At 43.8% G+C, this 288,358-nt stretch overlaps 5 protein-coding genes across 6 annotated transcripts in view; 3 read left to right on the top strand and 2 right to left on the bottom strand.

Annotated features, from left to right (window-relative positions):
- fhip1aa (FHF complex subunit HOOK interacting protein 1Aa) overlaps window positions 1–26,846 on the bottom strand; it is a 197,060-nt gene extending 170,214 nt beyond the window's left edge. The window contains exon 1 of the mRNA XM_055646739.1: window positions 26,566–26,846. The gene's annotated coding sequence lies outside the window, so the exon portion shown is untranslated. The remainder of the gene's footprint in view (window positions 1–26,565) is intronic.
- A 37,493-nt stretch (window positions 26,847–64,339) lies between these two features.
- On the top strand, window positions 64,340–66,930 carry LOC129700131 (uncharacterized). Its single transcript, XM_055640388.1, has one exon. The coding sequence runs from the start codon at window positions 66,202–66,204 to the stop codon at window positions 66,910–66,912; it is 711 nt and encodes a 236-aa protein (XP_055496363.1). The 5' UTR covers window positions 64,340–66,201; the 3' UTR covers window positions 66,913–66,930.
- Window positions 66,931–69,898: 2,968 nt separating this feature from the next.
- On the top strand, window positions 69,899–210,534 carry sh3d19 (SH3 domain containing 19). 2 transcript variants are annotated; one of them, XM_055646716.1, is made up of 19 exons: window positions 69,899–70,086; window positions 108,867–108,912; window positions 150,603–150,643; window positions 158,650–158,695; window positions 161,021–161,168; window positions 161,267–161,453; window positions 163,903–164,913; window positions 168,368–168,481; window positions 170,816–170,907; window positions 177,128–177,168; window positions 179,542–179,800; window positions 187,936–188,011; window positions 191,495–191,625; window positions 195,038–195,108; window positions 197,838–198,061; window positions 199,554–199,606; window positions 200,630–200,816; window positions 201,408–201,511; window positions 209,753–210,534. In XM_055646716.1, the coding sequence occupies exons 1-19, from the start codon at window positions 69,960–69,962 to the stop codon at window positions 209,870–209,872; spliced, it is 3,078 nt and encodes a 1,025-aa protein (XP_055502691.1). In that variant the 5' UTR covers window positions 69,899–69,959; the 3' UTR covers window positions 209,873–210,534. The 2 variants fall into 2 exon arrangements, with proteins under 2 accessions (XP_055502691.1, XP_055502700.1); XM_055646725.1 differs by lacking the exon at window positions 201,408–201,511.
- A 9,471-nt stretch (window positions 210,535–220,005) lies between these two features.
- Window positions 220,006–235,194, bottom strand: rps3a (ribosomal protein S3A). The gene is made up of 6 exons (XM_055646706.1): window positions 235,038–235,194; window positions 233,287–233,390; window positions 232,813–233,000; window positions 231,182–231,390; window positions 225,665–225,774; window positions 220,006–220,156 (listed from the first exon to the last, which is right to left on the bottom strand). The coding sequence occupies exons 1-6, from the start codon at window positions 235,097–235,099 to the stop codon at window positions 220,032–220,034; spliced, it is 798 nt and encodes a 265-aa protein (XP_055502681.1). The 5' UTR covers window positions 235,100–235,194; the 3' UTR covers window positions 220,006–220,031.
- Window positions 235,195–267,725: 32,531 nt separating this feature from the next.
- lrba (LPS responsive beige-like anchor protein) overlaps window positions 267,726–288,358 on the top strand; it is a 661,684-nt gene continuing 641,051 nt past the window's right edge. The window contains exon 1 of the mRNA XM_055646656.1: window positions 267,726–268,262. Within this exon, the coding sequence (XP_055502631.1) occupies window positions 267,987–268,262 (276 nt within the window). The 5' untranslated portion in view covers window positions 267,726–267,986. The remainder of the gene's footprint in view (window positions 268,263–288,358) is intronic.

Raw genomic sequence — 288,358 nt, 5'->3', positions numbered from 1 at the left:
AATACACATTATGCAACAGTCAAGAAGGCAAGCCAACTCTTCCTAAGAGGACTGAGGAAATTTGGCGTGTCTCCAGTGTCTATAGATGCACCAAAGAATGCATACTGTTGGATTTCATCGTTGCTTGGTTATGGAACAACCCTGTCTTTACCAATGGAGCTGCTTTACAAATGGTCGACAGTTTTAAGTTTCTCAGCACCCATGTATGTCTCCAGCAACGTAATCCGGTCACTGATGTGGTGCTGATCAAGAAAGTGCATCGGGGAGGTTACTAGTTTACTATCTCAGGCGTCCGAGAAGATTTGGTATGTTGTCAAGGATTCTCTCAAACCTCTATAGATTTGCTCTGGGATGTACTGAGATAGAAACATGGAAACATAGAAATTAGGTGCAGGAGTAGGCCATTCGGCCCTTCGAGCCTGCACCGCCATTCAATATGATCATGGCTGATCATCCAACTCAGTATCCCGTACCTGCCTTCTCTCCATACCCTCTGATCCCCTTAGCGACAAGGGCCACGTCTAACTCCCTCTTAAATATAGCCAATGAACTGGCCTCAACTACCCTCTGTGGCAGAGAGTTCCAGAGATTCACCACTCTCTGTGTGAAAAAAGTTCTTCTCATCTCGGTTTTAAAGGATTTCCCCCTTATCCTTAAGCTGTGACCCCTTGTCCTGGACTTCCCTAACATCAGGAACAATCTTCCTGCATCTAGCCTGTCCAACCCCTTAAGAATTTTGTAAGTTTCTATAAGATCCCCTCTCAATCTCCTAAATTCTAGAGAGTACAAACCAAGTCTATCCAGTCTTTCTTTATAAGACAGTCCTGACATCCCAGGAATCAGTCTGGTGAACCTTCTCTGTACTCCCTCTATGGCAATAATATCCTTCCTCAGATTTGGAGACCAAAACTGTACGCAATACTCCAGGTGAGGTCTCACCAAGACCCTGTACAACTGCAGTAGAACCTCCCTGCTCCTATACTCAAATCCTTTTGCTATGCTATGGGATGCATCTCCGTATGGCGTGACATTTCCTCAGCTCTTGACCGGCCAACACCACTGAGACTGGTGATCATAGTCTAGTCCATTACCGGCTCATCACTTCCTTCCTTCAGGCCCACACTCACAGTGCAGAGGATTAGGAAGGATACCTGCCCCCCTGGACATTCTCTATTTATGCGTCTACCTTTCCTCCCCTTCATCCAGTTCCTCTGGTTTTACATTTCATGTTTTTTCTCTCCTTATCGTACAGCCTTTTGTCTTTTTATCTCTGGCCTTTGTCCAACCATTTGCCAATCAAACCCCTTCACCTATCACTTGCCTGGCATTAGAAACATAGAAACATAGAAAATAGGTGCAACAGGAGGCCATTCGACCCTTCGAGCCAGCACCGCCATGCATTGTGATCATGGCTGATCGTCCCCTATCAATAACCCATGCCTGCCTTCTCATCGTATCGTTAGCTTTTAGAAATGTTTGAATGGTGCACTGACTGGCTGACATTTTTAAATTTCGTTGTACATGGTTCATGTTACAATGACAATAAAGAAACTATTCTAGAAACTATTCTATTCTATTCTATATCCCATGACAGCACTAGCCCCTAGAGCTACATCTAACTCTCTCTTAAATCCATCCAGTGACTTGGCCTCCACTGCCCTCTGTGGCAGGGAATTCCACAAATTCCCAACTCTCTGGGTGAAAACGTTTTTTCTCACCTCAGTCTTAAATGACCTCCCCTTTATTCTAAGACTGTGGCCCATTGTCCCATCCCCACCTCTCTTCCAGCTTTCTCCTCCCCACTACAATCAGTCTGAAGAAGGGTTCTGACCCGAGACACCGTCTATTCAAGTCCTCTGAATGCTGCCTGACCCACTTGACTTACTCCAGCACTTTGCGTCGTTTTTCGTAAACCAGCATCTGCAGTTCTTTGTGTCTAATGCTTTTGGTGTTTGCTAAAGAAAGTGTAAGCAAAGACAAAAGTGTTCTTCTCTTATGATACTAGCATATTCATAACCTTCTGAAAAGTTTCCCTTTGGCTTTGAAAGCTGAACAACCAGGTGAAATGAAGTCATTTCTTATTAGGATCTGTGGAGTGGAGCAGGTTCTGAACTGGATTAACAGGTAATCTCAGACAAAGAGTTTACAAAAGCAGGAGTGAATCTCTGCAAGGGCAATTCATAACATTTTTAGATAACAATGTTTGTCGGTATATTGTTGCTTTTATTTTTTACGAAAACTGCCATCTGGGTTATGGCTATTGAGCTCTGCAAATAATATCCCTGAATGGATTCTGAACCTAGGGGGAAAAAATATAATTTATATTCCTCCACACCTTCATTCTCCCAATTCCATAAAAAGCATGGTCAAAATTATTAGGCACTTTCTGCAAAATTAATTGGAACGTTTAAACATTTCTGTTTTAGAGGATTCACTAAATTAAGCAAAACTTAATACTATACTTGAAACTTAAACTTAAAACTTGAGACTCCGTTCTATCCACCATTCATACTCAAGCAAAATAAACTTGAATAAAATGTAATCTGCCGGAAATTAGCCAAAGTCTGATGCAAAGATGCACATTATTACGAGAAAACACTTTTTCTCACAGAGAATGGTGAGTCTGTGGAATTCTCTGCCTCAGAGGGCGGTGGAGGCAGGTTCTCTGGATGCTTTCAAGAGAGAGCTAGATAGGGCTCTTAAAAATAATCAGGGGATATGGGGAGAAGGCAGGAACGGGGTACTGATTGTAGCAATGTTACAAAATTTTGAGATTTAAAAAATCAAGTCTGCAATTTATCCCATCAGATAAAGCATAACAATAAGTTTAATTTGACACCAAATTCACTTTCATATCTCAAGTATTAAAAAGTTATGACCATTTTCATACTCGGAAATTAGCATCTTGTTCCCTATTGATTTTCAATGGATATTACAAAAAAGCTGTGATCTTGGATAATCAAACGCCCATTTCTTAAGGAAAGATTAACATTTTTAAATAGCCTATGTGTCCAAAGATTATTCACAAATAATTCACAATATAACATGATTTTTATATCTAATTTATATTAATTTATAGGCCAAATGGAAGGAATTTAGTGTTCAATTGCTGTAAATAAATGCCCATTTAAATCGGCTTTCTAGTGGGTTCATGTGGAACGCGCGCTGGTTTAGAATGTTGACAGCGCGCTGGATTAGTGCCCTCAAATGCCGAGAAAAATACTGCGGGATATAAAAAGCCCAAAATGAACTATTCGTTATAGATAATTTGATATATAGGGTTATATATATGCCCCATTTAATGTAAAAATAAGGTACATACCTTTAATTGTTTGCTTTATAAAACCCTGGGGCTGCGAGAGATTGCGGAATTAAACAGTAATTTTAAAACTATTAGAACTATATTATCGAGGCCTATAAAACTAATAATACCTTTTGCGACCGGGTCTTGCAGCGATTTTTCGTTAATGATTTACTAGGCTGAACATGTGCGATTAGTACAGCCTAGTAAAAATCGCGTTTTAAACCCGCCCCCTCCAAACAGCGCCAAAATCGCGGACCTGGCTGTGGGCAGATTCCCAATGGCGATTCAGGTAGGTTTTGTAACATACCTACTGATTGGGGATGATCAGCCATGATCACATTGAATGGCGGTGCTGGCTCAAAGGGCCAAATGGCCTACTCCTGCACCTATTGTCTATTATATAGACAACGCCTATTGCAGTGCCCTCATCAGTTCTCTTTGTGACCTCTTCCAAAAATTCAGTCAGATTTGTGAGACACATATTCACACATGAAGCCATGTTAGCTATGGCCTCCTCATGCACCTATTGTCTACTATTTGAAGCAGGACAATTTTGTAGTAGCAATTACTTGACTGATACAGTTCACTGCCCCGGTATGAAATGTGAAACTACCAACATACAACAAAAGTTAGCAGAGATCTAGTCAACAGATTCCATTTAACTTCCCCTTTGGAGCTCCTCTCCCTGACTAATTTATTTCCTCATCCCAGAAATAAATGTGGCTGATAAATGGGCAAGAGAAGAGGTGGATGCAAGTGTCCCATCAAAATACAGCCAACATCATAAATGTTGGGAAGGTTCATCTAATCCTTGTCTATCAATTTCCTATCTTCCAAATCTCAAAAGATTTCTGTTCATGAATAATACTGGTTTATTCACCGTCCTGTGTCTCCTCTTCCATTCCCTCTGATCATGTTTCATTTTTGCATTGTGACTGACATTTGAACCCAAGGGTTTATTTTCCAGGTGTGGTGCTTGCATGCCACATACACACATCAGACACACATCAAACGCAACTACCTGCCCATTGATTTGAATAGGTGGAAATTAAAACCAGGCATACTTCCAGCTCTTTGTTCTCGTGAACCAGCATTGCTAATCTCATTCTGGAGTAGGGTCCCGACACAAAAGGTCACAAATCCATGTTCTCCAGAGATGCTGCCTGACCCGCTGAGTTACTCCAGCACTTTGTCATCTCCTGTTCATTTATAAACTTGTCCCAGGAACTATACATTCCTTTGTGCTTTTCTATCATCATAACTTCACTATTGATGTAAACCATGTATTCTCTACAAACATACTTTTGACATTGGCAACATTTCATTCAAAGAATAAATGTTTGGCAGATATTGATTTCATTTTGAGACACCTCTCACAGACTATTAGAATACAAACCTTAAAGGGCCTGTCCCATCAGCATGCGATTACATACGTCAAACGGAAGCGGAGTTCGCGCTAAGTCCACGCTAAGTACGCGGTAAGTACGAGCAAAGTTCGCGCGTGACGTAATTTACGTCAAACCCACCAATCGGCTGGGCAGGAAACGGGCCGACTGAATTTGGACGTCGCACAGCGTCGGGCGGTGACATCATCACGCAACGGCTCGCCGGGCAGTGACGCCATCGCCGTCAAGACGTTGCGTACGCCCGTCAAGACGCTGCGTATGCCCTCAATGCGCCTGCGGGCCGACAGGCCGTTGGCGCACGGGATTTTCGAACAGTGCAAGAATTTTGGAGCCCCGCGCGATGTCGGGACCAGCCCCGCACAACTCCATACGCCTCCGCCGATCGAAGTGGGACCGGCCCCACGAGGTCGTACGCCTCAAGCGACCACGTTTTGTTGCGCTAGACGCATGCCATCGCATGCTGGTGGGCAGGCCCTTAATACTATATATTTTTTGCTTAACTAAATAACTCATTCTTATTTGCCTCCGTGTTTACTTTGCCTAGTAGTAAATCAATGTGGATATTGAATGCAATATATCTTTCTCATTGACTTGAAAATAGCTTTTCACACTGTTGCAGGTTCTATCATAATCTCCACCCACTTGTGCAATCTAAACCAGTCGCAGAATTGGTTTCTCCTTTATCAAGTTCTGATGAAGGGCGGTGACCTGTTGAAAGTCCAAAGAAAAAGTGCTGGAAATCTGGAAACAAAAAATGCTGGTGATACTCAACAGATCAGACAGTCTAATGCCGTTTCTGATGAACAGATTGGATGCCTGTTTTAATAGAGTGCGAAACGTCACCAATCCATGTACTCCAGAGTTGCTGCTTGACCTGCTGAGTTACTCCAGCACATTGGTTTTATTTTCCACAAAAGGACACAATGTCTTTAATGATGACTATTAATGAAGGGCAGTGGCGGACTGGCCAGGGTGTCAGCTTGCCCGATGGCAAGTGGGCTCCTGATGAAGTGGGCCCCCTTTGCCTCCTGGCAACCAATATTTTTAGACCCAGTCCATCACTGACGAAGAGTCCTTAACCTGAAATTTTAATTCAGTTTCCGTTTTTCGGTCTGAAGAAAGGGTCTCGACCCGAAACGTCACCTTTTCCTTTTTTTCCAGAGATGCTGCCTGTCCCACTGAGTTAGTCCAGCTCTTTGTGTCTTCCCATTTCACTGATGCTGCTTGATCTATTTTGTTTCAGATTTTCAGTACGTGCAATTTATTGCTTAACTATTACTGTATTCAAAATCCCTTAATGATGGGTCACTTTGCTCTTTGGATCTTCTTGCCCTTTTAAAATATATATATATATATATATAGTACCGGTAAACTTGTTGATTAGTCACTGTAATAAAAAGGAACTGCAGATGTTATTTTATACCAAAGATAGACACAAAATACTCCAGAGATACTGGCTGACCCGCTGAGTTACCCAGCATTTTGTGTCTATCTTTGATTATTCACTGTAATTGGTTCCATTCAGTAACAGTTCATTGATCAGAGCGTGTTTATCAGTTGCTTTCACTGATCACTTCATTGATTAGTATGTGTTAAAGCACATCCCTCATCCTGGTGATTCTAGGTGGAAGCTGTAAATCAGCAATGGCCAGGAATTTGCAGGGAGGAAGTGAAAATCAGATGTGAATGTATCTTTGACTGATGTTTAAATTTGCTTATCCACCACTTTTTAAAGTGTGTTCGCGATCAATGGATAGGGAAACATATCAGCCTACATTATTCACATTCATGGTTTGTGGACACCATGGGCAACGGCAGCATCAATTGTACAAATCTAATTGACTTTACACTGACTAGTTTGCTACGACATTTCAGATATCAGTTTCGAGTCAATGACATTCTTATCAAACTGGAGTCATGGGCAGGTTAAACCACATAAAGGCAACACATTTCCCTCCTTGTGAAAGTATTTGTGAATCAGAGCTTTCCATAGCAGCATTTCAGTCGTTCTATAGTCACCATTAAAGACTGTGTCCTTTTGTGGAAAATAAAGTCAGAGTGCTGGAGTAATTCTGCGGGTCAAGCAGCATCTCTGGCAGGGGCGGATTAACCATTAAGCAGACTAAGCACGCGCTTAGGGCACCAGAGCCAAAGGGGGCACCACAAAGTTGGGAAAAGGGTGAAAAGAAAAAAAAAACGAATGACGATTTGTAAAAAAATTCCGTATCTCCACTTTTTATGTAATTGTTGAAAAGTTAGAAACGGAAATGAGGAGGAGACGAAAGGTGTCACTGAAATAGCAGACAGATTCTCTTGTCTGACAGATGTTCCTAATGCCACCCAACAAAGGTGCTAATTCACAATTATCAGAAAGTGAAAGGTACTCAAAGACTTGTCAGACACTCATTGATGTTTATCCAGATGACATGAACAACACTTTGTCTACAGAGCTTCAGCAGTCCCATTCATATGTTCTTCATAAGTTTAAAACAACCAAGAAAACATCTTTCACTCACATGGAAACTTTCCAACACAATTACAGAAGACAAACTAGAGAGTGCCTTTCCAAATGTTGAAATTGCCTTAAGAATATGTTTAACATTAATGGTCACCAACTGCACAACAGAGAGGTCTTTCTCACAACTGAAACATGTAAAAAAACCCAAATAGATCAGTTATGCTTCAAGAAAGACTCGACTCACTGTGTATATTAATAATTCAAGCAGACATTCTGAGAAGTATTAATTTCGAGGATGTTATCAGTGATTTTGCAAAAATGAAATGTAGAAAAATGCCTTTCAGGTCATGAATATTGGAACTTTGATACATTTAACTTGTGAAATATTAAAATAGATGTTGTATTGCATTTTTGTAGAACTTTATGTAGCCCAAGCTTGGCTTAGTTTGTACAGTATATTGTGTTATCATATGAATACATTTTTGTACTGCTGCAACCTGCATTGTATATCTGGTCAGACAGGTCAACAACTAAAATGGACTGGGTCAGTGTGGAAAGGAGGGGGCACCAAGATTGGTCAGTGCGCCTTAATCCGCCCATGATCTCTGGAGAACATGGACTGATGACATTTCAGATCAAGACTCTTTTATTGGGAGTGTTTTATATTCTACAAGAAGGGTCTCAACCTGAAGCATCACCTGCCGAGTTATTCTAGCACCTTGTGTCCTTGTGTCCTTTTGTCTATTAACCAGAATCTCCAGTCCTTTGTTTCTAGGTTTTATTTACAAGGACTTGCTTAATTAATAGTAATTTAAGTGGCTCACAGCATGAAACTTCATACAATTTGCAAATTCTCACAACAGCAATGTGGTAATGCCCAGATAAGCTTTTATTTTGTTAAATACAAGAACACCAGGGGTTACTTTCTGCTTTTTTTTTAAAATAGCAACAGAAGATCTTTTAAGTGTTGGAGATGGCTTTCAGATTAAAATACACAAACAGAAAATACTGCAAACGTACAGAAGTTAAGTAGCATTGCTGGGGGAGAAACAGACTGAATGTTTTGGGTCAATGGTCTTGTATAGAACTGGAAAACAAGTGAAGAAACAAGCGTTTCAAATTGCAGTGGAAGCACAGAGGGGGATGTGTAACATAGGGTGGAGGTCAAACTTGTCAGGGTAACAATTACTTTAAAAACCATCCGTTTTAAACAGAAAGCTGAACCAAAGTGAATTATAAAGATCCAGCCAGATCTGTACAAAGAAAAACAGTGGCTCTTGAAATTGTTATATTCATAGAAACATAGAAAATAGGTGCAGGAGTAGGCCATTCGGCCCTTCGAGCCAGCACCGCTATTCAATATCATCATGGCTGATCATCCAACTCAGTATCCCATACCTGCCTTCTCTCCATACCCCCCGATCCCTTTAGCCACAAGGGCCACATCTAACTCCCTCTTAAATATAGCCAATGAACTGGCCTCAACTACCTTCTGTGGCAGAGAATTCCACAGATTCACCACTCTCTGTGTAAAAAATGATTTTCTCATCTCGGTCCTAAAAGGCGTCCCTCTTATCCTTAAACTGTGACCCCTTGTTCTGGACTTCCCCAACATCGGGAATAATCTTCCTGCATCTAGCCTGTCCAACCACTTAAGAATTTTGTAAGTTTGTATAAGATCCCCCCCTCAATCTTCTAAATTCTAGTGTGTACAAGCCGAGTCTATCCAGTCTTTCTTCATATGAAAGTCCTGCCATCCCAGGAACCTTCTCTGTATAAGGAAGAATGTCCTTCCTCAGATTTGGAGACCAAAACTGTACGCAATACTCCAGGTGTGGTCTCACCAAGACCCTGTACAACTGCAGTAGAACCTCCCTGCTCTTATACTCAATATTCAGGTCCAATGGCTGTAATATATCGACAGGTTATGTTGGACATTGCAGGAGGACAAAGTGGAAGCGAGGAAAAATGATTAATGTGACCAGAAATTGGAAGTTAAGGTTTGCCTTTGAACACTGATAGGGTGCTCTGCAAAACCATTTATTTTGTTGAACCATTGAAAGATACAGCACGGAACAGGCCCTTCAGCCCACAGGTCCACACTGATCGTCGACCGCCAATTCACATCCTCTACTCTCTCATCTATTCACCCGCAGATTAGTGGCGATTTACATCGGCCAATTAACCTACAATGCCGCACATCTTTGGCAAGTGCGAGGAAACCGAGCACCCAGAGGAAACCCAGGCCGTCACATGGAAAACATGCAAACTCCACACAGATGGCACGCAAAGGTCAGGATCAAACCTGGGTCTCTGGCACAATGAGGTATTAGCTCCACCACTGTTCCGAATGTGCTTTCTCCAACGTAGACCACAAAATACAGGTCTCCCCAAGCTGACAAATATCACTTCAATATTTCCTCAGTACAAAAACGCCTGTTTTTATTAATTTTATTCTTTCCCCAATGAAGGCCTCAGTCACTGTAATGAAGTGTGCAGAACACATCTTGCAGTATAGTTCACACAAAAAGCAACCCTCACTGTCTGCGATAAGTTCACTGATGTACCTTATCAGGTTACCGTTCGTTTCAGATACGTATTAAGTATTAACAGTACTCTTTCCCCTTCTGATTATAGCAATGAGAAAACATTGGAGAATTGCCTTGGCACAGATGTATTCATTCTACTCTAGTCAGCTATTTTCTTTCTCTGATCAGCAGGAATACCATCTGGTGTACTGGATTTGTATCCCAATAGCTGAACTAAAAGCCAGGGTAAGAGGGTTTTTTTTAAACCAGTAACAATGTTGAGGGCGAACCTCACTAACTGCTATCATCTCTCCCGGTTTATCAACAAAATGTAATGAAGTGAATTTCCTTACAGTCATTGTGGAATTCCCATGTCACTGCAAACTATAAGCATGTGATTATTCTCCCATCACCTCCAACAGGAGAGTTCGGCTGATACAAAACAAATCAAATGTCTTTGTAACCGGGTGCACTCAAAGTAATACTATAGCCACAGTAAACAGGAATTCAAAGATGTTTCCAGTAACATTAAATGAGAGGAAAGACTAGTCAGGTGCAGTGTGTGTTCTGAAAATCAAGTAACAATTATTTGTAAATGAAAATAAGGAAACACCAGGCGGGTTGAGCGATTATTTAGCATCAGATTTAAAAGGGGAAGTGAATATTCAGCAATGGGTATTTATTGAACTAAACATAAGGAAAGTCATAACATGCAGAAGAAAATAATGACTGATATCCCTTATTTTTGTGACATCACAAAATCACTGGCTCAGGATCGGTCCTGAATTTTTTTAAATGAGAAACAAATTGTTCTACTGAATAATCGAAGTATGAAGCATATTGCTTCTCTCCTAGAGGATTATAGCAAGAGTACGAATGCTATAGTTGAACCAACCGCAAGTTTCCAAGTTCAGTTGATTCAGAGTCTGTAAAAAGAACATCGACCTGTTATTTAAGGCGAGGGAGCAAAGCCATGGAATTTTGGACCCAGTAACTTTACTAATTTCTTAACAATCGAAGGCAAGGTAACTGATGGGCCTATTTTTTTTTTTCCTAATAAAAACAGAAATTATGAAACTACCCAGTAGGCGCAGACATGTCTTTACAATCAGGAACAGAGTTAATAGGTCAGGTCAAAGACCTATCATCAGATCTGGAAAACTATATGCTGAGGAAAGTGAGAGAAGGCAAAATAATTTAAGAAGTCAATGGCAAACTTGACTTAACAAGCGGTAAGAGTGAAAAGTTGCAAAAGGCAACAGTTCTCGGAAATTACCAAATAAGTTTGCAAGGAATGTTGCAAATCTGGGATAAAATGTCTGGAATTCTGGCTATTTGAAATTGTTAAACTCAGAAGAGTCTAATAAGCCTGTAATGTGTCCTGTTATACCTCAAAGATATGTTCATTCCTGGGAACACTGGGAGAGACCAAATGCAGATGTCAAAGCAGAAGTAAAATGGAGAATTAACACAACAAGTGGCTTGGAGCTCGGGGTCACTCTGACTGACAGAACAGAGGGGTTTTATAATGCGATCACCTCATCTGCATTCAGTCACCCCAGTAGAAACAATACTGTGTGCAGCACACAGAGTGCGTGGATCTGTGTTGCGTGACACTGGGGAAAGCAGAAGGTAAACAGGCGTATGTGGCATCTTCTGCAGTTGTACAGAGGTGCAAGTGGGAAGGGAACGTGTTATTGTAAGGGTGGAAGAGCAAATGAGCAATCCAGAGGGAGCAATGCTTTTCGAATGCCAAAAAAGGGAGGGGAAAGGTATGTAGGGCTGCTGATGGCACCATAGTTGGAATTCACAGATGATGAGCCATCAAATGCAAAGGGTGAAAGTGGAAAGACCTGACATTTTCATTTATTGGGAGAATCTGTAAGGTCAGGAAAAGCTGCTGAAATTGGAATTTAAATTTAAATTTAACTAACTGAAATTTAACTAATGCAGCAGACAAGGGAAATGTCAAAGGATGTTATTTACGTGGATATTAATAAAGCATTTAAAGCAGTTAGTCAGAAGGGGCTACTAGGTGAAGCAGCAACTTGGTGTTAAAGACAAATTGGCAAATTCTCTGCCACAGAAGGTAGTTGAGAGGCCAGTTCATTGGCTATATTTAAGAGGGAGTTAGATGTGGTCCTTGTGGCTAAAAGGGATCAGGGGGTATGAAGAGAAGGCAGGTACAGGATACTGAGTTGGATGATCAGCCATGATCATATTGAATGGTGGTGCAGGCTCGAAGGGCCGAATGGCCTACTCCTGCACCTATTGTCTATGTTTCTATGGAAGAGCAACTGGAAAGCAATGTGAGTACAAGGATTTGATGATAGGTTTACAGCTTTTTATTGTACTTATAGATACAACAGATGAGATGAAAAGTTATATATCTATGTTTGATACAAAGAAAAATCAGTGTCCAAAGCATCTCATAGATGAAGCATTTAATTACATCTATTTGGTAAATAAATGACTAAATGCAAGAAACGATGGAAGTCTGGAGGGTTTATTAACGTTGATGAACAGAACTGATCTTGTAAGTCCTTAAAAGGTCATGAATATGCAAAAGGAACAAACAAAATGAAATGCTGGTCCTTGCATCCAGCAGACTGATGTACAAGGGGATGACATTTTGCTGCAGCTGTACTAATTTCTGGTTAGATGTTGTGTGGAGTACTCAAGGATCAAGCATGTTCTCACAGGCATTTTGGAAAAAGTGTAAAATCCCACCAGCATCAGTGGCCAAGGATTTCCATGGCCACAACCCGCCAGCGCTTGGCTCGTATTGCTCCAAACCTTTCATGTGCAAATGTCTTTTAAATGTTATAGTACCTGCCTCAACTACCTCCTCTGGCACCTCGTTCCGTAATCCTACAACTTTATGTAAAAAAAAAAAATGCCTCTCAGTTCCCTATTAAATCTTTCCTAAGATCCTTGTGGTAAGTGGCAAGAATGATCCTTGAAACACTATTAATATTGTGAAATGTTGCTAATCTATTCTGCAGAACTGCAAATTTTAGAAGTCATTTTAGAAGTAACGTGATTACATATTGACATCGTTCGCACACATAAATATTGTTGCTGATAACTTTCAACATCTTCTCCTCTCCCCACATCTGTCCAACCCTTTCTTTGAAACCCCCCCCCCCCTCCCATAAGTAGTCCGTCCTCACTTCAATGAACTTAATCTACAACTTCCAGCAAGGTGGGATATGACGGAGGAAAGGTCTATTCCAATGAGGAAGGGCCGTCTTACATCTGATGGGAGTTTACCAGAGACAAGAATGATTTGATTCTAAAAAAAAAAAAAATCAAGATCCTGAGATGTCTGACAGAGCAGATGTGGAGAGGACATTTCCTGTTGAGGGAGAATCTGGAACCAAGGAGTTGTGGTTTAAAAATAAGACATCACCCATTTAATAAAGAAATAAAACAGCAAAAACAATTCTCAGGGGGGAGGTGGAGAGGGAGGGCTGCATCTCTTTAGAATACTTCCTCAAAAACCCAGCGAGAGTAGTCTTTGAACATTTTTAAAGCAGAGGTAAATTAATTCTGGATTAAGCAGGAGGATCAAAAGTTATTGGAGGTGTTCAGGAATGCCGAGTTGCGTTCACAATCATGCCAGCCTGAAGAAGGGTTTCGGCCCGAAATGTTGCCCATCTCTCTCCTTCACTTCATAGAGGCTGCTGCACCCGCTGAGTCTCTCCAGCATTTTTGTGTACATGCCAGCCACATCCTTATTGAATGCTGATCACTCACAGTCCCCAGTGGTTTAGTCCTGCTCCCAATTTGTGTTAGGGTTAACATTCCCCACGTGTCATCTTCCCAGTTTCATTTCCTATTATTCTGTCCACCTGCAATTCTTCTGACTGGCCTTCCGTGTGAAAAAAAACATTCTTAACCCCAATCAAAATTATATTCCTTTGCCCTACTAGTTGAATCAAAATTACCTGTCGATAAAAATTCAACTGAAATATAAAAATGCTGGAAGTACTCCGCAGATGAAAGACATCCAACAGAAACGCTAACAGATAAAGCCTCGTCTGACCTGCTGGTTTGAGCTTTTTCAGCATCTGCAGTTTGTTGTCTTTTACTAACTTCTCTAACTAGTTCTGTTTTCGATATAGGATTCACTAATTTTGTAGAAATGCTTACATATTTCTTCCTCTGTTCACTATGAGATGGTCAACAGGACATTCTATTAACACGATCAACTCAATCCATATGTATTCTGCTTCTATTTTAATTAACACAATATCTCATAAGCATGAATATCTTTAGTTTGTGGTTTAGCTGGCTTCTTCCCGAACCTTACTATATAATGTCGTAGAGCTACACATCATGGAACCAGGGCCTCCAAAACTGACTGAATCTGGAAAAAAAACCTTCATTTTAATGCTTGTCTGTGGTACAAGAATGACGGGCAAAAGAATTTAAAAAAAGACTGCATGAGATTACAAATCATAATCAAATAGTTCTTAAAACAAAACACCCCATCATGGCAGACTGTGATCTGGTGTCAGACACAAGCCTCGGGCCCACAATTGTCTGGCAGGTACAGAGGAGACAGCATGGTGACCTCATCAGGCCTGCCCTCTCGGTTGCTTAGAAACCTTTGAAGACGATTAAATAGGTAAGTGATGTCACTCTGATCCGGCATTTTAGCTGCACAAAACACAAAGCACACACAGAACCAATGGCAGTGACACCTGTGTTGTCGGCTGATATTGTCAGTGTTGTGAAGAGTCTAAAGACTTCAAGCACAACCTCTCCCTGCAAAATGTTTCTCTGTACAGAAATAAAAGTAAATATGCCAAGTATCGGATAAAGCGATTCGATAAGTGTTGAACCGCTCAAATGCAACACAAATTTTTAACCTCTTCCCAATAAAATTAAACGGTCTTGATGATGTAAATTAAGAAGTGTGGTATGACCTGACTCCATGAATAATTCAAGAAAAAGGTAAGATGGATTATAACCAGAAACAAATAGTTCCCACAACACTATGTGCCTGGCCTCTCTGCAGCATGTCAGAATCAGAGCTAACCACAGACAGATTTACAGCCGACTTTAATCTGTGTAATTATAACTTATCATTTCAAAACAAGAACGTTTTTCACTAAGAACCAACCATAACTCAGTGTTGAGAATGTTTTCTCCCCCCTCCTCTGTAGGACCAGCAGTTATTACCCATCCCTGTGAATGAGTTGACATGTTTCCTACAAGTTTTTAAAACACAACTGAGCAGCCTCCTGGACCACCTTGGAGAACCGACGAGGATAAAACATACGGATGTACAATTGGAGTCACTTCTAAACACAATCAGGAAGAATAACAGATTTCTGTAACCAAAGTGTCTAATTCACTGGACATGGTCTACAAAATAAACACTAGGGAAGCGTTTATGTTTATGACGTCAATCCAGCTGCTCACAAAATCATAGACATGAACAAAACAGGAGGTTCGTCATATCCATGCCATCCAAAGGCAACTATTTAGGTTAATTAGGTTAATTTACACAGAGAGTGGTGAATCTCTGGAACTCTCTGCCACAGAAGGTAGTTGAGGCCAGTTCATTGGCTATATTTAAGAGGGAGTTAGATGTGGCCCTTGTGGCTAAAGGGATTAGGGGGTATGGAGAGAAGGCAGGGATGGGATACTGAGTTGGATGATCATATCGAATGGCGGTGCAGGCTCGAAGGGCCGAATGGCTTACTCCTGCACCTATTTTCTATGTTTCTTTGTTAATTCTGTTTTTTTGTCCATAGCTTTTTTGGATAACACCAAGCCCTTTCAGACTCCATAGTGGTTCCAATAAAATGTCCTTTCATTTCCGTATTCAGTGATTCGAAATATATGTAATGTGATTCAAGCAACATTCCAGCAATTGATTCCAGAATTCATATCATTTCTATACCAAAATTTGTGAAGGGAACAGCAAGCAAATGGAATGCCAAGTCAAATAACTGCCATAACTAATGAGAATGGGACAATTCCCTAGATTCTGAAAACAGCTTAAAGTCATTCTGCGTGATGCTAGATTTCTATTACTGACCATCTGCAACCTTGGCATCAGATCCGACTCTGTAACTTTCTGACCCGATAACTTCTCCATCACCAAGACTGTTGTGGCTGCCATCTCTACAATACAGCCTTGCTCTGTTCCTCTGTACCTCCCTGGGCTCCTCCCTTACTAAAACCCTCCAAGATCTCTTCACTCTTCCAACTCAGGCCTCCTGACGAATCTTCAACTTTAAGTCACACCACTTTGTCAATTGTGCATTCAGACGTCCAAACTTTCTGAAATCTCCCCACCCAGTTGTCCTTTAAGCAGTTTCGTAAAACTTAAATCGTCCATAAGGTTTTTCGTCATCATAGAAACATAGAAAATAGGTGCAGGAGGCCCTTCGGCCCTTCGAGCCAGCACCGCCATTCATTGTGATCATGGCTGATCGTCCCCTATCAATAACCCGTGCCTGCCTTCTCCCCATATCCCTTGACTCCACTGGCCCCTAGAGCTCTATCTAACTCTCTCTTAAATCCATCCAGTGACTTGGCCTCCACTGCCCTCTGTGGCAGGGAATTCCAGAAATTCACAACTCTCTGGGTGAAAAAGTTTTTTTCTCACCTCAGTCTTAAATGACCTCCCCTTTATTCTAAGACTGTGGCCCCTGGTTCTGGACTCGCCCAATATTGGGAACATTTTTCCTGCATAATTTTATAATTTTATATGTTTCTATAAGATACCCCCTCATCCTTCTAAACTCCAGTGAATACAAGCCTAGTCTTTTCGATCTTTCCTCATATGACAGTCCCGCCATCCCAGGGATCAATCTCGTGAACCTACGCTGCGCTGCCTCAATCACAAGGATGTCCTTCCTCAAACTAGGAGACCAAAACTGTACCACATCTGTGCCGAAATCTTAAGCAGCTTCTGTTGGTAACGCTCTGTTAAATGCTTTGGAATAATATGCTATTGGTATTAAGTTTCGGGAGTAAAAAGTAAGTCAATATTCCCACTACATTCTCAAGTAATGCCATAATACACAATATTTGTCAGTAATCTGTGAAGGTCATGCTGAGAGCGAGATTCCTTCAAAGGTTAATGATCAAAGTTATCAATCCTGACCAAATAAATTGTATTATTTATTGACATAATGCAAGTTATCAACATCTCAGAAGCAGATTCAGTTATTATTGCAGAGTCATGCCGCGCAGGAACAGTTGACAAATCACACAACCATTTACACGTCCCATATTAGTTTCCCCACACTACAATCAGCACTACCCCTAGATTGTAACACTCAATGACACAATGGGAGCATCCACTGGTCCTTTTAGACTATCAACTCACACATCTGTGAAGGAAATTATAACGTAATTATAATATATATAAGTTATTCCGAGAATTATAACTACTATTAATTCTAATTCACACATGCACTGACTTCACTGCCCAACACCCGGACTTCCATCTGTATATATGTATATATGTATGTAGCGCCGCAGAAATTGTGCACCTATTCCCCCCCCCCCCCCCCCCCCCCCCCCCCCTTCTCCCTTCTGTTTTTGTTTTTCTGTTTCTTGTTTTTTGTGCTAAATTGTATGTATGCACTGAGTACGAGCAGCTTTCAGTTTCACTGTACATGTATAGTGACAATAAATGGCATATCATATCAAATCAAAGCACCTCAGGGCAATCCACGCAGTCATGGAGAGAACGCACTAACTCCACACAGACAGTACCACAAGATCAGGAATGAACCCAAGTTGCTGGGACTGCGAGGCTTTTACTAGCTGAGTTATACGGAGAGTTTGAGCAGGCTGGGACTTTATTCCTTGAAGGGCAGGAGGATGTGGGGTGATCTTATAGAGGTGAATAAGATCATTAGAGGAATAGATCGGGGAAACGCACAGTGTCCTTTACCCTGAGCAGGGAAATCAAGAACCACAGGCTTAAGATGAGGGGGGAAAGATTTAACGGGAACCTAAGGGGCGACTTTTTTTTTCCCACAAAAGGCGGTAGGTATTTGGAGGTAGTTGAGGCAGGTACTATCCTGAAGTTTAAAAAAACATTTGGACAGGTACACGGATAGCATAGGTTAAGGGGGATATGGGCCAAACGCAGGCAGGTGGGACTGGTGTAGGTGGGGAAAGTTGGATTGAAGGGCCGTTTCCATGTTGGATGATTCTACACGTCCCAATAATATTTAGTAAATATTTCACACTGACAATGTAAGCCATATCTTGAACCTCTGCAGATGCCACCTGACCCATACAGTAATATTTTGAGCGAGAGTTAGCCAGTCCCTCGTCAGGTCTGCTATTTCATAAGAGCATGGCTAATCGATTGTAGCTTCAACTTCACAGTCCTAGTAATGTTTCAACCCTTGTTTATCAAGTATCTACCGACCTTTGCCCTAAAATAATGCAATTTCCCCTCAAAGAGAGGGGGTGGCAGAGAGTTGCAAAGGCTCGTGAATTTATTTAAAGAAAAGAGGAATCACCCTATTTAGTTAGATTATGTTCAGTTGTATGCCTTCCCATTCTCACCCCAATCTGCCAGTCCTTAGCCTTCTCAGCTGCCAGGGTGAAGCCGAACGCAAACTAGATCTGCAGCACCTCCTGTTCTTATTCGATAGTCCACAGCTCAATTTCAAGATTCAAGATAGATTTAATTGTCACGTGTGCCTGATGGCACAGTGAAATGAATTTCCATACAGCCATACAATAAAAATCAACAGGACACAACACACTATAGGGTTTGACATAAAACATCCCCACACAGCAGAATCAAAGTTCCCCGCTGTGTGGGAAGGCACCAAAGTCAGTCTTCTTCCTCCACTGTTCCCCGTGGTCAGGGCCTCCCCAAGCCCTCCGCAGTTGCCGCTACGGGCGGCCCGATGTTCAGGACCGCACGCCGGGGAGTTGTTAGTCCGACGTCGGGGCTGCGGGACGTCCTCAGCGGCGTGGACACCAGAGTCGGCCCCCTCCTACCGGAGTCTGCGGCTTCCAAAGTCCGCAGGCCGCGCCGGGTGGAGACTGCTGCTGGAGACCCTCTGCAAGGCGCCCCAGGACTCCACGATGCCGTTCAGCGCCGCCCGCGTTGGAAGCTCTCCGCACCAGAGCTCCTCGATGTTGGAGCAGCGGCTAATGCTCCGGAGCTCCAAACGGCGACCCAGGTAGGCATCGCCCGCTCCGCGGTGACTCCAGCGCTGCGCCGCCGCTGTAGCTGCCCTGGTCCGGTTCCCGGTCCCCGGCAGGAAAGGTCGCTCCGATCCAGCCGGTAGGCCGTAGGCATGAATGGTATGCTCCTTTCTCTCTCCTGTCCCTTCCCCAAACTGATTCCATTTGCTTATCATCTCTCCTTTCTACGATTACACTTATTGCACCTGAAATGTCGCTAATCCATGTTCTCCAGAGGTGCTGCCTTTCCCGCTGAGTTACTCCAGCACCTTGGTATTTTTCACTCAAGATTCCAGCTCCTGCAGTGTTTTTTGCGTACATTTATCACCTTCTGTATTAGAACCCAGTATTTACAGCTTCTTGTTTCCATCTTCCAGCTCCTGTCTCTACTGATTCAATGTTTCCCTTTAATCTCATATGCATTGAGTTTAGAAGAGTAGCTTGTCCAGCCTGTCCTCATAAGATAACCTGCCCATTCCAGGTATTATTCAAGTAAAAAGAGACCTATACAGTGCACAGTACTCCAGATGTTTAGCACAAATACCTTATAGAAGTGAAAGGCATTGCAGTGGCACAGCTGGTAGACTTTCTGCCTCACAGTGCCAGAGGCCCGGGTTCGATCCAGACCTCTGATGCTGTCTATGTGCAGTTTGCATGTCCTTCCTGTGACCACGTGGGTTTCCTCCAGGTGCTCCGGTTTCCTCCCATATCTCAAAGATGTGTGGACTTGTGGGTCAATATTTTGCAATAAATTGCCGCTAGTGTGTACAGAGTGGATGAGAAAGACAATAGACAATTGGTGCAGGAGTAGGCCGTTCGGCCCTTCGAGCCAGCACAGCCATTCAATGTGATCATGGCTGATCATCCCCAATCAGCACCCCGTTCCTGCCTTCTCCCCATATCCCCCGACTCCGCTATTTTTAAGAGCCCTATCTAGCTCTCTCTTGAAAGCATCCAGTGAACCTGCCTCCACCGCCCTCTGAGGCAGAGAATTCCACAGGCTCACCACTCTCTGTGCGAAAAAGTGTTTCCTCGTCTCCGTTCTAAATGGTTTACTCCTTATTCTTAAACTGTGGCCCCCTGGTTCTGGACTCCCCCAACATCGGGAACATGTTTCCTGCCAAGCCCTTAACAATCTTATATGTTTCAATGGGATTGCCTCTCATCCTTCTAAACTCCAGAGTGTACAAGCCCAGCTGCTCCATTCTCTCAGCATATGACAGTCCCGCCACCTGGGAATTAACCTTGTAAACCTATGTTGCACTCCCTCGATAGCAAGAATGTCCTTCTTCAAATTAGGGGACCAAAACTGCACACAATACTCCAGGTGTGGTCTCACTAGGGCTCTGTACAACTGTACAAGAAAGTGGATTAACATAGAACTAGTGTGAATGGGTGATCGATGATCTGCGTAGACTTGGTGGGCAGAGAAGGGCCTGTTTCCATACTATATCTCTAAACAAAGAAAACCTCCCTACTTTTCAGTTTAGTTAATGTTAACTGCAATACCCGTCTCACGAATTTCTCATCATTTGGATAGTACGCTTACCCCCAATTTACACAGAGGCAATTTATGTGTGATCATATGTGATATTTTTAGATTGCCATCCCTTTGAAACCTATGACACCTTCACTATTCACTTTCCTGTCCGTGTTTATCATCAAAATTCGTGAGATGCTCTGGTGGCAGCGGCACGACTCGGCGCTCCGTTGAGGGCGGCCCGGCGCGGGGCTGAGACGCTCCGGTGGCAGCGGCACGACTCGAGGCTGGGACGGCGCTCCCGCGAGGGCAGCCCGTGAGGCCGTGCTCCGGTGGCTGAGGCGGCGGCGACCTGAATCCGGGGCTCGGCCGCGGGCCAGTGGACGACATCGTCGGGAGCTCGCAGGTCACAGGCTGGTGCCTGTTTTCCGGAGCTCCCGCGGCAACAGCTGCGTCCGCTGGACTGGAGGGCGGCAGCTTCGACCACCCCGGGCCGCGGAGCTTGAACCGGCCCGTTCGCGGAGCTCGGTGAGCCGCGGGACTGACTTACCATCGCCCGGTGGGGAATCGCCTCAGCGCAGAGGGAGAAGAGGAGGGAAGACACAGTAACCCTAAGAGTTTTGCCTCCATCACAGTGAGGGGGTGCCTGGTGAACTCACTGTGGTGGATGTTAATTTGTGTTTATTGTGTGTTTTGTTGTTTATTATTACATGTATGGCTGCAGGCAACAACATTTCGTTCAGACCGAAAGGTCTAAATGCCAAATAAAGGATCCAAGTCTAAGAAAAATTAGAACCATAACTTTGGTACCTTCATATCTAATAAATTGAACAGACTGAGAAAAGTAGAGACTCCAGGACCACTTCCTTTTATTCTTTTCTCTTCCTACCCGTCTCCCACAGCCTTTCCCTGCTGAGTTCCTGTTAACAAACCTGTTAGGTTTAACTGGAAGATATAGCAGGTGAGCGATTATAGATATGAAAATGTCATTTTTTTTCTTTCTTGATGCTGCCAAGCTTACTGGCTATCTGCAGCATGTCCTATTCCATGGCCACTCATCGACATGCATCCATGTCCTATACAACATTGACAAGTGCCCAGTAACATACAAGCCGCACATATGCCACTCAATGCCGTCTCCAATAAGATAGAGTGTAACAACCCACCCGTTCCAATGAATGGCATCATGAACCCCATCAAGGGTCTCGGACCAGAAAAGTCACCCATTCCTTCTCTCCAGAGCTGCTGCCTGTCCCGCTGAGTCACTCCAGCATTTTGTGTCTACCTTCGATTTAAACCTGCACCCGCAGTTCTTTCCTCCACAGTATTGTACGAGTACATTTACTGGGAAAAACTATAGTGGGAAACAGCTCACCACTTTCCCCAATTAAAGGCGGCAAATAATTACCAACCATGCAAATAATCCAGCATCCTGAAAAATGAATTAATCAAAATCTGTGTATAGTTCTGGTTTGCAGCACCCGCAATATTTTTTTCTTTTACAGGACAGCAATGGTTAAACAGGAATACACTGGGCTCACATTTCAACTTGTGACTTGATGCATAATTAACAATAATCAACATATAACTAGCGAGTAGACGCAAGGGGCTGCAGATACTAGAATCTGGAGGAAAAATAAACAATCTACCGGGGGGGAATTCATCTTTGGAGATAAAGGGGTGGTCAACATTTCATGTTTTTAGCAAAAAGTTTATAGTGGAGATAGTGGCAAGTGTAAAAAGGTGAGAGGGAGGGGCGAGACAAGGGTTGGTGGGCGATAGGTGGTACTAGCTGACGTGGGGGATGACGGGACAGATGGGGCCAGGTGGGGAGGAGGAAGTTTAGAGATAGAGGCTGGTGGATAATGGGTGTACACAGATAAGGAGAGCACAATGAGCTGAGGGAACCAGCTGGGGAAGAGTAGAGGAAGCTTCGGTCAAGAAAGAAGAAACGCACGTGTATAGACTCACCTCACACCCCCTACATTCCTACAGTCTGTCTAGTTTCTCTCTCCCTTTGTTCTTCCATTTCCATCTGCCCATCACCCACAAGGGTTTATTTGCCTTTGACATATCCTTCTCCCCTATCTGTATCTGACCGTCGCCCCTTATTTGGGTTCACTTATCACTCTCCTGCATGTGTCTATATTATGTCTATACCTTCCTATCCCTCCCTTCACTTGGCACCCTCTGCCAATTGTTTCCCCTTATCTCTTTACACCTATCACTCAGCAGCCTCCGACTCTAAACTCCCCCCCTCCTTCCAACTACCCACCTAGCTCAACCTGCTCATCACCCCAACTTCACCCAAATTCCACTCACCTCCTAAAAGGACTATCTTCTGTCAACACTTTCGATCTTAATGCTGGTCTTTTGATGATGCTTGATCTGCAGAGTTCTTCCAGCAGTTTTTTTAATGTAACAGCAAGGGACGAAAATTAAACTAGTGGCCTTCCAGCCATTGCCACAAGCAGATCACCCTCCTCCCTGGAAAACGGATGGTCAAACCACCAATTCTCAAGCCACTACCTTGCAAAGGTTCCAAGGGGAAAGGTCTGCCAAACCACCCTGGGGGTCGATAAGAAATAGCAAATGGAGAGCAGAAATTGAAGGAAGGAAAAGCAGAAGGCTTGATCATATCATTTCGGAAGCAATTGTCTGTATGACTTAATGTAAACTTTTAGTAATGTTGATTAATGGGGTCTCATTTATATGGAAGGTGACTGGAGGAAATATTCAAAACCATCTCAAACTATCGGACTAATAAAACAAAGAACCTAGTACGACTCTACTTAATATAAATTGTTTTATAATGATTCCTAAATAACTCCTCTTCCATGAAAATGCACTAATAAAGTAGATAGGAATTTGGCATTAAGAATTGTTTTTTTAATTACTATATTATAGTGAACCTCAATCTGTGATGCTGCCTTTTGCCAACAGCAGGAAGATGCAATAGACAACTTCATCATGAGAAAATACCACATTGTACAGAAAGTTATGCCAGTGCAAAAAAAAAAAATGCCGCCTTTTACTTTCCCTGAAAAAACAGGTCTGATAAGTGTATATTTTCCACAAATAAAGATTCCAACCCATTCACAAATATCCATTTAAAGCCGCCACAACAGATCAACGGTGGATGTGATCTCGCTGGCTCTCCACTCTGCTCAGGACCACTTGGACAACAAAAACTCATATGTCAGGCTGTTATTCATTGACTACAGCTCGGCATTTAATACCATCATCCCCTCCAAGCTGGTTACCAAGCTCTCAGAACTGGGTCTCTGCGCATCCCTCTGCAATTGGATCCTCGACTTCCTCATCCACAGACCACAGTCTGTCCGTATTGGTGGAAATGTGTCAGCCTCGATAACAATCAGCACGGGAGCACCTCAAGGCTGCGTGCTCAGCCCCCTGCTGTACTCACTGTATACTCATGACTGCGTAGCCGGACATAGCGCGAACTCCATCATCAAGTTCGCTGACGACACCACTGTTGTGGGACGTATCACTGATGGGGACGAGTCAGAGTATAGATGTGAGATCGACCGATTGACCAAATGGTGCCAGCACAATAACCTGGCTCTCAACACCAGCAAAACCAAGGAACTGATTGTGGACTTTGGAAGGGGTAGGATAGGGACCCACAATCCCATTTATATCAACGGGACGATGGTGGAAAGGGTCAAGAGCTTCAAATTCCTGGGCGTGCACATTTCAGAAGATCTTTCCTGGTTCAAGCACACTGATGCAATTATAAAGAAAGCACATCAGCTCCTCTACTTCCTGAGAAGATTACGGAGAGTCGGTATGTCAAGGAGGACTCTCTCGAACTTCTACAGGTGCACAGTGGAGAGCATGCTGACCGGTTGCAAAAGTAGTAAACACTGCCCAGTCCATCATCTGCTCTGACCTCCTTTCCATCGAGGGGATCTATCGCAGTCGCTGCCTCAAAAAGGCTGCCAGCATCATCAAGGACCCACACCATCCTGGCCACGCACTCATCTCTCCGCTGCCATCAGGTAGAAGGTACAGGAGCCTGAAATGCAGGTTCAGGAACAGCTTCTTCCCCACAGCCATCAGGATCTTAAACACCTTCAAACTCTGAACTGTAACAGCCTATTGCACTTTATCTGTTTATTTATGTGTGGTCTATGCTATATGGACACACTGATCTGTTCTGTATTCATGCCTACAATATTCTGTTGTGCTTCAGCAAGCAAGAATTTCATTGTCCTATCTGGGACACATGACAATAAACTTTCTTGACTTGACAACAGTTACAGAATAAATGCAAATGTCATTTTTTATTATTTGAAATTCCATATTACAAAATGGTAAATCTTAAACCATTGCAGAGTTTCGGACACAGCGCAGTCCATTTCATAAACCCGTCTCCCCCCCTCCCCCCTCAATCAACTCTATCCCAAACTTCATACTGCCTCAGGAAAGCAGCCAACATAATCAAGGACCACTCACACACCCCAGTCATTCTCTCTTCTCACTTCTTTCCTTCAGGTAGAAAATACGTCCGATTCAAGAACAGTGTGCCCCCCCCCTGGCTATCGGAGTCTTAAATGGAACCCCTCAAATGCTATCTGTATTCTCAATCTCCCGATCTACCTTGTTGCGGTTGTGTACTTTTTTCATCTGCACTTTCTCTGAAGTTGTAACGCCATATTCTGCACGTTACTCCTCTCTCTTTTTGTACAACCTATTGTAACCACGCATTGTATGATTGTACTGATGCAAGGTATATGATCTGCCTGGGTTATATAGTAGGCAAAAACACAATCTCGGTACACGTGACAATAATAAATCAATACCATAACATTAGGAATTTATTTACATCAGCAATTCTGCACATTTGTCCACAAATTTCCACCATCGTGTTTATACTATAGACATCCGTGGATATTATTGCAATAAAACTCAATTGCACTGAATGAGTTCAACCACAAAAAGCTGTAACTCTTTTGACCCTGAAGGGTTTTGAAGACATTTACTCACATCTCCACTTTGAATTGGTCTTGCAGTTCAACTCTGGACTGATGTTAAAGGGTGGACATTGAAGAGGTGGGGGCGGTGCATGTAAACAAGGCGGTGCGGTGTTGCCCCCACAACTATAGTGATGTAACGTTCTGAGACACACATCTCCCTAACAACCGCTGTCGCTCCATTCCAAGCTGTTGCTGTTGCTTTGCCCACACTGGCAATGAACAACAAAGTTTGTTCCACATTCACTAAACGCCTGTGCTATTGCAGCCAAAGAGATTCTTCCCCCCACAAAAAAAATACAATGGACTAGTTTCAATCCCATTAATAAACTGAGACCCCAATCCGAAAGTAACGTTGTACTCATTGAAGCATCCGACAATGAACAAATAACTAGCTCAAGTTATATAAAGTCCACTTTGCAAATATTCTGCCAAATCCTCCCTTTTCCGTTTGCAGAGGTGTTCAACCATAAGTGATCTGTAGCTTTCTTCAGACAATCAAACACAGCAAGACTTTGCACAGCCTATAACATGCATCACATAAATTCATCAAGCAGGAGGGGAGAGGGGGGACATGGATAAGGTGAGCAGCCACAGTCTTTGCTCCATGGTCTCCATAGTCATTCTCTCTCTATCCATCCCCCAACTCTCCAGGGCATAGGTTTAAGGTGAAAGATTTAAAGGGGACCTGTGGGGCAACTTTTAGTTCACACACACAGAGGGTGGTGGACGAGCAGCCAGAGGCAGGAGGTACAATGACAACGTTTCAAAGACACTTCGATGGGTAGGAAAGATTTGGAGGGACTGGTTGAGCCAGGCAACTTGGACATATTGGGCCGAAGGGCTTGTCTTTGATGCTGTACAGCTCAGTGACTGTGTACAGGCTTGCATTAAATCAGCAGCCGGCTGTGAGAGTCTTTGTGAGCAAAAAGTGTTGCAAATACTAGCGCTAACGTGGAGTCTCTCCACCTCCAAGCACCGCTGCTGCAAGCAACAGTGTCCCCCCCCTATCAACTGGGGAACAGAATAATATATAAAACCCATGGGGGGGGGGGGGAAACAAGTTAAAATCCCGGCACGAAAAGAAAGAAAAAGTTCCATAGCCTCGGCCCCCATTGCTGGGTGAACGAAATGGGAAAGAGGGAGAGAGGGAGTGTGTGTGTGTGTGTAGAGAGAGATTGCTCAGGCTAGAGAGAGTAAACTTACCCGGCACTGGAGCTGTGCACAGACAGGCAGATCCCTCCCTGTGTCCCGGGCTCTTGCTTGTCGAGAACACTCTCTTGCATGAGTGTAGAGGGTTAGAGAGGGAGAGAGACTGCTCTGGCCTCTAATCCCCCCTGGATTAAGCGATCACTTCCTCCCTGCATGCATGGCAGGCACCTCCACCATCTGCTCACCCTGCCTCTCTCTGTCCCTGTGTGTGTGTGTAGCAAAGATATAATGTAGCGCACACACACACACACTCACAGCAAGGGAAGGCAGAGTAGTGCAAGAAGCAGCAGACTCAGCGTTGCAGCAGCAGCAGCAGCAGCAGGGAGGAGTTCTCACACAATCCCCTCCCTCCCTCTCCAGATCGCACCTGTAGGTGACAATGTGAAACTTCCTCGGGTGGAGCCACAAGGAGCCTCACCTCCAAACTTCCTGCTTTTCTCCCAGTCCCAGCCCCCAAGGTCCCAGCCGAATGGCCAACTCCTGCACCTATTTGTCTATTCCAGGTCCTCAGAGGGACCTTCTTCAGACTGATTGTAGAATGAATGGGGTGAAACCTGGAAGGGGCACAGAGCCTGACATTGGATAGTGAATATAGTTTTGCCCTGCATAAAAAAATTGTTAGAATGAAGTCAGTATTATTAAACTTTTAGGTTACACAAAAAAGCTGGAGAAACTCAGCGGGTGCAGCAGCATCTATGGAGCGAAGGAAATAGGCAACGTTTCGGGCCGAAACCCTTCTTCAGACTCAATGTACAGCTCTAACGTGTGTAACCTTTTTGTGTAACCTTTAACGTGTGTTAACAGAATTTGGCAGAGTTAACGTGTGTAACCTTTTGTGTAACCTTCGATTCTCCAGCATCTGCAGTTCCCTCTTAAACATTATTAAACTTTTAAACGTTATCATTATTATTACAGACTCGAGGTCCAGACAAGGGGCAACATTACATAAAAATGCATTGCATATTAAAAAATATCATACATATAAAATCTTAGTATATCACTTATAAAAGCATCATAAATTATATATTTAAAAAAAACACAATACATGAATTAAAAATCCAGATTAAAAGAATGATCAATGTCCTGCAACGAGACAACAATACCAGTGTGTCCACAGCTGGGATTCGTAGCGTGTAGTGCTAGCCCTTATGTTTGACAAGGCCACAATAATTACATTTTTAGAGTCATTTATCCTGCAAACGAGTTTATACATATGATTTCTTAGGTAAGCTTCTAAAGTACCGACTCCTGCAGCCACAAACATGTTACCAGCACTACACCTTCTAGGTTTCCTTAGCAGTGTTCTCATAGCATCGTTATATGACACCTTTAGTCTTTCCATAGTTCGACCACAGGTGCGCAGTGTAGAGTGGTGTGCTTATTATTGCTACATAAAATAGAAACTTCTGGGTATAGTTTCTGTATTACATACTTTACCAGGAATTCCTGTGCAAATGTCCCTCTGGTTTACAGTGTGCGTTTTAAATGTCAACTAGACCAAGTGCAGACCCGTTGGGTCTGCTCCCCCAACGCAGCCGTTCCCTACCCGTAACCCCCACGGGAGACGTGGTCCTCCAACTGAAGATTTGAGCACTCAGCGGTGCGGCTGTTTTTAAATGGCGTCTTTGAAGCGAGAGGCGGGCGCCAGCAGCCGTTATGGTCGCTGGCCAGCAGGAGGCGACAAAATGAGTGAGTGGGTGGGGAGGGAGAGGATTTTATTAAAAATGTGTACATAAACACGACAAAATTTAATGAGGAGTGGATACTTGGAATGAAAAGTGAAATCTCTACCGAAATGGAAAAAATCTGGGCGTTTGTGGGTCTGGTGTTGGCGTAGCAACGAATCAAAGGCTGCCACCCACAGGCTGGCAGCCACAAGACAGGCAGAAACACACACACACACACACAGTTAATATTATATAGATGGTTAAAAAATAATCCAAGGAATGTTCATGCGTTGTCTTGAGTTAGCTCTCATGCAGTATCATGGCTTCTCCTGCCCAACCCCCATGGTGATTCCACACGTGGTGCGCAAACATATTTTAATCACAGCCTTGGAGTCACTCAATGGATCAACACCCACATCCTCTGATACTTTGGGTACTTTTATTGCCGTGGATCTTGAGGAAACCAATAGTCAAGCCTTTGAGAGATGGAACGTGTTCAAATTCACGTCGAGCTCTTTCAAAAACAAACGTAAACGTTTCTATTGCAGCATAGATTTCTTAGGGATTAGGAAATTCACAAATGAAAATAAACAAGATTAATAGTGAAGGCACAGATAACTGCAGATGCTGGGATCTGGAGCAAACACAAAGTGCCCTTGGAACTCAACAGGTCAGGCAGCATCTGTAGAGGGAATGGACAAATGGCATTTTGGGTCGGGACCCTTCTTCAGGCAGTCTGACCAACTGACTACCTCCAGTATTTTATGTTTTTACTGAAAGGTTTGGATGCCCAGCATCAATAAAGATTTAGTACCGACAGCTGTTTCCTCTGTGCAAATGTTAGTCACAGTGTTGGGGATCAAAGATTTGGGAATTTTGAAACTTGAGCCTCTTTTTCTTCTTTCCTCAGCGCATTGAGAGCAGCCATGGACTGGTGGCAGTCCTTGCGATCACACCTGTCTGAATAAGGATCAGCATTAACCATACTGTATCGTGGAGGCAGATGCTGGTAGCAAACATAGAAAGAAGGCTTCAATGGCACAAGCTTGCAGAAAGTATTGTCCATGTACAGACTGAGGTTCAGTTTTCTGGACCTGTTACAGGGCCAGTTTCTCCAAAGTTTTAGACTGCGAAGATATTTTGTCGCAGTAGTCTTTCTGGTGACGTACATCTGCCATTAGGTGGGGCATTCATGTTTTACTATCACCTGCTATTTGTTTATTTCCAGTTCTTCATGGCTGCCTCCAGTGTCTTGTGCAAAATGACATAATGTTGGTGGCAGACAGATTGTTTACAGTGCCTGGAGGATTTCGCTTGGCGTACCAACAAACGGAATATGCATACAATGAGATTTACATCTCACGCTAGTTTTCTACAGGAGCAAGGTATCACACGTGACAATTTCAGTAGCCCCAGTTCAATTGGAACTATTTATCCATCACTGGGGATTTCATGAAAGGTTTACAGTAAGGTGATTCATGATGCTGGAACTGTTATGGCACTTTCATGTTGTGGAACCCAAAACATATTTCAGAGCGATTACAATTTCGCTCTCATATTAAGCACCCTCAGCAAACAGTTGCCCAGAGGTTAGTGAGAAAGCTTGTACAAGCGACATAATTAACATGCAATTTGTCGTTATGCATCTTCAACATAATTTTAATTCATCTGCAGGATAGGGCGACTTGGCAAAACTGGAAAATTACACAAACATCTTTCTTACTTTGCAGTACGTAATAACATACTAGGAATTTCACACATTGGCATTCAACATTTATTCCAAATTGGTCTTGTCACTGAAAGGGAAAATGTTCTCGTTGAGGAGAACAATTTCATTCTAACATTTTCAGAGACATCTTTAGAAGCCCGGATGGAATAATTACAAACAAATATATTCTTCAGGTGCTGAAATTTAATATATCTGACAACTTAATTAAATACTTTAATTCGGGGCTTGCAGGAAAATATCTACAATTAGAAATACGAGCCGAAATGCCACAAAGCAATCTGGCTCTCTGCATCTGCTTCAGTTGAGGATTGTGACACTATGTAATGATTCCTTATATTATTGTTGTGGGTTTATCCAAATATAATCTTAAACACTACAACCTCATATAGGCTCTGAACTACAATAGGCTCTTATTATTGTTGCACTGTTCTGTGTTGTTGTGTGTAGTGTGTGTGTGTGTGTGTGTGTGTGTGTGTGTGTGTGTGTGTGTGTGTGTGTGTGTGTGTGTGTGTGTGTGTGTGTGTGTGTGTGTGTGTGTGTGTGTGTGTGTGTGTGTGTGTGTGTGTGTGTGTGTGTGTGTGTGTGTGTGTGTGTGTGTGTGTGTGTGTGTGTGTGTATAATAACAAACATAAATATATATACATACATATACATACACACATACACACACACAGTTTTTCTTTTCACTCGTTTGTCATTTCATACTATGTTTGCAGATCCTGTTGTGCTGAAGCAAGTAAGAATTTCATTGTTCTATCTGGGACATTGACAATAAAACACTTTTAAATCTTGATAAGAAACCTGCAGAAAGTCTGGAAACAAATATCCCTCCACACCAGTTTTCTTCCAACATTCATATCTTACCATTCAAGTGACTATTGGAAATATTTAGGACAGCGTGTATGGATGGTAGTACTATCGGAATAACTGACTGGTCCTGATGCTTTATCTAAATGGTCACACGTCCCTCGACAAACTAAACACAGCCCTTGCTCACCATTTGAGTAACACATATTAAGGTGTACTGCTTAGTTTAGTTTAGACAGACTGCGCGAAAACAGGCCCTTCGGCCCACCAAGTCCGCACCGACCCGCGCTCCCTGCACATTAATACTACACTACACACACTAGGGACAATTTTACATTTGTACCAAGCCAATTAACCTACAAACATGTACGTCTTTGGAGTCTGGGAGGAAACCAAAGATATCGGAGAAGACCCACGCAGGTCACAGGGAGAACGTACAAACTCCATACAGACAAGCACCTGAAGTCAGGATCGAACCCATTGTAGCTCTACCTCTACGCCACCGTGGCACCATGCTAGTGACAGGAAGGAATGATGCAACCTGTGTTTTTGTGTGATGGTACGCACTGGCATAGCATAATAAGGCTCCTCTAAAGGTTGAACGACATCTTTTGTTATCCAGCCACCTGGCTCGTGTGTTTTATTAAAGGTGCATTCCAGCAAAGGAAAAGCACTGGATACTAAACTAAGCGAAGCCCTCCTCCTTATCCAGACAGGTTTGTGCAACGGATTGTCCTTCAGGGGCTAAAATGACTGGGTTCAAGGTAAACATAGACAAATCTATATTACTAAAGTCTGATTTTGACCGCTTTTGGCCCACTGTGCTGCGATTTCCGAGAGAACGCCACCACCTACGGCCGTCATTTTTGGCCACCTCGCTCCGCATTCCTGGACCGGAGGATTTTTCCCATCGATGACAAATCAGAGATATATTAATGTTTTTTAAAAATTCACCATTCTCTCTGCTGCCCCTGCTGAAGGGAGTGGGAGGGACTATAAAACCAGGAAATGGTGTGCTTCACTCAGTCTCTGCAAGATGGATGAAGCCAAAGGGTCACGTCTCTCTGAGTTCTGAATAACACTGAACACATGTCTACTCAACTGTGAGTCCCCTTAATGTGGTTTGAAAATGAAAATATGGTTTGTTTGAAGTAAAAAGGCACTGCCTGCAAATGGTTGTTTGGGTGCTTTGGTTTGAAGTTGAAAGGCACTACTTATTGCAAATGGTGGCTTGGGTGCTTTGGCTTGAAGTTGAAAGGCACTACTTACTGCAAATGGTGGCTTGGGTGCTTTGGCTTTAAGTTGAAAGGCACTACTTACTGCAAATGGTGGCATGGGTGCTTTGACTTGAAGTTGAAAGGCACTACTTACTGCAAATGGTGGCTTGGATGCCTTTTGCTTGAAGCTGAAAGGCACTACTTACTGCAAATGGTGGTTTGGGTGTTTTAGCTTGAAGTTGAAAGGCACTACTTACTGCAAATGCACTTACTTCCTGTTTGCACTGTATATTGATTTTAGATAAAATGCTACCACTTACGGCTGTGATTTTGGCCATCTTACTCAGTCCCCTCTGCTCAGCAGGTGCAGAGAATTCTTCCCATCAATGAAAAATATATGTGTTATTAGTGTTTAAAAAATGTTGAGAATCTCTCTCCTGTCAATCACGCCATGAAGGCCACACTTTTTCTGATGGGAGGGGGAGGGGTTATAAAACCTCTCCCAGGAAGTGTGGGTGTGGCTCAGTCTCTGCATGATGGGGGAGGGAGAGGTCACGACTCTGTCTGAGCTGTGAATCAACTGAACACACTGAATGTCTACTGAACTGAGTTTGGTGTTTTGTGTGGTTTTATGGTGGTTTCACCCTGCATGAAATGGTGTGAAGCTGCATTTGAATTTGGTGGCCTTGCACCCTGCTTGAAATGGAATTTCATGGAATAGTCAACTGCCAGCCCACCAGCCGTGAGTGAGCTGCCAGCTGATCAGGCTTGAGGGACTGAGCTGCCACCCCAAGAACCCATACCAGCACTCCAGAAAGCCCCCCCACTGGCCACCAATATTGGAATTGGTGGAGAGGTGGGATATTGCGTTGGGGGACCAGCCCTCCCATGTGAACATGGGACCCAACGGGTCCCACTTAGTCTAGTGTTACATAAAAGAAGAAGGTCAAGTCTTTTGAAAAGCAATCACATAGTCACAGAAAAAGTCAGTGACAGATTTCCAGTGCTAATCCAATACGTAATTCTTTTATTCATCGGTGGTCACTCGAAACAAATATGATTGTCCTCTCATGGAGGACGCCTGTGCGTGACTTTGTTGAAAGTGGGGAGACTGGTGCACAGACCGGAGACCCTTTTCTGCTGCAGCCTTCATCCGCCTTCCCAGCTGTTGTGGCGCTCCACTAAGGTCAGCCATCATCCTCCGCCTGTTCCATTGTTGAGGTCCTGGTTGGATTGCTCTTCGTCAGACTGAGACCACCCTGCAACGTTACAACAGGAGAAACTCAACATGTTACCAGTTGATGCCTTTTTCAAAGCCGTAGGAGCAGCGTAAAGGGCGTGTCCAACTTGCATGCGATTGCGTGCGTTTGGCGCGACCAAACGGAAGCGGAGTTCACACGGAGTTCGCGCTAAGTAGATGCTAAGTTTGCGCTAAGTTCGCGCGTGATGTCATTTGCGTCATGCTTACCAATCAGCTGGGCAGGAGGCGGGCCGATTGAATTTGGGGTTCGCACGGCGTCGGGCGGTGATGTCATCACGGAACGCCACGGCGGGCGGTGACGTCATCGCGCAACACCACGTGCTAGGCGTACGCTGTCAAGACGCTGCGTACGACCGCAATGCGCCTGCGTGCCGACAGGCCGTTGGCGCGCGAAGATTTCGGCCACTGTCAGAATTTCGGAGCCCCGCGCGATGTCGGGACCAGCCCCGCACAACTCCGCGCTTCTAAGTGGGACTGGCCCCGCGCGGCCATACGGTGCCCGTACGCCTCAAGCGACCACGAGGTTGCGTAATTTGCGAGCCAAGTTCGCGTAAGTAGGACAGCCCCTTTAGTATAATGTGGCAATCCAGTGACATTTGCAACTGAAGCACAAACCTTGCCAAAAACAAGATATCCCAAGATAGGAAGAAATTCATTAGCTGTCATTTATGAATGTGAGTGAGAATGCTCTCTGGAGAACATAAGGTAACGTTTTGGGTGGGGACCCTTCTTCAGACTGAGTTTTAGTCGAACTTAAGAGGTTTGTTTTCGGACTACAGACCATGTGCTGCTAAATGATATAACTTATTTTCTCTTCTGGTTACATCTGAAAGTGCTGACATGAAATTGAGATGTTGGCGACTGAATGACAACTTTGCCAAACAATTGTGACTTCCACATGAGCAAGAAGTAAGATAATGACTGACTAATGTACAAGTGAAAGGAGGCAAACACTACAATATCTCATCAGTTGTTGAAAGGGCACGCTGGTGCAGGCAGCATCCGGGCATGATCCAGCAAATTGTAGACGTAGTCTAGACCATCACACAAACTAACCTCCCTTCTATTGACTCCACTTATACCTCACACTGCAGCAAGGCCAGCAGCATAATTAAGGACAAGTCCCACCCTGGCCACTCCCTCTTCTCCCCTCTCCCATCGGGCAAAGGGTATAAAAACGCACACCATCAGATTCGGGGATAGTTTCTTTCCAGCTGTGATCAGTCAACTGAATCATCCTACCACAACCAGAGAACAGCGCTGAACTACTATCTATCTCTTTGATGACCCTTGGACTATCCTTGATTGGACTTTGCTGGCTTTACCTTGCACTAAACATTATTTATCTACGCACTGTAAATGGCTCGATTGTATCGGGTATTGTCTTTCCGTTGGTACACAAAAATGCTGGAGAAACTCAGCGGGTGCAGCAGCGTCTATGGAGCGAAGGAAATAGGCAACGTTTCGGCCCGAAACGTTGCCTATTTCCTTCGCTCCATAGATGCTGCTGCCCCCGCTGAGTTTCTCCAGCATTTTTGTGTACCTTCCATATAACCATATAACAATTACAGCACGGAAACAGGCCATCTCGACCCTTCTAGTCCGTGCCGAACACATATTCTCCCCTAGTCCCATATACCTGCGCTCAGACCATAACCCTCCATTCCCTTCCCGTCCATAGAACTATCCAATTTATTTTTAAATGATAAAAACGAACCTGCCTCCACCACCTTCACTGGAAGCTCATTCCACACCAGCCACCACTCTCTGAGTAAAGAAGTTCCCCCTCATGTTACCCCTAAACTTCAGTCCCTTAATTCTCAAGTCATGTCCCCTTGTTTGAATCTTCCCTACTCTCAGTGGGAAAAGCTTATCCACGTCAACTCTGTCTATCCCTCTCATCATTTTAAAGACCTCAATCAAGTCCCCCCTTAACCTTCTGTGCTCCAAAGAATAAAGCCCTAACTTGTTCAACCTTTCTCTGTAACAACTCTGTAACCTTCGATTTTCCAGCATCTGCAGTTCCTTCTTAAACAGCTTTTCACTATACACGTGACAATAAACTAAATGTTATCAAATCCAGCTAAAGTTATCAATAAAGCTGCTGCCCTAGGTCACCAGTCAAGATTGAGCCAGGACAGGATGAAATAGGTCAGACATCTCCATCCTACTCAAAAAGTGATAGAACAGAGACCACCTGCGGCAACGCCTGCAACATTGAGTTTAATGTCTGCATATGGGGTCATGGGCATCATATCACCAATACAACACAACAACCATACCAGAGAGAGATGCCTTCATCCAAGTCTATGAAATGGAAATCCAATTTCCCAACTAACCAAATAAAACGATACTTTCAGAAGGCTGTGGATATTTTTAAGGCGGGGAAAAATAGATTCTGGATTAGTACGAGTGTCAGGTGTTATTGGGGCAGGAGAAGGGTTGAGAGCAAAAAGATAGATCAGCCATGATTGAATGGCAGAGTAGACTTGATGGGCCAAATGGTCCAATTCTGCTCCTATTACTTATGTATGTGATTCTAAACAGATCACCCAAGAAAGCCTTTTCAATGGATGGAAACCATTCTATATGAAGAGCAAGAGATGTTGTATTATTGCAAAAACGATGAGGGATCTTTATATCGTTAGAAACACAAGAATGCTATTTGTAATTGTTGCACTTATTCACACACCAGAACACAATGTTCCATGTGGAAAACATACAATGTATCACTTGGCAACAGATGTCTCTTGTAGTATGAAAATGCTCTAGCTGCAAGCCATAGACTCGAGTCTGAGAGTGTAACTAACAAATAGGTATCTGGGAACAAGATGTGACAATGAGAATCTCAAGCCGGGGACACCTGGCTGTACACCTGGAGGTTCTCTGTAACTGTCCAACTCAGGCGAGGTTGTCTACAACCCTGTACAAATCAGTCTCTGAGAATCTGGGAGCATCTTCCCCCTCTCTATAATCCATTCCATCATTTCAACATAAGCCATTCTTGAAGTAGAAGCAGTCTCAAGTACAGGCAGCTCCTGCTTTAATAAAGAGGTCACTTCCCTAGAAATTGTCCGTATTACGATTTTCAGTAATGCAAACCCATGTTACTTAAGGGCCAGTCCCACGAGCATGCGACTCCATGCAGCAAGCGCGACCTAACGTGGTCGCTTGAGCCGTACGGCCTCGCGGGGCCGGTCCCACTTCGATCGCCGGAGCCGTATGGAGTTGTGCGGAGATGGTCCCGACATCGCGCGGGGCCTCCGAAAAACTGACCGTGTTAAAAAATTCCGCGCGGCAACGGCCTGCCGGCCCCCAGCCACATTGAGGGCGTACGCACCACCTCGACGGGCGTGCGCAGCATCTCGACGCCGTACGCAGCGTCTTGGCGCCGTATGCCTAGCGCAAAATTCCCGCAGACTTCGTTCGAACTTCAGTTCAACTCGTACGGGATCACTCGACCTCCGCGCGGCTCCCGCTTCCGGTTTGGTTGTGCTCGCCGCATGCAGTCGCATGCTCGTGGGACACGCCCTTTAAGCCGGCTTTTGGAAATATGAGTTGAAACTGAAAAATGCTGTGTTATTTACTTTTTTTCACAAAAATGCCATGAGACTGAATATTATTCCATGCCTCACATTTTTGGTTAGAGATTTGCAAATTCTATGAGGATAAATTCCAGTTGCCTGTTCGGCTGTAACACAGGGGTCTAATGTATTGTGCACATGAGGCGGCAGTCATATAACTCTGGGAGAACCTGTCACTCCACCTGGTACTTGTCCAGCTTGTCAGAGAGAGGCTAAACGCATATTGGAGGAACAGCATCTCATATTTCACTTGGGCAGCTTACAGCCCAGTGGTATGACTATTGATTTCTCTAACTTCAAGTAACCCCTGCATTCCCTCTCTCTCCATCCCTCCCCATCCCAGCCAACTCGCACCAGCTTCTCATTCTCACCCAACAAGCAGTTACCAATGGCCTGTTTCCTTTATCATCTTTACTTTTTTGCATACTGTATCTTTCATTCATCTGTTCTATATCTCTCTACATCCCCGTCCATATCTCCCGTTTTCTTTCCCCTTGACTCTCAGTCTGAAGATGGAATCCGAAACGTCACCCATTCCTTCTCTCCAGAGACGCTGCCTGCCCCACTGAGTTACTCCAGCGTTTTGTGTCCATCTTCAGTTTAAACCAGCATCTGCAGTTCCTTCCTACACATTCAGAATCCAATGCCAGGCCAACTAGGCTACATGTTGGCAACTGCAAGTTTTTAGCAATAAATCAACATAATAGCTTGTGCAGAAATGACTCAGCATTTCATTACTCAGGGACATGATGACACTCTTGCAACAAGCTGGCTTGCAATATGGCAATGTCTCTGACACTTTTAAACACTTAGTAAACACTGTTTTACCACAACAGATAAGCTGAAGATTTCTGGGCTCGGACACTAAATCTAACTCATTCCGCCCTTTCTAATGTTGTTGATTAGTTCTCTGTTCAACCAACAATGATCCAGCAATGCAGAACCAAGCTGAACAATAGTTCTGTTCTGTTCTCATTAATTAAAAGGGGAACCAGATTTGGTAAAAAAAAGGTCAGCAACATGAAGTGTTTACTTCACTGTTCAACAGCTGCTGCCTAACCTGCTGGTTAACTCCAGTAGTATTTTTACCTGGAGGTGGAGCTTGTTTGCTGAAGATATTATGTGCAAATGAAACGTGACAATTTAGGCGGGTATCACCCAATTTCTTTTGTACAGTTAGCAGGTTATCACACAGAAACATAGAAAATAGGTACAGGAGTAGGCCATTCGGCCCTTCGAGCCAGCACTGCCATTCAATACACACACACACACACACACACACACACACACACACACACACACACACACACACACACACACACACACACACACACACACACACACACACACACACACACACACACACACACACACACACACACACACACACACACACACACACTCTCACACACACACACACACACACACACACACACACACACACACACACACACACACACACACACACACACACACACACACACACACACACACACACACACACACACACACACACACACACACACCACGTCTCTCTCAGGCAGGGGACACAGGGCACACACACACACATCGCTGTCTGAGTGACACCACACACACGGTGCACACACAAGCCACACACACACACACACACACACACACACAAGCCCGTTATGCAGGCAGGGGACAGGGCAAGCGGGGGGATCGCTGTCTGAGTGAAATTCACACGGTGCAAAGCCAATGTGATACACACACACATCGGAATGAACAGGAAGCATTTGCGCCGTAATTAAGACGACTGTACAGTTAGTCCTTTAAAAGACGGGGGAGAAGGAGTGGAGACAACGTTTAAGAAGCCAGAGATACACGGCTGTGAAGCTCGGCGGACATTTAATAACGTCGGTCATCCTTGGTTCTGAAAACTACTGCTTATGTTTTTTTCCCCCAATGAGACAATGAAATTCACGGGTCAGCACCGGTCGGCTACAACCTACGGGAACCTTCGCCCTCCTGGCAACCCACTAGGAACTCCTGGCGACCCACCTACAGTACGAGAATTCTCGCTACTCTCCATGGCGGCTTCCGTCTAGTCACCGCTAATTTTTCAACGTTGAAAAAATTTGCGGCGACCATAATGAGGCCGCGACTAGTTCCCCGAATGCGGGAACTCTTCACGCGACTCCACGGCAACCACCCGTGAACATGTGGTGACTGCATAGTCTCCTGCAGTTGCCTAAAAAATGGGACAGGTCCATTACTTTCAGAGGAACAGTGAAAGTTGTGACTCAAAATGCAAACATTCAGATCCAGTTTGTAATGATGAATATCTCACGTACCAAATTCCTATGCTATTACCTACATCAAGGCTGTTTCTTTTCTGTGTTATAATTGTCCACCTTTTTGTTTCAGGCAACGACCACCATGGAGTTGAACGAACAGGAAATACATGTTACTGTGTTGTGTTCAACCAATCCACTGTCTCTGGCTTAGCCTGAGACAGAAGGACTAACGTCAGAGAGTTAGTGAGCTGACACTACTCATATTCATATTCACTTTATTAGCCAAGTATGTTTTGCAACATACGAGGAATTTGATTTGCCCTACAGTCTTACCAATAAAAAAGCACACAACAGAACACACAAAATACATTTTAACATAAAAATCCACCACAATGACTCCTCCACATTGCTCACTGTGGTGGAAGGCGAAAAAAAGTTCAATCTCTTCCCTTCTTGGTCCTCCAATGGTCAGGGACCTCCAACCTTCGGTTGAGGGGACGATCTTACTCCCGTAGCCGGGGGTATGCCTCCTCGACGGGGCAATCAAGCTCCTGCATCAGGGGGGGAGAGATCTCAGCTCCCCCGCGCAGGAGATCTACCTTGGGTCGGGGATAGTCGAATGTCGGGCGGCTTTTGGAGCTCTCGACATCTACGGTCTCTACCCGAGACTGCGAGCTCCTTGATGTTAAAGTCCGCAGGTGATGGAGCGTCGATCCCAGGCAAGGAATCGTCTCCGATGGCAAGTCCACGCCCCGCGGTGCGGCTCAAAGTCAGTCCTGCGGAGGCCTCCAGCTCCACGATGTTAGGCTGCAGAGCGACCAGAGATACAACCCGGAAAGTAATCGCATCTCCGGCAGGGTAAACGGCCGGTCCCACCAGCATGCGACTCCATGCGGCAAGCGCAGCCTAACGTGGTCGCTTGAGCCGTACAACCTTGCGGGACCGGTTCCACTTCGATCGCCGGGGCCGTATGGAGTTGTGCGGAGCTGGTCCCGACATCGCGCGGGGCTCCGAAAAACTGACTGTGTTCAAAAATTCCGCGCGGCAACGGCCTGCCGGCCCACAGCCACCTCGACGCCGTACGCAGCGTCTCAACGCTGGACGCAGCAACTTGACGCTGTACATCACACACGAACTTCCCGCGGACTTCGCTCAAACTTCACATCACTCACTCGACCTCCGCGTGGCCCCCGCTTCCGGTTTGGTCGCGCTTGCCGCATGCAGGTCGCATGCTCGTGGGACAGGCCCTTATGAGATTGAAAAAAAAATTCCCTCAACCCCCTCCCCCTCATAAAGCAAACCAGAGAACATGAAAACAAACTTTCAAAACACACCAAAAATAACAAAAAAAGACGAAAAACAGGCTGTTTGCACGGCTGCCAATCGTACGGTGAAACAACTATTATCATTTCCCAAGATCACATTAAAAAATGAACAGTTCTGACAGCAAAAAATATATGTGGTTCATTTATGTTTTAAGTGTGGAATGCACATTAGAAATTATATATAAGGTCACAGTGGATCGGGAGTGATTAACACAATAGTTTAGAAATTGGAAGGATTGGACAATTGGTAGGCAAAAGAGACTTGAAGAATAAAGGGCAGAAATCCATGGCCCTGAACCTGAAACATCACATCCATTCCCTCCACGGGTGCTGCCTGATCCCCCGAGTGCTTCCAGCACTTTGTGTTTTGCTCAAGATTCCAGCATCTGCAGTTCCTAGTGTTAACATTATTTTGTGCGACTTTAATGGAAACTGAAGCACAATTATTAAAGAGTCAGCTGCTTTGTACATCCAACGTGTTGTTTCCAAAATTAATTTGTAAACCAGTGGAGGTTGGCAGCAAATGAAACATAGAAGATAGGAGCTGGAGGATGCAGTGTGTGTTCATCAGCCTGCAACACCACTCAACAAGAATTCTGAAGAAGGGTCTCGACCCGAAACGTCACCCGTTCCTTCTCTCCAGAGATGCTGCCTGTCCCGCTGAGTTACTCCAGCATTTTGCGTCTACACACTATTCAACATGACTGGGGTTGATATTGCCCCTCTAGTCCACTTTCCTACCAAATCTTTTAACTGAGCATCAAAGGCCTCTGAGGAGAGAATCGCAAAGATTTATAGCTCTCCGCTGCTCAAATGTCTCCTCATCTCAGTTAAAGTGGCTGATTCCTTACACTGGTGCAAAACGTCGACACATCTCAGCATCGATCCCCTCAACCCATCTCTTTACCTGGAATGATTTAATGACCACCTCTCATGCTTCAAAACATCAAGATCATTCCCCGAGATCTACGTTGTACTGACTCACAAATATATCCTTTATTCGGTATGAATAATTTACTACAGACAGTATTCCAAATAATCAGGTCCACATTTCTTTACATTTGTATTTCAAAGCCCTTGCAATGAAAGGCAACAAACCATTTACTAAGTTGGCACCTGCTGCTTGTTTATTTTCTATGTATCCCGAGTGGTGCTGGAGCCATTATCTGTGCCCAATCGAGTTATGTTCAATTGTGGATATGCGGTTGCTTCCAATGCAGCAGCCCACATTGATCAGAACTCATGAGCAGGTAAATTCAAGGGTGACTAAAGCACCCCTTGTTTTAGCTTAGTGTCTGCCGGCAGACTCTGGGGAGGTCCTGAAGCCAGGAGCATGCTGAATGGTGCACTCCATTGATGTATGCAACATTTATTCACTCACTAAGTGGATGTGCATTAGAATAGTTGTTCAATAGTCACTAATATCATAGAGCAGTTAAAGTGTGTACGTGAATGTTAACAACAGGGTGCACTGTTTAAAAGTCTTCTGGCTCTCATGCCAAGTAGCTTCTGTGCCAAGTAACAACTGTTCTAGAATGCTAAGCATGCGGCAAGTTCGACAATTGTTTACTTCATGTTCCCTCTGAATTATTCCAGCATTTTGTGGTCTATGCAAGATTCCAGCAGTTATCTGCAGTCCCTTGTGTGTCTCCTCTGTATAATTTGAACCATTTTTATGGAATTGGAATTTTTTTGAGGATGTAACTAGGAAAATGGACAAGGAAGAGCCAGTGGATGTAGTGTACCTGGACTTTCAGAAAGCATTTGATAAGGTCTCACATGGGAGATTAGTGGGCAAAATTAGGGCACATGGTATTAGGGGCTAGAGTGCTGACATGGATAAAGAAGTGGTTGGCAGACAGGAAACAAAGAGTAGGGATTACTGGGTCCCTTTCAGAATGACAGGCAGTGACTAGTGGGGTACCGCAAGGCTCGGTGCTGGGACCGCAGCTATTTACATTATATATTCATGATTTAGATGAAGGGATTACGTAACATTAGCAAATTTGCAGATGACACAAAGCTGGGTGGCAGTGCGAACCAAAGATCTTATAGCGAAGCAAGATAGGTTACTCTCACGCAAACGTGAGGTACGCTCATGGGCGGATTCATGGGTGATTATAGGACACATTTTAGCAACCTGACTCCGCCATCTTGTTCCGCCATCTTGCTCCGCTTTCTTGCTCCCGCCTTCTTGCTTCCGGCCAAAGATTGGATCCGCAGCGGGGAGAAGGAGAGCGGGGCCCGGGGCAGCGAGGAGAAGGAGTGTGGGGCAGCGGGGAGAAGGAGTGTGGGGCCCGGGGCAGCGAGGAGAAGGAGTGTGGGGCAGCGGGGAGAAGGAGTGTGGGGTCCGGGGCAGCGGGGAGAAGGAGTGCGGGGTCCGGGCAGCGGGGAGAAGGCAGTGGGGGGAAAGGGAAGCGGGCAGAGAAGGAGTGCGGGTCCGGGGCAGCGGGGAGAAGGAGTGTTAAGGTCCGGGGGAGCAAAGGAGTGCGGGGTCCGGTGCAGAAGGAGTGTGGGGGGTCCGGGGCAGCGGGGAGATGAGACCACAGCGGGGAGAAGGAGTGCAGTTTTGGCAGCGGGGAGAAAGTTCCGGGGCAGCGGGGGAGAGGAGTGCGGGGTCCTTGCTATTGGGGAAGCAGTGTGGGGTCCACAGCGGGGATTCCCGAGTGCGGGGCCCGGGGCAGCGGGGAGAGAGAATGAAGCGGGGCCCGGGGCAGCGGGAGAGAGAGAGAGGGGTCCCGGGGCAGCGGGGAGAGAGAGATAAGATTGCGGGGTCCGGGGCAGCGGGGAGAGAGAGAGTCCGCGGCAGCGGGGCAGCGGGGAGAGAGAGTGCGGGGGTCCGGGGCAGCGGTTAGAGAGAGTGCGTAAGGGGCAGCGGGGAGAGAGAGTGCGGGGCCCGGGGCAGCGGGGAAGAGAGTGCGGGGTCCGGGGCAGCGGGGCAGCGGGGAGAGAGAGGTGCGGGGCAGCGGGGAGAGAGAGTGCGGGGCCTGGGGCAGGGGGAATTCTCTGCCAGCAGGGCAGGGGGAGTTGTGCGGGGTCTCTGGGGCAGCAAACGAGGAAGAGAGTGCTAGGCCCGGACATTTAGAAGAGTGCGGGGCCCGGGGCAGCGGGGAGAGAGAGTGCGGGGCCCGGGGCAGCGGGGGAGACGAGTGCGGGGGCCCGGGGCATTGGGGAGATCAGTGCCCCAAGACAATGTTTCTTATTTAATGTCCCTTGTCTAGTCTGAAATAAAGGTCATTATTGGATTAGAAGAAATATAATTGTGTGTGTTATATACATTTATATAATTTTCATGTATGTGTGTTTAAAACATTTCCTTAACAAGAAAACAGAATTATGAACTAACACAATTATGAATCTAACCCTATATCACACACAAAAAGTTCCCCCCTGTCAATCACCCTGCGAGTCGGGTCGGTTCCGGTTACTACAAAATCAACTCAAACACTGCTTGTGAGCCATTCAAAAAGAAATGATTTAAAAAACATTAAAAAAAAAGACAATTACCAGAATCAAATTTTATTCTTGACAAGAAGTTTGAACTGACAGATTTATGAATCTGACCCACACAAACTGTTGCCCCGCAACATTGATTACAGTGCGAGTCGGGTCGGGTTAGGTAGGCTCAGGTTGCTAAAATGGGCGTGGAAAAATGCCCATGATCCCCTCCATAGCGTACTACACGTCAGTCCATTGCATTTAGCAGGAGTAGCCTATCTTGCTTCGCTATAAGATCTTTGGTGCGAACTGTGAGGAGGATGCTATGAGAATGCAGGGTGACTTAGACAGGTTGGGCGAGTGGGCAGATGCATGGCAGATGCTGTTTAATGTGGATTATCTACTTTTGTAGCAAAAAGAGGAAGGCAGATTATTATCTAAATGGTATCAAGTTGGGAAAAGGGGAAGTTCAACGGGTCCTTGTTCATCAGTCAATTAAAGTAATCAGGCAGGAACAGCAGGCAGTGAAGAAAGCGAATGGCATGTTGGCCTTTATAACAAGAGGAGTTAAGTATTGGAGCAAAGAGATCCTTGTGCAGTTGTACCGGGCCCTAATGAGACCACACCTGGACTATTGTGTGCAGTTTTGGTCTCCAAATTTGAGGAAGAACATTCTTGCTATTGAGGGAGTGCAGCGTAGGTTTACAAGGTTAATTCCCGGGATGGCGGGAGTGTCATATGATGAGAGAATGAAGCAGCTGGGCTTGTACACTCTGGAGTTTAGAAGGATGAAAGGGAATCTTATTGAAACATAAGATTATTAAGGGATTGGACAGGCTAGAGTCAGGAAACATGTCCCCGATGTTGGGGGAGTTCAGAACCAGGGGCCACAGTTTAAGAATAAGGGGTAAACCAATTTTGCATGGGAGATGGACATCTAAACCAAGCCACAGGCCTATGCAAAGTAACCTATCAATCCAATGGGTGATTTACACAGCAACGCTACCAACCGATGACTATCCCATCGTTTAAGAAACAGTTGGACAGGTACATGGATAGGACAGGTTTGGAAGGTTATTGACCAAACACAGGCAAATGGGACTAAACGTAGCTGGGACATTGTTGGCCGGTGTGGGCAAGTTGGGCCGAAGGGCCTGTTTCCACACTGTATTAATCTATGACTCCATGACACCATTATTCAAAGTTTAGGAAGATGTTTTATGTGTTATGGTATGCAAATATTTTGTTACAGGAAACCATGTAGTGGATAAACATAAAGATATGTAGAGATAAGACCAGAGACTCAGTGAGTCAGACAGCATCTTTGGAGAAAAGGGATAGGTCAGGTTTTGGTTCAAGACAGTTCTTCAGACTGGGAGTCGGGGAAAGGGAAGCAAGGCCTAGTTTCTTTATCACATTGCTTTTTTACATATCTTTCATTCATTTGTTCCATATCTCTCTGTATTACCATCTATATCTCTAGTTTCCCTTTCCCCTGACTCTCAAATTGAAGAAGGGTCTCGACCCGAAACATCATCTATTCCGTTTCTCCAGAGGTGCTGTCTGACCCGCAGAGTTACTCCAGCTTTTTGTGTCTATCTTTGGTTCAAACCAGCATCTACAGTTCCTTCCTAGACATAGAGATATGACCATGTATAGATTATGAAAATAATGCGTAACTTGGTTTGTGCAAGCCATTTCAATTGATATAAATTCATATTTTAATATTGAAATGACAAAGATTAAATTAAAATATATGATTTTAAATGTAATATTCCATAAAATTACTTGTATTATTAGTCAAAGAGTCATAGTGATACAGTGTGCAAACAGGCCCTTCGGCCCAACTCGCCCATACCAGCCAACAATGTCCCAGCTACACTAGTCCCACTTGCCTGTGCTTGGTCCATATCCCTCCAAACCTGTCCTATCCATGTATCTGTTCAAGAAGGAACTGCAGATGCTGGAAGATCGAAGGTACACAAAATTGCTGGAGAAACTCAGCGGGTTCAGCAGCATCTTTGGAGCGAAGGAAATAGGCGACGTTTCGGGCTGAAACCCTTCTTCAGACTCCACCCTTCTTCACCCTTCTTCAGACTTCGGTCTGAAGAAGGGTTTCGGCCCGAAACGTTGCCTATTTCCTTCGCTCCATAGATGCTGCTGCACCCGCTGAGTTTCTCCAGCAATTTTGTGTACCCTATCCATGTATTTGTCTGTTTCTTAAATGATGGGATAGTCCCAGCCCCAAAAACCTCCTCTGGTAGTTTGTTCCATACACCCACCACCCTTTGTATGAAAAAGTTACCCTTCGGATTCCTATTAAATCTTTTCCCCTTCACCTTGAACCTTAGTCCTCTGATCCTCAATTCCACTACTCTGGGCCAAAGACTCTGTGCATCTACCTGATCTATTCTTCTCATGATCTTATATACCTCTATAAGATCACCCCTTATCTTCCTGCACTACAAGGAATAGAGACCCAGCCTAATCAACCTCTCCCTATAGCTCACACCCTCTAGTCCTGGCAACATCCTCGTAAATCTTCTCTGAACCCTTTCAAGTAGCAATGTTACAAAATTTTGAGATTTAAAAAATCAAGTCTGCAATTTATCCCATCAGATAAAGCATAACAATAAGTTTAATTTGACACCAAATTCACTTTCATATCTCAAGTATTAAAAAAGTTATGACCATCTTCATACTCGGAAATTAGCATCTTGTTCCCTATTGATTTTCAATGGACATTACAAAAAAGCTGTGATCTTGGATAATCAAACGCCCATTTCTTAAGGAAAGATTAACATTTTTAAATAGCCTAAGTGTCCAAAGATTATTCACAAATAATTCACAATATAACATGATTTTTATATCTAATTTACATTAATTTATAGGCCAAATGGAAGGAATTTAGTGTTCAATTGCTGTAAATAAATGCCCATTTAAATCGGCTTTCTAGTGGGTTCATGTGGAACGCGCCGGTTTAGAACGTTGACATAGCGCTGGATTAGTGCCCTCAAGTGCCGAGAAAAATACTGCGGGATATAAAAAGCCCAAAATGAGTTATTCGTTATAGATAATTTGATATATAGGGTTATATATATGCCCCATTTAATGTAAAAATAAGGTACATACCTTTAATTGTTTGCTCTATAAAACCCTGGGGCTGCGAGAGGTTGCGAGATGAAACAGTAAATTTAAAACTATTAGAACTATATTATCGAGGCCTATAAAACTAATAATACCTTTTGCGACCGGGTCTTGCAGCGATTTTTCGTTAATGATTTACTAGGCTGAACATGTGCGATTAGTACAGCCTAGTAAAAATCGCGTTTTAAACCCGCCCCCTCCAAACAGCGCCAAAATCGCCGACATGGCTGAGGGCAGATTCCTAATGACGATTCAGGTAGGTTTTGTAACATACCTATTTCAAGCTTGCCAATATCTTTCCTATAACACGGTGCCCAGAACTGAACACAATATTCTAAATGTGGTCTCACCAACTTCTTATACAACTGCAACATGACCTCCCAACGTCTATACTCAATACTCTGACTGATGAAGGCCAAAGTGCCAAAAGCCTTTTTTACCACATTACCACCTGCGACTCGACCTTCAAGGAACCATACACCTGTAATCCTAGATCCCTCATCTCTACAACAAAGGCCTACCATTTACAGTGTAGGTCCTGCCCTTGATCGACGTCCCAAAAATGCAACACCTCACATTACTCTGTATTAAATTCCACCAACCATTCCTCTGCCCACCTGGCCAATCGATCCAGATCCTGCTGCAATCGTTCACAACCATCTTCACTGTCTGCAAAACCACTAACTTTTGTATCATCGGCAAACTTGCTAATCTTGTCCTGTATGTTCTCATCCAAATCATTGATGTAGATGACAAACAGTAACGGGCCCAGCACCGCACTTTGAGGCACACCACTAGTCACAGGCATCCTGTCCGAGAAGCAACCTTCCACCATCACCCTCTGCTTCCTTTCATGAAGCCAATTTTCTATCCATTCAGCTATCTCTCCTTGGATCCCATGCGATCTAACCTTCCAGAGCAGCCTACCATACAGAACCTTGTCGAACGCCTTACTGAAGTCCATGTACACAACATCTACAGCTCTGCTCTCATCAATCTCTTTGGTCACGTCTTCAAAAAAATCAATCAGGTTTGTGAGACACGAACTTCCATATACAAAACCATGCTGTCCATTCCTAATCAGCCCTTGCTCATCCAAATGCCTGTATAACCTATCCCTCAGAATACTCTCCAGTAACTTACCAACTACAGATGCTAAGCTCACTGGCCGATAGTTCCCAGCATTTCTCCTGCAGCCCTTCTTGAATAGATGCACAACATGTGCCACCCTCCAGTCTTCCGGCAACTCCCCTGTATTTCAGGACAACTCATAAATTTCAACCAAGGGTCTTGCAATTTCCTCTCTTGTTTGGTACATTGTCCTCAGATATATCAGATCAGGCCCTGGAGATTTGTCTACCTTCAAACACGACAGTATCTTCAGTACTTCTTCGATCGATAGTAACCCCGACTGCTCTCAAGACACTTCCAGTGACTGCTCCAATTTCCTCCATCCTGCTTGGTAAGTACAGAAGAAATACTAATTTAAGACCTTGCCCGTCTCCTGTGGCTCCACACAGAGGTGACCGCTTTGATTCCTGAGAGGTCCACTCTCTCTAGTTACCCTTTTACCCCTTATGTATTTCTAAATTATTTTGCAATTGTCCTTAATGCTAACCGCCAGAGTTATCTCCTGGCCTCCTTTTGCCATTCTGATTTCCTTTTTAGTTTACTCCTTAGTTCCCGAAACTCCTCCGGGGATGCACTTGATCCCAGCTGCCTATACCTGTCCCATGCATCCTTCTTGTTTTTGACTAACGTCTCAATTTCCCTCGTCAGCCAAGCTTCCTTACGTTTGCCTGCTTTGCCCTTCACTCTAATGGGGACGTACACATCCTGAGCTTTCTTCAGCACACTTTTAAAAACATCCCACTTGACCGATGTTCCTTTCCCATCAAATAACCTGCTCCAGTCAACTTGAACGAGACCTTCTCTCATACCCTCAAAGTTGGCCTTACCACAGTTGAACATTTTAACACGTGGACCCTACCCATAAATATCTTAAACCCAATTGAACTGTGGTTACTGGTCCCAAAAGGCTCCTCCACACACACTTCATTAACTTGCCCTTCCCAATTTCCCAATGCTAGATCCAGCGTTGCCCTCTCACATGTGGGGGCCTCCACACACTCCTTAAGAAAACTCTCCCAAACACTTTTGTGGAATTACTCCCCATCTGAACCCTTGACACTATGATGTTCCCCAGTCTATAATGGGAAAGTTAAATCCCCTACTACAACAACTTTATTTGACCTGCAGCTGTCTGCAATCTCCCGGCATATTTGTTCTTCTAATTCCCATTGACTATTCGGGGGTCCCATTAGTACACCCCCCAACAAGGTGATCATCCCTTTCTTGTTCCTCAGCTCCACCCATACAGCCTCACTAGACGAACCGTCCGTAATGTCACCTCTGAACACAGCCGAGACATCCTCCTTAACCAACAATGCAACCCCCCCTCCTCTTTTTCCCTCACCCCTGTCTCTCCTGAAGCTCCTGCATCCAGTCCTGCCCCTCCCTCAATCAGGTTTCAGTCATATTATTTAAGACATACTTATAAAGGACATATTGTGGTCACCTTCATATTTTGTTCTCAGTTGCAGATCAATTTTATAAATCAACTTTAATTATTTTGTTGTTAACCAATTCTTTTTTAAATAGTAATCCCAGCAAAAATGCGAGGCCTGTAACATGGAGTTTTAAATTGCATCATAGTTAGAATCTTTGAACCAGATTGCATGTGGTCTCACATTTCTTTTATAGCCGCATAGTTTTTAATATTTCCAGGATGAACGACACTTTTACTGGTACATAAATTGACTGGGGTCCAACATATCTGCTTAAGATAAGACTAACTATCTTAACCTTACTGTTTAAGATAACAATGAACATATATGCTTTCACTAGGATGAGCCAATCGGAAATACCAAAGTTGCTTGGATGCATTCCTCAGAAGTTATTAACATTACATTTAATCAATAGTTTCTTGCAGAGCATATACCTTGTAAAGATTACTTCTCCAACCCTCTCACAACAACTTTGCAACACCTCTACTTTACTACATGGATCCAATCCTGCTGGGATTTGACATGACCTGCTGCGTACATTAGCTTGGTAGATTGGCATACTGATGATTTCTTTATCGAGTATAAAATTGTATACCTGTATACTTTAAAAACCACAACCAAACAGCTTTAGGAAGTTGAAAGGTTTTGCAAAAATAAATATGAAAATCGTTAACTAAAGAAAAATTGTGAGAGCATGCATGTCAACTTCTACTGAATTCAAGACTATTCACAAATATAGTTTTGTATAAATATATATGTAAAATTAAAGATAGACACAAAAGGCTGGAGTAACTCAGCGGGACAGACAGTGTCGCTGCATTGAAAGAATACTGGAAATTGGAGAGACAAAGATCCAGAGATGCTGCCTGTCCCACTGAGTTAATCCAGCATTTTACATCTACCTTTGTTGTAAAGCAGCATCTCCAGTTCCTTCCTACATATTTAAAATTAAATACTTTTATATTTTTAAATTTTCCTTCATTGAGTGATGTCTGGAGATACATACAGTAGCAGTGCACAGTTTATTAAGTAGAAAACTTGACGGAATATACAACAAAACAAAATGTGAACTTTCAATGGAGAAATAAAATGTTCACTCACTAACAGTGTTTCTTTAATATAACAGTATTAGTACATGCAAACTTCCTTTTTAAAATTCCATTAATTGTAAAATGCACCTTTTGAAACTGACCTCGTGGTGTAAACCTCAACATGTGGAGCTGTGACACACACAATGCAGGTGAGCTGAGAAAGTGGACCCTCGTTCTGAATCTCTGGGGGTCTGGCCAACAACAGCTTCTAATAGTTTCCTCACACTAGAAGATAGACACAAACTGCTGGAGTAACTCAGCGGGACAGGCAGCATCTCTGGATAGGAGGAATGGGTGACATTTCGGGTCAAAACCCTTCTTCAGAATCTGAGTTACTCCAACATTTCGTGTCTGTCTTCAGTTTAAACCAGCATCTGCAGTTCCTTCCTGCAACATGTCCTCACAACAGCTTGGTCCACATGCCACTGCAATTCAATAAGAAGCCACTGGAGGGAGCTCACATCCCAGGGAGCGTTCCAGGACTCTCTCTTCAGCTTTCTCTCAAACTAAAATCACCAGATGGCAGGAATATTGATTCCAATTTAAATTCAAGGGCATCCTGATATTTTATATATAAAAAAAAAAAAACCTTTTCAACTTAAACGTAGTTTTCATTCCTTTAGTTAATTTGACACCTACATTTTATTTAGTTAATTGATGATGATGGTAAGGTCATGATATCTAAAATAAAACAAAGAATGCTAAAAATCCTCATCAAGCTCGGCAGGACTTTGTGGAGAGAGAAATGCAATAAACAGCAAGAACAGAACCAAGGAGTTGGGCACACAGACTCTTGTGCCTGCACCACTATAACATCAGGGCTAGTCTTTTACCTCAGCACGGCCTGTGTTCACAAACTCCATATCCTGTTCATCCCTTAATATCAAACAACAATAATACTTCAATAACGTTGCCTATTTCATTCGCTCCATAGATGCTGCTGCACCCGTGAGTTTCTCCAGCATTTTTGTGTACCTTCTATTTTCCAGCATCTGCAGTTCCTTCTTAAACAATAATACTTCTGCCTTGTATTATCAGAGTTGATGTTTTAAGACAAAGACCTTTCATCAGATTAGGGAAAAGCTGCAGAGAAAAGATGCAGAAAAAGAGTCGATGTATATGCAGGAAGGTAGGAGAATTAAATAATAGACAGGTGATAAAACAAGTGAAGTCAGGTCACAGTGATACAGTGTGGAAACAGGCCCTTCGGCCCAACTTGTCCACACCAGCCAACATGTCCCAGCTGCACCAGTCCCACCTGCCTGCGCTTGGTCTATATTCCTCCAAAGCTGTCCTATCCATGTACCTGTTTAACTGTTTCTTAAACGTTAGGATAGTCCCAGTTTCAACTACCTCATCTGGCATCCTCCACCATGGATCTATAATAGACAGGTCCATATCACTCTAATTCCTTTTCTATCAATGTATCTGTTCAAATGTCTTTTAAATGTTGTAACTATACCCATCTCTACTTCTCTCTCCGACAGCTTTCCACATAACCATCACTCTGTGTGAAAACGTTGCTTCTCGGGACCCCTTTACATATTTCTTCTCTCACTCTAAATCTATGTCCTCTAGTTTTAGAGTTTTCGACCCTGGAAATACAACTGTGACCATTCATCTTACATATGCCCCTCATGATTTTGCATTTCTCATCCCTCAGCCTCCTATGCTCCTTGGATAAAAAAAAACCCAGCCTGAACAGTCCCTCTTTATAACTCAAGCCCTCCAGTCCTGCTTTCATCACCCCTGTGAATCTTTGTTGCATCCTTTCCAGCTACCGGGCCACAGGAATCTGCTTCAGCTATCCTGACATCAGTCTACATCCCAGCCCATCCTGATGCTGAGCTTGTACTTGGGGATCTACACATTGTCACCAATGGTCGTGAAACAGAGACCTTGTTCATAATGGCTGGTACTGCACTTAGGCCACTCTGTGTGACCAATCTCAAAATACTTTCAACACATATCCTGCCCACCCAGAGGCCCAAAGTGCCTCGACCACTGCTACACAAAGATCAAAAATGCCTACCACTCCACCCCCTGTTGCTCTTGGGTAGATCCGACCAGCTGGCTGTGTGTCTACTCCCTGCTTACAAGCAGAAACTGAAGTGGGAGATACTGGTACTGAAATTGCTGCAGTGTTATAGACAATAGACAACAGGTGCAGGAGGAGGCCATCCGGCCCTTCGAGCCAGCACTGCCATTCAATGTGATCATGGCTGATCATCCCCAATCAGTACCCCGTTCCTGCCTTCTCCCCATATCCCCTGACTCCGCTATTTTTAAGAGCCCTATCTAGCTCTCTCTTGAAGGCATCCAGAGAACCTGCCTCCACCGCCCTCTAAGGCAGAGAATTCCACAGACCAGTGTTGGTCTGCAGGAACTGATAAGATGATTTGCGATGGACTGGTCTATATTCAAGGACTATGCGGCCAAGCCAGATGAATGTGCCACCACTTTCACAGACATCATCAGCAAGTATGTAGGGGACTGCATTAGAAAGAAGATGATATGAGTATTCCACAACTGGAAACCATGAATGAACTGCGAGCTCCACTCAAAGTGAAATCCAAGTCTGCAACATTTAAGTCAAACAATCCCAAGCAGTACAAGAAATCTATCTCTGACCTTTGCACAGCCATTAAGGAAGCCAAGAGGGAATTTTTAGACCAACCTGGGGGCAGAGACGTGGATACCTGTAGATGATGGCAAGGCTTGCCTGCTATAATGGGCTACCAAGCAGAGTTATGTCAGACCAGTGGACTCTTCCGAATGAACTCAATGCATTCTGTGCTCATTTTGAACAGAAGTCCTGCCATCACTGGTCTCGGCTACGCCTGTACCAACAATTACTGTGGCAGACTTAAGACCAGCCCTCCTAAAAGTGAATCCACAGATAGCAACTGGCCCAGTTCAGCTGGAAGTGGTAGTCACGGACATTTTTAACCTCCCAATACTCCATTCTGGTGTAATGGTATCCACCTACTTTAAGAAGACCACTATCATTTTGGTGCCAGAAAAGTAAGGCGGTTTGCCTTAATGACTACTGTCGAGTGGCTTTGATATCCACCATCATGAAGTGCTTTGAGAGATTGGTGATGATGTACATTGACTCCAGCTTCTAGCCAGCCATGATCCACTGCAGTTTGCCGAACGTTGCAACAATCCCACAGCAGCCAGCATCTCCGTGACACTAAATTCATCTCTGAAACACCTAGTCAACAAAGTCTTACATCAGGCTCCTATTTTTCAACTGGAACTCTGCTTTCAACATCTTAATCCTATCCAATCTCATCCCGAAACTCGACTTAGGAGTCAGCACCCCTCTTTGACACTGGGACCTCGACTTTCTAAACCACAGAATCAGTGAGATCGGGTGACAGAACTTCCTCCACAATAATTCTCAGAAATGTTGTCAGAAATGAAAAGGACACAAATGCAGGCTCATCGAGAAGTACTAAAGAGAACTCAAAATCCTGACACGAATGGAACCGAAAGATATAGACCTGGAACCGACAGAATTCAGAACTGTTATCAAACCGACAGAATGCAGAAGTGATCAGTCGGCTCCCAATTAGTGATGATGCCAGGTATTTTCACCAAGTTGTAGATTAGGGGAGCAGATTAGATGCAGGTATAACTCCTCATAGCTCAGGGGAGGAGTGTGGAAAGAGTCTGAAGTGTCTGGAGATGTGGCAAGTGTGACAGGTGTCCCACAAGGGTGCGTTCTCAGCCCCCAGCAAATACTCGTTGTACACTCACGGTGGGTGGCGTGACTCACGTCACAGCGGCCTCTGCAGTCCGTCTGTTTTTTTAATTTTTTGTCTTGTTTGAGTGTAGTTCTTTGTATTTTTTTAACTGGGTATGTGTGTGTGGGGGGGGGACTTTTAAAATCTTTTCCCTGTACGGAGGACCCGACCTTTTCCCTGTCGGGTCTCCGTTGTCGTTGGGGCCGAGCACCGTGGAGCAGCCTCCAACCGGAACGACCTGGGGCTCCAGTCGCGGAGCCTGCGGACCTACTCACCATCACGGAGCTGGTCGAGTTCAGAGCAGGAGGAGCTGTGGTGGCGCGCTGCTGCGGCCCGACCCTGGAGATCCACAGGTCTGGTGGACGGTAACACGGGGAGCCCGCGGGTCCCTGGTGAGAGACCGCTTTTCAGGGCTTATGCAACGGCGACTTCTCCCGCCCGAATTGCGGGGTTGAGGATGACCTGGAGCGGGGCCTTACATCACCGCCCTGCACGGCTTTAAATGGCCGCGGGACTTGCTAGCGCCCACCGGGGGCTCCAACACCAAGACCCGGAGCGTGGCCTTGCATCGTCCGGCGCGGTTTTAATGGCCGCGGGACTTATTTACCATCGCCCACCGGGGGCTTTGACTCTGACATCAGGAGGAGAATGAGGAGTGCAGGGGAGAGATAAGACTTTGCCTTCCATCACAGTGAGGAGGAGATGGATGTTTGTGTAAATTGTGTTGTGTCTTGGTTCTTCTACTTGTGTGCATGACTGCAGAAACCAAATTTAGTTTGAATCTCAATGAGGTTGAAATGACAACAAATAAATGTATCAATGTATCATTGTATCACAACTGCAAGGCTACATTTGACTCTAGCTCCATCGACAAGGTTGCAAAAGTAGTGGGCTGGATCATGAACATTGACAAGGGGGAGATAGTGAAACTAGTAACATGGTGTCAGCACAACAACCTCTTCCTCAGCAAGATGAAGGGGCTAGTTATCAACATCAGGAAGCGTGTTGGAGCAGATATACTGATTATACCATCTACATTCGCTTCCAAATAGTTAATATAGATAACGAACAACAGTGGATCCAGCACCAATTCTTGTGGGACACAGGCCTCTAATCTAAAGGCGGACCCCCTTGTTTCCACTTTCTGACTCCAACGTGGATTTTTGGACAATGAGGGGATCTGGGGTTATGGGTTTGGTGCAGGAAAATGGTGTTGAATAAAGGATCAACCAGAATCTTGTTAAATGTTGGAGCAGGGACAAAGGCCAAATGGCTTACTTCTGCTGGTGATTCTTATGTTCTGAAACTAATTAGTAGTAGGACAGGAATGGATTACAGGGGAAAATAAAATCAACTGAAGAATGCAGAGAGCTTGAAACTAAGATTAGGAGACCTTTTCTCCATGTTTAATTTCATTCAATCAGGATTATGTTGCTAGTTATGAATTTTTTTTCTGGATTTCGTTTGTGGTTTTGATATTTTTGTCAGTAGAATAAACATGGTATTTGAAACGTGAAATTTCTTTTGATTTTACTTCTATCTGATGGTTTAATATAATTCTACCTGTTGCCTTGTTTAGGGGAGATTTTGTCATAATAATCAGTACACACTATGATTTGAAAACTTAAGTTTTGTGTTTGGTTTGGAGTTTGCGATGTTACATTTACATAGAACCTATATCATCTTTATTACAGCAATCTATATTCAGAGGGCACACATTGATCCTGATTCAGTAAATCATGTTTTAGCTCTGGTTCAGATTGTTATACGTAATTATAAATAATCGCATATTTATGACATTTACTTATGCCCATGACAACGTTCTAGCATTTCACAAGAATCTCCACAAGCACCTTTGACTGCGATGAGATCTCATCACTATTGAGTAATCACATGGATTGGAACCAAGATGTCACAAACCAATTGGATTTGTATAAGACAAAACCAGGCAACATAACTCCCAATCAGATCGAAACTAACGCAACTTGTGAGATCAGTCTGCAGGTGAGATCGTTAAAATGTGGAATCAATCAGATTTGTGGCTACTTGTGTAGAAACTAAGGGTGGATAGGTAAATTTTAAAATGATTAGTTCAAAGAATGATATGCCGAGGAATTTGATCAGATTTGATAAAGTATATGCAGAGGCAGGGCAAACACATCACACAGACACAGGGAACATAGGAAACTGATGATGACAACACATGATAATAGTCAGGCACACAGCCAGCACCACCCACATGATTCACTGCCTTCTTGCCTGTGTGGAAGATTAGGAAATCAGGTTTTGCTAACCTTAGTTACTGTAAATCAGCCCACTTACCATAAAAGGCATTGTTACAAAGAGTTGACGTGCTTGCTTTATTCTGTAACTTGGAAAACTGCTCGGAGTTTGCTGTGGAGGCCCCATTATCACACGTGACTTGATCTCTCCCCTCTATATTACGCAAATCGAGCTCTGTGTGACTGGTGACACCATTAAGCATGAAAATGATTACTAGAATGGAAGTCAGCCATGAACTCTTGAGACAAAAAAAATCTGCTCCACAGATTTATTTATGATTGTTTTGTACAGCAGAACACAATGCCTTTTGACAGAACAATAATAGTGATAATTGAAGATAGACACAAAAAGCTGGAGTAACTCAGCGGGACAGGCAGCATCTCAGGGGAGAAGGAATGGGTGACGTCTCGGGTCGAGACCCTTCTTCAGACACAATAATAGTTATAAGGCGGTCTGCCTTAATGACCACTGCCAAATAGCTTTGATATCCACCATCATGAAGTGCTTTGGAGACTGCAGATGAAAATGACCATGTGTTGAAGATTTTGTCCTTATGATGTGATATAAAATAGGTATTTAGAAAATAGGTGCAGGAGGAGGCCATTCGGCCCTTCGAGCCATTTGAACAGAGGGGTTTCCAATTTATTTTAAACATGCATTGGAGTCTTTCCTTTAGGCTTCCTGAAACCACATTGTGATGCAACCAATGTGACGAGCAGCCGGTTACCATTGTCCTTTTGTGTGGGAGGCAGGTTGGGAAATGCATCTCACAGCTGAAGAAGGGTCCCAACCCAAACATTGTCTATCCATTCCCTCCACAGATGCTGCCTGATCTGCTGAGTACTTGTGTTTTACTCATCTCCCAGCCCATGTTTATCTCTAATATTGTATTCCAGTGATGGAAGAAATGATTGCATTGGGATATATATGGGGCACAATCAATGACTGGTGTACCATGACACCCAGGTCTCATTGCATCTCCCCTTTTCCTAATCGGCCACCATTCAGATAATAGTCTACTTTCCTGTTCTTGCCACCAAAGTGGATAACCTCACATTATACTGCATCTGCCATGCATTTGCCCGCTCACCCAACCTTGCAGCCTCCCAGCATCCTCCTCACAGCTAACACTGCCCCCCAAGCTTCGTGTCATCCGCAAACTTGGAGATGTTGCATTCAATTCCCTCGTCCAAATCATTAATATATATTGTAATAGCTGGGGTCCCAGCACTGAGCCTTGCGGTACCCCACTAGTCACTGCCTGCCATTCTGAAAAGGACCCGGTTTACTCCTACTCTTTGCTTCCTGTCTGCCAGCCAGTTCTCCATCCACATCAATACTGAACCCCCAATACCGTGTGCTTTAAGTTTGCATACTAATCTCTTATGTGGGACCTTGTCGAAAGCCTTCTGAAAGTCCAGATATAACACATCCACTGGTTCCCTAGAATTCTCTACTAGAATTCTACTATAGAATCAGAGTGATTTTTAGCATAGTTGGGAAGCCTTTTGCTCATTGTCTATTATTTATTATTATTATTATTGTGACCATGCCAAACTATATTGATTGTTCCCACTGACCAGCTCCCAGCTTGTACCGTGGAAGGATGCAGCACCTCATGCATGCTTTTATGTCCTTTATAAGTACCTGTACAGTAAAAATACCCATCTTCAACACCCTAATGGCCAAAGGCCAACTCACCAAAGGTTTAACCACAACAATTATGTAAATAATGTGACTCAGAGCAAGTCTGAGGCTGAGGCATCTTACAGTATGTGACTCATATTCTGATCCACCAACGTCTTTCCACAATTTATGGGACATGGCTCAGGCGTGTAATCCAATATTCTCCACATGGCAGAATGCTTAAAGCTGCAACAACATTCAGGAAGCTTGACAGCATACTGAAACATTCCGCCTGCATGATCGTTGTCCTATATATCACCCTAAGCAGTCATATATATGGGATGTTTTGGTTCCAGCTTGAAAAGCCCATATTTCCTCTGCACTTTCTCACCGTTCATCCACCGTTCTCAACCGCCTCAAGATTCTTCTCTGCATTCTTTCCAGAACTTGAATGTTTTTCTTGTTCCTTATTGATGGAATGTTTTCCGCGTGACTGAAGGTGAACACAGTACCCAAGGTACACACAAAATGTTGGAGTAACTCAGCGGGCCAGGCAGCATCTCTGGAAAGAAGGAATAGGTGACGTTTCGGGTCGAGACCTTTCATCAGACAGTCTGATCAAAGCACTGATGGGTCCACTCCACTCATGGCAACCTCATATATACTATATATTGTTTAGTTTGGATTACTAGCAGCACGTGAGGCTCTCTTAGTTGTTGCTGTGTTAGTTGGCCTTTGTTATTCATTTACATGAAGTAGGGTTTGCTGCCTTTATTGCCCATTCCTAGCTGTCTCTGAGAAGGTGGTGGTGATCCATCCTTCTGAGTTTTGTAGTCGGCAGGGCAGTACTCTGCATATCGCCAACCTTTCGACAATTTAACTTTTTTAATAAGCCAATTAACCTACAAACCTGTACGTCTTTGGAGTGTGGGAGGAAATCGAAGTTCTCGGAGAAAACCCACGCAGATCACGGGGAGAACGTACAAACTCCATACAGACAGCACCCGTAGTCGGGATCGAACCTGGGTCTCAGGCGCTGCATTTTGCTGTAAGGCAGCAACTCTACCGCTGAGCCACCGTGACCACCCCATTCTTTTCTTTTTGAAGCATTACAGTCATTCTGGTGTGAAACAAAAACTGTCACCATATTGTCGGGGAGGGAGCTCCCAGGATATGGAATGAGTAACAATACAAAAAATGTATTTTATAAGATAAGATGGTACATGACAAATGTGAAGCAGGAGGTAGAGTTGTTCCATAGACCATTTGCCTTTGTCCTTCTCAGCAGTAGAGGTTCTGAAGATGCTGCCTGAAAAACAGATCAAACAAAGGCAACATATAAGCTAATGTGAGAGGTGAGATATGTACTGTCTGGCAGAGCTGTGCTGGGCATTTCCAGCATTTTCTTTTGTTTACTAGCAACGGTCATTTTCTGCGGTTTAGAATTCCAACATTAAAAGAAACATATTTTTCGCTTTAACTGCTGCCATCAAGAATTATTCGTATCTGCGTAACCTTGGTTTCATTTCTTTCACTGACCATGCCTTATTCACTTTGTCCCTCTCCCACTCCACAAGTTACAATGTGTTTTCTTTCTTAATTTTCCATGTCTGGTGAAGGGTTATTGATATGAAATGTTGACCGTTCTCTCTCCATAGACACTGCATGACTGGCTCTGCCTTACCAATGACTGGGGGGTTATGTATGAGGGGAGTGATTGGGGCAGTGTTTGGAAATTAGTGGAGGTTGCATCCCAGCAATTTGGAGCAAATGAGAAAGTTTAAACAATTACAGATGTAGAGTTTGTTACATTTGGGGAAGGGAGGATCTCAAAGCAGTAGCAAACGTTGACACCCAGCTGTAAGCTGGATATGGCTCCCAACTACACTGGGAGAACGGTATTATAACACACTCAAATGTCCCACTTTACCAGGATAAGACAGACTCATTTCATAGTCTATTGTCAGAAAATGGAGGCAGATTCCATTGTGGCCCCATCCCATAACACCCGACTCACATTTCTCTCCCAACCTTAGTAACGTCATTAGCAGGATTAACATCAGACATGATATCACAATGTAGTTGGGTTGTTTGTTTTTAAAAGATCAACGTACGTATTTGTGCCTTTCGCTGTCTGTATCTACTATAGTTGCCTATTAAACAAAATCACTGCAGTTGAAGGCCGTGGCTAATGAATTTTTCAAAATGTTTGTAAATACCGCTCATATTTCTCTTCTAATCACTCTCACTGTTCCAGGATACATAAATAGTCACATTTGTTTAAATCATGTTTCACTCCCGACTTAGTCATCTCTGGACATGATTTTCCTTCCACACTTCCCTACATAACTGACAGTACCGATACAATGAACGTATAGCCCTGCACCAGGTTACAATCTCCCACTAGCTCTATCCTTGCGTACTATAATTACATCTCCAACCCCATCTCATCAATTTAAAATTGTGGTCCTGCTGGTGTGTCCACACCTGCTGCACCAGTACCAACCTTGCATTTAAGGAGCTTTTAGATAGGCATGTGGATATGCAAGAAATTGAAGTATATGGATCATGTGCAGGCAGATGAGATTAGTTTATCTTGGCATCATGTCCGGCATGGACATTGTTGGCTGAAACATAGAAACATAGAAATTAGGTGCAGGAGTAGGCCATTCGGCCCTTCGAGCCTGCACCGCCATTCAATATGATCATGGCTGATCATCCAACTCAGTATCCCGTACCTGCCTTCTCTCCATACCCTCTGATCCCTTTAGCCACAAGGGCCACATCTAACTCCCTCTTAAATATAGCACTCCCTCTTAAATATAGCAAGGGCCTGTTCTTGTGATTTGTTCTTTTGTCTCTCTTGAAATCCATACCAGTCTTCTCCCCATATTTGTTTGCCCTGTAATATGTTGGCCCCTCCCTTGGTTCTTGGTTCTTGGTCCTCCAAAATATTCCAAATGGAATTTAAACTGGAGGTGGTGGAGGGAGGACTTAACTGTGTGTGCTCCCCCTTAAGCATTTTCCCGTTCCTGGCATCATTCCTCAGCTTTTGGTCTTTCTCCCACTGGTATCCATTTTCTGCCTTGTGCAGCTTTTTGGATACTTCAGGTTACGAACAATAGTGGTTTGTTTATAACCAAGTGCGTAGTGTCCATGTTAAGTAACAAAAATGTTGATTCCATGTGTTCACAATGAATTAATGAATGTAACAATAACGCATGACATCACATTACCCGAAACGTTGCCTAGTTTCCTTCGCTCCATAGATGCTGCCTCACCCGCTGAGTTTCTCCAGCATTTGTCTACCTTCAGTTTCTCCAGCATCTGCAGCGCTTTCTAAACCAACATTTTTTTTTCACTTTCGTCAGAACACAATAGCTTTGATGAGAACCCTTATTTTTTTTAAAAGAACATGAACATTGGATTTACTTGTGGATTTTATCTTTTGTTGAATTTTGCATATCTTTTATTGCGGTTCAAGGCACTTTTGTTAAATTATCTGCTGGTTAGTACCCTTGCTGGCACCAAAGAAAGCTCCCTTGCTATGGAAGGCTGGCTCCTTTCCAATGCAGCCGCAAACAAACATCAAGATGCAATTTGCAAAAGTAATTCAAAAAAACAAATATATAAATAAGTGGTATCAGGACCTGGTAACGGGAGGTAAAACAACAAAAACAGACTTGGTTGGTAGTCCCCTTTCTGCGGAGTTTAATGTTATAATAGAGCGATTGTTTCTATTTTCTCTTTCTTTCTTTTCTAGGGTCTATTTTCTCACTTTACTTCCTTCTCTAACTTCTTTTCTAAGGGGCTTTCTTTTCCCAACACTCTTGCACTTCACGACTCTCACGCACTTTCTTTACTTTCCTTACTTCTACCTTTTTCTTAAAGCTCAAAAAAAATGAAGCGGTACAAAAAATGTATTAAGATATATGTGTTGTGTAGTATTGTAATTTACCGTACTTCTAATAAAAATAAAATTAAAAAAAAAAAAAAAAAAAAAAAGATGCGATTTGTCAAAAGGTCCAAAACTAGACGGCATAGCTCTCAACAAAGTCACATCACCCACTGAGGATAAACAACAGCAACCTGTGGTATATTTTTAGGGCCTAAGGAATCGCTTCTTGTCAGGGAGTCAATGTTAGTCCTTATAGACCCCGGGCTATAAGTGGTACCAATGTAAACTTGTGGAAGACCTTGCACATGGGCAAGGGAGGCTCCTTTTACAATGGCATAATCTGAGAAGCTTGCTTCTGCTCTGAATTCGTAGATACATGTGACCAAATCTCTTTTGGTGATGACATTGGACAGCAAAGTCTAAGTAAGTGGTTGTATTTAGCACAGGAAATCATATGAATTTAATTTTGGATCCATGTTTCCAGTGAACGTCTCACTTGGCAGTACTTCCACTTTGGTTATCTCTGTGCTTCAGTTCCAATAGACCACAGACAATAGGTGCAGGAGTAGGCCATTCGGCCCTTCGATCCAGCAGCGCCACTCACTGTGATCATGGCTGATCATCTACAATCAGTACCCCTTTCCTGCCTTCCCCTCATGTCCCCTGACTCCGCTATCTTTAAGAGCTCTATCTAACTCTCTCCTGAAAGCATCTAGAGAATTGGCCTCCACAGACTCACAACTCTGTGTGTGAAAATGTTTTCCTCATCTCCGTTCTAAATGGCTTACCCCTTATTGTTAAACTGTGGCCCTTGGTTCTGGACTCTCCCAACATCGGCAACATGTCTCCTGCCTCTAGCATGTGCAATCCCTTAATAAACTAATATGTTTCAATAAGATCCCCTCTCATGCTTCTAAATTCCAGTGTATACAAGCCCAGCCTCTCCATTCTTCCAACATATGACAGTCCTGCCATCCCGGGAATTAACCTCGTGACCCTACACTGCACTCCCTCAATCCCTAAATCCAAAGGGCAATGAACTTGATGTGTAAAAAGGACAGATTTGAGCTTACGTTCAACAAAGCTGAAAACATATTTGCCTGGACCACATCAAATATTGACAGACTTGCTCTCATCTGCCAAAACCACCCACACCTCAGTTTGGAATGAAAACATTATTTCCTCAAACACATAATCACTTCCATGGAAATTTGACCATCTAGGATACTAGAAATGGGAACTGACCAGCTGCTTCCATTAATTACCCCCTCCTCCTTGTCCATTCCCAATGTTACGCTGTTCCCAATGTTACAATGTTCCCAAACCACACATTTTGTCATCTTCTTTATTTAACTTCCACAGTCCCTCTTTGATTCCAGATTTTACACGAGTCTCACCTCATGTCCTTTCAACACCACTGATCTACAAAGTTCCTTTTCTTGACCGCATTTGCTAATATTTTACATGTTCACCCTCTCCTTATATACTGCCTAGTTCCTGTCTAAAACTGTGTGGAATGACCCACTCTCAAGCAATATGCTCAACTCCTTTAGTTCAGAGATACTCAGCCCACTGAGTACATGCTGACCATACCAGTTCTCACAGAAATCAGTCGAGGATGAATTAGCACTGGATGAATTTAAAAGAGAAACATGGGTACATCAATACCAACGCTTAAAATGTGGATTGCAAGTATGTTGGACACCGCTCATCTTGAGGAAATGCGATTCCTCCTAATGGATAAATCAGACCAACTCATAACGAGTTGGTCTCCATTCGTCGTTTTTTTGGAAACATATGGTGCAACACAATTGTAAAAAATAACTGTTTCAGGACGGGACGAGGGTTGGTCAAGATTATAAATAATGATCTCCTTTTCTTTTCACTATTTTCTCTCTCAACTTTCTTCATTTACTCGTTTTCTTTCTTCACACACTATATATTTCACATCTTTCTATCCTTTACTATCTAACTTCTTTTTCTTATTCTAATCTTTTTTCAATGTAACAAAAAAAAAAGAAGTTGTGCATAAAATGTATTATGAAAATATATATTAGGCCCTTTGGTGCCATATGACTGTACTTACTTCTAATAAAATAAAAAAATTAAAAAAAAAAAAAAGAAACATTACACCTGGAAGATATGAGACTCCTCCTCGCAGGTAAAGCAGACCACTTCCAAAAGACGTGGTCTGCATTTATGGACTTACTACAAGTACAAGGTGCAACTGTAATTTAAAAAATAAATGGTGCCAGGATCTGGTAACGGGAGATGTAAAATATGGTTGGTATATCCCTTTTTGCGGAGTTTTTTTAATAATAGAGCAACTGTTCTGTTTCTTTCTCTTTTTTCTAGGGTCTATTTCTTCTCTAACTCTCTCTCTAATGCGCTCGCTTTTCCCAACACTTTCACGACTCTTTCTCACTTTCCTTACTTCCTTTATTTCTCTCTTTCTTAAAGCTAACACAATGACGGGGTACAACAAATGTAATAAGATATAGGTGGTGTGTATAACTGTAACTTATTGTACTTCTAATAAAAATTAAAAATAAAGAAGATTTAGAAAGAGAGTCAGACAGAGCTCTAGGAGCTAGTGGAATCAAGGGATGTGGGGCGAAGGCAGGCACGGGTTACTGATTGTGGATGATCAGCCATGATCACAATGAATAGCTCAAAGGGCCAAATGGCCTCCTCCTGCACCTATATTCTATGTTTCTATGCTTTCCCATTTTCACATCCACTCCCTACACATTAGGGTCAATTTGCAGAGGCCAATGAACCTTCAAACCCACACATTGCGACTTTGGAGGAAACCAGAGCATCTGGAGGAAACCCACACAGTCAAAGGGAGAATGTGCAAAACTCCACATAGACAGCATCTGAAGTCAGGATCGAATCCAGGTCTCTGGGGCAGCAGCTCTACCAGCTGCGGTCACTCTGCCTCCCTACTTTCATCCTCTGTCCTGGTAATAATCTACTTAATCTGCCAATGGTTATTTCCTCTCAAAAATCCCAAACATTGTTTCCTCTTAACTTTATCCACGCCCTTTTCCGCAACTTCATTTTTGGTTCTTTCGAGTCAAGTTTTCTCCCTTAACAGTGCCCTGAAAACCTAATGACATCCTATGTGTCTGTAGCCATGGTACACTATTGATGTGGTTTCCTTTTGACCTCTCAGCAATCTTTGACCTGAACAACCACATCATGCTCCTGTAATTCTTCCGAAATAGGACACGTGTCTCTTGGTTTTGCTCAAATCTGTTAGCTTGTGAGCAGAGCACCAAATCCTGCGGTTTTCCTTCTTTGTCTCACGTATTATTGCCCCAGGCAACTTCAAAGGATTTGTATTCATTTATATTCACTCCTCGTCCTCATTTATAATCTTCCCTCTGCAAGTCCATTCGAGACAGGAAATCAATGTTTGCATGTGTGCTGATGTCACTGCAACCTATTGCCTTCTAATAAGTCTGGAATCCTTTCAAGCATGCGTTGTGGAATATAAACCCAGACAATTTAATGAATACATTACTTAGTGATAGGTGGAGTATATGTTGTGAAGAAACCAATGTCATGAAGCATCACTTTGGCCATCACTCTCCCAATTGGCCATAAAGTACCAATGTGATAGTTGAAAGCTGAAGTCCAATAGAAAACACATGGCCTAATATTCAGATGATGGGTGGGGGGGAGCGGAGGAGGTGTTTGGTGACTTTCTTAATGATTAATGAATCCAAATCCTGGAATTCCCTACCTAACACAACTGCAGAAGTTTATTTTTACACCAGAATGTGGTAGTTCAAACATTTGTCTCACACTACCATCCCAGACCTACGCAGAGATTGGCAGTAGAGGCAGTGAAACACACATCACATGTAAGAAACCACGCTATTTACAGCAACTCCAGAAACACAACAAAACCTTTGAAAACGCAACCCACTTCCCACACCTTGGGAGCTACACCTCGGCAAAGGCGGACATCCGTGATGAAATTTGCCATCCCACACCAGAGACTGCTTCGGAGGCTTGACTTCTGCAGTGTTCGTTCCAACACAAAACAATGGATCGCCAGTTTTCTGACAAAACATCTTCAGCGCGTGTGTGTGAATGGAAAAAGCTCTGATTGGCGTCCAGTGTTGAGTGGTACACCTCAGGGCACAGTACTGGGCCCACATCTGTTTTTAATTTACATTAACGACATCCATGAAAATGTCACAAGCATGACCAGACTATTCGCTGATGATTGTTGGCTGTACCGTCTAATTAAGTTAGCTGATGATAAAGATGCTCTCCAAAAAGATCTTGATACTATGGTTGAGTGGTTACAACAATGGGGCATGCAGTTCAACCCTTCCAAATGTGAAACCATGTCACCAGGAAGAGGAAACCAGGCAAAACATTATCTCATCTACTGCATCCGCTGCTCTAGATGTCAGCTGATTTACATCGGTGAGACTAAGCGGAGGTTGGGCGATCGTTTCGCCGAAGACCTCCGCTCAGTCCGCAAGAACCTACCTGAACTCCCGGTGGCTCAGCACTTCAACTCCCCCTCCCATTCCCAATCCGACCTCTCTGTCCTGGGTCTCCTCCATTGCCAGAGTGAGCAACACCGGAAATTGGAGGAACAGCACCTCATATTCCGCCTGGGTAGCCTGCGTCTGGCGGGCATGAACATTGAATTCTCCCAATTTTGCTAGCCCTTGCTGTCTCCTCCCCTTCCTTAACCCTCGAGCTGTCTCCTCCCATCCCCCCGCCCTCGGGCTCCTCCTCCTCCCTTTTTCCTTCCTTCTCCCCCCCCCCTCCCATCAGTCTGAAGAAGGGTTTCGGCCCGAAACGTCACCTATTTCCTTCGCTCCATAGATGCTGCTGCACCCATTGAGTTTCTCCAGCATTTTTGTGTACCCAAAACATTATACAATATCCTCGGTGCTACCCTTGAAGAATCCAAACAGACCAAGTATCTTGGCATCAAATTACAGAACGATCTACGTTGGAATGGTCAGACTCATCGTGCAACGGTGAAAGCAACAGGTGTCCTAAATTATTTGAGACGCAACTTTCATCATTGTTCAACTTCTATTAAGAAGTTATACTTCACCCTCGTTAGACTACATTTGGACTACGCAGTTGTAGCATGAGATCCATACACAAATATAAACATTTCTTCCATCAAACGTGTCCAAAGACAGGCAGCTCGATCTGTCACAAATACCTATGTGTATGAGAGAGAAGCGAGTGTTACCAAACTTCTGAATTCACTGGGGTGGAACTCTCTCCAAGACAGACGTGTTTTACAAAATGTTAAATGGTCAGCTCGACATAGATTACCAACACAAACCTATTAGGAGTAGACGAGGGCATTCAATCCAATGTGAGATACCAGCTAGAGAGATAGATGTGTACAGCAATTTATTCTTCCCCTGCACAATTAAAGCATGGGATAGTCTTCACCCTACCATAGTTACTCAACCAGACGCAACTAAATTTAAGGTAGCTCTTCTTCTCCAAGAATCCTTTTTTGCTTAAGTCCACCCTCCGCCACCTCCAGTTTAAATTCCATTTGGAATATTTTGGAGGACCAAGAACCAAGAAGAACTTTAAATGCTCCAGCACAGCCTTTCAATGATTGAGGAAGAGAGCATTAGAAGATCAAAACCTCAGACCTGACATTATTGGGCAATTGAGATCCCCACCATCCTGTTTGTTTCTGACATCTAGTCTACCTATAGTAGACCAATCAACGCTTTAAAAAAAAACCACTGTTCTGTCTCGACAAACTTGCAGGAAAAGATAAGTAAATCAAGGTGGCTCTGATCCATGACCATTCATTGTGGCAGTCTGATGAAGGGTCCCGACCTGAAACATCACTTATCTAGGTCTCCACAATGACCGGCTGAGTTAAGGGCCTGTACCACTTTCCCGAGTCCTCTGCCGAGTTGAAAGGACCTTAAAAAAAAATCAAGATTTGGGTGATCTATGAACTCCTCCTCCCGACTATCTTTTTACTCGTGGACATTTTTGTCATGCTGGAAAAAAACGTCCCAACTTACCTGATGGCCCGAGTACCCACGGCTGGCATAACGTGCCGCTGCGGTATATCTACGGACATTCTCCGGGTTTGAGTCTAGGGGAAAACTCGGGAGAATTCGTGAGTAATTCGGGAAAGTGGGACAGGCCCTTAATCTTTCTGAGGAAAGACATTCTTGCCATAGAGGGAGTACAGAGAAGGTTCACCAGACTGATTCCTGGGATGGCAGGATTTTCATGTGAAGAAAGACTGGATAGACTCGGCTTGTGCTCACTAGAATTTAGAAGATTGAGGGGGGATCTTATAGAAACGTACAAAATTCTTAAGGGGTTGGACAGGCTAGATGCAGGAAAATTGTTCTCGATGTTGGGGAAGTCCAGAACAAGGGGTCACAGTTTAAGGATAAGGGGGAGATCTTTTAGGACTGAGATGAGAAAAACATTTTTCGCACAGAGAGTGGTGATTCTGTGGAATTCTCTGCCACAGAGGGTAGTCGAGGCCAGTTCATTGGCTATATTTAAGAGGGTGTTAGATGTGGCCCTTGTGGCTAAAGGGGTCAGGGGGTATGGAGAGAAGGCAGGTACGGGATACTGAGTTGGATGATGAGCCATGATCATATTGAATGGCGGTGCAGGCTCGAAGGGCCGAATGGCCTACTCCTGCACCTAATTTCTATGTTAACTCTGGTAGTAGGTTTCTTTTTTGGTCAACCAACATTGGCAGTTCCTTGTATCCACCATCCACAATGGATTGGAAACAATGGGGATGGGATTGGGAACCGTAAAGCCAAGCACCAGGAACACACTAAAGTATCAGAAGGAGCACATTGCCTCACATATTATCCACTCTCCATACACACACACACATCTGTCAAGAGAGTCAAGAGTCAAGAGTCAATTTAATTGTCATTTGGACCCCTGGAGGTCCAAACGAAATGCCGTTTCTGCAGCCATACATTACACACAAATAGACCCCAGACACAACATAATTACATCTGTGGAAGGGTCTGCAGTTTTCACATTGAGAACCTCAGCCGTCTCAGAATTCACCAGCAAATCATTCTCAGTCCCGGGAGACGATTAAAAATAGATATTCCGACAATTGTGCCGGGCAATGGATGAGGGCAAATCACAAAAGGCCCTGCCTTTAGAAAGTATGTCTTTACCCAATTGATTCGGCAGTGATTATTTCTACGTAATTTATTGTTTTGTTTGCAACACAAAATAAGCCGAGTCATTGCAGCACAAACTTTTTTTCCTTCAGGGAGAAATACATTGTAATTGGTTCTCGTTCAAAGGCAACAGCGAGCGAGCGAGCAAAAACATTGTTTCTGTTAACGACGAGAGACTTTCCAGCAGAGTTAGTTAGTTAGTTGCACGTTGATCTTCACGTTTGGGTGAAGGAAAGTCGGCTCCAAGCGCTACCGCCACCTTTTGTTTTAATTCAGCCGCCGAGTTTCCTGTCGGCACAGCCAGGAGTAGCTGGGGAGTTGGTGCAAGGTAGCGAGTGGTGTTGGGGAAGGTGGACAGTAGCAGTAGCAGTAGCAGTAGCAGCTGCAGCCGCGGGCAGGGCAGGGCAGAGCCTGCTCTCTCCCCCACTCTGGTGCAGGTGACGGGCGGGCGGGGTTGTTGCCTCTGACCCTCCTCTCCTCTTGTGTCCGCAGCGCTGCCGCCTGCATCCACCCCCCCTCCCCTCCCTCAAGCTAATCCATTCCGTATGATGATGGCGGAAGCCTGGACCCAGGAGGAAGAGGAGGAGGAGGTGCGAGGGGCGAGCGACAGGGACCCCGGCTCCAGGCTCCAGTCGGCAGCGGCCAGGAGGAGCGGCGCCTCCTCAACAGCAGGTAAAAGCCTCGCTCACCCCAACACAACACAACACGCACCCCACGCCCACTCCCCCTCACCCCACAACACAGCCCGCACCCCACCACAACACAACACCCCCCCCCCACACCCACTCCCCAACCCCAACCACACACACCCCCCTCGCCACACACCCACTCCCCCACCTCAACACTCACCCCACTCCCCCTCACCCCAACACAGCACAGCACGCACCCCACTCCCCCTCACCCCCAACACAGCCCGCACCACACTCCCCCTCAACCCACACCCACACCCCCTCACCCCACTACGCCCTCACCCCACACACAACACGCACCCCCTCCCCCTCACCCCAACACAACACCCCACTCCCCCCCACCACAACACTCACCCCACACCCACTCCCCAACACCCCACCCCCACTCCCCCTCAACACTCACCCCACCCCCCCCCCTCCCCAACCCAACACAACACAACCCCCCCCCCACACCCACTCCCCCCACACCCACACCCCCCCCCACAACACCACTCACTCACCCCCACCCCACTCCCCAACACTCACCCCACTCCCCCTTGCCCCACAACACTCCCCCCACCACACCCACTCACCCCACCACAACACCCCGCACCCCACTACCCCACAACACTCACCCCACTCCCCCTCACCACACTACACTACAGCAGCTCCAGCCCCATGCACCCGGTAGTTTGCTCTGCTATATGATCTTTGGTTTGCTCTCTGCTCGGCCGCCGTGAAGTCAAGTCCAGTCCAGTCACTCCCCTCGGCGAGTGTTTCACACACACACACACTGGGCTGGGCTGGACTGGCCACTCATTCACTCACTGCAAACCTCCCGGGGAGTGAGGGGGGTCGCGTACTATTATATTGTATCCTCGTTCTTTCTTCTGCCCCCGTCTTTTTGCATTTTGTGTCGTTGTTTTAAGCGCAGTTGTTGAATAGGTTGTTGTTTTAAATGCTTGTGCCGATGCTGTGTATTTTATTTTCTGGCGGGTTCATTGCACACCGGGGAGTGGTCGTGGCGGCAGGGAGGGGAGGGTGGGGGGGGGGGAAGCAGCAAAGGTGGTCAACACTAAAGCCACCCCGGCATTATCTGTCTGAACCCGGGCTCCAGATTGTCTCCCCCTCGCTGTTGTGTCTGCCTGCCTGCTTGTGTTATAATCGCGTGTCCTACTACTGAATTGTGTGTAATATCTGTTCGGTGCAGTCTTGAACGACTGGGGTTTCTTTAATGGAGGTCTATTGTTAACACGGGGGAAATAGTCCTCCATTTAGTTCTTTTTTTACCGGTTTACTTCTGTGGGTGTTATCCAATCCCATGACTAGATTGTGAGTTTGGCCACTAAATGACAGCGGACTATTTTAAACAGGGGGAGGGAAAAGGCTGTACTTGAGCAGAGCTCGACTCCACTTGGATGGATTTGATCAGAGATTGGATTGTTGTCAACATTCTCAGTGTAGTGCAGAAGGGATTTGGACCTTAAATAACCTGGATTAGTAGTGTTTGAGGGTAGACACAAAATGCTGGAGTAACTCAGCCGGACAGACAGCATCTCTGGTTTCCTTCGATTTAAAATACCATCTGCATGTCTTTCTTTCACATTTAGTAGTGCTTGATTAGGATTTGAACCTTACTAACTTGGATTTTGAGATTCTAACTTGCCTTCATTGCAGCTCAGCATTTCCCCGCACATTTATATATATTTTTTAAGCAGAAAATATTTCTAAGGATTAAAAGTAACTTGTGAATCCTATTAACGATTTAGTCGAGGGAATTAGATGTGACATCTCCAAGTTTGTGGATGACACAAAGCTGGGTGGCAGGGTGGCGATGAGGATGCTATGAGGCTGTAGGGTGACTTGGATAGGTTGGGTGAGTGGTCAGATGCAGTATAATGTGGATAAATGTGAGGTTATCCACTTTGGTGGCAAGAACAGGAAGGCAGATTATTATATGAATGGTCTCAGATTAGGAAAAGGGGAGGTGTAGCGATATCTGGGTGTGCTGGTACATCAGTCACTGAAAGTAAGCATGCAGGTACAGCAGGCAGTGAAGGAAGCTAATGGCATGTTGGCCTTCATTGCGAGAGGATTTGAGTTTAGGAGCAAGGAGGTCCTACTGCAGTTGTACAAAGCCCTGGTGAGACCACACGTGGAGTATTGTGTCCAATTTTAGTCTCATAATTTGCTGAAGGACATTATTGTAATTGAGGGAGTGCAGCGTAAGTTCACCAGGTTAATTCCCGGGACTGACATGATAAAAGAATGGGTCAACTGGGCTTGTATTCACTGGAATTTAGAAGGATGAGAGGGGATCTTATAGAAACATATAAAATTCTTAAAGGATTGGACAGGTTAAGTCAAGTCAAGTCAAGTTTATTTGTCACATACACATATGAGATGTGCAGTGAAATGAAAGTGGCAATGCTCGCGGAACAACAAAACAACCAAACAAATTATAAACACAATCATAACACACATATTATTTTACATAATAAATAATAGAAGGAAAAACGTTCTGTACAGTTAGTCCCTGGTGAGAAAGGCGTTTACAGTCCGAATTGCCTCTGGGAAGAAACTCCTTCTCAACCTCTCCGTTCTCACTGCATGGCAACGGAGGCGTTTGCCTGACCGTAGCAGCTGGAACAGTCCGTTGCAGGGGTGGAAGAGGTCTCTCATGATTTTGTTTGCTCTGGAGTTGCACCTCCTGTTGTATAGTTCCTGCAGGGGGGTGAGTGAAGTTCCCATAGTGCGTTCGGCCGAACGCACTACTCTCTGCAGAGCCTTCTTGTCCTTGGCAGAGCAATTCCCGAACCAGATTGTAATGTTCCCGGACAAGATGCTTTCCACCGCCGCTGCGTAGAAGCACTGGAGGATCCTCGGAGACACTCTGAATTTCCTCAATTGCCTGAGGTGGTAAAGGCGCTGCCTTGCCTTACTCACCAGTGCTGAGGCGTGTGATGACCATGTCATATCCTCAGAGATGTGGACTCCCAGATATTTAAAACAGTTCACCCTATCCACAGGATCCCCATTTATACTCAATGGAGTGTACGTCCTCGGATGATGTGCCCTCCTAAAGTCCATGATCAGCTCCTTCGTTTTTTTGATGTTCAAGAGGAGGCTGTTCTCCTGGCACCAGAGTGCTAGATCAGCCACCTCCTCCCGGTAGGCCCTCTCATCATTGTCTGAGATCAGGCCCACCACCACAGTGTCATCAGCAAACTTAATTATTGAGTTGGAGCTGAACCTAGCCACACAGTCATGTGTGTACAGGGAGTACAATAGGGGGCTGAGGACGCAACCCTGGGGCGATCCTGTGCTCAGGGTGAGGGACTTCGATGTATTCCCTCCCTTCTTGACTACCTGGGGCCTGGCGGTGAGAAAGTCCAGGACCCAGGCACACAGGGAGGTGTTGAGCCCCAATTCCAGTAGCTTCCCGGCCAGTCTGGTGGGGACTATCGTGTTGAAGGCTGAACTGTAGTCTTTCCTGGCCGTTAGATGCAGGAAAAATGTTCCCGATGTTGGGGGAGTACAGAACCAGGGGTCACTGTTTAGAATAAGGGGTAGGCCATTTAGGACTGAGATGTGAAAAAATGTCTTCACGCAGAGAGTTGTGAATCTGTGGAATTCTCTGCCACAGATGGCAGTGGAGACCAATTCACTGCATTTCTCGAGAGAGAGAGAGATTTAGCTTTTAGGGCTAAAGGAATTAAGGGATGTGGGGGGAAATGCAGGAATGGGGAAATGATGTTAGATGATCAGCCATGATCATATTGAATTGCTCGAAGGACTGAATGGCCTACTCCCGCACCTATTTTTTTAAATGTTTCTATGAACCGCAGTAAAGTAGAGCTATGGTGCCCTTCTTCAGCATTTAATTTCGGTCTCCTTACAGTTCCTTAGGATTACAGATTTGGCACTTTAGTGTAACATAGAAACATAGAAATTAGGTGCAGGAGTAGGCCATTCGGCCCTTCGAGCCTGCACCGCCATTCAATATGATCATGGCTGATCATCCAACTCAGTATCCCGTACCTGCCTTCTCTCCATACCCCCTGATCCCCTTAGCCACAAGGACCACATCTAACTCCCTCTTAAATATAGCCAATGAACTGGCCTCAACTACCCTCTGTGGCAGAGAGTTCCAGAGATTCACCACTCTCTGTGTGAAAAAAGTTCTTCTCATCTCGGTTTTAAAGGATTTCCCCTTTATCCTTAAGCTGTGACCCCTGGTCCTGGACTTCCCCAACATCGGGAACAATCTTCCTGCATCTAGCCTGTCCAACCCCTTAAGAATTTTGTAAGTTTCTATAAGATCCCCTCTCAATCTTCTAAATTCTAGAGAGTATAAACCAAGTCTATCCAGTCTTTCTTCATAAGACAGTCCTGACATCCCAGGAATCAGTCTGGTGAACCGTCTCTGCACTCCCTCTATGGCAATAATGTCCTTCCTCAGATTTGGAGACCAAAACTGTATGCAATACTCCAGGTGTGGTCTCACCAAGACCCTGTACAACTGCAGTAGAACCTCTCTGCTCCTATACTCAAATCCTTTTGCAATGAAAGCTAACATACCATTCGCTTTCTTTACTGCCTGCTGCACCTGCATGCCTACCTTCAATGACTGGTGTACCATGACACCCAGGTCTCGCTGCATCTCCCCCTTTCCCAATCGGCCACCATTTAGATAATAGTCTGCTTTCCTGTTTTTGCCACCAAAATGGATAACCTCACATTTATCCACATTATACTGCATCTGCCAAACATTTGCCCACTCACCCAGCCTATCCAAGTCACCCTGCAGTCTCCTAGCATCCTCCTCACAGCTAACACTGCCCCCCAGCTTAGTGTCATCCGCAAACTTGGAGATATTGCCTTCAATTCCCTCATCCAGATCATTAATATATATTGTAAATAGCTGGGGTCCCAGTACTGAGCCTTGGGGTACCCCACTAGTCACTGCCTGCCATTGTGAAAAGGACCCGTTTACTCCTACTCCTTGCTAGGAAGTAGGAAGTGTACTAGGAAGTATATTAACTCATTGTCTAAAATGGGAAAACTTTGGCTGGGATAAACCTTACTTAATGGAAGCATGTTACACAGATGATTTACATTTCTCCTGACCTTTGTCTTTTGTGCCTTGATGTTTTTTTTCACCCTGTATCTTCTGATTGCCTTTGGACTATAATCAAGAATTCCAGTGATACTTTTTTCTAAATAGACATCCTTAAAGTGCAAACTTGGACTTATTTCCCTTTTACTGATACATGAATACTAATTTACTAGCCCAAATTTTGCAGCATCTCATGAATACTTTCATTAAATTAAGGTCTCCTGATCAGTGAAGCTCATAGTTAATATTTACTTCCAGATTATTAGTGGCACTTTTCCCACTAAAAGCCATTTCATAAATGGCTAATGCAAGTAACTTGTATTTGTATCTCCCCATTTAAAAAGAAACTCAAACCAGGACCAGTAGACTTTTATGCACCTTTCTGTTCTTGGTTTCTATATCCAGTTATAATTTGCTTAATCTAATGTAAGGAAGCGAAGCTGGTCTTATTCATGACTTCACATGTGTCTTCTTAGGCCCCCTTCGGTCATGGCTGACCATGGGTGTCTCCGGGGTGCTATTCCCTATATGGAGGACACCTGTGCGTAACTTTGTTTAACGTGGGGAGACTTGTGCACAGCCAGCCACCCCACGGTCCTTGACAGATCTGGATCAGGATCCAGTGGCATGGAGTCCAAGACGACCGGAGACCCTTTTCTGCTGCAGCCTTCATCCGCCTTCCCAGCCATTGTAGTATAATGTGGATAAATGTGAGGTTATCCACTTTGGTGGCAAAAACAGGAAAGTAGACTATTATCTGAATGGTGGCCGATTAGGAAAAGGGGAGATGCAACGAGACCTGGGTGTCATGGTACACCAATCATTGAAAGTAGGAATGCAGGTGCAGCAGGCAGTGAAGAAAGCAAATGGTATGTTAACATTCATAGCAAAAGGATTTGAGTATAAGAGCAGGGAGGTTCTACTGCAGTTGTACAGGGTCTTGGTGAGACCACACCTGTAGTATTGCGTACAGTTTTGGTCTCCTAATCTGAGGAAAGACATTCTTCCCATAGAGGGAGTACAGAGAAGGTTCACCAGACTGATTCCTGGGATGTCAGGACTTTCATATGAAGAAAGACTGGATAGACTCGGTTTGTACTCGCTGGAATTCAGAAGATTGAGGGGGGATCTTATAGGAACTTACAAAATTCTTAAGGGGTTGGACAGGCTAGATGCAGGAAGATTATTCCCGATGTTGGGGAAGTCCAGAACTAGGGTGTCACAGTTTAAGGATAAGAGGGAAGACTTTTAGGACCGAGATGAGGAAATCATTTTTTACACAGAGCGGTGAATCTGTGGAATTCTCTGCCACAGAAGGTAGTTGAGGCCACAGTTCATCGGCTATATTTAAGAGGGAGTTAGATGTGGCCCTTGTGGCTAAAGGGATCAGGGGGTATGGAGAGAAGGCAGGGATGGGATACTGAGTTGGATGATCAGCCATGATCATATCAAATGGCGGTACAGGCTCGAAGGGCCGAATGGCCTACTCCTGCACCTATTTTCTATGTTTCTATGTTGTGACGCTCCACTAAGGTCAGCCATCATCCTCCGCCTGTTCCACCGTTGAGGTCTTGGTTGGATTGCTCTTTGCCAGAGACCTCCCCCTCGACCTTACCGCCGTGGGTGGCCCTACTAGGACATGGCTCCAGACGGCATCGCTCTCAGGATCTCAGGACCACACGAGCTTCTCCACCACGACAAGGTGACAATCCATGGAGAAGGAAATGTGTACACCTCTAACAAAACCTATAAAACATGGATGAAAATAAATTAAAAGATGTTAGATTCAGTAACGGTTCATAATGTCCAGGCAGCATTTAATGGCATATGACATCAAGGAGCGCTGGATAAACTGGAGTAATGGGAATTGAGGAAAAGCCACTGTTTGGAATCATGTAGGACAAAGGAAGATGGTTTTAGTAGTGAGAGGTCAATCATCTCAGCTGTAGGACATCACTGTAGAACTGGCTCAGATAGTGCTGAAGGCCCAACTATCCTTTGCTACTTCATCAATGACCTTCCTTCAATGTACAGGTCAGAGGTAGAGGTGTTTGCCGATTATTGCACATTCACATAAGCGCAAGGCAGTGTCAAGATCCATCAAGAGAAATTCCAGTTATTATCCCTTGATATTCCATGGCCTTGCCCATCGCTGAATTCTCCCAGTCTTGGGGGTTACCATAGTCCAGAAACTGATTTGATGTAGCCATATACACAATGTGGCTACAGGAGCAGGTCAGTTGCTAGGAATCGTGTGGAGAGGAACTTGCTTCCTAACTGCCCTTCTACAAGTCTCAAGTTGGATGCATGATGGAATCCAGTCCACTTGACGAACTACAGTTTAAAGAACACTCAAGAAGCTTTACACCATACAGGTCAGAGCACCCCACTTGATAGGCACCCCATCTGCAAGCATTCATTTACTCCACCAGTGATGCCCAGCCTCAGCCTGCAGGATGCACAGAAGCAACTCATCATTCAATTCAATTCAATTCAACTTTAATGTCATTGCACAAATACAAGTATGAGTACAACGAAATGCAGTTTTGCGTCAGTCCGTAGTAGTTGTGCATAAAGAAATTTAAAAAAAATAGAAAGAGAGAAGATACAGAATAATCAAAAAATACAGAATAATTAAACAATGGGGACGGAGGGGCCGGAGAAATCTATCGGCGGGACTCCGAGTTCAGCAATGTAATTGTATTATTGTAGCTGTTCCTCATCCTACTAGTACGTGACCTGAGGCTCCTGTACCGCCTCCCTGATGGGAGGAGGGCAAACAGTCCATGGTTGGGGTGTGAGGGGTCTTTGATGATCTTCCCAGCATGGCTCCTCTCGATCTCCAATTCCTTGTGCCCAGTTACAACCCATGACTGCTTATTCAATCCTTGTATTCCTGACCTCTTCACAGGAACACAAACTGCCATCAGAAACATTCTCAAGATCATCAATAGTGGGTCTCACAATCCTCTCTATTCACATTTGTTCACTGGAGCCGAGAGGAACGAGAGAGGATCTCATTGAAATGTGGATAATTCTGATGGAGCTCAATATTTATTCTGGCTGGGTGCCTTAGAGCAAGAGATTAGATTACAGTGTGAGCAAATTGGGCGATACCTTTAGGGCTAAGATCAGGAGAAATGTTTTACTCTGTGAATTTACACGGCAAGAGGCATTGAATCTCTGGAATTTTCTACCACTGAAGGCCCTTGAGCCAAGTCTCTGAATATGTTTAATAAAGGAGGATTTGGATTTATCGACCAAAACACATCGAGGGTCATGGGAAAGAGAGCATGAATATGATATTGTGATATGGGACCAGATATTGAGCTTCTCCAATTTTTTATATTTCTATCTGTATTTCCAGGTTTGCCCGGTTTCAGGTGGTTTGCAACAATTATTGCAGATGGAAACTGCCGCAGAAATGTGGCCATGGGTTCAGCTGCTTTCCTTCCCTTGCTCCTTTCAGCGAGAACATTTAAATCTGACTACAAGTATGCTCCAGACCGCACCACAGTTTCTAATCTGCTTGACCATTTCTGAGCGCACACGCACAATCTTTCAGCGACTGACGCATGGAAGAATAAATAAATCATCCTATGCATTCTGAATGTAGAGAATTGATCTTAAGTGATTCATTTCTCCAAAGAAATTGTGACAGAAAGCTCTAAGGTCTTTAGTTTAATGATACAGCATGGAAACGGTTCCTTCGGCCCACTGATTCCACGCCGACTATCGATCACACGCTCGCACTAGTTCAACGTTATTCCCCTTTCTCATCCCTACACACACTAGGGGCAATCCACAGAAGCCAATTCACCTTCAACCCCGCACGCCTTTGGGACATGTGAGGAAACCAATGCATCTGGTGGGAACTCACATGGTCAAGGGTAGAGCTTGCGAACTCCACACAGATGGTATCCTAGGTCAGGATCGAACCCAGGTTTCTGGCGCTGTGAGGCAGCAGCTCTACCAGTTGTTTCACTGTACCGCCAAATGGTCTTTTGTAGACATTTAGCGCACACAATGCACTCGGTATTTCTAATACCTTGAGTACAATTATTATGAAGAATTAGAAGTAGGATAATTCCTACAAAATGCCAGGTGCCACTGTTTATCATCTGGATATATAACAAATTAATTTGGCCCAAAAATCTATTTCCTACAGCTATCTTGAGTCCATTGTATTGACAGAAAGTACAGGCAGGAAAATTACTTCCTGTGTGTTCAGCAGAAACAAAATAGCATGCTCAGTTAAATTATAACCTGACACATTGAACCCTGTAGTATCATGGAAATGGCCAAGTTTAACTCCTTCATTATTTTTTGCTTCAACACATGTGCAACAACTGTTTTATTTAAAGAAAAAGTTAAACATTTCAAATGTATGTGACAATAGGACATATTAATCTCAAAATAACTACTTCCATTTATATAGTAGCTTTCACCATAAATCTAGGGATATCTTTATAATTTAGTCCGAGTCCGCACCCACCAGCGATCCCTGTACATTAACGCTATACTAAACACACTAGGGACAATTTTATCATTATACCAAGCTAATTAACCTACAAACCTGTACGTTGTTGGAGTGTGGGAGGAAACCGGGGATCCCGGAGAAAACCCACGCAGGTTATGGGGAGAACGTACAAGCACCGTACAGACAACACCCGTTGTCAGGATTGCACCTGGGTCTCTGGCGCTGTAAGGCAGCAACTCTACCGCTATGCCACCGTGCTGCCAAATCTTTGCTCTCAAACAATCTGCCTTCTTTCCTGTGGCGTGCACAGCCTAAAGTTGTCGGACAACTTGTCCTATTTGATCTTCTGTGTGTGCATTAGTCGAAACAGGGCGGACCACGTGCGGGTTGCAATCTTCCACCCCGCTATCAAACAATGTGTATTGCTGAGTCACGAGGAGAAATTACAGCAGATGACCAATGAGTTGAACAAAAGGAATTAAAGGAGGAAAGTTGGGTGAAGAGTTAGATTCCCGGGAATCAGCTGAAGGCATTGGTATCAATCGGTGTGATCAGGAAGACGCCAGTGAAAATATATTGAGATCAAGTCAATTGAACCCAATAAGCAGGAGTGAGGCCATCATGGTTTTAAAATGTTACATACTTTGACCAGTCTATCTTACACCATTATAATTGAAAGCATCAAGCATTGAAATAATACTCTGGACTGTCGTGGGCATTATAGTTACGCGGCTCATGCTTTGCTACTCTCTAGTAGAATTATTGGATCCTTGAACATATTGTTGTCTTTTAAGAATAGATCTGTATTTTAAATAAATACCTTGGTACTTTTAAGAGAATAATATAATCTGTTTGATGGTTTTAAATTAATTCAGTTTTGTTGCCACATACCTAACTTGGTTGTTCTGCTTGATATGTTGTTCTTTCAACTGCATTAATGATAATGTCAGGTTGAGGTGAGTCACATCGGGTGGAAACAAGTTTGAGCCCTGATCTCCCAGGACTTCACTGTTGTAGACAGAGGGGGAAGTAATTCAATTTGTTCTGTGACCATGGATCAGGAATGGAAAACTTGACCATGGCCACCCTTCATCATTACTTTCTATTAACTTTGTAAAGCTGTGGATTTCAGGTGAGGACAGGTTCTAGCTTAGCTGTAGTGACACCTATGATTGAATAGCTGGTGCATCATTAATGACCAGGTGGGTGAGATACTAGATGATGGCCAAGCACCGTGATATCCCAACTCGCAACGAGAGTGAAAGTGAAACACCACGTTTATAATGTTGCAGAACCCCTCCTTTATTCATTGTATTGCTCTTTATTATCAACAATGTGAACTGATTGTACTTGGTGACTCATTCACAACTATTACAAACTAAAGTTCCTTGAAGAAACGAGAAACTGCAGATGCTAGGCTACACAATACGACACAAAGTGCTGGAATAACTTAACAGACCACGCAGCATCTTCTCCAGAGATGCTGCTAGACCTGCTGAGTTAATCTTGCTCGTTGTCTCCTTTATTTTCTTGGAGGGAACGCTGATACTTAATTAGAATGCATTTATTGTTATGTATTGTGCAGTATATGGTAGAATTTGGTAGCAAGGAAACACAAGAAATATAATGTGCAATAAGAACCCCCCCACCACTTTCTTCCCTGAAAGCCAAGTAGTAAATGCAAAAATTATTATTCTGCAAAATGTGAGGTGCTGTTCCTCCTAATTTGCATTTGACTTAACTCTGACAGCAGAGGAGGCCCAGTATGGGAATGTGAGGAGGAGTTAAGGGCCTGTCCCACGAGCATGCGACTCCATGCGGCAAGCGTGACCTAACGTGGTCGCTTGAGCCTTATGGCTCGCGGGGCCGGTCCCACTTCGATCGCCGGTGCCGTATGGAGTTGTGCGGGGCTGGTCCCGTCATCGCCCGGGGCTCCGAAAAACTGACCGTGTACAAAAATACCGCGCGCAGCCGCCTCGACGAGTGGGTTTGACGCCAATGAGCGTAGCTTGACGTAGGTGCTGTCGTAGGTTGGTGTCAGGATGTCGTAGGTTGTTGCCGATGCTGACTTCGGTGAATTCCATTGTCGTAGCCGCCGGCAGCCACCTAAAAAAATCGCCTAAGTGGGACAGGCCCATTAGTCCAGTCGCCGGTTTTTCAGCAACCTGCTACGACTATGACAGTCGCCTGCAGTCACCTAAAAATCACCTAAGTGGGTCAGGCTCTTTACTCTTCTTACCTTACCACTGGAATTGAACTCTTTCATCCATGCTGAGTCCAAGGCTGTAGTAATGAGGTCAGGAGTATAGCATTCCTGGTAAAAATAAAAAACATTTGAAACACAAATATATTACCAAAAAATATCATGTGAAGATGGAATAGGGCATGCATGCATTGTGGTCACTAGGCCCAAAATGTATTTGAGGATCAGGTCACTCATGGAGAATGCGGTGTTTGAAGGGTGACATTTTACCTGCTGCTAACAAAAATACAACTATGTTTTGGTGGAATGGAAGAACAATATTGCTCCAGAATGCACTGGAGTTGTCCAATATGTGGCGAGTGTTGTGATTTTGTTTGTTTCACTTGTACTTAAACAAAATGGATCTCGTACGGCAAATTGCTGGAAGTCGATAACAATGTGTTGTGGTCGCTGGACCACCAGGGAAGTTAAAGAACAATGGGACAGAAATGTGAGTCAAGTGTCTAGTATATAATTGTCACAGCATTGAAATAACAAACAATAAAAAGGTGGATTCAAGTCAAAAGGGAAAACAAGGTTTGATTAAGACAAAAGTGCAGTTTTGTTAAGGCAGAGATGGATAGAATTTTGATCAGTACAGGTGTCAGAGGTTATGGGGTGAAGGCAGGGGAATGGGGTTAGGAGGGAGAGATAGATCAGCCATGATTGAATGGCGGAGTAGACTTAATGGGCCAAATGGCCTTATTCTCCTATCACATGGAATAAAAAAGGAATGTTAAGAAAAATTCTTTCCACCATCCAGGGCGCAGTGGTAGAGTTGCTGCCTTACAGCGAGAGCAGCGCGAGAGTCCCGGGTTCGATCCCGACTCCAGGTGCTGTCTGTACGGAGTTTGTACGTTCTTCCCGTGAGTTTTCTCCGAGATCTTAGGTTTCCTCCCACACTCCAAAGACGTACAGGTTTGTAGGTTAATTGGCTTGGTAAATATAAAAATTGTCCCTAGTGTGTGTAGGATAGTGTTAATATGCGGGAATCGCTGGTCGACGCTGACCCGGTGGGTCGAAGGGCCGGTTTCCGCGCTGTATCTCGAAACTAAGCGGAAATATTTAAATTTCAATTTGTTATCATTCGGATAGATCGTAATTTCAAGTTCTATGCCTTTGAACAAATATTGAAAGGTTCCGTCATCATAAAATATTAACCTTTGAGTTTGTTTTGCAATTTAGTGTAATTGCAGCAGATTCATGGCAAATTGATAATGAGGATTTAATTGTGCATCTAATGATGGAACAGGGCAAATCATTCAACAGTTAGTAATGATGTGCAAATCGCAATTTATCTCTTTCCTGCCGGATATTCCTAGTCTTTGTTTTACATATTTATAGTGGTTCGTTCTTTAACTCAGTATTGCTTAGTTAGTAAATCTGCCATTCCAAAGATCTGTCTATTGTTCTGAATTATGAAGTGGGGAAATGTTTGAGTGAGTATGGGTAGTAACTCCTTTATGTTTAAAACAAACTTGTTTTAACTTGCCATTTTGTTTGGAATGTATGGGAAAGACTTGTACAAAGATGATCTTCTGAATTTCAAACATTTCATTTTAATTTAAGCTGTTAAAATGCGTTTTGTATTTCTGGGAAAGACTTCCTGCATTTATTGGTGAAAGAACTGAAATGAATTTGACTGCTTGAAGGACTATCCACGTTGATTCAACTTTATGTTGTCGAGCATCATTAATTTAACACCACCTCTCAGAATAATGGTTATTACCTTCAGATTTTTCTTTAGTTTCCTGTTTATTTCTGCATTATCCCACTGACTAATATGAGTTTTATGGATAATTAAAGCGTATAGTCACTGATGTAATAAATTTTTTTTAAAATCAGCAAAGGAACGAGTGCCAATGATGTAAAAATGTAAAGAACTACTGATTTGAAGCTGTTACAAAACTGCCATTGTATTACTGCTGTAATATCCACGAAATATGGAACAATATTAGCCTTTCACTAATAGGGAGAGGTTATCGCACTTGATAAATGTGCAGAGCGAATATATAGAGTGGTATTTTCAGCATTGAATATTCTCTGTGATCGACTGTCCAATAAACCAGATGGGAAGAAAAATGGGAAATATTAAGTACATATAACTGCCATTTAAAGGCTCACACATTAGGTTGGAGAGTAAATGTTATCACTGGTCAATGATTTGAAAGACCCAGTTAGCCATAGCATTCGTAATGCTGATGGATTTGTTGATTCTGCTTTTCTTTCTATTTTGAACAATTCATTTTTCCTATTTACATTGCATTAGTCTGGAAAATACTTGTGCATATTTATTTTTGTTTTGAATTTTGAACTTCAACTTCCCATTGCAATATTTTCAACCATAAAAGTCCATGATATCAGAGGAAATATTTTGGAAAACTGGCTCTCATAGAAGACAGCAAGTTGAAATATGTGAGTCCTGTTCATACTGAAGGGACCTGTCCCACCAGCATGCGATCGCATGCGTCTAGCGTGACCAAACGCGGTGGCTTGAGCCGTACGGCCTCGCGGGGCCGGTCCCACTTCCAACCGCGAGCCGTCTGGAGTTGTGTGGAGCTGGTCCTGACATCATACTCGCCAATCGGCTGGGCAGGAGACGGGCCGACTGAAGTTGGACGTCGCACGGCATCGGGTGGTGACGTCATCGTGCAACACCACGCGCTAGGCGTACGTCGTGAAGACGCTGCGCACACCCATCGAGGAGGTGTGTTGCCGCGCAGAATTTTTGGACAGTGTCAGTTTTTCGGAGCCCCGCGCGATGTCGGGACCAGCTCCGCACAACTCCATAAGGCTCCGGCGATCGAAGTGGGACCGGCCCCGCGAGACCGTACGGCTCAAGTGACCACGTTAGGTCGTGCTCGCCGCATGCAGTCGCATGCTGGTGGGACAGGCCCTTAATGGAGTATTGCAGGGATCAGTTCTTGACTTGGTTCATTATTCACGTGAATTACTTGAAGGAAGAAACATTATGTAAGGTTTCCAAATTTGCCTTTGATACAAAAGCAATTGGAGGGGCATGTTATGATCAGGATACTCTGATTCTGCAGTGGGTTATGGACAGATTGAATAAGTGTCAATAAAAAGTCTGGCAAATGAAGTTTACTGTTGAGAAGTGTGAGTCATGCAGTTTGGTAAGAAAAATCAAGTCATTTTGGACTTCACTGTAAATGGGTTGGAGTTTAGCTATGGTTTTGTTTATTTAATTTAGAGATGCAGCGTGGAAACAGGCCCTTCAGCCCACCGGGTCCATGCTGACCAGCGAACCCCGCACATTAACACTATCCTACACCCACCAGGGACAATTTTTACATTTACCAAGCCAATTAACCTACATACCTGCACATCTTTGGACTGGTGGAGGAAACCGAGGATCTCGGAGAAAACCCACGCAGGTCACGGGGAGAAGGTTCAAACTCCGTACAGACAGCACCCGTAGTCAGGATCGAACCTGGGTCTCCGACGCTGCATTCGCTGTAAGGCAGCAACTCTATGGCTGCGCCACCGTTCTACCCATTCACCTTCTTCAGGCTGATTGAGAAAGCTGGAAAAACTAAGGGGCAATTCGTGTAAAACTGAGGAATGTCGAAATTAGTTCTGGCAGAGGGTGGCGAATCTCTTGAATTAACTGTCCCGGCTGGTGATGGAAGCTATTATTTAAAGTGAAGCTGGATATGATATTTGATAGACCACAGAATGGAGAAATGGCAGGAGGAGTGAGGTCAGCATAGGTTAGCTATGATTTTTATTAAATGGCAGGGTAGGCTTGAATGGCCCAATAGGCTGCTCCTGTTTCTATGTCCTTATGGTTATTTAAATGGAAACATAGAGCTTGTGTGAAAATTGCCCTTTTTAAAAATGTTTCAGTGTAATGGAAAAGGTTCAAAATCCCACCATGACCTGCTGAGTATTTCGGGCCTACTTGCTTTTATTTCATATTTACGGCAGATGCCAATGGTAAGAACTTCAAAATTACCAATTTTGGATAGCAACCCCCCCCCCCCCCCCCCATCCCACCCCTTTTTTCCCCTCCCCCTCCCTCCCCCCTTCTCTATGTCCCAGCCGGATGCACATCCATTGTTCTCACTATTCCGTCCCCTTTCCTCTTCCCCCTTCCCCACATCCCCATCCACGTATATATATCCCTTCTCCTGGCTCACATTTCATTCCCCCTTCACTCTTTAGAAACATAGAAAATAGGTGCGTGAGTAGGTAACTTCAAAAGAACTTACTTAATTATGGGCTAATAATGGGAAAAAAGCTTATACTTAAATTTTGGAAAAATGCTCCAATACCAACAACAAAAATGTGGATTTCAAACATGCTCGAAACACTACACTTGGAAGAGATGAGACTCCTCCTAGCAGGCAAAGCAGATCACTTCCAAAAGACGTGGTCTGCATTTATGGAACTATTACAAGCATACGGTGCAATAATGTTAAAACATAAAGGTTACCAGGGCATGGTAATGGGGGGTATAAAATAAATTTTTAATAAAAACACGGTTGGTATATCCTTTTTTGCGGAGTTTTGTGTTACAATAGAGCGATTGATTTTCCTTTCTTTTTTTTCTTTTCTTTCTAGGGTCTTATTTCTTTTCTTTGCTTCCTTCTCTAATTCCTTCCCTAAGGGGTTCTCTTCTCCCAACACTTTCCTGCACCTTCACGATTCTTGCTTACTTTCCTTACTTATTTTATTTCTATCTTTTTTAAAGCTCAAAAAATGAAGTGGTACAACATAATGTAATAAGATATATGCGATGTATTAATGTGATTTACTGTACTGCTAATAAAAATAAAATTAAAAAAAAAAAAAGAAAATAGGTGCGGGAGTAGGCCATTTGGCCCTTCGAGCCACCACCGCCATTCAATATGATCATGGCTGATCATCCCCAATCAGTTCCCCGTTCCTGCTTTTTTCCCCATATCTTGATTCCTTTAGCCCTAACAGCTAAATCTAACTCTCTCTTGAAAACATCTAGCAGAGCTGCCAAGTAGAACGGATTTTCCGTATTTTGTACGGAAATGCAATAAGAATACGGATTTGCTTTGTAAAATATGGATTTTTTTTAAAAAATCTGCCCGACTTCCTGTTTCATCTTGCTGCTTATAAAATGCAAGGATATAAAAAGTCATACTGTAACTCTAAAAATTATAGCGGATAAATCTATTAGTATTTTTTTTTTTTTTAAATTTTTGACAGTCAAGGCGTAATTGTGCAACAGTATGTAAGCGACCCTCAAAGCCCTTACCCTTACCCACCTTCAACCCACCCGAATCAGGTCGGAACCAAACGGGGACAAACAACACTCACATACATACACATCCACACAAATATGGTAAGATAAACGAAACAAAAAGCACAAAAAACAAAAAAAAAAAAAAAAAAAAAAAAAAAAAAAAAAAAAAAAAAAAAAAAAAAAGTGGTCATTAAAACAAGAAAATAAAAAAGTAATTAAATAAAATAAGTGGGGGGGGGGGGAGGGTTTAAGGGGAGAGCAGCTGCAGTAGAGCAGAACAATGGTGGAGAGCACTCAGTCCTCTTCCGAGTCCGGGGACAAGTTGAGAGAGTTAACAAGTTCCAAGAAAGGGTTCCATGTATCTAGGAATGTATTGGTAGAGCCTTTGAGAGAGAACCTAAGTTTTTCAAGCTTTAAATTGTAAAACACCTCCTTAATCCAGCGGGTGTGTGTCGGGGGACAGGTGAGCCTCCAATTAAGCAAGATCAGTCTCCGGGCTAACAAGGTTGTAAAAGCTAGAACCCGTTTCACCGCAACAGAGAGGTTGGTGTTGGGAGGGGTACTGAAAATGGCTGACAGTGGGTTTGGAGGAATAGTCTGGCCGTAGGCTCTGCTTATCAAGTGGAAAGCACTCCTCCAAAAGGCTGCTAGCTTAGGGCAAGACCAAAACATATGGCTATGGTTGGCAGGAGATTGATTACATCTGTTGCAGGTGTCCCTAATAGCGGGGTAAATTCTAGATAATCTTGCATTTGTGTAGTGGACTTTGTGAAGGACTTTGCATTGGATTAGGCCATGACGGGCATATATGGAGGAAGAATGGGTCAAGTCCAAGGCAGAGTCCCATTGCTGGTCTGTTAGTTTCGTATTCAGCTCACCCTCCCACGCAGCTTTTAATGAGGTTTCAATATAACCGACCCTAACAATTTACACAAAACAGAGATGCATTTCTTCCGGTTGGGATCTAGAGCTAAGATAGTATCAGTCAAGGTTTCAGGGGGGCGATTTGGGAAATGGGGGAATGTCTTCTTCACAAAATCCCTAATCTGGAAAAAACGGAAAAGGTGGGAGGCTATAGTTGGACGAGAGCTCCGCAAAAGACGAAAAGATGCCATCCTTGTATAGGTTTTTGATACTACTGATACCGTTGCTATGCCAGGTTTTGAATGCGGAGTCTGTACTTGAAGGTTTAAAGATGTGGTTTTTAAGCAGTGGGGTCAAGATGGAAGGGCCTTGTGAACCAAAGTTTTTCCTGAGTTGACTCCGTATCTTGAGCGAGAGGGACGCAATTGGGCCTGCACCCGCATATGTTATAGGAAGGGGGAGTTGAGAGCATAGGACAGACCGCAACGGGAGATGTGAACTCGCCTTTTCCATGTGTACCCAGGTCGGTAGGTGGTCGCAATCATCATTCAGCCAATACAGGGGTTTTTGCAAGTTAGCTGCCCAATAGTATCACCTAAAGTCAGGAAGTGCCAAACCGCCGTCACTCTTAGGAGACTGCAGTATCGTCTTTCGAATTCTGGCCGGTTTGCTACCCCGTAAAAATTTAGATATTGTCCTTTCTAATTTATCAAAAAAAGATTTAGTGATAAGTATAGGGACGTGCTGGAAAAGATATAGGAATTTCGGTAGGACGACCATCTTGACCAGATTTATCCGGCCCACGAGGGATAGCGGTAAAACTGACCAGCGGTCAAAATCTCTTTCAGCTTTCTCAACCAGAGGCAGAAAGTTTGTGCGGAACATATCAGATAAGGGTGTTGTGATAAAGACGCTGAGGTAGCGAAATCCGTCCTCTGCCCATTTGAATGAGGTTAAAGAGCGAGGGAGCTGCTTAGCCAATGAGTTAATCGGTAATAGTTCACTCTTTTGGTAGTTAAGTTTATATCCAGAATACGCGCCAAACCGTTCTAAAATATTCGTAATCACAGGGAGAGAACTGACTGGGTTCGAGATGTACAGGAGCAGGTCATCTGCATACAATGAGACTTTATGAATTGTGTCGAACCGTGTGATACCTTTAAAGCCCTTCTCTGAGCGTAACCAAGCCGCCAAGGGCTCTATCGCGACAGCAAACAGAAGTGGTGATAACGGGCAACCCTGCCTGGTACCTCTCCGAAGGGGGAAGTGGGGCGACAGTGTGTCGTTTGTTTGTACTGAGGCCACCGGGGACGAGTATAATAGACTGACCCAATGAATGAAACTGTTACCGAGGCCAAACCTGTCCATCGCCTCGTATAGGTACTTCCACTCGACCCTGTCGAAAGCTTTTTCGGCGTCGAGGGAGACCACTATCTCCGGGGTCTCACTACTCGGTGAATGGATGATGTTACGGAGACGCCTAGTATTGTGGGAAGACTGTCGGCCTGGCATAAACCGAGGTCCACATTCAGGAGTGAAATTGGTCTATAGCTACTACAAAGCAGGGGATCTTTCTCCTTTTTAAGACTTAGGGAGATAGTAGCCCACAACAAGGTGGGCGGTAGGCGACGATGTAAAAACGCCTCATTGTACATATCTCTCAGGACTGGTGCGAGGAGAGCAGAGAAAGCTTTGTAATATTCTACAGTGAAGCCGTCAGGGCCGGGCGACTTTCCGCTTTGCAGCGATGTGATGGCTGCTTGGACCTCAGTGACAGTTATGGCACCACCCAAGTCTCTCGTGGCTTCATCGTCAATTCGGGGAAACGTCATACTACTGAGCATGTCATCTGCAGTGGGAGGACCATCGGAAGCGTATAGTTCAGCGTAGAATTTAGCAAATGCTTCATTAATTCTAAGAGGATCAGTATGAATCTCCCCTAAGCTGGATCTAATGGCTGGAATTAGCCGTGAAGTCGCCTCGGTTCTGGCCTGATGGGCTAAAAGCTTCCCAGCTTTATCCCCAGATTCAAAGAAGTGTTGCCTAGATTTAAGCAGTCGTAGCTTAGCTTTATTAGTAGACGTGAGGTCAAAGTCTGTTTGTAACCTAAGGCGTTCTCTATAAAGGTTAGGGTCTGGGTCAGATGCATATTTGTCATCAATGTCCTTTATTTTTGGTAACAGGTCTGCCGTTTGGGACGTCTCGGTTCTTTTCAGGTTGGAGACAAAAGAGATAAGTTGGCCCCTAATATAGGCTTTTGAAGCTATGTCCGGCGAGTCATTCAGCTCAAAATATAAAATGATTTGGGAGTGCAAGAATTTCATGTAGTGAGCCTCTGCTAATAATGAGGAGTTGAACCTCCACTGTTTAAAGGGGTTAGTTCGTTTACGAAAGTGGATATCGAGGGAGGTTGCAGCATGAAGTCAAGTCAAGTTTATTTGTCACATACACATACGAGATGTGCAGTGAAATGAAAGTGGCAATGCTCGCGGACTTTTATGCAAAAGACAAACAACAAAACAACCAAACAAATTATAAACACAATCATAACACACATATTCTTTTACATAATAATGTTCTGATATCACGATGCTACGATACTCGCTGGATTTGATTTTGGAGAGCAGTCTGTTATCTAAGAGGAAGAAGTCTATACGGGTATAGGTACAGTGCACGTGGGGAAAAAATGAAAATAATTTAGTCGTGGGGAATGTAACTCTCCATGGATCTGTGAGACCAAGTTGGTTGGCGAAAGCATGCAAAGTCCTACCTGATTTAGTTAAAGTGGAGGCTTTGTTCGAAGATCTGTCCAGTATAGGGTCTTGGACCAGATTAAAATCTCCACCCACAATGACGTGGTGATTTTCAATATTTGGGAGAGATGTAAAAAATGTGGTTACAAATGAGCTGTCATCCCAGTTGGGACCGTAAATGCTGGCCAATATGACAGGTGTGTCTTTCAGTTTGCCAGACACCATGACAAAGCGGCCAGTAAGATCCTCCACCGTTTTCTGCGGTTCGAACATAACGTTCTTACGAATCAGGATAGCAGTACCCCTAGCCCTATCATTAAATTTCGAGTGAAATAAGTGGCTAATCCAGCCTCTCTTAAGCCGTGTTACCTCTCTGTTACGAAGGTGGGTCTCTGGAATAAAAAATATATCGCCTTTGAGCTGTTGAAAGTGGTCTACAAGATCCTGTCAGTCTTGGTAGAACTTCCCACCCCCCTCACGTTCCACAAGACAAATCTAAGAGTGTCGTTTGTGTTGCCCATACTTAGCTATTATTATTATTATTATTTTATTATTATTAAAGCTTTATTTCAGACACAGGTCCATATACACATCAAACAATACAAAGAATTACAAAGATACATTAAGAAATTGCATATTAGCCTAAAATATATATAAGCTATTGCACCAATGCCATCTTAGCCTAGAAGTGAATCTATAGCAGCTTTTCAGAGGGCTGACTAGGGCTTCAATTATGTGATTCTCTGACTTGTCCAGGCGACACATAAAACTAAACATCAGCTGTCTTAAGAGTGCCTCACAGGTTGGCACTCTAGTGGACACAAGCAATTGACTGGCACTATGCCACCTAGGGACACGAAGTAGCAACCTCATTGCATCATTGTATGCTACCTTAAGCCTCTGCATACTCTTTTTCTTATACTTAGACCACAATTGAGCAGTATATAACGGTGTGATATAGGTTCTGAACAGGGAACACTTCACATGGTCAGAGCACATATAAAACTTCCTTATAAGCATGTTGGCTTGAAGATAAATTTTACAGCGCTGTCGGTAGAGGTCTTTGTCATCCTTCCAGTCATCAGATATGATGACTGGAATATCCAAGCGAGTGGGCAGAGTGCTGTAGTACTGCAAGTCGAAACGGAAGAGCGTATCGAAACCAGCTGCTGAGAGTGGGGATGTGGAGGGGCGGGGGGGGGGGAAGGAGTGATTATAAAAAAATTTAAAAAAAAGATACATACACACGTATACACACAACAAACAAGTGGGACACATATCACTTAACCATCTTTCAAACCTGAGTCCCCGGACCTGAGAGCCCCCATGTCCCAACTGAACCTTGAGTGCCCATTGCACTAAGGTGCGTTGTCCTCGCATCCGATCTTAACTCCCAATATTTCCACCTCCCAAAGCAACAAAATCGCTCAATGTCAGTAAAGTAACATAAAATGAAATGAGTGTAGTAATAATAATAATAACAATGATAATAATAATTTGAAAAATGGAAAGGAGAAATAAAGTAAAATAAACGTAAATAAATAAATAAAATCTAATAGTATTTAAAATTTTTAAGATCTGGATGTTATTTTTGTAAGCTTTGATCTGCCTGTCCCGCTACAGGTTTAAACAGCGCTGTCAGTTTAGCGCGTGGGAATTTAAACGAACAGCGCTATGGGTTCTAATTATAGCGCTACCAGCTGGAGTGCTATTGCCTTTACACATAGCGCTATGGGCTTTACACATAGTGCTCTGGACGCAGCACTAAGGGTCACAGACTGTTCGGGGAGGGGGATAAGGGAGGGAGAAGGGAGGGAGAGGGAGGGGTAGAGGGAGGGAAAGAGAGGAAGGAGGGAGGGAAAGAGAGGAAGGAGCGAGAGAGAGCGAGGGAGGGAGAGGGAGGCTTCCAAAATTGCTTCTAGATCATCATCTGTTGCTAAAAGCACGAAGCAGCTGTTCAAACAGAAGCATACAAAGTGATGGAATGAATGCACTGTCAAGTAAGGTGTGTAGAAGACATGTCAATTAATAGCAAAGTTATGCATTCTTGTACTCTTACACGGGTATGACTGCACATTAAAAAAAAAACATTTTTTTCAGTAAAATGGCACCGTGTAAAAATACTGATTTCCACAGCAAAATACTGATTTTCAGGTACCTGTACTAGAATACTGAAATGCTTTGACAAAACTTGTCAGCTCTGATCCAGTGAAATGGCCTCCACTGCCTTCTGTGGCAGAAAATTCCACAGATTCACAACTCTCTGGGTGAAAATGTTATTCCTCATCTCAGTCCTAAATGGTCTACCCCTTATTCTTAAACTGTGACCCCTGGTTCTGAACTACCCCAACATCAGGGACATTTTTCCTTATGTTATAACATTTTATTTTATTTTCATCCCTGCCCTTTGTCCATCCATCTGGCAATTCCCCCCCCCCCCTTTCACCCCCCCCCCCCCCCCCCCCCCCCCTTCACCTGTATCTCCCCGCCCCCCCCCCCCCCACCACCTGTATCTTTGTCTTGCTCCCACCCCTTTTCCAGCTTTCTTTCCCACGACTGCGATCAGTCTGAAGAAAAAATCCTAACAGGAAACGTCATCTATCCATGTCTTCCAGAGTTGCCGCCTGACCTGCTGAGTTACTCCAGCACTTAGATTTTTTTTTTTAAACTAAACCACCATCTGCAGTTCCTTGTGTCTGCATAGGTAGATGCTTGCTTTTTGTAAAATCAGCGGGAAGGGAGGGCTTCAAAACCTGAACATGAAGCAAGAAGATATTTTAGTTTTGAGAAACTCATTGCAGGGGCAAAATATACAGCCTTCCAGGATGGGCAACCAGTGGAAAGTAAGCATGGTCTGAGTAAGTTACAGTGTGTAACGAGTGAAATGTAGGGGGATACCATCAGAAGGGGTATTAAATTCCCATTCATACACTTGAGCTCAGTTCTTGGGCTCCCTGTCTATTTGTGTGTATGTGTGGTGGGGTGGGGAGGGGGCTACCCTCTCCTTTCTCTTTGGTCCCCTGGGTGTGTTTGCCCCATTCCTTTGAAACTTGGAAAAACAAGGAACTGTGAATGAATACAATTCACATACAAGGAATTTGCCTTGGTGCTCCGCTCGCAAGTGACAACATGACATACAGTGACAGTTAGGAATGACACACAAAGCATTAAACATTAATAATAAAACAATAAAATGACAGATGCTGGTTTATTTAAAAAAAAAACCCCAAAAAAAACCAATCTGCTGGAGTAACTTATAGTGTCAGGCAGCTCTCTAGATAGTCTGAAGAAGGGTCCTGACCTAAAACATCACCTATTCATGTTCTCCAGAGATGCTGCCTAACCCACTGAGTTACTCCAGCATTTTGTGACCCTTTTTTCATTTGAAATGTACTTGGTTCTGTTTCACAAGCTCTATTTAAACTTATGGGGCTCAATGAAATGTTACAGCAGACTATCTTTAAACCAATATATTAAAAGTTTGTTGTAGTATTAATAAAGTAACATATGATCCTCCCTACAGATGTTGATGTTGAGTATTTCCATTTAATGTCCTTTCATCAATATAATGTCCATGACTGGATGGGAAGCAAGAGAGGATGAATTATCCAAATGGTGTTGGTCTTGGCTGATGGCTTGTTATTGCAACTGGTCTGTCTGAGAGAAATATAAGTAGAAAGAAAGGAATGAGCACCGGGAAAAGAAGAGGGAAATAGTTCTTGTTCTAAAATGGAAAGTGATAGATCACGTTGCGGGGGGGGGGGGGGGGGAGAGAGAATCCTGCGAATGACAAATTGTTGCAAAGTTCTTTTCACTGGCATCTGGAAACTGCATCCATGTTGGAAATGGACTTCCTTATTTAAGAGAATCTCTGGATGTATTCCAAGAAATTGACATGGTATAAGCCTACTTGGGAATTCTGATCTGTAATGAAATGTCATGACTTCAGATGAGTTATCTATCAGGCCGAGACTTGCTGCACCCCACCTCTTCTAAATTACAAATCTGTTCTTCTCACTGCAACATTATCAAGTGAGGCTTATTAGTACAGATTCAATTTTAATTTAAAAATTCAGATTCAATTTTAATTGTCATTGTCAGTGTACAGTACAGAGACAACGAAATGCATTAGTACCACTTCTTGGTCCTGGTGGACACCACCTGTCTGGCCACAATCAGAATCATGAGAGGCTACTTAAGAAAATAAATATTCCCTTGTATTGGATTAGAGATCTGATGTTTTTATGATTGTCGCAACGTATAGTGAGGCCATGCAGCCTGTAAAGATTGAACTGACTCACTGAGCCAGATTGTTTCCGATGTTGGGGAAGTCCAGGACAAGGGGTCACAGCTTAAGGATAAGGGGGAAATCCTTTAAAACCGAGATGAGGAGAACTTTTTTCACACAGAGAGTGGTGAATCTCTGGAACTCTCTGCCACAGAGGGTAGTTGAGGCCAGTTCATTGGCTATATTTAAGAGGGAGTTAGATGTGGCCCTTGTGGCCAAGGGGATCAGAGGGTATGGAGAAAAGGCAGGTACGGGATACTGAGTTGGATGATCAGCCATGATCATATTAAATGGCGGTGCAGGCTCGAAGGGCCGAATGGCCTACTCCTGCACCTAATTTCTATGTTTCTATCCCATACACTTACTTGTTTCCCTGTATCCTGCTTCCCCTAATATGCTCACCGTTTGACCTGTTTTTACAAAATGTTAAATGGCCAGCTCGACATAGGCTACAAGACCTACACCAAACACAAACCAATTAGGAGCAGACGAGGGCATTCGATCCAATTTGTGATCCCAGCTACAAAGACAGATGTATACAACAATTCGTTCTTACCCCCGCACAATTAAAGCATGGAATAATCTCCACCCAACTATAGTTACCCAACCAGATGCAACTAAATTTAAAGTAGCTCTTTCTTCCCAATAACCCTTTCTGCTTAAGCCCTCCCTTCACCACCTTCAGTTTAAATTCCATTTGGAATATTTTGGAGGACCAAGAAACCAAGAACCAAGAACTGCATGCAGGTACAGCAGGCAGTGAAGAAAGCTAATGGCATGTTGGCTTTCATAACAAGAGCAGCTGAGTATAGGAGTAAGGAGGTCCTTCTGCAGTTGTACAGGGCTCTGGTGAGAACACACCTGGAGTATTGTGTGCAGTTTTGGTGTCCAAATTTGAGGAAGGACATTCTTGCTAATGAGGGAGTACAGCGTAGGTTCTCAAGGTTAATTCCCAGGATGGCGGGACTGTCATATGTTGATAGAATGGAGTGGCTGGGCTTTTATACTCTGAAATTTAGAAGGATGAGAGGGAATGTTATTGAAACATAAGATTAAAGGATAGGACGTGCTAGAGGCAGGAAACATGTTCCCGATGTTGGGAGAGTCCAGAACCAGGGGCCACAGTTTAAGAATAAGCAGTAAGCCATTTAGAACGGAGACGAGGAAAAACTTTTTCACTCAGAGGGTTGTGAATCTGTGGAATTCGCTGCCTCAGAAGGCAGTGAAGGCGAATTCTCTTGATGCTTTCAAGAGAGAGTTAGATAGGGCTCTTAAAGATAGTGGAGTCGGGAGATATGGGGAGAAGGCAGGAACAGGGTACAGATTGTGGATAATCAGCCATGATCATATTGAATGGCGGTGCTGGCATGAAGGGCCGGAAGGCCTATTTCTGCACCTATTGTCTATTGTCAGAACTCCACTCTGCTTTTCAGAGCATCTCCTTGGAGTAGAAATAATTTACAGGAACCCACAAACCTACAAACCAGCAGGTTTTTGGGAGGTGGGAGGAAAGTAGAGAACCATAGAGAGAACATAGGAACTCAACACACACACAGAACCACAAGTTAGGATAATCCCCAGGTTAGTGGACCAGTGAGGCAGCTGCCCTACCTGTAACTTGGTTTCCACTACTACATGTTATTAAATCATATAACTCCAGTTGATTCAATTACTTCCCATTTTTTGATGTTCTGCTTGGTAGCAACACCAATTGGCATTTTGGATAGGAAATTGCCCTCAGCCCGCTCCAGACCAGATCCGAGCAATGGGGGAACTACAATTGTGATCCATTTGGAAGGGAGTGTAGCAATGTGAAACTATGTTTAGTGTAGTTTTTTAGTTTAGTTTTTAGCCGAGAAACAGGCCCTTCGGCCCACCAGGTCCATGCCGACCAGCGATCCCCGCATACTAACACTATCCTACACCCACTAGGGACAATTTTTACATTTACCAAGCCAATTAACCTACAAACCTGTGCGTCTTTGGAGTGTGGGAGGAAACCGAAGATCTCGGAGAAAACCCATGCAGGTCACAGGGAGAACGTGCAAACTCCGTACCGACAGCACCCGTAGTCGGGATCGAACCCGGGTCTCCGGCGCTGCATTCGCTGTAAGGCAGCAACTCTACCGCTGCGCCACCCGTGACCGTTTAAACCACCGCTTTCAGGACTATGGTGCTGCAGAAGGGGCAGTTTTTTTTGAGTCTTGGATTTTGACATTCCTTTATTTTTCAAGGAGTTCCATGGTGAGATATGGAAGGAAGGAAGGAAGGAAGGAAATGTCAATGCTTTGGCTCGAGATTCTGCACCAGGATTGAGAGTGGAGTGAGAAGCTGACAATAATAGGGGTGGAAGTGAGACGGATCATGATGGGAGTTCTGGAAAAGGATGGGTGATGGGCAGACAAAGATGCTGGGAAACTCAGCGGGTGCAGCAGCATCTATGGAGCGAAGGGAATAGGCAACGTTTCGGGCCGAACCTCTTCTTCAGACTGATGAAACTAGGTATGGGGCGGATAGGTGAAATGGAGAAAGAGGGAGATGAGTGAAAGGGGGAAGCAGAAAAGGTTAATTAAAAAAAAAATACAAATGAAAAATACAAATGGCGGGTGAGGGGGAGGGTGAAGGTGGGGACAGCGACTGAACGGTGATAAGCAGGACCAATATGTAAGGAAGAGAATCACTAAGGGCAGATGGAACGAGATGGGGGGAGGATCGGGTGGATGAAAAGTATAGGTAGGTAATAGGTAAATGGAACCAGGATGACTGATGGGGGGGGGGGGGGGCGGGAAAGGGGTATTGGAAAGGGAAGAACATTGAGAGGACCAAGTTGGATCAGGAGACAGAGAAGGGGGGAACTCTAGAGGGAAGAGTTACTTGATTTGGAAAACTAAATGCCTATATAAAGGTTCTTGGCAAGAGGCAAAATAGATTGTTTTTGCAGAGAGTCAGTACAGGATGCAGAGGCTAAATGTTATATTACATCCTTCCATGCTGCAGTGATTCAAATATCCTGGCAGTGAAGTGAGAAGGAAAAAGCAGGCAAGCCAGAGTCGAAGTCTGAGATTTTGTGAAGGAAGAAGTGGGTGTGTGAGTATTGCCCAGGTTTAAAAATCCGTGTGGATTGAGAACTGACCTGAAAATAACGTCCTACACCATGGACCAAAAATCATAAATTGTGTTGAATCCAATTGCTGACATCAGCATGTTCGGCGAATGTAATTTTAATCCGCAGTTGGTATGAACAGAACAAACTGTGTTTGTTCAATGGCCGTACTTTGTGCTTCTCCTCTTGCTTTGATTTCTATCCTCTGCCTATTTGTTACAATGTGGCCCAACCTCTGCTATGAGGCTCAGGATAGAGAGAAACATCCTCTGCTGACATGGACAAGGAACGGTGAAAGGCTTTCTCGCAACTTCCTGCAAAAGGCATTCTCTCAACTTCCTGAAAAACAGCATTCCTGTTGGACACAGTAGGTGTTGCTTGAAGAGGAAGCTGCTTAGCGCTGCGGTTATTGGCTGATTTGTGTATTCTGCTTTTGTTTTCTGCAACATCACACCAGAGAAGTGACAGAAGCTGCTCGATATTTACTGGAGGAGGAGAGAAAGTTATCCACTCTTCTCACGGTTTGTAAAAAAGTATTTTCTAACTATATATAAAGTATTTTCGAACTATATTTTCTAACTGTGTTTGGTCGAGTTGTCCCCTGCTTTCAGCAGAGGTGAAAATAACGTGGCTGCTTGTGCTGACTTTGTTCTCTGGTTAAACCAGTGATGATGGTGCATTTTGTGCGACTGTTGTGGTGTGGTACAGGGAGCACACACCCCCACAAGTGATGTTCTTTGTGTGAGCCTTTTCTCCAATTTGTGAGAAGCACTGTGATCAGGTGGACTCTAACTGTGGGAATTCTTGATTTCTTTACCTCCACAATTCTCGTACTGATGATAATCTCCAATCGCATGTGCCTTGTCAGAGTTGCAAAGGCAAAGTGCTGATACTTTAAATTGTACCTTGGACTGCAATAAACAGTGATCTGTTTCTGCTGGGCATCTGGAACACCAGTTTGATGAAAGAGAGGTGAAAGAGGCTGGCCATGGAGTGAGAAGTGTGCTGTAGCGATTATTTCTTTTTCACGCTGACCCTTTGGACATTGTCCAACAATTTAGTTTCAGTATCTGCTCACGCGCTGACGCCCAGCTCAGCCTCACCCCGCCCTGCCTGACCACTTCACAGCCTCCCCATCCAGCGGCCTTGTCCAATGTACATCACTGGATGAAAGTATCTGGAACACCAAAGCTAATGTTTATGTCCTGCCACAAGCTCTGTCCCCGAGTCCCCAGCTTCATTCTCCCCTGGAGCTGGCCGAAAACCAGAGACTTCTCACCCTTTGTGGGATATTTTACCGACTCCCATATCCGCATGTCATTATTGACACCTCTGTTGTATTGGCAAACTCCACACCTGTCTCAGCTCATCCGTTGCTGAAATCTGCATCCATATCTTTGTTCCAGGTGCGACAGAGGTTTACCTGCATCTCCTCCAACCTCATCTATTGCGTCCGCTGCTCTAGATGTCAGCAGATCTATATCGGTGAGACCAAGCGGATGTTGGGCGATCGTTTCGCCGAACGCCTCCGCTCGGTCCGCAATAACCAAGCTGACCTCCCGGTGGCTCAGCACTTCAACTCCCCCTCCCACTCCGTCTCCGACCTCTCTGTCCTGGGTCTCCTCCATGGCCACAGCGAGCAGCACCGGAAATTGGAGGAACAGCACCTCGTATTCCGTTTGGGGAGTCTGCATCCTGGGGGCATGAACATCGAATTCTCCCAATTTTGTTAGTCCTTGCTGTCTCCTCCCCTTCCTCAGTCCCCCTGCTGTCTCCTCCCATCCCCCAGCCTTCGGGCTCCTCCTCCTTTTTCCTTTCTTGTCCCCGCCCCCGCCCCCGATCAGTCTGAAGAAGGGTTTCGTCCCGAAATGTTGCCTATTTCCTTCGCTCTATAGATGCTGCTGCACCCGCTGAGTTTCTCCAGCATTTTTGTCTACCTTCCATATCTTTATTACCTTGACTTAAATTTGTTAATGTTATTATTGGTTAGCTTCCCTCACTAAGCCCACCTGACCATATCCAAAATCCTGCTGCATTGGTCCTAATGCACACCAGATGTCACGTGCTTGCAAATGAAATCTGGTGCACATTAGGACTAATGCAGCAGGATTTTGGATGTGCTATCTGGGTTAAACAACCCATGACTCAAATTCACCAGCGTTTTCAATGTACTCCGTGTAAACCTTTCCCCACTTCAGACCAACTCATCCATGCCATCCAAGTTGCCTACCCACGCTAGTCCCACTTGCCAGCGCCTCGTCCATATCTCTCCAAACCTTTCCTATCCACGTAGTCTCTTTTAAATCTTCCCCCTCTTAACCTCAATCTATTCCCTTTAGTTTTAGACTCCTCTGCCCAGGGGAAATGACTGTGGCTGTTTACCTTATCCATGCCCCTCATGACTTTATATACCCCTATAAGATCACCCCTCGGCCTCCTCGGTACCAGGAAAAAAAGTCCTAGTCTATCTAGCCCAAGGGTTCACCTACCTGGGTAAATTTGTTGATTCTTGATTTGTACATATTTTGTTCTCATTGAGTGACTGTGTTTGGTTCTGGTATACCGGTGGTATCTGTTCATCATTAGTAGTTCATAAGTAAGTGAAATAACATTGTTATGTGCTATAAAATTTGCCAGGGGTAAGCAGGACGGAAAGGTCTGGAACCCCTGATCTCGCCTCTCTAATTCAAGCTCCCCCGTACCCTTAACATTCTCGAAAAACTTTTTAGCACCTTTTCCAGTTTATTGACATCCTTTTTATAGCAGGGAAACCAGAACTGTTCACAATTCTATACAAGATGTAAAGTGATGGTGTAACTCAGTGGGTCAGGCAGCATCTTCTGGAGAACATGGATAGGTGACGTTTTGAATCGGGACCATTCTTCAGAATAAATGTGATGGTGTGGGGGGGTGGAAGGAAGCTGGGTAAAGGAGGGACATGACAAAGCCTGGATATAGGTGAGGGTTACAATTGACAGGTAAATGGTTGGACAAAGGCCAGAGAAGAATAGGGATGGAAGAGTTTAGTTGTATAAAATTGGGGAATTCAATGTTCAACCCGTAGGTTGTAAGCTACCCAAGTGGTTTGTGTCTACTGTTCACAGGATGGGTAGTCCTGTTATAATGTATGTTTCCTTAACATGTTCATTATTGGGAACCATATTTGCAATACAAGGGCATAATTGGTTATAACATAATTTTGATTGCATCTAGGCAACCACTTAAAAGTTTCTTTGGAAATTGACAAGCAGAAAAAAAGCTGTCCTGAATTTAAACAGAAGCAACAAAAAAAAAACTGTTTCCATGTAACCTCCTTGCAGTAATCTGACACCATTGCTTAAGAACGCAGCTGTTACTCAACCATGGGTGGCCCAAGAAGCAATTGCTTCTATTTATACTTAAGCAAAGATACTCTATTTACCAATATAATATCAAACCTCTTTGGTGTTTTTGGGCTGCAGTAACAAAAATAAACTTGCTGCCATATTAAAATCCTTCATCTTGGAAAATCCTGTAGGAGTTTGTAATTTTGTTATTGTAAATTTATGACTTTCAAGCCCCTAACCCATCTCCATTGACACAATTCTCTTTGTAACAAAATTTTCTGTAACACGAGGTTTCTTAGTGTTATTGTGTTATCGCAGAACTCCCTGTGCTCCAAATATGGCCTGAATAAATTCTTAACAAATTCATGGCATCCTAAGTCCTGTACTCGATACACTTAGCCAGCGTTCCTCAACCTTGCGGAACCTTTGAAATAATTGTCATCTCAGGGAACCCCTACATAAAAATCATTATATATCTTTATTAATCTCTTTCTTTCTCCTTCATAAACTTAAAGTTCATAAGGCAAACGTAATATATTTTTCTGATAACTTGTTTAAGCAAAAAATAACATGTTTTTAGACATAAACATTTTTTAAAATTCTCATAACCTCCCTAAATGATTGGTCTAAAAATGACTAAATAACGTGGGTGAATGAGGGACTGTACCTGCACGCCAGGACGCACAGACAGGACTGATGGAGACCGTGCATGTGTCTACTCGAGTGAGTCACTATGCATAGAGGTGGGCTGTAGATGCTCACTCTGCAAAGTCCTCAATCAGTTGGGCACTACGGGGCTGGCAAGGAATAGGGCCATTCAATCCGCAAGCGAAGCGGTTGCTGCTGGGGCGCAAGTCGGGGCTTGATCAACCCCGGCTGGGTCACCTGGGCCAGGGTGTGTGATGTTGTGACGCCCAAAACACCCGATGACCCCAGGTCACATCACTAAGGATGCGTCCCAGCACATCTAGAAGCTGTATCTTAAACACAATGGTACATAAATTCATCACGTACAGCTCCTGACCACTAAAGGCCGTGTCACACTGGCGCCGAATGGATGGCGCTAAATATGACGTTGCTAAACAGACGTCGCTAAATATGCCGTACACGTACAATAAAATTACGAATATGAAATTAAATACAGAAATGACTCAAGAATGCATTTACATAAGATTAGCCTATTGATCACTATTTCTCTAGGAACCCCTAGCGACCTCTAGCGGGAACCCTCGCGTTCCGGGGAACCCCAGTTGAGAAACGCTGCCCTAACCGATGAAGGCAAATGTGTCAGGAGCCTTCTTCACCAGCCTGTCCACCTCTGTCACCACTTTCACAGAACTATGTGTTGCACCCCTGGTGTTCTCTGTTCTACAACACTCCCCAGGGCCCAACCGTTTACTGTCTATGCCCTTTAACACACAACTCTTTGTGCTGCTCCGTTTCTGGATCCTCCAAATTAATTTCTCTCTTGTTTCTTGCTCTGCCCTTTTCCACATAGACCAGAGCTCGTGAAATGTATTTTGCTTGCCCTCTTGAACCATTTTAAGATACCCTTAACCCTTTTCTCTTTTTATGAGCTATTAGTCATCTGCCCTTAGCCCCTGGTGGCTCAGTGTGAAATCGTTTAGTGCCCCCTCCAGCTCGCTGCCTAGGGATGTTGAACTGCTGATTTATCTCTTTAGCTGAGATGAGATTGAGAGCAGGTTTCTGCACAAACACATTAGTGTATAGCCAAGGACAACAGCTCCCATTAAGCGAGCATCAGGAGTAATCTGTGACTGGCAGTGCCAAAGAGGCTTCTCTATGTTTAAAAAAATGTTACAACTCATTTGAGTCTGTCGACTGCAACTTTTCATTTCCCTGTCCTGCAAACTTTAAAAACGTTGATTGATTAATTACAAATTGATGCTGTCTTTTGTAACTGCGACTCGTTAATTGCTAGGAATTAAAGCTGAATTTACATAATTGTGGATGCTTGTAACTAAATTTAATGTCATCTGTTGCCACTTGCAATTTGTGGGTGTAGTCAGTGTTGTAGAAGGGAATTACGGGGAAAGATTGTGGATGCTTCAGATTAGGGTAGTTATGAATATTTAATTTATTTATTTAATGTGAGATATGCTGAGGTATTTATTGTTTCTGACCAGAGTTAGGGAGTTTGGAAGAAGACTGAAAAGCAGGACTTCTAGGGTGGTTATCTCTGGATTGCTTCCAGTACCTCGTGCTAGTGAGGACAGGAACAGGGAGATAGGGGGTCTTAATGTGTGGCTGAGGGGCTGGTGCAGGGAGCAAGGATTTAGATTTAGAAACATAGAAAGTAGTTGCAGGAGGAGGCCATTCGGCCCTTCGAGCCAGCACCGCCATTCATTGTGATCATGGCTGGGAAAATCAGGTTGGTACTGAAACCCAAGAAAGGGAGTTTGTGGAGTGCCTCCGTGATGGATTCTTAGAGCAGCTTGTATTGGAGCCTACCAGGGAGAAGGCAATTCTGGATTTAGTGTTGTGTAATGAACCGGATTTGATAAGGGAACTTGAGGTTAAGGAGCCATTAGGAGGTAGTGACCATAATATGATAAGTTTTAATCTACAATTGGAGAGGGAAAAGGGTAAATCAGAGGTGTCAGTATTACAGTTGAACAAAGGGGACTATGGAGCCATGAGGGAGGAGCTGGCCAATGTTGACTGGAAAGGGACCCTAGCAGGGATGACAGTGGAACAACAATGGTAGGTATTTCTGGGAATAATACAGAAGGTGCGGGATCAGTTCATTCCAAAGAGGAAGAAAGATTCCAAGGGAAGTAAGAGTCGACCGTGGCTGACAAGGGACGTCAGGGACAATATAAAAATAAAAGAGAAGAAATACAACATAGCAAAGATGAGCGGGTAGCAAGAGGATTGGGTAATGTTTAAAGAGCAACAGAAGATAACTAAAAAGGCAATATGGGGAGAAAAGATGAGGTACGAAGGTAAGCTAGCCAAGAATATAAAGGAGGATAGTAAAAGCTTCTTTAGGTATGTGAAGAAGAAAAAATTAGTTAAGACCAAAGTTGGACCCTTGAAGACTGAAAAAGGTGAATTTATTATGGGGAACAAGGAAATGGCAGATGAGTTGAACAGGTACTTTGGATCCGTCTTCACTAAGGAGGACACAAACAATCTTCCTGATGTACTAGTGGCCAGAGGATCTGGAGGAACTGAAGGAAATCCACATTAGGCAGGAAATGGTGTTGGGTAGACTGATGGGACTGAAGGCTGATAAATCCCCAGAGCCTGATGGTCTGCATCCCAGGGTACTTAAGGAAGTGGCTTTAGAAATTGTGGACGCATTGGTGATCATTTCCCAATGTTCTATAGATTCTGGATCAGTTCCTGTGGATTGGAGGGTAGCTAATGTTATACCACTTTTTAAGAAAGGCGGGTGAGAGAAAACAGGGAATTATAGACCAGTTAGCCTGACATCGGTGGTGGGGAAGATGCTGTAGTCAATTATAAAAGATGAGATAGCCGAACATTTGGATAGCAGTAACAGGATCGGTCCGAGCCAGCATGGATTTACGAAGGGGAAATCATGCTTCACTAATCTTCTGGAATCTTTTGAGGATTCAGATTCAGATTCAATTTTAATTGTCATTGTCAGTGTACAGTACAGAGACAACGAAATGCATTTACAACGAAATTAGCCAGTGTACCTGGACTTTCAGAAAGCATTTGATAAGGTCCCATAAAGGAGATTAGTGGGCAAAATTAGGGCACATGGTATTGGGGGTAGAGTGTTGACATGGATAGAAAATTGGTTGGCAGATAGGAAACAAAGAGTAAGGATTAACGAGTCCCTTTCAGAATGGCAGGCAGTGACTAGTGGGGTACTAGTCACTGCCTGCCATTCCGATGAAGGGATTTAGATGAAGGGATTCAAAGTAACATTAGCAAATTTGCAGATGACACAAAGCTGGGCGGCAGTGTGAACTGTGAGTAGGATTCTATGAGAATGCAGGGTGACTTGGATGAGTGGGCTGATGCATGGCAGATGCAGTTTAATGTGGATAAATGTGAGGTTATCCACTTTGGTAGCAAAAACAGGAAGGCGGATTACTATCTAAATGGTGTCAAGTTGGGAAAAGGGGAAGTACAACGGGATCTGGGGGGTACTTGTTCATCAGTCAATTAAAGTAAGCATGCAGGTACAGCAGCCAGTGAAGAAAGCGAATGGCATGTTGGCCTTTATATGAGGAGTTGAGTATAGGAGAAAAGTGGTCCTTCTCCAGTTGTATAGGGCCCCAGTGAGACCACACGTGGAGTATTGTGTGCAGTTTTGGTCACCTAATTTGAGGAAGCACATTCTTGCTATTGAGGGAGTGCAGCGTAGGTTTATAAGGTTAATTCCAGGGATGGCGGGATTGTCATGGGCTGAGAGAATGGAGCGGCTGGGCTTGTACACTCTGGGATGAGAGGGGGTCTTATTGAAACACACTAGAGGCTGGAAACATATTCCCTATGTTAAGAATAAGAGGTAAGACATTTAGAATGGAGATGATGAAATACTTCTTCACAGAAAGGTGAGTCTGTGGTATTCTCTGCCTCAGAGAGTGGTGGAGGCTGGTTCTCTGGATACTTTCAAGAAAGAGCTTGATAGGGCTCTTAAAGATAGTGGAGTCGGGGGATATGGGGACAAGGCCGGAACGGGGTACTGATTGTGAATAATCCCATTGTATGGCGGTGCTGACTCGAAGGGCCGAATGCCTACTACTGCATCTATTGTCTATTGTCTATCAGTTCATCTTGGGTCTCCTCTGGCTGAAAACATGTTGCTGGGTTGCTATACATGCTCCAACTCGCTCTCCAACCTATTTAAAAAATGCTCTTTGAAGTGACTGGAGACTAGCTTAATCTTCCCATTTCCTGTCTGAATATACACAGAGTGGTTTGATGACCAGGCAGAGATTAGGAGCTTGTTGTTTGGATTGTCTGTGTGTGATGTTAGTTGTGGTTTGTCCCTCTGGAAAGCTTCATGTATTGAAAGAATCCATTTAAAAACACATCCTATGTAAAACACTAAGCCCTTTTTGCATTTATGTTTGCCATAACCTTCACCTCTTGGTATCCTGAATGACCTGGTTGGAACGAAGAAATAAACTATCATTGGATGTGGAACATTAATATTTTGCCATGGGTGCCTTGTGAATTTTGTATTTGATATCAACAGCACTTCTTTTTAATTTATTATATTATTTAGTACAGCAATTATTTGATTCTGAGGGCCATGCGTTTGCTTGCGATTTTTGATGGCAAAAGGGCCTGTCCCACCAGCATGTGACTCCATGCGGCAAGCGCGACCTAACGTGGTCGCTTGATCCGTATGGCCTCGCGGGGCTGGTCCCACTTCGATCACGGAGCTGTATGGAGTTGTGCGGAGCTGGTCCCGACATCGCGTGGGGCTCCGTAAAACTGACCGCGTTCAAAAATTCCACGCGGCAACGGCCTGCCGGCCCGCAGCCGCCTCGACGCCGTACGCAGTGCCCCAACGGGCATACGCAGCGTCTTGACGCCGTACGTCACGTGCAAACTTCCCGCGGACTTCGCTCGAACTTCACGTCACTCACTCGACCTCCGCGCGGCCCACGCTTCCGGTTTGGTCGCGCTCGCCGCATGCAGGTCGCATGCTCGTGGGACCGGCCCTAAACAGAGTTAACATAAGGTGTGGACCTCATTTTCCTCGTGTATCATTTGTGCTTTCATCTTCTGTTCACTAGAGGTAGGGCGTTTGCTGCCTTTCATCAAATACGAAGCAATACAGGCACATTGTTGAAGTCTGGCGTTCAAGTTTGTAACTTCAGTTGTTTTTTTGAATTACTGCCAATTATGTTGTCCCAAAGCCTGTGGGGTTTGCTGCTTTTCTCCAGGGTAGGGATTGTGTTTTCTATCAATGATTCTCCTGAAGCTGTAGTTACTGGAGTAATAACAGCGAAGGGAGGTAAGATGCCAGGAGAGATTGGAATGTGCATGATGTTGCTGCCACACCAAGACATAGAAGCAGAAATGCACTAACTTGCGTTTGTGGGGATCATAGATCTGATTTGAAACACTGTTTTACAACGATAAGTCGGTGTCAGAGGTTATTACAAACATTATTTGCACCAACTTTTTATGTAGCAAGATCATTCAGATAATGATTGTGAATATCCTAAGCACCGATTGTGCTCTGATATATCAGACAAGTTGATGTGTTGTTTTACAACAATAGATTTATGTTATAAACTTTCTTTGTGGGGACATAATGACACATCTCTGTAATTTTCCAAGCCTCCACAATTCCTGATGGTGTAATTCCCAATATTTTGACACCAGAAGAAGAATGCATGCTGTTTGACTCATTGGAGAATCTATACATCAACGCATTGCCTGGAGAAATTTGTTCCGTTCTATTCTTGGAAAATAAAAATTAACTGCAGTTGCTGGAAAATTCGAAATAAAACAGAAAATGCTGGCAAAACTCAGCAGGGCTGACTTTTACATTTCATGAATCTGATCCGGAGCAAATGCTTTTGAAATGTGTAACAATGGTACATCAAAAGATTATGTTTAAGCAGGTGGATTTGAGTAGCTTCAGGATTTGGAGATATGTGTCAACTCCTGAGCAATGTGATTCCAATACTACAGGAAAGAAGGTCACATCCAAACATTGAAGATCCAAAATGTTTTTGGTTAACTTTGTTTGAATGTGGAATTGTGAGATTACTGGGGTAGATTTTTAATCCGAGTGGTGGTCTAAATCTGGTAATTGCAAATCATCGGGACTATCGTGGAGGGGGGGGGTTCAGGAGGGGGGGGAAGAGGTTCAGGGGGGGGGGGGGGGGGGGGGGGGGGGGGGGGGGGGGGGGGGGGGGGGGGGAAGGAAGGGGGGGGTGTACCCGGTGACCCGGTGTAGGGGGATTTCACTGTGCCTTTATAATAATAAAGTATTACATTCCATCTCTTTTTTAAAATTTCTTTCTACGCATCAAAATCTGTCTTTGAACTGCTTTCAAAAAATCCAAGTGATGCAGTAATGTTGCATGCAGCCACTCTTGGCACAATCACCTCTGATGAAAGGTCTTCAATCTGAAACGTTGTCTAATTTTACACAAATAAATCAATCAGACATTAGATGCAGGATGTTTTGTTTGTTCGGGAGGCTGTAAAGCACCAGTAGGCTCATGTGATAATTACAGGGTTTACAATGCATCCTTTGTTGAAAGAGGTTAATAAAGTTGTTTCCTGAGTTTTCACACATGTATGCAGACTTACACACAGCTACTCGTATTCAATAAGGTGTTTGATAAGAGCGGCATAAGTTGGCTAAATCCTAAATGCCTTTTTTTTGTGATTTACAGGACGTTCCAATAGAAATAAACCAGACCAGTCATCCCGCACTTCTAGGTAAGCAACTGATTTCTTGGGGTGAATTAGATGAATATATGGAACAATGCTACAGTTTATTTTTCTGATTTCCACCATCTCCTTGGACAGTATTGGCCAAAAATAACACAGAAAATAATTAAATATAATGATGATGCAGAGAGGGAGCAAATTGAGTCGGGGGATACTGGGTTGAATTGGACTATGTTTTTTAATTTTAGTTGGCTATGGTGTGGTAGATGCCAAATTAGAACTGTTTGTCCGTAGAAATATTTATATGAAATGCAACTTATTTATTTTAAAGTGTGAAACAAAAAAGATCCTCTCAGTTAGAAACATTTCAAATTTAGCACTGGAGAAGCAAAGTATATAGTCTGATAAGGGCTGATTCAGATTTAGTTTTGAATTAGGCAGATATGCTTTAGACCAAATAATGCGATTTTAAGTAGGCTGATGTGTATTCTGCGTACCATTTTATTACTTGGAAATTATTCATTTCTATTTCTTAAAATGCAAAGGCACTTGTTATTAAAGAATAATAAGATTTCATCAGTTGCATAGAGCAAGAGCATTGATTTCATGCCTTAAACCCCTTTTTCACGGGGCAACTTGACGCAAGAGTTAACCAAAGTTGAACATCGTGGGAACCTCTTGCGATAACCGTACGGCATTCGTGGACCACCGTGGACCACCGTGGCGCTAACGGCAGGTACTCATGTAACTTGGTGACTCAGGAGAAAATTCAAACAAGCTTGAATTTCTCCAAGAGTGACTTGTACACTTGTGGTTGAACATTGCAACATTATATGCACGTAGTGGCCAGTGCGATATCCGTACTGACTCTTGCGTGTACCGTGGGAACTCCTGCGAGCGGTGAACCCGGAAGCTGGACAGAGGGGACAGAAGGTGAGTAAAAATTGTCTTTTGTGGGATTGAATTAAAAAATAAAGATTTGCATCTGCATATGGACATCAACTTATTCATGAGTTATGTTAATGAGATTCAAGAAAATAACTATAATCTTTAAAAGGGACTTTACTGAAAGGTCCCGCATTTTTATGGCCCGTGAGAAATTTTTCACATGTACTTCTTTGAGAGATACAGCTCGGAGTCCTCGCCGACCAGCGATCGATGCCTTTCTGAAGCAGGGTCCGGAACGCTACCAATCAATGTTCTCCAGAGACCCGTGTAAAGGAGTGAACTGCACATGCTGGTTTAAAACGAAGACAGACATAAAAAGCTGGAGTAACTCAGCGAGTCAAGCAGCATCTCTGGAGAAAAATAGGTGATGTTTCGGGACGAGACACATCTTCAGACTCAATTCCGATTAGGATGTCTGAAGAAGGGTTCCGATTCGAATCGCCACCTATACTTTTTCTCCATAGATGCTGCCTGACACGCTGACTTACTCCAGCTTTTTATGTTTTTCTTCCCAGATCTGACTTACCTGCTGAGTTACACCAACATTTTGTGTCTGTGTTCACTATGAACATTGAATTATTTAATTTTAGGTAACTTACACACTCTCTCTCTCCCCCCCCCCCCACCCCCTCCTCCCCCCCCCCCCCCCCCCCCCCCCCCCCTCCCCCATGCAGTAAATGTCGGTTAACCAGTCCAAGGTTTGCAACGCTGGTTCACTCTTGGGATCACACTATCCCTAGCCAACAATTGGCCTATCAGGTAACCAAATATAGACATAAAGTGCTGGAGTGATTCAGTGGGTCAGGCAGCATCTCTGGAGGAAAGGGTTAGGCGACATTTCGGGTCGTGACCCCTCTTCAAAATACCCTGCTGAGGTCATCTGTTGTTGGCCCTGATTTGTCCCGGTCTTTTCTTGCTTCCAGTTCCCCCCTACAATCATCCCGAAGAAGGGTCCCGACCAAAAATGGAATCTATTCCTTTTCTCCAGAGATGCTGCTTGGCCCGCTGAGTTTCTCCAGCATTTTGTGTCTAACTTGCTGATTCAGACAGTTTTTGATTTACTCTGAAACACACGTTGGAAATTTAAACTTGGGCACAACTAACATCGTCTTACTACCGTGGGAACTCTTTAACTCAGCGGGCAGGCAGCAGTTAATTGTTGCTCCCTTCAGTTTCCCAGGGGGTCGGGACGGGACTGGAGTTGGGAGGGAAAGGTGGGGGAGTCGAGGGAGAGGAAGGGGAGACCGATGGGGGTGTCTTCATTTACTGGCGGCGGGTGTCTGTCACTGAAACAGGCAGGTGAGATTTCACATCCACCTTGTGTGTGCCTCTCTCTCTCTCCCTCCCTCCCTCTCACACAGGCTGAGAGACTCTGCCTCTGTGAGTGTATGTCTCTTTCTCCCCCTCTCCCACACACAGTAAAGACCGAGTAACTGTGCTCACTCCATCTGTGTCTCCCACATACACAGTAAAACTCTGCTTTGTGTGTGTATATAACAATTCGACCAAGGGAGGATATTTATAGCGTCTGCAAAAAAAGTGACATCATTTGTGCCACGTGATGATTTAATTACACTTGACAGTTTACAATGTCATTCAAGATTTAACGGGAAAGCTCGGGAGACGGACAAGTCACTCGCACAAATAACGGAAATGCCGAGTACCGTGGGAACTCTTTGTCTACCCCCCGTTATATCGTGTGATATCGTGCTAGACCACGACCACTTCACTCTGGCTACATCTTGCGTCAAGTCGCCCCGTGAAAAAGGTTTACTGAACTTTTACAAAAAGTGATGTCAAGAGTCTAAAACAGGGGTGGGGAACCTGCGGCCTTCTAGGCCATTAAGAGCAGCCTTTTGAATGAATTCAAATTTTGTAGAACAAATCCTTTTATTTTTATTTAAGTGGGAACTGCAGATGCTGGAAAATCGAAGGTAGACAAAAATGATGGAGAAACTCAGCGGGTGAGGCAACATCTATCTATCGGGTCTGAAGAAGGGTCTCGACCCGAAACGTCGCCTATTTCCTTCGCTCCATAGATGCTGCCTCACCCGCTGAGTTTCTCCAGCATTTTTGTCTACCTTTTATTTTTCTTAATATGTTTTTGTTCATCTTTTATTATTTTTATTTAATCTTAATATGAACATATTTTAAATGGCAAAGAGTAAAAGAAGATTCAACAAAATAATCCTCCCCGACTGAAGGCCACAATTAAAACATTAGTAAGTCATGAGGGCTATTTTAACAAAATAATGTATATTTTGAGGTACAGGTGCACAACCTTTTATCCGAAAGCCTTGGGACCAGACACTTCTCGGATTTCGGAATTTTTCGGATTTCCGAATGGAATATTTTTAGCGTAGATTAGGTAGGTTGCGCGGGCGGCTTGAAAAGTCTGGAGCGGCTGCCTCCTCCCCGGAGACCGGGGAATCATTGTAAATCATTGTATAAATGTAGTCAGTTAGTTTGGAGGGGGGGTATGTGGTTGGGGGGGGGGGGGGGGGGGGGGGGGGGGTGAAGGGGGAAACTTTAATTCTTAGTCCCCTACCTGGTTGGAGAGGCGGGGAGCGGGCAATGCCTTACTGGGTCGCCGTGCAGTAAGCTCCGGAGCGCTGTTGCCGCCGACTCCCAACATCGCGGAAATGGGGGCTGCGGGCGTCCGACCGCGGGCCACGCTGGATTTGGAGCGCTTGCAGCCAGGGGTAGAGTTGCCGGGGTCGGAGCTACAACCAGCGCCACCCGGACTAAGAACATTTAAGCAATGATTTACAGATGTTTAAGTGTCTCCCCGGTCTCCGGGGAGGAGGCAGCCGCTACAGTAGTACAGACCTGGGTTGACCGTGGGTCATTTCGGGTCAAGTTTGGCGCCAAACGCGAGCTTTGGTGTGCAGACGACATCCTGGAAAAAATGTCCGGTTTTCGGAGCTTTTCGGTTTCCGGAACTCCGGATAAAAGGTTGCGCACCTGTATATCTAATTGAAGTTTCTTGGATGCGGCCTTATTAGATTACAGCTAACTTAATGCAGCATTCCAACATGAAAAGGTTCCCCACCCCTGGTTTAAAACAAATTAGATTTGTGTAACTAATGTCTTGCTCTTCTGGAAAGGCGGAAGCTACTGTGTTTCTGAACTCAAAGATGTGTTAGCAATGCAGATTCTTGGAGTGTTCCTCGTTGACTGGATAGCAATTGAACGTTTTGTAGTGACTTGGAGAAAGAGTATAAAGCAAAAAAAATGGTAAATACACCCAACTGGTCTTCAAATTGGTTTCAGTTATGTCCACCTGCCCTATAAAGCATCTTGGGCACAAGAGAAGGTAGACAAAAAATGCTGGAGAAACTCAGCGGGTGAGGCAGCATCTATGGAGCGAAGGAAATAGGTGACGTTTCGGGTCAAGACCCTTCTTTGGAAGGAACTGCATCTGTGGTTCCTTCTTAAACTTGTGCATAAAGGAGATGGTTCGGCATAACTACGACACTGAAATGAATTGTTAGCCCAACATTCTTTTGTGACAATTGATTCTGCATTGATAAAGTCGAGAGCATTATCTTTTACATCATGAATTATACCGAAACCAGTTGGGGAATACTTATTTTCAATAGTGTGGATCTTGCAAGTAATTACCTACACACCTCAAAGTTCCAGAAGACCAGAGGACATTGGCCATGTCCATCTCAATAGTCACCACATAGGAATAGCAGTGAAAGGATCCACCAAGATAATGAAAGCAGAAATTGCTGGAAACACTAGCAGATCTGGCAGCACCCTGTAAAAGGAGAATCAGAGATAAAGTTTCAGGCTGAAAACCTTCATGAGAACTGGGAAATGAAGCAAAGTAATAATTTTAAATTGCGGAGAAGGTGGTAAAGGGCTGAATAAGATAAAGGAATTAGGGTGAGACGAGGGTTCCAGTGAGGATAAGCTGAGGAAGAAGCTAGCCGGCAGATAGGTTAACGAGAGCAGTTAGAGAGAGGATATAAAACTTGTGAAATGATGCAATTAGAGAAAGAGAATGTGAGCAAAGGGATTTAAATGCTGGAGAGTGGTAGGATATGCCTATCGGGTTAGGCTGTGCTAATGGACAGAGCAAAACTAAACCAGGGTTACAGATTGATGACCAAGTGTTGAACTGGTCAGTTCGAAAAACCCCCCAGAGAAAAATGGGTAACATGAAAGTTCAAATTGAAGATTGGCGCTGGAGGGCTATAACGTGGCCCAGGGAGAAAATTAAGTTCTGTTCCACAATCTTTTTGCAGTGTCTTGTTCCAACAGTGTAGGAGGCCACAGGCATATTGGTCAAGGGGAAATGGAGAATTCATGTGACTTTTAACTGGAAACTTGGGATCGCACTGGCAGATGACTTAAAGATGCTTGCCAAAGTAGTCACCTGCTGTACAAGTTGGTTTCTCCGGTGTTAGAGGGCACTCGTTGTTTGCAAAGTTATTGCACATGCCACTTGAACTGATTTGTGGAAATATTAATAGGTCCCGGCATTTCACGTAATGTAGTATTTTAACTGGATTGAAAATGTACATCTGTTCATTTTTATTATGTGCCCGTTTAATGTTTACATCATTCAGCTTGCAATTTAATTGATGGCAATTCTCCACGAAACCTGATTTGTTTGTTGAGTGGTGCCCATGTACACTGAAATCTTTGTCCCACGGAAAATTTGGAGAAACAAAATGTGCACGCACATCTGTGCCAACTGGCTGGAGCCCTTAATTTGACAGCATTGCAGTACATTTCTTTTACTGCAACGAAGAGTTTCAGTACCAATTAATGAATGGGTTAGATGGAGGCGATCCAAAGGAGTCAATCTGAAATCGCTGCCTTTATGGTGGAAGAACGCAATCACTGCAACCACTTTTGAGCTCAGGCAGCATCCGGGAAAGATCAGAAAATACATTTTGGCTCTGGATCACAGACGGGTATCACGTCATTACAAAATAAGCAGGGGGAGAGATGCAGAAATACACCACAGTTACACATATTGAAAAGTAAATGGAATGACCTCCGCTGTGTTAAATGACGAGCAGGAAATAGTTAAACGACCAAAGTGGCATTAAAAAGAAAGGCATCAAAGAGTACAAAAAGTTCTTAATGAGACGCAGTGTGAATAGCTGAAGCAGTGGTGAAGGCCATGTAGGGCTGCTGGTCTAATTAAAAACCGGACATGCTTCAATGCTGAACTAATCTAGTTATATGAGTGAAGCTGGTTGACAGCAGATTTCCATGTTCTACTATCGTATTTTCAGATGTGAAAATTGGAACATTTTGAAATGGACAACAAACTGTTCATCAGTCTGAGAAGAGTTTCCATCCAAATATTGTCTGTCCTTCTCTCTCCACTGATGCTGTCTGACCATCTGAGTTCCTCCAGTTGTTTGCTTTCTGCCCCTGAAATAGGTTATTGTTTTGCTGTCCAACTTTTTTTTTTTTTGGAACTGTTTATTTCAATTGTGGTGACATATTTTACCGCTCGTAACAATTGGAAACTTAACATCGTTAATTAAATTAATGGACTGCAAAATACAGAGGATATCCCAAGTATTAATGTTCCTATATTAATGTCAGATTATAAAATCATAGAAAATAGGTGCAGGAGTAGGGCATTCGGCCCTTCGAGCCAGCACCACCAATCAATATGATCATGGCAGATCATCCAGAATCAGTATTGTGTTCCTGCTTTCTCCCCATATCCCTTGATTCCATTAACCCTAAGAGCCATATCTAACTCGAGCTTTACCAAGTCAAGAGTCAAGTCAAGAGAGTTTATTGTCATGTGTCTCAGATAGGACAATGAAATATCTAACTCTCTCTTGAATACATCTGAAAACTGTTACATTGATATGCTCTCAATTAGGGATAACACCTATATAACACCATCTTCTGTTCTATTCTATTAATATATAAAACTCTCGTGCCATCCGACCGGCTGCCGTCCGGCTGCCTTTCTGCCTTTTGATTCGTTGACGGCTGCTCCTTCCTATCAGCTTCCAACACATTTCGAAACAAGTGGCTCAGCACTTCAACTCCCCCTCCCACTCCGCCTCCGACCTCTCTGTCCTGGGTCTCCTCCATGGCCACAGCGAGCAGCCCCGGAAATTGGAGGAACAGCACCTCATATTCCGTTTGGGGAGTCTGCACCCCGGGGGCATGAACATCGAATTCTCCCAATTTTGTTAGTCCTTGCTGTCTCCTCCCCTTCCTCAGCCCCCCTGCTGTCTCCTCCCATCCCCCAGCCTTCTGGCTACTCCTCCTTTTCCCTTTCTTGTCCCCACCCACCCCTGCCCCCGATCAGTCTGAAGAAGGGTTTCGGCCCGAAACGTTGCCTATTTCCTTCGCTCCATAGATGCTGCTGCACCCGCTGAGTTTCTCCAGCTTTTTTGTGTACACTTCGAAACAAAGTTGCAAGACAGGAACACTCTGAACTTTTCACTGCTGCAGCAGGCAGGGGAGGTGCAATTGGAATTTTTTTTCAAGTCACTGCTGAGGGAGGCAGGGGAGTGCTGGAATCTTACATTTGGGAACGGCTTCAGTTCCGTTGGAGGAGACGGGTGCATGGTGGAATATTGGGTTGGGGGATCACACCATTGGGGGAGCAGACCCAACGGGTCTGCACTTGGTCTAGTATATACATATTTTACCGCTCAATATTCTATGTTCGCTCTTCTGGGGAGATGCTAACTGCATTTCGTTGTCTCTGTATTGTACACTGCACAATGACAATAAAGTTTGAATCTGAATCTGATCTGACAAGAGCCACAGTGAGATTGGAGTAGTGAGTAGTGAGTATGTCTAGATTGGGTATAGCCTTTGGAATTATTATAGTGATGAATTTCAGAAGGTTTCAGCACACCAGTTCCCATAAAGCACGTTGGGTTTGATTTGCTATTTAAAAAAAAAAAGAGTTTTATACCATACAAATGGTGTGATTAAGCTAGAGAGAGAATAGAACAGATTCATAAGGAGGTTGTCAGTATTGGATAGTTTTTTATAAGGAGAGACTGGATAGGTTGGGACTGTTTTCCCTGGAGCGAAAGAGTGACTTTATAGAAGTTTATATAATCATGAGGGAGCATTAATCATGTGGATGACCGCAGTCCTTTTCCCCAAGGGAGGGGGATCTAAAACTAGAGGGCATAGATTTAAGGTGACTAGAGAAAGATTTAAAGGCGACCAGAGGGACATGTTTTCCCTCGGAGGGCCGAACCGGAGGAAACTAGAAGTCTGTACCATTACAAATTTTAAAGGACATTCAGAAAGGTTTATAGTTAGGAGAGGTTTATGAGAAATGGGCCAAATGCTGACAAATGGAACTTGCTCAGGAAATGATCTTGGTCACAAGGACAAGTTGGGCTGGAGGACCAGTTTCTATTCTGTACGATTTTAAATGTTTCATAAAACACTTATATTTAATCTAATTACAATATTCAAACTCTATAATACGGTTTCAAAGAACTTTCAGGAAATAAGTCCCACAGACTAGAATGAAATATTTCCTCCATATTTCTATATTTCATAGGAGGCCATTTTTGGCCCATCAAGTGTGGGCCATCCCATCCCATCCCATTCCCCCACTAATTTCCCCTATAACCTGTTCTTCCCATGTTCTTAGCAACTTCCCCCAAATACTACTTTAGTCATGTACACACTAAAGACAGTTTATGGAGACCAATTAATTTACCAACTATCACACCATTGAAATGTGGGAAGAAACTAGAGCATTTGGGAAAAACACACATGATCACAGGGTCAACTTGCAAACTCTGCACGGCCAACACAGGAGGTCAGGATCACTGGACCTACTAAGCTGCATCACTGTCCTGTCCAAAACAAGGTTGTGTTCAAAATGACAGATAATACATCAAATTATTTAAATACAAAAATTGTGAAGTTTCAGAAGGTTCTGTTAAAGCCCTGCCCCACTGTACGAGCTAATTCAAGAGTTCTCCCGAGTTTCCCCTGATTCGAACTCGGAGCATTACGGTAATAGCCGCTCGTAGGTACTCGGGGCTCTCGTGGACATTTTTCAACCTGTTGAAAAATCTTCACGAGCTTACCGCGTTTCCCGAGTACCTGCCGTTAGTGTTACGAGCCGCTAAGAGACGTCCCGAGCTCCGACGTACCTGCTACATACGTTCTACGTGCTTACCACGAGTTAGATTTTTTTTTTTTTTAACTCGGGAGAGCTCTTGAATTATCTCGTACAGTGGGACAGGCCCTTTAGTAGGAGCAGGGAAAATCAACATGAGGGCACAAAATGACTCTCAAGTCTTCTGTGCGCGCAACACCGTATCCACTTCTATCAACGTTCATTGATTTATTGATCTGCCATTTCTGTAAAACTGTGTTTTTGAGTTTTATTTTATCCTTGGAAAAACTGTGGTTTTGTATTGTACATCTGTGCAACATTATTTTGAAGAACTGGTGTCCAGTTACATTTTCAGCTTGCATTCAGTTCCCTTTGATCTTGAGGCTTACTTACGAGCGTTGTCGGTTTTGTTGGATGTTTAGGATGAGGCTATGTAAGCACAGACTTAAAAAAAACATTTTAGAATAAAATTAGTCCAGAAACTCTCATAGCCATTGGTTTTTGACTAGTATTTGCTTCATTTTTATTGCACTGATCACTACTGATAACTCCCAGTTCAACACTACTAGGTAATTTTTTTCCCCCACAAAAGTCCTAGGAATCTGGGTTATTTTGCAAAGCTGCTCCCAGATAATCTAAACACAAACAAAACGTGACATGGCTCTTGTTTGCAAATGCAGATTTCCTCATTATAAGAAACTAAGTACATTCTCTATCATCAACCTTTAGAAATTCAATAGGTGACAAATGCAATATAGTGGAATTTATTTTCCATCATTTCATACAGTGATGACAATACTGTAACTGACATCACTTCTCAATGCAGATGAGTTTTATTCATCTTCAGTCATTTCATTGCCACAAGTGCTAGCGATAATGTTTTTTTTTAATCCTCAATAGGCAATAGGTGCAGGAGTTGGCCATTTGGCTCTTTAAGCCAAATGATTCAATGTGATCATCCCCAATCAGTCCCCAATCAGTATCCCGTTCCTGCCTTCTCCCCATATCCCCTGACTCCACTATCTTTAAGTCCTATCTAGCTCTCTCTTGAAAGTATCCAGAGAACCTGCCTCCACTGAGGCAGAGATTTCCACAGACTCACCACTCTCTGTGAGAAAAAGTGTTTCCTCGTCTCCGTTCTAAATGGCTTACTCCTTATTCTTAAACTGTGACCCCTGGTTCTGGACTCCCCCAACATCAGGAACATCTTTCCTGCCTCTAGTGTGTCCAAGCCCTTAACGATCTTATATATGTTTCAATTAGATCCCCTCTCTTCCTTCTAAACTCCAGAGTGTACAAGCCCAGCTGCTCCATTCTCTCAGCATAGGACAGCCCCGCCATCCCGGGAATTAACCTCGCTAGGGTTAGATCAGAGATTTGAATATTACTGAAATGTATGATTTTGGTATTCCACGGTTAACATATTGGGAGCTGGAAGCATCTGTGAACTTGTCCTGTATTCATACATGCCTTTTCTTAATGACACACAGAATCTGAATCGGAAGGTAACTAGTCTTGATTCCCAGTGTACTAGGCTTCACTCTTTCTTAAGAATATATACTATGTGCTTTTGTCTTGATTTCATCAGTAGACAATAAAACTGATGAAGGATAATCCATTTTTACACAAGTGGTTTATGCTTTATTATGTTGAAAGTCCAATATTATCTTCAGTTGGAAAGTAAATAGTTAACGTTTCTTGGACAACAAACAACAGAAGGATAATGGGTTTATAGTTCAGTACAGCTTGTTATGTGTCGCAGATGTATGAAGCATGCAAGCAATGGTTCCTGAAGCAAAGCAATGGTTCCTGAAACACACAGCCAAAAAGAAATTCCATTGAAAATGTTTTGCAGATGGAAGTTATCATACAAATGGATGTTGACAGTTTTGCTGTGCAAGTCTTGAATCATTTAAATGGGGAAAAAGTTAATTGTTAATTATAATTCACGTATACTCACTCCATTCAGGAATGGAAAAAATGTGTAATCATTTAGCAAGGGCAGAATTTACACTTCTATACTGTTTGCCCGATGGGAACTCCATAGACATTAATGAGAGGCCATCACTGCATCTATCCTCTTTCTCTAGCTGACCAATGCTTTTTGGCACTGAGACTCCATGAATATAAAATTGCTAAAAAAATAATTGACTATTGCGTAAATTTTTTATGGGCATTTTGTTGCTTCTCTTCAGATCAGAAAGTGGAATTGTTTTGGCTTGTACTTCTCTGCAGCTTTTGTCATTCATCCAGGCTGGGGTTGAAATGAGGTCTGTGTTCTTAAAAAGGCCCGCATCTTAGAAAGTCTCTGATGTTAAAGTGCTCCATCTAATAGTTTGATTGGAAACATAATTATGGTGCAGCTATGGTTGGAAAAACCAATTGAGGCTCGATTTCAAACTCGAGGCATGAATTTGAATTACAATTAGAACTGTTAACAACAGTTAAGGGGTTGGACAGGCTAGATGCAGGAAGATTGTTCCCGATGTTGGGGAAGTCCAGAACAAGGGGTCGCAGTTTAAGGACAAGGGGGAAATCTTTTAGGACCGAGATGAGAAAAACATTTTTCACACAGAGAGTGGTGAATCTGGAATTCTCTGCCACTGAAGGTAGTTGAGGCCAATTCATTGGCTATATTTAAGAGTGAGTTAGATGTGGCCCTTGTGGCTAAAGGGATCAGGGGGTATGGAGAGAAGGCAGGTACAGGATACTGAGTTGGATGATCAGCCATGATCATATTGAATGGCGGTGCAGGCTCGAAGGGCCGAATGGCCTACTGCTGCATCTATTTTCTATGTTTCTATGTTAGAATTAACAGTAAACAATACTTTTGGATTCTTGGAATATAACCAAAATAATTGGAAATGTGATTAGTAGTTTAATGGAATGATAAACAATTCCTTAAACCAAGTCTGGATGTTGTCCGTGTGACAAGTAAACAAAATAGTTGTGGAAGGCGTCATAGAAAATATTTTAACAGATTGGTTTGTGGACAGCTCCATCCATAAGAAATCTGTAAAAAATTTCAATATAGACTTTATTCAGGTAATAAATATATATACAATACATGAACCGTGCAAAAAATTCATCCGACATTTTCAGAGGCTATATAAATTGTTCAATACAGTCTATATACATTGCTCAAATTTCACGAATCTGTTCCCCACTCGTGTGGCCGTAAGAAATTGCAGTGAATTGTGGACGCAGCCCAGACCATCACACAAACCAGGCTCTCTTCCATTGACTCCATTTATACCTCATGCTGCCTCGGCAAGGCCAGCAGCATAATCGACGAGTGGCACCCTAACCATTCCCTCTTCTCTCCTCCCCCATCAGTGTAAAAACGCACACCTCCAGATTCAGGGACCGTTTCTTCCCAGCTTTTGTCAGGCAACTGAATCACCCGACCACAACTAAAGAACAGCTGGAGGAAACCCACACAGTCACAGGGAGTACATGCAAAATCTACACCGATAGCACCCAAGGTCAGAATCGATCCTGGGCCTCTGGGGCTTTGAAACAACAGTTCTACCAGCTGTGTCTCTGTGCTACACTTCAGCTGTTGTTCAGCTGGAGTGGACCGCTCATTAGTTCAGCAGCTGCAGCCCTTCATCCACAGTAATTGGAGAAGCTCCGAGCTTATTATAGAATGTTATGGATCTCAATGCAGAAGAAATCTGCTTGTTTCACCTGTATTAGACGCATCTGATCTCATTACCCATTATTTTAATGATGCTCCCGTTAATATTTCCTTCGGATTTTTATTATGGTTATTTTAACTTTGGTTTTAGTGAAACTAGTTTAGTTTTGGGGATATGATGTGGGATAAGGCCCTTCGGCCCAGAGTCCATGCCGATTTATATCCTACACACCAAGGACAATTTACAGAAGCCAATTAACCTTCAAACCTGCACGTGTTTGGAATGTGGGAGGAAACTGGAGCACCTGGAGGAAAATCACGCGGTCACAGTGAGAATGTACAAACTCCATACAGACAGCATGCTTTAGTCGGGATAGAACCTTGGTCTTTAGCGCTGTAATGCCCTGTCCCACTTAGGAAACCTGAACGGAAACCTCTGGAGACTTTGCGCCCCACCCAAGGTTTCCGTGCGGTTCCCGGAGGTTTTTGCCAATCTCCCTACCTGCTTCCACTATCTGCAACCTCCGGCAACCACCTCTGGGAACCGCACGGAAACCTTGGGTGGGGCGCAAAGTCTCCAGAAGTTTCCGTTCAGGTTTCCTAAGTGGGACAGGGGCTTTAGGCAGCAACTCTACTCGCTGCGCCACTGTGCTGCACCATATATACCTCAATTGCTTATCTTCCACTATTCCCTCTTTATGTTTAATGCTCGGCTCTTGTTTACTTAGCAGCACCAATGTTCAAGTTTCAGACTTTGCAGACACATCAGAGCAGAAATGCAGTATTGTGAATGAATTATCCCTGGCATCTCAGGTAATATTTACCTTGTCCTGAACATTGATACAAGCAGATTATTAGTTCATTATCATACTATTTGCTGAAGATAACTTTCACTCAACTTGCCGCAGCAAAATAGTGCACAGTGATCATTCCAATGCCTTGAAGAGAGTGTGAAGAAGTTTAAAACAAGTCTTTATTTCCTTTCTTAGTTGTATTTCAGAATTATTCTAGACGTGGACTGTAGACCTGCTGCTTGTCCTGTTGTTCTCATCTGTTCAGTTGTTTGTCATAAAATCATTTCATCTCTTGTTTGAGATGTCGGAACATCGAAAATAGGCGCACGAGGAGGCCATTCGACCCTTCTAGTCAGCACTGCCACTCATTGTGATCATGGCTGATTGTCCCCAATCAATAACCCGTGCCTGCCTTCTCCCCATATCCCTTGATTCCACTAGCCCCTAGAGCTCTATCTAACTGATTGCAACTATTTGGCTTGCAGGTGGTCAAAACACATGACAGTTGTGGTCTCGGCACTGCTTTTTCCGCACCGCTACCGTGCATTTCTAAGATTACCCAGCAGTTCATGTTATTTATTTGTCACTTTTGTGTTTCTACTGATTTGAAGCTAGTGGCACATGTGGGGGCACATGAAGGCAGCTGTGGGTAGCGTGGACTCGGAGAATACTTGTGTGTAGCATTTCATTGTCTGCACTGACCACAGCTACCCACGAGCTGGAAGACGTTGCATGTCAGCAGCAGCAGAAGTATATTCTGCCACAATCTGTGACCATGTGGAATAGCTCACTCTACCTTAAACCAAGGCTTCAATCAGGGTGCAGTGGAAGTGTCACAAAGCCCACAATGGAGCACTTCCAGACATAATCTAAACACTTTGTTGACCTGCTGAAGCTATGTAATGCGTGCTCAATAGTAGAAATGGGATGATGTCGACAACAAAGAGATTCTATACCCATTGAATTGCATTTAAACCCAGCAGTTTTAGTGTACAGAGGTGTCTGTGAAGGTGATGATCATTTAAGCAAAAATGCATTATGGAGTTTTCGAGACATCTCCATCCTTCATGATGTCAAATCTCAGCACATGAAAACAAAAGTGAATTCAACTTGGATTTCATCAGGTCCAGCTGCCTTTACATCTGGTGTTTCCATGCACCATCTCCATATGGTCCAAATTATTGGATCTTCCAGTTCACATCAAATAGTTTTTTTCTTCAGTTGTTTGATTATTTGCATTCGACAATATGGACCAGATGGCAAAATATTCTCTCCCACAGTTAGATGGGCAGTGCAGTCAGTGGACAGGATTGAACCAGTATTGCTAAACTCCCAAAACAAAACAAATGCCATGGGTGTACTAATGTTGTTAGTAATGTCCCCTGTCCCACTCAGGAAACCTGAACGGAAACCTCTGGAGACTTTGCGCCCCACCCATGGTTTCCGTGCGGTTCCCGGAGGTTACAGGTGGTTGCCGGAGTTTGCAGGTAGTGGAAGCAGGTAGGGAGACTAACAAAAACCTCCGGGAACCGCACGGAAACCTTGGGTGGGGCGCAAAGTCTCCCGAGGTTTCCGTTAGTTCTCAGGGGCATTAGTTCTTAGTTCTCTGATTTATTTCTCCACCAGATCTTTCATCTTTTCGGCTTATTTACCTTTTATTTTTTGACTTGTTAGTGTTCTGAAGCTGTTGTTCAGGTTAATTTGAAGTATGGTTTGATAGGCAACAGGCTGTACAAGAATCTGAATGTTATTTGTATCATACCTGTCCACATTTCATCAAACTGGGACACCAAGGGCAAATAATGGCACCGACATTCAAAAGGCTGTATTGACACAGTGCAGCAAGATGTCATCTGGGTTTTTCTACCTGTAAGCATTTGCGGACTGGAACTGAACATTGAGCAATTAGGAAACATTCACCCTTCTGACAAAGTAATGGAAGGAAAGTCATTGCTCAAGCAACTGGGGCAAGTCGGCTACAGATTGAGGACCTAATACTGTGGTATTAATCCTTCTACGAGCACAACATGTTCTTTGGTGCAAAGTATGTCTCCGGACTTTGGAGTGTTTACCCTTGATGGCCATTGTCGTCAGTTTTACCAGGGTGCCTTGATGCCACATTCAGTTAGACATAGAAACATAGAAATTAGTGCAGGAGTAGGCCATTCGGCCCTTCGAGCCTGCACCGCCATTCAATATGATCATGGCTGATCATCCAACTCAATATCCCGTACCTGCCTTCTCTCCATACCCCCTGATCCCCTTAGCCACAAGGGCCACATCTAACTCCTTCTTAAATATAGCCAATGAACTGGCCTCAACTACCCTCTGTGGCAGAGAGTTCCAGAGATTCACCACTCTCTGTGTGAAAAAAGTTCTTCTCATCTCGGTTTTAAAGGATTTCCCCCTTATCCTTAAGCTGTGACCCCTTGTCCTGGACTTCCCCAACATCGGGAACAATCTTCCTGCATCTAGCCTGTCCAACCCCTTAAGAATTTTGTAAGTTTCTATAAGATCCCCTCTCAATCTCCTAAATTCTAGAGAGTATAAACCAAGTCTATCCAGTCTTTCTTCTTCATAAGACAGTCCTGACATCCCAGGAATCAGTCTGGTGAACCTTCTCTGCACTCCCTCTATGGCAATAATGTCCTTCCTCAGATTTGGAGACCAAAACTGTACGCAATACTCCAGGTGTGGTCTCACCAAGACCCTGTACAACTGCAGTAGAACCTCCCTGCTCCTATACTCAAATCCTTTTGCTATGAAAGCTAACATACCATTCGCTTTCTTTACTGCCTGCTGCACCTGCATGCCTACCTTCAATGGCTGGTGTACCATGACACCCAGGTCTCGCTGCATCTCCCCCTTTCCCAATCGGCCACCATTTAGATAATAGTCTGCTTTCCCGTTTTTGCCACCAAAATGGATAACCTCACATTTATCCACATTTAACAGTTAAATGCTGTCTTGATGCCAAAGGCACTCATTGTCACCTACCTCTTGAATTCAGATTTCTGGACCAAAGCTTAGTTTAAATTTTAGTTTGGAGATAGTGTGGAAACAGCCCCTCCCTGCAAACCTGCACGGAATGTGGGTGGAATCCTGGAGGAAACCCACATAGTCACGGGAGAACGTACAAACTCTGTACAGACGGCGCCCATAGTCAGAATCGTACTCTGGTGTCTGGCACTGAAGGCAGCAACTCTACCGTTGCACGACTGTGCCACCTGCCACTGATGCAACAGTTTGGTACTATACACGTGTGTACTATACACATGCATTATGACATCTGATATAGTCCTAGGAAGAGGAGCTAGCCCCAGTGCCGTCCAATTTCAGAGCTGTGATGAAATCTGGAGCAGTAATTCTGGTGAAAATAAGATTGGGTATTGATGAGCAAGTTATTGGTGAGTAGGTGCCTCTTAAATGTTGACAGCAGCTCCCGCCTCCACTAATAAGTGAGAATAGTGCGGTTTGGGGAATAATGAGTGACATGAACAATTAAATAGCTAATGGAAGGAGCAGACTTTTATGGTCATCCCCATCCTCAATACTGTAATGCCCCTGTCCCACTTAGGAAACCTGAACGGAAACCTCTGGAGACTTTGCGCCCCACCCAAGGTTTCCGTGCTGTTCCCGGAGGTTGCAGGTGGTTGCTGGAGGTTGCAGGTAGCGGAAGCAGGTCGGGAGACTGACAAAAACCTCCGGGAACCGCACGGAAACCTTGAGTGGGGCGCAAAGTCTCCAGAGGTTTCCGTCCGTGTTTCCTAAGTGGGACAGGGGCATTAGGGCCACCAATCAAGTGCTAGAGACCAGACTCAAGCATTCACATCCGTGTTAGGACCAATATGCCAAATAGATGATCCATGGCATGGAGCATATTCCACATAGTGCAAGAAATGTCAGTGTGGTCCTGTGCAGTGTTGACCAGCTCTGGAACGCAGGTTCTCAGTATAACAACTGTGTTGTTGCTTGGTCCCATAGTCTTCCCTGGAGCCTGAGCCACAAGCCTTTTTTAAATCTTGTGGAGTGAATCGGAATGTCTGGCATCTGTTTTTATGATTGTGGTGCTCTCTGGGATGGTCTCCTGCTCATATTTTCTACTAACCAAATATAAATTCCACAGCAGCCGAGGTGGAATATGAACCGTGCCCTAAATTGTCCAGGTCTCTGCATTACTGGCCCAGGAACTTAGCTACCTCAACCTTCCAGTACCCACCCTACTAGAAGTAAAAAATGTGGCAGATCTTCTTATTGTTCTTGTTAAAAATAGCACTGATTTTGCTGAATGATATTATTGCACAGACCTTTGAAATTATTTGTTTTTCTAATTTCTTCTTCTTATTATTGTTTTTCTAATTTTCTTCTTATTATTATTATTTAAGGCACGTTTTCATATTTAAGGAAGACAGTCGAAAATATTTTCTCTTGTGTTACAGTAAGAAGCATGTATTTCCAATTATCTGTGGTTATTTTTTTTTCAAAAATGTCCCCACCCTGTAAAAAGCAGCTTCACCACATGCTTTCCATATCGAGTCAGCCAAACATACCACAGGCTGCAGGTAGGCAGGCTTTGTAAGAGCAACGTCACTCTCTTAATGGGAGGTGCAGTTTGGCACTCTTTGTGAAAGCGAATATGCTTGTGTCCCTAATGCTCAGTCCATTAATTCTCATGGGTTTAAACCTGCAGTATATGTTGTTTCACATCCGAATCATTATAGTAATAATAAACCACTCACGCATATTCCTTGTTGATTTTTCCTTGGGTAGACCCACCTGTGTGCAGATGAAATATATCTCTGCTGTTTGCGTCATTTCCACCACGCTACTTAATAATTAATGACTTCATATTAACCACCGTCTGTGCCAACGACCTTGGCTTCTCACCTAGTTTCCCCATGAATAAAAGTGAAATGACACATACTTGTGAGCACAACTCAACACAAATCTTTTGAGATGTAATTTCTGGAGTAAAGTATGTAATGTGACATCTGTCCCAGCGGTAGAATCTGGGGAATTGGCAGAAACTTTGAATGCAGTGTTTTCTTATGCAATTTGAGCTCTCCCCTCTCTTTCCAAAACCCTACTTTTGCTGCCAGTGGGAATGATGTCAGAAAATGTCGCAATTGAAATAGTGGTTTATTTTTTGCAAGGATTTATACCATGTCATTCCTTCGACACTTGGTGAGTAGAGCTGGGCAGATTCGAGAGCTTGAGTTCAATATTTTCTTTGCACTGTATTTGTTGTTCACTATTGGTGTGCACTATTGGTGTGCACTTTTAGCATCTAGTAGGTTTGTGCATAGCTCACAAACTGACAGATAATTGTTTAACTGTTAACTCAAAATGGAAAAAATCTGGCAGCTGGCTAGAGGACAGGAGTATATCCTGCTAGTTGTTACTGCCCAGGAGTAAAGGGATGCTCACCAACATGAAGATACAGTATACGGGGAGATGGCCTTTGGAGATTCAAGGTTAAATAAAGATGGGATTGTCTGGAGTTTTTCATATTGCCTTTCAGGCCTTCTACATCTGACAATTCCCTTAGTTTAGAGATACAACATTTGAAATCTTAACTGAGTTTAGATCTAGATCTATGTTATTCCACTTGTACATCCACTCCCTACACACTAGGGGCAATTTGCATTGGCCAATTAACCTACAAAACTCGCATAGCTTTAGGATGTGGAAGGAAACTGGAGCACCTGGAGGAAACGAGGTCACAAGGATAGCGTGCAAACTCCACACAGACAGTACCTGAGGGAAGGATCAACCTTGGGTCTCTGGCACTGCGAGGCAGCCAGATGCAATAATTTAACCGACTTTGGTACTTTAACCTGGAGGGAAAGTTGGAGGTGTTTCCTTCTCAGAAACATTAAAATTCAATTGCCATCCTAATGAAAGAATGGATTTTCAATTCATGTTGGTTGTGAAGTTCTCACCTACTCCCAGAAAGTATCTCCTGCAAACGTCATTGCAAGTTAGTAGCCAGTGAGTTTACAGAGAAAACAGTAATGAGGCGAAAATGTTAATTGAGCCATCTGACTACTCTGGAGCAAACTGCAGTTCAGGATATCAGAAAAGATCAATCTCGCCTCCTGCTCTTTATTAGTTCAATTGCCTGAGTGTGTCAATACCTTGAGTGTTTACTAAACCACTGTGACACCTTGAATGACTCACATTCAGTCAGCCAGCGAAAGTACAGGCCACTAGATGTTTTGCAACGTGGTTATTTTAATTTTTATCTGTGATGATTTGCATCAATAACACTGGATTGCCAAAGATATCATTTTCTTTGCCAATGACGTACAGGACCTTGAGGTGTGTGTGTAGAACTCGCCAGGATAAAGAGCCTTTTTATTTCCTGCATGATGGAGCACCTTACCAAGAGTGTAATAGATCTTTTAGAATATTATGGTGTAAGGTAAAGGGTGGAATTTAGCAATGTAGATGATAATGCATTGTTTCCACATGTAGACAAATAGCTCAATATGCTTATCTTGTTGTCGTGACATTGAGGTTAAGTAGCAAATGCAAGGAGAGTTGAGCAGCTCGATAGAATAAATGGGTTCAAAGAGAGATAGGTGGCGGGGGGGAGATTTCATGGAGGATATTCCTGAGCCTAATGCAAAGATGTTTGGACACCAATAGGAGGCGTCTACCGCAAATACTAGGTACAATTATACATTTATGCCAAGCCAATTAATCTACGTCTTTGAATTGTGAGAGGAAACCAAAGATCTCGGAGGAAACCCACTCGGGTCACGGGGAACACGTGCAAACTCTGTACGGACAAGCACCTGTAGTCAGGATCGAACAGGGTCTTTGCAGCTGTAAGGCAGTGGAAACAGAGAAACATAAACAATAGGTGCAGGAGTAGGCCCTTCAAGCCTGCACCGCCATTCAATATGATCATGGCTGATCATCCAACTCGGTATCCCGTACCTGCCTTCTCTCCATACCCCCTGATCCCTTTAGCCACAAGGGCCACATCTAACTCCCTCTTAAATATAGCCAATGAACTGTGGCCTCAACTACCTTCTGTGGCAGAGAATTCCACAGATTCACCACTCTCTGTGTGAAAAACCCCTTATCCTTATCCTTAACTGTGACCCCTTGTTCTGGACTTCCCCAACATCCGGAACAATCATCCTGCATCTAGCCTGTCCAACACCTTAAGAATTTTGTAAGTTTCTATAAGATCCCCCCCCCTCACTCTTCTAAATTCTAGCGAGTACAAGCCGAGTCTTATCCAGTCTTTCTTCATAAGAATGTCCTGACATCCCAGGAATCAGCCTGGTGAACCTTCTCTGTACTCCCTCTATGGCAACAATGTCTTTCCTCAGATTAGGAGACCAAAACTGTACGCTACCGCTACCCCACTGTGCTGCCCGTTGATGAGCATCAAGATGCCTAGTTTGAGAGAAAGTTGCAGAAGGCAGCCAGTTCTCCTGTTATACTTCTCCTGGTTGTTTGAGGCCCAGCATGTAACTGGTGCTCAGCTGGAGGTTGCCTCGTGCTAAAAATGCACAGATTGATCCAGGAATACAAATGATGCAGAATGATGGTGAAGTTAACATTTCAGTTGAATGTAGAAATAAGGTACTGCAGATGCTAGTTTACAAAAAAAGACACAGAGTGCTGGAGTAACTCAGCGGGTCAGGCTACATCTCTGGAGAACATGGATAGGTGATGTATTGGGTCTTGACCCTTCTTGAGATTGGAGCATTTGAATGCTTAGCCTCCTTCACAGCTAAATGACCTGCGAAAGTTAACTTATATCTAAATAGTTTGTTTCAAAGTTGAACAAGTTTTCATTTCTGTTAATGGTTCTTAATTGTAAAGGTTGAAAATATTCCGTCTTGTTATATATGAAAGCGGACTGACAGAGACCCGATAAACAGAAAAAGAAAGGCAGAGTTCTATAATATGTATAAGAGCAGTCTGCAAACGTATAAAAATAAAATTAGACACAAAATGCTGGAGTAACTCAGTAGGTGAGGCGGCATCTCTGGAGAGAAGGAATGGGCGACATTTCGGGTTGAGACCCCTCTTCAGACGGGAGACTGGAGTCTGTATTCCATCCATTTTCAAATCTCAGAAGGAAAATCAATTTCTGCTCTGCTTTTAATAGCGATACATAAATCAGTTTATTCTTTATTTAATTCTGTAAGGAAGCACTTTCTATCTGTGAATCAATCTGGAATTTGATTTAATATGGTGGCATCAATGTGCAAGCAACAAGTGAAATTTTGAGAAACAAAACCTTTTTTTTTTAATACCGTGATTCCTTCCTGGTTAACACATGCAGATTCTAATACCAAACTGTTTCCTTCTAAATGACCTGTCCTTGAACATTGCCCAATGCTTTTGCTGATCACTGCTAAGTAAGGTGCTCTCTCGTTGGCTGCTGGAACGCTGTGGAGAAGAAACAAAATGTGTTGACGACCATTTCACATTTACCCTGACGTTTGGTCTTTTTACACCCACTGTTTTTTAAATGGCTTTGGGTTTGATTCAGGTGGTGGGCTGCTGAACAATTTAATTTGTAGTTTTGATTTTTAAGAGGGGGCAGCAAGGGTGTGTAGTCTGACAGCAGTTGGCAAGGCTGGGGATATGTGGCCTATGTCAATTGTGACCACGAACCTCGCTTAAATATTTCCAGGCCCCAGCCAGGCATGCAGGCACCTGTGAGAATCAGGTGCCTGGAGGTCACAACTCAAGACCCGTTGTAATAACTCGATGGAAGGAGCAAGCCAGTTTTATTTCTCCACAAGGTGGTGGAACAGCAGCATTCTATAGATTGCAGAACTCCCAGGCAAGGAACTCTGAGGAGCCATGGGGAAAAAGCGAAGGTCTCCAGGTGACTTAGGTTGTCGCTGGTGCTGACTTCGGTGAATTCCATTGTCGTAGTTGCCAGCAGTCGCCTAAAAAATCGCCTAGGTGTCAGGCCCATTAGTCCAGTCGCCAGTTTTTTGGCAACCTGCTACGACTATGACGGTCGCCTAAAAAGTTGCCTAGTGGGACAGGTCCTTAAGGGTTTCTTTGGTCCAGTTCCAATCTGGAGCTCAGGACAAATAAATACTCGTTTTACTCCACCTGGAAAGACTAGTCTGTGGAGGATTGGTCTAAAGTTTTAGGTGTTGGAGGAGGTTGATTGTGCGAGTCCTGGTGTGGCATGGGTCCTACTCCCTCTCACTTTGAAGCCTGAAGAATATTCTCAACTGATATACCAATTTAATAAAGTAGAGTCTGTATTGAAATGAATAATGGTTCTCAGGGTCGAGGGACTGATGTTGTCACTACATTACTGAGGCTGAGTTCTTGGTCATTGTCGGATTGTTCACTGAAGCATATGAGAAAAATACCCTTTCACTAAGTAACCATATAACATATAACATATAACAATTACAGCACGGAAACAGGCCATCTCGGCCCTACAAGTCCGTGCCGAACAAATTTTTTTTCCCCTTAGTCCCACCTGCCTGTACTCATACCATAACCCTCCATTCCCTTCTCATCCATATGCCTATCCAATTTATTTTTAAATGATACCAATGAACCTGCCTCCACCACTTCCACTGGAAGCTCATTCCACACCACTACCACTCTCTGAGTAAAGAAGTTCCCCCCTCATATTACCCCTAAACTTCTGGCCCTTAATTCTGAAGTCATGTCCTCTTGTTTGAATCTTCCCTATTCTCAAAGGGAAAAGCTTGTCCACGTCAACTCTGTCTATCCCTCTCATCATTTTAAAGACCTCTATCAAGTCCCCCCTTAACCTTCTGCGCTCCAGAGAATAAAGACCTAACTTATTCAACCTATCTCTGTAACTTAGTTGTTGAAACACAGGCAACATTCTAGTAAATCTCCTCTGTACTCTCTCTATTTTGTTGACATCCTTCCTATAATTGGGCGACCAAAATTGTGCACCATACTCCAGATTTGGTCTCACCAATGCCTTGTACAATTTTAACATTACATCCCAGCTTCTATACTCAAAGTACATAATGTATAATCAAAATAAAAGTTCTCTGCCACCATTTCCATCGACTACTTTTCACATCTCAGGAGTAATTTCACAACGAAAACAAACATCGATAATGCATTCATCACCATGCCTCGTGCAGGCACGGCCCTTAGCCTGAGGAAAGGAATATTCAAAAATCAAGACATTAAACACAGCACAGAGCTGATATGCTATTGGGCAACAGTGACTCTTGACATCCTGTGCACTCTTGAGATGTGGTGAACCAACAGCATTTACCTCAATGAGATTCACCACACCTCAACTGGAGGGATACCATCAATGTTGTCTCAGCAAAAATGAGCCAATGTCTTCGTCATATTCCAAGCCAACATCCCTTGGAACTAAGGTCCAATTGCATTCTGAAGAATCTAATGGCTAGGCCACATTGTTCACAAGGCCAACACTAGACTCGTGAAACAGTTGCACTCTTCAATGTTCTGTCGTGACAGGAGGGTACAATTGGACATAGGTTGCTTAACATACTTTGATTATTGCACCAATGTGGTCTGATTTATTCCAAGTAATTTATTCTTAAAAAAATAAAAATTTAATTAGAAGCAATGTACATACACCTTAGTCCTAATATGCAACATACTATATTTCTTGTACAACTTTAAAAAAAACAAAAACTTTATAATAGAAAAAGAGAAAAGAAGAAAGAGAAAGAAGAAAAGAGTGAGGATAGTAGTGGAGTGTAGTCCGCAGTAGTTGGCGTTAAGTGAATGATAATGGTGAAGTAGACTGCGCGCTTGAAAATGTGAAAAGAAAAGAAGAAAAAAAAGGCCCCACAGAAAAGAAAAAGAAAATAAGTAAGGAATCTAAAAAAGGTAAGGCTAAGCGAGAAGGAAAGGGAATGTGTCTAATTCCTAACGATTCACACCCATCACCAAGTAATTTATTCTAACTGTTAATTTTTTTGGTGTCATTATTGTTGTTGTAGAGCTTAATGCGCCCGGAAATCTGCAGCAAGCAGCGTAATTGTTCTGGTTCACATCCGGTGCATACATTTGAAATAAACACTTCTGATTCACGAAGTTGGCAAGATCACTCACCGCCATTACGCTTTATATTCTACACATTTAAACTTTGAATGCAAACTTAATTAATGTTTATTAATATTCAATGTGATCAAATCTCCAGTGTTACTGAGAGTGCAGAATGGAGAGGAAATTGAGCATTGGAAGTGGGAGGCCGTGAACACTGACCACTGCAAAGCCAGCAGGTCGCTGCTGAGAGTCCGGCTGAAGCTGGTGTAAATGTGCAATAGGGTTAAATAACCACCCTCCTTTGTCAAGGAAGGTTCAAACCCATCAGTGACCTGACTGGCTGAAGAACGCAATAAAGGCAAGTGTGATGGCCTCCGCTGCACATATAAAGTAACTGCAAAACCATACAGTGCTAGTGATGTTTTGTTTATAAGGACAGTGCATATTAATTAACATTTTGCATGTAAATATGCGAGATTGTAGCTAATCAGTAGCTAATTTCCGTCTCTAGTCCCAGGCAAAGGTAGGTGAAGTGTCTTGCCCAAGGACACAACGACAGTACACACTCCAAGCAGGATTCGAACCGGCCACCTTCAGGTTGCCAGCCGAACACTTAGCCCATTGCGCCATCTGTCGCCATTGCGCCTAGTGACGGCCAGTGCTAGAACAATACGACATGTGAACTTCATCGGGAGACACAAAATGCTGGAGTAACTCAGCGGGACAGGCAACATCTCTGGAGAGAATGAATGGGTGATGTTTCGGGTCGAGACCCTTCTTCAGACCCGAAACGTCGCCCATTCCTTCTCTCCGGAGATGCTGCCTGTCCCGCTGAGTTACTCCAGCATTTTGTGTCCACCTTCAATTTAAACCAGCATCTGCAGTTCTCTCCTACACATGTGGAATTTATCTCTGAAATTCATCACTGAGTCTAATGTAGTAGTGGCCACACATTCTACACCACCACTGTAGTCTGAAGAAGGGTCTCGACCCGAAACGTCATCCGCTCCTTCTATCCAGAGATGCCGTCTGTCCCGTTGAGTTACGTCAGCATTTTGTGTCTATCTTTGGTGTAAACCAGCATCTGCAGTTAACATTTCTGACCAGGGTGAATTAGACAGATCCCATTTCATTCACTTGGTGTATCATAAATCATAGAATCATTATGGTACAGAATTTGATTCAAAGAGTTGATTCCAGTTTTTGTAGACGTAACTAATCCTGCTGGTCCCATTCTCTGTCTCTTTTCCCATTGGCTTGTAAATTAATTTACCTTATGTGCCAGCTATTTCCCTTTGAAAGCCCTGATCGATTCTGACTTCACCTGACTTGTACACGATCAGTTCCACATCATAACATTCTCTGATTTTATTATTTTTTGGAATCTAGATGTTATCGCCCATTCCTATTTGCCCTTGAAAGAGAGATGGTGAGATGACTTCTCAAAGCTAAAATAATAAATAAATGTAAACCCAAATTCCTGTTGACCTTCCTAGGAGGAGGTTTTAGGAATTGGACGCAACAATGGGGAGGAAGCAGTAATATATTTACAAGTCAGGATGGTGTATGACCTGGAACCTGTAACTGGTGGTGTTCTCCTGTGCTGCTGTCCCATTCTCCAAGGTGGTAGAGGTCACTGGTTTGAGAGGTACTCTGGAGGATTCTAGGCAATAATTGATGAGCAACACGGTTGCATGGCTAATAGAGCTGCTGCCTCACAGCCAGAGACCCGGATTCCTGATTATGGTTGTTATCTGTACAGAGTTTTGACGCTCTCCCTGTGACCACGTGAGTTTTCTCCAGGTGCTCCGGTTTCCTCCCACACTCCGGTTTCCTCCCACACTTGGCTTTGGTAAATTGCACAGGTGTGTGGTATAGTGTTAGTGTGGAGGGTGATCACTGGTTGGCACAGGATCAGTGGGCCAAAGGGCCTGCTTCCACGCTGTAGTTATATTTAAGAGGGAGTTAGATGTGGCCCTTGTGGCTAAAGGGATCAGGGGGTATGGAGAGAAGGCAGGTACAGGATACTGAGTTGGATGATCAGCCATGATCATATTGAATGGCGGTGCAGGCTCGAAGGGCCGAATGGCCTACTCCTGCACCTATTTTCTCTGAAGTCTAAAGTCCAGAGACCCAAATTCAATACTGAACTTGGGTGCAGTCTATATGGAGTTTGTACATGTGGGTTTCCTCCAGGTTCTCCCCAGGCCCCAAAGGTGCGGGTTTGTAGTTTAATTGGACTCTGTAAATTGCACTGAGTGTAGGGACTGGATGTGAAGTTTGATAATGTAGAACGGGTGTGAACGGGTGATTGATTGATGGTCCATGTGGACTAGGTGGGCTGTACCTCCAAACTAATCTGAAGGTGATGCTTCAACCACGTTCAATTCAATTCAATTCAACTTTATTGTCATTGCAAAAATACAAGTATGGGTACAACGAAATGCAGTTTAGCGTCAGTCCGTAGTAATAGTGCAATATAGAAATACAAATACAGAATAAGCAAACAATGTGGACGGAGAGACTGGAGAAATCTATCGGCGGGACTCCGAGTTCGGCAATGTGATAGTGTTGTTGTAGAAGCTGTTCCTCATCCTACTAGTACGAGACCTGAGGCCCCTGTACTGCCTCCCTGATGGGAGGAGGGCAAACAGTCCATGGTTGGGGTGGGAGGGGTCCTTGATGATCTTCCCGGCCCGTCTCAGACACCGTTTTCGGTGGAGGGCATCCATGGCAGGGAGCGGGGCACCGATGATGTGCTGCGCGGTTTTCACCACCCGTTGTAATGCCTTCCTGTCTGCTACGGTGCAACTCTCAACTCAATTCTCAACTCCTACATGAAAAGTAGCGCAGAATTCTGACCGCTGGTATGGATACAGTCATGCTATTTGGGTGCTAAAATTGCGTCAGTGGTCCATATACTTATTGGGCAAATTGTACCAGACACCTTGTCGTTGAGGATGCTGGCCCACGCACCCGTGACCTCTAGCCTGATGCATGCAGATGCTTGAATGTTCATTTTTCATTCCTGCTCCAGCTAATGCAAGTGTGGCTGAGTATAGGTTCATCCTGAGTATCGCTTTGACAAGAGAAATTACACCACCAGCTTTAACGTCATGGAGTCATTCAGCCAACTTCTACCTGTCTAAGCCCATGTACCTGACTAAATGTTCCTTAAAGGTTGTCATACTTCCTGCCTCAACTACCTCCTCCGGCAGCTCGTTCCATACACCAACTATCCTTTGTGTGAAAAAGTTATCTTGGGTTCCTATTAAATCTTTCTCCCTTCACCTTAAACCTCTATCCTCTGGTTCTTGATTCCCCTATCAAGCAAAGCAATCGGTGCATCTACCCAATCTATTCCACGCATGCAGTTACTTTATACGTGTGTTTGGAAAACATCAAACACCTGAACAATGTTAGCAATCTTTTGAGTTGCTTCATATTTTAGGGAGTGGTGATACAGGTGCGGAAGAATTTATCATTCACATCAAACATTAGTGTGGGCCTGCTGTTCCCAGGCATGGATTTATTTGTTGTAATTTTACAATACAATGACTTGCGGGGAGCCAGGGGGAGGGGGAGAATTTAGAGATAAATGTCAAGAAAAAAGAATAGAAAAGAGGTTGGAAGGAAAAATTGACTCTCAGCTGAGGATTTCTGGCAGCAGGTCTTCTTTCAGAACCTCGATGAGAAACAACCTGGAGATGTTGGCTATGATATCAACTCCTGCCTCAGGAAGGACCTGAACCCACTACTATTCGCCTGCCACCACCAGAGATGTAATCTCGCTGGCTCTCCACTCTGCGCTGGGCCACTTGGACAATAAGAACATGTATGCCAGGCATCAATTACAGCTCGGCATTCAACACAATCATCCCCTCTAAATTATCAAACTCGAGCAACTGGGTCTCTGCTCATCCCTATACAATTGGATCCTTGACTTCCTTGTTGGAAGAATACAATCAGTAAAGGGCCTGTCCCACGAGCATGCGACTGCGAGGTCGCTAACGTGAGCTTGAGCGTAGGGCCTCGCGGGGCCGGTCCCACTTCGATCGCCGGAGTCGTGCTGAGCTGGTCCTGAAATCGCGCAGGGCTCCGAAAAACTGACGTGGTCCAACAATTCCGCGCAGCGACGGCCTGCCGGCCCCCAGCCACATTAAGGCCGTACGCACCGCCTCGACGGGCGTGCGCAGCATCTCAACGCCGTACGCAACGTCTTGATGCCGTACGCCTAACGCGAACTTCCCACGGACTTCGCTCGAACTTCACGTCAACTCGTACGGGATCACTCGACCTCCGCGCGTCCCCAGCTTCCGGATTGGTCGCGCTTGCCACATGCAGTCGCATGCTGGTGGGACAGGCCCTGTACGGGGATCACTCGACCTCCGCGCGGCGCCCGCTTCCGGTTTGGTCGCGCTTGCCACATGCTGTCGCATGCTCGTGGGACAGGACCTTTAGAATCAGCAACAACACTTCTTCTTTGATGATGATGATCAACACTGGAGCACTGCAATACTGGGTGCTCATTTCCCTGCTCTACCCACTCTACACCCATGACTGTGTAAGTAGATACACCTTTAACGCTATCTTCAAATTCGTAGACTATATCACCGTTCTTAGATGAATAACTGGTAATGATGAATCGGATTATCGGAGGGAGATTGATAATCTGAATGGTGCCAGAGCAATAATCTTGATCTCAACATGAGCAAGACCAAGGAGCTGATTGTTGACTTCAGGATGGGGAAACCCAGGGATGCATGAAGCTGTCTGCATCTAGATACACTGTGGGGAGAAAAAGCAGTAGAACAAAGTATGGTTACTATGTAACCAGGCTAAATATTGAAGACTTTTTTTTTCATATTCCTATTAAATCTTTTCCCTTTCACCTTGAACCTATGTCCCCTGGTCCTCGATTCCCCTACTCTGGGTAAAAGACTCCGTGCATCTACCCGATCTATTCCTCTCATGATTTTGTACACATCTATAAGATTTCCCCTCATCCTCCTGCGCTCCATGGCCCTCAACCTCTCCCTATAGCTCACACCCTCTAGTCCTGGCAACATCCTCGTAAATCTATCCTGAACCCTTTCAAGCTTGACAATATCTTTCCTATAACATGATGCCCAGAACTGAACACAATATTCTAAATGCGGCTTCACCAACTACTTATACAACTGCAACATGACCTCCCAACTTCTATACTCAATACTCTGACTGATGAAGGTCAAAGTGCCAAAAGCCTTTTGGACCACATCATCTACCTGATACTCGCCCTTCATGGAACCATACACCTGTACTCCAAGATCCCTCTGCTCTATAACACTACCCAGAGGCCTACACATTCACTGTGTAGGTCCTGCCCTTGTTCTTCATCCCAAAATGCAACACCTCACATTTCTCTGTATTAAATTCCATCAACTATTCCTCCGCCCACCTGGCCAATCGATCCAGATCGTGCTGCAATTGTTCACAACTATCTTCACTATCTGCAAAACCACTAACTTTTGTATCATCGGCAAACTTGCTAACCTTGCCCTGTATGTTCTCATCCAAATCATTGATGTAGATAACAAACAGCACCGATCCCTGAGGCACACCACTAGTCACAGGCCTCCAGTCTAAGAAGCAATCTTCCACCATCACCCTCTGCTTTCTTCCACGGAGCCAATTTGCTATCCATTCAGCTATCTCTGTGTTGATCCCATGAGATCTAACCTTCCAGAGCAGCGTACCATGCGTCACCTTGTTGACTGCCTCACTGAAGTCCATGTACACAACATCTACAGCTCTGCCCTCATCAACCTTTTTGCTCGCGTCTTCAAAAAAATCTATCAGATTTGTGAGACACGACCTCCCACATACAAAACCATGCTGACTATCCCTAATCAGCTCTTGCCCATCCAAATGCCTGTATATCATATCCCTCAGAATACTCTCCAATAACTTACCAACTACAGATGTTAAGCTCACCGGCCTATAGTTCCCAGCATTTTCCCGAGATGCTGCCTGACCCGCTGAGTTACTCCACTGCCTTGTTTCTTATTTTAGGTAATTGTATCCACCTCACGCATGCTTGGCAGGGTTGCTCAACTGGTTGTTTGTTCCCAGTTGTTTGACAGCATCTCATCCCGCAGGAGTTTCCATATGACTATATACAGGAGGATGAACGAGAAGTCTTGATTGAGGATCAACTTTGTCCAGGCTGTCATTAACAATGCAGGAGGATAATCTAATCTACTACAAGAATACAGTGGTCTCAATGTACAGAAATCTCCATGCTTAATATTTTGTATTTGTAGCAGATAGACTAGTTTCTCCGTTTTGAATTAAGCCCCTCTACTAATTAGTGTTCCCCTATGCTGGCATAGAAACATTAAAAAAATAAGAACAGGAGTAAGTTATCAGATCTTAGGGAATGTTATATCATTCAACACGATCATAGTTGATCATCTACTTCAGTGCACTTTATTGATTTATACACATATCCTTTGATTCCTTTGGCATTAGCAAATGCACCCATCCATAAAATATATTTAATGATTTGCAAGGTGGGGAATTCCACAGATTTGCTGTCCTTCATGTTAAGAAATGTCTCCCAATCTGGGTTGTAAGTAGAATATCTTGAGGCTATGACCCTGGTTCTGGACTTTCCAGTGTTTGGTTACATCTGCCTTGTATCCATTCCAGTCTTGTCAGAATCTTATAGGTTTGATGGAGTTCCCCGTTCATTCTTGCATTCTCCGGTAAATATAGGCGTAACCAACACATATCTCCTCATACATGAGTCTTGCCATCCCAGGAATCGGTCTGCTACACCTGTACTGTGTTCCCTCCGTAGCAAGATGATCCCTTGCCAGTGCACTTCTTCTTCTTGCGTTTGAGTCAGCAGAAGTCCGCAGCAGGGTGATGCCATCCGGTTCGACATCCGTAGGTGCCTACCCTAAAAAGGGCGCATCCGGGTTGGCGCCAAGCTGTGGCCCTGCTGCTGTCTCTGTTTGTTGTCGTACGCCTGACTGAGGTCAGTTGACAGGGCTCACCACGGGGAGGTCGGCAACATGAGCCCCCCAGATGGGGTCCCACAAAGGCGGCAGGGAGTATCCTTGCCTCTGTGCTCCGATCGTCTTGTAGTGAAGACCAACATAACCATTTGTTTCCCTAGCTGTTTGCTGCTGGGCTTGCACTTTCCTTTTTCCCCTATCTATCATCTTTTGAATAATTATCAGTCTTTCTGTTTTTAGAACCAAATTGAATTGCTTCACATCGAGCTGTATCTGCCGTGCATTTGCCCACTCACCCAACTGGAATAGCATTTTTTAAATATTAGACTTCAAAACTTCCTACTGCCACCTAGATTTATTCCATCAGCATACTTTTGAGATATTACATTTATTCATTGATGTATAAATCATTGATGTATAAAGGCTGTTATCGTTGTTAGCCTTACGAAAATTTGTCATTGCAAAATTCAGGAACCACCTAAAAGATGGAATAAAATTTGTTTTTGTGGAATTTAGGTGGGGAACAAATAAATTAACACAAAATGTGAAAGTAACAACAAAATTTCCATTTCCCTTTTTTCACCTTGTATTTGTTGACGCATGCACAGATAAGCTGGCAGTGGTCGCTTGCTTTGCTGTTTAGCAGGGGGTTTTTTTCCAGGAATTTTCCATATTATTTATCCTCAAGACGTCTGAATCAGAGCCAGCAAGTTTAACTGCAAGTTGGAAACCTCTGTGACCACTGTTATCTGTTGTGAGTTATAAACTTTCTCATCTATGTGTTTAAAAGTGTGTGTTCATTCAAACTTAATGCCCCTGTCCCACTTAGGAAACCTGAACGGAAACCTCTATAGACTTTGTGCCTCACCCAAGGTTTCCGTGCGGTTCCCGGAGGTTTTTGTCAGTCTCCCTACCTGCTTCCACTACCTGCAACCTCCGGCAACCACCTGCAACCTCCGGGAACCGCACGGAAACCTTGGGTGGGGCGCAAAGTCTCCAGAGGTTTCCGTTCAGGTTTCCTAAGTGGGACAGGGACATAATTAAGGCTGGGACCCAAGAAGTGATTCCTGTGGCACCCAGAGGTGAATGCTCTTAAACTTCTGCTTCCTGTCTGTCAACTAATTCTCAATCTCTGCTGCAATTTAATACCCTATCCCCAGAATATTCATTTTACAAACCAGCCACTTACATGGGACTAGTTATGAAATCAGCTTAAAAAAAATTATGTTTGGTCTTATCGGGTATATTCTGGGTTTATTTGCCGAAAAGCTGAAGAAATGTGTGGGGTGTGTGCAATTCATGCTCACCAAGCTTGTATGTGTAACAGGCCTTGTTTGTATAATGTTGTTGCATTAGCTGCTGGGCTGACAGAATCAACTTCAATATGTAAGTAATGTGAGATCCACAACATCGGCATCATTGACTTTTAACAAAAGTACAGAAGACAAAATCAGATTTAGTTAATGCGCAAGACCGTGTGAATTGCATGGGCATGAAAATGCTTGAGTCTCGTGTTCCGATCCCCAGATGAGAACTAATAGGGAATACTGAACGCCTGCAACACTAGCATTTACTTTCCATGTGTGCTTTGGACAACAGTTGTTTAACAATAGAACAGACTGTTTGGTGGGATGAATCACTGTGTTAATCATTTTCAGCTGACCTTTGGAACATGCTGATGCTTTGGGTGGTTGAATTTGGGTTTTCCGACTTTTTTTTTTTAACTGTCTACAGTTAATTAAATTTAGATTTAAACACAGGTTTTCACCATAATCATTTGAATGAGTGAATTGAGAAAAAAAACACACGACTTTCATACCTATTGAAGATCTACTGTGAATGCAGATTCTACCCTTTTGAATTTTTAGTGCCCTAGTTTATTCTGAAGAAACAAAACTATATGGGTAGAAAATGAGTCAGCCTGTAACGATATTCCTCCATCTGCATGTGTGTATTTGCCCGCCATGCAAGTGTACAAACAGTTATATCTTTTGTCGTGGTGATGACACTTCCAGTGTCTTGCGTCTCGGGTTTCCAACTACATTTGTTGAGCAAAGTTTTTTTGTTTTTTTTTTGTCATCCATGCAAGTACTTTGCCTGTTTTTCACCAAAGAATCTGTTCCTTCGAAATTATTGCTCCTCAATTATGATTTCAAACACTATCTCAGGTCATCATATTCCCTTCTGAGTTAATTACCCTTTCATTTTCCTGTAATCCCTCTCCCACATAAACTATTTTACCCATACTCACGATTATCCCTTGAGCTTGTCATTTCTTGATGCATTGCTACTACAGGTGCACAACCTTTTATCCGAAAGCCTTGGGACCAGACACTTTTCGTTATTCAGAATTTGTCGGTCTTCGTAATGGAAATTTTTTAGCGTAGATTTTAATGGCTGGCTCAGTGGTAGAGTGCTCGGCTCATATCCGCAAGGTCGCGAGTTTGCGCCTTGATCCCGGCAGTTACTCGGTCGCGAGTTTGAGTCTTCAATGTCGTTTTTTATTGCAGAATAAATGTTTGTATGAAATGCAGTGTAGGAGAGGTGTACTGACTGTGTGGGCAGAACTTTGGAAGTGATTGCCCACCAGTCTAAAAAGCCGCTGTGTCTCCCATTCCCTGGGATAGCAGGGGGCGATCAAACAGCACAATACCCCCCTCCCCCTCCAACTCCAGAGGAATCCGCTCCCCGATGGGCCGCTACGGCGACAAGTGGCAGTTCGCCCACAGCCCGAGCTGCGCCACCCCAAGAACACCTTGCACACCATCAGCTTCTGCCCCTACGTGTTCCTCTGGAGTTGGAGCGGGGCTGGGCTGGAGTTGCTGCTGGCTGTGGGTCTCTGGGATCTCCGTGCTTGCAGTGGGCCTGGGGGTCGCTGTCCCGTTGGTCCTGACGTCTCCGGCCACCCCCCTGGACTGGAGCTGAGACTGGGAACTGTACCGCCCTTGCCCCCTCCCTCTGCAACTGCAAACAACCCCACTCTCCTGCAAGGGCGGTACAGTTCCCGGAGGATAGCAGGTGGCCGGAGACGTCAGGACCAACAGGAACCCGCTCCCCAATGGGCCCCTACGACGCCCCGAGCTGCGCCCCGTCATCCGCAACCCAGGTTCCTCTGTAGTTGGAGTGGGGCTGGGCTGCTGTTGGCTGTGGGTCTCTGGGTTCTCCGTGCTTGCGGTGGGCCTGGTGGTCGACGTCCAATTGGTCCTGACGTCTCCGGTGACTGCACTGACCTGCAGCCATCGCCGACTTGAAGACAGTGCAAAGCCCCCGCGCCGGTGCAATGAGTGGGGAGCTGGAGAGGGGAGGGAAGGGGTCACACACATGGCCGGGAAGCAGAGGGGTGTAGGTGGGGTGAAAAACTGAAGGGAGCGACAATCTACTGCTGCCTGCACGCTGAGTTAAAAAGTTCCCACGCAAGACTCACGATACACTGTGTATTGTGAGTCTACCGTGGGAACTTTTTAAATCAGCTGGCAGGTAGCAGCATATTGTCAATTATTAACCCTCCCGCGCAATATACCCTCACCTTCTCTTTTATGAATGGGGATTTAGTTCCCCTTTCTTCGAGGACTGACCGGAGGTTCCGCTGTCACCTCTGCGGGCCGCCCTCGGTGAACGTTTTCAAGGACCTTTCTTCAAGGACCGAAAAAATGTCGCTATTCGGAGGTTTTCGTTATTTGGATCTTCGGATAAAAGGTTGTGCACCTGTATCTGTATCATTCTATGATTACATCCTCTTATTGCCCTCCATACATTTTACCCAATTCCCTCACAACTGTGTAGGAAAGAACAGCAGATGCTGAAGATAGACACAAAATGCTGGAGTAACTCAGCGGGACAGGCAGCATCTCTGGAGTGACGTTTCTTCTGACCCTTCTTCAGCCCTTCTTCTGAAGAAGGGTCTCGACCCGCATCGTCACCCATTTCTTCTCTCCAGAGATGCTGCCTGTCCTGTTGAGTTACTCCAGCATTTTGTGTCTATCTTCATTTTGTGTCTATCTTCTATCTTTAAACCAGCATTGCGTACAGTTTTGGTCTCCTAATCTGAGAAAAGACATTCTTGCCATAGAGGGAGTACAGAGAAGGTTCACCAGACTGATTCCTGGGATGTCAGGACTTTCATATGAAGAAAGACTGGATAGACTCGGCTTGTACTCACTAGAATTTAGAAGATTGAGGGGGTATCTTATAGAAACTTACAAAATTCTTAAGGGGTTGGACAGGCTAGATGCAGGAAGATTGTTCCCGATGTTGGGGAAGTGCAGAAATAGGGGCCACAGTTTAAGGATAAGGGGGAAATCTTTTCTGACCGAGATGAGAAAAACATTTTTCACACAGAGAGTGGTGAATCTCTGGAATTCTCTGCCACAGAAGGTAGTTGAGGCCAATTCATTGGCTATATTTAAGAGGGAGTTAGATGTGGCCCTTGTGGCTGAAGGGATTGGGGGGTATGGAGAGAAGGCAGGTACAGGATACTGAGTTGGATGATCAGCCAAGATCATATTGAATGGCGGTGCAGGCTCGAAGGGCCGAATGGCCTACTCCTGCACCTAATTTCTATCTTCAGTTCCTTCCTACATACTTAATTTGTTTGCATTCTATGTAGATGAGGGCGACCTGACGTTAAAACTAGGATATGTTTTATCCAAGGTACACAAAAATGCTGGAGAAACTCAGTGGGTGCAGCAGCATCTATGGAGCGAATGAAATAGGCGACGTTTCGGGCCGAAACCCTTCTTCAGACTGATTGGGGGTGGGGGGGAGAAGGAAGGAAAAGGGGAGGAGGAGGAGCCCGAGGGCGGGGGGATGGGAGGAGACAGCTCGAGGGTTAAGGAAGGGGAGGAGACAGCAAGGGCTAGCAAAACGGGGAGAATTCAACGTTCATGCCATCCGGACGCAAGCTGCCCAGGCGGAATATGAGGTGCTGTTCCTCCAATTTCCGGTGTTGCTCACTCTGGCAATGGAAGAGACCCAGGACAGAGAGGTCGGATTGGGAATGGGAGTGGGAGTTGAAGTGCTGAGCCACTGGGAGTTCAGGTAGGTTATTGCGGACTGAGCGGAGGTGTTCGGCGAAACGATCGCCCAACCTCCGCTTAGTCTCCCCGATGTAAATCAGCTGACATCTAGAGCAGAGGATGCAGTAGATGAGGTTGGAGGAGATACAGGTGAACCTTTGTCGCACCTGGAACGACTGCTTGGGTCCTTGAATGGAGTCGAGGTGGGAGGTGAAGGGACAGGTGTTGCATTTCTTGTGGTTGCAACGGAAAGTGCCCGGGGAGGGGGTGGTACGGGAGGGAAGGGAACAATTGACAAGGGAGTTGCGGAGGGAGCGGTCTTTGCGGAAGGCAGACATAGGGGGAGATGGGAAGATGTGGCGAGTGGTGGGGTCACGTTGGAGGTGGCGGAAATGGCGGAGGATTATTTGTTGTATTTTCCGGCTGGTGAAAGGTGAGGACTAGGGGGACTCTGCCCTTGTTGCGAGTGCGGGGATGGGGAGAGAGAGCAGTGTTGCGGGGTATGGAAGAGACCCTGGTGCGAGCCTCATCTATGGTGGCGGAGGGGAATCCCCGTTCCCAGAAGAACGAGGACATTTCCAATGCCCTGGTGTGGAACGTCTCATCCTGGGAACAGATGCGGCGTAGGCGGAGGAATTGGGAGTAGGGGATGGAGTCTTTACAGGAAGCAGGGTGGGAAGACGTGTAGTCCAGATAGCCATGTGAGTCAGTTGGTTGGTAGTGTATGTCGGTCAGAAGTCTGTCCCCTGCGATGGAGATGGTGAGGTCAAGGAATGGTAGGGAAGTGTCGGAAATAGTCCAGGTGTATTTGAGTGCCGGATGGAAGTTAGTGGTGAAGTGGATGAAGTCAGTCAGTTGTGTGTAGGTGCAGGAGGTGGCCCCAAAGCAGTCGTCAATGTAACGGAGGTAGAGGTCGGGGATGGGGCCCTGGTACGTATTGAACAAGTATTGTTCAACGTACCCGACAAAGAGGCAGACGTAGCTGGGGCCCATGCGTGTGCCCATAGCTAGGCCTTGTGTTTGGAGGAAATGGGAGGAGTCAAACGTAAAGTTGTTGAGGGTGAGGACCAACTCCGCTAGGCGGAGGAGAGTGTCAGTGGCTGGGTATAGGTTGCTCCTCTGGTCGAGGAAGAACCGGAGGGCTTTGAGGCCATCCTGGTGGGGGATGGAGGTGTAGAGTGACTGGACGTCCATGGTGAAGATGAGGGGGTGAGGGCCTAGAGAATGGAATGCGCGGAGGCGGCAGAGAGTGTCTGAGGTGTCTAGAACATAGGTGGGAAGGGATTTAACCAAGGGGGATAGTATGGAGTCAAGGTATGTGGAGATGAGTTCGGTGGGGCACGAACAGGCAGAGGCAATGGGTCTGCCGGGAGAGCCGGGTTTGTGGATTTTGGGGAGAAGGTAAAAACGGGCCGTGCGGGGCTGGGGAACGATGAGGTTGGAGGCTCGGTCGGGCAGGGCGTGGGAATTGATGAAGTCGGTGATGGTGCTAGATATGGTGGCCTGGTGCTCGTCAGTGGGGTCATGGTCCAGGGGTAAGTAGGAGGAGGTGTCCGAGAGTTGGCGCGTGGCCTCAGCTTTGTAGAGATCGACGCGCCAGACTACCACGGCACCTCCCTTGTCGGCTGGTTTGATGACCCAATCTGGGTTTTTGCGGAGTGATTCAATGGCAGTGCGTTCAGGGGGGGAGAGATTGGAGTGAGACAAGGGAGTGGAGAAGTTGAGGCGGTTGACGTCGCGGCGGCAGTTCTGGATAAAGAGTTCCAGAGCCGGGACTTTACGAGGGGGGGTTCCACGAGGAGGGGGTGCGTTGGAGACGGGAAAAAGGGTCATCATTGGGGGGCGAGGACTCCTTCCCATGGAAGTGCGCTGTGAGGCGGAGGCGACGGTAGAAGCGCTCCAAGTCATGGTGGGCGCGGAACTCATTGAGATGGGGACGGAGGGGGACAAAGGTAAGACCTCTGCTGAGGACAGACCGTTCGGTGTGGGAGAGGGGGAGGTCGGGGGGGGATAGTGAACACCTTTTGTGTTTTCTGACCGAGATGAGAAAAACATTTTTCAGAAATGAGAAAATACAGGTTTTGTTGGGAAATTATCAGTTTGGCCAGTCGGCAAACTGCAATACTGTGCTGAAACTTTTTCGCAGATGTAAAATGAAAGGCTGTCACAGTATACTGTGCAACTAGACAAAGAAATGTTATGGCGCATGTCATCTGTTATGTGATTTATATTCATCAGTTTCAGAACAGACATTGTAGCCAGTACCTTCATCTACCACTTAGAAGTCGGGCTAGAGTTTGTTCGTTTCATTTATTGAAATGGAATTTCTCCAATTGAAATATAATCCCCACATTTAACTTTGGGGGGTAGGGAATGGCACGCAGGGCATGGACAACCTAGATTGTTGCAGAAGTGGTTGACTTGGCTAACTTTCTGTGTTGTCTTGCTTTGAGAGTTTATGCACATCCCTAAATATTGACTTCCAAAATTAAACTCGTCTCTTTACAGGTCCTCCCCATCTTATAAACATCTGACCTGTGCACAGCCTGTACATATACGGACAACTGTGTGGGAGACTTTGGTATGGATCTGCCAGCTTCTGCTGGGAACTCGAATCGTGGCCACGTTTGCAGTTTGCAAGCTGCTTGGGTTACAAACAGTTCACGGGAAAGGATTCCTGCCCTAAAGTGGGAGTGACCTGAACTGGTTATTTCTGCACTAGTTTTGCCTGCCTGCACCCCCATCACAGATTGTGCCTTTTGTCTCAATTTCTATTTCATGGCAACCCTTGCGCAAAATGATTTTTGATCCGTATTACTGGTTTGTCCTGTTCATCATCTTATTTTGATTGAATGGAATTCGGACTAATTCACATGAGGTGAATGAGTAATTTTCCAACCAGTGGTGGCCATGGCCCTGCTTGATGGGTTGGAGTTCATTATAATAAAAACATTGCGTGTGTGGAAGGAAAAAAAAAAAGAAATTCAGGAAGAGGAGATTTTGTGGCAGGCTGCTTGGGGTTTAAAAGCTTGCAGAATAGACGAGAATGGCCAATGAAAGAACGGAAGAAATTCCAAAGTTCTGAGAAATAATTTGAACAGGAGATTGTGGGATTTGTCTGTTCCATTAGGGATCCAGGGAGGAGCAAGAGCATGGTGGGTGGGAGGGAGGAAGGGGGAGAGTGATGAACAATAGTTCAGAGGGACACTGGCAGTTTAATTTTGTGTACTGGAAATTAGAGGATTCAATATTTATACCGTGCTGCATTTGCGAGGACGGAGAGCACTTGGACAGGGCAGTAGCAACCCAAGTTGTGGGAGGGACAGGACCAACCAAGGAGGAAGGATGTCAGTGAGAAGAGGCCAATTCCTCAACTGACGAGCAGAAAACAAGGTCAGTTGACTACTAGGAATAGCAATCGACAAACCGGGTAACTGCGAGGTAAAGTGTCGAAATTAAAGTAGTTAGATTGCAATTTGGTAAAATATGTTTTGAAATTTGGTGAAAGCTTGTCTTTTACAGCAGTACAAAATTATGTTCAGACATTGAAGACCTGAGGAAAAATGGCTGAACCGTTGTACTTCAGTCAAAGTGAATGTCATAAATACCTAATGTTTAATGTACTATACTGCAAACTGCAGTTGTATCCAATCAACAACATTTTTCATAGTTTTGATATTTGCACAGCTTTCCATTTCTCGTGTGTGTGTGTGTGTGTGTGAGTTTGTTCCATACTTTCTTTGTTGAATGCCACAGTGCCTGCCAAATGAAATGATGATGGTAAAATGGCACTCTACTCCATGGCTGTTGACTCTGCACTAATAGAGAATAACAGTTAACAGATTGTAGGGAAATTCCAAAGTTATCGGCAAAATGTGTTTTGTTAAACATCCCTTGGCAGGACAGCATTCCGCCTAGCCTCAACAGCTGCTCAGAGCCTTCCTTACACAATTGTTTTGCTGGTTGTTTTGTGGCAGGCATTCTGTTCCAGGACTCAGAACGAACCGGGTGTCAAGGGAAATGAGTTTGATAATGGAAAATGAGGCTATTTGGATTGAAAATTCAGATGAGATTTGTTGCTTGGGAAGAAGTGAGTAAGGGTCTAGAGCAACTGGAAAGATAACGAATTTGATCATGAATAAGAACCAAACAAAGGCAGTAAGAACAGACTATAGATAAGGCAATATTAATACCATTGTAACCAAACACAAACAATATCAGTTAGTGAATTTCCTGTGGCAGGATATAGATTTATGGAATGGTGACAGTTCTCCAAGTTTCCACAGAATTGTATTAAACTGATATGTTACCGTGGGCAATATCATTTGTATTTGTGTAATAGACTCCATCCAGGCCACTAAAAGTGTTATTTGGATAATTAAATGACCTTGCTTCCAATGTTGTTTACTGTATATAATTTAAAAACTGTTAACCCATTATCCATTTTTAATTTTGCATTCTGATTTCTGAGCCTGTGTGAAATAAGACAATGGTGTGTAAAACATTTCAGTCCATCTTGCTTTCACAAACAGAATGAAAATTAATTTTGACACACACGCCTGATGCGACCAATAACTTTTCTGGCAAAAGTCTGGCAACGAAAAACAGCACACTGTTTATTTCCCAATGGGGGGTTTTTGCTAAAGATATGATGGGAAATGGAGGGAATTGTATCCTGTTGTTTCATTCCATGGGAATGCTGAATTCTTGTGGTAATGTCTTGACTAAATTTGGCAAAGAGTCGAAGCAACGGTGGTCCTCATGTTTATGCAGGGTAAAGGTGTTCCAACATCAAAATACTCGCTTTCTAACAGATGCCACTGAATAGCCATGAGGCACTGCAGTGTGCCTGCCTGTGGCGATTCAACTCAGCTACTAATATGCCGTACATAATTATTGTTGCAAACGAGCCCCTAATTTTTTATTGACATCCATCTTCATATATATTTCCCCATGCAACATGATTAAGCAAAAACAAAAATATATATCCTTGTGTGATAATGAGGAAAGGATTACCAGCCAGGAAAATTCTAGGTGGGCAACCTATTTGGCTATTCTTTTGTTATTTATTAATGAATGTGCAGTTACGTCATAATATTGGACTCCGAAACTTTTAGATGGGAGAATAGTGTTTTTAATTTATCAAAACTTTTGTAAAGAATGGTGCAATGTAAAGAAGTGATTTGTATTTCCATATGACTAATTCGTTGTTTTTCCAAACAGCCATGGACCATTATCGACAATAAGAGCTGCTATCAAAAGAAGTAAGTAAGCAGAATCTTGTACTGTAGTTTGCTTACTGCAGCTGCAGCTGAAGGCATTTATGAGAAAGTCATAGACATTACAAAATCCACCCTGGTGGTTGCTGACAGCACAGAATGGTTTGTGGAAAGCTCTGGTACTCTGCCAACAAGGAGTGTCCAGCAGTCAAACAAATGATTGAATATACTCTGATGTAACAAAGGACAAAGTCTGCATTTGACATATTGGGTTTGTAGAGCAAAGTCTCTGGCACTGCAACCTTTTCAGATGTTCAATGTAAATGTTTTAAAAAATGATGTCAAATGGTAGAAGTTCCTGTGTGGCTGTCTGGTGTGCTGGAATAATTTGGTTGCCATTTAAACCCCTTGACCACATCTTCCCAACTTCCCCCCCCCCCCCCCCCCCCCCCGTCTGCCTTCCGCAAAGACCGCTCCCTCCGTAACTCCCTTGTCAATTCTTCCCTCCCCTCCCGCACCACCCCCTCCCCGGGCACCTTCCCTTGCAACCACAAGAGATGCAACACTTGTCCGCTTTACCTCCCCCCTCGACTACATTCAAGGACCCAAGCAGTCGTTCCAGGTGCGACAGAGGTTCACCTGCATCTCCTCCAACCTCATCTATTGCATCCGCTGCTCTAGATGTCAGCAGATCTATATCGGTGAGACCAAGCGGAGGTTGGGCGATTGTTTCGCCGAACACCTCCGCTCAGTCTGCAATAACCAACCTGACCTCCCGGTGGCTCAGCACTTCAACTCCCCCTCCCACTCCATATCCGACCTCTCTGTCCTGGGTCTCCTCCACGGCCAGAGTGAGCAACACCGAAAATTGGAGGAACAGCACCTCATATTCCGCTTGGGGAGTCTGCATCCTGGTGGCATGAACATTGAATTCTCCCAATTTTGTTAGCCCTTGCTGTCTCCTCCCCTTCCTAGCTCTCCCTCAGCCCTCTGGCTCCTCCTCCTTTTTCCTTTCTTCTCCCCACCCCCCCATCAGTCTGAAGAATGGTTTCAGCCCGAATCGTTGCCTATTTCCTTCGCTCCATAGATGCTGCTGCGCCCGCTGAGTTTCTCCAGCACTTTTGTCTAACCCCTTGACCACTTGGAACTCTGAGCAACAGGCTTGAAGAGGCATGGACCAATTAGGGATATTCAGTACGGCTTTGTGCATGGGGAATTGTGTCTCATATATCTGACGAGTTTTTGCAGAGGTCATTCACCAAGACGATTGGCGAGGGCAAGGCAAGGCCGTGGAGATTATATGGACGTTAACAAGGTCTTTGAAAAGATCCTGCATGATGGGCTAGTCCGGAAACTTAAATCACTTGGAATCTACAGTGACCTTGCAAATTGCATTCTAAATTCAATTGAGGCAGGAGTCAAAGGGTAATTGTGCAGGGTTGCTTTTCTGATAGGATTATTGCAGGAGTCGGTGATGGGTCCCATTCTGTTTGTTATATACATTAACAATTTGAACAACATGGTCTCGAACGATGTTAGTAAATTTGGAGATGATTTAAAAAATTGGGGGTAAGTGGCAGTGAGGAAGGATATCTAAATTTAGAACAAGATGTAGATCAGTTTAGAAGATGGGCCAGGTAATGGAAAATTAAATGTAAAGGGGCTGTCCCACTTGGGCGACCTAATCCGCGAGTTAAGAAGAGTGTCTTTGACCGTCAAGCTCGAACGCACTCGCCTGGAAAGCCTCGAGCTGGTTCGACCGACCGTACACACACACACACACACACACACACACACACACACACACACACACACACACACACACACACACACACACACACACACACACACACACACACACACACACACACACACACACACACACCCCATCCCCCCCCCCCCCCCCCCCCCATATACATGGCCAGAGAGAGCACTTTCTGCGCGATGAAGAAGAAGGTAAACGGCTGCCACAGTGGGGGGAGAAGGAGTGGAGACACTTTTAAGAAGTACTAGACCAAGTGCAGACCCGTTGGGTCTGTTCCCCCAACGTGCAGTTGTGGAGGGGGGGGTGGGGGGAGCGGCATGCAGCGTCACACACTAACAATCCCCCACCCCCACGCTAATTACCCCCCTTGATATTATATTAATATTATTAATTTGCTCCTTTTACCCCATAACCACCCTATCTACTGACGCATAGCCCCCAACTTGCAGGCACATCTAGAGAGGGGGGGGTGGGCGGGGGTAGAGAGTGAGGGCAGAGAGAGAAGGGGCAGAGACACAGAGAGACACAGGGACACAGAGTGAGGGGCAAGAGGGATGGGGGGTGGAGAGGAGGAAAGGATGGAGGGTGGGGTGAGGGAGGAAAGGAGGGGGAGGAGGGGAGGAGAGAGTGAGAGTGAGGGGGAGAGAGAAGGGGTGTTTGAGAGAGGGGTGAGGTGGGGAGGGGGGAGGGTGGAGGGAAGAGGGTAGGGGGTGTGGAGGGGAGGGGGTTTAGGGGAGGGAAGAAGGATGGGGGAGGGGGATGGAGGGGAGAGAGGAGAGGGGGAAGGGGGGAGAGAGAGAGGGTGTGCTGAGAGGGGGTGTGGAGGTGAGGTGGAGGGGGAGCGGGAGGGGGAGGGAAAGGGGTAGGGGTGTGTGTGGAGGGGAGGGGGTTTTTAGGGCAGGGACGGTGGGGCAGGGGATGGATGGGAGGAAAAAAGAGGGGAGGAGGGGGAGAGCAGAGGGGGGAAGAGGAGGAGAGGGAGAGTGGAGAGGGGGGGAGGGAGGAGGAGGAGGAGGAGGGGGGGGGGGGGGGGGGGAAGGGAGGGAGGGGAGTAGGAGGAGGAGGGGGGGGGAGAGAGAGAGAGAGAGAGTGTCTTTTTAATTCAACCCAAACAACCATTTGCAGGCAGTGCGTTTTTACTTCAAACTAACTATATTTTCATTTTCAAACCAAATTAAGGGTACTCACAGTGCTGTAGACATTTGTTCAGTGTCATTCAGAGCTCAGAGTGACAGAGACTAATTGACAGAGCTCCAGCTTGCAGAGACTAATTGAGGCACACCACTTCCTGGTTTTATAGTCCCTTCCCCTGCCTCCAGCGGGGGCAGCAGAGAGAATGGGGAATTTAGTAAAAACATTAATATCTCTGTCATATTTCATCGACGGGAAAAATCCTCGGCACACATACGGCGGAGGGGGGCTCTGAGCGAGGTGGCCAAAAATGACGGCCGTAGGTGGCGGTGTTCTCTCGGAAATCGCAGCACAGATCGCCAAACTGGTCAAGAACAGAGTTTTAGTAATATATAGATAATGAAGTTTAGCCGGGCATTTTACCTACCGGTCGGTTTTCCTTGGTCCTGAAAACTCCAATGAGCCATTTAAAATGCCCGGTCAGCGAAGGAGATTGCCTACGGCTGCCCTCGATTGCCTGTAAATAAATAGCGCCCCCACTCCACTGCTCTTACGAGTTAAAAAGACCCATGCCGACCAAATTTTACTCGCGGAAAATTTTTCAACATGCTGAAATATTTTCCACGACCCAGCTGAAGCCGCGAGTATGCGGGAACTTCCCTCGAGCATGAAGGAGAGTTCCAGCGACCTCATAGGACCTCCTAGGACCACGTGTCAACCATGCTACGAGTTTGAAGGTCAAAGACACACTTCTAAACTCGCAGAATAGGTCCCCAAGTGGGACAGGACCTTAACTCTGAAAAGTGTGAGCTTCTGCGCTTTGTTATGTCAATCCAGGGCAGGACTTACACAGCAAATGGTAGAGACCTGAAGAGTGTTGCAGAACAGGGAGATCTGTGGGTACAGGTGTACAGTTCCCTGAAGGTGGTGACAGGTGGATGGTGTAATGAAGATGACTTTTTATGGGGTTGCCTTCTTTGGGAAGTGTATTGAATGTAAAAGTTGGGAGATCATGATATAGGTACACAAGTTGTTGGTGAGAACACCCTTGATGTACTATTGGCAATTCTGGTCGCCCCGTAAAAAGAAGGATTTATTACGTTGGAAAGGATGTGGAATAGATTGACCGGGATGTTCCTTGGGCTTGAGGGCTTGAATTATAAGGAGAGGTTGTAGAGGCTGGGAGCTTTTTCTTTGGATCTTATGAGGCTGAGGGGTGACTCTATTGAGGTGTACAAGATCAAGAGGGGCATAGACAATAGGTGCAGGAGAAGGCCATTCGGCCCTTCAAGCCAGCACCGCCATTCAATGTGATCATGGCTGATCATCCCCAATCAGTATCCCGTTCCTGCCTTCTCCCCATATCCCTTGACTCCGCTATCTTTAAGAGCCCTATCTAGCTCTCTCTTGAAAGTATCCAGAGAACCGGCCTCCACCACCGTCTGAAGCAGAGAATTCCACAGACTCACAACTCTCTGTGAGAAAAAGTGTTTCCTCGTCTCCGCTCTAAATGGCTTACCCTTTATTCTTAAACTGTAGAAATTGGTTCTGGACTCCCCCAACATCAGGAACATGTTTACTGCCTCTAACGTGTCCAAACCCTTAACAATCTTATATGCTTCAATAAGATTCCCTCTCATCCTTCTAAATTCCAGAGTGTATAAGCCCAGCTCCATTCTCTCAACATATGACAGTCCCGCCATCCCGGGAATTAACCTTGTAAACCTACGCTGCACTCCCTCAAGAGCAAGAATGTCTTTCCTCAAATTAGGGGACCAAAACTGCACACAATACTCCAGGTGTGGTCAGACTAGGGCCCTGTACAACTGCAGAAGGACCTCTTTGCTCATATATTCGACTCCTCTTGTTATAAAGGCCAACATGCCATTCGCTTTCTTCACTGCCTGCTGAACCTGCATGCTTACTTTCATAGACTGATGTACAAGGACCCCCAGATCCCGTTGTACTTCCCCTTTTCCAAACTTGACGCCATTTAGATAGTAATCTGCTTTCCTGTTTTCGATACCAAAGTGGATAACCTCACATTTATCCACATTAGAGATAAAGTGATCACTCAGTTTAAACCAGGGCAGATGCCTCTAAATCTAGATGGCATAGGCTTACGGTGAAAAGGAAAAGATTTAAGAGGGACTCAGAGTCAACCTTTTCACTCGGACGGTAATCCATTTCTGAAATGAGCTGTCAGAGGAAGCTACAGACTTAGCTGCAATTACGATGTTTAAAAGACGTTTGGACAGATATATTAATGGGAAAGGTTTAGAGGGCCAAGGGCCAAATATAAGCAATTGGGATTTGCCTGGTTTGCCAACTTGGTGGCATATACAAAGATGAGCGGAATGGCGTCTTCCTGTGCTGTATCGTTCTGTGCCTATGCTTGTTTTTCTGCACTGGTTTTATACACTTTCTCTTGTGAAATCTAGTTAGAGGTGAATATTACCACCAATAGTTCCCAATGGACTCTCTATTCCACCCAGTACTTATTCAATTGTCTAAAATCGCTGGAATAGCCACAGTATCCCTGGCAGACAGTTACATTTGGTCATTCACCACCCACTCTATGATGCGATTATTTCTGAACAGTGTCCCTTATTTTTGTTCTGCTCCATAATAGTTCAGTATTCAACTTATTGATATACATATGGACCTTGAAAGCTGCAGTAATATCAGTCTCATTCTTCAATTGTCTAAACATGGATATTACAAAGTATTTCACATGGAAAATAACATATCTGAGGATTGGAATTTGTTTCTTCCTGTTTTGTCATATGGTATCTAGATCAAGCATGATCAGATCAGTGGAATTATTTGCCACAGAAGGCTGTAGAGGCCTTCACTGGATATTTTATGGCAGAGATAGATATTTTCTTGGTTAGGTCAGGTATTGGACGTTATGGGGAGAAGGCAGGAGAATGGGATTAGGAGGGAGAGATAGATCAGCCATGATTGAATGGCAGAGTAGGCTTGATGGGCCGAATGGCCTAATTCCTCTACTATTCATTATGACATTATGACCTTATCCTTTTCTAATATCATAGTTTAATCCAAACTGTTGGAAAACACTCTTTAAGGAAGTATTTCCATTAACATATAGTCACCCCATGTCCTCTGAGTAAAACTTCTAAATGCTGGAGTTTGCTACTATCTTCTTCCTCTGAGCGATGGCTGATATTGTACGGTGTACAATTTTGGCCGCCTAATTATAGGAAAGATGTCAATAAAATACAGAGAGAACAGATGAGATTTACTAGAATGTTACCTGGGTTTCAGCAACTAAGTTACAGAGAAAGGCTGAACAAGTTAGGTCTTTATTCTTTGGAGCGCAGAAGGTTAAGGGGGGACTTGATAGAGGTATTTAAAATGATGAGAGGGATAGACAGAGCTGACGTGGATAAGCTTTTCCCATTGAGAGTAGGGAAGATTCAAACAAGAGGGCATGACTTGAGAATTAAGGGACAGAAGTTTAGGGGTAACATGAGGGGGAACTTCTTTACTCAGAGAGTGGTAGCTGTGTGGAATGAGCTTCCAGTGGAAATGGTGGTGGCAGGTTCGATTTTATAATTTAAAAATAAATTGGATAGGTATATGGACGGGAAAGGAATGGAGGGTTATGGTCTGAGTGCAAGTAGATGGGACTAGGGGAAAATAAGTGTTCGGTACGGACTTGTAGGGCTGAGATTGCCTGTTTTCCGTGCTGTAATTGTTATTTGTTATATGGTTATATTGCGTACATCTATTTTATATTAAGTCCTTATCGACAGAAGGAAATTAGACTTTAAAGGGCCTGCCCCACTTGGGCGTCGTTTGCACGTCACGCAGGTGACGCCTGAGGATTTTGAGAATCCCGAAATCCTGGGACGCCGCTCGCTACCGCATGTCACTGCCTACGCCACCACCTCTCACCATGCGCCATGCGCGCGTATTGCACCATGCGTGCATCGTGACGCGTAAATTATGTCGCGTAAGTAACGCGCAAATAACGCCCAAGTGGGACAGGCCCTTAAGTCTTTCAGCATCGTCAGAAGTTTAACCCAATGGTAACTAGAGGAACGCATAGAATGATGTAGTGGAAAAGCCCAGCAAATCAATGCCTGAAATGTTCCAGTCACGTTCTCTCCCAACATTTCTCACTTACATTTTCTGGACTATGTTGGTCCAGGCTCCCATTGGCTTCAGTCATTCCCTGTGGTTGAGAGTTCCAAACTATCACCATCCTGGTTAACGAGTGGCCCTTTTGATTGCTTTCCCCACCAGTCGAAACATCTCATAATTCTAAATTCTGTTACCTTACTGCTCAGCTTTCTTTTCTCAAAAGAAAAGAAATACAGTCTGTTCACCCTTTATTGATATGCACATCCATCTACTGTTTCCGCTCATGCTTCTCAGTAACTCTGCAACCTTTTCATATATGGCAACCAGTTCTACACAGTGTGGTAATTGTGGTTTAACCAAGACTGGGTACCTGTTTCGTGTTTATCCCTAGTGTTTTGCTTGTATAATGCACATCTTCAGGGACTGGTGCATTTGTACAATGAGATCACATTTTATCTAGAGAAGCATATCCTTATTATGAAATAAAATTGCCTTGCATATTGAAGATAGACACAAAATGCTGGAGTAACTCAGCGGGACAGGCAGCATCTCTGGAGAGAAGGAATGGGCGATGTTTCGGGTCGAGACCCTTCCTAAATTGGCCCCTCTTATCTTGAAGCTATGCCTTTGATATTTCCACCCTGGGAACAAGGTTCTGACTGTCTACCCAACCTATGCCTCTCATAATTTTCGATTCATCTGTGGGGGACAGGTGGGGAAAGAAAGTGGTGAATAGGTATTTAGCAGAGGCTAAAGTGAGTATTTCCTAAGTGAGTATTTCCATTACTGGATACTGTGTGACTGGGATTACAAAAGAAACAGATGAGTTGTGGAAATCTAATAAACCACTAAACCAAAGATAATGATAATAGATTTGAACATATCTATTTGGTAAAATAATTCAATGTGGATATTTATTTCTGCTGTGAACTTACTGTTCAAATTGAAAGAATTTTCCCATTATCAGTTCCCTGCTGAAGCAACAAAGTAATATTTCTATTAGTCCTACTCGCACTCATTGTTCACTCCTGATTTTCTTATTTAGCATCAAGTCGCACACTGTCACAGACCGAACTGCGGAGAGAAAGGAGGTACGTCTATATAAAACTCACTTCTCCTTCATGCTGTCTTGCACTTATCTCACATTTCTTCACACGCTTACCATGGCTCGGAGGGCAGGTTGGTGACCCTTATGTAGGTTTCTTGCAACATTAGCCCAAGTTTAGGGAAGGACGGGAAAGGGTTTTGATTGGATTCCCTCAATCCCTGAGCAGAAGCTAATGTTTTTCCACAATTACTGTCGGTAATAATGTATATTCGACGGGGTCAAATCAATTTTCTTCAAATATCCTGGCTGACATTTAGACTTTGAACAATTTTTCCTTTGCTTCCACTCACTTCCTCCAAGTTACAGGGTTAGCAATGGGGACAAGCATGGATCAAACAATGCCTGTTATTTTGTTGGAAACATGGAACTGCCCTTGTTTCAGTCCTGCCCCTTACACACCCCCCCCCCCCCCCTCTCTTTCTAGTACAGTGATTAATGGCACTGTTTCTACTGTCCCTATGAACTAGGGGTTTCCTCTCCTTCGTTGTCACAATTTCTCTTCCCGCTTTCATGTTTTTGATATTTATTATTATATGTATGACTGCAAAAATTTCGTTCAGACCAAAAGGTCTGAATGACAATAAAGGATAATTCAATTCAATTCATTCTATATGGTCCATATCTGAATCCTCTCTTCTCTTTCTTGATTTCTGTCACTTCCTCGACATAAGTTAATAGTCATTAAGCAATTACAAGCCCGACGCCTGACGTTGAGTATTTCCAGCACGTTTTGTTTTAATTTCATGTTTCAGCATCTGAAGATTTTGCTTTTTAATTTTTAATCTATTTTATAAAAGTATTTTCAGGAATATCTCCAACCAATGGCAAATGTCAAGTTTCATCTCATGTGTGTAGGATGCGGTACTGTTTTTATCGTGATAGCCCAAGTTGTAATGGTATCACCAGGGACTAACTTTACTGAACGTTTTTCCTTCCAATATTTTTAATATGTAAAAGAATATGTGTGTGTTTATGATTGTGTTTATAGTTTGTTTGGTTGTTTGTTTGTTTGTCTTTTTGCACAATGTCCGCGAGCATTGCCACTTTTCATTTCACTGCACATCCCGTATGTGTATGTGACGAATAAACTTGACTTGACTTGACTAAGTTACTGGCACTTTGTGCTTGTCAGCTGAGCACTTTCTAACAATGTGCAATTAATCTGGATCATAATGTAAACCTCAGCTGATTTATGGCACGGATCCAAATTATTGTGTTATGAAATCTTCCTCAGTGAGATGAATTATTCAAGCATTTTATTCAATGTAACAAAAAAAAAAAAAGAAGTTGTACATAAAATGTATTATGAAAATATATATTAGGCACTTTGGTGCCATATGACTGTGCTTACTTCTAATAAAATAAAATATTAAAAAAAAAAATTTAAAAAAAAACCAAAACATTTTATTATTATTTTTGCTTTTACAATTTGCTTAGTGATTTAAAATTTTTATTTTTTAACCGATTCCATTTTTGTAAACAACAAATGATGTATTCATGATACGTTAATAAGTCACAGGAGCAGAATTATGCCATTTTGACCCATCCAGTCCTACATCATTTAATCATGGCTGATCTATCTTTCCCTCTCAACCCCACTCTCCTGCCTTCTCCCCATAAACGTTGACACCCGTGCTAATTGAGAATCTCCCACTCTCCAGTTTAAAAATATTATCTACGGAGGGCGAATGAATAGCAATTATTTCCATCTTGGCCCAAAATATCGACTGTCCATTTCCCTCTATAGATGCCGTCTGCCCCGCAGAGTTCCTCCAACTGTTTGGAGACAGTAACGGATCCGCACTTGTTGAAATCTTGAGCAAAAACCAGATTGCTGGAGAAACTCGGCGGGTTGGGCACATCTTTGGAGGGAACTGGGCAGGCGGTGTAGAAGGAAAAGTGACCTGACCTTCACCTGTCCATTTACCTGCACATGTGCTGTTCGATTTGCTGGGATCCTCCAGCTGTTTTTTTTTTTTTTTTCCCCTCCAGAAGTTTGTTCTATTTTCTCCAATTTTCAGCACTTGTGGTCTCTTGCATCTCAATATTTTTATTGTAGTTCGCAAGCATTTGTTTTGTTTTTGGCAATTCCACTCGTACCTTGGTTTCTTCTTCTTCTTGCGTATGGCGGGCACAGCCTAAAGTTGTAGGACAACGTGTTCTATTTGATCTTACTTGATTGTGCACCCCAGTTTGATTGCATTCGTCCACGTGAAGGTTGCAATCTCCCACCCCATGTGCCTTGGTTTGAATATCAACAAATGCTGACTTTCTGGGACAATGAAAGAATGTTTCCATCTTTCCTCAGGAGGCCAGCCATTACAGTCTTATCTGCAGAGCCTATAGGACCAAGCCCTTGGTATCCCGGTGTTCCTGGGAACTGTGCTGGGACTGTTGGAGTGGGAGCATCATATCATCGGACTCTCTGGAGAATCGATGAGCCTGCTGCAGCTGAAGTGAGCAACCAGTTCACATAACAAACATGCCATGTCGTTATGTCATTTCCCAGATATTGTAATGACTGGTTATTTATGTTCTGAACATTGTTTTATAGCCTCCGCCTTCGTACGAGCAGGTGATCCGAGAGATCAGCCAGCAGCCTGGGCCCACTCCACCTGTCCCCAGGCATTCAACAGCTACCATCTCGACACAGACTGAATTCGACCAAGACTCTGACGATCTCGAGACAAGGAGCGCAGATGCTGATTTTGCAAGTGTGGGGGAGTATACTCCAGTGACAGGTGAGGATCCAGCATTTATTTCATTTTCCACGGGTTTTAAAGTTTTAATCAATATCTTTTTACAAGGTTTACAAGGATAATTCCCGGGATGGCGGGACTGTCGTATGCTGAGAGAATGGAGCAGCTGGGCTTGTACACTCTGGAGTTTAGAAGGATAAGAGGGGATCTCATTGAAACATATAAGACTGTTAAGGGCTTGGACACGTTAGAGGCAGGAAACATGTTCCCGATGTTGGGGGAGTCCAGAACCAGGGGCCACAGTTTAAGAATAAGGAGTAAGCCATTTAGAACGGAGACGAGGAAACACTTTTTCTCACAGAGAGCGGTGAGTCTGTGGATCTCTCTACCTCAGAGGGCGGTGGAGGCAGGTTCTCTGGATGCCTTCAAGAGAGAGCTAGATAGGGCTCTTAAAAATAGCGGAGTCAGGGGGTATGGGGAGAAGGCAGGAACGGGGTACTGATTGGGGATGATCAGCCATGATCACATTGAATGGCGGTGCTGGCTCAAAGGGCCGAATGGCCTACTCCTGCACCTACTGTCTATTATTGTCTATTGTCTTTTCTCCTCAAACGATTCTTCTTGACGATTTCCTGTTGCTTATTTACCAGCACCTTTCAGTGGCATGCTCCTGTTCTGTCAGTGTTAGCCATCACAAACTGAAGATAACTGGATCCAATTATGTTTTTATACAAAATATATAATTTATATATTTTGTGGTAATATATAAAAATATTTTATATATTTTCTACTACAAACCTACCAATTCCCCACAGTTATCTAGACTACAGTTCCTTATAGTTCCTTACAGTTATAGTGGTATATGGACATGGACACACTGATCTGTTTTGTCGTCAATGCCTACTATGTTCTGTTGTGCTGAAGCAAAGCAAGAATTTCATTGTGCTATCAGGGACACATGACAATAAACTCACTTGAACTTCTATCCTGCCTCTTGCTATTTCCTACTCTCAATCTCTCCTTCTCCGCCACATCTATTCCTAAGATGAGGCTTTCCATTTTAGGACACCCGAGATGTTCTTTAGTAGAGGAGCCCTACTCTCCCCTACTCTCCCCCCCCCTCCCCCTTCTCCCTTTCCCCCCCCCCACTCCCCCCCCCCCCCCCCCCCCCCCAGACGGAACAAGGTTAGACTTTCCCTGGTCCTCACCTTTCATCCCACCAGCCAACGCATCAATGTCCGATGTCCAACGTGATCCCACCACAGTCACATCTTCCCATCTCCACCTCTTTCTGCCTTCTGCAGAGCCCACTCCCTCCACAAATCCTTAGTTCACTCGTCCCTGTCTATCCAATCCACCCCTTCCCCAGGTACTTTCCCTGCAAACGCAAGAGATGTAACACTTGCCCCTATATACCTCCTCCCTCACTTCCATCCTGTGATCCCAGTAGTCTTTCCAGGTGAGACGGGTGCATGTTTAACCCCCCCCCCCCCCCCCCCCCCCCCCCCCCCCCCCCCCCCCCCCCCCCCCCCTCCCCCCTTCTCTCATCATTCTACATCCACCGTTCCCCAAAGTGACCTCCTGAACTACGGTGAGACCAAGTGCAGACTCGGCAGTTGTTTCACCGGACACTGTGTAGGTTGCCAAGGTCTGCTGGGCTTCCTGGTTGTTAACCATTTTAACTCCTTCCCATTAGGTCTCCTTCATTGCCAGAGGGAGGACAGACACAAAGTGGAGGAACTGCTTTCATATTCTGCTTGGTTAGCTTACAACCCAACAGTATGAACCTTGAATTCTCCAATTTTAGATAAACAACTTCCCCCCCCCCCCCCCTCCCTTCCCCCCCCCCCCCCCCCCCCCCCCCTCCACTGTGGCCCACTTGGATGAGTATCTGCTTTCCTCTTTCCCCTGCGTCCCCTTCCGCCAATAATCTTTCATCCAGCTTCATATTTCACACTTCTTATCTCAGACTTTTTTGTCATCTTTGTCCAATCTTCAGCCAGTCAAAATCCTCCCCACCGGCATCTACTCACCACTTGCCAGGCTTTGTCTGGCCCGCCACTTCTCTTTCTGCCCCCCCCCCCCCCCCCCCCCCCCCCCCCCCCCCCCCTACAGTCAGTTTTGAAGAAGTGTCTTGATCTAAAACCGTCACCTATCCATATTCTTCAGAGATGTTGCCTAACCTGCTCAGCACGTTGTGTCAGCATCTTGGCAAATCAAGGCAGGAGTCTGGTGAATCCAGATGACGTATGAAGAAGTGGGACATTTGTGGGCGTTTACTTCTTCTCATTGTTGCTGGTTCAACTCCCTGCTTAATAATACTGTGAGCGAACCTTCAGCGCTCAAACAGCAGCAAGTTAAGATGAAGACCAAGCACCACTTAGACGATAGACGGGAACCTAGCTGACACCAACGGATTTTTATTTTTAATATGTTTTCCGTTGTTTACAAGTATTGTTTTACAATTGACCCTATGTCTCTTTTGTTGTAGTTCCAGTGAAACCATCCAGATCCGCTGTGTGCCTCGTTCCCATCAGGGCAGAGGAAAATGAAGCACCTTTGATTTCAATAGAAAGTGACACAAGTCGGGAACAAAGTGTCCAAACAAACACTAATGTTGTGAAGCGCCCAATACCAAGGCCCAGGTCCTTAGGTAACTTGACCGTACTATTTCAAGAAATACAAATTGAACGTTCAGAGGGAGAGGTCAAAGGAAGCTTCTCTGAAGACAGTGTTTTGCAAGTCTGCCAAAATCCAATTGCCAAAGGTAGTTTTACCAGCCAAAACATCATGGGAGACAGCAGTGGGCAGGGCATCCTCTCCAGAATAAAGGCATTCGAAACTCAGAAGGATTCCGAAAATGTTGCCAACAATGCACAGTCGTCAAAAAGGCCGGAGGTTGTTCCACGGACTTTTGTGCCAAAGCCTGGTGTGGTCCAGGGGAGACCAACTGTGGCTCCAAAACCTTCCTTGGTCGACAGGACTTCGGGAGAACCCAATAACGGGGCTGAAGCCAAGCCTGTGGCGGCAGAGAGACAGGGACCTCTTCTGCCTCCAAAGCCACAAACAGGGGGTGCAGCTGTTGGACCCAAGCCTGAACCACCCAAGAAACCAAAGCCCAGCGTCTCTGCAGAATCAAAGCAGAACAATCAAACCTGCAACACTTTAGACCGTCGGGAGGAGGCACCTTCCGATTCGGTGGCTACCCAAATAGGAAGACCCGCAGTTAGGAAGAATCAAATGCCCATACCAGCACCAAGGCCAACAATGGCAAAACAGACCAACATTACTGAAAATCGTATTGCACCTTCTATAACACCTAAGCCTCCTGCATCTAGACCTTCAGTGCTACCCATAACAAAGACCTCAATGACGGAGACTGAGGAATCTTCAACTAACGTACAAATATCATCAAACAGTGCACGAGATCTGATAAGTTTTGATGACGATGTGACCCCTGCTATTCCAACAGGAGATAATGTGACCTCTCTTGTGACAGTAGGTAATGTACTATGAGCTTTGCTAGTTTTTTCAAGACTGCATTACATGTACCCACTGATGACACCATAGGAAAGAATATAATGTTGAAGCTAGAATTGTGTTTTTTTGGGGGTTTTTTTTTGCTCTTTTGCTTGAGGTGATTCATTTTTGGTTTAGTAGTTTCAGCAGCTCCTGATCCCAGTTGTGGATGTTATTTAGCATTTAGCAGTGGGGGAAAATAGATAGTCCTGTCCTCACTCCATGTCAGCTATCAGGCACTTCGGCCCAAGTTCCCTGGCACCAGGAATTGTACCAACACTATTTTGACTTCTCTTCTGCTTTCTTTTCACACAGAGAGTGGTGAATCTCTGGAACTCTCTGCCACAGAGGGTAGTTAAGGCCAGTTCATTGGCTATATTTAAGAGGGAGTTAGATGTTGCCCTTGTGGCTAAGGGGATCAGGGGGTATGGAGAGAAGGCAGGTACGGGATACTGAGTTGGATGATCAGCCATGATCATATTGAATGGCGGTGCAGGCTCGAAGGGCCGAATGGCTTACTCCTGCACCTAATTTCTATGTTTCTATGTTCTTCTACTTGGGTCTTAATAATCACAATTCACAATGATTTATAGTATTGAAGTATTATTTGCTGCACTTATTCTGTGCCGATGAGTCTCCACTAGAGATCATATGATCCCTATTTCCATGTGTTTCCAGTAACCTTCCTCATTTCGTAGTGAAAGGAGAAGGTCATATTTGAACAGAACAAAAGGTGGTGAGGAAGAGGCATTAGTTTAACACTGGATAGGTATCAGTACAGTTAAATGTAATATCCTCGAGAATTTGTTCCATTGGCATTTAATTAGCTATGAATTGTCTTATCTATTCCTGTGGCTGGGATGTATAAATAGTTTTCCTTCGATTGTTAATAAAATAAAACATTGTTTTGTTACGTTGCAATGGAGGACTGAAAACTTTGTGTCATAATTTGTTTTCACCTTCTCATGTTTTTACAAGGACTTGAGGCCTGAGCTATAGAGAGAGGTTGGACAGGCTAGGACTATATTCCTTATGCCCCTGTCCCACTTAGGAAACCTGAACGGAAACCTCTGGAGACTTTGCGCCCCACGCAAGGTCTCCGTGCGGTTCCCGGAGTTTTTTGTCAGTCTCCCTACCTGCTTCCACTACCTGCAACCTCCGGCAACCACCTGCAACCTCCGGGAACCGCACGGAAACCTTGGGTGGGGCGCAAAGTCTCGAGAGGTTTCCGTTCAGGTTTCCTAAGTGGGACAGGGGCATAAGAGTGCAGGAGGATGATGAGGGATCTTATAGAGGTGGATACGGGTAGATGCACAGATGATAGGGTAGATGCACAGATTAGGGGAATCAGGAGCCAGAGGACATACTGTAGGTTTGTTATAAGAGCGGAATGATTTAATAGTGACCTGAGGGGCAGCTTTTTCACATGGGGTGTGATATGGAATGAGCTGCCAGAGGAGCAGAGGTGGTAGTTGAAGCAAATTCTATAACAACATTTAAAAGACATTTGGGTAAGTACATGAATAGAAAAAAAGGGATATGGCCAAACACTAGCAAGTGGGACTAGTGTAGATGGGGCATCTTGGTCTATGATTCACAATGTCCCAAAACACTTTACAACCAGTGACTACTGGTCTTCAAATTGTAATTGCTCAGGCAGTCCTCTTCCATGTACATTCGTTCCTCTGGTTTCACATTTTGTGTCCCTTCTTTCCTTATCTCAAACCTTTTGTTGTTTAATCTCTGGCGTTTATCAACCCATCTGCCTCTCTATGTTCTCCAGAGATGCTGTCTGACCCACTAAATTCCTCCAGCACTTTGCGCCTTTTTCTGTAAACCAGCACCTGCGGTTCCCTGGGTCTACAATTCTGCGAGTAGTTAATGAATGTCCAGTTAATTTGCTTTTGGTGGTGTTGGTTGAGAAAGAATACCAAGCTTGGTATGAGAAGAGCAACCTAGAATTATTTCTGTAGCCCAATATGTTTTCCACGTCAAACTGAGTTTGTAGTCAGTTTAGACTCAAATTGACTGTTCTTCTAACAGTACAGCTCTCCACAGCGCTTCATTGCAACATCATGGAAACTGAACCACAAACCTCAACCTCAAAAAATTCTATCGTGAGAAAATTAATGCAGAAAAATGGCCATGTCCAATCCTTGTGCTAATTATACATCAAACTGATCACTAGCTTTGTTACTCGAATACTGTTTTAACCCTGTGAATGTGTGACAATTTTCAAAATGAGATCCCTTAAGTGAATGGCTTTTTAAAAAAATAAAAGTACAGAACTTATAATAATCCCCCTCAAGTGTAATATTTAATGCAAATTATGTTTTTGTTCCCAAACGTCCAAGTTTCAAGGTGATTGGTAACTTTCCAGGATAACTTCTTCTAATTCCTGTTCCTCCTTCCCATGGGATTTTCACTTGATGCTTTGAAGTTAAATAAATTACAATGGTCAGAATTGCAGTCAAGTATCAACACTCCATGTAATACACGCTAGAGAACTTTGGAAATGTTCTGCAACACAAAACTCCAGTAGACACTTGGTACAATATACAATGGAGATTGCATTCCCTCACCCAATTAACCATCCAGAAAACACTCTGCACCTTCCCATCTATTCCCTCTCACCAAACCTCTTTCCTCTATCCTTCCCTAACCCCTAAATTACATAGTCTTTTTCAGCTGCTGCTGGTGTTGCTGTGGCCTAACCTTCTCTTCTCTTGTGACAACCTCCCCACCCCTTGCATTCCAGAGTGCACACACTCAGATAACTAGGTTGGTGTAGTATAAACATTGATCACATTTTTTGGAAACTTTATTATTGAAAGAAAAATGCGTTGATTGATGTCTGGGCACTAAATGACAACTAAAGCGTGAATTCCTAACATAATTTGTAATTTGATTATGAAACCCAAACTGGCGTTCACTACTCGGGAGTGCGCTCTCCAGAATAAAATCTTAATGTTCATTTGGGGCACACACTTATTCCCACCGTGCTTTGCAAAGATGAACAGTTCTCTGACTATCCTGGTCAGTATTTATTCTGCAATTGGTACCACCAAAATCAAATATCAGCATTAATTAACCTTGCAGTTTAAAACTAGTTATTGATTTGCTTGCATTGAAGCAATGAAGACATTTGAGATCTGACATGTATATTAAAAATGACATGTTATGTCTTTTCTCTATTACTGACTCTTCACTATCACTCTGTGCTTTTCACTGTTATTCTTTTATGTTGTTCTTTTCTTTCTATAATGAGCTATCATGAGATTGAACAAGAAGTTTACTGTGCTTATCCGAAAATTAACACAGATTATTTTCAATTAATAGACCCCTTTCCGTTGTTATATATGGGTGATTAGTGATGAGACGAGATAACGGACATATCCGTATTTAATGCGATATCATGTTCTCCTCTGTCCCCACAGATCCTTTTCAGACTTTGCCGAGAAACAAGGCACCCCCCACTGATGCAATGCACAGTCGCCCACCTGTATTACGTAAACCTACAGTAATCCGCATACCTAACAAACTAAATAAAAGTAAGTGTTTTTGGTTTACATTCACAAAACTATTTTCTTTCTTCTCGCACTTCAGAACCTTGTAAAAGACACTTGGACTGGTGCAAGAATATAAAATGTTTCGTGGGATAGACAGGCCAAACATGGGCAAATGAGACTAGCTTAGATCTGACATCGTGGCTGGCATGGACAAGTTGGGCTGAAGGGCCTGGTTCTGAGCTGCATGACTATCTTTGACTATGTTCTTCCAGAAGTGTCAAATGGATGATCCACCTCATAAGATCCCCATCATTACAGAAGTCAGTCTTCAGTCAATTTGATTCACATCATGTGATATTAAGATGCAGCTCAGAGCACTTGATGCAACAAAGGCTCCTGAATGAACTGAGCTTCCAGCCAAGCCGTCCCCATGCAGTCATGACACTGGCCTAGACAGCAATGTTAGAAATTATCCCGGTATGGGCCCTATCTACAAAAACCAGGACAAATCCAATTTAGCTAATTACAGTCGAATCAGTCTACCTTCAATCACCAACAAATATCAGAAGGTGTCATCAGAAGGGCTATTACTCACTGAGGCCCAGCTTGGGATAACCCAGCTCCTGGAATTCCTCAGTGTTGTGCCCTAGCCCAACCATCTTCAACTGATCCATTAATATTTTTCATTCAATCGTCAGGTCAATAGTGGTGATGTTTGCACAAATGTTCAATGCCATTTCCAATGTGTCAGCAAATAAAAAATTCCGTGTCCTCATAATTACAAGTAATAATTGCACAACAGAAATGCTGGACAGTGATCATCTGAGTCACAAGAGAGTCTAACCACTATTCTCGACATTTAGCGGTATAATAACACTCATCACCGAGTAACCCATCGTCAACATTCTGAGGTAGACAAAAATGCTGGAGAAACTCAGCGGGTGAGGCAGCATCTATGGACCGAAGGAAATAAGCGACGTTTCGGGTCGAGACTCTTCTTTAGACTTTTCTTCAGAGTCATCTATTCCTTCGCTCCGTAGATGCTGTCTCACCCGCTGAGTTTCTCCAGCACTTTTGTCTACCTTCGATTTTCCAGCATCTGCAGTTCCTTCTTAAACCATCAACATTCTGAGGGTCACCATTGACCAGAAAATCAACTGGACAGTTACCTAAATATCATGGCAGCAAACCCAGGTCAGAAACTGCATATTCTGTGGTGAATGGCTTTTATTATAATAGGCTAAGACCTTTCCCAAATCTACCAGGCACAAGTGAGGAGCATGATGGAACATTCTGCATGTCTGGATGAGTGCGGCTCCAACAACTCTGAAACAGATCAGCGGCATTTAGAAAGAAGAAGCCCCATCCATTGTTGGGAACCCTGTCCGCCATTCTAAACGTTCATTCCATTAGCCACAACACAGTGTTGTACCATTCACGAATTGCCCTGCCGTTAGTCACCCAGGCAACACTTACCACCCCTGACCATCCCACGACCTCCACCAGCAAGATGACATGGATTAACAGTGAAGATAGACACAAAATGCTGGAGAATGAGTGCATGAGGAAAAACCATCTGCAGCTTCCCTCCAAGTTATGCATGATATTGACTTGGAAATATGTCATTGACCCTGCCCTGTTGCTGGGTCTAAATCCTATCGCACCCCACCCAGCAGCACTACACGATTGCAGCAGCTCAAAGTCAAATTTATCTGTCACATGCACCAACTAAGGTGCAGTGAAATGAATTTGCCAGCAGCAATACAGTTGAAAAAAATCCAACACCAAAATCCACCACAGCATTCTTCACTGTGGTGGAAGGCAACAAAGTTCAGTCAGTCCTCCTCCCTTGTTCATCCGCGGTCGGGGCCAAGAACCTGCCGTAGTCGCCGCTACAGACGGCCGGACGTACAGGCCTTCTCGTCGGGATGATTGAAACTCCGACATTGGTACGGTCGAACACACTCCGGGGCTTCGAGCGCCACTTTCCCTACCGGAGACCGCGGCTTCAGGATGCTATCGGCCGCAGATCAGCGGTCGGCCTGATGGAGAATAGAGAATAATTCTAGGTTGCTCTTCTCAAGAAGGCAGCTCAGTGATGCCTCCTCAAGACTCGGGCTATAAATGCTGGTTTTGACAGTGTCAACCCAAATCAATAAGCAAATAAATAAACATGAATAAATGAATAGATAGACAGACATAAATACATACATAAATTAATCAATATATATTTGGACATTGCTGAATATTTTGATAAAATAAAATTAGGCATCATTTCTGCTTTTTAGTTTGGAATCTAAATGAGTGTGACATTAGACTGATCTTTATTTTATATAGAATGTATGTTGACTATATTTTCCTTGTTCTTTTCACCAGCATCCTCAGAAAGCATTACAAGTCCTCCACCGCTCCCTGCTGAGACTCCTGTTGGTAACTTAATTGTAGAAAGGACTAAAACAGTGCCTATGGTAAGATGTGAATTGCCTGCACACTTACTGCTCTTTAACAACTGCATATCTTATGTTCACTCCGTTCAGAAGTGCAGATTTTATTTATGTAATAAGAATCTTAAGATACAGTTTATATTTAGTAGGTGGGTTGAGCCAATAATATTGAGATGGCTATGAACTTTGTCACAATGAGAAATAATGTTTTTCATTGATACTTCTGTGTGGTAAACAGAACATCCCAAACCCCCCCCCCCCCCCCACCCCAAATGTCTCCATGAAATGTCCCCCTTTCGCCCTTTTCGCCAAGGGCCACATCTAACTCCCTCTTAAATATAGCCAATGAACTGGCCTCAACTACCTTCTGTGGCAGAGAATTCCACAGATTCACCACTCTCTGTGTGAAAAATGTTTTTCTCATCTCGGCCCTAAAAGATTTACCCCTTATCCTTAAACTGTGACCCCTTGTTCTGGACTTCCCCAACGTCGGGAACAATCTTCCTGCATCTAGCCTGTCCAACCCCTTAAGAATTGTGTACGTTTCTATAAGATCCCCCCCCTCAATCTTCTAAATTCTAGCGAGTACAAGCCGAGTCTATCCGGTCTTTCTTCATATGAAATAAACTAAAGATGCTGCCTGGCCCACTGAGCTACTCCAGCATTTTGTGCCTGCCTATTATCATACATGTCCTGGGCAATGGTGATCTTCAACAAAAGTTGATTTACCCGTCTTTAATTTTCCTAAGTTGTTACCAATGTTTCTATTCTCCAGCGTCAGAGGCGACCAGGAATTCACTATTTACTGGAAGTTTCACTGGAAAAACCAAACAAATATGACGGCCTCAAAGCAATTCTGAGTCGAGGAAGTAATTCACTTCTTGGCTGCACAACAAGGAAAAATCACTATGTCAGAGCGTTTTGTAATATTCTGTACTTGCCGAGATTAGTGCACCTCCAGAAACTCAATGTCCTGGACAAAGTGACCCATTTGATTGGCACCCTATCTCTCATTTTATACATTCACTTTCTCACTATTAGAGGACAGTCTACAGTCTGACCAGTACATCTTGTCAATGGTACCTAAGTAGGTAGGTAACCAGATAAGGTCTCACTAGCACCTTCCAGATTCTCAACCTCCACTGTCTACAAGTTTCACTCTGTTTCATTCTATCCTGACTTGGGAAAGCTTTGCATTTCCTTCAGTGTCAACAACACAATATCCTGAACGCTCCTAGCAACTGCACTGCGGGACTTGGGTCTGGCCTTGACACGAGTGTGAAGCAACCAGATCATGTGTAGGAAGGAACTGCAAGATGCTGATTTAAACCAAAGGTAGACACAAAATGCTGGAGTAACTCAGCGGGACAGGCAGCATCTCTGGAAAGAAGGAATAGGTGACGTTTCGGGTTGAGACCCTACTTCGGACATCCGGTTTGATACAGTGCCCTCCATAATGTTTGGGACAAAGACCCATCATTTATTAATTATCCTCTGTAATCCACAATTTGAGATTTGTAATAGAAAAAATCACATGTGGTTAAAGTGCACATTGTCAGATGTATAAAAATACCCTTTAATAACATTTTGGTTTCACCATGTAGAAATTACAGCTGTGTTTATGCATAGTCCTCCCATTTCAGGGCAGCATAATGTTTGGGACACATGGCTACACAGGTGTTTGTAATTGCGCAGGTGTGTGTAAATGCCTCCTTAATGCAGGTATAATAGGCCTTTCCATTTTTCCCAGGAGGGGGTGGGCGGGGGAGAGAGAGAGAGTGTAAGTTAACTAAAATTAAATAATTCAATGTTCATAGTGAACACGGACACAAAATGTTGGTGTAACTCAGCAGGTAAGTCAGATCTGGGAAGAAAAACATAAAAAGCTGGAGCAAGTCAGCGTGTCAGGCAGCATCTCTGGAGAAAAAGTATAGGTGGCGATTCGAATCGGAACCCTTCTTCAGACATCCTAATCGGAATTGAGTCTGAAGATGTGTCTCGTCCCGAAACATCACCTATTTTTCTCCAGAGATGCTGCTTGACTCGCTGAGTTACTCCAGCTTTTTGTGTCTGTCTTCGTTTTAAACCAGCATGTGCAGTTCACTCCTTTACACGGGTCTCTGGAGAACATTGATTGGTAGCGTTCCGGACCCAGCTTCGGAAAGGCATCGATCATTGGTCGGCGAGGACTCCAAGCTGTATCTCTCAAAGAAGTACATGTGAAAAATTTCTCATGGACCATAAAAATGCGGGATCTTTCAGTAAAGTCCCTTTTAAAGATTATAGTTATTTTCTTGAATCTCATTAACATAACTCATGAATAAGTTGATGTCCATATGCGGATGCAAATCTTTATTTTTTAAATTCAATCCCACAGAAGACAATTTTTACTCACCTTCTGTCCCCTCTGTCCAGCTTCCGGGTTCACCGTTCGCAGGAGTTCCCACAGTACATGCAAGAGTCAGTACGGATATCGCACTGGCCACTACGTGCATATAATGTTGCAATGTTCAACCACAAGTGTACAAGTCACTCTTGGAGAAATTCAAGCTTGTTTGAATTTTCTCCCGAGTCACCAAGTTACACGAGTACCTGCCGTTAGCGCCACGGTGGTCCACGAATGCCGTACGGCTATCGCAAGAGGTTCCCGCGATGTTAACCCTGGCGTCAAGTCGCCCCGTGAAAAAGGGGTTTAAGAGAGCTCTCAGCACCTAGTCTTTGGCCTGAATTGGAGATGAATTCGATTTTAGTTTTTTCATCTACATTATAGAAGGACGAAGGCAGAGGTTTAAAGTAAGATGAAGGAAAATTAGGCAGGATTTGAAATCTGCCAGGCATTGCCCAAGGAGGTGGTGAAGACTGGTACTCATCACAATATTGAAGAAGTATTTACACAAACACTTGAAATGTCCTGGTGTAGAGGGCTATATATGGGCTGTGCTGGATAAATAGATGGGTACTGGACATGGTGGGCTCAAGCACCCGTTTCCAAGCTCTGTGACACCATCACCATTTCCTTCCCACATATGAAGATACAATGTTAACATCGGAGAGCTGTGATTGTTGTTCTGCTTGCCTGTTGTATATCGGTCTGTCTGTGGGTAGTTTCAGATGTTTCCTTTGAAATCGCAGGTTGGTTTCTGCATTTGCATTGAAATCCTTTCACAAACATCATGCAAGTGATTTAAGAGGAAAGGATTAAAATGTAATAGCAACAAGACACCAAGTAACATGCATAAACTGTTAATGTGAATCCATTATTGTGCCCAATTAGTTTTAGTGCCGTTGTAATTTGAAAAGTTGTGACAGAAGTGAGAAAACAAATAGCTCACACAATACTTGCTCATTAGTGAGTCCTGTTCTATTTTTCGGAAGGAATGGATTAATTTAACGTGAAGGAAACATAGAAACATAGAAATTAGGTGCAGGAGTAGGCCATTCGGCCCTTCGAGCCTGCACCGCCATTCAATATGATCATGGCTGATCATCCAACTCAGTATCCTGTACCTGCCTTCTCTCCATACCCCCTGATCCCATTAGCCACAAGGGCCACATCTAACTCCCTCTTTAATACAGCCAATTAACTGTGGCCTCAACTACCTTCTGTGGCAGAGAATTCCACAGATTCACCACTCTCTGTGTGAAAAATGTTTTCCTCATCTCGGTCCTAAAAGAATTCCCCCTTATCCTCAAACTGTGACCCCTTGTTCTGGACTTCCCCAACATCGGGAACAATCTTCCTGCATCTAGCTTGTCCAACCCCTTAAGAATTTTGTAAGTTTCTATAAGATCCCCCGTCAATCTTCTAAATTCTAGCGAGTACAAACCGAGTCTATCCAGTCTTTCTTCATATGAAAGTCCTGACATCCCAGGAATCAGTCTGGTGAACCTTCTCTGTACTCCCTCTATGGCAAGAATGTCCTACCTCAGATTAGGAGACCAAAACTGTAGGCAATACTCCAGGTGAGGTCTCACCAAGACTCTGTACAACTGCAGTAGATCCTCCCTGCTCCTATACTCAAATCCTTTTGCTATGAATGCTAACATACCATTCGCCTTCTTCACCGCCTGCTGCACCTGCATGCTTACTTTTAATGACTGGTGTACCATGACACCCAGGTCTCATTGCATCTCCCCCTTTCCTAATCGGCCACCATTCAGATAATTGTCTACTTTCCTGTTTTTGTCACCAAAGTGGATAACCTCACATTTATCCACATTATACTGCATCTGCCATGCATTTGCCCACTCACCCAGCCTATCCAAGTCACCTTGCAGCCTCCTAGCATCCTCCTCACAGCTAACACTGCCCCCCAGCTTCGTGCCATCAGCAAATTTGAAGATGTTGCATTCAATTCCCTCGTCCAAATCATTAATATATATCGTAAATAGCTGGGGTCCCAGCACTGAGCCTTGCGGTACCCCCACTATTCACTGCCTGCCATTGTGAAAAGGACCCGTTTACTCCTACTCTTTGCTTCCTGTCTGCCAGCCAGTTCTCTATCCACATCAATACTGAACCCCCAATACCGTGTGCTTTAAGTTTGTATGCTAATCTCTTGAGGTACATGAAGTATGGGACGGAAAGGACTGTTGTCATTGGACAGGCTAGATGCAGGAAAAATGTTCCTGATGTTGGGGGAGTCCAGAACCAGGGGTCACAGATTAAAAATAAGGGGTAGACTATTTAGGACAGAGATGAGGAAAAACATCTGCACCCAGAGAATTGTGAATCCGTGGAATTCTCTGCCACAAAAAGCGGTGGAGGCCAATTCACTGGATGTATTCAAGAGAGAGTTAGATATAGCTCTTAGGGCTAACGGAATCAAGGGATGTGGGGAGAAAGCAGAAATGGGGAACTGATATTGGATGATCAACCATGATCACATTGAGTAGCGATGGCTGGCTCAAAGGGCCGAATGGCCTACTCCTACGCCTATTTTCTGTGTTTCTCATGACAAACCCTTGATTCATCAGAGAGACAAGCACGGATGCAATGACAACACCCCCGTGCAAACACTGGCGCCTGCTGCATGAGATCGTCTGAGCAAGGAACTGCGAGAAGCCTGTTTCTTCTTTCATAATAATAATAATAATAATCTTTATTTATAAAGCACTTTAAACAACTGCAGTTGCCACAAAGTGCTGTACATGAGAACTCATGGACAAGAAGTTATTACAAAGCATTAAAAACCGTAAAACAAAGGACTATAAAACAGTAAAAATTAAAAGACATTAAAAGCACTAAAAACAGGAGCAATGTCTCAGCCAGTGTCGAAAGCCAGAGAATAAAAATGAGTTTTTAGGGTGGATTTGAAGATGGACAGTGAAGGGGCCTGTCTGATGTGCAACGGCAAGGTGTTCCAGAGTGCCGGGGCAGCAACAGAAAAGGCTCTATCCCCTCTGAGCTTCCGCTTAGACCTTGGTACCTCAAGGAGCAGCTGATCAGCTGACCTGAGGCACCGGGCAGGAGCGTATGGGTGGAGCAGCTCAGAGAGGTAAGGCGGGGCGAGCTCATTCAACGATTTAAAAACAAATAAAATAATTTCAAAATGAACTCGAAAGTGCACTGGGAGCCAGTGAAGGGAGGCCAGAATTGGCGTAATGTGCTCCCTCTTTCGAGTTCCGGTTAAGAGGCGAGCTGACCTGGACAGATCAGCTTAATCCCCTCTATTACCGTGGGAGTAACATCGTGAACCAAACCGACTGCTTTTTACATAACCTGTTTGATTCTTCTCCACTGATTCCAGTGGAAGAACAATTTAATAGTTTCCATAATGGAACAATTCATCTGGGGTTACCGACCAGGTGGTGACTTTGGGAACGGCTCATGAGCAGATCATTCAGACTAAACATGTTTCATCTGGATTTGTCAATCTTCAAAGAAATCTACGTGGCACGTAACGTGTTCTGATGTTGCAGTTAATCTAGATTCCTACAGTTGCGCATTCTCTGAATGCAGAGAATTAATTTAGTCCCTGTAAGCACGGATTGTTTCATGGTTGAACAGCCTTCCTGTCGTGAAATAGTCATTATAGTCAATAGGACTTGGATCCTCTGACTTCCATGGTATCTGCCTGTGGCCTGCGCTCCACTAAATCGCCACTAAACTGGATTACAGAATTTTGTGCTTGCTTGACTATATAAACAATGGGAACAGCATTTTGAATAAATTCAGACACCATTAGATAGACTGCAGGTATGATCAATTTCCTGTTTTTCACTTATTTTTTCAATGTTACAGGAGAATTACGATTTGCCAGGACCAGTTGCAAGCCAGCCTGTGTAAGTAAATGCACCTATAAAATAGCTGATACGAAATGAGACAAGTGACCCTGTACATGTCAAGGAAAGTAGGAAGGAACTGCAGATGCTGGTTTACATTGAAGATAGACACAATAGCAACAAACAATCTGCTGGAGGAACCCAGGGGGGGTGGTCAATGTCTCGGATTGAAAGCTTGCATCCACTACTGCAGGATTTCAAGCCAAAATGTCAGCAGTTTCTTCCCATCCCCCTCCCCCTTCCCGCCTGCAGATGGGGTACAGTTTTGGTCGCCCAATTAAAGGAAGGATGTCAACAAAATAGAGAGAGTACAGAGGAGATTTACTAGAATGTTGCCTGGGTTTCAGCAACTAAGTTACAGAGAAAGGTTGAATAAGTTAGGTCTTTATTCTCCCATTCTCAACAAATCCCCCTGTCCCCACTAGAAACATAGCAACATAGACAATAGGTGCAGGAGTAGGCCATTCGGCCCTTCGAGCCTGCACCGCCATTCAATATGATCATGGCTGATCATCCAACTCGGTTTCCCGTACCTGCCTTCTCTCCATACCCCCTGATCCCTTTAGCCACAAGGGCCACATCTAACTCCCTCTTAAATATAGCCAATGAACTGTGGCCTCAACTACCTTCTGTGGCAGAGAATTCCAGAGATTCACCACTCTCTGTGTAAAAAATGTTTTTCTCATCTCGGTCCTAAAATATTTCCGCCTGTGACCCCTTGTTCTGGACTTCCCCAACATCAGGAATAATCTTCCTGCATCCAGCCTGTCCAACCCCTTAAAAATTTTGTAAGTTTCTATAAAATCCCCCCTCAATCTTCTAAATTCTAGCGAGTACAAGCCGAGTCTATCCAGTGTTTAAGAAGGAACTGCAGATGCTGGAGAATCGAAGGTACACAAAAAAGCTGGAGAAACTCAGCGGGTGCAGCAGCATCTATGGAGCGAAGGAAATGGGCAACGTTTCGTCCCGAAACGTTGCCTATTTCCTTCGCTCCATAGATGCTGCTGCACCCGCTGAGTTTCTCCAGCTTTTTTGAGTCTATCCAGTTCCTGCTTCTTTGTAACATCCTCCCCTGTTCACAATATCCTCTCAGCAGCTCCACCCACCCCCACCCCATGCCTCTCGTGCTCTCTTGCCCCGCACCCTACAACCCAACCGCTGTCACTAATACCTTGTTGCCTCTCACATTGACTCAATTTACATTTTAATTCCGAGTGTATTTTCCCCCAGTGTCGTGTTCCGTAAAGGTCCCAAAGTCCTACCTTGAGAATAAATTACTTTTATTGACCTTAAGATGACTTTGTTCTTAATGATTTGGTCTCCATTTATCGACTTCTTACAAGCATATGATGCAACATAACCGTAGAAATGAACTGTTTCAGGATCGGGTGAAGGGTGGTCAAGAACAATAAATAGCTATTTCTCCTTCTGAAGAAAGATATGAAGAAAGACTGGATAGACTTGGTTTATACTCTCTAGAATTTAGAAGATTGAGAGGGGATCTTATAGAAACTTACAAAATTCTTAAGGGGTTGGACAGGCTAGATGCAGGAAGATTGTTCCCGATGTTAGGGAAGTCCAGGACAAGGGGTCACAGCTTAAGGATAAGGGGGAAATCCTTTAAAACCGAGATGAGAAGAACTTTTTTCACACAGAGAGTGGTGAATCTCTGGAACTCTCTGCCACAGAGGGTAGTTGAGGCCAGTTCATTGGCTATATTTAAGAGGGAGTTAGATGTGGCCCTTGTGGCTAAGGGGATCAGGGGGTATGGAGAGAAGGCAGGTACGGGATACTGAGTTGGATGATCAGCCATGATCATATTGAATGGCGGTGCAGGCTCGAAGGGCCGAATGGCCTACTCCTGCACCTAATTTCTATGTTTCTATGTTTCCTTCAGTCCCCTGTTTTCTATCTCCTCTTTCTCTCTCTCTATTTTCTCTCTTTTCTTCTTTCATTCACCTCACTGTACGATATCACTTACTTCTCTATTTTTGTACTATTCCCTTTCTTTTCCTCCATTTACTACTTAAAAAAAAAAAAAAAAAGAAGTTGTACACAAAATGGAACATGTCAATATATATTAGGTACCACATTATTGTACTTCTAATAAAATAAAAAAGAATAAAAGACTTTTTATGGCTATTGGCTTTCAGGCTCTTTGTAGTACATTTCCTTTGAAATGAAAAAGGTGGCCCCTGATTTTGAAGACATCTTTCAGCAGTATCTTATTAAAATGTAAAAACAATTCTGATGAAAGTAAAACGTTTGCATAGAACCGCAATTAACAAACTTTATGTTGGATCAAGTTGGAGTGATTTTAAGTGAGTGTATGGTGCCTTCAGACCCTGTGACTGCATCTTATTTATCTTCCAGGGCACGAGTGGGTAAAGTTCCTCCAGCCCGTCCTGCCCCGCACAAAGCCGGTCCAGCCCGACCTCCGCCGCCAAAAGTGTCCGCCGCTCCTAACCAGCTCCGTCATGCTTCATCCGAGCAAAAAATAAACAAAATCGTCGGCAAACAGAGCCCGGCTGCCACAGGGAAGGTTCGTCCAAAGAGTCAAGTGTTTCCAAAAAAAGGACCTGAGCTTCCACCTCGACCAACTCCTGGACATCGGCTCTATGACAAGTACATGGTAATTCATAGGGGGGGGCTTTAGCTGGAGTTGATAATGTGACCGGCTTGGAACCACAGCAGTAAACCTTTCTTTTTTCTTTTTTTTTCTAACCCTGTTTTTGTATTGTTATTATATGCACTCATTAATTTGCGGAAGGACATTCTTGCTATTGAGGGAGTGCAGCGTAGGTTTACAAGGTTAATTCCCGGGATGGCGGGACTGTCATATGCTGAGAGAATGGAGCAGCTGGGCTTGTACACTCTGGAGTTTAGAAGGATGAGAGGATATCTCATTGAAACATATAAGATTGTTAAGGGCTTGGACACACTAGGCAGGAAACATGAGAGAATGGAGCAGCTGGGCTTGGGGCCACTCTGGAGTTTAGAAGGAGGAGGAGGCCATTTAGAACTCAGACGAGGAAACACTTATTCTCAGAGAGTGGTGAGTGTGTGGAATTTTCTGCCTCAGAGGGCGGTGGAGGCAGGTTCTCTGGACACTTTCAAGAGAGAGCTAGATAGGGCTCTTAAAAATAGCGGAGTCAGGGGATATGGGGAGAAGGCAGGAACGGGTGGTACTGATTGGCGATGATCAGCCATGATCACTATTGAATGGCGGTGCTGGCTCGAAGGGCCAAATGGCCCACTCCTGCACCTGTTGTCTATTATCTATTAAGGTAAGATGTCAGTAACTTGTTCCATGAAGGAGGGACAGATTTCTGTCCAGTGACTGTTCTGTATCATGGCCTGAAAGGTGAAAATTGGTACATCACTGCCTGATCCTCACTGGATTCCAAATATACCCACTGTGTGGTCGTCAGAGATGTCCTGCTTGTCTTTATTCCATTCTCATCAGCCTGAGGCCAACTAAACTACTCTCCGACTGAGACCAATGCACTTGGTGCTAACCATGCACACAACCTGAGGGAGTTAGATGTGGCCCTTGTGGCTAAAGGGTTCAGGGGATATGGAGAGAAGGCAGGTACAGGATACTGAGTTGGATGATCAGCCATGATCATATTGATTGGCGGTGCAGGGCCGAATGGCCGAATGGCCTACTCCTGCACCTATTTTCTATGTTTCTATGAAACATTGACTGATGATTTAAAACTAATAATGACCAGAGTTGAAACTGAAAGTTGCGTCTTAATCGCTGTGCTTAGTTTTGGGTAGTTATTTTGCTCGTAATGAATTTTTTAATTTTATTTATGCGGTTTTTAATTAAAACATGGAAAAATAGAGGATGTCGGGGACCAGCCCTACAGTTATCCCATGATGGATTTAACAGATTTTCTCATTCATCCTCAGAAAGGTTCATTATTTCTCTCTATGCCATGCATGGGCTTTGGGAGCTTTTGTCGTCTCTTCGCAAGCGGTGACATCACATCTCACTCCTTTACCCTCACCTGTTTAAAAAACGGTGCCCAAAAAAATTAATCCCTGGATTCCTATACACACACCTCTTATAAAATTGTCCTTATGCTGAAGTAACTTTGTACTCAACTGACTTTGCAGCTGGTGACCTGAATCCAGCCACCAAGGAGTGTCAAATTCAGAGATTCTTCCCCTCTACATCGGGGACCTGGGGTGGAGGGTGTTTCACCTAGGAGTCCCTTGCAACCCGTTTTTCTCCCAGTTCACAGTCTCGCCAGCTGCCTGCCACATGTTGCGGGCTGGAAGAGTCTGTGTACCACGTGTATATGGAGTGTCTGGGGCTGCAGCCCCTGTTCGAACACCTAAAGGTAGCAATGTTACAAAATGTTGAGATTTAAAAAATCAAGTCTGCAATTTATCCCATCAGATAAAGCATAACAATAAGTTTAATTTGACACCTAATTCACTTTCATATCTCAAGTAATAAAAAAATTATGGCCATTTTCATACTCGGAAATTAGCATCTTGTTCCCTATTGATTTTCTATGGACATAACAAAAAAGCTGTGATCGAGGACAGTCAAAAGCCCATAACCTTCTTAAAAATTAAGAGAACTGAATGAAATTTTCAGTTATCATAGATTGAAGCATTCTGAAACAAATATAAAATAATCTTACTTGGATGACCTGAAATTAAAGCATATAATTAGTTAGTTACCCAATTGTAGCTAATTTCAAACTTCAATCACTAGATCTAAACATCTATCCATTTCTTAATAAATGACTAACATTTTTAAATAGCCTAAGTGTCCAAATAATATTCACAAATAATTCACAATAAAACATGATTTTTAAATCTCATTTACATCAATTTATAGGCCAAATGGAAGGAATTTAGTGTTCATTTGCTGTAAATTAAAGTCAATTTAAATCGGCTTTCTAGTGGGTTCCTGTGAACGCGCTGGTTTAGAACGTTCACATTGCGCTGGATTTGTGCCCTCAAATGCCCAGAAAAATACTGCGGGATATAAAGAGCCCAAAATGAACTATTCGCTATAGAAAACTTTATATGACAGGGTTCTTAAGAAGCCCCTTTTAATGTAAAAATAAGGTACATACCTTTAATTGTTTGCTTTATAAAACCCTGGGGCTGCGAGAGGTCGCGGGTTGAGAGAGTGATTTTTAAACTACTATAACTATTATACAAGGCCATAAAAACTAATAATACCTTTTGCGACGGGGTCTTTCAGCGATTTTCCCTTAATGATTTACTAGGCTGAACATTTTCGATTGCAACAGCCTAGTAAAAATCGCGTTTTAAACCCGCCCCCTCTAAAACAGCGCCAAAATCGCGCACAAGGGGTGGGGCAGATTCTCAAATACGATTCAGGTAGGTTTTGTAACATACCTACTAAAGGGGCTGCTCTATGCCCTCTGGCTGCACTTCACACCCACCATCCTCATCTTTGGACACCCTGTGCGTTGGGGAGAGTGCAGGGCTGAGGATGTCCTGGTTGGGTTGCTCCTGGGCCTGGCCAAGCTGGCCATCCGCGAGTCACGTGCCCGAGCCAGCTGCCTGCCCCTTCTCCGGGGTTACGTCTGGGCCCGGGTAGTACTTGCAAGGGACTACGCCCTGTCCACGGGTGCCATGGGAGATTTCCGGGACCGCTGAGTACCACGTGGGGTGGAGGCCACCCTTAATAAGGATGGTGATATCGTTGTGTAGTAGTTTATTTAGTATATTTGTTTGACTTGTATTATGGTGGTGGGTTTTGTTTTGTTTTATTTTGTGCTGTAAATATTATTGTTAATAATTTGGGCAGTCACGGTGGCGCAGCGGTAGAGTTACTGCCGTACAGCAAATGCAGCGCCTTAGACCCGGGTTTGATCCTGACTATGGGTGCTGTCGGTACGGAGTTTGTACGTTGTCCCCGTGACCTGCGTGGGTTTTCTCCGAGATCTTCGGTTTCCTCCCACACTCCAAAGACGTGCAGATTTGTCGGTCAATTGGCTTGGTAAATGTAAAAGTTGTCCCCAGTGTGTGTAGGATAGTGTTAGTGTGCAGGGATCGCTGGTCGGCGCAGACCCGGTGGACCATAGGGCCTGTTTCCGCGCTGTATCTCTAAAGTAAACTAAGAAAATTGATTAAATTGTTTTTGGTTAAAAAAAAGGAGTCACAAAGAGAGACCCTTGCAAGAGCAGAAAGAGGTGGGTAGGGGGAGATGTGAGCGGTGATATCACATTGTAGCTGGGGGAAAGGTTGAAGAATAGAGTGCTCGATGCTGAGGCCAGTGAGGAGGAAGGTAAGAACTATGGGACCTCTAACCCTGTTCTGACTGGGGAAGCAGGGTGAGAACAGACGTGTGGGATGCAGAGGAGATACGGGTGAGGGTTTGGTCAATCCCAATGGGGGGGAAAGCTGTATTTCCGGATAAAGGAGGACATTTCAGATATCCTGGAATTGAAAGCCTCATCTCCACAGCAGAGGAGACGGAGAAACTCGGAGTAAAGGGCCTGTCCCACTGTACGAGGTAATTCAAGAGTTCTCCCGAGTTCTCCCCTGATTCCAACTCGGAGAATGTCCGTAGTGGGTCCGTAGGAGTTCGTGGATGTCTCGTAGCGGCTCGTACGAGCAACGGTAGGAAATCCGGTAAACTCGTGACGTTTTTTCAACATTGTGAAAAATGTCCACAAGTAAAAAAAATACTTGTGATGAAAAAAAATGATTACTTTTTACTCGTGCGAGCCGCTACGAGACATCCACGAACCATGATCTTTAGGTTAATTGGCCTTTGTCAATTGCCCCTAGTGTGTAGGTAGTGAATATGAAAGTGGGATAACATAGAACTAGGGCCAAAGGGCCTGTTTCCATGCTGTATTTCTAAACTAAACAAAAAATACCCAAAAGATTATATGGAAATGTTAAGAAGGATCATGTCATATTGACCATGAGTGGTGGCCATTGGCAATGCATTTGAATTGGAGTACAACTTCAATAACCACTGTTGTATATGGAAGAATATGCATTGTCCAATGACAAGTACAGGACAATTAGAAAATGCTGAGTCTAATTGAAAAATAATAATTTAAAGAAACTATTCAGCATCTGTAAAGAAAAGATTGGGTTAACATTTCAGTTGTAAACTCCTCATCACAATATATTCGTAGAATATATAACTAACCAAAAGGTCTGACATTGTCTTTTATTTAATCCTCTGATATGGTATGGTGTTTTTGGATTTTATGTTTCAGATATGCAGTTCTATATGCATCTGGCTGAATTTCTACTACACGTTGCCTTATCTTAAATTGATATTCTGGGATTTCCTTGTGAATTTATCCAGGCAGGTGCCTGCACTTTGCACAGGAACCCTCTTCCTATTAGATTCACATGTCTCTGGCCAATGTTCCTTTGATCTGAAGATCTATTAGTGGGGGATGGGGAAAGAGATCTGTTTGATATGTGGAGCAAAATCAGAAACACATTCTGCGTGCATAACTTAATAATCTTACTGCGAGAAATGCAATTTTCCTTATTTTTAGTACCTGGTGCATTAACAATGAGGCTTTAAAATAAATGTATGGCTGTCATAGCTTGTCTACATTTTATTTATGAGGGATTTTGTAATACTAAAGCCCCTGCCCCATTTTCCTGAGTTACTCACGAATTCTCCCGAGTTTTCCCCTGGATTCAAACTCGGAGAATGTCCGTAGTGAGTCCGTAGGAGTCCGTAGATATTTCGTAGCGGCTCGTAATGCCAGCCGTAGGTACTTGGGGCATCGGGTAAGTCGGGACTTTTTTCAGCATGTTGAAAAATGGCCACGAGTTTAAAAAAAAATAGCCCCGTCTACGTACGGCTGGCATTCTCCAAGTTTGAATCAAGGGGAAATCCCGAGAGAATTCGTGAGTAACTCGGGGAAAGTGGGATAGGGGCTTAAACCTATATCAGAATTGGATCAATGGCTGTTTGAAGTTGTGGGTTGGTGCTCTGCTCCAAGGCTGCACATAGCCCAGGGAGTGGGAACAAGGAATTGTCTGGGTTGGCTTACAAAACAAAACCATGCAACATGCATGAGGGAGGGAAGGTGGGGAAAGAAGGGTGGCGGAGGGGGAGTTGGTATGACCTAAAATTGGAGGATTCAATGTTTATAGCATTGGGTTGCAAGCTACCCAGGCCGGTGCTTGTCCTCCAGTTGTCTGTGGCCTTACTTTGCCGATGGAGGGGGCTTAGGACAGAAAGGTCAGTATGGTCATGGAAAGAGGAGTTAAGATGGTTAGCAACAGGTGGACTGAGCGCAACTGTTCGGCAAAATGGTTGGCGAGTCTTCGCTTGGTCTCATGTAAAGGAGGCCACATCAGGAGCACCGATTGGGGTAGCTGAGGTTAGAGAACCTGTGTCTCGCCTGGAAGGACCGCTGGGGTCCCTGGATGGTGGATGAGGCAGGAGGCATAGTGACAGGTGTTACGTCTAGTGCGGTTGCAGGGGAAAGTACTTGGGGAGGGGGGGGGTGGTTTGGGTGGGAAGAGACGAGTGAACCAGGGAGTTGCGGAGGGAGTGGTCTCTGCAAAAGTCAGAAAGCTGGTGGGGATGGGAAAATGTGACCGGTGGTGGGATCAAGTTTGGAGGGGATGGAAATGTCGGAGGATGATGTATTGGATGCAGAGGCTGGTGGGGTGACAAGTGAGGACAAGGGCAACTCTGTCCTTGTTCCATCTAGGTGAGGGGAGAGTGTGAGCAGAAATATGGAACATAGAGGAGACGGGGGTGAGGGGACCCTCTATGACAGCAGGGGAGAAGTCACATTGACTAAAGAAAGAGGACATCTCAATCTCCTGGAATGAATTGCCTCATCTTGGGATCAGATGTGGCGAAGATGGAGAAATTGAGAGGATAGCATCTTTGCAAAAGGCAGGATGGGAGGAGGTCCAGATAACTCTGTTAGTTGGTAGGTCCTCCTGCAGCTGTATAGGGCTCTGGTGAGACCATATCTGGAGTATTGTGTACAGTTTTGGTCTCCTAATTTGAGGAAGGACATCCTTGTGATTGAGGCAGTGCAGCGTAGGTTCACGAGATTGATCCCTGGGATGGTGGGACTGTCATATCAGGAAAGATTGAAAAGACTAGGCTTGTATTCACTGGAGTTTAGAAGGATAAGGGGGTATCTTATAGAAACATACAAAATTATAAAAGGACTGGACAAGCTAGATGCAGGAAAAATGTTCCCAATGTTGGGCGAGTCCAGAACCAGGGGCCACAGTCTTAGAATAAAGGGAGGTCATTTAAGACTGAGGTGAGAAAAAAACTTTTTCACCCAGAGAGTTATGAATTTATGGAATTCCCTGCCACAGAGGGCAGTGGAGGCCATGTCACTGGATGGATTTAGAAGAGAGTTAGATAGAGCTCTAGGGGCTAGTGGAGTCGAGGGATATGGGGAGAAGGCAGGTACGGGTTATTGATAGGGGTCGATCAGCCATGATCACAATGAATGACGGTGCTGGCTCGAAGGGCCGAATGGCCTCCTCCTGCTCCTATTGTCTATTGACAGCTTTCTGGATGTTCACCTACATTTCTTGATCAAAGGCGATGAAGGTTGTCATCAACTTGCTCTCAAACTGAGTCTCACGACCCATAATCTGCTCACCGAGCCCCCTTTTCCAGGTGGAATAAGACTGCTGGCCCTTGACATTCAATGCAGAATGTGACTGAGTATGACATTAAGGAGCCGCAGTTATACTGAAGCCATTGGCCATGAAACATAGAAAACAGGTGCAGGAGTAGGCCATTCGGCCCTTCGAGCCTGCACCGCCATTCAATATGATCATGATCATCTGACTCGGTATCCCATACCTGCCTTCTTTCCATACCCCGATCCCTTTAGCCACAAGGGCCACATCTAACTCCCTCTTAAATGTAGCCAATGAACTGGCCTCAACTACCTTCTGTGGCAGAGAATTCCCCAGATTCACCACTTTGTGTGTGAAAAATGTTTTTCTCATCTTGGTCCTAAAAGATTTCCCCCTTATCCTTAAACTGTGACCCCCCTTGTTCTGGACTTCCCCAACATCGGGAACAATCTTCCTGCATCTAGCCTGTCCAACCCATTAAGAATTGTGTAAGTTTCTATAAGGATCCCCCCTCAATCTTCTAAATTCTAGCGAGTACAAGCCGAGTCTATCCAGTCTTTCTTCATATGAAAGTCCTGCCATCCCAGGGATCAGTCTGGTGAACCTTCGCTGTACTCCCTCTATGGCCAGAATGTCTTTCCTCAGATTAGGAGACCAAAACTGTACACAATACTCCAGAGGGAAGAGGGAAAACGCACCATAAATTGTGAATGCAGTTGATTCTGCCCCTGAACTGCTTCTGTCAGCCCTGGAACTCTGCTTGCTTGAATTATCCTCTACATTTTCCATGCTCTACGCTGCACTGCCACTGTGCTTCCCATCCCTCTGTACTATTGCTTTAAACCTTTTGGCTGTTATTCCAACTTTTTCTCTCTTTATTTCATGCAAATGCTGTTTTGTTTTTTTTAATTTTCGAGTGGTGTTAGCACGTTGACAAAATCCAGGTTCGCTTATCACAGATATTTCTTGCAAAGATTTGCAGTACTTTGCTTCACCTTTAATTCTCGTGATATTGGTTTATTAGTTATAATTTTATCCTGAGCGATTTGAGCTTTTGTTATTGCTTTTGGGTCATTATCGGAAATTCTTGGCCTTGAGATCTTTCTAAAAAAAAGTGTGAGAAGAAAGCATTTTAATTTTCTTTGTCCATGTTTTTAGAAACTTTCCGCTTCTGATCAGCAGTTTGGAGATAGCAGTGGGCCACATGCTGTGGTGCTACACGACTTTACAGCAGGTAAGAGATGCTGCAGCATGAGGCGAGAGGAAACACAGTCCCTTCCTTGAGGCCCACCTAGTCTGGCTGGATCTCCCAGTTGCTAATTCCCCTTCCATTCCCATCCCCACACCAACCTTTCTGTCCTGGGCCTCCTGAAATGACAGAGTAAACCTACACAAAACCAGAGGAATATCAACTCATATTCTGCTTGGGTGGCTTGCAACCCAACTGTGTGAATATTGACTTCTCCAACTGCATGTTAAACCCCTCCTCTTTCTTTCTCTTGCCTCCTACCCTCACTCATAGAAACATAGAAATTAGGTGCAGGAGCAGGCCATTCGCCCCTTCGAGCCTGCACCGCCATTCAATATGATCATCCAACTCAGTATCCCGTACCTGCCTTCTCTCCATACCCTCTGATCCCTTTAGCCACAAGGGCCACATCTAACTCCCTCTTAAATATAGCCAATGAACTGGCCTCAACTACCCTCTGTGGCAGAGAGTTCCAGAGATTCACCACTCTCTGTGTGAAAAAAGTTCTTCTCATCTCGGTTTTAAAGGATTTCCCCCTTATCCTTAAGCTACAGGACCCCTTGTCCTGGACTTCCCTAACATCGGGAACAATCTCCATCTCCCACAGCTCCGTCACTCTGCTCCTTACCCCTCCTTTGCACACTATCTCCTATCCCGAGTCCACCATTTTCCCATCTTTCCTGTCCGCCCTGTCCACTTCCCCCCACATCCCTCCCTCTCCTTCACTCATTCTTCTCTCCTGATCTGGCACTCTTTCAACGCTCGTATTTGTCACTGACTCCACCCATCTGTCGTTAACCCCACTCTCGCCTGTCCCACCCCTATTCCAGCTTTTTCCCCCCCTTACTCCACAATCAGTCAAAAGAAGGCCCCCAACCTGAAACTTCACCTGTCCATTTCCTCCTCAGAAGCTATCTGACATCTTCCAGCTTTGATCAAGATTCCACTATCCGCAGTCTCTTGTGTCTCCGTTCATTAAGATGCATGTTTCCAGTTGCCACTTGGTGCTCATTATTAATCCTTTGACTAAAGTCTTAAAACTAAAGGCTGATTTTTATTTTCACTTTGACATATATTCCGGATGCACATATTAGGTTGTTGTCGGTAATGAATCCTGGAGATTACTTTTTTGTTGTTGTTTTTATTAAATAATGTTATTTATTAGAAGTAGTGTGCATTACAATAATATAAGCCAAAAATAACATAATACATTTCTTGTATCACTTCATATTTTAAACTTTAAAAAGAAGAAAGTGAGATAGTGAGTGGGTGAAAAAGTGATCAAAAAAAGACCCTTAGACTCGAAAAATTGGAAAAAAAATTAAGAAGTAAGCCATAGAAAAGGAAAAAGAGAAAAAGAAAACAGAAGATATGTTAAAAGTTTTTAAAAAAGAGCTAAAAAGGATACGCCAACTTCGTATTTTTCCTCCTCCCTCACCTAGAGATTTCCTCATCCTAGAGATCAGTTTAAGAGAATATCTATAATGCTGAGGAAAACCTCTTTGTGACACCAGTGAAATGACTTGATACGTGATGCTTCACAAGGATCAGATCATTGTTTGTGATAGCTGAAGCCAACAATTTTCAGGGTAAATCATTACTGGAACTCAGCGGGGATTTTTAAAGTCAATATCAAAAAGAGGGTTTAAGAAGGAACTGCAGATGCTGGAAAATCGAAGGTAGACAAAAGTGCTGGGGAAACTCAGCGGGTGCAGCAGCATCTATGGAGCGAAGGAAATAGGCAACGTTTCGGGACGAAACCCTTCTTCAGACTGAATGAAGGGTTGAAAAGAGGGTTGCAGGTTAATTTGGCATCTTACTAATTGGTTTCTCTGACTGGAATAAGTATATCGGGAGCAAGAAGGTAGCCAGAGAAAGAGTGGATTCCCTTGGGGCCAAAAGGGTGATCAATGTTTTCAGCCAGGTGACATGGGCAAAGCCCGACATGAATGTTTCTCATCTGTATTCACTAAGGTAATAGAGATGGAAGATAGGGAGTTTGGAGAAGGATACAGGATATAAAAGTTGGGACATTATGCTGTAACTTATTTGCTGTTGAGATCCCATTTGGAGTATTGTGTGCAGTTCTGATCATCATAACTATAGGAAGGATGTGGATGTACAGAAGAGAATGTAAGGGGATTTTATAGGAATGTTTTTTTAAGCAGAGAGTGGTTGACATCTGAATCTCGCTACCAGAGGAAGTAATGGAATTAGACCCAATCACAACATTTAAGTAATATTTGGATCAATGCTTGAATAGACAATGCGCAGAAGAATACAGAGCTAAATGCAGACAAATGAGAATAGTGTAGATGGCCAAAAAGATTAGCATGCACATAATGGGGTGAATGGGTTGCTTCTATGACCCTATAACTTCCAAGTCAAGTCAAGTTTATTTGTCACATACACATACGAGATATGCAGTGAAATGAAAGTGGCAATGCTCGTGGACTTTTGTGCAAAAGACAAACAACAAAACAACCAAACAAATTATAAACACAATCATAACACACATATTCTTTTACATAATAAATAATGGAAGGAAAACCCTTCAGTAGAGTTAGTCCCTGGTGAGATAGGCGTTTACAGTCCGAATTGCCTCTGGGAAGAAACTCCTTCTCTACCTCTCCGTTCTCACCGCATGGCAACGGAGGCGTTTGCCTGACCGTAGCAGCTGGAACAGTCCGTTGCAGGGGTGGAAGGGGTCTCCCATGATTTTATTTGCTCTGGAGTTGCACCTCCTGTTGTATACTTCAGCTTCTATCAATTATCAGCTGGTAAGAGCCCATGAACAACCGACCGCCTTGTATTCTTGGTGTGTCCTAACTTACTATCGTTTTCATAGCTGACAAAATGCAGGCCATTTATTCCTGGACCAGTACTAATACCACTTCTCCATGTTGTCTGTCCTCATGTTGTCTGTGCACCTTTTCAATTACCATATAACCATATAACAATTACAGCACGGAAACAGGCCATCTCGGCCCTACAAGTCCGTGCCGAACAACTTTTTACCCTTAGTCCCACCTGCCTGCACTCATACCATAACCCTCCATTCCCTTCTCATCCATATGCCTATCCAATTTATTTTTTAATGATGTGCTTTGGAATGATAAAAAATGATTTGCCTGTAATTCTAGAGAAACTCAGCGGGTGCAGCAGCATCTATGGAGCGAAGGAAATAGGCAATGTTTCGAGCCGAAACCCAAAGGGTTTCGGCCCGAAACATTGCCTATTCCCTTCGCTCCATAGATGCTGCTGCGCCCGCTGAGTTTCTCCAGCATTTTTGTGCACCTTCGATTTTCCAGCATCTGCAGTTCCTTCTTAAACCCATTTGCCTGTAATTGTCAGAATGCCAGTTCCAATTTGTGGTGTGACTCTCTGAGGCGAGGCAGAGTCAAAATGTATTGTTGTTTAAGGAAGCAGTCACTTAAAGAAGCCAATTGCATCATTATTGTTTTCCAGATCAAAATGACGAATTGAATCTGAAGGCAGGAGACACAGTGTACTTGCTGAAGAAACTGGACAAGGATTGGCTTAGCGGGAAGTGCAAGGGACATACTGGGATATTTCCAGCTAACTTTGTCAAAATTATTGTAAGTTGGATTTTTACAAGTGGGGAAAAGCCCATATTTTGTATCCTATCTTTCACTCTCTTTCCCTGTCTTTTTCTATTTCCTTCACTGTTCATCTCTATTTTGTAAACTTTCTCCTCTTCTCGATATTTGTCTCTTTATTATTTGTTCTTCTTTTTTCCTTTACCTTTGTCTCTCCTTTCAGCTTCGGCAGAGTGAGGGGAGTTCAGAAAGCTTTCCTTGTTTAACAAAAGGAAAAAAAAAAAATGGCAGATTATTTTATATATAGAATACCCAGTCATTGGAGAGCAAACGTGTTCAGATGGAAGATGCACTTTGACTCCATCAGTCAGGAAGCAATGTGGAAAACTTTCCTCAACTTTAGCTGTAAACAAGAGGACAAACTTTGTGCTCTGCATTCATAGAAACATAGAAACATAGAAATTAGGTGCAGGAGTAGGCCATTCGGCCCTTCGAGCCTGCACCGCCATTCAATATGATCATGGCTGATCATCCAACTCAGTATCCCGTACCTGCCTTCTCTCCATACCCTCTGATACACAAAGGCAATGGAAAATGCCACCAATTACCAGGTTTGGACAGCTGGAGGCAGCCCGGGATTGGCAGATGCTGGTGGATGTGGACCAACGGCTTACAGTTCCACCAGAGATAGTCATCACCAACCTGAGGCCTGATCTTGTGCTCTGGTCGAACTCTCAGCGCGTGGTGTATTTTGTGGAGCTCACAGTCCCTTGGGAGGATGCTGTGCAGGAAGCCTTTGAAAGAAAGAAACTGCGATATACAGAGCTTGCAGCGGAGGCAGAACAGCGGGGCTGGAGAGCTAAGATCTGCCCGGTAGAAGTTGGATGTCGAGGATTCGTGGCAACATCAACCGTAAGACTGATGAAGGACCTGGGGATCAGCGGACAAGCCCTACGCCAGCCCATCCTAGAAACATCACGGGTGGCAGAGCGGATTAGCCAGTGGCTCTGGCTGAAGAGGAGAGACCCCATTTGGTCTCCCAAATAACCGACTAGACAGATGCAGAGGGGGATGGTTCTACGACGCCAGAATGCACCGCTGAGCCGACTGGAGACGTCGTGGGTCCAATCAGCGAAACGTCGATGAAAGTAGGTGCCCACTTGATAACCCCAATGACGTGTCTGCCTAGCCTTTCTCAACATCGGAGGGGCATAGGTGAGTGCATGAGGGTCCCATCACCACCGGGAGTATGTTGATATTTGACACTTTGGACTTTTAACATCTAGTCCTGTGTATTTGTAAACGTGTTCAAATCCTGTAAAAGACGGGCCATATTTCACATCAAGGCAAAGGCAGAGTTTGATGGTATAATTCACCATGATCTTCAATACACCACCACATCCTTTGGTCAATTAAGGAAAAGGTTGTTTGAAGATCAAGTTGTCAGACTGGACTGAAGCTTGTGGTCTACTGGGCAGCAGCAATCCCTGACCCCTCAATACCTTCAAGATCTGCCTTACCAACTCCAAACACCTCAATGCACTGTAAAGATACTACAAATCCTGCAATTCACTGGAGTGGGAAGGAAAGCAGCGCAGGCCACATTTTTTTGCATTTCCGATACCAAACTCCTGACACAGACCCACTATTTCATTCAACGTGGAGAAGGAGCATTCAAAATGACATTAGGAAATTCAAGTCATTTTTTTCGAAGCATGGGGAACCCAAGATAAACAATGGAAGGAGTGCACCAGCTCATAAACTTCAAGCATGTTCTGTCCTGTCTGTGGAAAGGCCTGTGGTTCCCATAGTGACCTCGTCAATCACTGCAGAAACCATACAACTGAATTGGAATAAATAATTGCTGGTCCTTAGAGGCTACTAAAGAAGAAAAGATGATGTTTGTCTCTCATCCGTGTACACATGCAGATACATACTCACCCACCTGCTTCGAACAATGATTATCTTGAGAAATCTTGGCCAATAGCCTTGGCCACAGGCTGTTCACTGGAGATCAGCTAATAATATTGGTGTTTCATGATTCAAATATCACTAACTTTAATTGACCTTCCTGTACTATTCTCATGGTCTGGACACATAGAAACATAGAAATTAGGTGCAGGAGTAGGCCATTCGGCCCTTCGAGCCTGCACCGCCATTCAATATGATCATGGTTGATCATCCAACTCAGTATCCCGTACCTGCCTTCTCTCCATACCCCCTGATCCCCTTAGCCACAAGGGCCACATCTAACTCCCTCTTAAATATAGCCAATGAACTGGCCACAGTTCAAGAAGGTTGGTAATTCAAGATTCAAGAGAGTTTATTGTCATGTGTCCCTGATAGGACAATGAAATTCTTGCTTTGCTTCAGCACAACAGAACATAGTAGGCATTGACTACAAAACAGATCAGTGTGTCCATATACCATTATATAAATATATACACACATGAATGAATAAACTGATAAAGTGCAAATAACAGATAATGGGCTATTGTCCGAGCCAGGTTTAACAGCCTGATGGCTGTGGGGAAGTAGCTATTCCTGAACCTGGTTGTTGCAGTCTTCAGGTTCCTGTACCTTCTACCTGAAGGTAGCGGGGAGATGAGTGTGTGGCCAGGATGGTGCGGGTCCTTGATGATACTGCCAGCCTTTTTGAGGCAGCGACTGCGATAAATCCTCTCGATGGAAGGAAGGTCAGAGCCGATGATGGACTGGGCAGTGTTTACTACTTTTTGTAGTCTTTTCCTCTCCAGGGCGCTCAAGTTGCCGAACCAAGCCATGATGCAACCGGTCAGCATGCTCTCTACTGTGCACCTGTAGAAGTTAGAGAGAGTCTTCCTTGACAAACCGACTCTCCGTAATCTTCTCAGGAAGTGGAGGCGCTGATGAGCTTTCTTAATAATTGCATCAGTGTTCTCGGACCAGGAAAGATCTTCAGAGATGTGCACGCCCAGGAGTTTGAAGCTCTTGACCCTTTCAACCATCGACCCGTTGATATAAAAGGGGCTGTGGGTCCCCATCCTACTCCTTCCAAAGTCCACAAACAGTTCCTTGGTTTTGCTGGTGTTGAGGGCCCGGTTATTGCGCTGGCACCATATGGACAGTTGCTCGATCTCTCTTCTATACCCTGACTCATCCCCATCAGTGACTCGTCCCACAACAGTGGTGCCATCAGCAAACTTGATGATGGGTGATATTCAACAGCAACAAAGACAATTTGCATAATTTTAATTATTTTTGCTCTTTAAGAAAATGTCCTACTCCATATTTTCCAACATGGACGGGCTAAGATTGGGAATTCTCCATGCCGGGAAATCACCATAATGAATATTTTCGGCATGAATATTTAATGTATATAAACTGTTTGTGAACATCATATGTCTGATAATCTGCCATTTGTATTAATTCCTTGAGCAGTGATGGTTACTGTATGATTGCTTTTTGCTAGGTTGATCTACCTGCTGACTCACAGGAGATCAGTGTGAAGAAAGATTTGTTCAAACCAACTTCTCTGAACAAGTAAGTTTGTTTCCCAGTCATTCCCAAGCATGCGCTCTGCAATTTGAACTGTTATGCAAAATCCAGGTTTGGAGGAGCATCGAGATTTCAATACTTTGTAGGGCTGCAGGATGAAGCAGGTAGGGAGGGGAGGGGTGTGGAAGGCCATTGGCATATTTGAGAATACCAATGAGTGTTGTAAACTCAAAGCCTGCAGGTAACATAACTTAATGTGAGTTGGTACTGAGACCATGGAGTTTTAGATGATCTTAAGTTTCCTAGAAGGTAGAAAGGAAATCCATTAGCAGGTGAGGTTCCACCATAGGAACATCACTCACAAACACATTAGAAGCAACCAAAGGCCATTCCGCACCTTGAGACTGCACTGCCATTCAACGTCAGAACTGATTTACTTATAACTCCAATTCCAACCCACCACAAACTATGATCCCCTTACTTATCAAGAATTTATCTGCGTCTGCCTTGAACATTTTGTAAAAGACATCTCACATCGCCATCTTTTGAGGACGAGCGTTCCAAAATCTCATGGCCTGCTGAGAAAAATGAAATGCCGTATCTGTTTAAATGGGCAACTGTTTGTGGGAGAAAAAAACTTTATTTTTCTGCTCATTCCGTTAAAACACCTCACTCTTCTAAACTCCAGCAAATAAAAGCCTACCCTTCCTCATAAACCAGTCTGCCCATCCCATATATTGATCAGGGAAACCTCTGAAATGCACCCAACACATATGTGTCCTTCCATAGTACACGTTCTTTGAACCAGGAATCATGCACAGTAATTATTGCCCATCCAATTGTAAATACCTGCAGGAATCAAAGTGGTTGGGCCAGAAATGCCCTACATGCTTCACCTGTCTTGCAGCAAATTGCATCGGTTTATGGCAGAATATTGATAGTAAAGGCAACTCTATCACCAGCTCTGTTTTAACCTGACTGCTATTTGATTTTGCTCTTCTGTAATTCCATAAGGAGGATATTGTGGCGGTCGTGGGGTCCAGCATTACCTTAGAGTCATAGAAAGATACAGCGTGGAAACAGGCCCTTCGGCCCAACATGTCCCAGCTACACTAGTCCCACCTGCCCGCATTTGTTCCATATCCCTCCAAACCTGTCCTAACCATGTACCTGTCGCACATGTTGGGATAGTCCCAGCCTCAACTACCACCTCTGGCACCTTGTTCCATCCACTCACCACCCTTTGTGTGAAAAAGTTTCCCCTCAGATTCTCACTAAATTGTTTCCCCTTCACCTTGAACCTATGTCCTCTGGTCCTAAATTCACCTACTCTGGGCAAGAGACACTGTGCCTTGATTCACCTACTCTGGGCGAGAGACATCTACCCAATCTCTTCCTCTCATGATTCTATACACCTCTATAAGATTACCCCTCTATTCCTTGGAGCGCAGGAGGACGACTCGCAGCCTACTCAACCTCTCCCTGTAGCTCAGACCTTCTAGTCCTGGCAATATCCTCGTAAATCTTCACTGTATCTTTTCCAGTTTGCTTTCCACCTTCCCGTGCTGCAACATCAACGTTGTCAGCCAAAGTACAGAGTGTTGGAGGCTTGGCTGCGTTAGTATTTACATTGCCTCCATAAAAGGCTTCTTTGCGCTTTAATTTTGGAACACATTACTTTGCCAAATGTCTGAGCATCAAGAGCAAATGTTCCCAAACAGAGATAGCCCTCCCCTGATTATACTCATTCCGCTCTGCAAGCCAATTATGCTCGCCAGCCAAACAGAACATGTACAATCAGCAGACTGTACTTTTCACCTCCCAGTTCTGCATTTACATAACTTGTGATGGAGTGGACTTAGGTCCACAGGAAATCTGCTGAGATGTGTCTACACTTGTTATATCTGCTCTGTTGAAATCTTTGCTCTCGTGTCTTATTCTCTGATGATTTTCCAATTCAGAATTTGTAACTGTAATAGCTTTTTCAACACACACTGTGCATTTTATTACACCTCACACTTGATTATAAGTAAAGTCAAAAGAACTATGGATCCTAACTATAATCGAAACAGAGAAAATTGGTGCAGGAGCAGGCAATTCGGCCCTTCGAGCCAGCACCGCCATTCAATATGATCATTGGCTGATCATCTAAAATCAGTACCCCATTCCAGCTTTTTCCCCATATCCCCTGATTCCTTTAGCCCTAAGAGCTAAATCTAACTCTCTCTTGAAAACATCTAGTGAATTGGCCTCCACTGCCTTCTGTGACAGAGAATTCCACAGATTCACAACTCTCTAGGTGAAAATGTTTTTCCTCATCTCAGTCCTAAATGGCCTACCCTTTATTTTTAAACTGTGACCCTTGTTCTGGACTCCCCCAATATCAGGAACATTTTTCCTGCATCTAGCCTGTCCAATCCTTTAAGAATTGTATATGTTTCTATAAGATCCCCTCTCACCCTTCTAAATTCCAGTGAACACAAGCCATTGACCCATTTTCATCCTATTTCAGTCCACCACCCCGGGAATTAACCTGGTGAACCTACGCTGCACTACCTCAATGGCAATGTCCTTCCTCAAATTAGGAGACCAAAATTGCACACAATACTCCAGGTGCAGTCTCACCAGGGCCCTGCACAACTGTAGTAGGACCTCCTTGCTCCTAAGCTCAAATCCTCTCGCAACGAAGGCCATTAGCTTTCTTCACTGCCTACTGTAATATTTAAGATGGTAAAATGAAGTGATGTAGATACTTAATGACCTATCGTCTACAGAGGACCTCGATGTGTGGCTCGCTTTGACTTTGAAGGAGACCAGCCCGATGAGCTCACTTTCTTTGAAGGTGACGTTATTGCACTGAAAGGGTACATGAATGAGGAATGGGCTCGAGGAGAACTGAAAGGGTGTATGGGAATTTTCCCTCTGAATTTTGTAGACCTTGTTGAGGACCTACCAGCGTCTGAGCAGAAGACAATCCAGAGTTCACCTCTTTCACCAGGTGAGTGACTTCTGAAGTACCCTGGTTAGACCATGCATCAAAAACCTTGAGCAGTTTTACACACCATCCCATTCAAAAGATATATCATACTTGGCAGAATGGTACATGGACCTCGTGTTATTTTACATTGGGAAGTTCCACAAATTAGTTTATGTTCTGCACAATTTAGGAAGCAGTCTGATTCAAGTTTACAAGGTATTGAGGAACATCTTGATAAGATAGAGGAACACTATTTCTGCTAGTTGGGAAGTCTAGGCTATGGAGGAGAGTTGAACGTTTAGATGCAGGCTATTATGGAGTGAACTTTTGGGAATAGACAATAGACAATAGGTGCAGGAGTAGGCCATTCGGCCCTTCGAGCCAGCACAGCCATTCAATGTGATCATGGCTGATCATCCCCAATCAGTACCCCGTTCCTGCCTTCTCCCCATATCCCCTGACTCCGCTATTTTTAAGAGCCCTATCGAGCTCTCTCCTGAAAGCATCCAGAGAACCCACCTCCACCACCCTCCGAGGCAGAGAATTCCACAGACTCACAACTCTCTGTGAGAAAAAGTGTTTCCTCGTCTCCGTTCTAAATGGCTTACTCCTTATTCTTAGGATCCGTAAAGGTTGGAATCTTTTCTTGTCCCTGGGAAAACACAGCTGTAAAGGTTTAAATGGCATCAGAGAGTGCATTCATAACAAATGTTAAGTGAATAAAGGACTTCAGTGTATTTATATTTGAAAAGCTGCTTATCATTTACTGGGTTTATACAAGTACTGACTGTGATTGTTAAATTGCCACAAACTATCATTCTGAGAAGTTGCCAGTTTTGTCCCGAGCTATCTGTAATAAAACAACAAAAATGTCATTGTTCTATAGATTATTGGATTTTGCATCAGTATGTTGGAATTTTAGGCCCATTCCTAACTACCTTGAATTGGAGCTTGTTTCTATGCAATTGAATGGATCGACTGGGCTTATATTAAAGAATGGATCGACTGGGCTTATATTCACTGGAATTTAGGATGAGAGGAGATCTTGTAGTAACATATAAAATTCTTAAGGGATTGGACAGGCTAGATGCAGGAAAAATGTTCCTGATGTTGGGGGAGTCCAGAACCAGGGGTCACAGTTTAAGAATAAGGGATAGGCCATTTAGGACTGAGATGAGGAAAACCCTTTTCGCCCAGAGAGTTGTGAATTCTGTGGATATCTCTGCCACAGAAGGCAGTGGAGGCCAATTAACTGGATGTTTTCAAGTTTGATGTAGCTCTTAGGGCTAAAGGAATCAAGGAATATGGGGAGAAAGCAGGAACGGGGTAATGATGTTGGATGATCAGCCATGATCATGTTGAATGGCAGTGCTGGCTAGAAGGGCCGATTGGCCTACACTTGCACCTATTTTCTATGTTTTTATGTAACAAATTGCTTTTGATGTAAGTTTCAAATCAGTAAAGTCTGAAAATCAAATAGTTTTTAAGATATGTTATTTGAATCTCTCCTCAGATTCTAACAGAATAACAGATGATAGAACAATAGAGACCTCTACACCTGATCAGGTAAGTCTGCTTAAGTAGTGACAATTTGATCATCTCAAATACAAATAGAGCTACACGTTGATTCAACTGTCAGAAAATATCTTGCCTTTTGTTTTCTCTTGGTTACAAACTGAGAGTTTTATATTTTATATTGAACTAGAGCTGTAAGCACGCATTTATTCTGTGAAAGTATAACTGGCTTATTAAACTGTAAATGTTGAACTTATTTTTAACTAGCTTTTATAAGGTGCCTTTCATTTACTTTTATCCTGAAAGCCTGAAGAAGGGTTTTGACCCACAATTGTCACCCATTTCATCTCTCCAGAGATGCCTATATTTGGCCTATTTCCTTCGCTCCATGGATGCTGCTGCACCCGCTGAGTTACTCCAGCATTTTGTGTCTATCTTCGGTTTAAACCAGCGCTTGCAGTTCCTTCCTACACAGTTACTTTATCTTCAGTGTTTGTACATTTGCATTGGTAATATTTAATTCTTTAACTTGTTTGCTAGGCTGATAATAATAATAATGATCTTTTGTTTATAGGGACAGTGCATATTAATTAACATTTGCATGTAAATATGCGAGATTGTAGCCAATCGGTAGCTAATTTCCGTCTCTAGTCCCAGGCAAAGGTAGGTGAAGTATCTTGCCCAAGGACACACAACGACAGTACACACTCCAAGCAGGATTTGAACCGGCCACCTTCAGGTTGCCAGCCGAACACTTAGCCCATTGCGCCATCTGTCGTCCGATGGTTATAGACGTTGGGGCCTTGCACAATGTTTATGATTGAAGGGGTAGTTGTCACTTTTTTTTAAAAAATAGGAGAGGCTGTATTTGCATTGGCCATCGCAGCTGAATGAGAAATACGCAACAGTGAACCATGAGGAAACAGGACCTGCATTGAGGTCCTTTAGAGGTCCAACACCTCCTGGTTTATCTATGTTAAATGAAATCGCTTCTCGTGCTTTTCCTTTGCTTTAATACATTTTATTTACCACGACTATGAAAACAAACTGACCGTTTCTCTGTAATCTCTGCAGGTTGGAGATTTGGACTTGCAGTGGTGTGAGGCACTTTATGATTTCAAAGCAGAAGCCGCTGATGATTTAGCGTTTAAACGTGGCGATCAGATTCTCATCTTGGAGCAGATAGACTCTGAATGGTACAAGGGAAAGCTTAATGGGCTCGAGGGAATCTTCCCATCTGCGTTTGTTCGAGTCTGCTCAGGTATTTTTGCAATGAGTCTATGAATATTCAATAATCAAATCACAGAAACAGTCTTTGTTTACTTTTTAAACCTATAATTTACATACATTGTCTTTATTAAAAGTGCTACTTTGCATTAGACCTCTATGAACCACCTATCACTGTGTTTCCTTAATGATGATAAGTCTGGAGTTGCAAAGGACAGTGTATGTAAATAGTCTACTTTTATTCCAATCTGCCTTTGTATTTTAACAAGCGTGGGTTGAATTTCACACCTGCTGACTAAGAGTTCTTGATATTTACAGACTACATATTATTCTATATACAGCGATGCCCAAATTCGGGTTACATTTGTCAACTGCTAGGGATAATAGACCCCTTCACCCACCATTAAAAGTTCTAAAAAAAAAACTTGATTCTAGACGCAGTGTGAATAATTAGTGGGTAGGTTGCAAGTGAATTCCTGGAACTGATTTCAAGGAAATAATGAGTAAGTGAGATTGAGAGAGAGAGAGAGAGAGAGGCTGAAAGAGTCGTGGGCTAAAATGAGGTTTTGGAGATTACTTCCGAGCTATTTGGACTTTCAATATTTTTGCATACATCATTTTTCAGGAACCACTAGCCCTGTAAAACCACAGACTTCTGGGAATAAAAGAGGACTGGCCAAGGCACTATATAACTATGTAGGGGACAATGAAGATGAGCTTAATTTTAAGGTATGTAATATGGCAACAAATCTGCAATTTGGTTTGATTGTAGAAACATAATGAATAAAAGCATGAGCAGGGCATTTGGCCCCTCCAGTACTTGACAAGATCATAATGCCCCTGTCTCACTTAGGAAACCAGAACGGAAGTTCTGGAGACTTTGCGCCCCACCCAAGGTTTCCGTGCGGTTCCCGGAGGTTTTTGTCAGTCTCCCTACCTGCTTCCACTACCTGCAACCACCTGCAACCTCCAGGAACCGCACGGAAACCTTGGGTGGGGCGCAAAGTCTCCAGAGGTTTCCGTTCAGGTTTCCCCAAGTGGGACAGGGGCATTACTCCACTTTCCAAACAACCCTTCATCTCCCATCATTTTCTTGCTGTTCAAAAATCTGCCTCAACCTTGAATATACTGAACAAATTAACTTCCATAGCCCCAAAGTAAAACATTCCAAAGATCTGCAATGCATGCAGTGCTTATCTTAAAAACATTAGCAAAAATATATTGATTATATATTTCATGAATAGATGGGCCATATACTAGCCAGTTAAAAAATGTGTTAGGACTGGCAGTATTCTTGTTATTCAATGGATCTGTAAGAGCACCAATCTAATAGTTGAGGTTCAATGCCGTGTCCAACATTTTCCTCTTGGTAGTTCAGTAACCCCATGACAGAACATTGTCAACACCTGAATAGCCCAGCACGTCATCGAGACCATGCATAGACTGTGCGGTCGTTCCGCTGAACACTTGTGCTCAAGCTGACCTTGCCCTACGCGATCTCCCTGTTGGCAAACACTTTAACTCCCATCCTGACCTCCCATTCTGTCCTGGACCTCCTCCACTGTTAGTGTGGCCCACACACAAATTGGAGGAACAACACCTCGTATTTTGCGAGGGCAGCTTACAACCCGGCGCTATGCACTTTGATTCCTCTAATTTCAAGTAACTCCTGCATTTCCTTCCCCCACCCTAGTTGTCCTACCAGTTCCACTGTTCACGTCCTTGTACCCCTGTTGTTAGCACATCTTCCCCAGGCAACAATGAGCCATTGTGGGCTCCATCTTTCCTGAGACCAACTGTGGTGGCCCTGATTTGTTGTGGCCTTTTCTCACCTCCAATCCCCTCCCCCCCCCCCCCCCCCCCCCCCCCCCCCCCCCCCTCACACCCCCACCTTTATCTTTCAGTCTGAAGAAGGTTTCACACCCTTCTCTCCAGAGATGCTGCCGGACCCGCTGAGTTACTCCAGCATTTTGTGTCTATCTTTGGTGTAAACCAGCATCTGCAGTTCCTTCCTACATGCTTCATCTACTTATCTGTTTCTCTATTTATAATGAATCCAATACTAAATAACCCCCACCTTAGTTAACAAGACTTCTCACTAGCTATTGGCAGCTGAGGTGTTGGAACTTGGGCTGATCTCCAAAAACGGTTCCTTTTTGTCCAAACCACCGATGGTTTCTGTTGTCAAGTCCTCATTCTTCACAAACTCAAATGGGATTTTTGAAGTTCGGCCAGAAAAGGGGGAGAAGATTTATGATAAATAGGGCGACCTGGTCATTGAGGGGTATGAAGATGACCGTTCGAATTGTTTTTGATCCTGGAAGTTACTGGAAAGCAGTAAAAAGATTTTGAGTGTACATCAATTCTACAGGATACAATACAAGAGCATACATTGCTCGGAGATTAAATTGGATTTTACCGAAATGGTAAGAAATGACACAAATGGGAGGTCAAAAGAAGTATGGATAGGAATTTGTACTGGAGTGGAAAATATTGAAGATGTGACATTCAATTGCCATGGTGAAAGAGGGTGGTAAATAATGCAAGCGTTTTAAAAGTAAACAGCTGGTAGAATTGCTGCCTCACAGAAACCTGGGTTTGATGCTGACCTCGGATGCTGTCTGTGTTTGTGTGTTTAGTTTAATTCAGATATACAGTGCAGAAACAGGCCCTTCAGCCCACCGAGTCTGTGCCGATCAGTGATCTCTTTACATTAGCACATTAACACCACGGAACAACTTGCAAATCTTAATGGAGCCCATTAACCTACAAACCTGTACGTCTCTAGAGTGTGGGAGAAAACTGGACACCTGGGGACAGCCCATATGGTCACTGCGAGAACATACAAACTCCGTATAGACAGCACCTGTAGTCAGGATTGAACCTGGGTCTCTGGCACTATAAGACAGCAACCTGCTGCCTTACCATGCTGCCCCTTGACCATGTGAGTTTTCTACTAGTGCTCCGGTTTCCTCCCACATCCCAAATAGGTGTGGGTTTGTAGGTTACTTGACCTCTGTCAATTGCCCCTAATGGGTAGGGAGTGGAACTAGTGTGAACCGGTCGGTGATCAATGGTCAGTGTCGACACGGTGGGCTGAAGGCCCCGATTACATGCTATATCACCAAATTAAACTCGACCAAATTATGAGCAGATTGACTTTATTAAAACAATCACCCATATCTTTCAAAATAATAAGCATTCAGAACCAGAATGTTTGTTACAATCTTAGTTGTTAACAACTATAAGAAAATCTATTTCAGAAGATAGTCTTCAGTTTGTGTCTTACCCCAGCAGTCAAATAGCAAAAGGTGAAGGGATCTACAAGGTCTCCAGTTTTGGTTTTGACTCGTTTTCCTTTGGACCAATCTGAAATAAAATGTGGATTTGCATGGGAGAGAGGGAGGGAAGGGGGGGGTGAAGATGGGTCAGGTGGGTAAATCAGTCAATTGAAGAGCATTTAAGAGTTACAACTGTAAACTGTACAAATTATCTATAAATGAACATGAGGCCCAATCTGGATGCAAAGTCTTAAGGGCCTGTCCATCCAGCATGTGACTGCATGCGGCAAGCGCGACCAAACCGGAAGCGGGGGCTGCGCGGAGGTCGAGTGATCCCGTACGAGTTGACGTGAAGTTCGAGCGAAGGCATACGGTGTCAAGACGCTGCGTACGCCCGTCGAGACGCTGCGTACGGCCTCAATGTGGCTGCGGGCCGGCAGGCCGTTGCCGCGCGGAATTTTTGGACAGTGTCAGTTTTTCGGAGCCCCGCGCGATGTCGGGACCAGCCCCGCACAACTCCATACGGTTCCGGCGATCGAAGTGGGACCGGCCCCGCGAGGCCGTACGGCTCAAGCGACCACGTTAGTTCGTGCTTGCCGCATGCAGTCGCATGCTCGTGGGACAGGCTCTTAACTCTGATGGAGAAAGATTTTAGTTTGAGGTGACTGGACTTGTCTCTTGCAATGACATCATACTAATGCTATATTATGGATATCTCGCCAGCTTTGAAACGCACAACTTAATTTTTAGCACATTGCTGATTGGAGATGAGCAGCATTTTACTGTATCTTGCATAGACGTGCTAGTTTGCACGCTTCATTGGGCTAAGACTCGAACACATCCAAATGTCACGAGGATTGTTTATCAAAATCAACAAAAGGTATAAGAATATAAAGTATCGAACAGGAGTGGGCCATTAGGTCCATGGACCCTGTTCCGGCATTCAACAAGATCGTGTCACGACTTTCCCATTACCCTCTATAGCCCTGTCGCCCCAACATCTACCTCTGTTGTGAATCCACGATGACATTTCCTCCACAGCTCCTTAAGCAAAAGAATTTCAAAGACACATAACCCTCAAGCTCCTCTTCATCTGTCTCAAATGGCCAATCCCTAATTCTGAAGTCAAGCTTCCTTGATCTAGATTCTTCCTCAAGAGAAAATATTTTTTCAATGTTTACTCGATCAAATCCCCTCAAAATGAACCTTTCTTCAAAAGACATCCCTAAAGGTGGCAACAATGTCGTAGTGGTAGAGTTGCTGCCTCACAGCGGCAGACACCCAATTTTTCATTGATAGATAGATGGCTAATGATTAAATAGCATCTGTTCTCCTCACTCTAATGTCTGCAGCGAGAATGCATTTCTTCTTGTTTTCCTAACTTGAATGTCCCCTTGTGCAATGTCAACTTGCTTAAACTTTCCCAGTCCTTGCTTTCACCTACACATGTTGCAAGAATGTGTTGTACCAGGCAAGGACTGGGCTACGTGAGCACACCTTCTGGCTTTTCACTCATAGTCAGTCTTTCAACCAGCTTTTTGTCATTTCTATTTGATTCGGTCTAGTCTGAAGAAGGGTTTTGGCCCGAAACGTTGCCTATTTCCTTCGCTCCATAGATGCTGCTGCACCCGCTGAGTTTCTCCAGCATTTTTGTGTACCTTCGATTTCCAGCATCTGCAGCTCCTTCTTAAACAAATAGTTAACCATCTTGTTTTGGTATCGATGTTTGTTTAAAAACTTTTGCATTGGATTGCCACTGCAGAGTTTGCCTGTTAATTCAACTCTTTGACTTTAAAAAAACAGCTACACAGTCGCTCATTCACCTAATACTGATGCTTCACCAAATTCTGACCTTTGTATTCTGTTCCAAATGCACTCAGTTGAAAACCATACAACTTGCGTCTCACTAGCCCAGCCAAGTTGTGCTTTTATTTTTCCTCTAAGCAATATGACCACTTATCACAAGACCACTCTAACAAATGGCGATCTTTGTATTCATGGCAAAACTATGTCCCAGCAAGTTCCAAGGTGGAAGGATACAGACACATTTGTTATACATTATGGACAAGGTGTGTGTAGGCAGAGAACTGAAGCGTCACTTCAGAGTTACAGCTTTATTTCACCATCCCAGTTCCACAATTACAATTTTAATCAATGTAGCTTTGTCACAAGCATGGGATGGGAACAAAGAAATGCAACCTGAACGCTTCCAAGTGGAAGAGGAACTAAGTGTGGAGTAACTGTAGAAAAGTTCAAATGTAATGCGTGTGATAAAAGAAGAAATCTAATATAGAAGAGATTTTATAAATAAGGTAAATTCAACAAACATGGCAAAACGTTTTAGACTAGTAAGAAAACGCAACGTAGATTATTGCAAAGCAAATATGAAACCTATTAAGATTTTATTGAATAAAGAGTAAGAATTAGTTTATTTTACTTTCCACCTGACACCTCTTTGCTACCGAATTTGCTGCTGGGTACATGGAGGATGGCTGCAGCAGGCTTGCCCTTGAATGCCAATGAAATTGCACTCTACATAATTTAGATTGGCCGTATGTTTCTTGCTGAAAAAATATCGTTTTCATTGAGTGCGTTAAACATCAAGAAAGGGGAAAGCCTATTGGGACATACTGTTGCAATATTCTGGCTTTGATCATACAATCTCGTTATGTGTTGAATAATACCAATGTTTTTACATCGATCATATTGTTTGGTAAATTATTCTCAACCTTTATTCTTAATTTCTAAATAAGAGTCATAGTCATACAGTGTGGAAACAGGCCCTTCTGCCCAACTTGCCCTTGCTAACCCCATCTACACTAGTTCCACCTGCATGCCATATGGTCCATATCCCTCTAAACCTATCCTATCCATGTACATGTCTAAATGTTTCTTGAACAACATGCCTCCTCCGGCAGCTTATTTCATACATCCGCCACCTTTTGCGTAAAAAAAAAGTTATCCCTCAGGTTCCCATTAAATCTTTCCTCCTTCACCTTAAACTGATAAACTTAAACTGAGTTGGAAAAAAGATCAGCCATGATCATATTGAATGGCGGTGCAGGCTCAAATGCCTACTCCTGCACCTATTTTCTATGTTTCTAAACCTGTCCTCTAGTTTTCGATTCCCCTACTCTGAGCAAAAGATTCTGTGCCTTTACCCAATGTATTCCTCTCATGATTTTGTACACCTCTCTAAGATCACCCTCATCCACCTGCACTCCATGGAATGAAGCTCTGTCTCAATCTCTCCTTATAGATCAGTCCCTTGAGTACTAGCAATATCCTGGTAAACCTTCCCTGAACCTTTCAAACGTGACAACATATTTCTTATAACATGGTGACCAAAACTACTGACTGATGAAGGGCAACGTGCCGAAAGCCTATCCATCGGTGATGCCACTTTCAAGGAACCATAAACCTGCACTCCTAGATCCCTCTGCTCCACAGCACTCCCCAGAGCCCTGCCATTCCATCTGGAGTTCCCGCCCATGTCAGACCTCCCAAAATGCAATACCTCACATTTCTCTGCATTAAATTCCATCAATCATTCGTGACCACCTGTCCAACCGATCAAGATCCTGCTGTAAACGTGGACAACCATCTTCACTATCTACAATACTATTTACTTTAGTCTTATCTGCAAATGTGTTAATCATGCCATTTACGTTCTTATACTCGCTAGAATGGAGAAGATTGAGAGGGGATCTTATAGAAACGTACAAAATTCTTTAGGGGTTGGGCAGGCTAGATGCAGGAAGATTGTTCCCGATGTTGGGGAAGTCCAGAACAAGGGGTCACAGTTTAAGGATAAAGGGGAAATCTTTTTGGGACTGAGATGAGAAAAACATTTTTTACACAGAGAGTGGTGAATCTCTGGAATTCTTTGCCACAGAAGGTAGGCCACAGTTCATTGGCTATATTTAAGAGGGAGTTAGATGTGGCCCTTGTGGCTAAAGGGATCAGGGGGTATGGAGAGAAGGCAGGTACGGGATACTGAGTTGGATGATCAACCATGATCATATCGAATGGCGGTGCAGGCTCGAAGGGCCGAATGGCCTACTCCTGCACCTATTTTCTATGTTTCTATGTTATACAAAGCATTCACATAGATAGCAAACAGCAATGAGCCCAGCACAGAATCCTGAGGCATATCACTAGTCAAAGGCCTCCATTCTGAAAAACTTCCTTCCACCATTCCTTCCATTAAGCCAATTTTCTATTCACTTAGCTTTCTAGCCCTGGAGCCCGTGCAGTCTAACCTCCCAGAGCAGCCTACCATGCGGAACCTTGCCAAATGCCTTGCTGAAATCCATATATACAGCCTCTAAAGCTCTGCCCTCATCAACCTTTTTGGTCTCATCTTCAAAAACTCAATCAGATTTGTGAGACACGACCTCCCATGTGCAAAACCATGATGACTCTCCATAATCACCCCAAACATACATCTAAACGCATGTATATCTTATCCCTTAGAATACTCTCTAGTAACTCTGACCACAGATGTTAGTTTCACTGGCCGGTGGTTCTCTGGGTTTTCCCTGCAGCCTTTCTTGAAGCACAACATTTTCCACCCTCTAGTCTTCTGGCACCTACCTCACCTGCATTTAATGACGGCTGGTAAATCTCAGCCAGGTCACCTGGAATCTCTCAAGCTTCCCACAGTGTTCTCAGATTCATCTGCTCAGGCCCGGGAGATTTGTCTATCTTCATACACGTCAGGACCGTCAGCACTTCCTCGACTAATATTGACTGCTCTCACTTGATGGCCCCAAATTCCCCAGTCCTTGTGTCTTTCACCACAGTTAAAACAGAGGAGAAATACAAGTTGACGACCTTGCCCATCTCCTGTGGCTCTACACAGCGTTCACCATTTTGATTCCTTAACGGTCTGATTCTCTCCTTGGTCACCATTTTTCCCTTTATGTACTTAGAAAATCTCTTGGGATTATCCTTAATATTATCTGCTAGAGCTATCTCCTGTCCCCTCTTTACCCTCCCGATTTCCTTTTTTAAATTGCAATCTGTTCCATATGCTGTTTTATAGACTTTGCAGAAACACCTCGTAGACTGCTTTCTTTCTGAACAATGAAACAAAATTAAGTAATTTAATATATCGCCCCAAAGTACTCGTTCTTTAGGATTGACCAACAGTGTGATGTGGCTTTGCGTAACCAGTGCATGTTTTGTGACAGCATGCGCTGGTAAGGCATGCTGCAACCTCTAAAACGTTAAACGTCTGGCCATGTTACATGTGTGTTTATCAAAGTGCATACCAGCCCCTATTGTCATTGACCTGGAGCGGGGCCTTGCATCGCCAGGCGCGGCTTTAAGCGGCCGCGGGACTTGCCATCGCCCGCTGGGGGCTTTGACTTTGTCTTTGACATCGGGAGAAGAAAGGAGAGCAGGGGAGAGACAAGACTTTGCCTTCCATCACAGTGAGGAGGAGATTCACTGGATGGATGTTTGTGTAAATTGTGTTGGTGTGTGTCTTGGTTCTTTTCTTGTTGTATGACTGCAGAAACCAAATATCGTTTGAACTTCATGTGAGGTTCAAATAACAAATAAACGATATTGTATTGTATTGTAAAAAGCACTCCACATCATTAATTTGTAGTAACATTCTAGCGTGTGTGTGTGTGTGTAAATATTAACAGATATCTAAATGATTTTTCTTTTTCTCCCCAAGGTCGGTGATACAATTGTCCTCGTCAAATCCATAGATGCTGACTGGCTGAAAGGGGAACTAAAGGGAAAAGAGGGGATATTTCCCCGGAGTTTTGTTCAGGTTCTGAAAGACCCATTGTGAAATACTCTTGCTGAGACTGAACGATGAATATGTGGAGCAGTGTTGAACTTGGCCAATCATTTATTTGTACCAAAGGAACACAAAGCACGTGAACATAGCAGTCAAGCGAATTTAGTTGTTGAAGTCATTAATCAAATGTTCTATTACTTGTGAACTGGGATGTACTGCAGTCACTTGGAAGCAGTGGGTGGATGGGTGGTCAGGATTTGTACTCACAAGCTATACAACGGATTATAATTTTACTCCATGACAATTATATATTGGTGAGAAATAAATTCCAGTATTGAACGAGGAACGCAATCATGATATTATTACAATGTAAAATTATTCACTGATGTCAACATATGTTGGTGGGCAGTGATGGGCTGGTTTTCCCATTTGTGCTGTCATCTTTAACTTGCATATCAATTGGGAAATTTACCTTTAATGTAAAGTCAATTTTAAAAAAAGCATCACTGCATGTTATTTCATATCTTTCTAAAGAAAAAAATGTTTGTACAAAAAATAAAATTGGGCTTCATGGTTTGCCTGTAGTATTATTCAACAGTAACTGGGAATTGGTAGAAGCAACATTATTTTGGTGTGGATTCTTCACCGGTGATGTTTCTAGGTATCAGTGCTGAACTTGTGATAAACTTTTCAATAAACAATATTTATTTCAATTCTTCGGGGTTTTATTTCAGAAATTATTTCAAAATATAATAGAAACAAAGGTAACTTGCAAAATAGATGCTGCAGGGGCAGTAGGCCATACGGCCCCAATTCGAGCCTGCACCGCCATTCAATATGATCATGGCTGATCATCCAACTCAGTATCCTGTACCTGCCTTCTCTCCATACCCCCCTGATCTCTTTAACCACACAGGGCCACATGTTCTTTTTTTTTTTTTTTCTTTTTTCTAGTGCAGTATGTGGTGTAATTGTCGGTGGCGAATTTGCGTTCAATGAATGGACGGAGCCAAAGGAACTTGCATAGAATTGCAAGAAATGCGGCATAACTCCCTCTTAAATATAGCCAATGAACTGGCCTCAACTACCTTCTGTGGCAGAGAGTTCCAGAGATTCACCACTCTCTCTGTAAAAAATGTTTTTCTCATCTCGGTCCTAAAGGATTTCCCCTTTATTCTTAAACTGTGACCCCTTGTCCTGGACTTCCCCAACATTGGGAACAATCTTCCTGCATCTAGCCTGTCCAACCCCTTAAGAATGTTGTAAGTTTCTATAAGATCCCCCCTCAATCTTCTAAATTCTAGCGAGTACAAGCTGAGTCTATCCAGTCTTTCTTCATATGAAAGTCCTGACATCCCAGGAATCAGTCTGGTGAACCTTCTCTGTACTCCCTCTATGGCAAGAATGTCTTTCCTCAGATTTGGAGACCAAAACTGTATGCAATACTCCAGGTGTGGTCTCATCAAGACCCTGTACAACTGCAGTAGAACCTCCCTGCTCCTATACTCAAATCCTTTTGCTACGAATGCTAACATGCCATTCGCTTTCTTTACTACCTGCTGCACCTGCATGCCTACTTTCAATGACTGGTGTACCATGACACCCAGGTCTCGTTGCATCTCCCCTTTTCCTAATCGGTCCTAATCATTTAGCACTATTGGAATACTTTATTTTTTTCACGGTGAAGTTGTATAAATTGAACCATGACTGCATTTTAAACACACCCCAAAAGCTAAACATAATTTGGTAGCAGTATGGTGAAAATTGATTTCGACAATGCTGCCATCTGCTGGTCATATTCATTCTAACACTTTGACAGAAATATATCAGTGCTTTTGAGTCAAAATCTTACAGATGACAGTGATACAGGTAAAATAATACACTATAAATAGAAACCGTTGTACTCCAAATGAAGTGTGCCTCCTCTAAAGGCCATTGATGGATAACATCTTGAGTAGATTGTCAGGATATGCTCGCTACAGGTAAGACCGTTTTGCAGTCGGCCAATAGATAGCAAGTGGCGTACTATGTGGGCCAGTCAATGCTGGGGCACTTACTACTTTATTGTAAGTGCGCCATCATTAATTGGCCCATGTGGAATTTTAAAATTGCAAGTAAATTGGAGATTGAATAGAATGTTATTGTCAGAGACACAAGATCCTGCAGAGGCTTTGCAGTTAGGTTTATTACTGTCATATGTACAGAGGTTCTCAGCATTGTTGCACATCAGTTCCAGAGACAAAGACCATGGCCACAGTGAGGTACAGGTGGTTTGGATTACACCCAAGCTTACAAAAAGCCTGATAACAAAGGGAAAGAATCTGCTCCTGAGTTTGGCCCTTTCAATCTTTTCTATCTTCTGCCCAACAGGAGCAAGGAGGAGAAGGAACATCCTGGGTGAGGACTTGTTTTTGATTGTGTTGGTTACTTTTCTGAGGGAGTACGAAGTGTAGATGGAGTCGATGGTGGGGAATCTGATTTGTGAGATGTACTGGGCTACATCCGCAATGTGTTGCAATTTCTTGTGGTCTTGGGCAGAGCAGCTCCCAACCTGTAGAAGTTTGTAAGAGTCATTAGAATCTTAGTGAATTTCCTCTCTTCTGAGAAAGTGGAGATGTTGGTGCGCCATCTTGGCAGTCGCTTCAGTGTGGCTGGTCTATGACAGAACATTGGAAATATATACACCATCCTGAAGTTCTCAACCATTTCCACTTCAGCACCATTGATGCTGATTGAGGCATGTAATTGAGAAATTGTTATTGAGTCAATAACAATTTCCTTCATCTTGCCGTCACCATATAACCATATAACAATTTCAGCACGGAAACAGGCCATCTCGGCCCTACAAGTCCGTGCCGAACAAATTTTTATTCCCCTTAGTCCCACCTGCCTGCACTCATACCATAACCCTCCATTCCCTTCTCATCCATATGCCTATCCAATTTATTTTTAAATGATACCAATGAACCTGCCTCCACCACTTCCACTGGAAGCTCATTCCACACCGCTACCACTCTCTGAGTAAAGAAGTTCCCCCTCATATTACCCCTAAACTTCTGTCCCTTAATTCTGAAGTCATGTCCTCTTGTTTGAATCTTCCCTATTCTCAAAGGGAAAAGCTTGTCCACATCAACTCTGTCTATCCCTCTCATCATTTTAAAGACCTCTATCAGGTCCCCCCTAACCTTCTGCGCTCCAGAGAATAAAGACCTAACTTATTCAACCTATCTCTGTAACTTAGTTGTTGAAACCCAGGCAACATTCTAGTAAATCTCCTCTGTACTCTCTCTATTTTGTTGACATCCTTCCTATAATTGGGCGACCAAAATTGTACACCATACTCCAGATTTGGTCTCACCAATGCCTTGTACAATTTTAACACCATGTTACAAAGCAGAATCTTGACTGAAAAAAACACTGGAGGAATTTAGCGGGTCAAGCAGCATCTGTGGAGGGAAAAGGACAGAAAACGTTTTGAATTGGAATTCTTCTTCAGACTGGAGAAGGAATCGAAACTTTGTTCTTTTTACGCCATAGAAAGTTAATGTTTATTGTTGGGGCAATTGAATGGAACATTGGGACGATCATGCTTAACTGACATGAAAACGCTGGTGCGACCACATATCTGGTATGGTAGAGGTCTCCTTGTTTAAGAAGGAATGCTAATTCATTAGAAGCAGTTCACAGGTGTATCTGGCATTGGAGATTTCTCTGGATTGGGTTGGACAGGCTAGGTTTGTGTCCACTTGAGTTCAAAGTTTTGAGAAGGACTTGATTGAAAGTTTTAAAATTCTGAAGTGCCTGGACAGGCTAGAGATAGAGAAGATGTTTTCTCATCACCCAATGTAAGCAATGAGGTGAATGATTTTTTTTTCAAAGGACCATTGGTGATAGCTTTCATCTTCAAAGGCTCGTAGGTAGTTGCTACAGCTTAGATAGATGTGAACTTGACAGGCATGGTTATCAGGAGTGGACGGAAGCTGCAGTCGAGGTTAGATTCAGATCCGCCACAAAAGGGAATGATGAATCAGCCTTAAGGAATTGCATGGCCTACTTCTACTTTGCATTTTTGTAACAGATACAAGTTTGAACGTGTGGTGAAAAATAAATTAGGAATATTTGTTGCTTTTCTGCGTTCAGCATGAAGCTTCCTGGATGGGGAAACCTGTTTAGCACAGACTCAGAACACCTTTAAAAGTTGACTAAAACCTGAACAAACACCTGGAATAAAATATTACTGCAAATAACATGAGATGATGTCGTATGAAATTACTGAAAGTATAGCATACTGGAAATGTGCATACTCTAATTATGTCTACTATACCTTGTGGCTTTCCCCCTCAACCGTAATTCTTCCCTCATTACACAGGTGAACAGTCCTGTTTCAATTCTCTTCAAACTGCCCCTTTAGCTCTAAATATTACTTATCCTTTAACACAAGTTAATTTTAAACAATGGTACACAAAAAAGCTGGAGAAACTCAGCGGGTGCAGCAGCATCTATGGAGCGAAGGAAATAGGCAACGTTTCGGGCCGAAACCCTTCTTCAGACAATTTTAAACAATATTCACCTCGGTGACCATTCAGGGTATTCTGCCTATAACAAGTTTCTTAGCTCTCATCTAAAAATTGCATCCATGACAATTTGGTGGACTCAACCCAACCTATTGTTTGTACCATTCCTCCATCATGTTTGACCAATATAGATATAGTTAATATTTCAACTTTTAGCACAACAGACGTGGAGAAAAGTTTGAGTTCATCAACAGTCTGAAAATTGTTAATAAATATTTCTCCTGATATTCAGTTGCAGCCAGAACCAGACACACTGGAGCCACCGTACAGGGATGATTTGTTATGTTGCCATTGTTATGTACAGTGCCCTCCATATTGTTTGGGACAAAGACCCATCATTTATTTATTTGCCTCTGTACTCCACAAGTTAAGATTTGTAATAGAAAAAAATCACTTATGGTTAAAGTGCATATTGTCAGCTTTGATTCTTCTCGGTAAGAAAATACTACTTTCAAACTATGAAATAGTTGTATTTATTGTTCCTTTGTTAAGTCAGGTGTCTCGTCCCTGTCCAGCTGCCCCAGCAGCAACTCAATGGACCTGGCCCCAACACCGATCTCGCTCACTCACCAAAGCATAATAAAGCAAAAAAGAAAACGACAAAATAATCTTAGTCTTTAACAAAGGAACAATGAATACAACTATTTCATAGTTTGAAATCAGTATTTTCATACCTAGAAGAATCAAAACTGGAAAAAACAGAAGAAATGAAGGTCCACTGCTCTCCAGGGTGGTTTATGCATAGTGGCCTTTGACCTGGGCATGCGCAGTCGGAATACCGAACTCGCTTATAGGCTTGGTGGATGTAAAAATTGTCCCTAGTGTGTGTGTTAATGTGCGGGGATCGCTGGTCGGCGTGGACTCGGTGGGCTGAAGGGCCTGTGTTCGTGCTGTATCTCTAAACTATATTAAAAGGCAATTAAAAAAAACACATATTAATAAACGTATGGAATGAAGGTTTAAGCCACAAATTAACTTAAATATCACCAAGGCTGTTGCCTGCCACATAGAAAAGTCCGATAAGAGGAGCAGGGGGTAACATCGACACATGTTGCAGCATTGTGAGGCCATTAAAGAAAGCAAATCAATCTCCTGCGTCGTTTCAAGAGAAGTGGGATCAAAAAGCAGAGATTAATTCTAGTGAACAGTCTTCAACCTTGGTTTGATCGCAATTGTGTTTGGTTCCAGTTACCATACCGTGCTATTTTGAGCGAAGATCTTGGAGTATGGGGATTGGACCCAGGTCTGGAAGCGGTAGAGTTGCAAGCGCTGTAAGGCAGTAATTCTACCGCCCCACCACCCCTAATTACGATTATTCTGACTATGAAATGTTTTTAAAGGGTAGTTACAGGAGAGATTTGTATCACCTGGAAGGCTCAGATCTAAGGCCATAGATATAATATTAAAAAGTAGTCTCATAAATCCAAGAGGGAACTCGCCTATATTCAGAAAGTGGTTAATCCTTGAATTTGTGCCACAAAGAGTAGTTGAGACAATTAGATTAATTTAAGAGGGGAGTTTACACAAGGGAAGGAAATATGTTAATATTGTTACAAGTATGGAAAAAGACTTGTTGGCTAGTTTCTGAGCTGTAAACAAGATTGACTGTTTGATGAGCACTTCAATTGCCAGGATAAAGAAAATTACAAACTAAGTGTTGGTAAATAGGATTAGCACAGATGGTTACTTGACCATTGGCTGAATAACCCGTTTCAGTGCTTTCTGACTCCATAACTGTAAATATGGTAAGTCACTAACTTAATATTTCTCAAATTAATATTTGGTCTGATGGAAAAATGTGGAAAAAAACATGTTTGTATTTGACATAGGTCTTTTTCCTGGTCAATCTATCCTATCTGTTTCTCAGTTTCATAAAACTTTTATCATTCTCTCTTCAGCGATCAACTCTTAAGCGAAAACAATCCAAGGTTTCCCAACGTCTCCTTATTATACACTCCGATCAGGCAAAATCCTTCTGCACCTCAAAAGCCTCCTAACCTTGCTGTAGTACACACAATATTCCAAATGTGGCCAAAGCAGTTTCATAAAACTAAAATATGACTGCAATTTTATATTCAATGTTCTGAGTCTGACTGATCAAAGCAAGTTTTTGTATGTCTTACTACCCTAGGCACTTATGTTACCACTTTCAGGCAGCTATGGACTTGCACGAAAGGTCCCTGAAAGTGTACTGTCCTCCTCGTGGAATGGCAGGGGGGTGGAAGCAGGTTGTATGGGGTAGAGAAATTGACAAGGCAAGACAGTAAACTTTGAGCATAGATATCCTGAGGAAATGAGGTATACGAGTATCCTGATTATCAATGATGGCATCATTGTCTGATTATCAATGAATAGCCTGATTATCAATGGTTACACAGAAAAGCTGGAGAAACTCAGCGGGTGCAGCAGCATCTATGGAGCGAAGGAAATAGGCAACGTTTCGGGCCGAAACCCTTCTTCAGACTGATCAGGGGTGGGGACAAGAAAGGGAAAAGGAGGAGTAGCCGGAAGGCTGGAGGGTGGGAGGAGACAGCAGGGGAGCTGAGGAAGGGGAGGAGACAGCAAGGACTAACAGAATTGGGAGAAGTCGATGTTCATGCCCCCGGGGTGCAGACTCCCCAAACGGAATATGAGGTGCTGTTCCTCCAATTTCCGGTGCTGCTCGCTGTGGCCATGGAGGAGACCCAGGACAGAGAGGTCGGAGGCGGAGTGGGAGGGGGAGTTGAAGTGCTGAGCCACCGGGAGGTCAGCCTGATTATCAATGATGGCATCATAATCCAGCGGGAAATGCAAGATATGACATTTGGTCCTATGAGATTGAAGGTGGACCATCAAATCACAATGTTTGTTGGCAAATTTGATGACATTTTGGTTGGTTTTGTGTTTCTGTTGAATAGGGTCCCAGGCCCCACTTGTGCGATCAGTGCTGCAAAGGTTCCGGCTGACCATTCTAGTCTAATTTCAGCAATAGCATCAGAACCTGGCCCCGATTTAGTGACACACTTAAACCATTGCCAGGAGTATGAGAAAATGAACTTTTATTTGCATATGGCGTGCACAGCCTAAAGTTCTAGGTCAAGGGTAGACATCCAGGCCAGGACAGCATCAGTTACTGGGTGGATGGCTTTAAGCCACCAGGGAAAAACCTCAGTGAGCAGTCATTCACGATTTACAAGTTAACAGTGATAATCAAAACACGCCCAATCCACAGATCTACCTGGACCTATTTTTATGAAAAGTTGCCTCATCAACAAGCTCCCATTTTCAGTTTGTTTATTGTCACATGTGCCGAGGTACAATGAAAAACTTTTTAGTTGCGTCTCTCCAATCAGCGTAGACTATATACATGATTACAAATGTCAATTTTCCTTGGTTTCTGTTGCATTCTTCACAGTAGATGTGGCTCAATGTAGATAGCATCACATACTATGCACCCACTAAGCAGCAGCCAAAAATGGGATACAATTTTACAGAATGGTATACAATAATGATTTGTAGAGGGCTTAAACCATTAATTACCTGGCTTGATGGAGGAAATGCTCGTCACCAAAGAGTTCAAGAGACTGGGCCCTTCCAGACTTGTGACTATTGCCACAAACCAAGATGGATGAGAAATCAATGAAACATATACTCATCCTTTGAATTGCTATCTAAATTTGTATTTGATCTAATACTACTGTGGAAGCACACAAATAAATGGGCAAGACATTTCAGATGTCTTTAAAATTGGCTCCAGGTTGCAAGGTGAAGACTGCATCGATTACTAGTCAGCCTGAGCTGGTGGTGGTAACCGACTCCCTCACGTTCTCTTGGTAATAGTCTGTTATAGACTAGTCGATAGTTACACATGATAATAATGCCTTAAAGGCAGCCAGTGATGATCAGGCAATTTCAACATTTAGTTTACGATCATATTGTTGCAAGCAATACTTTGATTTCATGCACATTACAGTGAACACTTGCTAGAATTTAGTACTCGCTACAATTTAGAAGATTGAGGGGGGATCTTATAGAAACGTACAAAATTCTTAAGGTGTTGGACAGGCTAGATGCAGGAAGATTGTTCCCGATGTTGGGGAAGTCCAGAACAAGGGGTCACAGTTTGAGGATAAAGGAGAAATCTTTTAGGACAGAGATGAAAAAAACATTTTTCACACAGAGAGTGGTGAATCTCTGGAATTCTCTGCCACAGAAGGTAGTTGAGGCCCGTTCATTGGCTATATTTAAGAGGGAGTAAGATGTGGCCCTTGTGGCTAAAGGAATCAGGGGGTATGGAGAGAAGGCATGTACAGGATACTGAGTTGGATGATCAGTCATGATCATATTGAATGGCGGTGCAGGCTCGAAGGGCCAAATGGCCTCCTCCTGCACCTAATTTCTATGAAGTGGCTGTATTTTGCATATTCTTTTTACTGTTTAATAATAACCTGGTTAGCAGCAAGGCATACATCCCAACCCCAACTCACCGGCTGAGCAGAATGTAACACTATTCCGAGACACCAATCCAGCAAACTGGTGATACAAGTATTGGTTTTAAGTGAATCAGTCATTATAGAATATCTAATTTTATACAATTGTAGCCAGAACATTTACACATTGTCTTATTTCTATTTGAAATCAAATCTTCATTAAGCAATACATATTGTACCATCGCATTCTAATAAAACAAGATGATTTATTCAACAGTATCAATTGTTATATATGCCTATCCTCTGATTAGATGGTATCCACTTGCTGCGGTAAGCATATCCATTCCTGATCGAAAATGTCACTGAAGACCAGGTCCTGTCCTATTCCCAGAGGACAAGTCTGGTGTCTAAATTATGGAGTATGGTGTTCAATTTTGGTCGCCTAATTATAGGAAGGATGTCAACAAAATAAGAGAGAGTACAGAGGAGATTTACTAGAATGTTGCCTGGGTTTCAGCAACTAAGTTACAGAGAAAGGTTGAACAAGTTAGGTCTTTATTCTTTGGAGCGCAGAAGGTTAAGGGGGGACTTGATAGAGGTATTTAAAATGATGAGAGGGATAGACAGAGTTGATGTGGACAAGCTTTTCCCTTTGAGAATAGGGAAGATTCAAACAAGAGGACATGGCTTGAGAATTAAGGGACAGAAGTTTAGGGGTAACATGAGGGGGAACATCTTTACTCAGAGAGTGGTAGCTGTGTGGAATGAGCTTCCAGTGAAGGTGGTGGAGGCAGGTTCGATTTTATCATTTAAAAATAAATTGGATAGTTATATGGACGGGAAAAGAATGGAGGGTTATGGTCTGAGTGCAGGTAGATGGGACTAGGGGAGAATACGTGTTCGGCTTGGACTAGAAGGGTCGAGATGGCCTGTTTCCGTTCTGTAATTGTTATATGGTTATATAAATGGTTGACTTGATAACCACTAATCTAAAGCATTTGGCTCTTTACAAACTGAGCTTCACCAGACTTCAGATTAGTACATGCAACCAACAGGCTTTTTGTGACAAGCTGTATTGGAATAGCTTAGAGAGGATGCAAATTCTATCGCAAGTATTGCACAGGCACTCCATTACAACTGAGTCATATCATTCTGAAGCCTCCAATTATATATGGTTAAATAAATAACAAGGGAGCAGTAATAGAAGAGATGTTTTATTATACACATTCAGACAGTTTCTTGGACAGGAGGTTCATATCCATCAGCTCGATCAACTTTAGCACCAGTCTCTTCTCCTGATGGTTTGCTTGTGCTACTTCCTCCTTCACCATGCAGTTCCATCAGTTTGCCCACTGGAAGAAAATATTCATCATTCTTGGTCAGTTATTTTAACTAAATATTTGAATCCAAGACCAAAACAGTTCAGCCCAACCATCGTTTTCAATGCCATTCAACAGGTTTGTGTTGATGCATAATTTTGATCAAAACATTTCTCAATCCAGCCCTAAAACTGCAATCACCTCTCCATTGATCGAAAGCCCATCCAATCCTTCCCCCATTCTTTTCTCCAAGACCAACTCTAATGGTGTTATTAAACCTGCTGACAAGGGAAGTACATCCCCAACCATTAACAAAATCTTAAAAGGAGCTCCCCAATAACTTTTCATTTTCGTAATTGATTAGTCACCGAGTGAAGCAGGCCCTTTGGCCCAACCTACCACACTCCGGCCAACATGTCCCAGCTACGCTATTCGCACCGGCCTGCATTTGGTCCATATGCCTCCAAACCTATCCTATCCATGCACCTGTCTAACTGTTTCTTAGATGTTGGGATAGACCCAGCCTCAACTACCTCCTCTGTCAACTTATTCCATACACCCACCACCCTTTGTGTGAAAATGTTACCCCTAATGACCCTGTCCCACTGTACGAGCTCATTCAAGTGCTTTCCCGAGTTTATTTTCTCTATTTCCTGTGGGGCACATTCCCAGTTTATCTTTACTGTATCCATTGACCGTTCCACAACACCACTTCAGATAGGCTTTCCTTTTCTATCAGTGTGCTCCTCTCTTCTCCGGTTGACCTTCGTCATGGTCCGAAGACAGACACAAAATGCTGGTGTAACTCAGTGGGACAGTCAGCCTATCTGGAGAGAAGGAATGGGTGATGTTTCGGCCCAAGACTCTTCTTCAGACTGATAAATCTCAAGGTCCCTCAGGTGTATCTGCCTAATTCCTATACATCTGCACACCACTGCTTCCAAACAATACTGAACGTCATTTGTCATTGACTTCCATAGCAGCAGCCTCCATCATCAGACCTTCCTCTGTAAAATGACACCAATAAACACATTGTTCCCTACCTTTCAAAATGGCATGGGATTTTATGATAGGCTTTTCCAACTCCACTAGTACAAAATCCACCCTACATGCAAGATATTCCACGTATGCCCACATAATTGGTTGAAGTAGGTACAATAACAGTTTCTTAAAGACATTTGGACAGGTATGTGAACAGAGACATTATTGGAGGCATATGGTTAAAATGAGGGCAAACAAGACTGTTTTGATCGGCACAGCCAAGTTAGGTTGAATAGGCCATTTCTGTGCAGTATGGCTCTAAACGTGGTGTTCCTAACCTGTCACAATCTATATCAATGATGTGGCTAAAAGCATCATTTATTCAAGTCTGCTTCTGATACATTGCCCTCCATAATGTTTGGGACAAAGACCCATAATTTATTTATTTGCCTCTGAACTCCACAATTTGAGATTTGTAATAGAAAAAATAAATCACGTGGTTAAAGTGTCAGATTTTATTAAAGCCTATTTTTATACATTTTGGTTTCACCATGTAAAAATTACAGCTGGGTTTATACATAGTCCCATTTCAGGGCACCATAATGTTTGGGACACATGGCTTCACAGGTGTAATTGCTCAGGTGGGTTTAATTGCCTCCTTAATGCAGGTATAAGAGAGCTCTCAGCACCTAGTCTTTCCTCTAGTCTTTCGATCACCCTTGGAAACTTTTATTGCAGTTTATCAACAGTAGGACCAAAGGTAGCAAAGAAAGTCATTGAAGCCATTATGAGACTGAGAAACAAGAATAAAACTGTTAGAGACATCAGCCAAACCTTAGGCTTACCAAAATCAACAGTTTGGAACATCATTAAGAAGAAAGAGAGCACTTTTGAGCTTGCTAATTGCAAAGGAACTGGCAGGCCAAGGAAGACCTCCACATCTAATGACAGAAGAATTCTCTCTATAATAAAGAAAAATCCCCAAACACCTGTCCGACAAATCAGAAACACTCTTCAGGAGTCAGATGTGGATTAGTCAATGACCACTGTCCACAGAAGACTTCATGAACAGAAATACAGAGGCTACACTGCAAGATGCAAAACACTGGTTAGCCACTAAAATAGGATGGCCAGGTTACAGTTTGCCAAGAAGTACTTAAAAGAGCAACCACAGTTATGGAAAAAGGTCTTGTGGAAAGATGAGACAAAGATTAACTTATCTCAGAGTGATCGCAAGAGCAAAGTATGGAGGGGAGAAAGAACTGCCCAAGATCCAAAGCATACCACCTCATCCATGAAACACAGTGGTGTGGATGTTATGCCTGGGCATGTATGGCTGCTGAAGTTACTGGCTCACTTATCTTCATAGATGATACAACTGCTGATGGTAGTAGCATAATGAATTGTGACGTGTATACACATCATATCTGCTCAAGTTCAAACAAATGCCTCAAAACTCATAGGCCGGCGGTTCACTCTACAGCAAGACAATGATCCCAAACATCAGTCTGAAGAAGGGTTTTGGCCCGAAACGTTGCCTATTTCCTTCGCTCCTTAGATGCTGCCTCACCCGCTAAGTTTCTCCAGCACTTCTGTCTACCAATGATTCCAAACATACTGCTAAAGCAACAAAGGAGCTTTTTCAAAGCTAAAAAATGGTCAATTATTTTGAGTGGCCAAATCAATCATCCAATCTGAACCCAATTGAGCATGCCTTTTATCTGCTGAAGATAAAACGGAAGGGACTAGCCCCCAAAACAAGCATAAGCTAAAGATGGCTGCAATACAGGCCTGGCATAGCATCACCAGAGAAGACACCCAGCAACTGGTGATGTCCATGAATCAGACTTCAAGCAGCCATTGCATGTGAAGGATATGCAACAAAGTACTAAACATGACTACTTTCATTTACATCACATTGCTGTGTCCCAAAGATTATGATGCACTGAGATGGGGGGGGGGGGGGACACTATGTATAAACACTGCTGGAATTGCTAAATGGTGAAACCAATATGTATAAAAATTGCCTTTATGGTCTTAAGGGGTTGGACAGACTAGATGCAGGAAGATTATTCCCGATGTTGGGAAAGTCCAGAACTAGGGGTCACACACACAGTTTAAGGATATGAGGGAAGTCTTTTAGGACCGAGATGAAAAAATCATGTTTTACACAAAGAGTGTTGAATCTGTGGAATTCTCTGCCACAGAAGGTAGTTGAGGCCAGTTCATTGGCTATATTTAAGAGGGAGTTAGATGTGGCCCTTGTGGCTAAAGGGATCATGGGGTATGGGGAGAAGGCAGGGATGGGATACTGAGTTGTATGATCAGCCATGATCATATCGAATGGCGGTGCAGGCTCGAAGGGCCGGATGGCCTACTCCTGCACCTATTTTCTATGTTTCTGTTATTAAAATCTGTGCACTTTAAACACATGTGATTTTTTCTATTACAAATCTGTGGAGTACAGAGGCAAATAAATAAATGACGGGTGTTTGTCCCAAACATTATGGAGGACACTGTGCTAAACTACCCGACAGTGTCCACTATAAGAAGGATGCAAAGGGTCTTCAGTGGGCTGTAAATAAAATGAACAGGCAAGAGCATGGCAAATGGTATACAATGTGAAAAAATGTGAAGTCATCTGCTTAGGCACATGAAATGGGAAGGCAAAGTATATATTAAAAATATGACACATTGATCGTCTCGCGTTTAGAAGGATCCAGGTGCACACAAAGTTTTATTTGCCAGTTCTTCAGCGATTATAAGAGGTAATTAAAGGCCAATATACAGTTTCCAGAATTTAAAATTAGTAGTTTGACTGTACACCAACTAGAGCCCTGGTGAGCATTTTGAATATTATGCAGCAAAGGTTCACCAAACTTAATCCTGGGATAGTGTACAAGAAGCGATTAAACTGAGTGGGCCTGGTGCTTGGAAGAACGAAAAGTAATCTCATTGAGCTGCCCATAATTCCTAAGGGGATCAGTGACATAGACAGAGAGTTAATGTCTCATCTGGCTGGAATACCCAAAATTGGGCTATTTCAAATAATGAGGTCAGCCATTTAGACATGAAAATAAATGTTCTTTGCACATAAATCTTTGGAATTCATTAACCAAGAATGCTGTGGAGCCTCATTCACTCAGTATATTTGAGAGTGACATTTTCATAGGTATTAAGAGAATCAAAGCATATGGGGTTAGTGCACTTAACTAAAAGGTCAGCCTGAATAGTAGGAATGAAGGATAAATGGCCTACTCCTATGTTAGAGTACTAATCCTTTTCAGTGCATATATATTCCCGATTTAACTGATTTAATATTAAATATAATTTCTAAGAAATTGCCCACTAAGAGTAAAAAGATCGCACTCGCACTTTAACTAAAGAGTACATGGGTACTTATAGCATGTATTTTAAAATCACTGTTATAATGTAACCTTGCTGCCTTAACAATTCAGACTAAATCTCTCTGCAAATGAATTTCTGGAACTCATTTCCTTTAAATATAATTTGTGCTGTGCTGAATTTCACTGGATTATTTTTCATTTTGCAGTTAATGGCCAATTATTAAATTAACTTTCTCCCTCCTCCTTTCTTGCATTTTTTTGACTATTTAAGATAAACCTTTGCCCTTCACTAGACTCATCTTTATCCCCCGCTTGAAAATGTGATAACCAGCAATCCGAATATTCAGATCAAAACGTTTCTATATTCATTTAACATCATTGTAATTCTTGATAACCATCCCCACTATCAATTTTCATGTAATTTGCAAGCTCACTAATTAAGCCATGTGCATTATCATCCAACTATTGAAACAGATGACAAACAGCAATGGACCCAACACCGATCCCCCAAGACACACTGGGATCACTCAATCCCTAATCACAGGCTTCCAATCCAAAATAAAAACTTCCTCAGCCACTCCCTGCTTCTTATCCAGGTGTTCTGTACCTAGTTAGCTAGCTCCCCCATATCTCATCTAACTTTGATATTATATTGTTAAGAAAGTTAACCTCCAACCCAGCGTTCCTGGCATTTTCTGCCTTAACCCGCAGTTGCTGAAATCAGAAGTATCTCCAATTTAAAAAAATGTGTTGCTATAAATAAAAAACTCCTTGTAAATGGCATCAACGAGTCTCTCTGCGTCATCCTTAGTCATCTGTTATCCTCATCACTGTAAATTCATACTTTCAAAATTCAATGCCTCATGTCCTGGTTTCCCACCATTCTCATTTTCACATGCACTGGCCACCACTACATAAAAGTTTGAAACATCGATGAGGTTCCATGATGAGTTGCATTCCTTCAAGTCACATAGGTTCCAATAATCCCCCATATAAAAAATTCTAGCTCTGCCCGATTATATTATCACCTCACCAAATGCTCTCCTGCTCTTAAATCAGCAAAGGGAGTATTCAAATCCAGCTAATTCACAACCATATTCTTATTCTTGAACTTCAGCATTCACAATTTGATGTGGCTATAATATTCATAAAATTATAGATGTCAAAGCATAACATTTCAGATGTCAAAAGACATTTTGGAAGCAGAACTTACATTCAAATTTGGGCTTCTTCAACATTTTGACCTTCCGGACATACACATCATGGAGCGGATAAATGGATTGGCAAGCTTTCTCAATATCCTTGCCAATGCTGTCTGGGATCCTAAATAATAAAGGACAGAAACATTACAAATTTATAGTAAATTAATATTCATGTTAAAGCTGCTCAAACAGATTTCATCTCACAAACTAGTTCTTTTGTCGGGTCAACCAAAAGGACATGAGCAGCTATTGTCTCAATTAGTGAATCCTGCTGGAAAGCAGACACCTCCGATAATTCACTACAGCACATCTTTGTCAAGGTCAAAGTGATCTACCACATATGATTTGCTTGTTTCACCAGAGAATGGTGATATCTGAAAAAATAAATTGAATACATGGATTTCCCCCAAGATAAACTGCATACATCCAATGAGGGCAAACTTTACCCAAAATCAATTTTTAATCTTTTACCTCCACAAATACAAACACCACAGCCAATGAAGCTCAACTTACAAGAAATTGGAAAATATATGGTCCCCGTCATTTATAAAGTTGGTTCATGGAAAAGGGTAGCACATTTCTACATTTGAGTTCAGCTCGCCACATCCATGCCAACCAATCAGTCGTCATCTATATTGCTCCATCTTAAACGCGTTTCAAATTTTATGCACCTGTTAAGACAAAAAGTTTATGATCAGGTGGATCATAAACTTTACCGCACCTGTCTCTCGATTACTCGGCATACCTCAAACGAGGTCTACCATCAGCTTCTCTCTCCAAGGAAACAAACCCAGTCTCTTCTCATACAGAAACCTCTATTCCAGGCAACAGCCTGGGAAATCTCGGCATCCTCTCCAATGCAACCACATCCTTCCTACTGTGTGATGATCAAAACTACAGGTGCCACTCCAGTTGTAGCCTAATTTGCTTTATAAATCTGTCCACTCAGTCTTTATTCTATGCCCCAGCTCCTGAAGGTGACTATCCATTGCACCTGCTTAACCAGGCTTCTGTGACCTTTGATCTCATACATCAACATCCTTCTGCTCCTCAAATACTACCATTATTAGACCAAATGCATCGCCTCACACTTGAGGATTACAATTTAATCCGCTATTGCCTTGATCATCTGGACCAATATACTGTAGCCCAAGATTACTACTACCCCACCCAATTACCAACTCCAGCAATAGCTCCCTGGATGCAACAATGAATTACCCACTGATGGTGGAGGTCAGCGAGGTAGAAGACAAAAAATAAACCCTCTCAGTAATATCATAGGAAGCTAGTGCCCTCCATAATGCTTGGGACAAAGACACATCATTTATTTATTTGCCTCTGTGCTCCACAATTTTATATTTGTAATAGGGGAAAAAAAAAATCACATGTGGTTAAAGTACACATTGTCAGATTTTAAATAAAGGCCACTTTTATACATTTTGGTTTCACCATGTAGAAGTTACAGCAATCCCCTCATTTCAGGGTACCGTAATGTTTGGGACACAGCAATGCAATGTAAATGGAAGTAGTCATGTTTAGTATTTTGTTGCAAATTCTTTGCATTCAATGACTGCTTGAAGTCTATGATTCATGGACATCACCAGTTGCTGGGTGTCTTCTCTGGTGATGCTCTGCCAGGCCTGTATTGCAGCCATTTTAGCTTATGCTTGTTTTGGGGGCTAGTACCCTTCAGATTTCTCTTCAGCATATAAAAGGCATGCTCAATTGGGTTCAGATCGGGTGATTGATTTGGCCACTCAAAAGAATTGACCATTTTTTAGCTTTGAAAAACTCCTTTGTTGCTTTAGCAGTATGTTTGGGATCATTGTCTTGCTGTAGAGTGAACTGCTGGCCACTGAGTTTTGAGGCATTTGTTTGAACTTGAGCAGCTAGGATGTGTCTGTACACTTCACAATTCATTCTGCTACTACCATCAGCAGTTGTATCATCTATGAAGATAAGTGAGCCAGCACCTTCAGCAGCCATACATGCCCAGGCCATAACACCCACACCACTGTGTTTCACGGATGAGGTGGTATGCTTCGGATGTTTGGGCAGTTCCTTCTCTCCTCCATACTTTGCTCTTGCCATCACTCTGATATAAGTTCATCTCATCTGTCCACAAGACCTTTTTCCATAACTGTGGTTGCTCTTTTAAGTACTTCTTGGCAAACTGTAACCTGGCCATCCTATTTTAGTGGCTAACCAGTGGTTTGCATCTTGCAGTGTAGCCTCTGTATTTCTGTTCATGAAATCTTCTGTGGAGTGGTCATTGACTAATCCATATCTGACTCCTGAAGAGTGTTTCTGATCTGTTGGACAGGTGTTTGGGGATTTTTCTTTATTATAGAGAATTCTTCTGTCATTAGCTGTGGAGGTCTTTCTTGGCCTGCCAGTCCCTTGGCGATTAGTGAGCTCACCAGTGCTCTCTTTCTTCTGAATAATGTTCCAAACAGGTGAATTTGGTGAGCTTAAGGTTTGGCTGATGTCTTTAACAGTTTTATTCTTGTTTCTCAATCTCATAATGGCTTATTTGACTTTATTTGGCAAAACCTTGGTCCTCATTTTGATAAACAGCAATAAAAGTTTCTAAAGGTGATGGAAAGACTGGAAGAGAGGCTAGGTGCATGAAGGAGGCAATTAAGCACACCTGAGCAATTACATATTCCCGTGAAGCCATGTGTCCCAAACATTATGGTGTCCTGAAATGGGGGGGGGGGGGGGGGGGGGGGGGGAGAGGGGATGTATAAACGCAGCATTTCTACATGGTGAAACCAAATGTATAACAATGGCCTTTATTAAAATCTGACAATGTGCACTTTAACCACATGTGATTTTTTTTCTATTACAAATCTCAATTTGTGGAGTACAGTGGCAAATAAATAAATGATGGGGTCTTTGTCCCAAAAATTATGGAGGGCACTGTATGAGGACTAAAAGTCCCGGGAATGGGGCAGACATGGCCAAGCGAACTAATGACCTGAGAAATATCAGGATTTAAAACGGGGAAAGAAATAATGAGGCTTTAATGTAATTCCAAAACAAATGTTTCTGAGAAACGCTGACCCTGCACCTTGGGAGGAAGCTATCAAAAAGAGCCTTTGAAAAGAGGGTTTAACAGTGGGTATCAATACTCAGTTGCACTCGGTGCTGTCAAAAAACGACAGCTTCCAGGTAATAACGAGAAACCAAAGGAAGAAATTAGAGATGAACTGTGTTGAGGAATGGGAAGATTAAAAACACAAAACTGATAAAAGTAAGTTTTGCACTTGACATAGGTTTAAGGTGAGGGAGGGAAAGAGTTAATAGGAACATGAGGGGTAACCTTTTCACACAAAGGGTGGTGGGTGTATGGAACGAGCTGCTGGAGAAGATAGTTGAAGCAGGTACAATCACAACATTTCAGAAACATCTTGTCAGGTACATGGATAGGAGAGGTTTAGAGCGAAATGGGCCAAAATGCAGGCAGGTGGGATGAGACACGTTGGCTGGTGTAGGCACGCCTACAAAAGATCTAATGTTTTCCTGTCAAGGCATGAAGATTCAGAGAAACTGAATAACCATACACGGTGCAAAAAACTGTTTCCTAGCCCCAAGTGACTATGTGACCAAAGCTGTCAAAAAAGTTAGAAAAAGTGTAGAAATAAGCTCCATTGAGCAACACATGCCAAAACTACAGATAATAATAATAATAAATAATAATACATTTTATTTATGGGCGCCTTTCAAGAGTATCAAGGACACCATACAAAAATTTAGCAGGTAGAGGAAAAACATGTAAGGGGAATGAAATAAATAGTAGAGACATGACTAGTACACAAATTAAAGACAGAATTCAATTCAAAACACAATATGAGGCAATTCATGCACAGATGAAAAGGGAGGGGGACCCAGAGATCAATCGTGGATGTATCCTGCAGAGGTGGCACAGTAAGAGAAGATGCAGAGGCTAGGAGAGTGTATTTGTAAAGAAACACAACCTCCAAAGATGGTCTGGGCTGAGTAGACAAAGGGAGAGTACAACGGGATCTGGGGGACCTTGTTCACCAGTCAATGAAAGTAAGCATGCAGGTATAGCAGGCAGTGAAGAAAACGAATGTCATGTTGGCCTTCATAACAAGAGGAGTTGAGTATAGGAGCAAAGAGGTCCTTCTGCAGTTGTATATGGCCCTAGTGAGACCACACCTGGAGTATTGTGTGCAGTTTTGGTCCCCTAATTTGAGGAAGAACATTCTTGCTATTGAGGGAGTACTGCGTAGGTTTACAAGGTTAATTCCCGGGATGTGGGACTGTCATATGCTGAGAGAATGGAGCGGCTGGGTTTGTATACTCTGGAGTTTAGAAGGATGAGAGGCTATCGTATTGAAACATATAAGCTTATTAAGGATTTGGACATGCTAGAGGCAGGAAACATGTTCCCGATGTTGGGGGGAGTCCAGTACCAGGGGCCACAGTTTAAGAATAAGGAGTAAGCCATTTAGAACGAAGATGAGGAAACACTTTTTCCTCACAGAGTTGTGAGTCTGTGGAATTCTCTGCCTCAAAGGGCGGTGGAGGCCGGTTCTCTGGATACTTTCAAGAGAGAGCTAGATAGTGCTCATAAAGATAGTGGAGTCAGGGTATATGGGGAGAAGGCAGGAACGGGGTACTGATTGGGGATGATCAGCCATGATCACATTGAATGACATTGCTGGCTTGAAGGGCCGAAAGGCCTCCTCATGCACCAATTGTCTATTGAGAGATAATATCCAGCCTATTCAATATTTGATTTGTTTTCCAAAAGTGCCACCGTTGATCATGAATCTCTTCACCAAAACTGACCAGACACCCATTCCACCTATATTTTACCAAAGTGCCCAGTGTTATAAGCTTGTGAATTCGTGGAATATTTTAAATTTCTGTCTGAGTTTGTCATCTTGGGCCCATGACTTAGATTTCAGACATTTGTTTTCCTTTGACAGTGTCATGTTTCTGCATCCTGGGAGTAGTAATCCACCATGTCACTTTGAAAATTTCCCAGCCCAGGAAAGGCACCGATTAAAATAAGCCAGAGCTTGTATGGGCTCTTTGGCCACTGTGATATCAGTCACCACCAAGAACCTCTGAGTAATGAGGAATACCTAGATAAACTGGATTTCCTCAGCCTAAGTAGTCTAAGAGGATCTAGCACTTCAGTAAAAATATTCAGTGTGATAAAATAAGAAACTGGACAACGAACTTAACTGTTGGAATTAATTTTTAAGCTAAAATCCTTTGCTGAGTGAAACCGTCCAGATTCCAAGTCTACTCTAGTCAGGATGTATAAAGAGGACGGTACACACACAGAACCATCATTCCAGTCAACTCTTGCCCCAATGGATCATATTTGTTTTTTTTGCAGTTTCATAAGAATCATGTGTTCTTTTCTAAAGCATATATTGCTTTGCACAGGCAGTTTTCCATTAAAAGCACTTCAATTTTACTTCCAAGAAATGCAAAATACCAATCATTGAAAGAAATGTGAATGTCAGCTGTTCTAGATTACTTACAATTTGTTGACTATCTCCTTGAGATCGTTGGTTTGAACTTCACGGGTCATGATTTCAACCATCTTCTTGCGTATCGTACGAACTTGCTGGTGCTGAGCATAGGAGGTTTTGCGAATCTGGTTGTTACGCTTCTTAGTAAAACCTACACAAAAAAGGCGCAGGAGGTACCCATCTGTGGTTTTGACATCAATATGAGCTTCAATCATAGTCTAAAATGAGAAATAAAGATAAAATCAGTAAAACTAGAACTTAAAAATATCATTTCCAGGGTTATAATTGTCTACACATGAAGACATGAAGAAGCATGGAACAGAGAAACTAACTTGTAGAATAACCTCACCAATATTAATGCAGAGATGATAAGGTAACGAGAAAGAATGCCCAGCGCAACAGGAATAACTTACCTGCTACTTTTCAATACAGCATCAGGTAATCTTTAATTTTCATCCAATAGAGCAGACAGTGCCTGGATTCCAACATCCATTTAAAAATACAATATTATCAATAGTACACTAAATCTTTGATGTGAGATGAGAACCAAAAGGAGCAATGAAATAAATAAAAATAACAAACTGGTGGATAAATTCAGCAGGTCAGGTAGCATCTGTGAAGGGAAATGAACAGATGATGTTTTGGGTCGAGATGTTTGTGCAAGAAAGATCCCTTACCAATACAATGTCCATCCATTTCCCTCCACAGGTACTGCCTGAGCTATCTGAGCTCCTCCACTAGTTTACTTTTTGCTCAAGATTCCAGCAACTGCAGTCACTTGTGTTGCCAATGAAAGATAAAAATCACTTTTAATGCAAGTGTCAGAATCTTTCCATCTGCCAAATGACAGCTAGGACTGGTTTATAAAGTTAACCAATGATAACATTCCCTTCCCAGAAGCCTCAGATACCATTCCCTTCCCAGAAGCCTCAGCGCATCAACGAGGTAGCAATTTAGACCACAAATTCCATCCCATATGCTGTCTTGATAGGCAAAATAGCACCCCAATCCAAGGCATTTACATTTGCGATTCAAAGTTCCTGCCACAAAAACGATATAATGCTGTACATTCAAATGAGAACAGTATTTGGACCAAATATCTGAAGCAATCTAACTATGTGCAGAGGTGGCGCAAAGTCTCTAACAAAGGCAAAGCACAACAGTAGCACAGCTCCAGCAACCCAGGATTAATCCTGACCTCTGATGCTGATAGTGTGTTAACTTTGCATGTTCTCCTTGCATGGGATTCCTGGATGCTCCACTTTCCTCCCACATCCCAATTACGTACAAGTCGGCAGACTATTAGGCTGCTATAAATTGGCTTTTGTGCAAATGAGTGGTATAATTTGGAGGTAGGCTGTGGGAGGAGTTAATGGGAATGCGAGATTAAGGCAGGCGTAAAAAGTAGGTGCTTAACGGCCAGTGCAGAACGGCCTGTTTCTGCGACATCTTCCAACAAATTTAAGGAAAAACATATTAAAACACCCTCAATCAGAAGTATGTTGAAGGAAGCTCAGGGATAAAACAAGAATTAAAATTAAAATGCTGTAAATACAGATCAGTCTGCATTTTCATTCAGCAGAATTCTGCAAAAGCAAATTTCACAATTCAAATCCTAGACAAATTATCAATATCTTTACCTGCCATTTTTTGACCATTGAGCACATCTTATCACGTGTTAAGTCCATCCCGTGAAAGTTGGTCAGACAGTTCTTGCCCTGAACATCCTCGACGATCAGCTTAAATTTGCGGAAGGCCACTTCATCATTCTGCAAATCAGCAAGACTCACCTCAAATACACGGCCTTTCAAGCCTTCTGAGGCAATTTCTGCATGATAATAAGAGAACAGAGAGTAAAGATCTCAATGCAGTAACAATCATTTTCACGTGACTATTTTCAAATTATATATTGATAGTAGTCAAAAAAGTCACAATAGCTGTTTGGTAGTGTTTGCCCTGTGGGCCCGTTTTGGACGTTAGATTGATTTTTACATCTCAAAGAGCATCTATGATGTTTAAACTTGAATTTTTTTTCCTGACATATTCACAGGATAGATTGAGGAAAATTTCAAAAGTAAATCTTTCACACTAGAGCATGCTGAAAAAATACTTACTAGTTCCCTGAGTTCTTGTAACCAAGGTTTTACCCAAGTTCCTAATGTTAAACATTGCTGGAGCCTTGACATCATACCAGTCCTTCTTGGAGAAGGGGTCCACACTGTGAAGACATTGGAATAAGATTTTAGAAAATAACTCATACAACACATGGTAGCAATCAAGAGATGACTGTATAAACAGCATGTGTTCCTTACAACCCCATAGCATCTGGTAGAAGATTGCCAATACTAATGCACTTGGAATACTGTGCCACACATGGAATCTTGATCTACCTGTCCACAGAAAGACTTAGTACAATGGACAAAAAATGATTCAAAGGTTTATAAATAGCATTCATCATAGATTTACCATATGAACAGGGTTGGCCTGTGCTCTTTCAAATAATGATCCTATAGAAACAGGCAAAGTTCCTATAGGAGATACAAGAGCTACGAACAAAATCTTGATTTTAAAAAAAAAGTGCTGGAGGAACATAGTAATGTTTTAGAAGGATACTAACCCAAAGTTGTGTCAATTCCCCATCGATCTGAAGAAGGATTCCAGCCCAAAATGTTGTTAATCTAGTCTGAAGAAGGGTCTTGACCCAATATATCACCCATTCCTTCTCTCCAGAGATGCTTCCTGTCCCGCTGAATTACCACAACTTTTTGTGTCTATCTTCGGTTTAAACCAGCATCTGCAGTTCCTTCCTACACGTGTCACTGTCAATGCCCCTGATCACTCTGAGGAAGGGTCCCAACCCAGCGTCTGCTCATTTCCCTCCACAGATGCTGCCTGGCCTGCAAAGTTCCTCCAGCACCTGCATGTTGTTCAAAATCCCTACATGGCTTAACTAGTGCAGCTACAACGTTAACGTTTCCCATGTCCAGTATCTGGAACTATGGGGTCACAGTCTCAAAATCATGGATCAGCCACTCAGAACAGATAGAACCACCCCAGAGGCTTTGGAACACTTTACCAATTACTTTACATGATACATAGAAAATAGGTGCAGGAGTAGGCCATTCGGCCCTTCGAGCCTGCACCGCCATTCAATATGATCATGGCTGATCATCCAACTCAGTATCCCGTACCTGCCTTCTCTCCATACCCCTCTGATCCCTTTAGCCACAAGGGCCACATCTAACTCCCTCTTAAATATAGCCAATGAACTGGCCTCAACTACCCTCTGTGGCAGAGAATTCCAGAGATTCACCACTCTGTGAAAAAAGTTTGTCTCATCTCGGTCTTAAAGGATTTCCCCCTTATCCTTAAGCTGTGACCCCTTGTCCTGGACTTCCCCAACATCTGGAACAATCTTCCTAACTAAGAAACTCAGTCTAGTGCAGGTAAAGTAGCAGTGATTTGAAAGATTGGCCACAATTTTCTATCCTGACCAAAAGCCTACTCTTGCTTATATTCCACGTTTTTGAGCGTTGGCAGATGCATAGCCGCCTGCTTGTCATCAGCTGCAGCAGCCTGGATTTGGCGGCCCATTAATTACTTCGCTTTGGCACCTTTGGGCTGTTCAATGGGTTGTGGGGCCGCTGTCCGTCACGGACCCTCATTCCCCGGGGGGGGGGGGGGGGGGGGGGTTGGAACCCACGGCCCCCGGGCCTGGTGTCTCCCCACCTCTCCCCCCGCCACGGCCCGGCCTCCACAATCCCCTCAACATCCGTGCCATCCGCCGCTTTTTGTCCCATTTCACCCCTGCCCCGTGTGGAGGACACGCATCGCGACGCCGCACGGCCGTTTTGGGAGCGCTTACATCTTCTTCTTGGCGCCCTTCTTGCCGCCTTTCGTCAGGCGCTTGTTCTTGCCGACCGCCATTGTCGCCCGCAGCTGCAAAGAGGAAGACGGCGCAGATCTCGCGACGCCTGGTGACGGCGGAACAACCGCGAGAAGACGTGGCGCGCCAGAGGCGGCTGACGTCACAGAGGAGCGGCTGACGTCACAGAGGGGCGGCGCGCTTTATGAATGGGAGACAAAAGCAAAGATCTTATAGCGAAGCAAAGATCTGAGCTTTGATAGCGAACCCGAAACGTTGCCTATTTCCTTCGCAGCACCAACATCAACATTTCGTGTCTATTTACTTCGCTCCATAGATGCTGCTGCTGCTGCACCCGCTGAGTTTCTCCAGCACTTTTATCTACCTTCGATTTTCCAGCATCTGCAGTTCCTTCTTATACGCTTTATGAATGGGACCGGGCACTCAGCCAATCACAGGCCATAAGACAGTGACAGGAGCAGAATTAGGCCATTCGGCCCATCAAGTCTACTGCCCTTCAATCATGGCTGATCTATCTCTCCCTCCTGACTACACATTCTCCTGCCTTCTCCCCATAACCCTTGACACCTGCCCTGTCCAGTCAATAGACAATAGGTGCAGGAGAAGGCCATTCGGCCCTTCGAGCCAGCACCGCTATTCAATGTGATCATGGCTGATCATCCCCAATCAGTACCCCCCGTTCCTGCCTTCTCCCCATATCCCCTGACTCCGCTATTGTTAAGAGGCCTATCTGGCTCTCTTGAAAGCATCCAAAGAACCTGCCTCCACTGCCCTCTGTGGTAAAGAATTCCACACTCACCATTCTCTGTGAGAAAAAGTGTTTCTTCGTCTCCGTTCTAAATGACTTACTCCTTATTCTTAAACTGTGGACCCTGGATCTGGACTCCCCCAACATCGGGAACATGTTTCCTGCCTCTAACAGTCCCGCTATCCCGGGAATTAACCTTGTAAAACTATGCTGCACTCCCTCAATAGCAAGAATGTCCTTCCTCAAATTAGGGGACCAAAACTGCACACAATACTCCTGGTGTGGTCTCGCTAGGGCTCTGTACAACTGCAGAAGGACCTCTTTGCTCCTATATTCGATTCCTCTTGTTATAAAGGCCAACATGCCATTCGCTTTCTTCACTGCCTGCTGTACCTGCCTGTACCTGTACCAATCCATGTGCGCCCTATCCAATGCACTGAAGATAGACACAAAATGCTGGGGAACTCAGCGGGACGGGCACCGTCTCTAGAGGGAAGAATGGGTGACCTTTCAGGTTGAGGCCCTTCAGACCGAGAATCAGGGGAAAGGGAGACTAGAGATATGCAGGGGGTAAAACAACAGATCAAAGCAGCCGATGATCAAGGAAATATAGAATGGTTCATTCTTAGCTGAAGGGAATGGAATGGGAAGCTTATTGTCACGTGTGACAGGGTGCAGTAACATTATTCCAAAAGGAAGATGGCATTATTCCAATTTTGTGTCTTATTACGTGTAAACCAGCATCTGCAGTTCCTTCCCACACATTCTGTCAGTCTAATGGATCACCAGGTAGTGTGCCAGAATTTCCTGGACTGGTACACAATGAGGGACATGATCTAATCTCCATACTGCATCTCCTTGCCCAATGCTGTTTCCTTCCCCATCTCCTCCCGGGTGGGAGTCTGATAATTACAGTAACATCTGTACTTCAAATATCTCAGCACCCTGATTTTTACTTCTTCTTATGCAAAATCATTTCTGCAGCCATCACTCTGTTATCAAGTGTGTAGGATGGAACTGCAGATGCTGGTTCAGACATTTCAGTCTGAAGAAGGGTCTCGACCCTAAACTTCACCCATTCCTTCTATCTAGAGATACTGCCTGTCCCGCTGAGTTACTCTGTTATCAAGGCTTTGTTACAGCATTAATGCAATATACCAGTGGCCTTGGCCATTTTGCAAGCAGCTGCCACTTTGGCAAAAACTTTGATTGTTGGAGCCATACTATATATATATATATAATAAATTAAGAGTCAAGAGTGCTTTATTATCATATGTCCCAAGGAATAATGAAATTCTTACTTGCAACAGCACAACAGATATGTGTATATATAGGACACAGTGGAAACAAAAAAAACATATAATAATGAAAATAATCTAGTGCAAAATAAAAACAATACTCCCCAAGTCCTTAGTGCAATCAGGAATTTTGTAGTTCGGAGTTTAGTTGGAGTCCGTCGTGTTCAATAGCTCTGATGGTTGTTGGGAAGAAGCTGTTGTTCAACCTGTATGTTAGTTTTCAGGTTCCTTTACCGTCTTCCTGATGGCAGTAGTGAAATGAGAGTGTGGCCAGAGTGGTGTGGGTCTCTGATGTTGCTGGCAGCCTTTCTGCGGCAACACATTGCATAGATCCCTTCAATGATGGGGAGGTCAGTACCTGTGATGGACTGGGCCAGTTTTTGCAATCTTCTTCGTTTCTGGGCATTCAAGTTGAAAAACCAGGCATGATGCAACCAGTCAATACTCTCTACTGTACATCCGTAGAAGTTCAAGGGAGTATTTATTGACATACCAAAAGTCCTCAATCTTCTTAATCATTGCATCAATGGGTCCAGGACAAATCTTCAGAGATATGCACATCCGGGAATTTGAAGTTTTTGACACTCTCCACCAATGACCCGTCACTGAAGACAGGTTAGTGGATCCTCGACCTTCCTCTTCAAAAGACAACAATCAGTTCCTTGGTTTTACAGATGTTGAGAGCAAGGTGTGGAGCCGACCAGGACCAGGCTCGGCCTCTGGCAGAGCAAGGAGGGATACTGGCAAGCGAGAGGACTCTTGTACAAAAGTCACGTCTACTGGATATGAGCTGCGCTGGGTCTTTTATTGCTCCCGGTCTCCAGGAGCTGGAGGCCGCTGGCCTCTGTAATGCTCCTGGTCTCCCGGAGCCGGGACGCAATGGGGAAATTTGGCCAGTCACATTCCTTTTCATTCCTGACCTCTGCATTTTCCCTCATCCTCTGCCTCCGTCGTCAGCTTCTCAAATTGGCTTCATTGTCCGAAGAGAGGTTGCTGGCATCAGTCTGTGGCGGGATTCTTTTTTTGCCAGAGCTGTTTTCCTCATCTACCTTTTGTTTCTTAGATAGTGTTCTGTGTTTTTTCTTTCCTCTTCACTGTCTGCCATACCCTTTCTTGCTCTCCCCCAACTCCCTCTTCCATTGACTCCCTCGTGGTGAGGAGTCTGGGGGTCCTTGTCTGGTGTTTGGGAGCTTAAGGTGATCAGACCATCCTTTCTACTCCTGGTCCCGTTTCTGCTGGGGTCACGGTGGTGGTAGGGGGTGTGTCGACATCCCTGGGCCGTTGCTGGTAACTGACCCTCTTATCACCTGTGTATGCGCAGTGAACATGTGCACTGTGATCGCCTGTCCTACTGGGTGGAAAGGGTGAAGACTGCTGCACTATCAGCAGGTTCATTCCCCTCCTCCCAAAGTCCAGGAGCAGCTTCTGCCATCCCAATGGGTGCTTGAAGGTAACAAAGCATCTGTTACTGGGAAATGCTGGAGGCAGTTGTCCTTGGCCTCCCTGCAGACCCTTCTTTTTCGATGAGCTCCCTGGTGAAGGTGTTCCCCTCACCGACGTCCTTCATCAACATCCTCAGCTTGTTTTCAATCTCCTGTCCTCTCACAGAACTCAAAGTCATCCTGGTCAAAGCAAATTATTTGGCTGGAAAGAGTTGTTCGGTTTGCTCCCCAACCAGCATGGATCCATCTCTAACCGAGCAAACTGATAAGAGATACTACATTTGATCTTAGCCGAAAGGCCGACACATATGTCTGTCCCCAGAGGCAGGACAATCGTATGTTTCACCTGCCATAGATCCTGTGGAACAGTCAGGATTGCTCTGCAGAGAGCTGGCATGGATGCTGAGTTATCTCCTTTTGTGCCATCATGATTCTTTTTGAAAGCACATTTTCTAGATTTCATTTGACAGGCGTCAAGTTGGGAAAAGGGGAAGTACAACAGGATCTGGGGGTCCTTGTACATCAGTCTATGAAAATAAGCATGCAGGTACAGCAGGCAGTGAAGAAAGCGAATGGCATGTTGGCCTTCATAACAAGAGGAATCGAATATAGCAAAGAGGTCCTTCTGTAGTTGTACAGGGCCCTAGTGAGACTACACCTGGAGTATTGTGTGCAGTTTTGGTCCCCTAACTTGAGGAAGGACATTCTTGCTATTGAGGGAGTGCAGCGTAGGTTTACAAGGTTAATTCGCGGGATGGCGGGACTGTTGTATGCTGAGGGAATGGAACAGCTGGGCTTGTACACTCTGGAGTTTAGAAGGATGAGAGGGTATCTCATTGAAACATATAAGATTGTTAAGGGCTTGGACACGCTAGAGGCAGGAAACATGTTCCCGATGTTGGGTGAGTCCAGAACAAGGGGCCACAGTTTAAGAATATTTAGAACGGAGATGAGGAAACACTTTTTCTCACAGAGAGTGGCGAGTCTGTGGAATTCTCTGCCTCAGAGGGCGGTGGAGGCAGGTTCTCTGGATGCTTTCAAGAGAGAGCTAGATAGAGCTCTTAAAAATAGCAGAGTCAGGGGATATGGAGAGAAGGCAGGAACGGGGTACTGATTGGGGATGATCAGCCGTGATCACATTGAATGGCGGTGCTGGCTCGAAGGGCCAAATGGCCTACTCCTGCACCTATTGTCTATTGTCTATGAGGGTACCCTGAACGGATTAATCGACTTCCATTGACTTGCCTCTGCAGGACTAACAACTACTTTCTAGCTGAAGTTAAAAGAAAAATCTAGCACTGTTGCATGGTTGGAAAACAGTGTTCATCTCAGTTTTAGTTGCATTGCCAAGTAATGAGGGAATATTAATATTTTTCATCGGCCCTTGGTAAACGCTGGGAAAGTTCAAGGAAAGTGCTTTGCTTTCATAAATTCCAATTGCATAATTAAAAAAGAATTCAGGATGTTCAATTTCCTCTGTGTAATTACCCTATCTATACAACGTCCTCCAGTTCCAACCTCTTGAGAATTCCTTATTTCCATTGCCCCACCAAAATAACGTTGTAGGCGATTATCATATACTTTCTTTGCACAAGTGATATGGGATTAAATATGGCAAGAGTAGAGGAGCTAGTGTGTTGGAAAGAACAGCATTGAGCCCTTGAGGTAGAACCAAATCCAGTTCTGATTTAATCACCCTCTCTCTTGACTTGCTGTGAGGCCAAATAATCAGAGCTGAGAAGAAGTGGTCAGTTCCAGAGCTAAGTGAAGGGTGCTAACCACATGAGGTTGGTTTTACAACCATTCTAGTGCTGGAGTAATTGTTCCAAACTTGAGTCTGGGTATCTGATCAACACTGTGCAGGAGATGTTGGATCTTTGATGCATTCGTCTTCCCTTCTGTATAGCGAATAATTTGTATTGCAAGAGCTGCTCACTTCTTGTTTTGTAACACCCTTCAGTCTATAAAATGTTTTAAATTTCTGACCTTCCTCAAGATGAATTGTTTAATGATTTTAAAGATCTGTGTTCAGATATCAGCCATCGTTTCTGAAGGTGTCTATTCATTCTTTGCTGATATGCATTTCCTTGTATTTTAGGTAATAAACATGCAAAGCCTGTGCCAAATTGGTTCCTGGAACGGTGACTTTGTGCACGTAAACGAAACCTGTATTCACTTGCATTTAGAAGAATGTGGAGTGTTCTTTATGAGTGTAATAAACAGATACTTTATACCGAAGATAGATACAAAGTGCTGGAGTAACTCAACGGGTCAGGCAGCATCTCTGGAGAAAAAGAATGGGTGACATTTTGGATTGGGACCTTTCTTCAGACTGAAAGTAGGGGGGAGGGAACTGGAGTTAAGAAAAGCCCAGAACAAAGCAGGGCCGTTAATAAATGACCAATGACGGGTGGAGCCCACAATGGCCCATTATTAGCTGCGAAAGAGGTTATAACAAAGGCACACAAGAACGCAAACAAGGAACAAGTAGGACGACGAGGGTGGGCGAAGGGGGGGGGGGGGGGGGGGTGGAGAGGGAGAGAGGGAAGGCAGGGATTACTTATAATTAGAGAATTCTACATTCATGCTGCTTGGTTATAAGCTGCACAGGAAAAAATAGGTGCTGTTCCTCCAATTTGTACGTGGCCTCACTGACAGTGGAGGAAGCCCAGGCCAGAAAGGTCAGTATAGGAATGGGAGTTTAAATGTTGGGAAACTGGGAGATTAGGTAGGCCAAGACAAGTGTCCAGTGAAACGAACGCCCAGTCTGCGCTTGGTCTTGCCAATATAAAGGAACCCACACTGAGAACAACTATTATACTAGACGAGGTTGAAGGAGGTACAAGTGAACCTCTGCCTCACCTGAAAGGACTGTCGGGGACTCTGGATGGAGTCCAAGGAGGAGGTATAAGGTGTTGGGTCTCCTGTGGTTGCTGCGGAAAGTACCCAGAGAGGGGATGTTTTGTATTGTATTGTATTGTATTGTATTGTATTCAAATTTATTGTCATTGTCTCAATTTGAGACAACGAAATGAATTTCCCTTACAGGCAGTTTCATAAAAAAAATCATTAAAAAATAAATAAATAATAAATAAATAATAAAACATTAGAAATAAAATTGAAATTGAATTAAATAAAAGCACAAACACAGAAAGTCCACGACACAACATAACATAAATGGCACCAAGGTGAGGATGGCACCATAGTCCAGCCAGCCTCCCCTCCGCGTTCATCCGTGGTATGGGCCTTCCGAGCACCCGCAGTCGCCGCCCCGGGTGGCCCGATGTTCAGGCCCTCACACCGGGCTGGTGGAACGCCGACGCCGAACCCCGACGGTGAGCATCCTCCTCCTCAGCGGCCCGGACCTCCTGATCAGCCGCCTTCCGTTGCCGGAGTCTGCAGCTCCTGAGTCCGCAGGCCGAGCCGGGCAGAGTCACAGGACCCCGCGCTGTCCATCAGCGCCGCCCACGTTGGGAGCTCCGCAAACCGCAGCTCCAGGATGTTGGTGCAGCAGGTCCAGCACTCTGGGCTCCAGACGGCGACCCCCGGTAAGGCATCGCCAGCCCGCGATGTTCCAGCGCTGTCCCGCCGCTGCTGGAGCTCCGGTCGATCCCGGCAGGAAAGACCGCGCCAATCCAGGTAGGTAGGCCGCTGTGGGGGGAGGGGGGGGGGGGCGAGGACGCGACTCGAATAATAGTCGCGACCTCACCAGGAAGCGGCTGAAGGACGGTATCCCCCGCACCGTGCCCTCTTCCCCCACATAAAAACATCAAAAAAACACAAAAAAACACACTTTTACATAACTAAATAAATGAAAAAAACAAAAAGATACCGGGCTGTAGGTGGAGGCTGCTGGCACCAGTGCCACCGGAAGTACAACAGTTTTGGGTGGGAACAGGTGAGTAAACCAGGCAGTTGCAGAAGCAACAGTTTGTGCGGAAAGCAAAAAGGGGTGGAGATGGGAAGATGTGGCTAGTGGTGGGATCCCATAGAAGGTGGCAAAAATGTTGGAGGATGATGTGTTGTATGCAACGGGGCGAAAGGTGGGACTAAGTGGAGGGGGAGGGGGAGCAAGAGCGGAACTATGGAATACAATGGAGATACGTGTGAGGGCTTCATCTGTGATAAAGAATGAGGACATCTTGGATGTCCTGGTATGGAACACCTCAGCTTGGGCACAGATGTGGTGGAGATGGAGGAAATAGGGGGATAGAGTTGCTGGGTGGGAAGTAGGGAATTGCAGGAGGCTGGGTGGCAAGAAGTGTGGTCCAGATAGCTGTAGGAGTCAGTATGTTTGTAATATACATCAGTCGATAATCTATCTCCTGTGATGGAGACAGCGAGATCAAGAAAGGGGAGGGAGGTATCGGAGATGGTCCAAGTGAATTTGAGTGCAGGATGGAAATTAGAAGTAAATTGAATGAAGTCCATGAGTTCTACATGGGTGCAGGAGGTAGCCCCGATGCAGTTGTCAATGTAGCAGAGATAGAGTTCGGGGATAGGGCCAGTGTACGCCTCGAATAGGGATTTTTCGACATACCCAACAAAAAGGCAGGTATAACTGGGCCAATGGGAGTGCCCATGCATGCACCTTTGATCTGGTGAACATGGGAGGAGTAGAAGTTGTTAAGGGCAAGGACCAGCTCCACTAGGCAGAAGAGTGTGTTCGTAGAGGGAGATTGGCTGGGTCTGCAGTTGAGGAAAAACTGAGGGCTTTAAGGCCTTCCTGGTGGCGGATGGAAGTGTAGTCATTGAACATCCACAGTGAAGATGAGGGAATGAGGCTTGGAAACCGAAAGTCATTCGTGAGACTAAGGGTGTGTGAGGTGTCCTGGACTTCGGTCAGTAGGGATTGAACACGTTGGGGGGGGGGGGGAGATAGGATGGAGTCGAAGTATGTGGAAATGATTTCAGTGGGGCAGGAGCAGGTAGAAACAATGGGTCTGCTAAGGCAGTTTTGCTAATGGATTTTGGGGAGAAGGTAAAGCCAGGGTGTGGGGCTGGGGATCAATAAGGTTGGCGGCTGTGGAAGGCAGACAGCCAGAAGTGATATAATTAGAAATGGTTCATGAGATGATGGCCTGGTGCTCATCTGTGGGGTTATGGTCCAGGGGTAGGTAGATGGAGGCATCCGAGAGCTGGCACCTGGCCTCAGCCCAGTAGTGGACTGCTCGCCAGACTATCACAGCACCTCCCTTATCAGCGGGTTTGATGATAACGTTGGGGTTGTTGCAAAGTGAACGAAGGGTTGTACGTTCAGAGGGGGAGAGGTTAGAGTAGGTAAGGGGAGAAGAAAAGTTAAGACGGTTGATATACCACCGACGGTTAGAAATGAAAAGATCTAGAGAGGATACAAGGTTGTCCGGGAGAGTCCAAGAGGAGGGCGACCGGTGGAGATGGGAGGAGGGGACATCACTGGGTGACGAGGATTCCTTCCCATAGAAAAAGGCATGGAGGTGGAGCCGAAGGAAGAGAAGCTCTACGTCATTAGAGACATGGCTGCAAGAGGGCCAGGGCTGGGAACTGAATATTCAAGGGTATACATCCTATCGAAAAGACAGACAGGTGGGCAGAGGAGGTGGGGTAGCTCTGTTGGTGAGGAATGAAATTCAGTCCCTTGCAAGGGGTGACATTGAAACAGGAGACGTGGAGTCAGTATGGATAGAACTAAGGAATTGTAAGGGTAAAAAGACCCTAATGGGACTTATCTACAGGCCCTCAAAGAGTAGCCTGGATATAGGGTGCATGTTGAATCAAGAGTTAAAATTGTCATGTCGTAAAGGTAATGCTACGGTTATTATGGGAGATTTTAACATGCAGGTAGACTGGGAAAATCAGATTGGTACTGGACCCCAAGAAAGGAAATTTGTGGAGTGCCTCCGTGATGGATTCTTAGAGCAGCTTGCACTGGAGCCTACCATGGAGAAGGCAATTCTGGATTTAGTGTTGTGTAATGAACTGGCTTTGATAAGGGAACTTGGGGTTATGGAGCCATTAGGAGGTGGTTACCATAATATGATAAATTTTAATCTACAATTTGAGAGGGAGAAGGGTAAATCGGAGGTATCAGTATTGCAGTTGAACAAAGGGAATTATGGAGCCATGAGAGAGGAGCTGGCCAAAGTTGGCTGGAAATATACCCTAGCAGGGATAACAGTGGACCAACAATGGCAGGTATTTCTGGGAATAATACAGAAGGTGCAGGATCAGTTCATTCTAAAGAGGAAGACAGATTCAATGGGGAGTAAGGGTGGCAAGGAACATGAGGGACAGTGACAAATGGTGATGGGTAGACTGATGGGCCTGAAGGCTGATAAATTCCCAGGGCCTGATGGTCTGCATCCCAGGGAACTTAAGGAAGTGGCTCTAGAAATCATGGACGCATTGGTGATCATAATCCAATGTTCTATAGATTCAGGATCAGTTCTTATGGATTGGAGGGTAGCTAATGTTATCCCACTTTTTAAGAAAGGCGGAAGAAAGAAAACAGGGAATTATAGACCAGTTAGCCAGACATCGGTGGTGGGGAAGAGGCTGGAATCAATCATAAAAGATGAAATAGCGGCACATTTGGATAGCAGTAACAGGATTGGTCCGAGTCAGCATGGATTTACGAAGGGGAAATCATGCTTGACTAATCTTCTGGAATCTTTTGAGGATATAACTAGGAAAATGGACAAGGGAGAGAGCCTGTGGATGTCGTGTACCTAGACTTTCAGAAAGCATTTGATATGGTCCCACATAGGAGATTAGTGGGTAAAATTAGGACACATGGTTATTGGGGATAGAGTGCTGACATGGATAGAAATTTGGTTGGCAGATAGGAAACAAAGAGTAGGGATTAACGGGTCCCTTTCAGAATGGCAGGCAGTGACGAGTGAATTACCGCAAGACTCGGTGCTGGGACCGCAGCTATTTACAATATACATCAATGATTTAGATGACGGGATTCAAAGTTACATTAGCAAATTTGCAGATGACACAAAGCTAGGTGGCAGTGTGAACTGTGGGGAGGATGCTATGAGATTGCAGGGTGACTTGGACAGGTTGGGTGAGTGGGCAGATGCATGGCAGATGCAGTTTAATGTGGATAAATGTGAGGTTCTCCACTTTGGTACCAAGGTCCTGCAGTTGTACATGGCCCTAGTGAGACCACACCTGGAGTATTGTGTGCAGTTTTGGTCTCCAAATTTGAGGAGGGACATTATTGCTATTGAAGGAGCACAGCGTAGGTTCACAAGATTAATTCCCGGGATGGCGGGACTGTCATATGCTGAGAGAATAGAGCGGCTGGACTTGTATACTCTGAAATTTAGAAGGATGAGGGGGATCTTATTGAAACATATAAGATTATTAAGGGTTTGGGCATGCTAGAGGCAGGAAACATGTTCCTGATGTTGGGGAAGTCCAGAACCAGGGGTCACAATTTAAGAATAAGGGGTAAGCCATTTAGAACGGAGATGAGAAAACACTTTTTCCACACAGAGAGTTGGGAGTATGTGGAATTTTCTGCCTCAGAGGGCATTGGAGGCCGGTTCTCTGGATACTTCACATAAAGATAGTGGAGTCGGGGGATATGGGGAGAAGGCAGGAACGGGGTACTGATTGTGGATGATCAGCCATGATCACATTGAATGGCAGTGCTGGCTCGAAGAGTCGAATGGCCTACTCCTGCACCTATTGTCTATTGTTTATTATCATGGCGGACCCGGAACCTGGTGAGGTGGGGCGGAGGGGCACAAAGTATGGTCAGTGTTCTTTTTGAAATGTATGAAATAGTGCAGGAAAATGGAGTTGAGATAAGGGGACAAATTTGGCAAAGCTGAGGAGCTCACTCCTGCTCTGTCCATATGTTAATGTTATCCTCTCTACACCTTCTCCAGTGGTATCCTTTACACCACTATTATAATTTAGTGTCCTTTGCACAATATGGGAATCAGAATTATACATTATATTTTCTGCACAATCAATGAATGTATAACATAACAGTATTTTTTTTACTCTATCCGTCAAAATAAATCTTGGTACAGAGTCTGGTTTTTTTTTACACACTGCTCAACTAACTGGGACAATTTTTCATGATTAGTGCATTTGAACTATCATTTTCCCTTGTTCATTATCCCACCTCCCAAATCATAACGGCCTTATTATTGTTGCTAACAACATTTATCGCCTTACATTTATCTATCTGTACTGAACTTCAATTGCCAATTATTTACCCATTCTGCATCTATTAATATGCACTTCACAGTAATGACTATTCCCATCCTGCTTAATTAAGTAGCATCTGCAGATTAAAAACATTGATTCCAGAGGCTAAACACTTAAATGTGAATCTCAATCCTAAATGGCTAACCACGTGTTTTGAGGCTATGCCCTATTATTTAGTTCTATATTATCCCTGGAGAAGAAGCTGCTTCTCAGCAACTAATCTGTCATTCATATAGTAAGATTATATTTCATTTGAGATTCCAGCAAACATAAGCAATTTTACTTTGGAGTCACGTGAGTGACTACGTGAAGAGCCCGTCAGCCCGCATGCGCGTCATTACGTCTAACACATGGCGCTGCGACTGGCTGGTAGGCGCGTCGCTCCACCAGCGGTAAGTTTTAAAAGACCTCCAGGTAAGTTCTTGAACTTGGTCTGCTGTCATTTGTCTTCCGTTCTTGTTGCAGCTTCAAGAATGGACAAGCATGGATAAGGCGAGGGTGAAGTCTTGACGGGCCGCAGGGAGAACTGCTTCGGTAGACCGCGGGAGTGCGGTCAACGGGCGGCAGTCCGTTTCACCATCGTGGTCGCCGACAGCACGGCCAGCGACTTCGGACTCGGTGTCCATGGAGAGCACTGTGGCAATCCCGTGGGTTGGGAAGGCCAAGTGCAAGTCCAACAGGCCGGTTGACTCGGATGAGTCCGGGCGGGAGGGTTCGCATCCTCCAGCGGGGAGCGTTTTCGGATGCCTTCCCTGAGTGGAGCATCTTATGGAGAAGATGCTCCAACATGATATGCTCCTAGGTCAGGAGTTATATCAGAGCGGGTCTCGGGGGCCCGCAGCAGCGCCTGGTGCAGGGCTGCATTATGTCTCTCCATCCGAGGATGGGAGTGTAGACCACCAGTCCTGGGCGGACTCGCATTGCACTGAGATGCGGGGTGACCGTTCGCAAGAGCGGAACTCGCTAACAAAACATGGAGGGGACGGGGACACAATTTTTTGTCGGCCACGTGCGCATGCGCACTCACACACATGCGCGAGGCTTCGGAGGCTCAATCGAGCGCCAAATGCAGCTCAACTCTGCCTGTCTCACCGGGTTAACTACAGCCCTGTCTGGACTGACGGGATACCAGCGCTGCTTCTCCACGATGGCCATATTTCCTGCAAGTCAGGCAGGTTAACCTGGCGGAACAGGCAGAATTGAGCTGGGTTTAGTGCTGTTTCACTGCGCTGGCTGTGGGCCTGGAGGCACAGCTCACGTCTGTCTGCTCTGGCCACCCATGGGGGGGGGGGGGCACTCGGGACAGCGTCTGTGGACAGCAGCGCCTTATCTGAGGCTCAACGGGACGCAATGGCATTGTTGTGCAATGCACATATTGATATTGATCAGCCGGTGCTGGTAGCGCGGCCCCGTAAGCGAGGGCGGCCTCTGTCTAGGGTACCTCCTTCTCTGGCTACTCCATCCCCTGCACCTGTTGGTCAGTCGCCTGTTCCGGGGCCGGGCATGGTGCGCACCTGGTCTGGCCGCCGTGTATGCCCTCCTGTCCGTTTCGTGCCTCGAGTACTTGGGAGGGAGGGGTCTTGTACTGGTCCCTGGGGGGTAGGCCACTCCTTAGATCATCCCCCTCGCCGATTGAGGGGCAGGGGCATAGGTCTGCCACGGGGTTTCCAGACGACCCTGGGTTTAGTGCTCTCGAGGTGTGTGTGTGGTGTACTCTCGCTGTAGGGATTAAAAGACTACTGTTTGAACCCGCTTGGAGTCTGGCCTTTTCCTGACCTCGTCCAGGCCACTACAACTTTGAAATTAATTGCTTTCACAAGAATGCTATTCGTCCTGTTCTCAACCTCAAGTTTGCGGGGTTGTGCAAGTCCAGTAATGTGCAGCCGCCCAATTTACTGTTTGGAGAAGACCTGTCCAGGCAGGTGAAGGACCTGGATGACGATTCGAAGGCTGTGGGGCTACTCCGGGCTCCACCAGCAAGCAGTGAGTCATCGTTTCGACGCCAGCACCCCTATGCCTTGACCAGCACTAGACTGTCTGCGGAAACCACCTCCAGCTCGAGGAGCGAAAGGACTGGCCGGAGATCTTTTTTAGGACATGGCCCAAACCGGCCGACATCCAAGATGCGCAGCTGGCACATACCAGCACCTCAAATCCCCAAACATCAGGGGAGGAAATAAACATCCAGAATCCACCAATAACCACGGAGATAGGTGGGTCTGGTTCCCTATGTAACATACGGGGTGTGGGTCTATCGCATGTTGGTGGTAGGTTACGTTTCTTTTTGCATGAATGGTGGTGGATAACATCTGACTGGTTCATACTGCGCAATATAGACGGGTTCCAATTTCAGTTTGCTGGCTCACTGCCACCCACGCAGCATGCCCCAAACCGTACCTTTGTTCGTTCAAAACAGGATGGTTTGGAAGTTCAGGCTGAAATTGAGATATTATGTGCAAAAAGGGTAATTGAAAAAACTAGTCATGAACCTCACCAATTCGTATCCAACATATTTACCAGGCAAAATAAGGATGGGGGGTGCCGCATCATCTTGGACTTGACCCAACAACACCTTTGTGCAGTACAAACATTTCAAAATGGAAAGCTTTGTTACTGCCAAACAATTGATTTCCAAGGGATGTTACATGGCATGCATCGATCTTAAAGATGCTTACTACTTGGTGCCTGTTCACAAGGACCACAGAAAATACCTGAAATTTAACTGGAAGGGGCAGCAATGGCAGTTTAAAGCTTTGCCTAATGGATTAATCTCAACTCCCAGGTTATTCACTAAAATATTGAAACCTGCTCTTGCTCTATTACGAGCACAAAAACACATAGTAATGGCATATTTGGATATTATCCTCATTGTAGGGAAAACTCTGGAATTGGCTATTTCGGCGGTCTCAGCCACCAAACTCGTGTTTGAGCAGTTGGGGTTCCTAATTCACCCAGTAAAATCCAGGTTGACACCATCCAGAGTTATGGATTATTTTGGATTTACTATTAACTCCAATCACCTGTCTGTGACTTTGCCTGAGGGAAAGAGATTGAAGTTAATAGAAGCCTGCAAACATCTTATTACGCAGCAGCTGCCTTCAATTCGGCAAGTGGCCAGCTTAATTGCGAAATTGGTGGCTGCTTTTCCAGCTGCTAAATATGGACCTTTGCACTATCAGCAATTACAAAGAGCAAAGGTGCAGGCACTCAAACATAATTCGGGCCACTTTGACAGGGCTATGCAATTACCGGCTGAAGCCATTGCCAAGCTGCAGTGGTGGAAAGCCAATATTTTGCATTCTTCTGGCAATATTTCGATCGAAAGTCCTTCTGTTGTTTTACAGACTGATGCCTGTGCTCTGGGATGGGGTGACAATGACACCGTTTCTAGCTGTGTTGGCAGATGGAATGTGCATGAGCTATCTTTTCTGCAGGTGCATGGTGTTAATTATTTGGAGTTGCTCACAGCCCTCTATGGTCTGAAGGCTTATTGTGGGCACATGCACCATCTGCATGTTCAATTACAGATAGATAACACCACAGCGGTGGCATACATAAATCACATGGGTGGAATCAAGTCAGTATCCGTGATAAATTGGCTAACCTCATTTGGCACTGGTGCATCATTCAAAATATTTGGGTTTCAGCTACCTACCTCCCAGCTAGGTTCAACACGGTGGCGGACACCAGGTAACATAAATTCAATGACAACACAGAATGGATGTTGAATTATAGAGTGTTTAAAGATATTGTTTCTAGGTATGGATTTGTTCGCTTCAAGATTAAATCATCAGTTACTGAAGAATGTTGCATGGGAACCAGACCCAGGGGCAGTAGCGGTCGACGCATTCTCGCTCTATTGGGGTGGAATGTTTTTTGATGCATTTCCCCCATTCTGCCTTGTCAGTCGATGTCTGCAAAAAATTCAGCAGGACTCTGCCTCCGGCATTCTGGTAGTCCCTGACTGGCCCACTCAGCCATGGTATCCTCTCATCCTGGGCATAGCTGTAGAACCTGTCATGACGGTTCCCAAAAGCAGGTCTCTGCTAACTAATCCCATTTCTGGTGAAGTACATCCTCTGCATGATCGGCTGAACTTATTGATTTGCAGGTTTTGAGAAGACCTTTCCTCGGACTGGGACTAGCTGATCGTACGGTGGATGTGCTAACTGCGGCCTGGAGAAACAGTAACAAAAACAATATGCCTCATACATAAGGAAATGGGAAGTGTTCTGTGCGCAGTCCGATATCTCGTATGAAGCAGCGCACATTACAGATGTTTTGGAGTTCCTCTCGAAATTGCATTTCGATGAGAAATTAAGCTACAGTGCTCTAAATTGTGCCAGAAGTGCGCTGTCGTCATACTTGCTGCCGAGTTCAGAACACTAGTCTGTGGGGTCTCACTCTTTAGTATTGAGGTTCATGAGGGGAGTCTTCAATTCGAACCCTCCGAGGCCCAGATACAGTGAAATTTGGGATGTAGGGGTGGTCCTAACTCTACTTCGCTCATGGTCTCCAGCAACATCCCTGTCTCTACTCCGGCTTACGCACAAGGTGGCCATGCTCATGGCTTTAGTGTCAGCTCAACGGGTCCAGTCATTGCAAAAGCTATGTCTGGACAGGATGCTCACCTCTGCCAGTGGTATCACCTTTTTTGTGTACGACTCTATCAAACAGAGTAGACCAGGTACTTTGAGTCTTAAATTACAGTTCATGGCATACTCTTTGGATCCCAAATTATGTGTAGTTGCTCACCTCCAGCAATACTTCAAGGTCACCAAGGGGCTTAGGGGGTCCGAGTTAGCATTATTGGTCAGCCTCAAGAAACCGCATAAGAGGGTCTCAGCTCAGACCATTTCCAGGTGGCTGAAACAAGTTCTGGCAGATGCTGGGGTTGATACTGAAATGTTTAAATCTCATTCCACCAGGGCTGCAGCTACGTCTGCAGCAGGGGTCATGGACGTCCCGCTAGACCTGATTTTATCGGCCACAGGATGGTCCTCAGAACGCACGTTTCAGACGTTCTATAACAAACCCTTAGCCAGACCGAGCGTGTTTGCAAACTCGGTTTTAAGTTCAGGTTCATAGTCCCTCTCGGGTAGAGAGGTGACTATTGTTGTTGTTTTCTTTTGTACATTAAATTGTCAATTTGTTCATTTATGTCACGACTGAACAGTCTTTTTTGTCCACTCTTCACTGGTCAACTATACAGTGTGTGGCGCATGGTCTCGTTCCACAGCATGGAGTCACAGAGCTTTAAAATCTTCACGTACTCACGTGACTCCGAAGTAAAATAGTATGATTAAATGAGAACTTACCAGTTTTAAGTTTGATCTTTATTTTATGAGGAGTTACGATGAGGGATTACGTGCCCTCCGCTCCCAACCCGTCCTCATAAAAATCAGCTGGTAGTTCTAGTATCTCGAATCTTACTATTCTCAGGTCAATGTTTGTTGTCTGTGACTCCACACCGCTGCTTTGAAGGTTGACACGCATGTGGGTTGACGGGCTCTTCACTCATCGTAACTCCTCATAAAATATAGATCAAACTTCAAACTGGTTAGTTCTCATTTAATCTTACTATCATAGGCCAAACTTTCTCAATCACTCTATGCGGGCAAGCCCTCCATCTAGAAATGTATTTTGTAAATATTCAAAACACTCACACCTCCACGATACCTACCCCCCTTCCCAACTTCTGCCCTCCTCAGAGCCTCAGTCTCCCCCCAATCCCAATCCATTGTGTTTTCATCCTCTCCCCGAACCTCCCCCTCTCCAATGCCGAGCGGTCTGTGCTCAGCCTTACCTTTGTACTGCTGCGCCCACACCTCAATGGCTCCAATCTCACCACGAGCTCTTATTCCATCACCTCAACCTTCGGGCCTATTTCTCTGACCAAGAGTGCTCAGCCCCAAGTAAATGCCTCATAAGACCCAAGTAATGACCCGTTAACCCATCTCCAACATTCTTCCTCCTCCTGGACTCCTACTGCTGGCCTTCTACCCTTGTGGACCTTTTTATTTCCTACTGCCAGTGGAACATTAACTGTCTCAGATTTTCCAACCCCGTTACCCACTACAATCTCACCCCTGAAAGTGCAGCCCATCACACAATCGGCAACAATTCCAACAATATCATCAAACCTGCTGAAAAGGGAAGTGCCAATTTAGTCTGACAGGCTATCATGTTGAGGCCAGGTGTCAGCTCTCGGACACCTCATACCTATCCTTTGACGTTGATCCCATGTACGAATATCAGACCAGCATCTTCCACGCCATCACCAATCTCATTGCCTCCGCGATCTCCCCTCCACAGCCTCCAATGTCCTCCACCCCTCACTACCCATTTTGATCTACTTCCCAAAATCCACAAGCACAACAGCCTTGGCAGATCCACGGGTTCAGCCTGCTACTGCCCCACCAAACTCATTGCCTAGTAACCCAATTCAGTCTTGTCTCCCCCGTGTCCAGTCCCTTCTGACCTATAACCGAGACACCTTTCTTTTTATGCATTTTTTCTGCGATAAATAGGACCTATTTAATGAACAACAAATGCAGTATGCTAAATAGTAAGTATTATATTAATTGCAGCTTCACCTGGAAAGAATGCTGATTTTTTGATGAGAAGAAAAGAGGGAAAATAGAGAAAGGAGGGAAAGGGATTCTGGCACATCTCACATTGATAAACAATATTTTCTTTATTAGCAGAAGATTCTAATTGTAGCCTAACCATCATTTTACAGCACTATGTTGTAACCTTCCTGCTGTTAAATTCCATACTTTAATTTATATATCCCAGAATTCCAAATGGTTTGTGGACCATTTTTCTCAGCCTGATCAGCCATTTTAAAATATTTATTCATATTCTGCTGGTAAGTGTCATTTAATTTAAATTGTCTCCCTTCACTTTCCACCAGAAAGTATGACTTGCTTTATTAATTAACTCATTTGTCTGCTTAATTTTACCAGGTTATCCAAGTCTTCTTGTAAACTATTACTAATCTTCTCTGTACCGTTTCCAACTTGACAACATCTTTCCTATAACACGGTGCCCAGAATGGAACACAATACTCTAAACGTGGCCTCACCAACGTCTTATATAACTGCAACATGACCTCCCAACTTCTTTACGCAATACTCAGACTGATGAAGGCCAATGTGCCAAAAGCCTTTTTGACCACACGATGACGCCACCTTCAAGGAACGATGTACCTGCATCATGGATCACAACCCCCCCTTGCACTTAATTCCTGAAAACCTGATGGTAGATTTTGAACTTTATTCTCCTTGTGTACCATGACTTCTGGCCCACCCTCTCCACTTGCCTGAGGAAGCCTGACACCATCTCTGACAAAGTGACCCGTATAGTTGGCTATCCCTCTATCCACCCAGCTGTTCACTCAATTTCACCATTGGAACACCATGATCATACCATCTACAAAACACACTATAGTTGCCATTACTTCACTATTAGCTCTCAAATCTGCAACCTTTAACATCTAGATAGACGTCCGAGTCAAAAGGAATGCAGACACTTGCAATCACCCCCACCCATCACCAACAAAGCCTCTACACATATAGATTTGGAAACAAATTTCTTTATTACTAACTTAAAATCCTGGAATTTCCAACCCAATGACACGGGGGTAACACCTTCACCATAAAGACTGTAGGAAGTCAGGATTGTGGTTCACCATCACATTCTGAAGTGATCCAGGAAACTAAATTTAGCTGTAGTAATACTGTTGGTGAAGATTTTGCTCTTTTGAATAATATTTTATCAGGAAGAATATTTCCTTATTGGAATTAACAGAATTACAAAATTTGCTCTTGTTAGTAACCATAAAAACAACTCCAGAATTAAATTAACCTGTAGATAGCATAATGAATATGTTTGCAAAACATTAGTTAAGCTGCAAATGGGAGTGTGCTGTGTGCAATTCTTATCACCATGCTGTAGAGAGGAGTTGATTTAGCTCGAGAGAGTGTAGAGAATGTTCACGAGAATGTTGTCTGGATCGGAGGACTTTGGTTATGAGGAGAGATTGGACAGGTTGTGGTTGTTTTCCTCTAGAGTGAAGGAAGCTGAGATGATCACATGATAAAATAACATAAAATTATGAGAGGAATAGAAAGGTAGATATGATTCAAAAATTTTTTTTTTTCTGGAATATTAACTGACAATAATCGCAGCTGTGATCACTTGGCAAAAACCTTTCTCCATAATGAATATGAGATCTGTTTACCTAATACAACAAATTTTCAAGATTATGTATTATGTGAGAATAAAATATTAATAATATTTAAATATAAACATCACCCTTCAATTAGATTAGAATTCAACAATTAAACCCACTCTTCTTACATTCGCCCTTCATTAAATACGTAAATGGGTATCTGAAACGACAGAGGTAACAGAGATACAAGGAAAGCAGTTTACTTAATCAAATACAGTAAGAATGAAAAACAACCTGTCAGATAGAGCAATAGATTCCCCAGCCTGATTATTATAAACAAGGGAAGTTATTCCTATGGGTTTTCGATACAACTCAGAGGAATATTCAGTCTTGAGCTAATTAATGAAATGCACTGTATGACATTGCTTAGTGTATTCTGCTCAACATCAACAAGACTAATATGTCAAGTGTATTTATCCCTGATGGCTCACTTTCACAAACATAATACTTAGTAAAGTAGAAACTGAGCCATCTTACATTAACAATTACGATTTTTCAATATCTTATATTCTTTATTTCATATGCATGGTGAGTTGAAGAGTGAAAAAAGGATTGGAATGCGACCAGGTGAGTGGTGAAAGAACAGTAGAAAGGAGAAGCAAGAAGTGAGGAAGGGAGCAGAGGCCGAGTGGTGGAATGCGGTTGAATTAAAATGTAATTCTTCAAACAGTGTTCAGTAGGAAATACAGTAATTAAACTCTCAGCTTGGCAGTTGGGACGGCTTTTCTTTCCACTGTTCCTTGGGGGAAAACACTTTAGTGGCGTAACACTACTGCTGTTGTTTACACATATAACTGCCAACTACTTGACTGGAAACCACAGTGTTTTGAAATATAACCTTACATTTTCAGCAGAGATGGTTTTAGCTACAATTGCACAATAAACATGCAGCCCAGCCACCTGTCTTATAAATGCAGCTGACAAAAGTCCCATACCTGTGCTGGGAAGAGGAAACAAGTCACTGCAGACAGCAGGCACTTGCATTATACTAGCAGCTGGGCGACTGAGTTGGCCAACTGAGACATCAATGGAGGTGCAGGAGTCATTAGGGCTCCAATGGTGGAAGCATAGCTGTTCTTGGAGCATAATTCAGCAGTGTTGAAGTTCAGAACTTGCATTTAGACACAAGATGTTAGCTTGCAATAAAAGACAAAGTACTGGAGTAACTCAACAGGTTAGGCAGCATCTGAAGAACATGGATAGGCAACTGATCTAGCATCCCGATTGAGGTCGGGTCTGAAGAAGGTTCCCAACCCCGAAACTTGCCTATCCATGTGCTCCAGAGATACTGCTTGACTCCTTGAGCTACTCCAACATTTCATATTTGCCTGTCCCCAGCAGATTGGGAATTACACATAACTATTTACATCTCAGTACAATTACCTTTAATTTTTAGACACCCCTACCAACATAAAATTATCATATTTCTCTCTTCTTCGTACGAAGATAAAAAGGATGCAGAATTTAAAGATGATGTTACTCTTAAATATTCCTAGCAAGATACCCAAGCTCTTGATGCAGGATCAGTCTGGAAAGAAACATTATGGGGGTTCAATCACAGCTGTAGTCTGCATTAAGTGTACAGACTCAGCCAACATCAAATATTGCTGGAAGATAACTCAGGTTAGTCTATTGTCATATACACCATGGTGCGACAAAATTCCTTGTTTGCATGAAGTTCATAGAGTAAACAGTATTCATAGTAATGATAGATATAACAATAACTAAAAGGGACAAATGCAAAACAACAGAATGGTGTAAAGATTGTCGTGAAAACAAAAACTGTATGGAATGAACGAATGAGGTAGACCTAAGAGTACGTGGCAGCACCCCTGGAAGTGAATCTGAAAGAGGCGATTACTTCAAGATTCTCATAACAGTGGGAAAGAAACTGTTCTTAAGCCTGGATGTCCAGGCTTTCAAGCTCCTTTATCTTCTCCCATAAGGTTGATGGTGATATAGTAGTGATCTAGAATACTAACATCCCATTTGTGACAGGAGACATGATGATGGTATTTGAGGAGTACTTTCCTGAACTTTGCTTAATTTAATTCACTGACAAGGATTATAAGGGCATCAAGGTTTGATTTCCTAACCAAGAGAGTTGATCACCATTTATAATTTGTCCAGTACCATCTTGGTGTTTTGAGTGGGGTGGCACATAGACAAGATTATAGTGTTGAATTCTCTCAGCAGATGAAAGAGCAGCATCCTATGATCAGATATTCCAAATTAGTAGAGCAGAATTGAGCTATGATTGTCACATCAGTACATCACAAAGTAACGATCATAAAGCAGATGCTATCACCTTTCCTCTCATCTGAAGATTCCATACAATTCACAAGATAAATGGAGAAATCAGGTTGTATAATGGTCTGAAGAATCATAAAGGAGTCGTCGTTCAACGAAACAAAGAACACAACAATCTTTGATTTTCCTTCGAAGCTTCAATTTCTAGTTGATCAAGCTTCTTTTTGGGCATTTGAGCATTTTCTGCAAGGAGACTGAGGAGGGGGAGCTGGAACCCCTGCCGTTTCAGCATAGCATCCTGATGAGTATAACAATAAATTAATCTTCATTTGTGTCCGAGATAATTAGCTGGTGAACAACACATATTTTGCTTTGCTAAACCTTCAACTATTTACAATGAAATGTTGCAGATTCATACATACTGAGATCTGAGATCATATGTTGAAGGATACACATAAGGTTGGTACAGCCATTACAAAGGCACTTGGAGAATAATCACCATTTAAGACTCTCCTGCTATTGCACACTGAGGGGCTGAAACCTATAATACATAATTTTGAACTTGTTTGTGAAAAAAAAAGATTGAACACAGATATAATGCAAGTCTTGTTAGCAATTGGAAATATTATTCTCTGTATTGCATGCAGCAAATTGGGAATATATTTAAATAGACAGTCAAAATGTTTTAGAATAAAATATATCTTTGGAAAAATAATTATCTAATCAAAGCAATTATTGATAATCAAAGGAATTACAAATTAATGTTCAAATGTTGTTATTTGATCAAAAATGAATGTACAAATTAGCAGCAGTAAACTATTTGGCCTCTCCTGCATGCTATACCATTCAAGAAGATCATGGATAATCTGTTATAACCTCATTTCGGCATTGCTGTCTCTCATCTATTTGTAACCTTTCACTTATTGGTTTGTAACATTTCTATCCAGCTTTACTTAAAAATATTTGAAGATTCTTGAGGAAGCAAGTTTCAAAGACTCATAACCCTCTGTAATAAAAAGTTAAGGGCCTGTCCCACTTGGGCGTCATTTTCGCGTCATTTATGCGACATCATTTACGCATCTTAACGCACGCGTCGTGATGAGCACGTGATGCGCGCATGGCATGCATGGCGCGTGGTGAGGCGTGGTAGCGTAGGCAGTGATGCGCAGTAGCGCGCGGCGCCCCAGGATTTTGGGGTTCACAAAATCTTTGCGCTCCACCTGCGTGATGCACTAATTACGCCCAAGTAGGACAGGCCCTTTACCATATCTCTGACTTAATTAGGTGACATTTTATTTTTAAACAATGAACTCCAAGTTCTAGATTCTGCCATAAAATAGCGGGTTAACAATGCATGCATGGGAATGAAGATGCTGTAATAAACAGGATCAGTGAGCTACTGATGCAATTAACCATATCGGATTACACTGTTTTGATAATAACAGTGATCCACAGTGCCCTCCATAATGCTTGGGACAAAGACCCATCATTTATTTATTTGCCTCTGTACTCCACAATTTGAGACTTGTAATAGAAAAAAAACACATGTGGTTAAAGAGCACATTGTCAGATTTATTAAAAGCCATTTTTCACCATGTAGAAATTTCAGCAGTGTTTTTTCATAGTGTCCCCCCCCCCCCCCTTATTTAAGGGCACCATAATGTTTGGGACACATGGCTTCACAGGTCTTTGTAATTGCTCAGGTGTGTTTAATTCCTTAATGGAGGTATAAGAGAGCTCTCAGCATCTGGTCTTTCCTCCAGTCTTTCCATCACCTTTGGAAACTTTTATTGCTGTTTATCAACATGAGGACCAAAGATTTGCCAATGAAAGTCAAAGAAGCCATTATGAGACTGAGAAGCAAGAATAATACTGTTAGAGAAATGGGGGTACTATGTATAAACAGTGCTGTAATTTCTACATGGTGAAACCAAAATGTATAAAAATGGCATTTAATAAAATCTGACAATGTGCTCTTCAACCACATGTGATTTTTTTCCTATTACAAACCTCAAATTGTGGAGTACAGAGGCAAATAAATAAATGATGGGTCCTTGTCCCAAACATTATGGAGGGCGCATTATCTAAAAAAGGGGTACGAATATAATCTAAATATCTCTGGATATTAAACATTTAAGAAAGATGGAACAGGAAGAAAGGAAGGGGGTGGCGATATTGGTTTTGGAGAATATTGCAGGGCAGGAGAGAGAAGATGCCTTGGAACAATCCAGGAATTATTCTGCTAAGAGATAAGCATAAGCACCAATTCTACAATTACAAATGACACCAAGTATAGACAAACTCCATTAATCCAGCATGCTCGGAACTTTGGTGGGACCGGACAGGCACATTTTCCAGACTGTTGAAATCTATTCCAATTAATACATTTTAAAAAAATGTTACATGATAGAATAATAAATATTTCAGTATACTCAGGGAGGATTAAGCGACTGGGAAAAACAGATGCAGGAAAGTTTCAATAGAGTGCAAGGCCCATTGACCTTAAACATGAATGCAGGAATTGGGGCCCCCATGAGGATAGCAGAAGTGTGACTTTAAACAGAGAGTGAGTGTCAAGATGCTGGTGCATTAATGGGAATATGAGAACCATGGACTGGTGTGAGAATTTGAAACGGGTCTGTTGGGTTAAACAGATACTGGGAACCAGGGGTCCATATTGTTAATGGGACAATGTGAATCAGCACCTGGTGAACCAGATGTTAAACCATTGGGATTTCTGAACAATCAGATTGTGGATTAACAATGTTTTATTGTAGTGTGAATGATATTGAGCAGCACATTTACAGGGAAATTCCAGATGTACAAAAGCATTAGGGAAGAGGGACTTCATTTATCCAAATACAGAGAGGGAAAAGCAATAATGCAAGGGGCAAAAAAAAAAGGAAAGTAATGAGTTCAGTAGAATGTTTATGATCAGTATTTTTCTGGTGCAAAAAGGCAGGCAGCCTGTTGTATATTAGGACTTCCAAGTCTCTTGCCACAGGACTCCGAAAGGAAACATCATTCTCACTGGAAACATCATTCTCACATGCTTCACTTTCTCTTGAATAACTTTTAGTATCTTTAACATGTTAAAAAATTAAATTATAGATTTGTCGGTAGGGGTACAGTTGAAAAGATGGCAATTTTGTGCAATCAATATTTTTAAATACGTGATGTGATAGCAGTGGTCAAAGAAGTGTAATCAGTGTGGAACTTATAATGATAGGATAGTAAAAACAGACATTTCTGCATATTTTTTTCCCGTAAAGGTATCGACCTCGAGAGCTCCAACCACGGGAAGCTACGGACTTAACATCGTGGTTAGGGACCGACTTCAGCAGCTCCAACTGCAGGAGCTTCGACCGCCCCGATCGCGGGAGCTTCGATCGCCAGATCCAGGTGCTTCGATCGCCCCGACTGCGGATGGTTCAACTGCTACGTTGGCAGGAGTAAATGAGGAAAGAAGATAAGACTTTATTACCTTCCATCGCAGTGAGGAATGTGGGGGAGCTGCTGCGGTGGATGTTTATGTTAACTTTTTTGTAGTTATGTGTCTTGTTGCTTTTTTCTGGTATGACTGCATGATAAATCAAATTTTACTATAGGGTGATTTCACGAAAGGTCACTGGAGCGTAGATCCGCACGCACGTGACCGAAAATTTAAAGTGGAGTACATGCGATACTTCCGGTACATGTTAGTGAATGGGAAAACATGCACTTTCACACCCGTTTAAAAACATCGAAAACGGACAGTTTTTGAGCTGCAATTTACTGTGCCAGTCGGGGTGACCGTGAGGCACAGCTAAATTTACAGTCCAAAGAAAAGATAGAAACTAAGGTAAATTCAAGAGGGAGCTGAAGGTGCAAAACCAGCGGAATGTTAAAGATACTAAAAGTTATTCAAGAGAAAGTGAAACATGTTTATTTTCCATGTGAAATTGCAGCTCACAAACTGGCCGTTTTCGATGTTTTTAACTGGTGTGAAAGTGCGTGTTTTCCCATTCACTAACATGTAACTGAAGTATCGCATGTACTCCACTTTAAATTTTCGGTCACGTGGGTGCGTGTTTTCCCATTCACTAACATGTAACGGAAGTATCGCATGTACTCTACTTTAAATTTTCGGTCACGTGGGTGCGGATCTACGCTCCAGTGACCTATCGTGAAATCACCCTATACCTTAAATGGTACATGTGACAATAAAGGACCATTGAAGTAACAGTCAGTGTCCCTGAGCTCTGGACAAGATCAGATTAGATTTCCTATTGGAAAATAAACTAAATGCTGGTTGGAATGCAGATAAGGTAAAGGCTTATGCCAATTCCAATATATTGGTTTTCTCCAAGATCTTTGGTTTCCTCCCATACTTTAAAGACGTACATGTTGGTAGGTTAATTGGTTTGGTATAAGTGTAAAATTGTGTGTAGGATAGTGTTAATGTGCGGGGATCGCTGGTCAGTGCGTACTAGGTAGCAGGGGCACACATACCCCCTGTTTTGAGAGGTGGGGGACGATTCCCCCCCATTTTTTGTAATCCGGATTTTAAAACCCGGTGAAATCTCTGCTTTCCGCGAGACAGTGGAGGTGGGACTGCTGATCAAGGGCAACAATTGGATGAAAGAGACGTCGGTCAGCAGGCAATGGGGGCGGGACATGATAATTCAGCGCAATGATTGGAGGAGAGAGGTGTCAGTCAGAGGTGGAAGTAGGGGGGAGTGGGACTGAGGATAGAGCGCGGTGATTGGAGGAGGGAGACGTGCCAAAACACTCTTGGCAGCCCTGGACGCAGACCTGCGCCTCATCCGCAGCCAGGATCGATCCCAGCTCTCCGGCGCTGCAATTGCTGCCGAACCGCCACTGGACCATCCCCGTCCCCCACCCCCGGGGTGTGGCCAGACATCGAGAGTCAGACGGGAGCTGTGCTCCAGGCCCACAGCCAGCACAGCGAAGCAGTGCTAAATCCATCTCAACTTAGCCTGTCCCACCAGGTTAACCTACAGCCCTGCCTGGACATACGGAAAATATGGCCCAGGTTTACAGCCAGCGCGGAGAAGCACGCTAGCTCCACGACTCCAGGCTGGTGTCCTGTCAGTCCAGGCAGGGCTGTAGGTTAACCCGGCGAGACAGGCAGAGTTGAGCTGTATTTAGCGCTAGATTGAGCCTCTGTGCCCTCACTTGGTTGTGTGAGACTGAGTGAGTGTGTGTGCGCACGCGTGCATGACCGCCAAGAAATTATGTCCCCCCCTGTCCCCCGATTTCCCCCCCATATTTTGATAGCGGTTTCCGTGCCTGCTCGGTAAGCCGGAGAGCCTGCTTCCGTGCTGTATCTCTAAACTAAACAAGCCAACTGATTCAAGCAATCCAAGCATCCAAGTGCTATCAGAATGGGTTTAGTGGAAGAATTGTCTAAAGAGGGCATGGCAAACTGGAGATGAGGAAAAGTCATAGCTGCATTACTATCAAGGACCTTTAGATTGGTTTATATGTTCATTTCTAATGTTAATTGCTAAGGTAATTGGGATGGCAATGGACAAGAAGCATTTGCCAGTTCATTGAAGTATAAAAAATAGGCAGTTAATTAAGAGTTCTTTGACATTGGATAAATGCTCTCTTAACACTTAGCTTGAGGAGGCCGAGAAAAAAGATAATTTGTCTGAAGCGGACACATCATTGCAGGAATCCTCTCAGCCTATATCATTTTTTAAACCAGCAAAAGATCAAAGCCTTTAAAATCTTACACTTCCAATTGAAATTGCATCTTTATCTAAAAACAATTCTGTAAGTTTACAGGGTAGTTTGGAAGTGTAAGTGGAATTGCAATATTTATGCCCTTAAGCTGCAGATTCACCAAATAATCGTGCCTTGTAAACGAAACAGAAATAAAAGGATGAAGAGCCTATGGATGATGTGGCAATGGAAGGAATCGTATATTGGCACTGCATGAGCAGTATTTTTTATTAGAGGGCCATGTTACATTTGTGGCTTCATGACACCAGAGAATCATTGGCCATGCATCACATCTCAAGTAACTCCGCCACCGATTTGAACAGATTGATGTTTAGTGGGAATAGAGAAATTATAAAGAGCTGTTGCAACAAGACGGCTGTTTTGCAGGTGTCGGCATACCTGGCAATAGGATGAAAGTGTTTGAGAGAATAGTGAGATATTGGTCAATGTCTGTCTGGTGCTGCATGCCACCCATGAAGTTGAAAGTTCTGTCCTCCTTCAGGATGTCTCCTTCCACCTCAGCTCTCATGCAATGTCTATCCCTGTGTCTCACAATCACCATTCCAAATTTCCAGGCACTTCTGGTGGAATACAGCTGTCAAAAGCTGGGGAAAAGCTGGCTAATTACCTTTGTGTATTGTGTACCCAATAGAGAATCAGTATACAACTATTAATGAATGGAACTTCAAATTCCTCAAAGATATTCAAGGGAATGGAAAAGGAAAATAGATATTCGTTGGTGGTGTTGGGTGAAAAAAGGGAACAAGTTCCTCTGCAATGATAGGAAATTATGGTTATTGCCAACTTCAGAAGTGCTTACTCTTAAATGGCAGATTGATCATCTGAATCCTCAAATTAGATCAAGGCCACTGTTTATCCATTTATCCAACACATTGCAGATAACCAAAATGTATATATAGGACGTTGACCCTAGCTCTCTATACCAAAAGAGTCAGGCACATTCTGAAATTGAACTGGATTTTATGTGGAATTGAAAAATGCTAAAATTAATAAGATGATCAACTTTTGCAAGTTGATGCGGTAAATACCCCCCACATTGTTATGATTGCAAAGGGATCATGTATTAATTGTTGCTCTCTTTAACTGAAACTGATGGGTTCATGGTCCTCTATCCTTCCTTCAACTGTACTTGCATCCACCCTCACCCTGGCAATGTAACGACTCAAGTTTCTCCAACGACACTATTTCCAGCCCATTCCCTCCAGAGTGTCTGACTTTATTTTACTTAAGATTCCAGTATCTGCAGTTCCTTAAGGGGCTGTCCCACTTGGGTGACCTAATCTGCGAGTTTAGAACTGTGTCTTTGACCTACAAACTCGAAGCATGGTTGACACATGGTCCTAGGAGGTCCTATGACGTCGTTGGAACTCTCCTTCATGCACGAGGGAAGTTCCTGCATACTTGCGGCCTCAGCTAGGTCGCAGACAAATTTTCAGCATCTTGAGGGAGGGGGGGGGGGGGGGGGGGGGGGGGGGGAGGGGGGGGGGGAGGAGGGGGCCCGGAGAGGGGGAGGGGGGGGGGGGGGGAGGAGGGAGAGGGGGGGGAGAGGGAGGGAGGGGGGGAGAGGGAAGGGAAGAGAGGGGGGGGGGAGAGGGAGGGGGGGAGGGCGGGGGTGTGAGATGGGGGAGGGAGAGGGGAGGGGAGGGGGGGATGGGGGAGAGCAGATCGCCTCGACACGGAGGGCCTGAACGCTACGGGAGTTAAGATCATCCCATCAACGGGGGCTCGAGGCCCATAACCGAGGAAGAACTAAGGAAGGACTTGAAATTTAATTCGCCTTCTATCACAGTGAGGAATGTGAAGGAGTCACTGTGGTGGATGTTCTTGTTAAAATGTGTTTTTTTTTTTAGTGATCTGTTTCTTTTAATTGTATGACTGATCTGGCAAATGAAATTCCCCGTATGTTGCTAAACATACTTGGCGAATAAAGTGTGATTCTGATTCTGATAAACTCAAGTCTTTTTTTAAATATTACTGCCTATCTTTCTCTTTATCAAACCTTTTAGCCATTTGAACACAGAATGCTAGGGTAACCAAGTCTGAAGAACGGTCTCGACCCTAAACGTCACCCATTCCTTCGCTCCAGAGATGCTGCCTGTCCCGCTGAGTTACTCCAGCTTTTTGTGTCTATCTTTGGTTTAATCAGCATCTGCAGTTCCTGCTTACACATGCTAGGGTAACTGTTTGATTTGAACATACGCTATGGTATTGTTCGATTTACCTCTACCCCATTGCGGACTTTGGACATTATCTCTGAAACTAGTGCACTACAATGATGAGAACTATATTCTGCACTCTTTATCATTCCCTTTTCTCTACCTATTGTACTTGAATTTGGCTTGATTGTATGAATGTACAGTATTACCTGATTTGATTGGATAGCATGCAAAACAAAGCTTTTCAGAGTACCTTAGTACATGTAACAATAATAAACATAAAATGATCAGAATAAATTTATTTTTAATGATTACATTTAGTTTATTAAATTAATTAACACACGTTTCAATTTTCATTAGATAAGTATGTTGTTTTACATTCATTTCCACTGGGTTGTCCATTCAGATTGTAGCTAAGGTATGTACAGGTCCCAAACTTATAATTTATCGTGCCTTCTACGAACTTTGGATAAGACCATTTGATGGCACTGGACCTATACATGTTGGATTTCAGAAGGATTAGGACCTCATTGGAACTTACCGAATAGATAATGGGTTGAATCGAGTGGAAGTGGAGACGAGGTTTCCACTAGTGGGAGAATCTAGGACTAGAACTGAAAGCCTTAGAATTAAAGGACGTTCCTTTAGGAAGAGAGATGAGGAGGAACTTCTTTCGTCAGAGAGTGGTGAATCTGAGGAATTCTTTGCCACAGAAGGCTGTGGAGGCCGGCAATGAATATTTTTAAGGAAGAGATAGATAGATTCTTGATTAGTTTAGGTGTCAGGGGTTATGGGGAGAAGGCAGTAAAATGGGGTTAGAAGGGGGAGATAGATCAGTCATAATTGAATGGTGTAGACTTGATGGGCCAAATAGCCCAATTCTGCTTTTATCACATGGCCTTATGAGTGTTGGTTGTCATAGAAACATAGAAAATAGGTGCAGGAGTAGGCCATTCGGCCCTTCGAGCCAGCACCGCCATTGGATTTTCATGATCATGGGACCCACAGTCCCTTTAAAGTCACCAGGACCCAGTTCTGATGCTACTTGTACACCCACCATGCCCAATTTCTGACGCTCCCTTTACATTTATCAGGGTTCTGTTTTTGTCACTTGTTTTTTGCTCAACATTCTGACATTGGGGTCTGGACAGCATAGATGGAAGGATAGTATTTTTCAGGCTGGAGTGTTTAGGGATCAGTCTCAAAATACAGGTTTGGGCATTAATGATTAGGGATTTAAAAAAAAAAACACATTTGGATGTAATCCTTTGGAATTCTCTACACAAGAGGGCTGGGACAACAGTTATCAATAGATCTTTAAATCTTAATCCATATCAGGGAGTGAGACTTGAACTTTACAGGATGGCATGGTTTTACACCTCCCAGATTCAGGATGAATCCTAACCTTGGGTGCTAAGTTTGCACATTCTACTTGTGACTGTGTGGGCTTCCACCGGATATTTTGATTTCCTCCCACGTTCCCAAAATGTGCTGGCAGGTTATTTAGCTGCAGAATATCCCTCCCAGTAGGCTAATGGTAAAATGAATCACAAAAAAAGGGGAGGGGGGGCATTGGGCAAAGGTGAGAGAAATGGTGGTAGGATGTGGAAATATGGAGAGAAATGTAACTAATTGAACATCTTTCAGAGTCAAGTCGATGTTTCAGTTTGAGTATAAAATGTGTCCATTTAAGAATGTTGCAAATCTTTATTCCCTCCAAATTCAAAGTATCTATAAAATTAAGTGCATCCACCATGTCCGTGCTGCTGTACATCACGTTGACTTGCATTGTCTCCCACTTCCTTAATTTGAAGTTTTTGAATAATTGATGTTGAAATTATTTAACAGTTTTGAGTTTAACGCCGTCCAACTTTTCTAAGTCCTTCAAACCACCTCTGATCAATGACGCCAGGGCTAAAACGTTCAGCTCCTCTTTAATACTACTGACAAGCCTAAAATGTCCTACGTTTAGGTTTTTTTTACTCTCCACGTTCCTATTAACAGTGAAGGAGACCATTTGGCTTTATAATTAAGAGTACAATATAATTAAGAGTAAATAAGAGTATAATTAAGAGTACAATAAATAATGCTCGACTTGACTGCCCCAAAATTGATGAGAAAGTCTCCCGGCGCAGCAGATGGCGCTGCGAAATGACTGTATGCTCCTCTAGTATCTTTGCTCTATGCAATCTGCAGTGTACGTGAGCGCCCCCCCCCCCGTCTTTATTATTTTCTCACTCACCCGTCGAGTGGTGGTGGTGTCGCCTTCTCTCACTCCCTCTGTCAGTCTGTCCTTGCAGCGCTCCATCACCCAACCCCCCACCCCCACATACACACTCACTCACCTCCATCTTTACCTGTCCCAACACCTGAGCGTCTCGACAGCCAATCGGCGGGTGGCGCACATGCGCAGTCGTGCCCCCGCCCGCCCGCCCCGCGCGCGGTACCTCGAGCTGGCGAGCGAGCGAGCGGCGCCCGGTTGCGAGCTCGAGCTCAGGGGGCGGTTGACGCTGTCATGGCGGCGCGAGGCTGAGCAACGTCGATCCCGTCCGCCGCCGCCACCCGCCGAGCAATCCTTCATGTTTTATTTTTGAAAGCAAAAATAATAACCCCGTCCATCTGATTTGGAGCCTCAGGGCTGCGAGTTGCCCGATAGGAGATCAAGACGAGTGGGCCCGGCTCGGCTCGGGGACAGACGGAGAGCGCAGCTAAGCAGTCCCCGCCCCCCCGCCAACACGGTTTTTGCTGTGCGCCTTTACTTTAAGTTGGGTGCTGACGACCGTCCTCTCTCGTCCGCCGTCTTGTCCCCCTCTCCTCGTTCTCCGGATAAATCAACATGTCGAGCGGGGACAACAACCCACAGCCCGCCGATTCCGGTGGAGGCCAATCTACACTTGCGACCGTGCGTGGGGAACAGGCTGTGGACAAGGGACAAGTCACTGTCCCCAACACCCGCACCAAGGTCTCATCAGGTGGCGATTCGACTGCTTCCCTGGGCCTCAATCCGTCCATACCTATTCGAGGGATCCGGATGAAATTCGCTGTGTTGACAAGTCTCTTAAAAGCGGGTGAAGTGACCAACCGAGACATCGTGGAGACCATATTTAACCTGGTAAGAGAGGGTGACTCCGATAATCCCAAATGACCAAGCAACAATTCACACTACATGGACACTTGCAATATGTAATACTTTCAAGTTTACATCTTCAATTGAAAACGCAGGAACTGGCTGTGTTTCATTTTGTTATTCGTCTTGTACTAATGAAATATTCCTGATGGGAAGTTTTGCAGGAGCCTCATGCAGACACTTGCTTGTTGCACAATACGGCGAGATGAAGAATTGTACAGCGTTTATTTCCTAATTGAGTTCACGGGTTGCATTCTTTGGATGTCTGAAGGGTGGGTCGCTTGTTAAATAGGGTATCATCTATGGCCTCGTGTTGACAGGTTTGCGGGAACTATCGACACGGAAGTGAAATTACAAGTCGTGCTACAGTGTTGAGTGACGTAGCAGCAGGTAATATACGGCTGTTACTTGTCGGTCCAACATGAAATGGAAGGTCATCAGATTTTTAATGTGTTAATATGTTAAAAAATAAGCTTGTTATTGGCTAGTTTTTTTTTAATGATTTCAAAGTTCAAGTCAAGGGGCAAATACATTGCTGTTGATCTCGAGGCATGTACAGGAAAGCCGGTGTCAGGATAGGACTTTTCCTCTCCTGAAGGGCAAATCCAGATAGATTTTTACAATAATCCTGCAGCTATGTGATCATCATCATAAATAATAGTTTGGAATTTAAAAGAAAACAAGTCACCAAAATTTAAATTTTGTGGCAACCAAGGTGGGCTTTGAACGGGACAGTCAGCCCAGAACTCTAGATTATTTCCCTGTAATTTAACTGCTGTGCTACAAATGTACACTGATTCATTCTTCAATATTTTTATAACCACGGGGTGTCTTTATTTCAAAATAACTTTGCAATATGAAATAAATGTATTTCACATGGTTTAGGTATCATTTTCTTGTGACTTTTTTTATTCGAATTGAACTGATTGAGCTTAATGTATACTTCCTGATGAAAATTAACTATTTCTGTTTGACTAAAGTAAAATCATGAGTTGATACAGTAACAAAAATTATATGGAACGTGGCTCAGGACATCCTTGTTTTGAATTGACTGCTCTGTTAGTTAATGCTCATCTGTGGATTAATTTTGAATCGAGGGTGTGATTTGATAAGTCACAAGTGGGATGCAGTTTCACTTTTGCTAATTAATAGTTCTCTGCTTGTAATATTAAGCATCAAAATTTTGCGAACTATTATTTATTTATTCAAAGATTATTTTGTACTTTTGGCTGAAAATATAAAATGTGAGATGGGAATATTTGTTTACCTTAAAGCATTGGTCCATGATATTTGGATGACCATTAAAGAAAATGCTATATTTATAAAATTGTGGGATCATGTTAGCATTTTGTTTTATCAAATTATGTGATTACAAGTGCAGGACGCAAGTTAAGTTAATGTTAAAGCATCAGAGAGCCACTGGTTATTCATTGAGGTGTTTTGTCCAGGATAGTTATGCAGTACCCGCCGTAATGTTTGGGATAAAGACCCATCATTTATTTATTTGCCTCTGTAATCCACAATTTGAGATTTGTAATAGGAGAAAAATCACATGTGGTTAAAGTGCACATTGTCGGATTTTAATAAAGTCCATTTTTATACATTTTGGTTTCACCATGTAGAAATTACAGCAGTGTTTATACATAGTCCCCCCCATTTCCGGGTACCACAATGTTTGGGACACATGGCTTCACAGGTGTTTGTAATTGCTCAGGTGTGTTTAAATGCCTCCTTAATGCAAGTATGTTATTGCCATAAATGCTCCCTGTGGTGTGGGTTTCCTCCAGGTGCTCGTGTTCTCTGCCCCCCCCTCCCCTCCTTCCCTGGTGTATAGGATAGAACTAGTGTATGGGTGCTCATTGTTTGCATGCTGTAAACCTAAACTAAACTAAGCTAAAATAATGCACAAACACTCTTCAAATGTGTAGTTCTCCAAAGTATTCAAAAACACATTAGGACAGAAGTAACGACAATAGAAGAAACTGAGCAATATCAATGTACAGTACCTGTATCCTTGAAACTAAACTAAACCAAGAGTTGCTCCATCCATCAAGTGGTCACTCCATGAAACGATAAACTCAGTTCACAACAGATTTGGTTCGCTATAACTGAAATCCGTTATAACGAGGTCCGTTATTGCGAAGATTTACTGTATATCCTTATTTTGCTGAGAAGCCCAAAACTACACAGTACACCAGGTGTGGTCTCACCAGGATTCTATATACTTGCAGTAAGACATCTTTGTTTCTCTACTCAACCCCCCTCATAAAAAGACCAATATACCATTGGCCTTTCCAATTTCTTGTTGCATCTGTGTGTTAGCTTTCAGCACCCTGTATAGGGATGCTCTGGTCGGTTGAACTTTGTTTACTGGGCTCTTACCATTTGGAACATGCCCGACATACAGAAATAATGACTGCATATTTTTCCACATTATATATTGTGTGCCACATTTGCAACCATATGCTTAGTTTGTTGATATCCCATTGAAGGGTCTGTACATTCGCGTTCCTATTTGCAATCCCTACTTGATTTGTATCATCGGCAATGATTTGGTGATATCTGTTACAAATATCAGAGAATCAATAGCCCAGCAAAAATGAGGAACTGAAGGGCATAAGTATTTTAAAATAAAATAAGCTAAATAAGTCGCTGAGACTGAAAGTTGAATTCCAAAGACCTGATGATCTACATAGAAATGTTTGGAAAGTGATGGCTACAGAGATTGTGGATGCAGTGGTTGTCATTTTCGAAAACTCAAAGGTTCTGGAATGGTTCCGTTGAAGGATTGCAAATATAATCATGCTATTTAAGAAAGGAAGGAAAAACTAAAATCAGGAGCTACTCGCATATTAGAAGAATTGAACCAAGACAATTTAACCGTCAGCATGGATATATGAAACACAAACTATGTTTCAATAGGGTTCCTGTATTGTATTTAATTTCCACACTTCAATGGGTGGTGAGGGAGCATGGAAACATACATATACAAACTGCATAATTATTTGAAGGGAAGTTATTTTCAGGGCTGTAGGAAGAGGCCAATTTAGTGTCTTTGGCTGGAATGCTGCAGCTTAGATTTGGTGGCATGATTAGCCTCCTTCCATGCAGTAACCTTTATGCTTCTGTCTAATGAGTGGTTAGCAAGCAACAAAAACTTTTCACTGTACCTCGGTACACGTGATAATAAGCTAAACTGAGTACTGCCTGTTGCCTTGTTACCATCAGACCAAGGAGGTAATGGAATCTGAGGTTGAAATGGTAACCTTTTCAGACAGGTGCCTCTCACTTGAGGACATGATATCACAAACATTTGAGCCAAGCAGATCTGAAGAACTGCTGCTGATTGACAAACTGGATCTATTCAATAATAAAGGAGCAAGGTGATGCCCCTGCAACGTTGTCCCAAGTGAGCAGGATAGTCCTAATTTAAAAACAAAAGTGAGGGTCGCTGGTGTTGGGCACTAACATGCAGCTATAAAACACGCTAGTGGAGTTGGACCTTGGCTTTAGACAATAGGTGCACGAGAAGGCCATTCGGCCCTTCGAGCCAGCACTGCCATTCAATGTGATCATGGCTGATCATCCCCAATCAGTACCCCGTTCCTGCCTTCTCCCCATATCCCCTGACTCCCACTATTTTTAAGAGCCCTATCGAGCTCTCTCTTGAAAGCATCCGGAGAACCGGCCTCCACTGCCCTTTGAAGCAGAGAATTCCACAGACTCACAACTCTCTGTGAGAAAAAGTGTTTCCTCGTCTCCGTTCTAAATGGCTTACCCCTTATTCTTAAACTGTGGCCCCTGGTTCTGGACTCCCCCAACATTGGGAACATGTTTCCTGCCTCTAGCATGTCCAAACCCTTAACAATCTTATATGTTTCAATGAGATCAACTCTCATCCTTCTTAAACTCCAGTGTGTACAAGCCCAGCTCTCAGCATATGACAGTCCCGCCATCCCGGGAATTAACCTTGTAAACCTATGCTGCATTCCCACAATAGCAAGAATGTCCTTCCTCAAATTAGGGGACAAAAACTGCCCACAATACTCCAGGTGTGGTCTCACTAGGGCTATACAACTGCAGAAGGACCTCTTTGCTCCTATATTCGATTCCTTTTGTTATAAAGGTCAACATGCCATTCACTTTCTTCATTGCCTGCTGTACCACACTTACTTTCATAGACTGATGAACAAAGACCCCCAGATCCCGTTGTACTTCCCCTTTTCCCAATTTGACGCCATTTAGATAGTAATCTGCCTTCTTGTTTTTGCTATCAAAGTGGATAACCCCACTTTGCCAAACAGCATGTAATTACAGTGGATTTTGCACCTCCATGATGATGTTATGAGAAATGGGACCTGAAAAGTGCTGGAGAAATTTAACGGGTGAGCTGGGCAGTGGAGGGAATAGATGGACGCTGTCTTGGTTTGGGACATTCTTTCACACTCTACCTGAAATGTTGTTTGTCCATTCCCTCCACAGGTGCTTCCTGACCCACTGAGTTACTTCACCAATTGTGTTTTTCTCAAGAATCCAGCAACGGCAGTTTAATGTACATTGGTTGTAAAATGCTTTGCATCATCCTGAGATTGTGAAAGATGTCATATAAATGCTAGTTAATCAGATTACCAAGCACTATGGCAAATTCATGTTTCATTATGAATCTATTGTATTTTATTTTCAGACTTAAAATGTTGATCATATTTTAAAACAAATTACTGCCAGGGCTTTGGTAATTGGGCAGGGGGAGGAAACATGCATATGTTTTCTTCATTACAAGTAATTCATTGCTTGTGAAGTGCTTTGAAATGTTCTAAATGAGGTGCAAAACACATATTAGAATTTTACATTATAAGTGAGGTGCACTGTATAATATTGTTCTCCTTCTTTTAAGGAAGGATGTTATTGCATTGTAAGCAGCTGAGATAATCTTGCTGGACAAATGTCCAGAATGGGTAGTTGAACAAGGCAGCATGTTCACTGGAATTTAGACGAATGAAATGGAGCCTGGTAGAGTCATACAAGTTCCTGCAGGTCTTGATAGGATAGGAGAGGAGAGCCAATAGAATGTTACCTCTTGTGGGAGAAGCTTAATGGGAGGTGATTGTTTAAAAAATATGTCATTCATTTTGAGGCAAAGTAAGTCAGAATATTTCTGATGATCGTATGTTTTTGGAACTTTCCTCATAGGCCAGTGAAAGTAGAGTCTTTGAATATTTTTAAGGCAGCGTTTGATAAATTATTCTCAGGTGGTTGAAAAATTTATGCAGGTAAACTGGGAACCAGAGTTGAGATTTCAATCCAATTAGCCATGATCTTAATAAATAGTGGAGCAGGCTCCAGGATTTCAATGAGCTGTGCCTGCTTCTACTTTGTATGTCAGGCTATAAATGTAATTGTTATAATACATTCTAACATAATAACCTCCACAGATAGTAATTTGAACATTTTTTTTTAAATTGGGGTTGTTTATATCAAGCTCTGAACTGCTGCTCTGATGTTGGCTCGGGGCTCCTTCTGTATTGACATGATGTTGGCATTGAAGCTCCTGGAGGATGTTGGTTATTGAAGTGCTGGAAAACTGGATTTCTACAAAAGCAATCCAGTGTAGATAATGGAAATTTGAAATAAAAAGATGCTCAAAATAGTATGTCAGGCAACATGAGAGGAAAGCAAAACATGTTCAAAGGTTCAGTTCGATGACCTTTTTGTGCGACATTCTGATCAGATTACTTGAAATGGTGACACTGCTTTTCTCTGTATAGATGATGCCTGACCTGACGAGTATTTCCAGCACTAAGCTTTATTTGATATAAAGTTCTGTTCAAATATTTGCATTTTTTAAAATAACATATCAAGATTGTAAAACATAATAATTAAATTGTGACTGAGAACTTCTATCTTCTCATATCCCAATTAAAACTAAAATGTCTTTAAAACTAAAATGTAAATGAACAATAAGGAACATGGCCTATTGTTCACCACTGGAAACACGTGTATAAGGGGTTAATTTGCCTTCATGTATTTAATGTTTTTTGATTTGCCTACCATCCTTAACTCCAACTTTATAATCTCTCTTTATTGCCAAATTCCCCCCCAAAAAAATCTCAATCTCAAACAAGGTTGTTTGTGTTCTTGATTTGTTCAGGGGTTATGGACTGGGATGTATATTTTCTTACTCTCATACTGCCCTAAGCCAATTGTTATTTCTGACAGACTTGGTGAGCAAGGATGAACCACAATGATCTCTTTACAGCCAACAGGCTTTTTAATCCTCCATTCTTGCCTATAATAATATGAGAAGAATAAACGGTGTTACACAGTCATACAGTACAGAAACAGGCCCTTAGGTCCCCCATGTCCATGGAAATCATCAGTATCTATCTATTCTAATCCTGTTTACTGGCACTTGATCTGTATCCCTTTACAGATGGGATCTGTATAGCCTGGTGATTCATACGGTTGTCTAAATTGTTAACTGCTGTGAGGGTACCTGATTCCTTGATCAACTCGGCTAGTGTTCCAGATTCCATCCATGCTCTGGGTGAGAAAGTTCTTGCACAGACCTCCTCTTAAAAGCTTGTCTCTTAACCTAAACACATGCCGTCGAGTTTTGGATTCCTTTACTATCTATCATCATTTTGCATACCTTCTTGAACTTCTTACGCAGTTGAAAAGGAAAGCCAGCCTATCCAGCATCTTCTCATAGATGCTCCATCTAAAGGCAGTCTCCTACTGAATTGTATCTGCATCCTCTTCAGTGCAATCATGTCCTTCCTATAATTCTGTACATCTTAATCTTAATTATGCATCTCACGAATCTGGTAGTATGAGGATTGATGAGGGCAGGGCAGTGGATGTTGTCTGTATGGAATTTATCAAAGCTTTGGGTAAGCTCCTATATGGTAGGATAGTCTGGAAGGTTAGATTGCATGGAATCCAAGGCGAGTTAACTATTTGGATTCAATGCCTTGGAGGAAGGAGTCAAAGTTTAGTTGTGAAGGACTTTTTCTGGTTGGAGATCTATGACCATTAGAGTGCCGCAGGGATCAATGCTATGTCCACTGTTGTTTGTTAAAAGCCTGTCCCACTGCGGCGACCTAATTTGCGAGTTTAGAAGAGTTTGAGCTCGACTCAAACTCGCAGCATGGTCGATACGTGGTCCTAGGAGGTCACTGTAAAGGGGCTGTCCCACTGCGGCAACCTAATCCGCGAGTTCAGACGAGTTTGCCCTTGACTCGTACTCGCAGCATGGTCGACACGAGGTCCTAGCAGGTCTTTGTAGCTTTCCTTCATGCTCGAGAGTAGTCTCCGCGTACTCGAGGCCTCAGCTAAGTCGCAGCGTATTTTTCAACATGTTGAAAAATGCCCGCGAGTAAAAACTTTTACTTGTAGGTTTAGTCGAAGTAGGTCATAGTAGGTGGGCATGTTATTCGTAGGAAATCGAGGGTAGTCAAAGGGAATCGAAGGTAGTCGTAGATAGTCTTCAACAAAGTCGAAGGGAGGACGGAGATCAAATGAGGTCATCTTCACTCCACTATTCGGTGTCCAATTTTCCCGAAGCTGTTCTTCAACATAGTCAAAGGAGGTCGAAGGAGGTCTTCTACATAGTCAAAGGAGGTCTTTAATATGACATTTTTTCGAACTCTTCTAAACTCGCCAATTAGGTCGCCGCAGTGGGACAGCCCCTTAAATCTCCTTCATGCTCGAGGGACGTCCCCGCACACTCGCGGCCTCAGTTTGGTCGAGGAAAAACTTTCAGCATGCTGAAAAAAATTCCGCAAATAAATATTGGTCGGCATGGTTCTTTTGAACTCGTAGTGCAGTGGAGTGGGGTCGCTATGTAGTTATAGGCAGTTGAGGGTAGCCATGAGCAATCTCCTTTGCTGACTGGGCATTGGCTCTTTGGAGTTTTCGGAACCAATGAAAACCGACCAGTAATGTTAAATGCCCACTAAACTTTACTAAAAGTTGTCTGGCTTCTTAAAAGTGTCTCTCTCCCCCCCCCCCCCCCCCCCCCCCCTCTCTCTCCCCCCCTCTCCCCCCCCTCTCTCCCCCCCCTCTCTCTCCCGCCCTCTCTCCCCCCCTTACCTCCCCCCCTCTCCCAGCCATGTTTACCCCCTGTTCTCGCCCCTCCTCTCTCCCCCTCAGACAGCGTCTCCCCCACCTTCGCTCCGCGCCCCCCGTACTGTGCCAGCCATGTTTACCTTCCTGTTCATCGCGCGGGTGTGAATTTCAGACAGCGTTCCCCCACCTTCGCTGGCCCCCGACTTTGTAATATGTTTGTGTGTGCGTGCGCGCGCGCGCGTGTATGTGTATGCGTGTGTGTGTGTGTTGATGGGGGATCCAGCTCGCGGTTTCATCGCTGACGATTGATTCAGCTCGAGGTTTTTCAGACGAATGCCCTCGAGCTTGAAGGTCGAAGACAGTCGCTGAAAAGTCGCATTAGTGAGACAGGCCCTTTATTGAGGAGATTTGGCATGTTGACGGAGAGCCTCTTGAACTACAGATGTATGATAGAGAGCATATTGATTTGTTGCATCATGGCCTGGTTTGAAAGCCCAGGAATGAAGGCGGTTATAAAAGGTGGGGAACACTACCTGTTCCATCACAGATACTGACCTCCCCACCATCAAAGTGGGTTTCATACGAGGCGCTTCCTCAAAAAGGCAACCAGCATCATCAAAGACCCACACCACCTACCCTGGCAACACTTTAATTTCACTCCTTCCATCGGGAAGTAGGTTTAGGAGTCTTAGACTGAATGTTCAGGGACAGCCCCCCCCCAACCACCATCAGGCTATTGAACACTATAAACCCCAACTAAGCTAACCGTGAACTGCCTTGGTTGCACTAGGGTCTTCGGGCTTTGTTTTGCACCATATTGGGATCTTGTTTATTTTTATTTTTTTGTTTGTTTATGTTTTCTATTGAGTACTGTGCAAACCTGTAGTGTTGCTGCAAGTAAGAATGTTATTGTTGCATTTCGGTACATATGACAATAAAACACTTTTGGCCTTCTCTGTTTACGTTTTGAATTTCAATGTAGTTAAAATTGTTAATACATTTGCAGATGACACCACAGTTGGTACACATTGAGGAAGTATATCCAAGTTTACAACAGCACCTAGATTAGTTGGGAAGTAGGGCTAAGGAATGACAAATGGAATTAACTCTTGCAAGTGTGAGATGTTGCATTTTGGTATGTTAAACAGGGGGCAGGACTTGCACAGTAAATGGTAGGGCCCTGGGGAGGACAGAGAGATCTTGGAGTACAGATGCATTGTTCCATAAAAGCAGTGGGTCAGGTGGACAGTGTGGTGAAGAAAGCATTTGGCATTTGCTTTCATTGTGAAGGGTGTTGAGTGGGACATCATGATGCAGTTGTACATTAAACATTGGTCAGACCATATTTGGAGTACTGTGTGCAGTTCTATTCACCCAGCCATAGGAAGCATGTCATTAAGATGGAAAAGGTGCAGTTGAGATTCACCATGATGTTACTGGGATTGCAGGCTTGAGTTATAGGGAGAGATTGGATAGGCTGAGACTTTTTTTCTTTGGAGCATAGTAGGCTGAGGAGTGACCTTATTGAAGTGTACAAGGCCATGGATGAAGTGAAACACTTTTTTTTCCTTTTCAGTGTAGAGAATTCTAAAACTGGACAGCATAGGTTTAAGGAGATAGAGAGAGATTTAAGAGGGATCTTGGGGGTCAACTTTGTCATTCAGAGAAGTCCATATGTGAGCTGCCTAAAGAAGTTGGACAAATGTATACAATTACACCTTTTAGCAGACATTTGGGCAGATATATGGATAGGAGGGGATTAAAAGGCTTTGGGTTTAAGTAGGCAAATGGACTGGCCTATTATGCCACTTTGGTCAGCTTAGACGAGGCGAACTGAAGGGCCTGTTTCCATGCTACTTGGGTCTATGACTATTCACTTAATAGATAATAATAATATCTTTTATTGTCATTGCACATAAGTGCAACGAGATTTGGTATGCAGCTTCCATCCGATGTCATAACTTAAATAACTAATAAAATTTAGATTTAGATACCCCGAGAACATGGTTTATAAAAAGAACATTAAAACAGTAAAACAGTTCAAACAGACTAAAGTGCAGATGTGTCTGTGCGACGTGACCATCCGAGGGAGACAGTCCATGGGGGTGGGGGGCACTCAGCAGGGCCGGTTCAGAGCCACTATAACTGGGAATTAAGCTGTTCCTGAGTCTGGAGGTGCGGGCGTAGAAGGCCTTGTAACATCTGCCGGAGGGAAGTAGTTCGAATAGTCCATTACAAGGGTGTGAGGAGTCTTTATGGATGCTGACGGCCTTCTTGACCAGCGCAGCGGTGTTGGTGGACCATGTGAGGTCCTCTGAGATGTTAGTGCCCAGAAACTTAAAGCTGGACACTCTCTCCACACTGTCCCCGTAGATGGAGATTGGGGCGTATTCTCCATTATGTGACCTCCTGAAGTCGATAATCAGCTCCTTGGTCTTGGAGGTGTTTAGTGACAAGTTGTGACGTGAGCACCAGTCCGCCAGGTTCTGCACCTCCGCTCGTATTTTGTTTCATCACCGTTGGTGATCAGCCCGATCACCGTTGTGTCGTCTGCAAACTTGACGATGGTGTTGGTGTCGAATGCAGGAACACAGTGGTGTGTGAAGAGGGAGTAGAGCATGGGGCTCAGACACAGCCCTGCGGTGTGCCGGTGCTCAGGGTGATAGTGGAGGATGGGTGCGGGCCCAGTCTCACTGCTTGCGGTCGCTCCGTCAGAAAATTCAGGATCCAATCGGATATTGGCGAGCTGAGGCCTAGCTGGTGGAGTTTGGTGGTGAGCTTGGTGGGGATGACCGTATTGAAGGCAGAGCTACAGTCTATGAAGAGCATCCTTGCGTACATGCCCTGTCTTTCCAGGTGAGTCAGGACAATGTAAAGAGCCAGAGAGATGGCATCCTCTGTGGATCTATTTGCCCTGTATGCAAATTGATGAGAGTCCAGTGGGGCAGGGATGCTGGATTTGATGTGGGAGAGGACCAGCCTTTCAAAGCACTATATTGGTATTGGAGTTAGGGCAACCGGGCGGTAGTCATTCAGGTTGGTGACTTTAGACTTTTTCGGCACCGGCACTATGGTAGCTGTTTTCAGGCACTTGGGGACCGTTGCCAGAGATAGAGACAGGTTAAATATCCTCGTGAATACCTCCGCCAGCTGTACAGCACAGTCCCTTTCCCTGGATTCCATCTGGGCCTGCACCCTTCCCTGGATTCCATCTGGGCCTGCAGCCTTGCGTGGATTGATCCTATGCAGAGCGCACTGTACCTCCTGAGTGCTAAGTGAGGAGGCCTGTCCCTCCACCATGGCCAGGGTTATTCCACTCCTGGTGGTTTTGCCAGTTTCGAAGCGGGCAAAGAAGGTGTCACATGAAATGTGAATTGGACTATTTGCTACTAATTCCACTTAATTCCATTGTAGAATTTAACAGTTATTTTCAGAAATGCTTTAATTGAATTGCGTTGTAATTATGCCATATCAGGAAGAGTTACATTCTTTATTGGTTGCAATGAAAGTAGATCATGGAAAAATCCAGTCCAGTCTGTATTTATAATAGTTTTTTAATCTATTGGGAGAAGTAAGTGTTGCAGAGAGTAGTAAAAATGACAGTAAAATTACCTTTCTTGGTTGGCCTAATTTATTATTTTTTTAATTCTCTCCTCCCCATTTGACTGTCTAGAACGATACAAGATGGATGAGTTGCTTCCAGGTCATTGTTAGATTTGTTCCTGACCTGATTTTAGTTGCACCTGAATAGTCCAAGTTGAAATTTCCAGTATTAATGCTTTTACAAAGCACAATTCTTCTGACTTTTGTGGTGATGCTAGCTATTTCACCTGTTTTTCCCCTTGGGTAACAGAGAAAATTATAGAACTATATAGTTTGCAGAGCCAGCTATTGTGCTGTCAACTAATATTGAATATTTTTAAAGTACAATCTCTGCTTTTTGACATAACCTAATATAGTTTTTTTTTATAGTTGTGCAACTAACTTAATTTAAAAACAAAATGAAACAAATGTTCTCTTCAATGTGCACCATTTCTTTAAACTATCTTGTTTCCTGTAAAGCTTTTATGTTGGGCTTGCTTATAACTGTTGAATGTTTACTTGTTCTCTCAATTCCCATCCTACATCTTCACACCCTTAGCAACTTGTACCAAAGTTACTTTGCTGAAGATAAAAACAATGCTGGCTAAAAATACCTCCTAAGACTGTCCAATTCCAAACAGGCCTCGGGGATCTAGTTAGAATTGTTCTACTTCCCATGAAGTCTATGTAAACAGATGAGGGAAAGAAAATTAAGCTGGTCGGCATGGACTGGTGGGCTGAGGGACTGGTTTCCATGCTTTCTTTCAATCAATCAAGCCAATGGTAACTGGAAGGTAGGGAGTAAAATATGAGATAGAAAAGAGAGCCCAAAATGGATAGAGAAAATAGCTCAAAAGAAATTATAGGTGGTGATTGAGGAAGGAAGGAAAGGAACTGTTGGTTTGGGGAAGTAGAGAAGGCCAGAGGATTAAAGAGATGTTCATGAAAAAGTAGATGAAGCAGAAGAGGATACAATAAAAAGAGGGAGGTTGCGATTGAGAAAACTGAAAATGCATAACGTCACAGAGGTGGATGGCACAACATCTTGAACCTGGCATGCTATTTAATAAAATAATTGCCCAATTTATAAAAGCCTCCACTTTTTTCCATTTTGTCCTTTAGTTTCATTAGTGAATCGGCATCTGTGCACCGCAGTCCAAATATATGCTCAACTCAGAATCCAGTGGCAATTAGGTTGAGAATTTGTGAGAAAAATGAGATTAGGAGCATGGGGAAGAAATGAAGAGTAAGGTGATGAATATATATAATAAGATTTGTGAGATGGCATTGAGCGCTAAAAGTGAAAGTGGTGAGTGGTGATCTTATTGAGGTAAATACAATCATGAGCGGAATAGATTGGGTAGATGCACAGAATCTCTTGCCCAGAGTATGGGGATAGAGGACCAGAGGACATATGTTCAAGGTGAAGGGGAAAAGATTTAGTAGGAATCTGAGGGGTAACTTTTTCACCCAAAGGGTGGTGGGTGTATGGAACAAGCTGCCAGAGGAGGTAGTTGAGGCTGGGACTATCAGAACGTTTAAGAAACAGTTAGACGGGTACATGGACAGGACAAGTTTGGAGGGATATGGACCAAGCGCAGGCAGGTGGGACTAGTAGCTGGGATATGTTGCCTGTTGTGGGCAAGTTGGGCAGAAGGGCCTGTTTCCACACTATCATTCCATGACAATGACTCTGGTGTGATTTGTGTACAGCAGAAGAAAATAAACAGCGGAAGTCAGCTAGCAAAGAAGGATAAATTGGGGGAGGAGAAGAAAAATAAGATATTTGAAAGAAACATGAAAAAGCAGTCACATATCCCTTTAAACTTTTTGTATTCACGTACCTGTCCAAATGTGTTTTAATTGTTAGGAGCTGCAGATTGGTGCTTTTCCTGCTCTTGAATCTTGAACCCAAACTGTTCATGAGCCCGGAACTAACCAAAAACAATGTAGGAAATTCAGGGAGATGCTGTTGGGGTTGGGGGTTTTTTCAGCACTTTTTCAATGCAGTATTGGTATTGTTTATTTTCATTTATACAAGGAGGCATAGAATACAAAAGCAAGGAAGCATTGGATCAGCCACAATAGCAGTATTTGTCCAGTTCTGTACACCGTATCTTATGAAAGATGTGCCATTTTGAATGTTAGCAGGGATGTTTACTAAAATGTTACCAGGAATGTAAATATTACTTGTATGGAGGCACAGGAGATGCAAATAATGGAACCTGTTGCAAAAAAAAAAGAACAGCTGCAGAGACAGCAGCATCTGTGGAGGGAAATGGATAGTTGATGTTTCAGGTCAAGACCCTTCATCTCAATGGAGGAAAGGTCGAGATGAAGTATTTCAACCAAAAACATTGCCTGTCCATCTCCCTCTGCAGATGCTGCCTGGCCAGGTACCTTTTTTTGCAATAGTTATGTGGGTATATTGGGCACCAAGAGCTTATCTTCTTGGGCCAGGGATGGTTGTGAGGATTATCTGTTTTAATTATTTTGGTTTTCTTTGTTAGAGGGGTCATTAGCTTGTGGATATAAATTGAAGATGATTAGCAAAGGAATCAAAGGAGGAAAAGGTTTCAAGTGTTGAGTGTTTGGAATGTACTGTTATGCCTGGTATTGGAGACAGATTTATAGTCATAGGGAAGTCTATAGAGTCATAAAATGACCAGCAACTAAAAAGCTCCTTGCCAGTTTGCATGTGACCTCACAATTCCTCTTTATGCTCTGTTCGTCAGGGCCTTCTGGAGCACCCAGTTGCTAGCCATTTAAATTCTCCTTCATAATCCTGTACCGACTGACCCGTCTCTCTTTGGTCTCCTTCATCGCCAGAGTAAAGCCATGCAAATTAGATGAACAGCACCTAATATTCTGCTTGCATAGCCTACAACCAAATGGCACGAGCATTGAATTTTCGAATTTCAAGTAACCCCTGACCCCAGCCCCTCCCCTGTTTTTCCTCCTCTGCCATGTAAACATGCATCTCTCCTACCGCCACCTATCCCCTCCTTCCGCTCATCCTCCACCCTCCTCCCTGAGCTCATCTCCCACCCTCCTCCCTCCCCCAACTTCCTTTTATCTGCCCTCTCTTCCCCTTGCCTTGACCCCTTCCATCCATATCCCTCCCTCTGGCTTTACCTTTCACTCCTCCTCTTCCTTCCATATCTGACACCGTTTTGCCTCTAGCCTTTGTCACTGTCTCCAACTATCTGGAAATCAGCCTTCCTAACATGTATCCATCTATAACTTCACAGGCTTTGCCCCAGATTTTTCTCCTGCCTACTCCATCAATCTGAAGAAGGGTCCTGACCCAAAGCACATCTGTCCCCTTCTCTCCACAGATACTGCCTGACCTGCTGAGCTTCTCCAGTACTTTATTTTTAATTTGAGGAGGCAGAAGATTATCCCTGTAGACTGAGTGCAGGTGCTCTACAAAGCAATCGCCAATCTGGTTTTTCCAACGTGGGAGTTGGCAAGGGAGTAGGATCAGCTGGATTGCTCTTACAAAGAACCAAAACTAAATCAACAAGCTGAAAGGCCATCTCCTTTGGTATAACCTCAGTGAGAGCAGCTTGTCCTTCAACATGCTGTGCACAAAATTGTGGGGAAATTTGGTGGTACTGTAGACTATTTAAAAAAAATAAAAGCACACCAAAATCATTTGAAATTTTAAAAACGTGTATGTGATTATCTTATTCCTTTTACTCTAACCTTCTCAATATCCTTCTTTATCTATTACACCCCCATCCTCCCAACTCTGACCAAATACCTCCTTTTCTCACTTCATCTTTATTAATATAATGATTTTGCTGATGCTGCAGTTTATCATTTGCTATCCACAGTATCCAGATCAGGTTATTAATGTCTTTTATACTAGTATCGTAATTAACTGGGAACCTGGCTATAAAGATTTCTCCAGGGCTATGTGAGTGGAATTATATGAAGATTTATTGTTGTAAGATTGTAGAAACATTCCAAGTTAATGAATGTATCAAGGTCATTTATCTGGAATTTCTTAAGCCCAGTAATTTTGCTGTTGCAGAATAAAATTGGTAATCAAATTTAATACAAACTAGACCAAGTGCAGACCCGTTGGGCCCGTCCCCCAACGCAATATTCCACCACTCACCCATAGCCCCCAACTGTGCTGGTGCGGCTAAGCGGTTCCCGTTGTGACGCCAGAGATCCCCGTTGTGACGCGAGTCATGGCAACCCTCCCCCAACTGCTCAGGCGTGGCCGGCAAGTGGGAGCGCGGCTGCAGCATTTTTGAAGTTCAAAATGGCAATAACTTGTAAAATATAAGATCAATGTGAACGCATCTCACTCTCCCTCTTCAGTCCCCTATTCCTCTCCTCCATTATCCTCCCTCTCCCCACCCTCCACCAACCCTCCTCTGCTTCCTCCCCTCCTCCCACTTCCTTCTCCCCTCCTCCCACTTCCTCCTCCCCTCCTCCCACTTCCTCCTCCCCTCCTCCATTACCTCGCCATAACTCTTCCTTACCCCTATCCTCCATTCGCCCTCATCCCCCAGCACTCCCTCCCACTCCTCTTCACCCTCCCTCATCTTTCCCCTCTCTTCCTCCCCTACCCAACTCCCTCCCTCACATCTACCTCTCCTTTCCCCTACCCTCAGTCACTCCCTCCCAAACCCCTCTCCCCTTCCTACCTCCTTCATCTCCCTCTACCCCCCTGCTCCCCCATTCCTCACCTCCCCCCTATCCCACCCCCCCCCACAATGAAAATCACGATGTTTGTTTTAAAATGAAACCTCCCCCCCATCCCATCCCCCACAAGGAAAATCGCACTGTTCTTTTTTAAATGAAATTCTCAATGAAAATCGCGTTCCTTTAAAATAAGCTAAACGCAATGTTAGCTGTTAACGAAAATGGAATCATTTGATTAAAATGGAGCCGTTGGGTCCCCGTTGTGAGGCTATCGTGCACTGTTTTTGTGGGGTTTCGGGATCTCACATACACGCACGCATACAAATTTCCAATGTTGTTTTTCTCCTTTTATCATACCAAAACATGTTACTAAATGACATTATTTCAAATGATCAATTATGGAATCCATTTACGAATCATGTTTCTTGAATAAATATGTTGTTTTTAGTCTGAAGAAGGGTCTCGATCCGAAACGTCACCCATTCCTTCTCTCCAGAGATGCTGCCTGTCTCGAGTTATTCCAGCATTTTGTGTCAATCTTTGATTTATAATGCCCTCCATAATGTTTGGGACAAAGATCCATAGCAATGTCATGTAAATGAAAGTTGGCATGTTTAATATTTTGTTGCATATTGTTGCATGCATATAGTACATTGTTGCATATTGTTGCATGCAATGAATGATTGAAGTCTGCGATTCATGGACATCAACAGTTGCTGGGCGTCTTCTGTGGCGATGCTCTGCCAGCCAGGCCTGTATTGCAGCCATCTTTAGCTTGTGCTTGTTTTGGGGGCTAGTCCCCTTTGGTTTTCTCTTCATCATATAAAAGGCATGCTCAATTGGGTTGAGAACAGATGATTGCCTTGGCCACTCAAGAATAGACCATTTTTTAGCTTTAAAAAATTCCTTTGTTGCTTCAGCAGTATGTTTGGGATCATTATCTTGCTGTAGAATGAACTGCCGGCCAATGAGTTTTGAGGCATTTATTTGAGCTTGAGCAGATAGGATGTGTCTGTACACTTCAGAATGCATTATGCTACTACCATCAGCAGTTGTATCAAGATACAAGATACGTTTATTTGTCACATGTACCAATTGGTACAGTGAAATGTGTGGTCGCCATACAGCCATACAAATAATAAAGAGCACAGAACACGAAAGTCTTTAACACAGATATCCCCACACAGCGGGGTCAAAGTTTCCCACTGGGAGGAAAGGCTCCAAAAAATTCAGTCATCCTCTGTTGTCCTCCTGTGGGCGGGGGGCTCCCAAAACCCCCGCTGACGCCCCGCTACGGGCGGCCCGATGTTCAGGTCCGCTCGTCGGGGTGATGGAAGTCCGACGTTGGGAGTGGAGGACATCCTCAGCGGCTTGGACATCCGAAAATGCCACTTCCTACTGGAGTCCGTGGCTCCCGAAGTCCATGGGCCACGCTGGGCGGAAATTCACACTGGCGGCCCTCGGTAAATGGGGCCCAGGACTCCGCGATGTTGAAGTCAATGCCGCCTGCGCAGGGAGCTCCGCAAACCACAGCTCCACGATGTTTGAGCAGCGGCCCAACACTCTGGAGCTTCAATGGCGATCCAGGTAGGCATCGCCCCGCTCCGCGGTGAATCAAGCGCTGCGCCGCCGCTGCTGAAGCTCTGGTCCAGATCCCAGGCAGAAAAAGGCTGCTCCAATCCAGGTGGTAGGCCGCGAGGAGGGGGGGGCGAGGACGCGACTTGGAGAATAATCGCGTCCTCGCCAGGAAGTGACTGGGAAACGGTTTCCCCCTTACCCTACCCCCCTCCCCCACATAGAAAAGCTAAAGAATCCCCAAAACAAACTTTTAAAACTGACTAAAAATTTTAAAAAAAGGGGGAAAACAGACAGACTGTAGGCAGATGCTGCCATCAATGAGGCGCCCCCTGTGGCTAAATCATCAATGAAGATAAGTGAGCCAGTACCTTCAGCAGTCATACATGCCCAGGCCATAACACCCCCACCACCGCGTTTCACAAATGAGGTGGTATGCTTTGGATCTTGGGGAGTTCCATCTCTTCTCCATACTTTGCTCTTGCCATCACGATGATATAAGTTGATCTTCATCTCATCTGTCCACAAGACTTTTTCCCAAAACTGTGGTTGCTCTTTTAAGTACTTCTTGGCAAACTGTAACCTGGCCATCCTATTTTTGCGGCTGACCAGTGGTTTGCATCTTACAGTGCAGCCTCCGTATTTCTGTTCATGAAGTCTTCTGCGGACAGTGGCCATTGATAAATCCACACCTGACTCCTGAAGAGTGTTTCTGATCTGGCGGACAGGTGGTGGGTTTTTTTTCTTTATTATAGAGAGAATTCTTCTGTCATCAGCTGTGGTGGTCTTCCATGGCCTGCCAGTCCCTTTGCGATTAGTAAGCTCACCAGTGCTCTCTTTCTTCTTAATGATGTTACAAACAGTTGATTTTGGTAAGACCATGTTTGACTGATGTCTGTAACAGTTTTATTCTTGTTTCTCAGTCTCATAATGGCTTATTTGACTGTCATTGGCACAACTTTGGTCCTCGTGATGATAAACAGCAATAAAAGTTTCCAAGGTGATGGAAAGACTAGAGGGAAAGCTAGCTGCTGAGCTCTCTTATACCTGCATTAAGGAGCAAATTAAACATACCTGAGCAATTACAGACGTCTGTGAAGCCATGTGTCCCAAACATTATGGTGCGCTGAAATGGGGAACTATGTATTAACACTGCTGTAATTTCTACATGGTGAAACGAAAATGTGTAAAAATGACCTTTATTAAAATCTGATAATGTGCACTTTAACCACATGTGATTTTTTTTTTCCATTACAAATCTCAAATTGTGGTGTACAGAGGCAAATAAATAAATGATGGGTCTTTGTCCCAAACATTATGGAGGGCACTGTAAACCAGCATCTGTAGTTCTTTCCTCCACAGTCATCTTTAGTTATTTTAAGATCTATGTTGGGTCGTTTGAAAGGAAGGATATTGTAGAAGACAACTCGACTAATATTTAGCGCAAACGTAATGCTGACGAAGCGTCTCGACCCAAAATGTTGCATATCCATTTTCTCCAGAGATGCCGCCTGATCCGCCGAGTTACTCCAGCATTTTTAGTATCTTTGGCATAAACTAGCACCTGCTGTTCCTTTTATTATGTTATGCATAGTATGTGGCAAAGATTTTATGGAAGTTTGTGGTTTTCATAGGCATTGTATTTATAGAATTAAAATTAATAACTTTGTAGTGCCTTTTCCTCTGTTATTAGCAAACATTTTATGATGTCCAACAAAGTGAGACTGCATGTATAGAACACTTCTTACACTCAACATGAATTTCCATGGTTCGATATTCCAAAATCACGAATTTTCTTTTTGTCATATCATCTTGCCGTGTAATGGAACAATAGAAGTGGTGGAGGAAGAGACAAGGGGTTAATTTGTAATTTGATTGTTAATTGGAAATTTCTTTGGAACTGGAGGCCAGAAAGGAATGAATAACATAGGATTGGGATTTAGCATGGTTGTTTCTGAGTTTGAGGGGGGTTTAGACATGGTCAAGGGAGATCTCGTGATAGATGAGTTCAGAACCAGGGTAGACCAAGTGGTCCATTGAGATTGCTGGGCCATTCAAATAAAATTATTCCTGATCTAATCTGGCCTCAAAGGCACTTTACTGCACTTTCCTATGTGTTATTCTGCAGGTTGCGAGAGATTGGATGGTGGTAAATATAATCCCACTTTTGAAAAAGGAAGGCACTCATAGACATG

This window comes from Leucoraja erinacea, chromosome 1, assembly GCF_028641065.1.
Source record: "Leucoraja erinacea ecotype New England chromosome 1, Leri_hhj_1, whole genome shotgun sequence".
Lineage (NCBI taxonomy): Eukaryota > Metazoa > Chordata > Chondrichthyes > Rajiformes > Rajidae > Leucoraja > Leucoraja erinaceus.
This window is presented reverse-complemented; position numbering and strand designations above follow the sequence as displayed.

What these genes read in the sequence shown, in the direction of transcription:
- LOC129700131 (XM_055640388.1), top strand. Translation starts at nt 66,202, where the DNA reads ATGAAATTTGCCATCCCACACCAGAGACTGCTTCGGAGGCTTGACTTC.
- sh3d19 (XM_055646716.1), top strand. Translation starts at nt 69,960, where the DNA reads ATGATGATGGCGGAAGCCTGGACCCAGGAGGAAGAGGAGGAGGAGGTG. An exon ending in GAGTTCACCTCTTTCACCAG is followed by an intron (nt 198,062 to 199,553) that starts GTGAGTGACTTC and finishes ATCTCTCCTCAG; the next exon opens with ATTCTAACAGAATAACAGAT. An exon ending in AAGATGAGCTTAATTTTAAG is followed by an intron (nt 201,512 to 209,752) that starts GTATGTAATATG and finishes TTTCTCCCCAAG; the next exon opens with GTCGGTGATACAATTGTCCT.
- rps3a (XM_055646706.1), bottom strand. Translation starts at nt 235,099, where the DNA reads ATGGCGGTCGGCAAGAACAAGCGCCTGACGAAAGGCGGCAAGAAGGGC. An exon ending in AAGGGCGCCAAGAAGAAGAT is followed by an intron (nt 233,391 to 235,037) that starts GTAAGCGCTCCC and finishes ATGTCTTCACAG; the next exon opens with TGTGGACCCCTTCTCCAAGA. An exon ending in TACAAGAACTCAGGGAACTA is followed by an intron (nt 233,001 to 233,286) that starts GTAAGTATTTTT and finishes ATTATCATGCAG; the next exon opens with AAATTGCCTCAGAAGGCTTG.